This window comes from Drosophila mauritiana, chromosome 3L, assembly GCF_004382145.1.
Source record: "Drosophila mauritiana strain mau12 chromosome 3L, ASM438214v1, whole genome shotgun sequence".
NCBI classification, from domain to species: Eukaryota; Metazoa; Arthropoda; class Insecta; order Diptera; family Drosophilidae; genus Drosophila; species Drosophila mauritiana.
In genome coordinates this window covers 24,180,966-24,469,323 of record NC_046669.1, presented here as the reverse complement: position 1 = coordinate 24,469,323, position 288,358 = coordinate 24,180,966, and the positions used below count along the sequence as shown (strand labels likewise).

General features: G+C 41.4%; 3 protein-coding genes across 8 annotated transcripts; 1 reads left to right on the top strand and 2 right to left on the bottom strand.

Annotated features, from left to right (window-relative positions):
- Positions 1–103,625: 103,625 nt before the first annotated feature.
- On the bottom strand, positions 103,626–249,258 carry LOC117139679 (proton-associated sugar transporter A). 5 transcript variants are annotated; one of them, XM_033302162.1, is made up of 9 exons: positions 248,848–248,933; positions 248,607–248,784; positions 190,281–190,543; positions 167,398–167,751; positions 167,332–167,343; positions 167,126–167,250; positions 120,800–121,233; positions 120,558–120,732; positions 103,626–103,903 (listed from the first exon to the last, which is right to left on the bottom strand). In XM_033302162.1, the coding sequence occupies exons 2-9, from the start codon at positions 248,780–248,782 to the stop codon at positions 103,673–103,675; spliced, it is 1,770 nt and encodes a 589-aa protein (XP_033158053.1). In that variant the 5' UTR covers positions 248,783–248,784; positions 248,848–248,933; the 3' UTR covers positions 103,626–103,672. The 5 variants fall into 5 exon arrangements, with proteins under 5 accessions (XP_033158053.1, XP_033158052.1, XP_033158051.1 ...); XM_033302161.1 differs by lacking the exon at positions 248,848–248,933 and adding an exon at positions 249,159–249,258 and having other exon boundaries at positions 167,126–167,343; XM_033302160.1 differs by having other exon boundaries at positions 167,126–167,343; positions 248,886–248,948.
- Positions 175,306–181,644, bottom strand: LOC117139678. 2 transcript variants are annotated; one of them, XR_004459372.1, is made up of 2 exons: positions 175,452–181,644; positions 175,306–175,381 (listed from the first exon to the last, which is right to left on the bottom strand). XR_004459372.1 is itself a non-coding variant. In XM_033302157.1 (2 exons), exon 2 carries the CDS (start codon positions 181,275–181,277, stop codon positions 175,617–175,619), a length of 5,661 nt encoding a protein of 1,886 aa, XP_033158048.1. In that variant the 5' UTR covers positions 181,278–181,380; positions 181,451–181,644; the 3' UTR covers positions 175,314–175,616. The 2 variants fall into 2 exon arrangements, 1 of the variants encoding a protein (XP_033158048.1); XM_033302157.1 differs by having other exon boundaries at positions 175,314–181,380; positions 181,451–181,644.
- Positions 200,279–201,640, top strand: LOC117139681. Its single transcript, XM_033302164.1, has 2 exons — positions 200,279–201,496; positions 201,552–201,640. Exons 1-2 carry the CDS (start codon positions 200,289–200,291, stop codon positions 201,589–201,591), a joined length of 1,248 nt encoding a protein of 415 aa, XP_033158055.1. The 5' UTR covers positions 200,279–200,288; the 3' UTR covers positions 201,592–201,640.
- Positions 249,259–288,358: the final 39,100 nt, after the last annotated feature.

Here is a 288,358-nt window from a genome sequence, read left to right as displayed (position 1 = left end):
GAGTCATTAGTGTTTTATTTGTCAATAGTGTGAGTTTTTTTTTCGACTTCATCGAAATATTGCAGTAGTGGCAAGTTGCCCTGCAGCAGCGTGCTTAGTTGCTGTTGGATTAAGTGAACCGGTGTCTTGTCCGCGTATGAGAAATCTAACCTAGCAATAATGGCTTTAAAATTCAACACTGTGTTGAATGAAGCCAGCACAGCATCTGCTGGTTCCCTTATTTCGTTTCTGATTATAGGCACTGCCTGGTAGTGTCTTGAAGTGCCGTTGTACGGCTCGAAGACTTTATTGGCTGCGGAAGCGGCTTGCCTCCACGAAACATAGTTTTCTATTTTTCCTTCGAACTCGGGGATGGACTTTGCAACATCTAAGGGCTCGTAGCAGCGGGTCCCTGGCACTATTTCAACTTCTTGGAAAATTTCTATCTGTGGTGCAAAATCTCAAGCTTTACCAAGCTGGTTTGTCAGGGAGGCTATCTTCTCCTCAAATAAGCGGGTTTGTTGCTCAAGGGCTGCCTGCACATTTGCCTCCATCCGGGCAACCTGTTCAGCATTCAGTTTTTTTTATTGTTCTAAAGTCCGCTCTATGTATCAGGCTATTAGCTCGTCGCCACTACTGTCGTCCGCTTTGTCTTGGTATTGCCCCGGACGCATCTAAAAAGACTCAAATCGTTTCGGAATTAATTTTTTGTTTAAGCTTATGGAGGCTCTTCAACACTTATTTGCAATATTATTCGCTCAGCTCTTTTGGCTGGGGTTTTTAATTTTTTTTGTATTTGTTGTGTGTGTGCCTATTTTTTTTTTCACTATTTTTGTTTTTTTTTTGTCACAAAATTTGTTCTTCTTGTGCTGCGTTATTGACTTTATTCTTGCACTGTTTTTGTGGATTTTTTTGTCACAAAATTTCGTACTGCAACTCTTTGCGTTAGCTCGAAGAGTTATTTCGGTTAGATAATAGAGTAACTGTTCACTTGTTGATTTTGTTATTTACTTTATTGAACCGTACCGCGACTCTTTGCGTTAGCTCAAAGACTTAGAGTAACTGGGTTATTTACCGTGTGGGCGGCAATTAGAGCAAGACTGGTTATTTTAGTAAAGTGTCTTTATTTGATTGTACGTGACAATTGGAGAACAAAATTAAAACTGAAACTTAGGGCAAGCTCCGTCAGACCACGAAGCCGCCACTGCCGCTGGAAAGTCGGCTGAATGTTGCGTCAGCGTCTGCAACGGGCGGTCAGGCAGCTTACGCGTGCGAGTTTCTGGTTTCGGCTGCAACTTTGTCGCGACGGCATCCGGCGTAGCAGAGTTGTCAACAAACTCAAGCTTGCTCGTGTTAACCTCGATAAGCTGGTAGATTTTTACCATAGAGAACAACACTTAACAAGATACACTTACAACAGTTCGGATATGAAATTATTTAAAAAAACATTATTTTAAATTGACCTTATAAAATATACTTATTCGTCTCGCTATTTAAACATTTTTTCGTGCTTTCGTGACTAATATGTTTACATTTTGTGGCTTAAACTGCTTACGTTGCCAGAAAAGAGCTTGTTTTAATGGAAAGAAATACCATTCGGACTGCACTCCGCGTCGGCAACTTATAAACAAGCATTGGACCAAGTAATAGGGCCCGAAATTATGCCTCACGCCTTCGCATAGAAGTCATAGTGAACGGAAGGACATTGAAGGAGCACATGAGAAACTTGAAAGAAGTGTTCCAGAGGCTACCGGCGGTAAGCCTGAAAGTATAAGTGCAAGTTCTTCAGGAATGAGCTACAGTACTTGGGCCACCGAGTGACAAATCAAGGTATTTGGACGGTTCCAGAGAAGGTACTGCGGCAATAGCGCAGCTGAAACCCCCAAGAAGTACTTTGGAATGGCGTCGTGGAACAGACCTTTCGTACCCAATTTTGCGACGCTGGTATAGCCCCCAAATGCCCTCTTCAAGAAGCAGGCAATGTGAAGGTAGTAGCGGCAGCCTTCAGGAAACGTGAAGAAGCTGCGACAGTACATTGGAGTGGCGTCGTGAAACAGTCGTATCTTACCCGTTTTTGTGACGCTGGTACAGCTCCTGAATGCGCTTTTCAAGAAGCAGGAAAAGTGGGATTGTTTGACGCCCACCAAGACTTATTCGAGGCCGTCAAATCCAGGCTGGTCGCCGACCCGATTATGGCATGCCCCGACTTTACAAAGACGTTTGTGTTGCAGACGGACGCCAGCGACTTTGAGCCGAGCGAGATCCTCACACAGTAGTCCGATCAAGGCGAGCGGGTTATATTCTACTCCAGTAGAATGCTAAAGGGAGCGGAGAGGAACTACTCTGCAACGGAAAAATAATGTTTAGCAAAAGTATGGGCCGTCAGGCAATTGAGACCGTACCTGGAGAGCTACCACTTCATCGCTGCATCGAGAGCCCGTCTGGCTAATCGCAAGGTGGGCGCTGAAACTGCAACAGTACGATTTCGAAATTTCGTATAGGAAGGGTGTACCGACCGGGCAGAGGCAGCGCGTCATGCCGAGAACTACGGCATGCCAACGGCAGGACAGTTAGGAAGTCGCAAGGGTTGTTAGGGTCGCAGCGTGTTACCATTGGCCGGGAATCGGCATCGACTTGGCTATCCTGATCAAGAATATATATACTCTATATGATCGGAAACACACACTGATTAATTTTAAAGCCATTTTAGCTAGATTAGACTGCAGATAAGACATCTGCGCGTATAACGGCAGGGACTTGAGTCGGGGGACCAAGGAGGAAACAAGTGTTTTCGCACTCTAACAATTCGTACGGAGAGTAACGAACCAGTGCAACGAGCTGGTTGTTGTCCAGGAATAATCTAAGCGGAAACAGTTAGTTTGTAATCAATAGCTAAGAGTTATGATATCGATACAGATTGATGAATAAGAGAATAATTTGAAAAGGCACGCGAAAAGAAGTGCACTCGAAGTTTAGCCACCCATCAAGAAGTCGGTCATCCTTGCATTTTATAGTTCAGATGTCAGATAACTTCAGTTTTCTATGCGTAAGAGGCAGTATGTGAGAGACACGAAAAAGCATAGACAGCAGAAGAGTCGTCGGCGTGGGAAGTTTATAATGGTGTACGGATTATGAGCGGAGTCACCCGGTGCTACAGCTGTCATATCAGCGGATTAACATTCTATGTGTCGATGCTAATTGAACTCAGCTGTATTCTTTCTTTCTGTCTCTTGTAATTTTGCGGTCATAGCGATAAGACGTGGTTTTTTTCAGTGTATACAAAGAACATGAATTTAATGGAGAAATAAACTGAAGATAAATAGTGTATATATGATTCTTATTTGCGAACCCCATTACTATGTGCCAAAGCAGTGAGGCATCACAACTATTCATTGGTGGCCCATGAGGGGAACCTTGCTCATAAGAATCATAATTAAGAATTGCTAAAAGCTGTTTGGCAATTTTATCTTCGTTGTCGGCTTCATCCAGATAAATCAACGTTCAACGTGCCTACGTTTTCTATCGCGCTCGCTCTCATCACGACAGAACAGTATACGCAAACATTCGCGCTCGCTCTCATCACGACAGAACAGTATACGCAAACATTCGCGCTCGCTCTCATCACGACAGAGCTAAGTCCCGTTGCCCTTCGATTCCGTTAGATTTGCCGAAATCTCTTTCAACTCAAAAACAAGACGTCAAAGAAGAACATAGATAACATACGAGCATTTGTGCACATTACATACAGTGGAGCAAAGTCAGTATAAATAATGTCGAAGTTTGATCGATTGGTGCGAGTTCAAACTGACCGCATTGAGTCTTTGAAGCGCTTGTTCAGTAATGTGAAAAAGGACTCGAGTGTGCGGAAAACGGAAATATATTTCGAAAAACGTTTGAATCAAATCGACGAGTATAACAAAGAATTTCATCAGACGCATCACACACTTATATGCATGGCAGACTACGAAGAAAGTGTGTATAAGCAACAAAATACAATCAGCCAATTCGAAGACCTAGGCATGGAAGTTTACTGTTTTGTGGCAGAAGAAAAGAAACGAATCTATCCAGTCACAGTGACGCACAACGAATCAACTAACTCCACAATAACAACACATGTAGAGGAAGTACGGGTACCATTGCCAAAATTACCAGTTCCGAAATTCTCTGGCAACTGCGCGGACTGGCCAAGTTTTCATGATGCATTTTTACGCTTAATTCACAATTATGAACGTCTGGATAAGATTCAAAGGTTCCATTTTTTAAAGGAAGCATTACCAGTAGGCCTGGACAACGACATTCGCCAAATCGCTTTAACTGAAGCAAACTATGAAGTCGCTTGGACCACACTTCTACAACGGTATAACAACCCACGCATTGTGTTCACCAGCCACATGAACATGCTCTACAACTTACCGAATCTTTCTAAAGAAAAATCTGCTGACATACGGTATATGGTTAGTACAGTCAACGTCTGCATTGCCGCTTGCAATACCGTCAAGGCGCCACTACAGGGAGGAGATTTTGACTCATTATCTAACAACCAAACTACCTAAAGACACTCACACAGCGTGGGAGCATCATCTGGGCAGCAAGATTGACGTTCCTTCATACAAAGATCTGCAACAGTTCCTCAATGATCGACTTGTTACGTTAGACGCTATTGAAAGCCGTAACGCGTGCAGCGGCATGAAACAGTCAAATGAAACTTCAAACGCGTGCGTGTGCACAGCGCCCACACCAGGTCGGGTGCTTCCGCGTCCGCTTGCTATCATTTTGGCAATTTACACATCCTTCGAAGATGTCCGCAATTTCTTTCAATGGATTGCTACCAACGGAAAGAAGTGGCCAGCAAGGCAAAATTATGTCTAAATTGCCTGGGAAAATCGCACACACAAGCAAGCTGCCCCAGCAATAAGAATTGTCTTCATTGTGTTCAACGTCATCACACGATGTTACATTTTCCAGTAACACAGCCAACGCTGATAGCCTCCTCGACATCATGCCAACGTTCGGCAGCCAGTTCAGATGCCAAGCCGACTCTACAGTGCATGTCAACTACAACTTTACCTATGACTCATCGAAAGGTACTACTAGCAACAGCTCGGGTTGTACTCAGTAACACACACACAGGATGCCAGGCCACGGTAAACGCGCTTCTTGACCAAGGATCAGAAGCAACTATCATTTCGGAGCATGCTGTACAGTCTCTCCAGCTCTCCCGAAGCACAACTCGCACTTCAATCACCGGAGTCGGTCAAGATTCAGGCCGACGCTGCAAATTCATCGTAAGTTGTTCGGTGCAAACAGCAACTAACCCAAATTTCTCGTTAAAGGTCGACGATGCTTATGTTTTGAACACGTTGACATCACACATACCAAGTCAAAGTTTTCCAGCAGGAAACTGGAGTCATATCCATGGTCTCATGCTCGCAGACCCCTATTATTATAGATCCAAGCGAATCGACATAATTTTTGGAGCCGACCTTATGGCACAACTCTTGTTACCTGGAACTAAGATTGGCTTGCCAAACGAACCCATAGCGCAGAATACTCAACTCGGATGGGTTCTGTTAGGCAATGCAACACGCATATTACACGCCACATTCGTTGTAATCATGCCATAATAAACTCCGAAGAGCTGCTTAAAGTATTCTGCGAAGTAGAATCAGTTCCAGAACGCCCAAAGCTCTCCAAAGAAGATCAATGGTGAGAGTCTTTCTTTAAACAGACCCATCAACGTCAACCAGACGGCAGTTATCAAGTCCGTTTGCCATTCAAGAGGAACTTTGATCCCAGTATGACGTTCGGAAAATCTCATCAGATCGCCCTGAACAGTATCTTCAAATCGAAAGGCGCCTTCAAAGGGACCTAGACAAATGGAGCAGATACTGCAAAGGAATTGAAGAATATTTTCAACTAGGTCAAATCACGTTGGCAGAGACGAGCGAAAACTCAACCATAACCACGGATTCCTACGGTCAGCATGTTGCATCATGCGTGCTACCACATCATGCAGTTTTCAAAGAAGAAAGCCTCACCACAAAACAACGTATCGTTTTTGACGCATCGGCCCGGACCCGGACTGGCAGATCGTTAAACGATGTACTATGTGTAGGTCCCACGCTGCAAAATGATCTGCCAGCCGTTCTCTTAAATTGGAGACAATATCAGTTTGTTTTCACTGCCGATATACAACGAATGTATCGCTGTATCAATGTCCACCCTGATGACACGCAGTACCAGAGGATTTTATGGCGGGCGGCGGATGGAGTCATCAAACAGCATTGCTTAACTACCGTCACGTTTGGAACAGCGTCTGCACCTTATACAGCTATAAGAGTCATCCATCAAATAGCTGACGACACACAGACAAAATATCCCATGGCATCCAACGTTCTCAAAAATGAGATATATGTCGACGACATTCTCTCAGGCGATCATTCACAAGAGGCAGCAATACGGGAAAGTTTGCAAACTATGCTAGCTTTAAAATCCTCTGGCATGGAGCTACGAAAATGGGCTAGTAATGACCAGGATCTGATGGCAACGATACCTCTCGATCATCGATGCAAGCAGACATCCCTCAGTTGGGACAATGCGGACACCATCAAAACACTGGGTATGTACTGGTTGCCCAAGCAAGATTGCTTCACTTATAAATTACAAGCAAATACTCCAGCCGGTATAAAAAAACGGGAAATCCTATCGACCATAGCACGTTTATTTGATCCTCTTGGATTAATCGCTTCAGTTGTAATTTCAGCAAAGATTATATTGAAAGAAATTACACTAGCGAAGGAATATCGCGAGGACGGATCGAGTACATCACTGATTGGGATGAGCCAGTTCCCAACACCATTGCCGTCAAATGGCAACAATTTCGACAGCAACTAATGAATGTTAACACGATCAAAATACCACGCAGCGTCAAATTTATACCACAATTTAGTAGTGAGATACAACTGCACACCTTTTGCGATGGATCCTCCAGTGCTTACGCAGAAGCAGTGTATGCAAATTAAAATTGTTACTCTTTTTTTATTTAAAAAAATAAATTTTATTTTTTATTATTTAACATTTATTTGGTGATAAACTTTTTCACTTATACTATTACGAGACACTTGGTAACTTATGTTTAACTTCGAGCTGTTGACGATCTCGTCCCGATTCAGACTCCCGATTCAGACTGACTGATCTTCAAATTCTAAGTCCTAATCCAATCAACCTCGGCCAGAAGCTTTTCTTTCGGAAAATTTTGGTCTCCAAGCGGAAGCTGTGTTTACGTTAAGTTTGGGTTGCTTATGTTAGCGGGTAGCTGAGTGCTGGCAAAGGCAATGACAAAAACAAAGACAAGGACAATTCCGACGAGATTGAGAATTGGAATTTGTTTATAAATTGTGGAAGGGAGCTATGTTCATGGGTTGGATAACTCTCCCCCCTCTAAAATGACGCGTCCCGCTTCATTATTAATTTCGTTCAAACGTTCATTTAATTCTGTTAAAAATTCTACATCATTATTTGGTTTTTCTGGTTCTGGCTGTTTTTGTTTGGTTACAAATATATAATACCTGATTTTTATTATTAATATAGTAATGAAATACAAAATGATTAAAATTAATAATATAAATGAAATTGAAATTTTCCAATTGTAAATTTCAATAAATGGGTTTAAAATATTAATGTTGTCAAGAGAAAGTTCTGAATTGTTTGATTTTATATATTCTGATATTTCTAAGTTTTTAAAGTGGTTGGTAGTTATGTACTCAAGTATTTTGTTTTCTGAATTGGTGTATGAAATATTATTTATTGTAGTTGTGCTGTTAAATGTTATTAAATATGACCCATTTAAATGAGAATTGTTCACAATATTATTTCCATTTATTAGAATGGCACCTTCTTGAATGATATCTATATTCTTATTCTTTTCTAGAATTTTAGTGCAAATTGATTTTTCTCCATTTAGTAAGCGGGTAAAACAAGTCTTATCTTTACTTATAATACAATAGCTGTTCAAAAGTTCGTTCTTAAAATTAGATATTTCATAATAGGTATTTTCGCATTTTGCGACCTGATTACTTATAAGTAATTTTCCATCATTATGTGAAATGGATCTGGCATAGTAAATTTCGCATCTGTTTGTTATAACGGGGTATTTTATATAAATTATTAAGAGTTCTTTATGCAATACAATTTTGAATATGGCGATGTCCATTAGGTCTGCAATAAGTACAGGCTGTTGTTCGTGATCTAGTATTTCTTTAATGTCTTCATTATTTAAAATTTTTGTGTTGAATAAATAAATTTTGGCCAGTGTGATAGTATCAATAATGTTTTGTAAGTCAAATGTTAATAAACGTAAACGATGTTTTCGTAATGGCAATTCTTGATCAATAAAAATGTTTTTAAAATGATCGGAAAGTGATTTTATCTCTTTAAACAATTTGGAATTAATAATAAATTGTTGGTTATTGTTTTCAATTAAATCATTTATTTTATTCTGTATTTTAATGAAATTATCGTGATCCGGAGTTCCAGCTAACCATTTCCAAACAGTGCCTAACTCATTTATTCCCCTTTTTGATCTAGTTGATACCAGTTGTGACAAAATTAATTCTATTATCTGTAATTCGTAAGTAATTTCCCATTGTGTCCGTATATTTTTATTTTTTCTTACATATCCTGATTCTAGATTGATTATTTCTTTATAAAAACTTAAGTTAGTTACGTGGTATAAGTCAGCATATGATTCATAGGTAAGGACATCCTTTTGGTCCTTGAACAGGAAAAATTCGTGATTGGAGTAATCAATTATTTCTGAAGTGGTTATCATTACGAATGTTATTAAAAGTAATACGAAATGCATTTTCTGTAATTTAATAAAAAAAATATGGTATTTGTTAAAACTTAATGTTGTCTTTGTGAATAGTCCTGTTTCTACTATTTATTATAACTTTGTTAGGTAAGTTTTCCTTAACAACCTGTTTTTTATATCTAGTTTTTAGCTTATTTCTTTCGCCGTGTTTTTTCTCATAAACAACTTGACCTACGTGATATTCTTTTTCTTTACGACCTTCATTGTGTGTTACTAACATTTTTTCTTGTGTGTTCTTTAGAATTCTTCAAATGTTTTTGTGATCAATTTTAATTTAAAGAATATCAAAAGGTTATTGGTTTGTTGTAGAATGAATGCTTTGATTGAATTCTTTTGCGGCTCTAATAATTATTTCAGAGTAGTCAGTGAGATTAAATTCTTCCTTTATACAACGAGCTAATTCTGTTAATGTTGAATGTGCCCTTTCTACTTGTCCGTTCGAGTTACTGTATCTGGGGTCGGCGAAATGTAGAGTTAAACCACATCTTTGTGCAAAGGATTTAAATTGAGCAGAGGTGAAGCTCGGTTCATTATCTGTCATAATTACTTTGGCGTGGGGAAAATGTTGGAGTAATTCCATTACTTTATTCTCGATGTTTAGTTTATTTTGAATTTCTTTTACAACCAGGAATTTTGAATATGCGTCAATACAGGTTAAGAAAATAAGACTTTGCGCGTAAAAAATGTCGATGTGTAAATTCTCTCCTTCTTTAGTTGGAATAGGAGCTTCCCCAATAGGGATTTTAATAGGATGCCGGTTGTATTTATTTTCGTTGCAAATTGTACAATTTTTTATATATTCCTTTAATTTGTTATATAAATTTGGCCAATAAAATAATCTATTAATTTGTTTATAATTTTCGTCTAGTCCTCTGTGAGCACGACTATGTGTTTCTTCTATTATGATAGCCTTATCTTCATTATTTTCCACGTCTTGTAGAAATATTTTAGTGTAAAGAAGTTTGTTGGTAAAGTTATTTTTTAATGGTAATTGAATATGATAAAGATCTTCTAAAGTGCAATGAATTCCTACCGTTATGTTTGGTTTTAGATATTCCCTTAATATTTCTATTAAGTTTTCTGGCGTATCATATTCAATTATATGTCTAGTCTTATCAAAAACATTCAATGACTCATGTATTGTATACCTCCCCTTTCTTAATAACAGTTGTTGTTGAAACTGATTTAACGGTTTTCGGGTCTCTTGTATTACATTTTCAAAACTACTTTCGGCAGAATGCTGTGTATTTTGATCTGAGTTTGATTGTTCTAAGTCGCTGTTAGTAATATTATTTATTTTTATTCGAGATAATGCGTCGGCTACGACATTAGTTGTTCCGGGTTTATATATTATTTTCGGGGTGAAACTTTCTATAAAGGAGTACCATCTTTTCATTTCTACGTTCGGGTTTTTATCTGAGATTGTGAAAGATAAAGATTGATGGTCTGTTTGTATTTCTATACCAATTACACCATATAAGTAATTCCTGAGATTTTTAAGAGCCCAAACTATTGCCAACAATTCCTTTTTATTTGTGGCATAAAGTTGTTTGGTTTTATTTAGAGTTGTGGATATGAAAGTAATTGGTTTATTATCCTGTGATAAAACTGTTTCGATAGCTACATCTGATGCGTCTGTTGTTAAAGTGAATTTTTTGTTATAATCTGGTTGAACTAATTCCACTTGTGCTATTAAATTATCTTTAAGTTCTTTAAAAGCTTTAACAGCTGGGTCGTCTAACTGTATTGTAATTTTTGTAGACATTCTCCTAGAAATTTTTCCATTATCTCCTCCTAGGTATTTGGTTAAAGGTTTGGCAATTTTTGCATAATTTCGGACAAATTTACGGTAATAGCCGGTGAGGCCTAGAAAACTACGAAGCTCTCTAATGTTTTGTGGGATCGGATACTTCATAATTGTGGAGATTTTCTCAGGATCTGTTTTAATTACATTGTGAGATACTATATAACCTAGAAATGCTGTTTCTAATTTAAAGAATTTGAATTTTTCTAGAGAAATTTTCATATTTGCTTCTTGTAAAATATTTATTATTTGAATTAAATCTGTGTAATGTTGTTCAATTGTATTAGAAAAGATTATTATATCATCCATATAAACATGACAAGTTTTTCCGACTTGTTCTCTCAATATGTCATCCATTGCTCTTTGAAATATTCTAGGGGCGTTTGTTAACCCAAATGGCATACGTAAGAATTCAAATTTTCCGTTATTTATAGAGAATGCTGTTTTTTCAATATCTGAATCTTTCATTAAAATTTGGTGGAATCCTGATTCCAGATCAATGGTTGAGAAATATTTTGACTTCCCTAAGTTAGATAATATTACAGACGGATCTTGCATCGGATATCTGTCAGGTATTGTGCTTTCATTTAATTTTTTGTAGTCAATAACTAATCGATGTTTTGGAGATCCATCTTCGTTTTGACCTTTTTTAGGCACTACTAAAACTGGTGAATTGTAGGGTCTTCTACTTGGTCTTATAATTTGTTCTTTTAACATTCTATCGATTTCATTATTAACGAAATCTGAGACCGACATGGCATAAGGATATTGTTTGCTATAAATTGCTCTGTCATTGACTGTATTTATTTCTCCTCGAATATCGGTACGAAAAGGAATTTGCGTATTTATTTTAGAATACTCCTTTTCAATTTTTATTTATAACTTTATTTTCAAATTCTTTTATTTGATTTGAAATAATATTTAGGTTGTGAATTTTTTCTTTGTCGGAAAATTCAACGACTGCGTGCTCGGTATTTGTGGATTCCAAGCTATTTGATTTAAGACTGACGGAATTAACATCGTCGGCTTGTTCAGGATTTTTTAATCCCAAACTGATATATTGTTTATTAGCGGATAAATCTACGCTGGCGTGCTCAGGATTCATTGATCCCAAGCTATATAAACTGCCTTCAGCAATTACCGTTTCGGTTTTATATATCTTTTGCTCATCTAAATATTTTTTAATTATATATTCTTTTAATGGAAGAATATTTTTTTCCTCAATTAAACACAAATCGTTTTTTTCCTCGTCAAAATATTGGAGTTTCTCTTTATTTCCCTTATACTCCATGATTCCTTTCTCAATATCTAATTTAGCTCCAATCTTTCTTAACAAATTGAATCCAATTAATAGATCAGATTCTAAACCCTCAATTTCATAGAATAAATGTTGTTCCCCAAATATATTAATCAAATGATAATATTTTATGATTGAATATCCATGAACTGTAGATACTCTTTTGTGTATTGATAATTCCCTTTTATTCTCATAAATACCCTTTTTTATATAACACGCGGTGGCTCCTGTGTCTATTAATATTTTGAGTTGTCTTTTAGTTTTTCTGTCTACCCTTGTTATATGAGGCATTCCTCTGTAAGGTGCTGATCTAAAAAATGGCTCTCGTTGATATTATTTACTCTCATTGTTTTATGAGCTGGCTGGTTGACTGTTCCCGTTGATTCCCGTTTTATCGGGGGGTGTGTTTCGGACTGATTAACAAGACCTGCGCTTGTGTTGTGTTTTTGCGCTGGGTATTGATTATAATTATTTCTTTGGAAATTATTATTATAATTGTGTCGGTTATTATTATAATTCCACTGGCTGTTATTATTCCTAGGATGATTATAATTTTTATACGGACGATTTTGAACTCTTATGGAGTCGTCTACTTCCATAGGTTCTGGTGGTGGTTGAACTTTGGAATTATTATTAAAATTCCAATTGTTATTCGCTCCGAAGTTCCCGTTTTGCGGCCAATTATTATTTATCCTATTTGGTGTATTATTAATCTGTCTAGGGGCAAATCTAAGGTTGTTTCCTTGATTTTTATTTTCACTCTTAAATCCGTTATACCTATTTGCAAATTGAGCTCTAAAGTAGTTAGACTCTAATTCCTGACACTTTGCCAAAGCATTTGGCAAATCTGGTGGGTTGAGAGAGAAGAGTGTTTCTGAGATTGAACCGTTTAATCCAGAATTAAAAATTCTTAGAGCGTTGCTCCTAATTGTTTTATTTTTTTCCTTGGTTATAAGGCTGTCCTGTGTTTTATTTATAAGTAACGTCATTTTCTTATTTACTTCGTTGTAGAATTCGGTAATGGTCATGCGTCCCTGTCTTAAGATGCTTAATTCTGATTGGAGTATATGGATTGGTCTTTTATCGTTATAAATAAAATCCAATCTTGAAAGAATTGCTTGAAAGTTTAAAACGGTACCATGGTTGGTTAGAGCATCGTGTTCTGCTCCCATGATTTTATTACGTAAAATTGTTAAAGCGATAAAATATTGTTCACTTTCAATTTTATATAGACTCATTGCGGTTTCCGCCGCTTCTCTCCAGCCTACATATTGGGTTATTTCTCCTGTGAACTTTGGTAAGGATTTAATTACTTCTAATGTAGTTTCGCATTTTATGGTTCGGTCTATTGTTTGGATCTTATAGTCTTCTACCTCATTTTTGTTAGCGGCTAACTGCTCTTCTAACCCTTCAAGTTTTCTGGTTACTTCACTTAACTGTACATTTATTAATCTGTTTATTAATTCCATTGTCAGATTACTGGCGCTGGATATCCCGCCCGAAAGGGTTGATACTGAACCTCCGGTTGCCATTGTTAAATTTAAGTTATCAAAACTATTTATCAAATCTTCCAGATTGTTTTAAATTAAATTGATATTGTAATATTTAATTTCAAAGTAGTATTCTCTGTATCTTAATCTTAATTTTTTTTTTTTAATTTTATTTAAAGACTTAGTGTTGTTTTTATCTGCTCACGATACTTTCCGTGGGAGTTCTTCCTTCAGCGTAGTTGGTGGAGGGTAGGGGTCTTCCTTCAATTGGTTGTTCTTAATAATTCTTTTTTGGTGTCTTCCTTCAATTGGTTGTTCTTAATAATTCTTTTTTGGAGTCTTCCTTTAATTGGGTCGTCTTGATAATTATTTATTGGGGTCTTCCTTCAATTTTTTATATAGCCTTTTTATTTTTGAATTTGAATTTTGAAATTGAATTTGTTTGAATTTCTTTGGTTTCGTAGTTGAGTTCTGAATTTTTATTATTATGTTATGTTTATGTTATGTTTATTATTATTATGTTCTCGTAATTTGTATTAAGTATTCAGTCCACCTTTTTATGTTAAATACTTAATTGGATTATTGCATTTATTGATTTCCAATTAAGTTTTTTTTTCACGATCACTTTCACATTAGTTAGGTGTCGTTGGATTGTTGTGGATGTTTTAATTTTTCCACTAAAAATATGGATTGTTGGCGGCGCGAGTTCCGTTTTATTTTTAACTTATTATCGTTATTATTTATTTAGAACTTTAGAATACTCTTTATTTATTTAAAAAAATAAATTTTATTTTTTATTATTTAACATTTATTTGGTGATAAACTTTTTCACTTATACTATTACGAGACACTTGGTAACTTATGTTTAACTTCGAGCTGTTGACGATCTCGTCCCGATTCAGACTCCCGATTCAGACTGACTGATCTTCAAATTCTAAGTCCTAATCCAATCAACCTCGGCCAGAAGCTTTTCTTTCGGAAAATTTTGGTCTCCAAGCGGAAGCTGTGTTTACGTTAAGTTTGGGTTGCTTATGTTAGCGGGTAGCTGAGTGCTGGCAAAGGCAATGACAAAAACAAAGACAAGGGCAATTCCGACGAGATTGAGAATTGGAATTTGTTTATAAATTGTGGAAGGGAGCTATGTTCATGGGTTGGATAACTTGCACGCACCCAACAGTCTGATACGACTTTCTATACAACTCTCATCGTTGCAAAATCAAAAATTTCGCCAACCAAGCCGTTAACAATACCGCGCACTGAGCTATGCGGTGCAGTATTAGCTACCAAACTCACTAAATGGGTGCTGGAGAATAACCGATGGACCAATGCACACATATCTACCTTTTACTGGACCGATGCTACCATTGTTCTGCACTGGATTAAAGGAGACATTACTAGGTGGAAAACGTTTGTAGCCAACCGGGTGTCTTACATTCTCGACCACACCTCAGCGGCTCAGTGGCACCACATAGACACGTCGGAAAACCCAGCAGATTGCGCAACCAGAGGCTTACCACCGAGCCAAATACCTGATGTTTGGTGGCATGGCCCATCCTGGCTATGCAAACCACAATATTTGGCCAAACACGCAATCACAATTGCTCAATCCAGAAGAACGGGATCTGGAGGCCAAATCCATAAAAATTAGAGCCTTTACTACCTTGTCAGACACAAAGGATTCTATTATCGACCGATTCTCGTCGTATACAAAACTGCTACGTGTCACGGCATACATGTTACGATTCTGCCACAATGCTCATGCTCGAGCACAACGAAGTCACGGAAATCACTCTCTCCTGACGAACTGGATGAGGCCCTGTGCTGCATAGCTCGCCTTGCACAATCCGATACATTTCACGCCGACATCCAAGCGCTTAAAAGGAACAAGCCGTTACCACCCCGTAGCACACTTTAAAATCTTACACCGTTTCTTGACAACAATATCTTGAGGATTCGTGGCCGTCTCAAGCATTCAAATCTCTCTTTTTCTCGAAGACATCCAATTATATTACCTCATTGTCACCTTTTTACAGATTTGGTAATTCAACACTCTCATCAGCTCACTCTACATGGCGGCGCTCAATTAACACTGGCTCACATACGATACAAATTCTGGATTCCCAGAGGCAGAAAAGCAGTCAGGCGAATCATCCGGAAATGCGTCACATGTTTTAAGGTAGCTCTAGTCGTAGCGAAGCAATTAATGGGTGACTTGCTATTACATCGAGTCAACCCCCCAACTCGTCCGTTCATTACAACAGGAGTTGACTACACCGGTGCGATTGAACTTGAAGCCGCGCGTGTACGAGGATCTACTACCTACAAAGGCTATGTAGCCATTTTTATATGCTTAGCCACCAAGGCAGTCCACTTGGAAGCCGTCACTGGACTTTCAACAGAGCACTTCCTGCAAGCATTTACGCGATTCACCGGCCGTCGAGGACAAGTTCAACATATGTATAGTGATAACGGCACAAATTTTGTTGGCGCGAGTACATCGCTTAACCAGCCCACCACTTGCAAAGCAGCCCTAAATGAATCGACATGCCAACATGGGACAAGGTGGCATTTCACACCTCCATATTCTCCCAATTTTGGTGGCATCTGGGAGGCAAACGTGAAAGCAATGAAGCATCATCTTAAACGGATCGTCGGCAGCCACAAGCAGACGTATGAGGAGCTTACTACAGTTTTGATCAGGATTGAAGCATGTTTGAACTCACGTCCACTTTGCCCGCTAACCGCCGACCCTGACGATTTAGAAGTGCTAACTCCAGCACATTTCTTAATTGGTGACGCACTACTGGCACCGCCACAAGGTCGGCCGAATAATAAGCCTTTGCGTGAACTATTTCTTGCACAACAACACATTACGCGACAATTCTGGTCCCAATGGTCTCGTGATTGGTTGTCACACTTGCAAACTCGGCCTAAGTGGTGCCAAATCAAAGAGAATCTTAACATCAACGACTTAGTCATTATAAAGGATGATAATCTACCACCAGCTAAATGGACTATAGGCCGAGTCGTCGAACTGCACCCTGGATCGGACTCGCTAGTCAGAGTGGTTACATTAAAGACGAAATCTGGCATTCAAAAGAGGTCAATCACAAAGCTTTGTCCACTTCCTATTTCAACATAATTATGATCAACACACGGATCAAGAATAACAAGGAGCCTTCATGCTGGACGACGCATTGGCGGGCGGCATGTACGGATTATGAGCGGAGTCACCCGGTGCTACAGCTGTCATAACAGCGGATTAACATTCTATGTGTCGATGCTAATTGAACTCAGCTGTATTCTTTCTAAAGGGCACTTGTAATTTTGCGGTCATAGCGATAAGACGTAGTTTTTATGTATACAAAAAAAATGAATTTAAATGGAGAAATAAACTGAAGATAAATCGTGCATATATGATTTGTATTTGCGAACCCCATTACTATGATGCCAAAGCAGTGAGGCATCACAACTATTCAGTATTAAAACAAAAACCTCAGCGTGCTCTTCAGTCCTTACTCTCTCACCGGGACTGCCAATCAAAGTATGACTTCGGTGAGCAGGATGTGAGGCCAGGTCGCACTCCCTCCCTTCAGTGTAGTCCATGGGGGCTCCTCCTTCCACCCTTTAGTCGCTTTTTACGACGAGCCGGGAACGCTGAGGTAGAATTCTTCGCCCGCCGTCACCCGTAGACATCCACTCTGTTGGCCATCTCGTCTGATCGGAAACGCTTCATCATATTAATGATAAGGCTGTGTCCCAGCTCCTAAGCCCCGCTGTTCGCCAGCATAGCCGCGAACAAGCCACTAGGGCTGAACGGGGTACCTGAAAGCGTCTTTAGCTGCTCCCTCTCCGCCGTGAACCTGGAGCAGTGCATTAGCACATGTTCTGCTGTTTCTTCACCGTCGACTCAGAACAAGCAGTGGGCTGACTCTACGTGACGGAACCGGAGTAGATAGGCCCGGAAGCAGCCATGGTCCGTGAGGAACTGGGTTAGGTGGTAGTCCAAGTATTTGTGTTGTCACTCTGCCCAAACCGCCATCTCTGGGATGAACTGATAAGTCCACCTCCCCCGTCGCGACGTTTGCCATCTGCTTCCATTCCATTTCCTATTCCATTCACCTATTAGCCTCGTGAGCCTCTTGCCTGGAAGCGCCACTCCGCATTAGGCTGAGAGCCTTGATCTCCAGATCAATTGGCGGCAGGATTGCCAGCGCTAGCGCCGCGTCTTCGGATATGGTCCTGAAACCTCTAATGAGTCTGAGGGCCATTGACCGTAGCACCGAACAAGCTCCTTTTAGGTATGAGCCCCTGCTAGTGGCGGTGCTCCAGATTGGTGCAGCGTATAGCAGCGAAGCCTTTGCTACTGACACCAGCAGTTTCCTGGCCGGGTGTCTTGGGCCTCCGACGTTGGGCATAAGCCTAGCCAATGAAGAGGCTGTGACTGCTGCCTTCTTGCTGGCGTAGCTCACGTGGTCCTTGAACGATAGTCTGCGATCTATTATTACCCCCAGGTACCTTAGGGACTCTTGAGAGGTCACCTGTGTGCCATTGACGGAGACCAGCATGTTCTCCACCTTCTTCCTGCTGCTTAGTAGGACTGCTTCGGTCTTGTGAGCCGCTATTGCTAGCCCGGCTTTCTCGAGCCACAGGATGGCAGCACCGATCGTAGAGTTGCATTTGTCTTCCAACCCTGCGATTGTTTTTGAGACAGCTGTGATTGCCACATCGTCAGCAAAACAGGCCCTACGGGCCTGTTGATGCCCAAGATCCCATCGTACATAATGTTCCATAGGATTGGTCCAAGTACCGATCCTTGAAGAACACCTGCCGAAACTCGGTATCTTTTTGGGCCATCTTCCGTATCGTACCATAGAACCCGGTCCCTAAAGTAGCTGCCAACGACTATCCTCAGGTACTCCGGGATCCCCATGCGGTTCATGGCTGCGAGGATTACGGGACATCTGGCTGTGTTGAAAGCGTTCTTTACATCCAGAGTCACTATGCCCCTAACCATCTATCACCAGAAAGACCGGTCTTGGCGATGTTACTAACGGCCGAAAGAGCGTCCAGTGTGCTCCATCCTTTCCGGAAGCCGTTGATGCTCTCGGTGATTGCCTCTATTCGTGTATACAGGATACGTTCGAACAGTTTTCCAACTATATACAGTAGGCATAGAGGTCCCTTACCTTTCGGCAACAGGACTAGCTTCTGGCTTTTCCACCTTGTTGGGAAGATTCCGTCCAGAAGACATTGCTGGAAGGTGGCCCTGAAGATGTCAGATCTACCCAGCGCTACTGCTTTAATAACAGCTCCAGGAATACCATCTAGTCCAGGGGCTTTGTTGGGCTTGATGCGCTTGGCTGCCTCGACGACTTCAAGTTCTGTGACGCACGGGAAATCTGGGGCAGGGGCTGCCTCTGTTGGCCTCCATAGTGTTGTCTGCTTTGGAAATAGCTCCCCTACAATGTTAGCTCGGTGGTTACCGCTCTCCTCCTTAGCTTGTTGGTAACAAGTTTGTAGGCGAGGCCCCAGATATCGCTGTCTACGCCATCCTGCAGCTTCTTATACGACCGCGCTTTGGCAGCCGCAATGCCGTGCTTGAACTCTATGCGTTTCCTTCTGAAAGCTTCCAAGAGCTCCGCGTGGTGGGTACTGCCTCTGGCTCGTTGCGCCGTTTTCCTAGCCCTTAGGCAATCAGACCGTAGTTGGCTTAGGGAGGCATTCCACCAGTAGACGGGTGGTTTGGGCTGTACCTTACTTTTCCTTGGCATGGTTGCGTCGCAAATTCTTCCAAGCATATTCATGAGGCCTGCCGCCATGCTCTCTGCGTCCCCATTAGGGATTTCCAGGGAATTGATCTGATAGGCCAGCATGGCCTTATCGATCTTCCTGGTGTCCCATGCTTGCCCGGCTGTTATACTCTGCCGTCTCCTGGGCGTGCCCTCCGGGGAGAGACTGAAGACGTTATGACGTTATCTTCAGGATTTATCTGCAGGCCCTGGAATTGGGCGACCATGCAGCTGTGGAGCTCCTTTGCTGTCGTAGCCTCGTCCAGTCCGCTGCACGATAGTGCTGCTTCTTTGCGCTCCCGTGCGCACAGAGGCTAAGTCATTGAGCGCCGCTTTCAGATCGCTCTTAAACTTGGGAACGCTTTCCGAAGCTTTTCCCTCTACCTCAAGCAACCGCTCACCTTTCTGCGTTCTCCGGATTTTTCGTACGTGACTGCCCAGTTCGCTAAGATTCGGGTCCGATCTTAGCTTCCGAAGCATCTCTGCGTACGAAGCCTCACCTGTCTTTTTTACGATCAGTGCCTCAGGTTTTTACGCAGGCGCATAGGCTTCGTAGATGCTGTAGGAGCCAAGGTCTCCACCTCTACAGCATCGCTGCAGTCGCTAGTCAACGGCGGCTGGGGGCCTGCGTGCTCACCCCTCGCCACCGACGGGACCGAGATTCCGTCACCATATGTCGGGTTACGGACTCCTCTGGTGGGGGCTCTCGAAAGTCGGGAGCTCCTCCTGAACGGGTCGTTGCGATCAGGGGGACTGCCCCCCACTGAGCTGTGAAAGGGGTTCCCACGTAGGCCCCGTGGCTTTTACGGATGGAGGTTTGTACCGCCTCGACTCAGACACCAGAGCCTCTGCTTAGGCACCAGCACGGTGAGAGGATGATATTTGGTCTGTCTGCGACCTTTGTGCCTTTTCCCGACTTGTGCGCTCCCAGTAACCAGTAACAAAATTAAATTAAATTAAATTTCAACGGTTTAATTTTAAATTTAATTTTGAATTTCGCGCCCTACTGTCGCAACACAATACTGATCACACGGTTGATCTGGCAACGCCAACCTCTTCAGATCACCCGATGCGCCTAGTTGGCAGCGCCATCAGCTGTTTTATCCGCTGCAACAATCGCAAGCTAATAAATTACCTATTTACCTGAAACAGGCGCACAATTAATTCGCGTGATTGCAGCGCAAAACTATGGCGCGACTCCACCGTGTGGTTTTGCCAGTTTGCCGCACACACCGGCCGACACAACTTCTATAATTTCGAGAATTTCGCGCAGCGTTAATTTAAGACGTCCGTCTACACGTCGATGTAGACTTGGTCTCCAAATTTACAATGCGTCAAATTTACAATGCGTGAGCATGCGTGTGCAAGTTATCCAACCCATGAACATAGCTCCCTTCCACAATTTATAAACAAACTCCAATTCTCAATCTCGTCGGAATTGCCCTTGTCTTTGTTTTTGTCATTGCCTTTGCCAGCACTCAGCTACCCGCTAACATAAGCAACCCAAACTTAACGTAAACACAGCTTCCGCTTGGAGACCAAGCCACGGCCGACTTATTGCGTATCAATCAAAAATTGCATCGATCAGCATAATTGAATTTCACAATGCAGTGGAATAATTCCAGCATAAAGCTTTTATCGAAAGTTCGGTAATTTTCCGAAAGAAAAGCTTCTGGCCGAGGTTGATTGGATTAGGACTTAGAATTTGAAGATCAGTCAGTCTGAATCGGGAGTCTGAATCGGGAGTCTGAAAGAAACGGGACGAGATCGTCAACAGCTCGAAGTTAAACATAAGTTACCAAGTGTCTCGTAATAGTATAAGTGAAAAAGTTTATCACCAAATAAATGTTAAATAATAAATAATAAAAAATAAAATTTATTTTTTTAAATAAATAAAGAGTAACAATTTTAATTGGCGCCCAACGTGGGCGGCGTATTCAAAAGTTCTAAATAAATATTAACGATAATAAGTTAAAAATAAAACGGAACTCGCGCCGCCAACAATCCATATTTTTAGTGGAAAAATTAAAACATCCACAAAAATACAACGACGCCTAACTAATGTGAAAGTGATCGTGATAAAAAACTTAATTGGAAATCAATAAATGCAATAATCCAATTAAGTATTTAACATAAAAAGGTGGACTGAATACTTAATACAAATTACGAGAACATAATAATAATAAACATAACATAAACATAACATAATAATAAAAATTCAGAACTCAACTACGAAACCAAAGAAATTCAAACAAATTCAATTTCAAAATTCAAATTCAAAAATAAAAAGGCTATATAAAAAATTGAAGGAAGACCCCAATAAATAATTATCAAGACGACCCAATTAAAGGAAGACTCCAAAAAAGAATTATTAAGAACAACCAATTGAAGGAAGACACCAAAAAAGAATTATTAAGAACAACCAATTGAAGGAAGACCCCTACCCTCCACCAACTACGCTGAAGGAAGAACTCCCACGGAAAGTATCGTGAGCAGATAAAAACAACACTAAGTCTTTAAATAAAATTAAAAAAAAAAAAATTAAGATTAAGATACAGAGAATACTACTTTGAAATTAAATATTACAATATCAATTTAATTTAAAACAATCTGGAAGATTTGATAAATAGTTTTGATAACTTAAATTTAAAAATGGCAACCGGAGGTTCAGTATCAACCCTTTCGGGCGGGATATCCAGCGCCAGTAATCTGACAATGGAATTAATAAACAGATTAATAAATGTACAGTTAAGTGAAGTAACCAGAAAACTTGAAGGGTTAGAAGAGCAGTTAGCCGCTAACAAAAATGAGGTAGAAGACTATAAGATCCAAACAATAGACCGAACCATAAAATGCGAAACTACATTAGAAGTAATTAAATCCTTACCAAAGTTCACAGGAGAAATAACCCAATATGTAGGCTGGAGAGAAGCGGCGGAAACCGCAATGAGTCTATATAAAATTGAAAGTGAACAATATTTTATCGCTTTAACAATTTTACGTAATAAAATCATGGGAGCAGAACACGATGCTCTAACCAACCATGGTACCGTTTTAAACTTTCAAGCAATTCTTTCAAGATTGGATTTTATTTATAACGATAAAAGACCAATCCATATACTCCAATCAGAATTAAGCATCTTAAGACAGGGACGCATGACCATTACCGAATTCTACAACGAAGTAAATAAGAAAATGACGTTACTTATAAATAAAACACAGGACAGCCTTATAACCAAGGAAAAAAATAAAACAATTAGGAGCAACGCTCTAAGAATTTTTAATTCTGGATTAAACGGTTCAATCTCAGAAACACTCTTCTCTCTCAACCCACCAGATTTGCCAAATGCTTTGGCAAAGTGTCAGGAATTAGAGTCTAACTACTTTAGAGCTCAGTTTGCAAATAGGTATAACGGATTTAAGAGTGAAAATAAAAATCAAGGAAACAACCTTAGATTTGCCCCTAGACAGATTAATAATACACCAAATAGGATAAATAATAATTGGCCGCAAAACGGGAACTTCGGAGCGAATAACAATTGGAATTTTAATAATAATTCCAAAGTTCAACCACCACCAGAACCTATGGAAGTAGACGACTCCATAAGAGTTCAAAATCGTCCGTATAAAAATTATAATCATCCTAGGAATAATAACAGCCAGTGGAATTATAATAATAACCGACACAATTATAATAATAATTTCCAAAGAAATAATTATAATCAATACCCAGCGCAAAAACACAACACACCCCCCGATAAAACGGGAATCAACGGGAACAGTCAACCAGCCAGCTCATAAAACAATGAGAGTAAATAATATCAACGAGAACCATTTTTTAGATCAGCACCTTACAGAGGAATGCCTCATATAACAAGGGTAGACAGAAAAACTAAAAGACAACTCAAAATATTAATAGATACAGGAGCCACCGCGTGTTATATAAAAAAGGGTATTTATGAGAATAAAAGGGAATTATCAATACACAAAAGAGTATCTACAGTTCATGGATATTCAATCATAAAATATTATCATTTGATTAATATATTTGGGGAACAACATTTATTCTATGAAATTGAGGGTTTAGAATCTGATCTATTAATTGGATTCAATTTGTTAAGAAAGATTGGAGCTAAATTAGATATTGAGAAAGGAATCATGGAGTATAAGGGAAATAAAGAGAAACTCCAATATTTTGACGAGGAAAAAAACGATTTGTGTTTAATTGAGGAAAAAAATATTCTTCCAATAAAAGAATATATAATTAAAAAATATTTAGATGAGCAAAAGATATATAAAACCGAAACGGTAATTGCTGAAGGCAGTTTATATAGCTTGGGATCAAAAAATCCTGAGCACGCCAGCGTAGATTTATCCGCTAATAAACCATATATCAGTTAGGGATCAAAAAATCCTGAGCACGCCAGCGTAGATTTATCCGCTCATAAACAATATATCAGTTTGGGATCAAAAAATCCTGAGCACGCCAGCGTAGATTTATCCGCTAATAAACAATATATCAGTTTGGGATCAAAAAATCCTGAGCACGCCAGCGTAGATTTATCCGCTAATAAAAAATATATCAGTTTGGGATTAAAAAATCCTGAACAAGCCGACGATGTTAATTCCGTCAGTCTTAAATCAAATAGCTTGGAATCCACAAATACCGAGCACGCAGTCGTTGAATTTTCCGACAAAGAAAAAATTCATAACCTAAATATTATTTCAAATCAAATAAAAGAATTTGAAAATAAAGTTATGAATAAAATTGAAAAGGAGCATTCAAAAATAAATACGCAAATTCCTTTTCGTACCGATATTCGAGGAGAAATAAATACAGTCAATGACAGAGCAATTTATAGCAAACAATATCCTTATGCTATGTCAGTCTCAGATTTCGTTAATAATGAAATCGATAGAATGTTAAAAGAACAAATTATAAGACCAAGTAGAAGCCCCTACAATTCACCAGTTTTAGTAGTGCCTAAAAAAGGTCAAAACGAAGATGGATCTCCAAAACATCGATTAGTTATTGACTACAAAAAATTAAATGAAAGCACAATACCTGACAGATATCCGATGCAAGATCCGTCTGTAATATTATCAAACTTTAACAAGTTTGTAGGCGAGGCCCCAGATATCGCTGTCTACGCCATCCTGCAGCTTCTTATACGACCGCGCTTTGGCAGCCGCAATGCCGTGCTTGAACTCTATGCGTTTCCTTCTGAAAGCTTCCAAGAGCTCCGCGTGGTGGGTACTGCCTCTGGCTCGTTGCGCCGTTTTCCTAGCCCTTAGGCAATCAGACCGTAGTTGGCTTAGGGAGGCATTCCACCAGTAGACGGGTGGTTTGGGCTGTACCTTACTTTTCCTTGGCATGGTTGCGTCGCAAATTCTTCCAAGCATATTCATGAGGCCTGCCGCCATGCTCTCTGCGTCCCCATTAGGGATTTCCAGGGAATTGATCTGATAGGCCAGCATGGCCTTATCGATCTTCCTGGTGTCCCATGCTTGCCCGGCTGTTATACTCTGCCGTCTCCTGGGCGTGCCCTCCGGGGAGAGACTGAAGACGTTATGACGTTATCTTCAGGATTTATCTGCAGGCCCTGGAATTGGGCGACCATGCAGCTGTGGAGCTCCTTTGCTGTCGTAGCCTCGTCCAGTCCGCTGCACGATAGTGCTGCTTCTTTGCGCTCCCGTGCGCACAGAGGCTAAGTCATTGAGCGCCGCTTTCAGATCGCTCTTAAACTTGGGAACGCTTTCCGAAGCTTTTCCCTCTACCTCAAGCAACCGCTCACCTTTCTGCGTTCTCCGGATTTTTCGTACGTGACTGCCCAGTTCGCTAAGATTCGGGTCCGATCTCAGCTTCCGAAGCATCTCTGCGTACGAAGCCTCACCTGTCTTTTTTACGATCAGTGCCTCAGGTTTTTACGCAGGCGCATAGGCTTCGTAGATGCTGTAGGAGCCAAGGTCTCCACCTCTACAGCATCGCTGCAGTCGCTAGTCAACGGCGGCTGGGGGCCTGCGTGCTCACCCCTCGCCACCGACGGGACCGAGATTCCGTCACCATATGTCGGGTTACGGACTCCTCTGGTGGGGGCTCTCGAAAGTCGGGAGCTCCTCCTGAACGGGTCGTTGCGATCAGGGGGACTGCCCCCCACTGAGCTGTGAAAGGGGTTCCCACGTAGGCCCCCTGGCTTTTACGGATGGAGGTTTGTACCGCCTCGACTCAGACACCAGAGCCTCTGCTTAGGCACCAGCACGGTGAGAGGATGATATTTGGTCTGTCTGCGACCTTTGTGCCTTTTCCCGACTTGTGCGCTCCCAGTAACCAGTAACAAAATTAAATTAAATTAAATTTCAACGGTTTAATTTTAAATTTAATTTTGAATTTCGCGCCCTACTGTCGCAACACAATACTGATCACACGGTTGATCTGGCAACGCCAACCTCTTCAGATCACCCGATGCGCCTAGTTGGCAGCGCCATCAGCTGTTTTATCCGCTGCAACAATCGCAAGCTAATAAATTACCTATTTACCTGAAACAGGCGCACAATTAATTCGCGTGATTGCAGCGCAAAACTATGGCGCGACTCCACCGTGTGGTTTTGCCAGTTTGCCGCACACACCGGCCGACACAACTTCTATAATTTCGAGAATTTCGCGCAGCGTTAATTTAAGACGTCCGTCTACACGTCGATGTAGACTTGGTCTCCAAATTTACAATGCGTCAAATTTACAATGCGTGAGCATGCGTGTGCAAGTTATCCAACCCATGAACATAGCTCCCTTCCACAATTTATAAACAAACTCCAATTCTCAATCTCGTCGGAATTGCCCTTGTCTTTGTTTTTGTCATTGCCTTTGCCAGCACTCAGCTACCCGCTAACATAAGCAACCCAAACTTAACGTAAACACAGCTTCCGCTTGGAGACCAAGCCACGGCCGACTTATTGCGTATCAATCAAAAATTGCATCGATCAGCATAATTGAATTTCACAATGCAGTGGAATAATTCCAGCATAAAGCTTTTATCGAAAGTTCGGTAATTTTCCGAAAGAAAAGCTTCTGGCCGAGGTTGATTGGATTAGGACTTAGAATTTGAAGATCAGTCAGTCTGAATCGGGAGTCTGAATCGGGAGTCTGAAAGAAACGGGACGAGATCGTCAACAGCTCGAAGTTAAACATAAGTTACCAAGTGTCTCGTAATAGTATAAGTGAAAAAGTTTATCACCAAATAAATGTTAAATAATAAATAATAAAAAATAAAATTTATTTTTTTAAATAAATAAAGAGTAACAATTTTAATTGGCGCCCAACGTGGGGCGGCGTATTCAAAAGTTCTAAATAAATATTAACGATAATAAGTTAAAAATAAAACGGAACTCGCGCCGCCAACAATCCATATTTTTAGTGGAAAAATTAAAACATCCACAAAAATACAACGACGCCTAACTAATGTGAAAGTGATCGTGATAAAAAACTTAATTGGAAATCAATAAATGCAATAATCCAATTAAGTATTTAACATAAAAAGGTGGACTGAATACTTAATACAAATTACGAGAACATAATAATAATAAACATAACATAAACATAACATAATAATAAAAATTCAGAACTCAACTACGAAACCAAAGAAATTCAAACAAATTCAATTTCAAAATTCAAATTCAAAAATAAAAAGGCTATATAAAAAATTGAAGGAAGACCCCAATAAATAATTATCAAGACGACCCAATTAAAGGAAGACTCCAAAAAAGAATTATTAAGAACAACCAATTGAAGGAAGACACCAAAAAAGAATTATTAAGAACAACCAATTGAAGGAAGACCCCTACCCTCCACCAACTACGCTGAAGGAAGAACTCCCACGGAAAGTATCGTGAGCAGATAAAAACAACACTAAGTCTTTAAATAAAATTAAAAAAAAAAAAAATTAAGATTAAGATACAGAGAATACTACTTTGAAATTAAATATTACAATATCAATTTAATTTAAAACAATCTGGAAGATTTGATAAATAGTTTTGATAACTTAAATTTAAAAATGGCAACCGGAGGTTCAGTATCAACCCTTTCGGGCGGGATATCCAGCGCCAGTAATCTGACAATGGAATTAATAAACAGATTAATAAATGTACAGTTAAGTGAAGTAACCAGAAAACTTGAAGGGTTAGAAGAGCAGTTAGCCGCTAACAAAAATGAGGTAGAAGACTATAAGATCCAAACAATAGACCGAACCATAAAATGCGAAACTACATTAGAAGTAATTAAATCCTTACCAAAGTTCACAGGAGAAATAACCCAATATGTAGGCTGGAGAGAAGCGGCGGAAACCGCAATGAGTCTATATAAAATTGAAAGTGAACAATATTTTATCGCTTTAACAATTTTACGTAATAAAATCATGGGAGCAGAACACGATGCTCTAACCAACCATGGTACCGTTTTAAACTTTCAAGCAATTCTTTCAAGATTGGATTTTATTTATAACGATAAAAGACCAATCCATATACTCCAATCAGAATTAAGCATCTTAAGACAGGGACGCATGACCATTACCGAATTCTACAACGAAGTAAATAAGAAAATGACGTTACTTATAAATAAAACACAGGACAGCCTTATAACCAAGGAAAAAAATAAAACAATTAGGAGCAACGCTCTAAGAATTTTTAATTCTGGATTAAACGGTTCAATCTCAGAAACACTCTTCTCTCTCAACCCACCAGATTTGCCAAATGCTTTGGCAAAGTGTCAGGAATTAGAGTCTAACTACTTTAGAGCTCAGTTTGCAAATAGGTATAACGGATTTAAGAGTGAAAATAAAAATCAAGGAAACAACCTTAGATTTGCCCCTAGACAGATTAATAATACACCAAATAGGATAAATAATAATTGGCCGCAAAACGGGAACTTCGGAGCGAATAACAATTGGAATTTTAATAATAATTCCAAAGTTCAACCACCACCAGAACCTATGGAAGTAGACGACTCCATAAGAGTTCAAAATCGTCCGTATAAAAATTATAATCATCCTAGGAATAATAACAGCCAGTGGAATTATAATAATAACCGACACAATTATAATAATAATTTCCAAAGAAATAATTATAATCAATACCCAGCGCAAAAACACAACACAAGCGCAGGTCTTGTTAATCAGTCCGAAACACACCCCCGATAAAACGGGAATCAACGGGAACAGTCAACCAGCCAGCTCATAAAACAATGAGAGTAAATAATATCAACGAGAGCCATTTTTTAGATCAGCACCTTACAGAGGAATGCCTCATATAACAAGGGTAGACAGAAAAACTAAAAGACAACTCAAAATATTAATAGATACAGGAGCCACCGCGTGTTATATAAAAAAGGGTATTTATGAGAATAAAAGGGAATTATCAATACACAAAAGAGTATCTACAGTTCATGGATATTCAATCATAAAATATTATCATTTGATTAATATATTTGGGGAACAACATTTATTCTATGAAATTGAGGGTTTAGAATCTGATCTATTAATTGGATTCAATTTGTTAAGAAAGATTGGAGCTAAATTAGATATTGAGAAAGGAATCATGGAGTATAAGGGAAATAAAGAGAAACTCCAATATTTTGACGAGGAAAAAAACGATTTGTGTTTAATTGAGGAAAAAAATATTCTTCCAATAAAAGAATATATAATTAAAAAATATTTAGATGAGCAAAAGATATATAAAACCGAAACGGTAATTGCTGAAGGCAGTTTATATAGCTTGGGATCAAAAAATCCTGAGCACGCCAGCGTAGATTTATCCGCTAATAAACCATATATCAGTTAGGGATCAAAAAATCCTGAGCACGCCAGCGTAGATTTATCCGCTCATAAACAATATATCAGTTTGGGATCAAAAAATCCTGAGCACGCCGACGATGTTAATTCCGTCAGTCTTAAATCAAATAGCTTGGAATCCACAAATACCGAGCACGCAGTCGTTGAATTTTCCGACAAAGAAAAAATTCATAACCTAAATATTATTTCAAATCAAATAAAAGAATTTGAAAATAAAGTTATGAATAAAATTGAAAAGGAGCATTCAAAAATAAATACGCAAATTCCTTTTCGTACCGATATTCGAGGAGAAATAAATACAGTCAATGACAGAGCAATTTATAGCAAACAATATCCTTATGCTATGTCAGTCTCAGATTTCGTTAATAATGAAATCGATAGAATGTTAAAAGAACAAATTATAAGACCAAGTAGAAGCCCCTACAATTCACCAGTTTTAGTAGTGCCTAAAAAAGGTCAAAACGAAGATGGATCTCCAAAACATCGATTAGTTATTGACTACAAAAAATTAAATGAAAGCACAATACCTGACAGATATCCGATGCAAGATCCGTCTGTAATATTATCTAACTTAGGGAAGTCAAAATATTTCTCAACCATTGATCTGGAATCAGGATTCCACCAAATTTGAATGAAAAATTCAGATATTGAAAAAACAGCATTCTCTATAAATAACGGAAAATTTGAATTCTTACGTATGCCATTTGGGTTAACAAACGCCCCTAGAATATTTCAAAGAGCAATGGATGACATATTGAGAGAACAAGTCGGAAAAACTTGTCATGTTTATATGGATGATATAATAATCTTTTCTAATACAATTGAACAACATTACACAGATTTAATTCAAATAATAAATATTTTACAACAAGCTAATATGAAAATTTCTCTAGAAAAATCAAAATTCTTTAAATTAGAAACAGCATTTCTAGGTTATATAGTATCTAACAATGTAATTAAAACAGATCCTGAGAAAATCTCCACAATTATGAAGTATCCGATCCCACAAAACATTAGAGAGCTTCGTAGTTTTCTAGGCCTCACCGGCTATTACCGTAAATTTGTCCGAAATTATGCAAAAATTGCCAAACCTTTAACCAAATACCTAGGAGGAGATAATGGAAAAATTTCTAGGAGAATGTCTACAAAAATTACAATACAGTTAGACGACCCAGCTGTTAAAGCTTTTAAAGAACTTAAAGATAATTTAATAGCACAAGTGGAATTAGTTCAACCAGATTATAACAAAAAATTCACTTTAACAACAGACGCATCAGATGTAGCTATCGAAACAGTTTTATCACAGGATAATAAACCAATTACTTTCATATCCACAACTCTAAATAAAACCAAACAACTTTATGCCACAAATAAAAAGGAATTGTTGGCAATAGTTTGGGCTCTTAAAAATCTCAGGAATTACTTATATGGTGTAATTGGTATAGAAATACAAACAGACCATCAATCTTTATCTTTCACAATCTCAGATAAAAACCCGAACGTAGAAATGAAAAGATGGTACTCCTTTATAGAAAGTTTCACCCCGAAAATAATATATAAACCCGGAACAACTAATGTCGTAGCCGACGCATTATCTCGAATAAAAATAAATAATATTACTAACAGCGACTTAGAACAATCAAACTCAGATCAAAATACACAGCATTCTGCCGAAAGTAGTTTTGAAAATGTAATACAAGAGACCCGAAAACCGTTAAATCAGTTTCAACAACAACTGTTATTAAGAAAGGGGAGGTATACAATACATGAGTCATTGAATGTTTTTGATAAGACTAGACATATAATTGAATATGATACGCCAGAAAACTTAATAGAAATATTAAGGGAATATCTAAAACCAAACATAACGGTAGGAATTCATTGCACTTTAGAAGATCTTTATCATATTCAATTACCATTAAAAAATAACTTTACCAACAAACTTCTTTACACTAAAATATTTCTACAAGACGTGGAAAATAATGAAGATAAGGCTATCATAATAGAAGAAACACATAGTCGTGCTCACAGAGGACTAGACGAAAATTATAAACAAATTAATAGATTATTTTATTGGCCAAATTTATATATCAAATTAAAGGAATAAATAAAAAGTTGTACAATTTGCAACGAAAATAAATACAACCGGCATCCTATTAAAATCCCTATTGGGGAAGCTCCTATTCCAACTAAAGAAGGAGAGAATTTACACATCGACATTTTTTACGCGCAAAGTCTTATTTTCTTAACCTGTATTGACGCATATTCAAAATTCCTGGTTGTAAAAGAAATTCAGAATAAACTAAACATCGAAAATAAAGTAATGGAATTACTCCAACATTTTCCCCACGCCAAAGTAATTATGACAGATAATGAACCGAGCTTCACCTCTGCTCAATTTAAATCCTTTGCACAAAGATGTGGTTTAACTCTACATTTCGCCGACCCCAGACACAGTACCTCGAACGGACAAGTAGAAAGAGCACATTCAACATTAACAGAATTAGCTCGTTGTATAAAAGAAGAATTTAATCTTACTGACTATTCTGAAATAATTATTAGAGCCGCAAAAGAATTCAATCAAAGCATTCATTCTACAACAAACCAATAACCTTTTGATATTCTTTAAATTAAAATTGATCACAAAAACATTTGAAGAATTCTAAAGAACACACAAGAAAAAATGTTAGTAACACACAATGAAGGTCGTAAAGAAAAAGAATATCACGTAGGTCAAGTTGTTTATGAGAAAAAACACGGCGAAAGAAATAAGCTAAAAACTAGATATAAAAAACAGGTTGTTAAGGAAAACTTACCTAACAAAGTTATAATAAATAGTAGAAACAGGACTATTCACAAAGACAACATTAAGTTTTAACAAATACCATATTTTTTTTATTAAATTACAGAAAATGCATTTCGTATTACTTTTAATAACATTCGTAATGATAACCACTTCAGAAATAATTGATTACTCCAATCACGAATTTTTCCTGTTCAAGGACCAAAAGGATGTCCTTACCTATGAATCATATGCTGACTTATACCACGTAACTAACTTAAGTTTTTATAAAGAAATAATCAATCTAGAATCAGGATATGTAAGAAAAGACAAAAATACACGGACACAATGGGAAATTACTTACGAAATACAGATAATAGAATTAATTTTGTCACAACTGGTATCAACTAGATCAAAAAGGGGAATAAATGAGTTAGGCACTGTTTGGAAATGGTTAGCTGGAACTCCGGATCACGATGATTTCATTAAAATACAGAATAAAATAAATGATTTAATTGAAAACAATAACCAACAATTTATTATTAATTCCAAATTGTTTAAAGAGATAAAATCACTTTCCGATCATTTTTTTTTTTTTTTAATAAGCATTTTTGTATTTATTGAATCTTCTTGTATAAGAACTAACAATAAGTTTAAAAATCTTAACTATAACAAGTATTTTTTGAACAGTTGTATTATTTTTCCAACTGTTCTATGATTAAACGGCCCTAATAATTTATTCGCTGGGTTGGTAGATCCTTTCGCCGGAGACGGGAACGGCTGCTGAGCTGGATTAGACCTCGCGCTAGGTGGTTGGGGTGCGTGTAAAGCTTGCTATGGTATTTTTCCTTAAGTTCCGTGATTGCGTTGGTAACTGATGGGATATTTAGGTCTCTTTGGATGTTTTCACTCCGAACGTACCACGGTGCCCCAGTGATGGTTCTCAGAATCTTTGATTGTGCTCGCTGTATGATGTCAATATTGCTGTTGCTGGCATTGCCCCATAACTGTGAGCCATAGGTCCAGATAGGTTTCAATATAGAATTGTAGAGCAAGACCTTGTGATCTAGGCTGAGCGGAGAACCAGAGTTGATGAGCCAGTGTAAGTTGTTGGCTTTGAGTTTAAGTTGGGTTTTTTTGGCTTCAATGTGCCTGCGCCATGTGAGTCTTCTGTCAAGGTGTACTCCTAGGTACGCTACCTCATCTGCTTTCGGGAGTGGTATGTTGTTCAGCAAGAGCGGAGGACAGTCTTGTCTGTTTAGCGTAAACGTCACGTGCTTGCATTTTTGCTCGTTTACTTTTATTCGCCAGTCAGAGAGCCACTTCTCAATGTCGATGAGGTACAGTGCCAACTGTGCTGTAGCTTGGATAGGGGACCTTGAACGGCTAAGGATAGCTGTATCGTCGGCAAATGTGGATACCGTTAAGCGACTATTTGTAGGGATGTCGGCTGTATAGATGAGGTATAAGGTTGGCCCAAGAACGCTGCCTTGGGGGACTCCAGCCTCAATTGTATGATCAGTGGAAGTGGCAGTGTTGCACCGTACTGCAAACTTTCTGTCATAGAGGTAAGACTTTAGAAGTTTGTGTGTGCTTTCGGGTAGGGATGTTTTAATTTTAAACATTAGGCCGTCGAGCCAGACTCTGTCGAATGCTTGGGATACGTCTAAAAATACTGCTGTACAGTATTCGCGATATTCAAATGCAGTTCTTATTTCCGTTGTAATACGATTCACCTGTTCAATGGTTCCATGGCTTTCGCGAAATCCAAATTGGTGGGCTGGGATTATATTGTGGTATATCAGATATTGATTAAGACGGATCAGCAGGCATTTTTCGAATAGTTTCGAAATACATGAGAGTAGACTTATTGGTCTGTAAGATGAAGCGACTGTGTGGTTCTTACCAGGCTTTGGAATCATTATGATAATCGACCTCTTCCATCGTTGTGGAAAGTAACCAAGTTTGGTGATGGCATTAAAGAGCTTGGTTATGTAGCGAACTGCAGAATGTGGCAGCTGGATGATCATTTCCGGTGTTATAAGGTCGCAGCCGGGGGATTTTTTCGGGCTGAGATTGTCTTTGATTATTTTAGTTACTTCTTTAGGACGAAACACAATTGGGGTGTGTTGCTGGTGGCGGTTTACGGGATAGGACGGCAGCGCGAATGTACTAGTAGCCTGGTTTGGCGTGAACACATTTTGTAGGTGAGCGGCAAATGTGGTGGCTCTGTCTTCATCACTACGGGCCCAGCCACCTGAGGAATTCCTTATCGGCAAAACGGTTTCAGTCGGTGGGCGAAGAGTTGAGTGGGCTCGCCACAGTGACTTTTGTTTTGTGCCTGTTGGTGTGAGTTGCTCTATGTATCGGCGCTGATCGTCGTCCTCTTCTTGTTTCAGAGCGTTGGCCAGTTTCCGTGTGGCCATTCTCTGCGTAAGCGTCGTTTTACGTGGACGAGTTGCTCGGTTTGTACGTTGGTCTTTTTTGAATTAATTGATTATTTGTTATTTTGGGTGTTGCAGTAAGAGCTGCTGCAGTAAGGATGGATTGCAATGCACACGTGCAGCTCTCTATATCAGATTCAGTATTGAGTTTTGGGCTTAGCTCAATATGTGAACTTATATATTTTTTATACCTGAGCCAGTTGGTTTTGTGAGAAGTCAATCTGAATGGTGGTTTCACGTTTTCTGCGTACCGGCGGAGGTGAATTAGTACAGGCGAGTGATCAGATGACAGATCCGGCAGACATTCAGCTTTAACCAAACTGCGGGAAATATTTTTCGTAACTGCGAAGTCGATCAGGTCAGGCAGCTTATTGAGGTCTGATGGCCAGTATGTAGGACTCCCGGGGGAAACATGGTCAAGTTTATTAGTGGCTTTTATTATAGTCTTATAAAGCTGTTTTCCTTTTGGGTTCACAAGTCGCGATCCCCAGTGAGTATGTTTAGCGTTGTAGTCGCCTGCTGCAATGAAGTGTGGCCCTAGTGCTTGGAAGAAATCCAGGAATTGAGCTTCTAATACTGTGAAACGGGGGGGGCAGTATACGGCCGCTAGTGTAAGGAGAGTGTTGTCATCCAGCTGAATGCTGATGGATGTGGCCTGAAGATGATTTTCCGCAAATTCTTTGTAAAAGTGGTGCTTCATACGGTTCCTTATGAGTATGGCGGTGCCACCGTGTGCTTTTCCGTCGGGGTGATTTGTACCGTAGAAATGGTAGTCTCTTATTTGAAAATTGTATTTGCTTGTGAGATGAGTTTCCGAAAGAAGCATTACGTCGATATGCTTCTCATGTAGGAATTGAGATAGCTCAAGTTTGCGCTGTGAGACGCCATTGGCGTTCCACGTAGCTATGCGTAAAGTAGCCATTATTTATTTTTAAAAACATTTATCATCCGATCATTTTAAAAACATTTTTATCGATCAAGAATTGCCATTAAGAAAACATCGCCTACGTTTATTAACATTTGACTTACAAAACATTATTGATACTATCACACTGGCCAAAATTGATTTATTCAACACAAAAATTTTAAACAATGAAGACATCAAAGAAATATTAGATCACGAACAACAGCCTGTACTTATTGCAGACTTAATGGACATCGCCATATTCAAAATTGTATTGCATAAATAACTCTTAATAATTTATATAAAATACCCCGTTATAACAAACAGATGCGAAATTTACTATGCCAGATCCATTTCACATAATGATGGAAAATTACTTATAAGTAATCAGGTCGCAAAATGCGAAAATACCTATTATGAAATATCAAATTTTAAGAACGAACTTTTAACAACTATTGTACTATAAGTAAAGATAAGACTTGTTTTACCCGTTTACTAAATGGAGAAAAATCAATTTGCACTAAAATTCTAGAAAAGAATAAGAATATAGATATCATTCAAGAAGGTGCCATTCTAATAAATGGAAATAATATTGTGAACAATTCTCATTTAAATGGGTCATATTTAATAACATTTAACAGCACAACTACAATAAATAATATTTCATACACCAATTCAGAAAACAAAATACTTGAGTACATAACTACCAACCACTTTAAAAACTTAGAAATATCAGAATATATAAAATCAAACAATTCAGAACTTTCTCTTGACAACATTAATATTTTAAACCCATTTATTGAAATTTACAATTGGAAAATTTCAATTTCATTTATATTATTAATTTTAATCATTTTGTATTTCATTACTATATTAATAATAAAAATCAGGTATTATATATTTGTAACCAAACAAAAACAGCCAGAACCAGAAAAACCAAATAATGATGTAGAATTTTTAACAGAATTAAATGAACGTTTGAACGAAATTAATAATGAAGCGGGACGCGTCATTTTAGAGGGGGGAGAGTTATCCAACCCATGAACATAGCTCCCTTCCACAATTTATAAACAAATTCCAATTCTCAATCTCGTCGGAATTGTCCTTGTCTTTGTTTTTGTCATTGCCTTTGCCAGCACTCAGCTACCCGCTAACATAAGCAACCCAAACTTAACGTAAACACAGCTTCCGCTTGGAGACCAAAATTTTCCGAAAGAAAAGCTTCTGGCCGAGGTTGATTGGATTAGGACTTAGAATTTGAAGATCAGTCAGTCTGAATCGGGAGTCTGAATCGGGACGAGATCGTCAACAGCTCGAAGTTAAACATAAGTTACCAAGTGTCTCGTAATAGTATAAGTGAAAAAGTTTATCACCAAATAAATGTTAAATAATAAATAATAAAAAATAAAATTTATTTTTTTAAATAAATAAAGAGTAACAATTTTAATTTGCACACATACAGTTGTCTGCTATCACTGTATGCGTAGAAATGAGCTGTTCACTCCGCTCTCTCGCTCTCGAACAAAAATTCGAGAGAGCCTGGAGCCACCTCTAGAGACACGGCGAAAAAATCGTGTGCCAAAAATTCGTATGGCGTTACGCATCTTGTTATTCTAGTGTCTTTAGTTTGGCAGACGGTGTCTAAAAATAGATTGCGCACTAATAAGCTCAAAAGAAGTTGAAGATCACACCCCGGTTTAGATTTGGATTCTACAGTCTCCTCAATTAGTTTTAACATTTTGTCCCTTCTCGAGTTTATATCTCGAAAGGCGCTTTCCAGCTCCCGAAACCTTTTTCCAAGGCCTAAGTCTTGTGGTGAGTCTAGTTTACTGTGGTGTTGGTCAGTCGCAGGTGAACTAAATTGAGGTCCTTTGGGCCGTGCGATATCAGCGTATGAAATATTACTTCTGATGGCCTCAGCCGGAATGAATCCTTAAGTAAAGCTTTCACCCTTTTTAGAATTGACAGTGTTGCCATGAGCAACAAAGGTAGGGAGCCTTGGATTTGGCTTAAGCTTCTTCACTTTTTCCATTCTGACAGGGCAGTTTTTATCAGTTGCAACATGATCACCACGGCAGTTGATGCACAAAAAGTTGTCCCTCGTGCGTAGCGTAGAGCCAGTTGCGTGAGGCCCAGCACACTTGACACAGATTTGATTTGCTCGACTCTTTGTCTACCAAGTTGCGTTACCTTTAGAACATCAGAAATTTTTTATCCGTGTTTTAGATTAACGAAGAACAGGTTTTGCCTGGTCTTGTGGTTGAGAGCCGCTTCTTCATCCCCGTCACAAATTGGTTCGTTCACTCTCTCTCGGGCAATATATCTCTCTTTCTCGGGCTATATATGTTGAGAGTTTCGTAACCCAGATCAGCAAATGCTTTGTTAATTTGTTCCTTGGGAACACTTGCATGCATTCCCTTGAGCACAATTCTGTAGGGTTTTCCTCTTTTAATTGATGATGCCAAAACTTACAATTAATAGAAGTTTTTTACACGGAAGGCCTCAGAGTTGACCGTGTATATCCTTGACACTCCAAATTTCGACGCTCGTAAAGTATAGTTGCTCTCACCTTCTTCTTTTGCCAAGGCTGCAAATCTGTTATTATTAAGTTAAGACATTGAGGGTGTCTCAACACTAAATGGCATCTTCTGCGGCTGAGAAGCCTGTTTCTTAGTTTTCAGATTTTTTAAAAACGCACTTGAATTTCCCTTACGTTTTCTGCCTACAGGTATGACTGATTGGAACAAGCACTTGTTCGTATCATTCGCTGTTTGAGCGCTGGGAAGTGCTGATTCGGAGAACGTAGGCATTCCAAGAGCCATTGCTGGGAACGTATAGGAACTAGCTGATACTACCATAGTATATGAGTTTGTAGTCGAACAGCTAGCTTGGGTCGTGGTTATGGTGTTGGTAACATTGGTGTTACTACTAGTTGTCCCCGATGGGAGAGTGTGCATTGTTTGCAGCGGTAAACTATTATTAGATGAAGTTGTGCCGTTTAGTATCTGCGTGCGAATTGTTGCAGGGGTTGCTCCAGCTATTTTTCTCAGCTCCTCTAGCTTTTCTCTGGATAGGGAGCGAGTCACTGGCTTATTATCCATTTTTACAATTGATATTATTTATTTCTAAATAACGCACTGTAAATTACTTCGCAAGCTCAAGAGATAACAAGTATCAGCCTCACGCTTGTGCAAGGCGCAGGCGAGGGGCGTACAAAGCGTCGTTTCGGTATAGCTTATCTATGAATGATATGTATGTAATGTATGCACTGTAAGATTGGAAGAGTAATTGATGTTTCACTACAAAAAGACTAGGCAATCGCGAACGTCCGTATGCAACGAAGGCTCGGATGGTGTGAATTGAATGAATTGAAGTCGGCAACGCTCGCTTTTAAATGCAATATAATTTGCAAACTAGCCGAATTGACTTCGTTCATTTCCACACGTCTGTTTCATTGGCCGGTTTGAATGGTGTTATGCAGTCCTCAAGTACCCACTCATATACACGTTCTCGTTTATTGTTTTACTTACAAAAACAAACTCTATTATTAGATTTAAAAAAATTTTTTGACAACTTGAAAGAAATTTTCAAGAATAATATAAATATGAAAACATATCAAAATATTTTTCAAAGTTTTGGAGTGGCAGATTTTTTCTGATTGCGGGCGTTAGAGTGGGCGTGGCAAAAATTTGTTTGGCAAATCGATACAAATTTACAGGAATAATAAAAATATGATAAACAAATTATAACATTTTTCAAAAGGGTGAGACGTTTTGTGTAGTTAGTGGGCGTGGCAACAACAATTTTCCACTTTAATGTTTGCTTCGCACAGGCATTTAAGAACTGTGTCAATGTGTACTAGGTGGATTTTGGAGAAAATTATAACGTCGTATAATAGAGGAAACCAACTTTTCCGAATTGTTCAGGCAATTGACACATCGTCAATTGCATTTTCGGAAATGCTTTCTGTATTGTTGTTGTCCAAAGGATGAACGGCAGAATTCATAGTTCGCTCTGTTAATGGAGATAGCGCTTTTTCGCGGTCTTTTTTGGGCATTAAAATCTGGTGGTACCTTAATTTTAAGTCTGGGGTAGTAACATTATGGACTTCCATAAGTTCGCAAGTATCCTTAAGAATACTTGGCATAGGATAACGATCGGCGATGGTTCGTACATTCAGCTTCCGGACATCAATTCCCAGTCTATTTTTATTTTTGCCGTTGACATCAGAACCTTTTTGTCTAAAACACAACTTTGCTGTTGAATGACGACCTAGAAGGCCTGATAATGCTTTATACTTTAATAAATTTAATCCATTACTGGCTGTTTGATTTCTGTTTTAACAAAGTCCGGAGCTCCAATGGAATAAGGATATAGATTCGAATATATGGGTGTAAATATGTGTTTAGACATAAGTAGGCAAACTATAAATATGTTCTATTTATGGGCTGCAATAAACATGTCACGGGACAGCATAAGTGGCAACTACAGATAAGTACGATTGCAGCGGCCTATTGGCGGAGTGTCAAGAGATATGACCACGCCGGAGGCCTCAAACATAGATTTAAGAATAAAACTCAGCTGCATTTACCAACGCAGACTGCGGCGTCTTACAAGCGCTGCATTATATAATTAGATGATAAGAACATATGTAAGAATGAATAAAAGGCGAAGCCCTCGCAGCAGCGAGTCAGTTAGATTCAAACACCCGAATTGAACTCATTAAGTGTACGCACAAGTTTATAATGTGAACATTTTGGTCCTTCGAGCCGGATTCTGTTGTTTCCCCCACCAGTAGTAAGAAACATTTTGGTCCTTCGAGAAATTCTGTTGTTTTCCCCCACCAGTGGTAAGAAACACAGAAGAAAAAACCAGCGCTTCAAAGTAAAAAGAGCAAGGTTATTCGAGTGATTCTGTTGTTTCCCCAACCAGTGGTAAGAAACACAGAATAAAAGACCACGCCTTAAAGTACTAGGACTATAAGGTGAAACATTGTATTCTTGCTTTTTCTGGGCTGATCAATCAGCTGTGAGTCGAGGCACAGCTAGGTCAACTGGGCGACCAATCAAAAAATCCTCCAACGGATCACGCCAAAGAATAGCAGCAGAAAGCACAAAAAAAAGTCACAGTGATTGTTTTCCCAAAATGTTGTCGGAAAGATCTGTGAAATTGATGCAAGAACAAGGAGAGATGCAGAACACAATACTGCAAGCCATCCAGGAAAAGGCATCTATATCAGCAATAGATGTATTGGTAGTCCGATTTACTACTAACAACAATGCGCTGGTAAAATTGGGAGTTGGCGATCATCAATATTTTAATGATAAAATATTTTTTAAAACTATGTATGCTATCAAGGCCTGCAAGGAGTCACTATTAAAGGTAGAGACACTTGAAGAAATAAATATACCAAGCGGATCAAAATTATTAAATAATACCGCATCAGCTCGGAGCTCCAGTCCAGTTGATAATCTGGTTCAACTGGTGGATAGAAGAGCGGACAGGGTGAGGCAACAGATGAGCCTAATCTACGAAACCCTAGATAGTTCAAGTGAGATTGAACTAGTCAAGCAGCTGGCAATGATGAAAAGTCATTGGTCCTACGTGACGGACACACTGAAACTGCTTGAAAACAAGTATGACAGAACTGCCTTTGATCAAGATGAGGCCGACATTCTGCAATCTGAAGTGGCCGCACTAGAGATGGTACTTCAAATGAAGTTGGAACAGTTCAAAAGTTCCAACTACGACGTGCCAGAACACCCAAAAGTGGACCTTCCAACGTTCAATGGAAATGCGAAGGAATGGCCAACATTTTACGAGCTGTTCTCTGAGCTAGTAGACAGCGGGAAGGATCTCAGCAACACAAGGAAACTGGGATATTTAAGAGCCTGCTTAAAAGGAGAAGCTCAAATGGTGGTTAGCCATTTGATAACGGGATCAGCGGCTAGCTATACAGCAGCGTGGGAGCTTATCTGCAAACGCTATGAGAATAGCAGAAAAATATTCTCCCAACACTTCAATAAATTAATGGAACTGGAGTGCTTGCTGCCCCATGATGAGAAAAACTTAAGGAAGTTTTTGGATACCGCGACTGAGAGCATATTCATCATAAAGCAAAAAGGAAAAATAGAAAGCTCTGCTGACGTAATTTTAGCAGAAATTCTACTGCGGAAATTTTCGCCAGAAGCGAAGCTTCCAGAAGCTGTATGAACAGCATGTAAAAAAGGCAAGAGCTATACAGTCCTTGCAAGACGTACTGGAGTTTATTGAGCAACAATACAACTCAGTAAATGCCATTACCAAAAATACCGCTCAGCTTGCTACAAGAAAAGTGCAAATAAGATCGTGTGCCTTTTGCTCTAAGGATGGCCACGATATGATAAAGTGTCTCAAATTCAAAGCACAATCTATAGAAAAAAGAAAAGAATTCGTTCAAAAAAACAGCATGTGCTTTAGATGCTTTGGAAAGCATAATGCTATCGACTGTAGAAAGGAAATTACATGCAATCGATGCTCCAAAGGACACAACAGCCTTCTTCACGAAGACACAAAACGCAGTATCAACAGCTATAGCCTCAAGCAAGGCCAAGACACACTATTGGCCATAGCTGTTGTGTTAGTGAAAAACAAAGCTGGAGGTTACAACGAGTTGAGGGCGCTTATTGACGGTGGATCCCAAAAGACGCTGATTTCAGAGGAAGCAGCACAAATATTAAGGATTCACAGAATAAGGAGTACTATAGAGGTCGAAGGTATCTCCCAGGATACTCAAGTATCAAAAAATTGCGTCCACCTGACGATGAAACCAAAAATTCCCAGCAGTTTCAAAACATCAACGGAAGCATTGGTTTTACCAACACTCCATAGAGCCCTTCCCAGCAAAAAGTTTGATATTGATATCAACAAAGAGTGGAAGGGCTACAGGCTAGCAGATCCACGATTCAACGAGCCAAGGAGAATTGACATGGTGATAGGTGTGGATATATTTCCCCTGATTATGATGGAGAAAATAAAAACCGTGAATGGAATCTAGGGACAAAAAACCAGATTTGGATGGATTGTGTCCGGAAATATAACTCGAGCAGCAAAGCTCGGAACGCTTTTGGGAATTGAAAGATGAAGCCGATGATACGATTACAGACAATGCAGAATGCGAAAGAAAATTCCAAGAAACAACTGTCACCAACGAGGAAGGCAGATTTGTGGTTTCAATTCCATTCACCAAGAGGCAAAGCTTGGAGACTCTCGCAAACAGGCAATGGCAAGGCTTATGCAAATGGAAAAGAAGTTTCAAAGAAACCCAAAGAACTGGGCTGCATACAACGAATTCATGAAAGAATACCTTAAGATGGGACATATGGAATCTGTAAAGACAACGGGTCAAGGTAAATACTATTTACCCCATCAAGCCTGGAAACTTAACTACGAAGCTACGAGTAGTTTTTGACGCATCCGCAAAGACGACAAATGGACTAAGCCTAAATGACGTTATTATAGCTGGTCCTAAGATTCAAAAGGATATATTCGATATTCTAATTAAATGGCACAAGTGGCAATATGTTATGGTAGCTGACATTGAAAAAATGTATCGCCAAATAAAGGTTGCTGAGAAAGACCAAGAATACCAATATATCCTATGGAGAGATGATCCAAAATTGCCGATCAGTGAGTTTAAGTTAGCAACCGTAACTTATGGCACATCGGCAGCACCTTTCCTAGCAGTCCGATGTCTACGAGAGTTGGCAGATCGCTTTTGCCAAGAGGATAGCGTCTTAGCAAAAACAATTAGAGACGACTTTTATATGGATGACCTCATAACTGGTGCAGACACAGTCAACGAGTGCTATGAACTGCAAAGGAAATTGAGACAAGTGATGGAGAAGGCCGGCATGCATCTGCGAAAATGGGTTGCAAATGACGAACGTATTTTAGCCGACATTCAGGACGACGGTGCTACGGAGAAAATCTGCATTGAGGAGAATGAATCGATCAAAACCTTAGGACTTCAATGGGATCCGAAGAAGGATGCGTTTACGTTTTCGGCAGAAAACCCAATGCTAACACGCATAACAAAGCGGTTAGTGTTATCACAGTTTCATTCAGGAACTGTGGAAATTACCGATGACTTGGGACGTTGAATTGGAATCCAACTTAGCTAACTGGTGGATGGAATATGCTAAAGGTCTATCATGTTTAGAAGAAATTAGCATTTCACGCTGGACTGGATGCTCCAAAGGTATTATGGAGCTACATGGATTCTGTGATGCATCAGAGAAAGCATACGCAGCTTCTGTATATACAAAAGTTGGCGGCAGAGTTACTTTGCTAGCAGCAAAAAGCAAAGTAAATCCTATAAAAAACAGGAAAACAATTCCAAAGTTGGAATTATGTGCTGCGCATTTATTAGCAAAGTTATTAGCGAAGGTGCAGGCTATATGGAGCAACAAGATCACAACGCATGCATGGAGTGATTCGCAAATTACTATTGCTTGGATACAGAACAAGCGCAGCAAAGATAAGTTCGTCAGAACTAGAGTGGAAGAAATAAATAAACTAATTTCCAATGTCAAATAGAATTACGTTAAATCGGAAGACAATCCAGCAGACGTGGCTTCAAGAGGGATATCACCGCAAGCTCTTATAAACTGTGAAATTTGGTGGAGAGGGCCTAATTGGCTAGCTATAGATGCAAAACACTGGCCAACTCAAAAGGAATCGGAAACTGTTGTGGTATCTAGATTGATAGAATCCGAATATCTTCAAAATCATCTTTTATCGAAGTATTCATCGATCGACAAACTTCTTAGAGTAATGGCATATGTATTACGCTTCATAACAAAGCTGAGAGGAAAATCGCAGCAGCCGTTACATCTTATTGTGGAGGAATTAAAGCTAGCAAAGATTGCCGTGTTAAAGATACAATAACAGCTGGATTTTGGACACGAAGTCAGACTACTCAAAAACAAAAGACCATTAGACCTAAAGAGTAAGTTACAGGAGCTAAATACGTTTTTGGATAGTGATGGCGTACTTCGAGTTGGTGGACGATTGCAAAACGCAAAACGCAAGAAACTCTGCATGGCGGAATTAACATTATGAGAACTTATATTCAGAGGGAGTTCTGGATATTTGGCATAAAAAATTCCTTAAAGAAATATTTAAGGGAATGTATTGTATGCATACGATACAAGCAAGAGATGTCCAGTCAACTGATGAGAAATTTACCAGTTTATCGAGTAACGGCTGATTACTCGTTTCAAAATACTGGAATCGACTACGCCGGACCGTTCCAGATTCGCTGCTCAAAGGGAAGAGGTCAAAAAACGTATAAAGGATGCATTTGTGTATTTGTTTGTATGGCAACAAAAGCGATACATCTGGAAGCTGTTAGCGACCTTTCGTCAGACAAATTCCTGGAGGCTCTTCGACGGTTCTTTGCAAGACGAGGCAAGAGTGAGAACCTATACTCAGATAATGGAACAAACTTCGTGGGAGCTTCAAGAGTATTGGACAAAGAATTTGTAGCTGTCATTAAAAACAATAATGAGTTAGCACCTACACTAGAAAAAGAAGGCATCAAATTGCACTTTATTCCCCCGGGAAGCCCCCACATGGGATGTTTATGGGAAACCGGTGTAAAATCAGTGAAGCATCACCTTAAACGAGTTATTGGTGAAAACACCTTTATATATGAAGAATTTGCATCGCTGCTATGTCAAATCGAAGCAGTGATAAACTCGCGTCCATTAGTCACTGTAAGGAGCGAAAACGATGGTGAGGACATATTAACGCTTGGTCATTTTCTGGTGGGAAGACCTCTAATTGGAGCTCCTGAACATTTTGACGAAAGTAAGACAATCAGCTCTTTGGATAGATGGAAGCTTATTCAACGCATCAGAGGTGATTTTTGGAAGAAATGGAAAGAGGAGTATCTGGTATCATTGCAACAGCGAACAAAAAGTCCGTGTAGTCACGGTTAAAACAAACGATGGGGAAGTAAAAAGATCGCTAAACAAGATCTGTCAACTTCCTGTTAGCGAAGCAAAACCAGCTGGAGCTGCAAAGCCATCTATAACGGAGTCAACGCATAAATGAGAGACGACTACTGGCCGTACACTTTTCCCCCCCGGAGAATGTCTAAATATGTGTTTAGACATAAGTAGGCAAACTATAAATGTGTTCTATTTATGGGCTGCAATAAACAAGTCACGGGACAGCATAAGTGGCAACTACAGATAAGTACGATTGCAGCGGCCTATTGCCGGAGTGTCAAGAGATATGACCACGCGGGAGGCCTCAAACATAGATTTAAGAATAAAACTCAGCTGCATTTACCAACGCAGACTGCGGCGTCTTACAAGCGCTGCATTATATAATTAGATGATAAGAACCTATGTAAGAATGAATAAAAGGCGAAGCCCTCGCAGCAGCGAGTCAGTTAGATTCAAACACCCGAATTGAACTCATTAAGTGTACGCACAAGTTTATAGTGTGAACAGCTGTTTTCTCTATGTGTGAAGTTCTTGGTAACTAATTAATTCAATTCTTCTTCTTTTCGCTTGCCTTTTCAAATTCTTTTCTTTTCCGTATATGGATATCATACCGCATAGCTATTGAATGCAAACTATCGGTGTCTGCTTAAATTATTTCTGGACAACAACGCGCTCCTTACATTCGGCCTCACCTGATGAAAAACTCTTGTATTCACAACAATCATCTTGCAATTCGTGGTATCAGCTCTAAAACGTTTCTAGCTCTTAACTTTGGTAATATTTGTCTGGATTGGATGTTGCTCGGCTTTAATATGCGGCTTCAATTGATCTTCATCTTTCTGCACCAAAACTCCGGCAAATCCAACAACACTTACATCTGTATGTGCTTCATGTTCAGCATCAATGCGGAAGCTAGTTACGACAGGACGTGAGGCATATTTTAAATTTTCCAAAAACATCGTCTTGTGGCTGCTCCCATATGAAATTATGGTCTTTGCGGAAAACGTATAAACTCAAACAATCCATCCGTGGTGATAAACGCAGTGAACTTTCTGATCAGCTTGTTGCGAATAATACTGACTTGGCTTCCAGTATCGATAAAAGTTTCTCATTGATGTAGATCATCCGTGTGAACAGCTTGTCCTGATTTGATGCGCCCAAACGCATCACCTGTGCGGCTTGGCAAATTTCATCGGGAGCATGAAACCTATTGCACTTGGAGCAACGTTTCTTCTCCTTTGGGCATGAATTAGCCAAATCCCGACATATCCGCCATTTAATCATGCTCTAGCTTCTCTTCAAAACAAAGTACTGGATTATGGTAAGAACTCCTTCTTATTTGCATTTAGCCTCCCTCTGCCTCACCCGGATCTGAACTGATTCCTCGTGGTGGTTCATAATTCCCCTTCTTCTGAATTCTCGTGTTACTGTAGTGTCTGCACTAGTTCTGCTCTAGAGCAGATACATCTACTCTGCCTTCAGCTCCGCTATCTTCCCCATTTTCTCCAAAAATCATCGCTCCTCTCCGAAAACTTTGACTGTTTTTTCTTCCTGTGTACGCACAACCACAATAGTTTGTACGCACAATCTTGCACCCACGAGCACCTCTGCATGCACGTCTGAAAGGGTGATCGCTTTTTCACCACAGGTCTCGTAAATTTCACCTCTTGTGAATTTTAAAACGTAAGTAATTCCTGACCAGATGTCCTCTGCGTCTTCAGACGTTTGGAATACTTTCCACCTGAGTCCAAGGTGTTTAGCTGCTTAGCTGGGGAGTGATGACTTCTTAAGGAGATTAGGATGGAGGCGTGACTTTGCTCCTTGATCGATCGCAGGCCTGTGGCTCAGTGGCCAAGTGCCGGAGTAGCTAATCTTTATAGTTAGAATGCAAGCTTAAAACTGAAACAAAGAAATGAAGTAAATATGGATATATCCTAGCTCCAATGCATCACGCCATAAACCCATGGTCGGCAAGCCGACTCAGCATTTACGCAGCGCAGCTCTGTACCCCGGATAATGGGGGTCCGGTTGCCGCTGCTGACCGTTCTCAGCGCAGATCGCTGAACTCAGGGAAGCTACTTAGTTGCAAGGGTATTTTTAACGTGAACTTATTTAGCTGCTGACTCAAATATATTGAGCGCTCCTTCAGTTGTAACTAATATACCTTTAGGTTCACCCAGATTCCTTCATACTCCGCTTTGAAACTGTCAGCCACGTAGGAAAGGATGCCTTATCCGTAATTTGTACACTCTTGTCCTGTAGACTTTTGGGAACACCTATCCCATTTGAATAGTTGTGATGCCTCACTGCTTTGGCATCATAGTAATGGGGTTCGCAAATAAGAATCATTTTACACTATTTATCTTCAGTTTATTTCCCCATTAAATTCATGTTCTTTGTATACACAGAAAAAAACCACGTCTTATCGCTATGATCGCAAAATTACAAGAGACAGAAAGAAAGAATACAGCTGAGTTCAATTAGCATCGACACATAGAATGTTAATCCGCTGTTATGACAGCTGTAGCACCGGGTGACTCCGCTCATAATCCGTACATGCCGCCCGCCAATGCGTCGTCCAGCATGAAGGCTCCTTGTTATTCTTGATCCGTGTGTTGATCATAATTATGTTGAAATAGGAAGTGGACAAAGCTTTGTGATTGACCTCTTTTGAATGCCAGATTTCGTCTTTAATGTAACCACTCTGACTAGCGAGTCCGATCCAGGGTGCAGTTCGACGACTCGGCCTATAGTCCATTTAGCTGGTGGTAGATTATCATCCTTTATAATGACTAAGTCGTTGATGTTAAGATTCTCTTTGATTTGGCACCACTTAGGCCGAGTTTGCAAGTGGGACAACCAATCACGAGACCATTGGGACCAGAATTGTCGCGTAATGTGTTGTTGTGCAAGAAATAGTTCACGCAAAGGCTTATTATTCGGCCGACCTTGTGGCGGTGCCAGTAGTGCGTCACCAATTAAGAAATGTGCTGGAGTTAGCACTTCTAAATCGTCAGGGTCGGCGGTTAGCGGGCAAAGTGGACGTGAGTTCAAACATGCTTCAATCCTGATCAAAACTGTAGTAAGCTCCTCATACGTCTGCTTGTGGCTGCCGACGATCCGTTTAAGATGATGCTTCATTGCTTTCACGTTTGCCTCCCAGATGCCACCAAAATTGGGAGAATATGGAGGTGTGAAATGCCACCTTGTCCCATGTTGGCATGTCGATTCATTTAGGGCTGCTTTGCAAGTGATGGGCTGGTTAAGCGATGTACTCGCGCCAACAAAATTTGTGCCGTTATCACTATACATATGTTGAACTTGTCCTCGACGGCCGGTGAATCGCGTAAATGCTTGCAGGAAGTGCTTTGTTGAAAGTCCAGTGACGGCTTCCAAGTGGACTGCCTTGGTGGCTAAGCATATAAAAATGGCTACATAGCCTTTGTAGGTAGTAGATCCTCGTACACGCGCGGCTTGAAGTTCAATCGCACCGGTGTAGTCAACTCCTGTTGTAATGAACGGACGATTTGGGGGGTTGACTCGATGTAATAGCAAGTCACCCATTAATTGCTTCGCTACGACTAGAGCTACCTTAAAACATGTGACGCATTTCCGGATGATTCGCCTGACTGCTTTTCTGCCTCTGGGAATCCAGAATTTGTATCGTATGTGAGCCAGTGTTAATTGAGCGCCGCCATGTAGAGTGAGCTGATGAGAGTGTTGAATTACCAAATCTGTAAATAGGTGACAATGAGGTAATATAATTGGATGTCTTCGAGAAAAAGAGAGATTTGAATGCTTGAGACGGCCACGAATCCTCAAGATATTGTTGTCAAGAAACGGTGTAAGATTTGAAAGTGTGCTACGGGGTGGTAACGGCTTGTTCCTTTTAAGCGCTTGGATGTCGGCGTGAAATGTATCGGATTGTGCAAGGCGAGCTATGCAGCACAGGGCCTCATCCAGTTCGTCAGGAGAGAGTGATTTCCGTGACTTCGTTGTGCTCGAGCATGAGCATTGTGGCAGAATCGTAACATGTATGCCGTGACACGTAGCAGTTTTGTATACGACGAGAATCGGTCGATAATAGAATCCTTTGTGTCTGACAAGGTAGTAAAGGCTCTAATTTTTATGGATTTGGCCTCCAGATCCCGTTCTTCTGGATTGAGCAATTGTGATTGCGTGTTTGGCCAAATATTGTGGTTTGCATAGCCAGGATGGGCCATGCCACCAAACATCAGGTATTTGGCTCGGTGGTAAGCCTCTGGTTGCGCAATCTGCTGGGTTTTCCGACGTGTCTATGTGGTGCCACTGAGCCGCTGAGGTGTGGTCGAGAATGTAAGACACCCGGTTGGCTACAAACGTTTTCCACCTAGTAATGTCTCCTTTAATCCAGTGCAGAACAATGGTAGCATCGGTCCAGTAAAAGGTAGATATGTGTGCATTGGTCCATCGGTTATTCTCCAACACCCATTTAGTGAGTTTGGAAGCTAATACTGCACCGCATAGCTCAGTGCGCGGTATTGTTAACGGCTTGGTTGGCGAAATTTTTGATTTTGCAACGATGAGAGTTGTAAAGAAAGTCGTATCAGACTGTTGGGTGCGTGCATACACTGCTGCTGCGTAAGCACTGGAGGATCCATCGCAAAAGGTGTGCAGTTGTATCTCACTACTAAATTGTGGTATAAATTTGACGCTGCGTGGTATTTTGATCGTGTTAACATTCATTAGTTGCTGTCGAAATTGTTGCCATTTGACGGCAATGACGGCATCCGTGGGAACAGCTTGTCCTGATTTGATGCGCCCAAACGCATCACCTGTGCGGCTTGGCAAATTTCATCGGGAGCATGAAACCTATTGCACTTGGAGCAACGTTTCTTCTCCTTTGGGCATGAATTAGCCAAATCCCGACATATCCGCCATTTAATCATGCTCTAGCTTCTCTTCAAAACAAAGTACTGGATTATGGTAAGAACTCCTTCTTATTTGCATTTAGCCTCCCTCTGCCTCACCCGGATCTGAACTGATTCCTCGTGGTGGTTCATAATTCCCCTTCTTCTGAATTCTCGTGTTACTGTAGTGTCTGCACTAGTTCTGCTCTAGAGCAGATACATCTACTCTGCCTTCAGCTCCGCTTTCTTCCCCATTTTCTCCAAAAATCATCGCTCCTCTCCGAAAACTTTGACTGTTTTTTCTTCCTGTGTACGCACAACCACAATAGTTTGTACGCACAATCTTGCACCCACGAGCACCTCTGCATGCACGTCTGAAAGGGTGATCGCTTTTTCACCACAGGTCTCGTAAATTTCACCTCTTGTGAATTTTAAAACGTAAGTAATTCCTGACCAGATGTCCTCTGCGTCTTCAGACGTTTGGAATACTTTCCACCTGAGTCCAAGGTGTTTAGCTGCTTAGCTGGGGAGTGATGACTTCTTAAGGAGATTAGGATGGAGGCGTGACTTTGCTCCTTGATCGATCGCAGGCCTGTGGCTCAGTGGCCAAGTGCCGGAGTAGCTAATCTTTATAGTTAGAATGCAAGCTTAAAACTGAAACAAAGAAATGAAGTAAATATGGATATATCCTAGCTCCAATGCATCACGCCATAAACCCATGGTCGGCAAGCCGACTCAGCATTTACGCAGCGCAGCTCTGTACCCCGGATAATGGGGGTCCGGTTGCCGCTGCTGACCGTTCTCAGCGCAGATCGCTGAACTCAGGGAAGCTACTTAGTTGCAAGGGTATTTTTAACGTGAACTTATTTAGCTGCTGACTCAAATATATTGAGCGCTCCTTCAGTTGTAACTAATATACCTTTAGGTTCACCCAGATTCCTTCATACTCCGCTTTGAAACTGTCAGCCACGTAGGAAAGGATGCCTTATCCGTAATTTGTACACTCTTGTCCTATAGACTTTTGGGAACACCTATCCCATTTGATTAGTTGTGATGCCTCACTGCTTTGGCATCATAGTAATGGGGTTCGCAAATAAGAATCATATATACACTATTTATCTTCAGTTTATTTCCCCATTAAATTCATGTTCTTTGTATACACAGAAAAAAACCACGTCTTATCGCTATGATCGCAAAATTACAAGAGACAGAAAGAAAGAATACAGCTGAGTTCAATTAGCATCGACACATAGAATGTTAATCCGCTGTTATGACAGCTGTAGCACCGGGTGACTCCGCTCATAATCCGTACATGCCGCCCGCCAATGCGTCGTCCAGCATGAAGGCTCCTTGTTATTCTTGATCCGTGTGTTGATCATAATTATGTTGAAATAGGAAGTGGACAAAGCTTTGTGATTGACCTCTTTTGAATGCCAGATTTCGTCTTTAATGTAACCACTCTGACTAGCGAGTCCGATCCAGGGTGCAGTTCGACGACTCGGCCTATAGTCCATTTAGCTGGTGGTAGATTATCATCCTTTATAATGACTAAGTCGTTGATGTTAAGATTCTCTTTGATTTGGCACCACTTAGGCCGAGTTTGCAAGTGTGACAACCAATCACGAGACCATTGGGACCAGAATTGTCGCGTAATGTGTTGTTGTGCAAGAAATAGTTCACGCAAAGGCTTATTATTCGGCCGACCTTGTGGCGGTGCCAGTAGTGCGTCACCAATTAAGAAATGTGCTGGAGTTAGCACTTCTAAATCGTCAGGGTCGGCGGTTAGCGGGCAAAGTGGACGTGAGTTCAAACATGCTTCAATCCTGATCAAAACTGTAGTAAGCTCCTCATACGTCTGCTTGTGGCTGCCGACGATCCGTTTAAGATGATGCTTCATTGCTTTCACGTTTGCCTCCCAGATGCCACCAAAATTGGGAGAATATGGAGGTGTGAAATGCCACCTTGTCCCATGTTGGCATGTCGATTCATTTAGGGCTGCTTTGCAAGTGATGGGCTGGTTAAGCGATGTACTCGCGCCAACAAAATTTGTGCCGTTATCACTATACATATGTTGAACTTGTCCTCGACGGCCGGTGAATCGCGTAAATGCTTGCAGGAAGTGCTTTGTTGAAAGTCCAGTGACGGCTTCCAAGTGGACTGCCTTGGTGGCTAAGCATATAAAAATGGCTACATAGCCTTTGTAGGTAGTAGATCCTCGTACACGCGCGGCTTGAAGTTCAATCGCACCGGTGTAGTCAACTCCTGTTGTAATGAACGGACGATTTGGGGGGTTGACTCGATGTAATAGCAAGTCACCCATTAATTGCTTCGCTACGACTAGAGCTACCTTAAAACATGTGACGCATTTCCGGATGATTCGCCTGACTGCTTTTCTGCCTCTGGGAATCCAGAATTTGTATCGTATGTGAGCCAGTGTTAATTGAGCGCCGCCATGTAGAGTGAGCTGATGAGAGTGTTGAATTACCAAATCTGTAAATAGGTGACAATGAGGTAATATAATTGGATGTCTTCGAGAAAAAGAGAGATTTGAATGCTTGAGACGGCCACGAATCCTCAAGATATTGTTGTCAAGAAACGGTGTAAGATTTGAAAGTGTGCTACGGGGTGGTAACGGCTTGTTCCTTTTAAGCGCTTGGATGTCGGCGTGAAATGTATCGGATTGTGCAAGGCGAGCTATGCAGCACAGGGCCTCATCCAGTTCGTCAGGAGAGAGTGATTTCCGTGACTTCGTTGTGCTCGAGCATGAGCATTGTGGCAGAATCGTAACATGTATGCCGTGACACGTAGCAGTTTTGTATACGACGAGAATCGGTCGATAATAGAATCCTTTGTGTCTGACAAGGTAGTAAAGGCTCTAATTTTTATGGATTTGGCCTCCAGATCCCGTTCTTCTGGATTGAGCAATTGTGATTGCGTGTTTGGCCAAATATTGTGGTTTGCATAGCCAGGATGGGCCATGCCACCAAACATCAGGTATTTGGCTCGGTGGTAAGCCTCTGGTTGCGCAATCTGCTGGGTTTTCCGACGTGTCTATGTGGTGCCACTGAGCCGCTGAGGTGTGGTCGAGAATGTAAGACACCCGGTTGGCTACAAACGTTTTCCACCTAGTAATGTCTCCTTTAATCCAGTGCAGAACAATGGTAGCATCGGTCCAGTAAAAGGTAGATATGTGTGCATTGGTCCATCGGTTATTCTCCAACACCCATTTAGTGAGTTTGGTAGCTAATACTGCACCGCATAGCTCAGTGCGCGGTATTGTTAACGGCTTGGTTGGCGAAATTTTTGATTTTGCAACGATGAGAGTTGTAAAGAAAGTCGTATCAGACTGTTGGGTGCGTGCATACACTGCTGCTGCGTAAGCACTGGAGGATCCATCGCAAAAGGTGTGCAGTTGTATCTCACTACTAAATTGTGGTATAAATTTGACGCTGCGTGGTATTTTGATCGTGTTAACATTCATTAGTTGCTGTCGAAATTGTTGCCATTTGACGGCAATGGTGTTGGGAACTGGCTCATCCCAATCAGTGATGTACTCGATCCGTCCTCGCGATATTCCTTCGCTAGTGTAATTTCTTTCAATATAATCTTTGCTGAAATTACAACTGAAGCGATTAATCCAAGAGGATCAAATAAACGTGCTATGGTCGATAGGATTTCCCGTTTTTTTATACCGGCTGGAGTATTTGCTTGTAATTTATAAGTGAAGCAATCTTGCTTGGGCAACCAGTACATACCCAGTGTTTTGATGGTGTCCGCATTGTCCCAACTGAGGGATGTCTGCTTGCATCGATGATCGAGAGGTATCGTTGCCATCAGATCCTGGTCATTACTAGCCCATTTTCGTAGCTCCATGCCAGAGGATTTTAAAGCTAGCATAGTTTGCAAACTTTCCCGTATTGCTGCCTCTTGTGAATGATCGCCTGAGAGAATGTCGTCGACATATATCTCATTTTTGAGAACGTTGGATGCCATGGGATATTTTGTCTGTGTGTCGTCAGCTATTTGATGGATGACTCTTATAGCTGTATAAGGTGCAGACGCTGTTCCAAACGTGACGGTAGTTAAGCAATGCTGTTTGATGACTCCATCCGCCGCCCGCCATAAAATCCTCTGGTACTGCGTGTCATCAGGGTGGACATTGATACAGCGATACATTCGTTGTATATCGGCAGTGAAAACAAACTGATATTGTCTCCAATTTAAGAGAACGGCTGGCAGATCATTTTGCAGCGTGGGACCTACACATAGTACATCGTTTAACGATCTGCCAGTCCGGGTCCGGGCCGATGCGTCAAAAACGATACGTTGTTTTGTGGTGAGGCTTTCTTCTTTGAAAACTGCATGATGTGGTAGCACGCATGATGCAACATGCTGACCGTAGGAATCCGTGGTTATGGTTGAGTTTTCGCTCGTCTCTGCCAACGTGATTTGACCTAGTTGAAAATATTCTTCAATTCCTTTGCAGTATCTGCTCCATTTGTCTAGGTCCCTTTGAAGGCGCCTTTCGATTTGAAGATATCTGTTCAGGGCGATCTGATGAGATTTTCCGAACGTCATACTGGGATCAAAGTTCCTCTTGAATGGCAAACGGACTTGATAACTGCCGTCTGGTTGACGTTGATGGGTCTGTTTAAAGAAAGACTCTCACCATTGATCTTCTTTGGAGAGCTTTAGGCGTTCTGGAACTGATTCTACTTCGCAGAATACTTTAAGCAGCTCTTCGGAGTTTATTATGGCATGATTACAACGAATGTGGCGTGTAATATGCGTGTTGCATTGCCTAACAGAACCCATCCGAGTTGAGTATTCTGCGCTATGGGTTCGTTTGGCAAGCCAATCTTAGTTCCAGGTAACAAGAGTTGTGCCATAAGGTCGGCTCCAAAAATTATGTCGATTCGCTTGGATCTATAATAATAGGGGTCTGCGAGCATGAGACCATGGATATGACTCCAGTTTCCTGCTGGAAAACTTTGACTTGGCATGTGTGATGTCAACGTGTTCAAAACATAAGCATCGTCGAACTTTAACGAGAAATTTGGGTTAGTTGCTGTTTGCACCGAACAACTTACGATGAATTTGCAGCGTCGGCCTGAATCTTGACCGACTCCGGTGATTGAAGTGCGAGTTGTGCTTCGGGAGAGCTGGAGAGACTGTACAGCATGCTCCGAAATGATAGTTGCTTCTGATCCTTGGTCAAGAAGCACGTTTACCGTGGCCTGGCATCCTGTGTGTGTGTTACTCAGTACAACCCGAGCTGTTGCTAGTAGTACCTTTCGATGAGTCATAGATAAAGTTGTAGTTGACATGCACTGTAGAGTCGGCTTGGCATCTGAACTGGCTGCCGAACTTTGGCATGATGTCGAGGAGGGTATTAGCGTTGGCTGTGTTACTGGAAAATGTAACATCGTGTGATGACGTTGACCACAATGAAGACAATTCTTATTGCTGGGGCAGCTTGCTTGTGTGTGCGATTTTCCCAGGCAATTTAGACATAATTTTGCCTTGCTGGCCACTTCTTTCCGTTGGTAGCAATCCATTGAAAGAAATTGCGGACATCTTCGAAGGATGTGTAAATTGCCAAAATGATAGCAAGCGGACGCGGAAGCACCCGACCTGGTGTGGGCGCTGTGCACACGCACGCGTTTGAAGTTTCATTTGACTGTTTCATGCCGCTGCACGCGTTACGGCTTTCAATAGCGTCTAACGTAACAAGTCGATCATTGAGGAACTGTTGCAGATCTTTGTATGAAGGAACGTCAATCTTGCTGCCCAGATGATGCTCCCACGCTGTGTGAGTGTCTTTAGGTAGTTTGGTTGTTAGATAATGAGTCAGCCAAAAATCTCCTCCCTGTAGTGGCGCCTTGACGGTATTGCAAGCGGCAATGCAGACGTTGACTTTACTAACCATATACCGTATGTCAGCAGATTTTTCTTTAGAAAGATTCGGTAAGTTGTAGAGCATGTTCATGTGGCTGGCGAACACAATGCGTGGGTTGTTATACCGTTGTAGGAGTGTGGTCCAAGCGACTTCATAGTTTGCTTCAGTTAAAGCGATTTGGCGAATGTCGTTGTCCAGGCCTACTGGTAATGCTTCCTTTAAAAAATGGAACCTTTGAATCTTATCCAGACGTTCATAATTGTGAATTAAGCGTAAAAATGCATCATGAAAACTTGGCCAGTCCGCGCAGTTGCCAGAGAATTTCGGAACTGGTAATTTTGGCAATGGTACCCGTACTTCCTCTACATGTGTTGTTATTGTGGAGTTAGTTGATTCGTTGTGCGTCACTGTGACTGGATAGATTCGTTTCTTTTCTTCTGCCACAAAACAGTAAACTTCCATGCCTAGGTCTTCGAATTGGCTGATTGTATTTTGTTGCTTATACACACTTTCTTCGTAGTCTGCCATGCATATAAGTGTGTGATGGTTCCCCTCATGGGCCACCAAAGAATAGTTGTGATGCCTCACTGCTTTGGCATCATAGTAATGGGGTTCGCAAATACGAATCATATATGCACGATTTATCTTCAGTTTATTTCTCCATTTAAATTCATTTTTTTTTTTGTATACATAAAAACTACGTCTTATCGCTATGACCGCAAAATTACAAGTGCCCTTTAGAAAGAATACAACTGAGTTCAATTAGCATCGACATATAGAATGTTAATACGCTGTTATGACAGCTGTAGCACCGGGTGACTCCGCTCATAATCCGTACAAGTACGTAGGCATAATTCGAATAGGGCTAATGAATCGTGCATGCCACCTACGGACAGTAGGTGGTATCTTTAGAAGATTTTAATTTTCCTACCGTAAGTCGAATAATAATAAAAAAAAAATTTTAAATTTGACAAAATATGCCCTTCACCTTAGAAGTTCTTAGACTTTAAATCTATATTATTGTTGGGTTGTTGGGGTTGCTGGTCCTGAAATTTTTCCAAGTATGCTGAGAAGAAACCACTCGAAGAAAAGCGAACACTACACTTTTTGTAGTTGCGCGGGCGTGACCGGACGTATGTTTATTTTGCGTGGTTAGTTTTGACACTGATCTTATTCTATTTAGTTAGGCTCTCCCAAGCGCACCGAAGACTCCTTGGAGACTCTGTGGTGAAGAGCGGGAGAGCGTAAGAGGGAGCGGAGAGCGTAAGAGGGAGCGGATAGCGGGTGACAGTCCAAAACCCGTAACTTGAACATTCCGCCCCCCTTGCAATCACTGGGGTTGCAACACAGCCATCCTACGGCAGGCTGCAGGCACCGGACACGATCCACCCAAAAACAGTTTTCTGAGCGACCGGAATTCCCTCGTCGAAGGTCAGGAATCCGGATTGGATAACCTGTGGATAAACATCTGCTCCTAAGACCATGGAGACGGTAGCAGGCCGATGGAACTGGTCATCAGCCAGCATGATGTCCCGGAACTTGGACACTACGGTGTCGCTCAATGCCCGGACAGGTGTGCGGATCCGCACCCTGGGCTCGATCTTGAGCACGACCTCCAGCTTAGTGTTCGCGTCGATCCTGGTCGATTCCGGGCGTCGTGGCGGTGAACTCCTACGCTGAGTTGGCGGATTTTTCCGGCGGGAACGTTGGGACGAGGCCGAAGCTGCTTGCCGGGTTGGCACCGGTTGGAGACGCGAGCGCGCTCGCGACCGCGACAACGAGCTAACCTGCTCGTGCATGTGGAGCAGCGTGTGGTGGGATCGGTCGCACTTCTTGCAACGATCACCGCTTCGGCAGTCTCCCGTGGAATGCTCGTGAACGAGGCAATTGGCGCAGTATTTGTTAATGAGGACTGCTCGCAAACGCTTTTCAGCGCTGAGCTTTAGGAACCTCGCGCACTTCCGAAGAGGATGGATACCGCGGCAGACTCGGCATCGGTAGGATTGATTACCTGGGGTACGTCTGCTCACCACGGCACGAGCACTGCGTGCGTTTTGTTGACGAGGGGCCATGCTAAGCGTAGTTGAATGTTGAAAGGAGATCGAAACGAAATGAAAAATAATGGATGATTAGTGCTAGTGAACTACAACTAAGGACGAGATGAGCGCCTATTATTGTGGAGATTCGGAAGACTCCGTCGGCAAAAGCATCACTTTTGCCACTGGACGTTTAACAACTCCACGTGCCGTACGGATATTTACTATACGGACGTTGCCGTCGGCTCCTGGGAAAACAGACTCAATTCTGCCGAGCCGCCACTCATTAGAGGGTAAGTTGTCGTCCTTGATGACGACCATGTCATCGATGCGGAGATTTTTGGACGGGGCCTGCCATTTAGAGCGCTTGTGGAGTTCTTTGAAGTACTCTTTTTTCCATCGCACACGAGCTCTTCGAACGTGGATTTTCGTGTGGCTGTGCATTTGTAAAATAGCGTCTTAAAACTTTTTACGCCTGCTTCCCAAAGGCCTCCCATATGGGGTGCCCCCGGAGGAATAAATTGCCATTGCATCTCTTGATGAATATAGGCATTCGTCACCAACTCTTTTATGGCTTGAAGGAAATCGCGGGAAAGCAGGGTGGCAGCGCCAACAAAGGTTTTGCCATTGTCTGACTGGACTTGACGTGGATACCCTCTTCTGGATACAAAACGAGAGAAAGCGGCAAGAAACTTTTCGGTCGTTAAGTCAGATGTAGCCTCTAAATGGATGGCCTTTGTGGAGAAACAAACAAAAACTAACACATACCCCTTTGTAATAAGACATGCTCTTCCCGTATAGTTCTTTATATCGAACGGACCGGCGTAATCCATGCCAGTATACGTGAATGGTCGGGAGAACGATGCTCTTTCTTTGGGCAGGACACCCATCAGTTGGCTTTGCAACCGCTTTTTGTGGATCACACATACTTTGCACGAATTTACTACTGCTTTCATTAGGTTCTTAATTCGGCGCAACGAGCCAGAGGCAGTACCCACCACGCGGAGCTCTTGGAGGCTTTCAGAAGGAAACGCATAGAGTTCAAGCACGGCATTGCGGCTGCCAAAGCGCGGTCGTATAAGGAGCTGCAGGATGGCGTAGACAGCGATATCTGGAGCCTCGCCTACAAACTTGTTACCAACAAGCTAAGGAGGAGAGCGGTAACCACATCCGACCCGGGGGTCCTGGCTAACATTGTAGGGGAGATATTTCCAAAGCAGACAACACTATGGAGGCCAACAGAGGCAGCCCCTGCCCCAGATTTCCGTGCGTCACAGAACTTGAAGTCGTCGAGGCAGCCAAGCGCATCAAGCCCAACAAATCCCCTGGACTAGATGGTATTCCTGGAGCTGTTATTAAAGCAGTAGCGCTGGGTAGATCTGACATCTTCAGGGCCACCTTCCAGCAATGTCTTCTGGACGGAATCTTCCCAACAAGGTGGAAAAGCCAGAAGCTAGTCCTGTTGCCGAAAGGTAAGGGACCTCTATGCCTACTGTATATAGTTGGAAAACTGTTCGAACGTATCCTGTATACACGAATAGAGGCAATCACCGAGAGCATCAACGGCTTCCGGAAAGGAAGGAGCACACTGGACGCTCTTTCGGCCGTTAGTAAATTCGCCAAGACCGGTCTTTCTGGTGATAGATGGTTAGGGGCATAGTGAGTCTGGATGTAAAGTACGCTTTCAACACAGCCAGATGTCCCGTAATCCTCGCAGCCATGAACCGCATGGGGATCCCGGAGTACCTGAGGATAGTCGTTGGCAGCTACTTTAGGGACCGGGTTCTATGGTACGATACGGAAGATGGCCCAAAAAGATACCGAGTTTCGGCAGGTGTTCTTCAAGGATCGGTACTTGGACCAATCCTATGGAACATTATGTACGATGGGATCTTGGGCATCAACAGGCCCGTAGGGCCTGTTTTGCTGACGATGTGGCAATCACAACTGTCTCAAAAACAATCGCAGGGTTGGAAGACAAATGCAACTCTACGATCGGTGCTGCCATCCTGTGGCTCGAGAAAGCCGGGCTAGCAATAGCGGCTCACAAGACCGAAGCAGTCCTACTAAGCAGCAGGAAGAAGGTGGAGAACATGCTGGTCTCCGTCAATGGCACACAGGTGACCTCTCAAGAGTCCCTAAGGTACCTGGGGGTAATAATAGATCGCAGACTATCGTTCAAGGACCACGTGAGCTACGCCAGCAAGAAGGCAGCAGTCACAGCCTCTTCATTGGCTAGGCTTATGCCCAACGTCGGAGGCCCAAGACACCCGGCCAGGAAACTGGTGTCAGTAGCAAAGGCTTCGCTGCTATACGCTGCACCAATCTGGAGCACCGCCACTAGCAGGGGCTCATACCTAAAAGGAGCTCGTTCGGTGCTACGGTCTATGGCCCTCAGGCTCATTAGAGGTTTCAGGACCATATCCGAGGACGCGGCTATGCTGGCGAACAGCGGGGCGTGGGAACTGGGACACAGCCTTATCATTAATATGATGAAGCGTGTCCGATCAGACGAGATGGACAACAGAGTGGATGTCTAAGCCCAAGCTGGCGCCCTGGGTGACGGCGGGCGAAGAACTCTACCTCAGCGTTCTCAGCTCGTCGTAAAAACGACTAAAGGGTGGAAGGAGGAGCCCCGATGGAGTGCGACCTGGCCTCACATCCTGCTCACCGTCATACCTTGACTGGCAGTCCCGGTGAGCGAGTAAGGACTGAAGAGCACGCGGAGGTTTTTGTTTTAGTACGTAGGCATTATTCCAATAGGGCTTATGAATCGTGCATGCCACCTACGGACAGTAGGTGGTATCTTTAAAAGATTTTAATTTTCCTACCGTAAGTCCAATAATAATAAAAAAAAAAACCTAAAAAATAACACTTTAAAAACTGGTAATACGGTTGAACCAATTAAAATCGTAAGGTGTAACAGCGTTAATTTCTCCGGTATTAAGGACATCATCGTACCTAAGCCAATTGCTAATTAATTTTACACTATGCTGGCAGACAGAGTGGGTGTCTTCGCAGAGCCGGAGCATTGTTATATGCCTAGTATATTTCAACGTGCCATAGATGATGTACTTAGGGATGAAATAGGAAAGTCTAGAGGATCATGTGGATCATATTCGGTGGGTACTGGATAGATAGTTTGAAGCTAAAATGAGAGTTTCTAGGGAAAAATCTCAATTTTTTAAAGAAAGCGTCAAATATTTAGGATTCATAATATCCAGCGGGGGTATTAAAAACTATGAAGAACCCACAAATTTGTTCAACGTGAGATACTTTTTGGGACTAGCGAGTTATTATCGCAGTTTTATAAAGGACTTTGCATCTATAGCCAGACCATTGAGTGACATTCTTAAAGGCGAAAATGGCAAAGTTTCAGCCAGTCGCTCTAAAAAGATTCAAGTTATCGTCGACACTAAGCAACGTTCTGTCTTTGAAAAACTTAAGAATGTCCTTACATCCGTAAACGTAATCCAGACTATAAAAAGCCCTTCGACTTGACAACGGACGCCTCGGCACTGGGCCTCGGAGTGGTTTTATCTCAAGGCGGCAAGCCTATTAAAATGATATGTAGGACTTTAAAGGATAGGGAGCTTAGTTTCGCAACAAACGAACGCGAACTCCTAGCTATTGTATGGGCCTTAAAGAGTTTAAGGAACTATCTGTATGGCGTCCAAAATCTGAACATTTATACTGATCACCAGCCGCTTATGTTTGCCGTATCAGACAAAAACCCAAGCGCAAAAATTAAAAGGTGGAAGGCGATTATAGACGAACATAACGCTAACATTTTCTATAAGCAAGGGAAGGACAAGCCATTCATGCTGTTGAAAGCGACGCTCGGTCAGATATAGCGACAATTCATAGCGAAATTTCACTTTCATATACCATTGAAACAGTCGACAAGACAGTCAATTGTTTCGGAAATCAGATAGTCTTAGAAGAAGGCACAACAGATTGTACTCGTACGTTTGTTACATTTAGAAATAAATCGAAACATTGGATACAATTCGCAAACAGGGAAACTTTAGTTGCAGAATCCGTGACGTGGTTAAACAGGATGTAACGAACTGCCCGTATTAGAATTCATACAAAACAGACTTGTGGAAGAGTTTCCTGGAACGACATTCCGACATACTAAAAAAATTGTAAACGACTAAGAAAACTTAGTGTACGACCCTGCCCATTAGGCTGGTGTTTTGTCTCTCACTTGTTAACGCACAGGCCGGCGAGAGATAAGAAAATGATTTCTATTTTTTCCGAGTTGAAAATTTAGTTAATTATTAAATGGATAAAAACACACCTTCTAATCCGCCGCTCTCGGAAGAGCTGAAAGGATTCGAGAAGATGAAGAAAATCGCTGGACATACTCCAGCAGAGATACGAGCCATGATTGCCCCAAGGCAATACGATGCTTATGGCCTTTCACAAGGAAGTCTTGGTAAAACTAGCTCTGCTTCAACAGTAACTAATACAGTTACCACTTCTCTTGTTTGTTCAACAACAACATACACTGTGGGAGCTTCGACAAGTACTGCTTCAGTTAATTCCTCTGTAATAGGTATGTCCACAGGTTCTTCACCAGAGGTTCCCCGTCTGTGGTGCTCGTTTCACACCCGCCCCCCTTCTGGACGCAGGAAGCGGAACCCTACCGATTCTGGAAAAGATCCTACAATATTGAAAAAAAGCAATTAAACCATTTTCCGAGCGTCTATGGGAAAAACAAAACAAGCTTCGCCCTCAACTAGTCTGCGCAACAACCGTTTCGCACCCTTAGCTGAAGAAATAAGACTTGCCGAAGATATGGAGACTAATGAGGAATCAATTGAATTTAGCGCTGACAACTCAAATAATGACCAGCCGCGTCAAAAGGCAGCTCCAAAACCTCCTCCAATATGTGTTCCTAATAACAGTATCAGTAAGCTAGAAAGCACCCTCAACCAGGTAATCTCTGAAGATAAATATGACATACGGTCTTCCAGATCAGGAATTTCTCGAGTCTACACAGCAGATGCAATGTAATTCAGAAGTGTGGTCCGTAGCTTGACTGCCCAGAATTGCTAGTTTTGGCATCATCAACTCCGTGAGGAAAAACCATATAGGCTGGTGCTGAAGAACATACACTCGTTGTACTTCGTTGTACTGAACATCTACTCCCCAAGGAAGCCTGGCTGGAATGAAATCTTGGCTGGTGGAAACGACGACGAAGAAGCCATTATCGCACAAACTAGACAAAATCTTTTCTTTTTCAATCTTAAGCTGACTCCGAATGTGGCCGAGTCTCTAAAAGTAAACCTTATTGGAAGGCACAGGGTTACAGTGGAGAAGGCTACTCGCAACATGGACATAGCTCAATATTACAATTGCCAAAATTTTGGCCAAACCCGCAATTGCTGTCATTTAATCCCAGATTGTGGGAATTGTTCGGGTGAGCATCCTACCGGTTCAAAATCATGTGAGACACACCTAAACAATCAATTCGTATGTGCAAACTGCATGGAGAATCACCCAGCCAGTTTTAAAGCCTGCAAAGTCAGAATAGAATTGAGTAAAAAATTAAAGCCAGGGCCTAGACCACAAACTACCAACTAAACCATTAACAGAGATAATGAAATCCGCCATGTACAATACGCGTCGCCGTCAGCTGTCAGAAATGGAGTCTCCCATGCTGACACGACAAGAACTAAAGCTGAAAACAACTACAGCGGTTCAGCTAGGAACACAATCACTCTAATGGGGAGCAATACAACTTTAACAGGAACCTTGGACATTAACGCCAGATTGGATCAACTATTTAAATTAGTCATGGAAACGATTGAGTCCAACAAAGCTTTTCGTGATCTAGTCCACGTTCTGATTTTTAAAAAATGATAGTCTCAAACTTAAAAATCGGATTTTGGAACGCAAGAGGGATAGTACAGAAGAATGAAGAACTTCGACTTTCTCTTATTGCCCACTCTATAGACGTCATGCTAGTTACTGAAACTCATATGCGCCCTGGACTAAAAGTATACACTCCTGGCTATGAATATCATTCCAATCATCCAAGTAACATCAAAGCCAATATTCGCCAATAAATCAACAATGCTCACTGATTTACAAGTCACCAGTCTCAATGTACCAACGAGTGGTGGTATTATCAAAATAGCTTCTCTGTATCTTCCTCCAAATAAGCGTTGGACTAAAAACGACTTTGATCAGCCAACTGATCACATTGGGCCCCAAGTGTATAGCAGGAGGGGATTACAATGCTAAGCACCAATAGTGGGGCAACCTAGGGCATGCAACCGAGGAAAACGACTACAAGAGGCCATCGTAACTAGTTCCAGTGCAGTTCTAGCTACAGGTGAACCTACCTTTTACTCATCTAACACTAGACTGACGCCAACAGCTTTGGACTTTATTATCGTAAATGGGGTGCCAATAAATAAACTTTCAATTGCAACATTAAGCCACACTCCCCAATATAAATCCATTTAGGAATGTCCTAGACAGAAGCATTAACCTAAACATGGACATAAATTATCCAGAAGACATCGAAGATGCTATAGTGATGTTCATGGACAAAATTCACGTGGCTGCGACACTTGCTACACCAGGAAACAGAAATTCTCCTACCCAGAGTAGACGCAGTATATTTCCACAAAACGCTTCAGTTCTCATACATTTCAAACGAAGAGCTAAACGAGAATTTTCCAGAACAGGAGACGCACGCGCCCACAACATTTACAAAAGGTTATCAAATCTTCTTAACAATGTTCCGGTGAAAAACAAACAAGGCCACTTTGACCAAATGCTGGATAATGCAAGTCCTGATGCATCGACTGTGGAATCTCACGAATAACCTTAAAAGACCAGTTATTCCAAAGGCTTCAGAACAGCTACACCGAGTGACAAACTTTGCTTTGGATGTAAAGGAGAACAAGATTTATAACACCACAGTATTCATGGATATACAACCAGCCTTTGATAGAGTATGGCATGATGGTCTTTGAAGTAAGCTTAAGACCCTTTTGACGCCACAGCTATTTCTTCTTATCAAAAGCTTTCTATCGAACAGACAGTTCAGTGTGGTTGTCGATGGCGACAAAGAGTCTACGCGTACAATCTCAGCAGGTGTACCCCAAGGCAGTGTTTTAGGCCCGACTCTTTATTCGTTGTATACTTCTGATATGCCGGATTCCTGGTGCTGTACAGAAGTTGAAGACGAAAAGGTTCTTAATGCAACCTATGTCGTGGCTCTTTTCGCCGAGAAACAAACTCTCATTGGCAAATAAAGTTCGCCTGTATAAATCCATCCTGACCCCAATTTGGAAGTATGCGTTGCTCACAGTAAGGTTGTTAGATCACTATGTAACTCCCCCTGGTACATGAGAACCAGAGATATAGAAAGGGATCTTAATATTCCAAAGATAGGCGATGCGGAAAGATATATGCGTCGACTCGGTTCCGACCCCAACACCCTGGCGAGAAGTCTTATCCATTCCCCGAGAAAAAGAAGGCTGAAAAGATTTCACCCACACGATCTCCCATCGAGATTATTATAAATATTTTTTCAAGGAAAACAAATCAATTAAATATTGTTAGAGTAGCTTAATTTGTAAAGTAATGTATATACTGGTATGCCTATGCTGTAGAACTTTATGTAAAACCTGGTAAAGCTTCCACATAGGTAGCAGCAAACTTGTTTTATTCCAATTAATAAAATAAAAAAAAAAAATAATAAAAAAAAGAATCCAACAAGGCTTTTAGAGAACTAGTTCAGATCATCATATCACGGACGTCAAAATTACCCAACCAATAATAAAAATCGGATTGTGGAACGCACGAGGAATGCAAAATATTGATGTCATGCTTGCCACTGAAACACAAATGCGGGAAGGACACCGCATCTCCCTACCTGGTTACTCCACCTACCACGCCATCCACCCCAGTGGAAACAGCAGAGGTGGAGCCACTGTCATAGTGTGCTCTTCCTTGAATCATTGTCCCCAACCTCCAATCTCAACCAACGACCGGCAGGTAGCGAGCGTGCAGCTGCAGACTTCAGAGGGCACGGTTGATAAAAGCTTAAATTGAGTCACTGTTTGTAACTCTTGGTAGCAAATTTATAGCAGGAGGAGACTACAATGCCAAAGGTTATTGGTGGGGAAACTGAAGAGCCTGCGCAAGAGGCAAACTCATACAGGATGTAGACTGAGGATGCAACTGGAGAGCCAACATTTTCCTCTTCCAACACACAGGTAGCTCCATCTGCATTAGATTTTTTTTTAAACAATGGCTACTCCATAAACAGATTCAACATCCGAACTCTGCACGATCTTTCATCAGAACACACCCCTCTCCTGGCTGATCTACAAGCCATGCCACTGAAGAAGCCTCTACGCTCCCGTTTCCTAGCTCCTGGTACTCATGTCGAGACCTTCAATGATCACCTGTCTGAACTAATCGACTTAAACATGGAAATTCAAGGGACAGAAGGTATTGACAACGCCATAAGCTTATTTATGGAAAAACTGAAAGATGTGCTGTTGCAACATATGCTGACGACACAGCGGTACTGACAAAAAGCAACAGCATTATCGAGGCCTCAGACGCACTGCAAGAGTACTTGGACGCATTCCAGAATTGGGCAGAGTTGTGGAACATCTGCATCAATGCCGACAAATGTGCAAACGTCACCTTCACAAATCGCATAGGTAGTTGCCATTCTGTCTCACTTAAAGGAAGAGTGCTTGACTACAAGTCATCATCATCATCATACAAATATCTTGGAGTGATTTTAGATAGAAGCTTAACCTTCGGAAAGCATATCACGGCGATACAGCAGTCCTTTAAAACTAAGGTTTCTAAAATGTCCTGGTTAATTGCTGCTCGCAACAAGCTTTCCGTCTCCAAGAAGGTTCAAATTTACAAGAGCATATTAGCTCCTGGTCTATTTTATGCCATACAGGTGTATGGAATCGCTGCCAAAACGCACCTGAACAAAGTTCGGGTTCGTCAGGAAGATTACAGGTAGATTGAGGAAGATTATAGGCGCTCCTTAGTAAATGAGGACCAGAGATATCGAACGCGGTCTGAATGTGACAAAAATTGGAGACAAGATTCAAGAAATAGCGAAAAAATACAACGACAGACTAGAATCTCCCAAAGCAATCGGACAAGTACGAGAAGAAGATTGAAATGCCACCACCCTCAAGACATGTCTGACCGGAACTTGACATAATTCCTACTTAATTCAAATCCTCTATATTTTACTGTCTAAACATTCCATTTCTTTAATACTCTTATTATTCATATAATTTTTGTAAATAACTTAGATAATAAGAATAGTTAAAATTGATACCGATTAGATTAAGTTATCTATTTTTCAGTATTATTATGAAGTAACATTATTTTATTAATATACTCTGAATTTAGAGAGATGGCAGAACGTTTGTCCGTTATTAAGTTTCGAGCGCCTGAAAATGCTCTTTCAAAGGCAGCGCTAGTTGCTGGTATGCAAACAATTTTGAATGAATATACAAAATTATACACAAAACACAAATGACAAAAACACAGCAGCGGCGCAAACATAAAGGAATAGTAGTAATTGCGTCATAGAACGGATATTGAAAAAAAGTAAGATAAGTTTTTTTCATTCAGGACAATACACAAAACGGCAACTTACGGCAGCAAGACTCAACGATTTTATTATCTTAAAACAGTAAAGAAAAAAAGGATTATACTTAAATTGGGGTGTTTTGGGGGGAACATAACTAAAACTTTAGCTAAACATAGAAAAGACGTTCACAAAATAAATAGTTCAATCAAAATGTTTTCACAGGACAAAATGTCATGCAAGTTTATTATAAATAACAACATAAAAAAACAATTCCTTTAACATTAAAATCCATTTAATATCAATTTAATCAGAGCACAATAGCAAACGTTTGACCACTTCAAAGTACAATTTTATTTTGAAAATAGCTGACAGACTGCATCTGCGTCGCACCGATGAACACGTGTTCACTAGTTTGAGGAATTTTTCTGAAAGTCCCATTACATATTTAGCAAAAACCGGTTCGCCACTTAGAAGTTTGGACTTTTTAGAGACAGTTGGCAAATGGACATCCTGATGACTCTTCGACAAACGTATTTTGTCTGACAGTGGTCAGCGATCGAGTACTGAGACAGAAAGGCAATCTGTGATAGCATAGAAAGCCAATTATCATTTTGCGATGATATAGTGGGTTTGAGCAAAGAGGAAAAGAATATAATTAAAATACAAATGGCTTGACAAAAAGCATTAAATTAATCTTTGTTTTTTCAGACATAACGGTTGTTTGTGATGGCGGAGAGCGTAGTTCAACCATTCTTTTGTGAGAATGTGGACAAGGCGTTACTCCGAGAAGAATGCTAGAAGTGGCTCCGAGCTTTCAACATATATCTACTGGTGGAAGGCGTCAACTCAGAAGACAGTGAAATTATTACACTTGGGTGCCACGCAACTGCAGACGGTTGCATACGCACTACCGACTGCTATAGTTGAATATATTTTAGAAAAATATCTCCTGACAAAGGCGAAACAGTGGGAAAATTATACTACGGCTGCGTCAGCAACTAAAATTGCCAGTTTGGTTCCACAAATGCCGAGATAGAAGAAATATGTCTAAGGGACAAACTTATTGATACTTGGACTAACTCGGAACTTAACTCAACTAGATGAAAAAAATAAATAAACAGTCACATCTGATGTCGCCGAAAGCAATCGTAGCAATTGTGGTGGCTTCCTTTTTTGTTTCAGAATTAACATTGATTATAGCTTGGTTATTTAGGCAGCATATTATATAGCTGTTATGTTTAACTAAATTAGAAGTGTTGCCGGAAAATTTATAAACACATTAACAGATCGTGCAGGCCACAAAATCTTTCATCTGCTTTCCTTCTGCATCATTTACATATAAAATATATTCACATAATAATACACATAAACATAATAAAACACAAACTTAGACTTACCTCCGAACTCATTTTAACCAATGATTACATAAAGAACTCTGAGCACTCTGAATTACCATTGAAAATTCATTCGCTTCATTCAATCTTTGAACACATAAGTGAGTTCATTTTAATTGGACGCCTAAAAGTCGAATGGCATGTATTCTGATAACGTAGTAAAATGAATGGCTACTCTAATTGCAAACAAAGAAATGGCAGCCCTCTAGTGCGTACTTGTGCTAGAAGACGATTTTCGGTCCGAAATCAATTTTGATCCAAGAAACGAATTTACATATTTATGTCCGTATTTGGAGTTTTGGCCAATTTCGTTTCAACTGGGTACTGTGAGCAGTTCCTTTTACCGCATTACTATAAGTTAATACATATTTCAACTTGTAAATAAAATAAAGTTGTGACCTGGAAATGTTATTATTACTTTTGTAATTTAAAACGTAAATTATCCAAAAAAGAAAATATTTAAAGTATAAATATTTTAAATATTTTTATAAAATAAATAAAAAAAAAATGCGACCTGATTAATAAAAAATGGATTTCTTTTCTTACTTTTAACAGTTCGCAAGCTGAATACTCAATGCCTATTATACAGTCATTTTTGAAATTTATTATGTGATATTACGTACATAGATTCGGCTATTAATTCTAAGCTTCATTTAAATAATAACGTTAAGGCAATGAAAAAGAAGATTTTTTGATTAATTAATAAAGAGAAATTGTAAAGTGAAGGGCATATTTTGTCAAGTTTACAATGCGTGAGAATACGAGTGGTCGGCTGTCACTGTATGCGTAGAAAAGAGCTGCTGCCTGTATCGTATGGCGTTATGCAATTTGAATTTTGCATTTGAAAGCGGCAGCACTCGCTCTGAAATAAATAATGACAAAAAAAATTGCTCCGTCTTTTTATTGGGACGTTAAACGTCAAACATAATTACCTAATCATTATAGTCACTCCAGTGATTAACTATAACTAAAAGTCGTTACCCACCTGGCTTCCAACAGAAGCAAGTTAATAAACAAAACTCAGCAACATTATGAAGGCCGAAGAGACAAACATTAAGTGCTAAAAGTACAACAGTGATTAAGCGCAGTAACGTCAAAACAAAAAAAAGGCAATCGTACACCGAGCCGCTGGAGCTCTTCGGGCAGCGACCTATAGCCAGATCAGCGCGCAAGCTATCTGGACAGTGGAGACTGCAGCGCAGGTAGCGGAACCAATTCAGCATCAATTTAAATATAATCTAAATAAGTAAATATAATTGAACGCGTAGTTTTGAAGGTAGTATAGTCGTTTATTCTGCTGTTTCTTATATTATTTCTTTGGAAATCTCACTACTCCTGCGGCGTTTCTCCTGCACCGCTCGTCCTGGGACCACCTTTGCTGGCCACAGTCTCCAATGATCCTTAAGACACGTCAGATCCCTCTCCTCCACTCCCAGGATCTCCACTTGCTTGTGGTGATTCGTCCTTCTGGGTCCTTCGGGCTTTTTGCCGCCCGATGCTTGCACTGCTCCTTTCCTTCTAGCTTGACCGCGCGTTCACACTTCCGAGATCCTTCCGTTAACACTCCGACGCTCGGCCTTCCTCCGTACGCGATTTCGCTGTCTCACTAACTGTCCCGCATCTGTGCTCGCCTACCCTTTATAGGCCGCAGGGATTCCGTTATTTCCCTTTTTGCGCAAGGCCCGCTCGGGTACAAGGTCCACGTATTGTGCCGTTGATTCACGGTGCGTCCTCTTTGCTCACGCACCGTTACCGTTCGACCTGTCTGCCCTTGACTCGCTGTAGTCCAAGGTCCAAATCGGTACCGTTAGTTCACGTTGCGTCCTTTTTGTGCACGCACCGTTACCGTTCGACCTCTTCGCCCTTGGCCAGCTGGAGTCTAAGGTCCAGTGCGGTACCGTTAATTCACGGTCTTTCCGCTTTGCCCTTCATCGCGGCTGTTGCTAGGCCGCTCCCCTACACGAGATTTGTGGGGAGTTTTAAGACTCCTCACATCTCCCCCTTCCTTCGGAAGTTTTTAAAAACTGATGGTCCCGGCGGTCCTCCGCCCCGGTGTCCCTTCGTATAGGCAGCTTCCTTGTTCCTTCTATCCAGTGCTGCTGTCTATCTTGCTCCATCCCTTCGACATTCAAATTTTCCCGCCTTTCATTCACCGCTCATACATTTTTCCACCTGGCCACATCGCCGAACTCTTGTTATCGATATCGGTACGCGTCTTTGCCACTGTCGATATTCCGGCGTTGCCATCTCGTGCCGATCGCTACCTCCAGTATGGCCGCATACGAGCATACTATCGATTATACTATCGACCGATTGTCGCTATCGGGGCCCTCCCATCCCAATTCTTTTCTCACGTGCTTCGGTGTAGAAGCTCAATGAAAGGTAAGTCTAACGTTTTCTTGCGTATCGCCATATTAACGAATCCTCTCTTGCTTCCAGCTCCACCAATACATGTATGCCCCTTCATGCTCCGGCCCGCCTGCGTTTCCAACTGAGGTCCGCTTGCGTCTGCGAGTGCCTCCTCGTCACGCGCCTTCAGCCGCCCCGCGTCGTATGCTGGCCCGCGTGACTGGCCCCGCGTCACCGCCTCGCGCGCTACCACGGCTGCTGCGGATGATACCAGCAACCATTTATTTGACTGTTACTGTGCCAGTGTTTGTTTATAAAAACCCGGACGACCCTTACCTCCCCGCCCCTCCGTACCTTAAGGCGGTAGCGCTGCCCGCCAAGCTCGAATAACTTGGCCCAGTGCACTCTTCGCTTCTGTGCCCCTTGTCGAGCCGCTTCCTCGGCTACCCGGAGCGGCCAGTCTTCCGTTGGCACCTCCCTCCACCTCTGCCCGTCCAGCGACGCCTGCCTGCAGTGGCATGGGCGCGGCGGCGGTTGCCGCGCTTCCGGGCACGACGTCTGCCTCAACAGCCTTGGTGGTGGCGGCGCCTCACCTGGTGCAGGCCAGCTCCACTCCCTCTTCTCCGGGTTTGCTTCTCCCGGGCTATCCTCCCTCGGGACCTCCTTCTCCGGCCTCTTACCATCTGCTCGGGCGCGTAATCGCGGATCGCGTGACTCCTGGTCCGGCGTTCTCCAGCCGATCGCTTCCGCCTCTTCCCAAACACGCGCTTCCGGCGCGTCCTCGGTCTCCATCGATGCGGGCCACGTCCACGTCACCGACTGTTGGTGCCACAGACGCCCTCCCATCTTGATCGTGCGGACCACCTGGCCGACGTGTGCCTGTGGAATCTCCCACGCCTGTTGTCGGTCATACCGTGGGCATTCCCCCTTCTGGGGTGGTGGTGTCGGCGTGGTGGCGTCGTCAGCGGCGTCTGCGTCGGCGTCTTCCGCGGCGGTGTCAGCAGCGGCGCCGGCGTCGGCCGCGGCGGTGTCAGCAGCTGCGCCTGCGCCGGCGTCATCCGTGGTGGTGTCGGTGGCGGTTACTGCGTCGCCGTCATCCGTGGTGGTGTCGGCTGCGGCGACGGCGGTGGCTGTGTTGGCTCCGGCTGCTCCGTTGTTGGTGCCCACAATGCTTCCTCTTCCTCTTGCAGCCGAGCCAAACGCTCCTGCCATGCGGCCTTGGCGTCGGCGACCTTTCGCGCATCCACCATCTGCTGGAACCGCCGCATGGTGGCGACTCGCGCCTCCATGAATCGTCTCATGTCCACCGGATCCTCGGTCTGCGGCGCGACTCCGAGGCTTATCCGTCCCTGGCCCTGCGTAGCCCGCCGGACGCTCCGGTAAGCCATCCACGCCTTGACCATCCGCGCGGTCTTATCCTCGTCTGATGACACCTCCGACGTGACCGCCTCGCCACCGTCATCGTCTTCCTCGCTCTCAGAGGAGAGGGTGATGACCTCGGCCGCGCCCTCCGTCTCCGCCATCGGTTGGTCGTCCTCGAGTTCGACGTCCGGAATTTCCTCCGGGTCCTCCACACTTCCCGGGGATGGAGATCGCGACATCAGTTGTGACGCCAGGAGCTGGAGGTAGGAATCGGAATCCCTCCATATCGCCTCGGGCTGTTCCCCGGCGCCGGTCTCTAGTACTCCCCGGGCGTGAAAAACGTGTGCTGCCATGGTGATCTCAAATTGAAAAGACCAGCTCGAGCCGCGCTCTCCGCGACGAAACCTCGGTTTTGCTTTTGCTCCTTGTGCCGTTATACCGTGGGCCCGTACCGGTAACGGAGCTTTTCTCGTCCGTATACTCGCCTCCCACGGAATTCGCAGCTGTGTGTGTGTGTTAACCGTTAACGGTTCTTGGCTGCGTACCCTCCCTGTCCCGCTCTCGCGCTCTGACGGGCCTGTGTGTGTGTGTGCGTGTGTGTGTTGTTGACTTCTGCTCCGTATCGATACCTTGTATCGTCTTCCCCCTTTCCTTCCCAATGATTTGAGTTGTGTTTTTTTTTTTTTTTGTTTATTCCTCGAAGTCTCCTGGCCTGCTGGCGCCCGCGCTTCCCGGGTTCAGATCGCTGATGTGTGCAGTCTTTTCCTTCTTGGTCGTTTTGTGTTCCAGGACGCATATTACTGGTGACGTGAATTTCTTTATCGTGTACACGTCAAATCTTGGGGCCAATTTTGCCGCGAAACCTTCGGCTGCCTTTGACAGGTGGTGCTCTTTGGCCCATACTGTGTCCCGCACCTTGGGTTTCCGCGGCCGTCTTCTGAGATTAAAGTGTCGTGCCTGATCCTGTGCCGCCTTCTCCATGTTTCTCCGCACCTGTTCGAAGATTTCTTTCAATTTTTCCGCGTTTTTCGCCGGTGTCTGGATGCACTTTCCGGTCCCGGTCGTTTTTTTCGTCAAACAACGAGTTGGGCAGCCTCGGCTTCCTTTCCTGCGTTATGAACGCCGGCGAGTATCCTGTGGTCTCCGCCACACTTGTGTTGTTGTGTGCTGCAGCTCCGGCCAGTGCTCGTCCTATGTCCTCTGATCGGCACCTGTGAATTGCGCGATTATTGTTTTGACGGTTCTGTTGCCCCTTTAAGTAGGGTTCTCTTGCGGAGTATATGGAGCCGTGAGCTGGTATCGTACCCCCAGCTCCTCCAGAAACTTCCTAAACGCCCTTCTTGTGAACTGCACGTCGTTGTCTGTGATCATCACTTTGGGCACTCCGTAACTGGCCACTATCCGCTCTCGAACGGCCTTTCGCAGCGTCTCAGTGGTCGCCCTTCTCATAGGGACGATCTCTTTCCACTTTGAAAATCTGTCCACCAGGACCAGCAGCATCGAATTCCCATGCTTCGATCGTGGCAAAGGGCCCACGAAATCTGCGCACACGGTTGCCCATGGTTCTTCCGGCACCTGTGTTAACATCTTCCCGGCCGCCTGTAGCTGACTGTCCCGTTGAGCTTGTACTTCATGCAGCTCTCGCAGTTTCGCACGTACTTCCTTACGTCTCGATGCATTCCCGGCCAATGATACCGGGCTGCAATCCTGGCAATCGTCTTGCGTGTTCCCAAGTGTCCCGCAGTTGGCATGTCGTGGTTTTCGGTCATGACGAGCTGTCTCTGACCGATCGGTACACACATCTTCCACGATGCCACCTCCTCGTTGCCCGCCCGATGCAGTATGTGCCGGTACAGCTTGCCGTCTTCCTCCAAATAGTCCGGAAATTTTTCTGGCTTCTGCTTCACTTTTCTTCGCATCTCCTCCAACCACCTACATCCCTGCTGCTCTCCTGCAGTGGTTGTCTTGAAAGCGCGTCGGCGACGATGTTCAGCTGGCATCCGTCTGTAACACAAACGTTTTCGAGAAGTCGGGGCACGTCAGAATCGGGTCGGCGACCAGTCTGGCCTTGACGGCCTCGAATGCGGCTTGGTGGGCGTCTTCCCATTCGCATTTTGCCTGCTTCTTCAGAAGCGCATTCAAAGGCTGTACCAGCGTCGCAAAATCGAGCACGAAGCGTCTGTACCACGATGAGACTCCCAAGTATTGCCTCAGCTCCTTCACGTTTCCTGGCGGCTTCAGTTGCGCTATTGCCGCTACCTTCTCAGGATCCGTTCCAATACCCTGATTTGTCACGCGGTGACCCAAGTATTGTAGCTCCTTCCTAAAGAATCTGCACTTATCCGTATTTACTTTCAGGTTCGCCGCCCGTAGCCTCTAGAACACCTCCTTCAAGTTGCGCATGTGTTCCTGCAGCGTCCGTCCAATCACTATGATGTCGTCCTGATATGCGAACGCGTGCGGCATCATTTCGGGCCCTATTAGTTGATCCAAAGCCCGTTGAAACGTTGCCGACGCTGAGTGCAGACCGAATGGCATCACTTTCCATTGGAACAGGCCCTTTCCCGGCACCGTAAGCGCCGTGTACTGCCGGCTCCTTTCTTCCAACGGAATGTGCCAGTATCCGTCCTTTAGGTCCAGACTGCTTATGTACTTCGCCTCCTTTAACTGGTCCAGGATGTAATTTATCATCGGCATCGGGTATGCATCCTTTACGGACCCTGCGTTTATCTGCCGGAAATCCACACACAGTCTCCATTGCCCTGTCTTCTTTCTCACCATCACTATCGGTGAGCTGTACGGGCTTCTAGACGGCTCGATACATCCTTTTTCCAGCAGCTCGTCGACCTTGGCGTTGATCTCCACTTGCATCTTGGGGTTTTTTGGGTAGTACCGCTGCTTGACTGGTTAATCGTCCTTCATCGTTATTCGGTGCCACGGTTGACGTTCCTTGAACGTTTTCTAAACTGGTTAACTCCGACCTCAGGAATTCGTCCACGTCCTCCTCTGAGAAGTCAGCCCTCTCCACGACTGCCACTGAAAGCTTTTCCTTTGGCCTGCTTTGTCCCGTTGAGCACACTGGTATTGTTACGGTCAGTCCGGAGCACTCCACACGTGCTCCCACTCTTGTTAGGAAATCCCAACCCAATACCAGTGCGTCGATTATGTTGTGTGGGATCAGCAGTTGCATCCGAACGGTCCTCTCGCCGAGTCCTATGTCGACTTCGATCATCGATGTGACATCTCCGTACCGTCCATCTGCCATTCTCACTTCTCTTTTCGTAGGTAAGACCTCTCCTGCCGCCTCCAACCTGTCCGCCAGCTCCTCGCTAATAAAGCTGGCCGTGGCTCCAGTGTCCACCGTGGCCTTTATCTCTACTCCGTCTATCAGCACTGTGGCGGACAGTTGCCTTACTTCCCCCTTCAGATTGCCCATTAATTTTGAGGGGCTGCATCATCGAACCCTGGTTGCCCCTCTGAGGCTGGGGTCGCATGGCGTTTCCCGATCTGTGGCAGCATTCCGAAGTCCTTGGACCGATTCTCCCGCAGGTCCAGCAAAAATTGATCGGCCGGTTCCTGCACGCCTGAGACCAGTGGCCCTGACCACCGCATCTGTGGCAGGCTTGTGCTGGGTTTGGCACAAAACCGCGCCGCACTGGGTCCGGTTCTCTTCTGTTGTTGTTGTTCCTCGACGGGCCTGCGGTGTCATCCTGGCACCTTCTGCACACCGCGTTCTGATCTCCCCTCGGGAATTCTCGCTGGTGGCGGGCCCTATTATTCCGCTCTAGATCGAACCGTTCCCTTTGGGTGTCTTCGAACTCGTTGGCCAGAGCCATCAGGGCATCCAGATGTCGGCACTCATATGGGCGTATAAACATGCGTAAGGCTGGCGTGCTGTTTTCCCTTATTCTTGCCAGCGTCTCCTTCTGCGACATTCCTAAGGGCCGCATCAGGGTTTCAGTTTTCGCCGTGTCGCTGCTTCCTCTGCCTGACCTGGTCCGCCAGCTTTGTCATGAACCCTCTAGGCAGGAAAAATTCCTGGAAGTTTTGTATGAACTCGACCCATGTCTCCCAGAACTTGTGGTTGGCAATAAACCACTTCAGGGCCCTGCCCGTTAGTAGTTCCGGCATCGCTCTTGGGATCTGGTTGATGTCGAGTCCATATGTCATTGCTGACCATTCCACCTGTTCCAGGAACTCCAGCGGCTTCTCGTTCCCGTCGTAACGGAAACTCCACTCTCGCACTTGTTTCGCCACCTTTGCGTAGTCCTGCGGTGCTGCCCTTGCGGTCTTCCGCCTATCACGGCTGGCTTCCCGCCGCTCCCTTCTTTCGCGGCTGCTATCTCGGCGTTCCTGTCCGATTTCTTGCCTCTCAGATCTGCTTCCGCTGGCCTCCGCCATGCTAGCGAAGTCGAGGCTCCTCACCAGGCCTTCTACGCCTGTGACTTTCACCTCTACGGCCGGTCTCTTCCATACTCCTCCAGGCTCATCTGCGGTTTGGTCGATGAATTTGGACAACGTCTTCCGCATTTCCCCGACCAAACCTTCCAGCTTTATCCCGAGTGCTCTTGCTATGGCAGGAAAATCATCTTTCTTTAAGCTGTACAGTCACGACTTCCCCATCTTGCTCTGTTTTCCTTTTGCCCGGACAATCACGCTTGGGCGCCAGATGTAACGAACTGATTTTCTTATTTCGCTCGCTACGGATTGCAGCGGCTAGCTCAGAGAGTTTGTGCGTTCGTCCCACCAAATTTATGATTTGTGTGATTGCCCAATTGCTTGACCAAGGAAAAGCAATGGGTTCTTAATATAGTCGTTAATTCTGCTGTTTCTTATATTATTTCTTTGGAGATCTCACTACTCCTGCGCCGTTTCTCCTGCAACGCCATGCCTACGTGGTACTGCTTGCTCCTTGACGTGGGCGACGAGTAGGCCCGGCCGGGACTAGGATGTTATGGGGCACGGTGTATCGTCTTTGGGCGAGGCAACGCTCGTCCTGGGACCACCTTTGCCGACCACTGACTTCACTGTCCTTCTCGAACACGCTACGTCGCCTGGGACCACCTGTACCGACCACTGACTCCGCTGACCCTAACGGACACGTCAGGTTCTTGCCTTCCTTTCTGAAGGTCCTTCTGCCGGCCGGAACGAATTTTGGATGCTATGGTGCAGGGTGTATCGTCCTTGGGCGAGGCAACGCTCGTCCTGGGACCACCTTTGCTGGCCACTGACTCCAATGATCCTTACGACACGTCAGATCCTTCTCCTCCACTCCCAGGATCTCCACTTGCTTGGGGTGATTCCTCCTTCTGAGTCCTTCGGGCTTCATGCCGCCCGATGCTTGCACTGCTCCTTTCCTTCTAGCTTGACCGCGCGTTCACACTTCCGAGATCCTTCCGTTAACACTCCGACGCTCGGCCTTCCTCCGTACGCGATTTCGCTGTCTCACTAACTGTCCCGCATCTGTGCTCGCCTACCCTTTATAGGCCGCAGGGATTCCGTTATTTCCCTTTTTGCGCACGGCCCGCTCGGGTACAAGGTCCACGTATTGTGCCGTTGATTCACGGTGCGTCCTCTTTGCTCACGCACCGTTACCGTTTGACCTGTCTGCCCTTGACTCGCTGGAGTCCAAGGTCCAAAGCGGTACCGTTAGTTCACGGTGCGTCCTTTTTGTGCACGCACCGTTTCCGTTCGACCTCTTCGCCCTTGGCCAGCTGGAGTCCAAGGTCCAGTGCGGTACCGTTAATTCACGGACTTTCCGCTTTGCCCTTCATCGCGGCTTTTGCTAGGCCGCTCTCATACACGAGATTTGTGGGGACTTTTAAGACTCCTCACAGTACGTTCGTTGGTGGCTTGAACATGATGCAATTCGGATTAATAGACTGGTACCTGTGTATGAAGAGTGCACATTCGGAGAGTTTCTTTTCTTTGAGGAATAGCTTGATTCGACTTTTGAAGTCCTTGGAGTTAAGCGGAGTGAAACGGATTGATGGTGTAAGCGTCATCTCTTGGGCGGCTTTGTCAGCAAGTTCATTCCCATGGATACCTTGATGACTGGGAACCCAGAGTAAGGTGATTTTCGTTGGATGAGAACGTAGGATGTGCCTAACTTCTTGTGTTGTGGGGTCATTATGGTTCTAGTTGCGTATAGCGGAGAGAGAGGAGAGGCTGTCTGTGCAGATAACAGATTTACCAACGTTTTTGGAAGCGAATTGGCATGCTTTGAGAATGGCGAAAGCTTCGGCTGTGAATATGGAGTTGTATGACGGAAACCTACCTCCTGCAATTATTTTTCGGTTACAGTCAACAACCGCAAAAAGTGGTTGCGCCGGTGACTTTAGAACCATCGGTGTAGATCCAGTTTTTCACACCAAGATCTTCTTGTGCGCTCATAAAACGTTTTTGGTATTCTAGGCGACCTGTATTTGGCAGCATTGTATATTTGAAGGTTTATGTTATGCTGTTTGGAACCCCAAAGTGCTGGCGATTTGAAGGGCCTCCTGGGCTTAGGGAGGGGAAGGTCAAGTAGCTTGATGTATTTGGCGCAACGTCTTAGATTGGATATGCACTTAAATTTCCGTTTTTGTTTAAATATAGCTCCGAAGTCTTTGGTTAGCAGGCAGTTGGACGTGGTGTACAGCTTCGGGATAAGCATCAATGTAGTTTCTTCTACGCGTGATTGGATACTCGGAAGACCCGATTCTGTCAATGTGCACGCTACTGGAGATGTGGGAAATGCGTGAATGGCGCGACGGACCGATCCGTGATATGGGGCTTGTAGCTTTTTTAAGTGTGATTTAGCACACAAACCGAAGATTGGCAGTCCGTAGTCAATTTTAGATAGCATTAATGTTCGCGTAATATCTATGAGATTCTTAATATGTATGTAAGAATATTTAGATGATAGAAATTTAATAATGTTAAATCTAGTTTCCAGTTGTTTTCTTAGAGTCTGACAGTGCTGTTTAAAAAGTAGTTTGGAATCGAAGGTTATCCCCAAGATTTTTAAAAAGTTAACATCTTTTATTGTGCGGCTGTTAAAGACAATGTCGGAAATGTTGCAACGTTGTTTCCGACAGATATGGAAAATTTGGCATTTTTCAATGGCAAGAGAGGCCCCAGAGGTTGCTCCCCACAAGTTAATTTCTTGCAATATTTCTAAGAATTTTTCTCTGACTGTGTTAATATTTTTTATTTTTGTAAAGATTATTGCGTATAGTGAGATGTAAATATCTTTATGCCGAGTTACAATGTCATTTATATCTTCTAGCTATCATAAATAAAACCACTGAAAGTGGCGAACCCTGCGGGATTCCATTGTGTAAAATGTGGGAGTTCTGAATGACCGATTGGTCATGAAGGTTTTAATTAGGTTATAAAGCTTTGGACCAGTGCCCCAGCGCTTGAGTCTGCAAAGTACGGCGTGAATCCCCACGCGATCGAAGGCTCTTTCAAAATCCGTCGCCAAGATAGAGACGTGATTTTTGGTCGAAAGAGCGTTCGACGCGAAGTGTTGGATACGCAATAACGCGTCCATCGTGCTATGATTTCTTTTGAAGGCAACTTGATTATGGGAAATTAGGTTGTGGCTTTTAATGAACCAGATAAGTCTTTGTGCTATTATTTTTTAAAGTGTTTTTCCCAGACAGGATAACAGAGAAATTGGACGGTAGCTGTTAATATCGGAAGGAGGTATGTTTGGTTTTGAGATAGGGATAACGGTAGTCGATCTCCATGTATGTGGGAATTTTCCAGCGTTTAATATTTGATTAAAGATGTCCAAAAGTTTTGTTTTTGGGTGGGGAGATAGGTTTTTGAGCATAGGGTATGATACTCTGTCGGCCCCAGGGCTTTTCCCCTTTGCTTTTGCTACTGAATTTTCTATTTCAAGCAATGTGAATTTGGAATCTGAGGATGTAGCCGATGGGGAAAGTGAGTCGATGGCATAGGGCTCTGAAAGATACCGAGATTTTGGAAGTAAATTTTTCAAGGGAGGTACGCTTAGCCGAAAGTACAGCTTTTTTGAAAGGGGTGTTTGCTTTTTTGTATCTGATAAGGTTTGAATCATCCACATTGGCTTTGTAGGACGAGAACAAGCGTTTCTTTTGGTCCCTAAGCTGTTGAAGGTTCGCGTTCCACCATGGCACTTTGGCTTTGTGGATCACACTTTTCGTTTGGGGAATGCTACAGTTTGCAGCTGCTCGTATGACTTTCGTCATTTGTGCGACTTGCTGATTTAGGCAACCGTCAGTCCAATATGCTGCTGATTTATTGCAACTTTCATTAAAGCGTGTTCCGTTTTCTAGGTCTGTCTTGTATATAGGCAGGGGTACAGTATTATCGGGACGGGTAGGTGTGTTTATGTGGATAGTTATGGGAAAGTGGTCACTTCCATGGAGATTATCTGATATAGACCAGCTGCACATATGGGCTATCTGTGGAGATATCAGTGAGATATAGATGTGAGTGAATGTGTTGTGAGTTGAAAGGTGAGTCGGGGAACCGTCGTTAAGAACAATTAGGCTGTTCTCAAGAATTACGCTTTCAATTTTTTTACCCCTTGTATTTGTGCGCGGTGAACCCCATAAAGGACTCCATGAGTTTAGGTCACCCAGGAGTATTGTGGATCCATTAAGATTTTGTAGAATCTCTGATATGTCAGACGATGAAAAGATTTGACTTGGTGGGATGTACGCATTAACAATATTAATGACCTGTTCAAGATTAAGCTGCAGTGCGGAGCAGAGTATACTGGAGTTAATGTTACGGTATGTATGTGGGATATTCCTTTTAATAAGAACACCAATGTCTTGTTTGGCTGAGGTGTTATAAGAAAAATTGTGGAAATAACCACTTTATTCTTTGGGGCAAATAAAATTTGTAGAATTACATGGAAGGTTGGTTTCCTGCTAAAATACAATATCGGGTGCGTGGTCTTTTATAAGTAGTGTCAGTTCGTTGTAATTATTAAAAATACGGTGCATGTTCCATTGTAATATAGTAATTGTCATGATTAAAATTAAATTTTTTTTTTTTGTTGGACTATTATTAATTTGTGGTGTGTGTACATGAAAGTAAGGGTTAGAGGATCAGGACTAGGAGTCGGGATCGTCCATAGTGTCATCTGATTCTGTTGTGTTGATTTTTGTTTGTAGGCTTGAGGTTTGTGAAGCAATAGATTCGTTTGAGTTGGATCTTGAGGTCATTAATGTATTGTTGTCGTCGTTGTAGGTTTGTCCTAATAAAACATTTGCTTCCGCCCTGAGGGAGCGACATCGTTCAATGCATGTTTTCAGTTTACTTGTTGTTCTTAGGTAAGAGAAATCAGTTTTGGCAGAGGTGCTTGGGGAGGAAGTAAGATTCTCTTAGAGATTTAAAGAGTTCGTCCGAGAAGTGGGATACGTTGGTGAGAGCGGAGATGGTACTTTTGTCGAGCTGGTGGGCAAGTCGGTGTTTGTAATCGTGTCTGGGTTTCGGGATTTTTTGACAAGCATAACGGATGCTGTGCTTTGGTTTGCGACGGTCGAGTAGGTAAGCGTGGGGTTATTTGTTGTTTTAGTATAGTGCGAGCTTCATGGAAACTGCATTTTTTGCTTGTTTTAATGTGAAGCAGTTGTTTTTGTGCTTGATATTGTGGGCATTCGGGTGAAGAGGCTGGGTGTTCGCCTGTGCGGTTTGCACAGAAAATGCGAGTGCATGGCACGGGAAGGTGGGCAGCGAGATTGCATGATACACAGGCGGGTGGGTTCTTGCAGTTCTTTGATGTGTGACCTAATAATTGACAAGACTTACATCTCATTGAGTTGAGTATATATTCTGACACCTTAACTGTGTGCCAGGAAACCGTTAGTTTACTGGGAAGAGTGAAACGGTCAAACGTTACGAGAATTTTTCCAAAAGGTTTGGGGGTGCCGTCGATCATTTTGGTGAATTTAAATACGCTGTGTACATTTTGAGATTTTAGTTCCTCAACAATTTCGTTTTCTGGAATGTTAATAAGACAGGGAGCGTAAATGGTGCCTTTGACAAAGTTAAGAGTGTTGTAGAGCTTGCACACGTTATCGCATAAGCCAGGTAAAGAGGTCACTTTGATAAATTTGGCACTTACTTCCCTGGAGTTAACCAGCAAGAGAAGGTTACCATCGCGAAGATTAGAGATGGATGTGATGTCATTGCTGATATACTTAAGGGCTCTATGGACGGCAAAGCAGTTATAGTCGGATATGGTTTTCGGAGAGTTTGTGGAGTTAGTTTAGTGAGACCACTAAATATCTCGGATTTTTGCACTGCGTTTCAGGGAGGTCTGGGAAATCAACTTGTAATTTCTGAAAGGGTCTTTTTTTCTTAGCTTTGGGGCTAACGCTGAGACTGGCAAAGCGTTTATCCCCTGTTCACGCCAGAAGGGCGCAAACAGTTGAGCGGCAGTGTAAGCGGCCAATGCTTGTACTCGAAGCTCCTCCACGGCTCGCAAGCACCGCTGCTCGCGCTCTCCTTCTCTTCTCTCGCTCTCCTCCCTTCCCGCAAGGTATTCACCACTCCGCGGTCCCGCGGTATTTCTACTGTTAGTGTTAAGGTAGTCTTAATTTACAAGTGCGCGAATAAAGTACGGAACTTTCGTGAAGTCGATCCCGAGTGTTTCATTTCAGGGAGACTCAGCAGCAGCCGCAGCAACTACAACCACGGCAATTTTCCGCCCACTCCATTTCATGGTCCTTCGAGCCGGATGAGCTCTGATCCTGCCAGCGCTCCTTGCGGAAAATTCAAGATAAGTACGGCTTTAAATCCTATTCCGTCCGTGGTCGCCATTTTCGTTTTTCCAACGGCGTTTATTCTTTCCGTCCATCCGTATCAAGTGAAAAGTGAAAATATATAAGTACATGCGCCCAGCCACCGTGATTACTTTTTTTTTAAGTGCATAAACAAGCACTTTGCCAATACCGGCCCCCTAATTCGTCTCACGGTGCTCCGCTGATATCCAAGCGCATGTACATATATATATATATACACTGTCCAAAATTCACTGTTATCGTCCGGTGCTAAACTGCTGTTTTTTTTTGTGCCTCAATAAAATATACAACCCAATACAAATACAACAATACAATACAATATACAAATTTAAGCGGAAAATTCAAGATAAGTACGGCTTTAAATCCTATTCCGTCCGTGGTCGCCATTTTCGTTTTTCCAACGGCGTTTATTCTTTCCGTCAATCCGTATCAAGTGAAAAGTGAAAATATATAAGTACATGCGCCCAGCCACCGTGATTACTTTTTTTAAGTGCATAAACAAGCACTTTGCCAATACCGGCCCCCTAATTCGTCTCACGGTGCTCCGCTGATATCCAAGCGCATGTACATATATACAGAGGTGGTCAAAAGTATTTACACAACGAGCTTTTTTTTCAATTGTCAACTAATTGAAAAAAAAGCTCGTTGTGTAAATACTTTTGACCACCTCTGTATATATATACACTGTCCAAAATTCACTGTTATCGTCCGCTGCTAAACTGCTGTTTTTTTTTGTGCCTCAATAAAATATACAACCCAATACAAATACAACAATACAATACAATATACAAATTTAATTAAATTCAATTAAATATACACATACATATAATCACCAAAAATTTCACATACACACAAATATACATAGCCATATACATACATTACGACATATCCATTGTCATACATAGATTCCAACGATATTCACATATACACAGTCGCGACTTACACAGACTTGCCAAGTGCAAGTTCTTTCGTCTCCTCTTTGTTCGTTATTGCCCTGACAAAAAAACCAGCGCATAGCGACGAGAGAATACCCTATTGTCGAGACATAAAATAAAATAAATAAGTCCGACGATAAAATTTAAAAATAAATAATTTAATAAAAAAAAAAAATAAAAAGGAAAGAAACGATTGTTTTAATTATTATTGCTATTGATTATTATTTAATAATTATTTAACCCAAATAATAATTTTTTTTTTACAAGCTATTTCTGGCTCCCATTTCTGGTTCCTAAATTAAAATAATAAAATTGTGATCCTAAATCCGGTAGCTATTTTTATAAATTTAAACTTGAATTTTCTAGCTATTTTCCATATATTAGCTATTGTTTTTCGGGATTTCCAGTCGATAGCGATTTTTTATAAATCCTTGGCTATTTTCCAGACTCCAGCCGGTAGCAATTTTTTTTATAAATTTAAACTTGAATTTTCTAGCTATATCTAGCTATTTTATAGCTGTTTTCTAGCTATTTTCTATATATTAGCTATTCTTTTTCGGGATTTCCAGTCGGTAGCGATTTTTTATAAATCCTTGGCTATTATCCAGACTCCAGCTGGTAGCTATTTTTTTTTGCTATTTTTCCAGAAATAGCAATTTATAGTCTTTTTATAAATTTGAGCTACTGTTTTTTCTAGACTATATAGCTATATCTTCTTGTGGACTTCACTCTAGCTGTTGCCTTTTGTGAATCCTCCTAGCTATTTTTTTCACACTGAGTTTTAGCTATATGAAATCCGGTAGCTATTTTTTATAAATTCAAGTTTATAGCTATTTTCTATATTAGCTATTCTTTTTCGAAATTTGTCGGTAGCGATTTTTATAAATCCTTGGCTATTATCCAGACTCCAGCTGGTAGCTATTTTTTTAGCTATTTTTTCCAGAAATTGCAATTTATAGTCTTTTTTTATACTGTTTTTTCTAGACTCCAATATAGCTATATCTGCTTGTGGACTTCACTCTAGCTGTTGCTTTTTTGTGAATCCTCCTAGCTATTTTTTCACACTGAGTTTTAGCTATATGAAATCCGGTAGCTATTTTTTTATAAATTCAAGTTTATAGCTATTTTCTATATTAGCTATTCCTTTTCGGAATTTCCAGTCGGTAGCGATTTTTATAAATCCTTGGCTATTATCCAGACTCCAGCTGGTAGCTATTTTTTTTTAGCTATTTTTTCAGAAATTGCAATAAACTGAATTTTAGTTATATTGTACTTCATTTAAGCTTTTTTCCAGTTGATTTAAGATCTATTGGGGCCTTATTTCACAAAAATTGGGATTTTTTTCCTTCGTGCTCCAATCTCCAGATCCCAATTGCAACTTTCTCCCGAATTCCGACGGGATCCTTTGTCCATCCAGATTTGGATGCCCTCTGGGTCTGGTTCCTTTTCAATTCCACATTTTTTGCGGCGTGCAGGCCTTCTTGACTTCCTTCTCTTAGGGCATAGCTGAGCATGCCCCTAGAGGGAGACAAGAAAAAGACCACCGCACCTGGAAAAGAACAAAAGTTCAACCCGCAATCTCCGCTATCCACTCGCGGTAAGCCAGCACCCAAGTCCGTTAGTCCTAGGGTCAAACCCGCGACTCCCACTCCGAAAGCAAAGGTTTTGCCATCGACCAGTTCGAAGACAACTCCTAGGTTGGTCATTTCCCGACCAGTGACGCGAGCGTCTAGTGAGTCTTCTCTATCGAGAAAATCCGAGAGTCCCTCCGCTGTCGGGACTGATTTCCTCCGCGTCACACGCTCTAACACAAAGAAAATGGCATCCTCTGAGCAGCCAACGCCCGCAAACGCAGCGTTGCATAAATTCATCGCCGTCAGCGATCGCGTAAGCCTTTTCGAAGCGAAGATCAACACTCCTGATCAAGCCTCTCCGTCCCTACACACGTTACAAGTCCGTCTGCAACAGGTGCGAGCCTTATGGGACAAAGTGGAAAGAGAGTACGAAACATGCTCTGACCTAATGGCCCAAGAAGGATCCCTCGACACAGTGCCTATTCTCCAGGCCAAATATGACTACTGCTACTCAGTATACGAGTCATGTGCAGCACAAATTGGCGAAACAATCGACAGAGCAACGCCTCAAGTCGCGCAAGCACCCTCTCAGCCGCTAATTGCGTCCGGCTGCCGCTTACCTCCATGCGACACGGAAGTCTTCGATGGCGACTACCTCCGATGGCCCACTTTCCGGGACCTATTCACGGCAATTTACGTAAACAACCCCAGGTTGACTCCGGTCGAGAAGCTATTCCACCTCCTTACCAAAACAAGTGGCGAAGCAAAAGCCATCGTGGCGAAATCTCCTCTCACGAATGATGGTTTTGCTTCGGCTTGGGAGGCGCTTCGAGATCGGTTCCAAAATAAGCGACTTTTAGTCAACAGCCAGCTCAAGCTTCTTTTTAACTTGAGTTCAATTTCGCAAGAATCTGGTCATGCTTTACCATAAAAGAGCTACAATCCACGATTCAGGGGTGTTTAACAGCACTGGCGCATTCCCAGGTATCCACAGAAAACTGGGATTGTCTCTTGGTTTTCCTTTGCGCGAGCAAACTGCCCAAGCAGACCCTGTCCTTATGGGAACAGTCGCTAACTGCCAAATCCGAGATCCCAGCTTGGGAAGAAATGAATGCCTTCCTGAGCGAAAGGTATCGGACATTGGAAGCCATCGAAGATATGAAACCTACTCAGGCGGTTCCAAAAGGGCTTCAATCCTTCGAGACAAAGGTCAGCACCAAACAGAAAGGGTGTGACTTATGTTCTAAGGAGAACCATCCGGTACGATTGTGCCCGCGTTTTCTTCAAATGTCTGTTGACTCGCGCTCCGGGTATATCAAAAAGAAGCAGCTATGTCTGAATTGTTTTGCCAGAGGTCATCAGCTACGTGACTGCACAAGCACGCACAGCTGCTTTACATGTAAGGGCAGGCACCATACGCTGCTGCATCGCAGCCCCCCAAATTCCGAAAATGCGAGTTCCTCAACCTCGCCCCCTACACAGCAACTTCCGAGACCCTCTAGCAGAAATGCATCGGCAAGCACCTCAGCGGTGCAAACTTTCTTCGCGTCCGGCACTTCAGCCGTCCTACTGAGCACAGCGATGATTGACGTGTGCCATTTGGGGACGAACTACCGAGCCCGAGCCTTAATCGACTCGGGATCCGAGGCGACGTTCATTTCAGAACGCCTGTTCAACCTCATCAAGTTGCCATTCCGCAACACCCAGACCCAAGTCTCCGGGTTAAATCATTCGGTCTCCGCGAAATCCTCGAAGCTGTGTCACTTCGGGATTCGCGTTCCTACTAAGCCAGGTCTACAGTTAGACACTGAAGCGTACGTCCTTCCGGAGCTCTCAGGCAAACTGCCCTCCTATCCGATCCCTCGGAATTCTTTGAAGGACCTGCCCGCACTCCGCTGGGCAGATCCTACCTTTTTTGAGAGCTCTCAAATTGATGTACTGATCGGGGCTGACATTCTACCATCCATAATGATGGATGGCACCCGACAAAATATTTGCGGCTCGCTCCTGGGCCAAGAAACTATTTTCGGGTGGGTGCTAACGGGGCCGATTTCCAAGGGTAAGCCGAAACGGGTCGCATCCTTCACGACCCAGGTGCACCAAACAGGCGACCCTGATTCGCCCGAGATAAAGGGCGAAGCCAAGTCGATAATAAATCGATGGCAACACCTCAAGGCACAACATCAGCAGTTTAGTGCACGGTGGAAAGAGGAGTATCTCAAAGAACTCCATAAACGAAGCAAATGGCAATTTCCGACCAGGAACCTACAAGCCGACGATATGGTAGTTGTCAAGGAGGACAATCTACCACCGAACGAATGGCGGCTCGGCAGAATTGTTTCTGCCTTTCCAGGAGCCGACGATCGCATTCGAGTCGTTGAGATCCGTACGTCTCGCGGCACCATAAAACGCCCTGTCCACAAAGTAATTCTGCTACCGATGGAGGACAAAGAGTCCTCCGTTCCTAGGGATTAGGGCACTTCCCCCATTCCGGGGCCCAAATAGTAGTCGGCTCACACTAAGCTTTTTCATTTCTTTATTGGCAGACTTACTCACTTCCTCCAATAATGGCTCCTCGTCCTCGTGCCACCCCGTCGTTGGAGAGCAGACGTACTCGAGGTATTAAATCCTACCGCTGCCGAGTCTGCTCTGGAATCCATCCTCTTCGAAAGTGCACGAGGTTCCACAAACTGAGCGCTGAAAAGCGCCTTCGGGCAGTACTTATTAATAAGTACTGCTCGAACTGCCTCGCCCATCAGCACTCAGGAGGAGACTGTCGCAGCCAAGAGGGATGCAAGAAGTGTGGAGGAGACCACCACACCCTACTCCACATGCACGAGGTCCTCCCCGCTCCGAACCCGGCAGCGCTACCAGCTCCGACGCGCAGAGAGCGCCATCCCGCTGCACCTCGTCCGGTCCGGATTTCCCGCACTCCGCCACCAGTCGCCAACAATCGCCCGCGTCAGCAGCAGCAGAAGGCTGTCCCCATACTGCCTACAGCCATCGTCGTGCTGGACACGGGCTCGAAGACCTTCGAGACCGGGGCCATGATCGACCCATGCATGCCGGTGAGCAGCATCGACCGGTCGTTAGCGGCTGCGTTCCAGCTGCCCATCACTCGGCTGGGAGGCAACGAGGTCTGCTCGGTGACACTCCGGTCCCGAACAAGCACCTTCCGACTCAACGTCGTCCTGAAGATCGAACCCAGCCTAAGGATCCGGACACCCATCCGAGCTCTGAGCGACGCCGCCAGGGCCAAGTTTGACGGTGTTCGTCTCGCGGACGAGCGCTTCCACCGGCCGGCCTCCATCTCCCTCGTGTTGGGATCAGATGTATATGCCAATTTGATCCAACCGGGGTTCCTAAAAATTGATGATGGGTTGCCCGTCGCGCAGAACACGGTCTTCGGATGGACCGTTTCTGGAACGTGCACGAAATGAAGAGGCCGATCCTGCTGTCTAGCCGGACAGGGATACCTTTGCCTACGCAAGGGGGGGGAGAATGTTCACGCCAGAAGGGCGCAAACAGTTGAGCGGCAGTGTAAGCGGCCAATGCTTGTACTCGAAGCTCCTCCACGGCTCGCAAGCACCGCTGCTCGCGCTCTCCTTCTCTTCTCTCGCTCTCCTCCCTTCCCGCAAGGTATTCACCACTCCGCGGTCCCGCGGTATTTCTACTGTTAGTGTTAAGGTAGTCTTAATTTACAAGTGCGCGAATAAAGTACGGAACTTTCGTGAAGTCGATCCCGAGTGTTTCATTTCAGGGAGACTCAGCAGCAGCCGCAGCAACTACAACCACGGCAATTTTCCGCCCACTCCATCTCATGCACCATCATAGGCCATGGTTAATAAATTTATGGATATTTAATGTTTTTGGATTTGCACGTACGCGTTGATAAGAAGATCAAGAAGATAAGATGATAAATATCAATGTAACGGCGATGGTAATCACGCGAGAAGCAAAGCGCACAGAATTGGAAAGACACAGACGTCCGCACTTGAAGAGAGATAGTCGGTGACGATAAGAGTTTTATTTGTTGACCTAGCATGAAATGCATGTGGACATAAGTTTTTTTCCGTTTGCCTTTGTTTCGTTCGTTCTGGGCCATCGCTCATTGTAACACGATCCGTTCAATTTTGCAACTTAGTTGCCTTGCCCTTCAAGCGGCTCGCTTTAAATTGCTTTGGCTACGTAGACGCCCATGTCTTCACCCTTCTGACGCTATAGAAACCCCGTCAGCAGCCAAGTGACTCAGACTCCGATTGCGACAGTCGCATCCGTGTCCCAGCCCCAAGACATACAGCACCATCAACTCAGACTGGTGGTAAAAACGGCTGTTACTGCTGCCTTAGCAGAACAAGCCAAAGCATACCAGCCCTTGATGACAAAGTCGTATTGCTATCACAGCAAATGGCAGGAACGCGTATCGTACCACCAATAGTAGAAAATTACACTGATATAGATATAACAAGCGATGCTGGGTGTAACGAGCCATTAGATGCCGTCAAGAGCTTACCCGAATTCGCAGAGGTACAAGAGAAATATGCTTCATGGCGACGGGCAGCCCTTATGGCGTACCGCGTCTTCAGACCGCACTATGGCACCACGCGCTATTACAAGGCTGTTATAATCATAAGAAACAAGGTCACAGGATCCGCAGATGATGAACTATCTTAATTCGACCCGGCGCTTCGTCACGTTTTCGCTTACAGCGATATGCGTCCGATTCACGTTATCGAACAAAAGTTGGCCACGCTTAGACAGAATGGCGCGCCTCTGCTAAAATTTTTTATTGAGGTCGGCAAGAAGCTAACGCTGTTGACTAATAAAGTCAACATGTCATATGAGCCAGCCTTAGCAAAGGCACTTTGCCAAAAATTTCGCGAAGATGCTCTACGAGTATTCGTGTCAGGTTTAAAGCGCAGCCTCACGGACGTGCTCTTTGCAGCTAAACCGAGGGATCTGCCGTCGGCTCTGGCACTCGCCCAAGAGGTCGAGTCGAACCACGACAGGTATGCTTTCGCGGCCAGCATCGCGAATGGCATGGAAGAGAGAGAGCAGAGGGCTTATGCCAGCCGAAGCGCAATAAAGCGGTCCAAAGCATTCAGCACAAACAGCAAGGCCAGCGTGGTCAGCGCAGTGCAGCGAGCAACAAAGTCGCGGTAGCGCACCACAACCTATGGAAGTCGATCCGTCGCTTTCAAGCTTTAGACAGCCTGCAGCCACGTCCGAGCGCACTAACGCTAGGAATAAGAACCAAAGGGTGAATCATGTCACTTAGGGTGCTGGGCAGGGAGCAGAATCGTACGCCGGAGAGAGCGACTCAATTTTGTAGGGGTAAATACCTGCTACCCGTCATCAGGCGAAGAGTAGCGGGGCTAGACATGAGATTCCTTATCGACACTGGTGCATCAGGCCACATAAGGGCCTACGTGGCGTCCGTACGGTTAGCACACCATTAAAGGTGTCAATGTCACCCAAAAGTGATTTGTCGCGCTATTCAACGCAAAACCAACTTTTTTCCCTCTACCAGATTTGCTTAATTTCGATGGGATCATTGGAGTCGATTTGCTAGTGCAGGCTGGAGCAGCGCTTTGCCTTAAATGGGGAACGGAAGTTGAGAAAATCTCCTTCCACACATGCGCCGACGTAAACTTCACGGACTGCTTAAACGCGTCGCTTCGGTGCGGAACACTTTTTTAAAAATGTTAAGAACCAGAAAGAAGGCCTTCGCAAGTTCCACAGCACTTCCGTGGTTGCCACAATTAGGACAGGGAGCGAGGAGCCTATCTACGCCAAGCTATACCCCCATCTCATGTGTCTAGCTGACTTCGTCAATAATTAGATACAAGATCTCCTTAAAAATGACATAATCCAAAAATCGACTTCCGCTTACAACAACCCCATATGGGTTGTAGATAAAAAGTGAACCGATGGAGCGAGTAACCGGAATAAGCGGCAAAGCCGCAAACTCAACGAAAGAACAATCTCCGACAAATACACTATGCCAAACATCTCTACTAGGCAATTTGGGCAAAGCCCACTATTTCTTGACCATGGATCTTAAATCCGGCTACCATCAGATCACGCTCGACGAACGCGACCCCAAAATGACATCCTTCTTGGTAAACAGGAGAAGTATGAGTTCAAGAGACTGCCTTTCTGCCTTTAGAACGCCGCCAGCATTTTTCAAAGAACCATTGATAACATACTTCGTGAACAAATAGGCAAATTTTGCTATGCTTATGTTGACGATGTCATCATCTTCTCCAGGACGCGTCGAATGTCAAGCATGTAGATTGGGTCCTAAAGATCCTATATGAGCAAACATGAGGGTGTCTGTCGAAAAGTCACGTTTTTTTAAGAAAAGCATGAACTTTCAGGGGCTCATAGTCACCACCAACGGTGCAACAACGGAACCAGAAAATGTCTGAGCCATAAAGGAATTCCCGGAGCCCAAGACGGTATACGATGTTAATTCAAGAATATAGACATATTCAGAGCAGAAGAGAAAAAGGAAATCTTGACTGCCGAACATATAAGGGCCCATAGAGCTTATTTAGGGCCTATCATCTTGGCCTGCGACAACGAACCATCGTTGAATTCGCACACAATTGCATCTATACTCTCCAACAACTTTGGTGTTAGCATCACGAAGACACCACTGCGCTCAGGGCCAGAGAGAACGCCTCTCGGCAAAACAGGGTATTTGAAGTCGGTGAGAAGGTGTTGGTGAAATCCAACCAAAGACTCTGCAATAAGCTTACGCCTCTGTGCGAAGAAATAGCTGTTAAAGCGGACATGGGGACCACCGTCCTCATTAAGGGGAGGGTGGTCCATAAGGACAACCTCAAGTGACTCACCCATATTCAATGCCCGTATTCAATGCTGTACGTTTCTCAAGCCACTTGGAACATTTTTTACTAGATTTAAGCTTAACGCCATCGGCACACACAGTAGTTAAGTATGTTTTTAGTGGTGGATTTCCTCCGCATAAGATACAAAAATATCAATAAAATTTTAACACATCTTCCATCGTCACAGATGAGGCACTTGCGGAATGTGGATTCGGCGCACGTCCGACATCTGTTGGATGCATGGGGCACGCACCACAGGATGGCCAGGAGTCTAGACTTTCTGGGTTCTATGCTGAAAGTCGTAGCCGGCACGCCAGACGCTAGCGATCTTGACAGGAAAAGGTTCTTAGAAAAGCGACTAGTCGACGCGAACAATAGGCAGATAGAAATCAACACTAAAGTTCAGAACGAGATTAATAAACTAACCTCCGCAGTCAACTTAATTATCTAACCGACAAAACGGTCACAAATTGACAACATCCATTTGTATGAGACGCTGTTAGGGAGAAATATAATGTTCATGATGGAGCTGCAAAATTTAATGTTGGCTGTAACACTTTCAAAACTTAATAGCGATAGCCCAGACATTCTCGACCATGCAGACTTAAAATCAGTTTGGCTTGAGGAGGCCACCAACACCCCCATATTGGACCTGTCTGTGTCGTCTGTGAAAGTCCTACAGTCCAGTAACTCAATGCACTTCATCATTAAGTTTCCTAAAGTTAAGTTTACTTGCAAAAAAGTTACTATCTTCCCCATTTGTCACCAAGCCATGCTGCGAATCACCAACAATGTTGTCACAGAGTGTGATAGCGCACTTTCCGCACTGTCAAGAATTGCACAGCTTCTACCAGCACCGTCTTTTGCCGACTGTCATCGAGTAGCTCATGTGCCAGAGAGCTCCACACTGGCGGCGTGGCGCACTGCGAAATGCAACCAAGCAACCTGATTCCCATCACCTACGTGGATGACGCGATTGTCAACATCAACGAAAGAGCCGTCAAAGTGCAAGTAGACAGCAGCACTGAGATCTGGGTGTACGGGACGCACCTCATCACCTTCGCCCAGCACGCTACGATAAATGAGACCGGGAGTAGCAAAATTCCACCTGTTAAACGTTACCGCTAGCCAGAATGTGCTAAGTCTCCCGTACCTTCATCGTGTTAAAGAACGTAACCTGGAGATAATTCGGATGTTCAAGGAGGAAATTGACGGTGATCGCGCTCATCGAGTTGCGATGTCAATATGTTGCCTGCTCATTTGTGTCGGCGTCGTGGGCTGGCGTATCCAGAAGGCTAGAAGATCAGCAAGGCAGTTGAATGTGGCGATTGCTGAAATTAGAGTGGCCGAGGGCGGCCTCCATCTTGAATGGGGAGTAGTTAACTAATGTTAACGTCCACGGAAGGCCAAATAAAATAAGCGACAGTAACGGCATTCTGCTAGGCAAACACAGCATATTTGCGTGGCCGCTATGAACATGAATCCGCAACGACACGTGTTGAGGTTTCACTTGTATCTTCAGTATTAATTTTGCATTTGAAAGCGGCTGCACTCGCTCCGTAATTAAATAATGACAAAAATAATCGCTCCGATTTTTTATTGTGACGTTAAACGTCAAACATTATTACCCGATCATTATAGTTAATCCAGTGATTTGCATCTTGTTATTCTAGAGCTCTTGCCCCTTCCCACACACATAAAAAGCGACCAAAACGATCACGCTCAATTTTAACAATTCGAACGAATTTTTTCTCATTTTATTTCCCAATTTCTCCCAATCCATCGATATAGAATGAAAATTATGAATTTTCTTTCGCATTTTCACTACCTGAGTTATCAGATACCCGATAGTATCGACTATAGCATCCTTTATTGTAACATGTTATTTTTGTTGAATATTTTTATTTTGAATGATTAACGAAAGTATAGTGACGAACGATTAGATATGTATAAATCCATTTTAATATCTTCTACAGTATAGGGTACATAGTATTGATGTTAAAGAAGATTAATATATAGTAAAATAGTTTTTGTCTTGAGTCAAATAAATGATCCGTATTTGAACTAAGATCAACGCCGAAATAAATAAAAACTCAGAATGAATCCGCATTGCGTTTTTATTGATTGAATGTCAGCTTAAGACTGAAACAATTGGTGTGAAAAAAATCTTAGATGTACTGGGTTAGTGGGTTGTTTACTTGATCTGCGCGAGAGCGCTTCTTGCTTATGCTTATGTGTATACGTATGAAAAAGAATTCTTATGTATAACTTGGCTATGTGCCTGCCTAGTGGCAGGGTTATGATTTCGGCTTGAGTGGATGCGCAATATCGAGAAATGTTTGTTTATTTAACGAGGAATCGATACGGCGGACCACCGCGGTCGGTCTTTTGTTTCGATTTCGTTTTTACGTGTTCTGGTTTTCTCAAAATTTTTGGTATCGTTTCGCTATAGGAATGTTTCGTTTCTTGCTGCTCAAACAGCAGACTTACTTTGTTTGTCAAAATCAAACACCGTGAAAAAATGATTTGAAGCCAGGAGAAGGCAGAAATTGCTGTTTGCATGTAACAGTAAACAGCTATTTAAGCTGTTTTCCAGCGACCACTTTTTTCACAGTTTTTGTTCGCAATTACTTTTTCACTGCACTTTGACCATTTTAATAAATAAATTAAATAGCATTATTTACGAACAACACTTTTTAAAGTGTTTTTTAATAAATAAATTTTTTTTATATTTTTTAAGTATTTTTATATGCTTGTTGCCCTTGCCAAATCGAGGGAAAAATTTTCGTTGTGAAATCTGAGGTGGGGTCAAAAGTAAATTTATTAAATAATTTTTAATATAAAATAAATTTTATAAAATAAATAAATTTATAAAAATATATTTTGTAGTGATGTGGAATAAACATCAAAAGACCACTGCACAATAGTTCCGTCAGAGGCCAAAAATAAACGAGCCAAAACGAGTTTTTGTTTCAAACCTAACGGAACTTTCTAAAAATAGAATTAAAGTTATGCAAACGTGTTCATTTGTGAAGCAAAATTGCATGCATTGTAATTTCTGCCTTCCAAAAGCAAACTTCAAAGGCATCATACTTTCAGTGAGGAGATTCGATTTAAATAATGTAAAATGGATTTTAAAGTAGAAGGTATTTACTTTGTATATAAAAACTAATAATTAACTAATCGCTTGGCCTTTTTATTGTCTTTTTTTTGTGGGTATTTTCATGTTTACTTAAACTTTTAGTTGTGTTCCTCAAAAATGCAGAGCTAGACTCATTATATATTAAATTAAGCATAGTTTTAAGATAATAAAGGTGTTGAGTTCAGCGAAAACTTGCGGATGTGCTTGTAATATTGAATCTACTAAACGCCCATATTTGTTATTTTTGGGTTAAGTTTGTGTCGTTTTGACTTTTGTGTTTGTGTGTAATCTTCCATGTTAATTTAACTTTTATTATATTAAACAAGTAATTATATTGACTTGTTTAAATTTATTTTTGCTTATGGAAGACGATTCAGAGCTCTGTATGTGTTTCCACACCTATATATTTTTGATTTATGGTGCACAAAGAAGGGTACCCACGGAGAAAAATTACAAGAAGTCATCAGTACAATGTAATATTGAAAAAAGCGGACACATGCCTATAGTAACTAAATTAACTGAATGTGTTGTAAAAATTTGTCAAGTATATTGGAGCTTCAAGCTGAGGTAGTCGAAACACTTACTGATGATTGTGTTAAAATTTTTTTATTAATTGGAAAGTGGAGATTTAATTGAAGCGAATATAACCAAAAGTTTTCCAATAACGATTTACAGGATAAAAGTTAATTTGTTACATCCTACGTACCTCTCCAACTAATTTCAAAAGATAACCAACAAATATTTTGGAAAAACAACAGACCATCGGCAACACGTTACAGCACGCCAGTACGATTTCAATTTAAAAAAGAGACAATAAAACTTTCAATCGAAGAGGAAAAGTATTTTAAGGAAAAAATAAACCTTCTAAATCCAACAGAAGTATATATAAATTATAAAAAGATAAATGTTGAACATAGCTTACAACTATGGTGGATGGGAAAATATGCAACGCCTTAAGTGAATCTTCGTCCATGAAATGTTACTTATGTGGAGCAAGTCCCACAGAAATGAATAACTTGGCATAATGTATGAGTAAAGACGTAAAAACTCAATATTTTGAATTTGGTTTATCTCCACTTCATTAATAATTAATTATTATCATACCTTTTATTATCATTACCTTAAATTAATAATAATTGCAACAATTTAATATTTCCTCACAGAAATAAATATTCTGGTTTGGTGGTGGTATATAATTCCAAATCATATTCACAAAATCTTAGGCTTCTGCTATACTGGAAGTATTTATGGCCGCTGCTCCACACAAGCGGAACCAATGTGCACTGAGTAAATTTTTTTTCCTTTGTAAATAAGATCGGATTTGATATAAAAAGGCATTTACTTTTAATTTCAGCCAGACAAAAGTGCCCGTTTTGCCAATCGAACAAAATTTCGAATTCGAAAGCCGAAACACCTACACGGAGGAAGGGCTTTAGGAGTGGTGAGGCAATGAGATTGAGCAAATATAAGTTTATTAAATGAAATTAGATATATGAAATATTAAATGCTCTTGCTCTTCGACGACGACTGAGCGAACACACATTAGCATGGCCATCTGTTCTCCCGGGCTACCACCGTACTTGACAGGCAAGGTTGCCATATGCTTACAGTCGGGTTACAGACATATCGTTAAGATATTTATCTGCTGGGTTGTCCTCATCATCGGTGTCATCTAATTGTATCTGACACCACGGCTTGAGTTTATCGGACGCATACACGGATTTATAGTGTCGCTGAGTTCGTTGGGCAATCGGCAAATCTTCGACCAAATATCGATCATGTGGTAGTTTCTTTGCGATGATAAACGGGCCTTTATAACGAGGCTCGAGTTTACGAGAAGTGCCTGTACTACCTGGTTCGTTTTCGGCCAAAACTAAATCTCCTTCGCTGTAAACCGTCGGCTTGGCGTGTTTGGCATCGTAACGTTTCTTAGCTTCTGCTCAATATTCGTCAATTCGTGTTGCAGTATCGGTACGAAGCTGTTGAAACTCTTCGGTAGTCAGCACTTGGTCATCAGTACATTGCAACGCTTGTACTACACAGTTCCTCAACGTGTCTCGTGGCTCATAACAATATAATAGCTGAAATGGAGAACGATTAGTAGTCTTGTTGGTCATCGTGTTAATGCTCCACTGGATTTGGTACAGTTTCTCATCCCAGCGCTTCTCATTCTCAACAGTAGGCAATAGCATTGATAGGATTATGCGGTTAGTGCGTTCGGCATGTCCATTTGCTAGCGGGGTGCGAACAGTATTAAGTACATGCTTGACATTATGTCCTCGACATAATCTTTCGAAATCTTTTGACGTAAAAGCAGTTCCTCGGTCGGTCACGATTCTTACAGGCATTCCAACGTAGCTGCAAACATCTCGGAGAATTTCAATAACGTGTCGGGATGCGGTTCTTTTAACGGCTCGTATGATCGTAAACTTTGTAAATGCATCAACGATTACCAGGATATGCTCATTACGCTTGGAACTTCTCGGAAAAGGTCCTAGATGATCGATGTGTACCGTAGCGAACGGTACTTTATTGATGTTATCGTAATGGTATTGACCCTCTGCTCATTACGCTTGGAACTTCTCGGAAAAGGTCCTAGATGATCGATGTGTACCGTAGCGAACGGTACTTTATTGATGTTATCGTAATGGTATTGACCCTCTTGGCGACCTCCTCGTTGAATTAATGTATCCTTTAACATAATTTCGCATACGGGGGAACCAGAATTAATTTATAATTCGGCTGATTGTTTTGTCGGTCTTATATGTCCTGCGTTGTCGTGACATTCTACAAGATGCGATAGCGTAACTGCTTGGGTACAACCCAAAGGTGCTTCTTGTTATGTTTGCGATATAAGCGACCAAGTTTAAGGACATACTCATCGTTCTCAGTGATCTTCTTAGCGATCATTTCGCTAGCAATTCGTTTTATTTTCTCGTCCTGCAATTGTACAGCAAACAACCAATCGGCTTCATCAATGACGGTCTTGAATATCTTTAGGTCAGCTTCTTCCATTTCACGCGAATCTTCATATGGTGCTCGGCTTAAGGCATCGACGTGTTCCATACGCGTACCTGAGCGATGCAGTATCTCAATATCGAATTCTTGGATGCGTAGCCACCATCTGGCAATTCGGAGTATCAGCTCTCGTTTCTCCATCGTCGTTCTTAACGCATTACAATCAGTGATGACTCGAATTGGTTTCCCATAGACATAATACTTAAAACGTTCCAGTGACTCGACAACAGCCAAAGCTTCTAGCTCGTAGCTGTGGAACTTCATTTCGCTGTATGTCGTCGATCGGCTATAATAGGCTACTGGCTTTAACTGATCATGTTCCTTTTGCATTAGAACTCCGGCTAAACCAACAGAACTAGCATCAGTATGTATTTCGTGTTCTGCGCTGACGTCGTAGCTAATAAGAACAGGCTTCGAAATAAGGCGTTGTTTAAGTTCATTGAATGCGTCATCCTGCTGTGGTTCCCATTTAAACGACTGGTCTTTGCGTAGTAGCTCGCGTAAGGGCTCGGAAATAATGGCGTATCCGGGGATAAACTTTCGAAAGTATCCGCTAAGCCCTAGGAATTTTCGTACATCCGAAACGTTCCTTAGACGTGGAAACTCTGCAATGGCATTGGTTTTGACTTCACCTGGACTTATCCCGGTTGCGTGCAGCTGGTGCCCCAAGAATGAAATTGTCTGCTTGTACAATTCGCACTTGTCAACGTTCAGGGTGAGGCCAAATTCTCGTAGAACTTGCAGTATACGTTGAAGTTTCTCAAATCTAACGTAGAAAAGAATTTGAACCGTTTTGTTTCTTGTAAACGTTCTTAAATGTTTGGCACAGGAAAGTTTTCTTTCTTGATCAACTTGTTCAGACGTCGGTAGTCAACACACAATCGATCGCCTCGGTTCTTCTTTTTAATCAAAACTACTGGGCTCGCATACTCAGATGTTGATTTGGCAATAATATCGTGTTGGAGGAGCTCGTCAATCATAGCGTCCACAACGTCACGCTTAGGTTCAGGAATTCGGTATGGCGCTTGGGCCACTGCTTGCTTATCTTCTACTTCAATTTCAGCTTCGACCACATAAGTTTTTCCAATTCCTTTAAGGACAGAGGAAAAGACATCGGCATAATCTTCTGGTAAGTTCTGCATGCGTGTCTTATCGTCATTACTGTCGATATTAGAAAGAAGATTAGTAATTTTCTTGAAGTGAGATACTTGCTGTGTTGCTCGTTTGCTCTCAAAAGTCATCATTCCGTTCTCAAACTTCATCGTAAGATTTGTGTTAACAAGGATATCCTGGCCGATAAGAAAATATTGCTGTACGTTTTTGTCTTCGGCTATATACATCAGTGCTTCGGTGACAGTATTATCGATGATCAGTTCGATGATGATTGCTTCGTTTAGAATGCGTACTCCACCACAAATACCATGAATTTGCAGTGCACACTTGCATCGTTTGGCGTCGAGTTGTTGTGCTACAGTCTCACGAACAATGCTAGCTTGGCTACCTGTGTCAATAAACGCAGTATACGGTTTCGATTGGACGATGATGGTTTTGTAGAAACACTTATCTTGATTCGTTGCCCCAAGGCGTCGTTCGGGTTTAACGCAGTTACCGTTGTTGGGGTTTACTTTATTACACGTAGTACATCGTTGTCGTTTCGGTGGTTGTGGGCATTTGTTCGAAAATGCCGCAATTAAAGCATTTTAATTTATCGTTTGTTGTTGCAGACTCGTGTTGTTTAGATTTGGGTTCATCGTTCTTCGATACTGGATCCTATTTTGGCAGTTGAAGCCTACCTCGGTTGACAAAATACTCGTCAATGACGTCACGCATCTGTTTCATCGTTGCAAATTTTGTGGTCACAATGCTCTGTTGTAGCTCTCGGTGCTTTAAACCAGTATATCGGGCATATCGAATAATAGCAGACTCGCTTAAATTGTAACGATTTCAAAGGGCTGACATGCGAAAGCAGTACTCCTTGATAGTTTCCTTTGTCGGCGAACAGCATTTGACATTGTGTAGTGAATCTCGGCTTCGTCGGGTGTCGAACCGAAGTCATCTCTAATAGCATTCGAAAATTCGCTCCAGGTGGTGTGTAAAACTGGAGACGCATCTAGCCACATTCTGGCAGCGCCCTTTAGTCGAGTATAAATGGCAAGCAAGATAAGTTTTTCGTCCCAATGATAGGCATCTATCACTCGATTAATGCGATCAATAAATTGATCCACAGAGATACCATTCTCATCCGTTGGATCATACTCTGGCAGGGTATTAGCGATTTCCTTGACCGATGGATGTCGTGTAATCGTGCTAGTGTGTACGATTTCAGCTGTTGGATTCGGTGGTACAGGTATTACGTTGGCTGCAGCCGCCTGTGCACCTTGCGTTGCATTTGTCGCAGCAATTTGCGAACTAATAAAATTTGCCATCATCTCACGAAGCTGGCTCATCTCAGCCTGTTGTTGTGCTACCACCGGCATTTCGTCAGTATCTTCATTCGCGAAAGAAACACAAAACTCGATTTCGTCAGACTTTTCGTGGGTCATCAAACGTTGAACTAATTGATCTCGCGATTCAGTTGTGGGCAACTCTCGTTCCCGCAACAGGAACTTTAACTGATCGACTTTCAGTTCTGTAATTTTCATTTTATTTTATGTCTTATTTAACATCGCGTAATTGTATTTTTATATACCAAATTGGCGTACGTGTTTACGTTTCGTTGCGGAAATATTTTCGCAGGCTTACGTTAGCGTTGTGTTTGCGTGATGGTTTTTGCACGATTACGTTGCGATTCGTTCGTTCTTGCGTTGCGGTACGTTGTCTATATGCCCGCCGTTTGTATGCCTATACCGTTTGTATGAAATACCGCTTGTATATTCACACCGCTTGCAGACAAATACATATATATTCGTATCAACACACTGATAGATACAACGCTTTGCATCTACGTACATATGTTTCAATCGTAACTAAGTTCCGTTATTCTTTGCCAACGCGTTCGCTACTGTCTGTGTTTGCTCATGATCGATCATCCCACTTCTGAACTGTGAGGAGGAATGGAGGTAGAACCCTAATCTAGGGTAGTAGTTGTTCCGGGAAGAGTTCAGTGCGACATACACATATTGAAGTCAATTCCTAGTTTTTACTGGAATGCTGATCGAGTGAGTACATGGCATCTGCCAACGATGCTTGGAATTGTTCGAACCTTATCCGGACAGTGTCGCGCACTGCAAAGCCGTTACTATTAGTAGGAACAGCTACGCTGTTACGCTACGCGCGGCGACCACGGACGGAATGGAAATGCAATCTGACATCCAGCGCCAAAAATTTTGGTTTTTATAAGAACAATAGCCCTGATTTTAAATTTTACCAGGGCAATGACCCTAAGCATAAGGCGCTTAATTTACGGAATTGGCTCATTTACAACTGCGGCAAGGTCATCGATACGCCTCCTCAGAGTTCAGATCTGAACCCTATAGAAAATTTGTGGGTTTATTTAAAGAAAAACGTGACAAAAAGTCACCAAACAACCGAGCTGCACTGAAAGCTGCTATACTAGAAGAGTGGCATAAGATTCCACAACAATATGATCTTGAAAAGCTTATTTTTTCAATGAAAAAACGCCTACAATATGTTATTAATGCTAAGGGTATGCATCAAGTTATTATATATTTGTTATTTGTCTAGGATAGCTTAAGTACTGTGTGCAAACAATTTCTTGACAGTGTCAAATCAGTGCAAACTTGGATTTAGTTGTTTTTCTCGTTCATTGTTAATAGTTTTGTTATTATTTTTTTATTTTTAAACTCAACCTTTTTATTAAATGTGTTAAGCCAATAAGCTTTTGTGTTGGTTTTTTTTCATAATAGGAGAGTGGCTTAAATGTACAGATTTTCTAAGGAGTGTATCTTATTACATATTATGTTGGTGTAAAACGTGGTATGCAACCGAGTGATTATCGCTTTGAGTAGCGCGCAAGTTAACAAACCCCCTCTCTCCGGCCATCCAGTACTGCACAAGAGACTGAGAACCGACCGAAAGTCCAACGAAGATCGCCAATACGAACTCAGAGAGAGAATCTCTCATTTGGGAGAAGAATACAACTTTTGTAATAAAGAGATTCATTCTCATTCCATACCCTGGAACTGTTCAGTTGTTTTTTGTTAAAGCTTATCTCCCTCGTCCACAGGATTGTAACTCGCGTGAACCTCTAGAGGTTATCAAGGCTTTCGATCCTACCTGGTCTGAAATCGACTTTAATTATAAAAGAAATTCTTATAAATTTTCGAAGTCCACAAACCAAATTGCAATAACGCCAAAACTTGACTGACATAAATTGAGCTCCAGCTGCAGCAAGACCAGCAGGCTTTTAAAAGTGGTAGTATTGCATTTCGTTGCGATCCTGCGTTAGGCGTCGTTATGGATTCATCCTAGACACGTAAAATCGAAAAGAGTAATGAAGCGAGTGAATGAAGCAACATACCTTAAATGGTTAAAGATTCCATTTATAAAGAAATAGATAATTAAATCTACATGTACTGTTACATGTTTAAAGATTATAAAAATATATAATTATAAAAAAATACATTTAAGCAAGCTATATGTTTCAATTTATTATTTCGTTCGTAGTATGCTTATAGATCTAAATACATAATTCGTGTAGCGGACAAGGCACCACAAAAACTAAGAAAACTGGCGGTACCAATAACAGCTGTTGTAGTTCCCGATATTTTTATAATAGTTCCCATACATAAGGATAAAAGAAATTGGGCCAAGAAAACCATGCTACTTATGATAGCCACATCAGTACCCAATCCACGCAATCCTGATCCAAGTTTCGCTGCACCGTTTTTATCCAATTCAAACTGAAATGAGAAGAACGATAAATATTTAAAAACTTACATTTTATAAATGTTTTTTTATATAATTTTGCCGACGGCAAAACAATTAAACCCCTTCGGATAAAGCGGTTAATTTTTTTTAAAAGCCTTTTCTTCTGGTATTGACAATATCTCAATATTTTAAATGGCAAATATTAATAAAATATTTAAGAAGGTTTTTAACAATTGAGAAAGTCATAATAGTAATGCAAATATTTGCCTAGTTGAATTAGAAGTGAACTATAATAATATGAAATATCTAATTATCTTGATTTCGACCATTCATCGTATGACATTCTACGTTATTTGCTTGCTAATATTAATATTTATTATTAATATTTTTTCATCATGTTATCTTAAAATTATTTCTGCTCGTTTGCCAATGTACATTGCGAACATGTGATTGTGAACAGCTTTATTTACAATCGAGTTTTTCCCTAGTTCCACCTCCATGTATTTGTTTGAAACACTTTTAATTCCTAAAATTCTAAACATCTAGGCAACAGTTCTTTCCTCAATTGGACTATATGCCACAAGCACCTTGATGGGCTTATAACCCACCACGGCAACAACAGCAATATTATAGAAGTAGCAACTAACCACAGGGAAACCACTTTTCGGCACCCCCTCCACGCCCATCGGCTCCAAAGCCCCAAGCGCGGCCGGAACCAATGGATATAGATCAAAGTATGCAGACAAGACGTATAAAATACATGAACAGACCTTTTAATGGCACCATAACTAAAAGACCATTGGCACAGCAGACATTTGAACAGACTGACAAAAGACAAAGGAACTTCCATGTGACAACTGAGGACGAACAGCAATAGCTGGAAAACGCAGAGCAATATGTGTCTGAAGTTGAGGGAGTATCAGCTTCCGAATATAGTGAGGCACAAGAATATGATCAAGAACAGGAGCTAGACAACAACGAACCATTGGAATCCTACTTCGTTGGTCTTAATTTTTCAGAGTAACATCCTCCTCCTTACTGTATAATCGGTGAGCGAGGAATGATCAAAATGCTGATAGACACAGGCTCCAATAAAAATAACATACACCAAAAATATGCAACAAATCCAAAAAAAAAAAAAATGAAAAACCTTTCCATGTAAGATATGTTGGCGGCACCGTTTTAGTGACTCACCACGTAATAGCCAACCCGTTCGGGTCCAAAAACAGTAATCTCAAATTTTTCCTCTTGACAGCACTCGAGTCCTTTGAGGCGCTGATAGGAAATGACACAATAAGAGAAATAGGAATAGACATATTTTCAAGGCAATTCATAATGATAGCAAACAAACTAAAAATTAAAATAATTCAACAACCCTCACAAGGAGTAAACAATCTCCGACTAGAACACTCCAATAACAATCAACAACAAATTATGAAAAAGATCTGCTCAGAATTCCCAAAACAGTTTAATAACCCAAACGAAACATTAACGCTTACAACAAAAGTGGTAGCAACGATTAGGAGTACTAACACCGACCCTATCTATTCAAGACACTATCCTTATCCAGAAGCACTCAGGAAAGAAGTAGGGAAACAAATACAAGAGCTACTCGAAAATGGAGTCATAAGACCATCACGATCGCCCTACAACTCTCCGATATGGATCGTACCTAAGAAGGTAGATGCATCGGGACAAAAAATTTCAGAATGGTGATTGATTATAGGAAGTTGAATATGGCCACCATTCCCGATAGGTACCCGATCCCAGACATTAATTTTGACCTTGCTCAGTTAGGAAAAAACTGGTTCTTTTCTGTTATAGATTTAAAAAGCGGTTTCCATCAGATTCCCTCAAGGAAATCCGACATAGAGACAACGTCGGTGTAAGATGCTTCGTCTATATAGACGATATCATCCTATTTAGCAAAACAGAAGAACAGCATGCAAGCGACATTAGTAAAATTTTCCGAACTTTAGACGAGGCAAATATGAAGGCTAAGTTGGACAAGTGCGAATTAAAAAAAAAAATAGAATTCCTGGGATTTTTGATAGCAGACGGTGGAATTAAAACAAATCCAGAAAAAGTAAGAGCTATCGCAGAATTCCCTATTCCCAAGACACTTAAAGACCTTCGATCCTTTTTGGGACTTTTAAGGTTTTATCGGCGTTTCATAAAAGACTACGCAAAACTGGCTAAACCCCTTTCAGGCCTTTTAAGAGGGGAGGAGGGCCGAGGCCGAATCTCCAAGACTGCTTCAAGCAAAACTCTAATGAGTCTCGATGAGAATGCAATGGACGCTTTTATGAAGCTAAAGAAAACTCTTGCATCTGAGGAAGTTATGTTAATTCACCCTAACTTAAAAAAGGAATTCCAACTGACAACGGACGCCTCAGACTATGTAATCATCAGACATCATGTAATCAAGCAGTATTTTCCCAAAAAGATAGACCCATAATGTTTATTTGAAGAACTCAGAGTAAAGCCGAGGAGCACTACGCTCCAAACAAAAACGGATCAGGAAAATAAAATGATTAACGAACACAAAAGAGCTCATCGTAGTGCAAAAGAAAATAAACAGCAAATATTAGAAAAATAATATTGAGAAAATCGTAAAAGAATGCAGAGTCTGTAAAGAACACAAATACGAGAGACATCCGAATAAACCCGAAATACAGAGAACACCTATACCCCAATGTCCAGGTCAAATTGTCCACATCGATCTGTACTTGACCTGTAAACAAGTTGTCCTAACCGCGATTGATAAATTTTCTAAATATGCGCAAGCGAAAATCGTAAAATGTAGTGCGACCCAACATGTAAAACAATACCAAAAATCGTGGTAGTAGATAACGAAAAATCGCAAAGTTCAGGTCCAATAATGAGAATAATGCAGGAGAAATATAATATAGAAGTGTATAAAACTCCACCCTACCATAGCACGGCAAACGCACAAATCGAACTTTTCCATTCAACCTTAACTGAAATCATGAGATGTCAAAAGGCAGAAAAACTCCATAGCTCAATAAGAGATATTATAAGCAGATCTATAATTAAATTCAATTACTCTATACCAGACAAGAAACCATTAAAAAAATAATAAATAATAAGGAGAAAGATTTAGAATTCCACAACGAAACAAAAGACTTTGTAAAAACCTATAAGGCCGGTGACGAAATTTACGTAAAGAACAACAATAGATTGGGAACAAAGCTGTCATCGAGATACAAGAAGGAAATAGTAAAAGAGGACAGGAACACAACTGTTTTGACAGAAACAGGAAGAGTTTTTTACAAAGGACTAATACGAAACTGAAACTTCATTTACAGGTTTTTACTGGCTGCATGCACAGCTGAAGTACACATATTTGACAATACCAATTCCGAAATAGTAACGCTGACGACTAGACTAGAAAAAGTACAGACAGGAAATTTTCGATTAATTCATGTGATTGATCTCGAACAATACCTAAAATCGTATGACCCAATACTACCGTTTATCATGGAGGAAGTTAAGAAATCCCAAACATTAATCGACAATCTAAGAGTTAAGAATAAGAAGAAAAGGCACATCGAAATTTTAGGTAGCGAATGGAAATGGTTAGCCGGATCTCCAGATAGCAGGGATTTCGATATAATACAGGAGAAGATTAACGGAGTATTGACAAACAATAATAACCAAGTAATTTTAAAAATAGCTATAATAGAAAAGATAAATAACATTACCCAGGTTACCAATAGCATTACCAACAGTCTCAAATATGAGGGAAATGCACAAAGAGACATGAGTACCACCAATATGTTCCAGACCCAATGCTAAAAGAAGAAATGCTGAATCTCAGCATGCCAATACAGTCCTCTTATATTAGACGATGATGAAATTAGACAGATAAAGAAGGTACTAGAAACAGATCAAATGCCATATGTCAATTTCAAAGAAGCTATGCATATAGCGGAGAGAAGTACAGCGAGCAATGTTTATATACGTCATAAAATTTTCCATAACAAATTCCGCACTTTGCAGCGAGATATTGATTAAGCCAGTTAGAATCTAACAATATGTCAATAAAATAGAAAGCGAAAATATAATTAAATGTAAGGAAAGACTTTTCTCAAAAATTGTAAGCTGTAATAAATACAATGAAATAACCATCTGTAAACATAGAAATATAAGAGAAATAATCAATACGCCCTGCCTACCAAACTTACTAAAAGGGAAACCTGCCAACTGCACCAGAACAAATAACCAACACGTCCCTCAGGTGGAAGTGTTGCTACCAGGGACCATCATTACGGGAGGACCACCAACCTCAATGGTACGTTTCTCGTAACCTACAACAATTCCACCATAGAAGCAAAGGGACAAAAATTCGAACCTAAAGATACCGTCTACGCCAAGCTAATGCCAGCAATCTTGCAACCTGAAGTGGCCATAACCCAAGTCAAAGAGAAATTATCATTGGAGCTGATGAAAGAATTAAATGCCAATAACATCAATACGATAAGTTTACTGAAGACGACATCACACCTAGTCGACATATCTTTTGGAGGCGTTGTTACCATCATTATCATCTTGGCCCTAATATGAATGACGATAAAGATCAAAATTGCCGAAACTCCTGTCATAATCAATACGGTAAAGTTAATGCTTCAATCAATATTTCAGCTGCCACACAGGGCTGTAATGTATAAAAAGAACGGCGGCAGTGCCCGTATCGAACCGATAAAGAGTTAAAGTGCATCACAGCAGTACCGGTGTGATCAACACTTAATTTGTAACTGACTTTGCTATGCAGAAGGTAAATGAGCAAGTTTCACAAAATAAAGATTTAAAGAGCTGTGCTCGCTCTCTATTGAGAGAGAGGAACATAGCACAAAGGGGAATGCAAAATCTATAGCTGCACAGAGCAATGTGTAAGAGTGATAAAATAAAATAACTCAAATTTAAAAAAGCGTGAACCTCCAGAGTGAACAGACGTGCTTTCATCGAGCTCCGTATAAAATCACTTGATTTAATAATATAAAATATATAAATAAATCGAAAGCGAAAGAGACGCTATTGGCAATGTTAAATTGCTAATTGCGCGCCCAGCGGCAAAAAAAAGCAAGACGAGCGCCGACTCTCTTTGCACCGGAACAATGCCTACATCACTGTCGTGTCTGACGCGCGCGAGCACAAAATCATCCATCCGGTCAATGACCTAACACCTGCAAAATGCAAACGATTGCGGTCTTGCTCACCACTGCTTATGACTGCACGAAATGAACCCGAACGCACTGAGAGCGTATCTCCCAAGCTCTCCCCATTCCAAACGGTGTCAAGTTCTTTAGCTATCAGTACAGCAATCACGATATGTACTGCAACTGCACCTTTAGCAACAATAACTGCAATAACAACTGCAACAGCACCAACATCAAATCTATGCTCAAAACCGACAAAACAAAACAAAAAACTTTATGAAACAGGGCTGGATCGCTACATCCAAATAAAGCGAAAGCTAAGCCCACAACACAAGCAGGCTGGTAATCAGCCGAAAATAAATCGAGCCAACGCCTCCAATGACTCAAAATCAAATAGGTTTGCACTATTGGATGACTGCGAAGTGCAGGAGCAGGGGCAGAAGAAGATAAAGCCGCCACTAATATATATACGTGAGAAAACATCAAGTGCGCTGGTTAATAAGCAATTATCGGAGAAAACAAGTTCCATGTTATACCTCTTACTAAGGGTAACATACAAGAAACGAAAGTGCAGACTCAGGATGAGTCTAGGCACCGATCAGTGACCAAGTTTCTGGACGAAGCTGGGAAGAATTACCTACCAGCTGAAAAGTGCAAAAGGATTGCAGGTTGTCATTAAAGGAATAAAGTCATCAGTGACAGCATCCGAAATTATCGCGGCACTAAAGGAGAAGAACTTCAACGCGAAAACGGTGATCAACATTCTCAACAGGAACAAAGTGCCGCAGCCCCTCTTTAAAGCCGAATTGGAGCCATTTAGTCAGAAAAACAACAAAAATTAAGTACATCCTATATATAAGCTACAGTATCTACTGCACCGAAGAATAACCGTAGAAGAGCCACACAAGCGCAGGCAACCTGTGCAGTGCACCAACTGCCAAGAATATAGACACACCAAAGCGTACTGCACCCTAAAATTCATCTGCGTCGTTTGCAGCGATGCATTGTTTACAAGGAACTCAAGAGTCGCCTTAACAAACGAGTGGATTCAGCTCGAGATCGTATCACAACAACAATTCATAAAGTAATGGAACCGACTACATCTAACATCCCTTCGTCTGCCAGCCACCGAACAATGCCAAATTCTTCCTTTGCAAGTATACTAAAATCAGGGATCAAAGTACCGACAGCAGTCACCTCCAGCATCCAGCATAAAATTCACCAAATAAACAAATAAACACACAGAACATGCAACAGCAGCCTATTGGCGTTGAAGCGATTATGCTCTCGATGCAGCAAACCATGAAAGACTTCATGACCTTCATGCAAGAAACTATGCAAGAGCTTATGAGGAGCCAAAACATCCTTATTCAAATGCTCGTTTCTTCTAAAACAGGATAATGACTCCCTTAATAATAGCTACCTGGAACGTCAATGGCGTTTCCCGGCACAAGCTAGAACTTGCTCAGTTCTTAGCCGACAGAAACATTGACGTTATGCTACTCTTAGAGACTCACCTTACCGAAAAGTACAACTTCCAAATACCAGGATATAAATTTTACTTTACGAATCACCAGGATAGCAAGGAGGCACTGGGATACTAATACGATTGCGAATTAAGCACCACCTTCTTGGTAATTGGCAAGAAGACTGCTGTACCTCTATAAACCTCCAATGCCATAACGGTGATCTCACTCTGGCTGCTGTCTATTGCCCACCTTGCTTCACAATCTTCGAGGAAAAATTCACAACACTTTTTGACTCGTTTGGTGAAAGGTTTGTTGCATCTGGCGATTGGAATGCCAAGCACATGTACTGGGGATCTCGGATAGCGAACCCTAAGGGAAAACAGCTGTACAACGCAATCATCAAACCGCAACACAAACTTAACTATGTTTCCCCGGGAGCGCCTACATACTGGCCAGCAGATCCCATGAAGCTTCCAGATTTGATTGCCTTTGCCATCACAAAAAGGATACCCCAATCAATGATTACAGCTGAGGCACTTCCAGAACTCTCATCTGATCACTGTCCGGTGCTCTTTCATCTTTGTACCAGCTACAACACATCGAGCGACCGTGTAGGCTTACAAGCAATAGGACATACTGGGCGAGGTACAAAAAATATGTTTGTTCCCATACCGGCTTTTCTAGCCCCCTGGAAACTGAGCAAGACATTGATCAATTTTCTGGTGATATAAAATCAATACTTGTCACAGCAGCAAAAGCGTGAACTCCACAAGACAACCATGCATGCAGTATAAAGTTTAACAGGACAAGTAGATTTATTGAACTGCTTGTGCTTGAAAAACGACGACATCGAAGGGAGTGGCAGGAGCACAGATCACCTGGCGCAAAGAGTAAATTAAAAGCAGCTTCTCGCAGACTTACCAAAGCGCTTAGGAAAGAAGAAGCGGACGCTTCACTCCCATAGGCACAAAGAACTCGTTGTGGAAAGACCACAGGAACCTACAGGCACCAACAGAAACGGTTGTACCTCTCCGTAACTCTACAGGAAACTGGTCTCGCAGTGACACGGACAGAGCAAGAGTCTTCGCTGATCATCTTAAAAATAATCTTATCATCTTATGAAACGCAGATCTACAACCACTAACCTCTTGGAGCTAACTTCTATTGTAATACAGGGTTTCAAAAATAATCTTCAAACAGATGTCTACACTGATTTTAGTAAAGCATTTGACTCTGTTAAACATTGCCTTCTAATAAGAAAAATTGATCTTATAGGTTTCCCTGTTGATCTTCTAAATTGGATTTCAAGCTATCTGAATGGCAGGACACAACAAGTCCTCTTTAAAAATTCTTTATCTTCTATTCTCCGAGTCACATCCGGTGTCCCACAAGGGAGCCATCTTGGTCCGCTTCTTTTTACCTTATTTATTAACGACCTCCCCTTAGTAATAAAACATTCGCGTGTTCTTATGTAAGCCGACGATGTTAAATTATGCCTTCAGCACAAGGACAGTTCGCGCCATTTGGACTTACAATCCGATCTAGACAGCTTTCAAATATGGTGCCGTGATAACATATTAGACTTAAAAGGCTCCAAGAGTAAAGTTATGACCTTTTGTCGTGTCAACCCAATACGCACGATTTACACTCTAAGTGGGTGCCCTTTGGACAGAATAACACGGGTTGATGATCTTGGTGTTCTTCTGGACCCTAAACTAAAATTTTCTGACCATATTTCGACTATTGACAATAAGGTTTTATAAATGGTTTGGTTTTATAAAAGGGTGGTCTAAGGAATTTGATGATCTAAACCTTATTTATGACTAAAACCTTATTTATTTCGCTAGTCCGTCCGATTCTTGATTATGGATAACATGTTTGAAGTCCACAATACGTAGTCCACTCGGACCGCATTGAATAGATCCAAAAAAACTTCTAACTTTTTGCCTTGCGGTGCCTAAATTGGGATGCAACCCGTATATTACCTCCTTATTCCAGTAGACTACTTTTAATGAATTTACCGTCCCTAGCTAACCGTAGAACTATGCTTGGAACAGTCTTTATTCGTAAGCTTATTCGTGGGGATGTTGAGAGTCCCGACTTGATTAGTCGGCTTAACTTCTCGGTTCCAAGTAGATTCACTAGAAACTATATACCCCTTATCTTAAATCATTGTAGATCTAATTATGAGTTGCATGACCCTTACAGAGTTTTATGTTCTGACTATAATAGACTTTATCCTATTATCTGTAATCTTGACTCTCTGCCGCTATTAAAGCAATCGATTTTATCTTTTCTATTACATAATTAGATCCTACTAACACTAATATTTAACATAGTTATTTCACATTATATTCATTTCCTCGTTCCTGTTCTCTTTTTTATATCGCGTCTATATCTTCTCGCGAATCGAGCCGTACGATACACGGCAGCGCCCCTCGGTCGGTTGGGCGGGAGGTGTGGCCTTGGGACCCATGAAAAAAAAAAGAAAAAAAAAAGTATTTCAACCAAACCCACAGCCACTAAAATTGGATACTTACCTCAAAAGTGGAAAATATCAATTATAATTATGATCCCTAAGCCTGGGAAAGACACAGCATCATCATACAGGCCAATAAGCTTACTTACTTGTCTATCCAAGCTATTTGAAAAAGTGCTGCTGCTACGCATCAGCCCCTACCTCAAAACACACAACACACTCCCATCGCACCAATTTGGTTTTCGGGCAAAACATGGAGCCATTGAACAGGTTAACCGCATCACAACAGAAATTCGCACTGCCTTTGAACACCGTGAATATTGCACAGCTCTCTTCTTAGACGTTGCACAAGCATTCGATAGAGTATGGCTGAATGGACTTATGTTTAAAATTATCAAACTGCTGCCTCAAAACATACATAAGCTTCTAAAGTCTTACCTATATAAAAGAGTGTCAACGCATCGAGAAGCAACATCGACATAGTACAGCGAGCACAGTCTAGGATTCTGAGAATCATTACTGGAGCTCCATGGTATCTTCGGAACGAGAATATACACAGAGACTTACAAATAAATCTTGTCATTGAGACAATCAGAGAAGAAAGTAAAATACAATAAAAAACTAGCCTCACATCCAAATCTCTCTCTCTCAAATCCTCTTGCAAGAAAACTTATTCGAGTATGCAGCCAAAGCCGAACCCGAACGACAAATCAGCCCAGCGTTAAATTTGTTAGGCCACACAGCACGAATCATTTCATAAAATGATATTTAGTTAGTTTAGAATAAGATTTGAAAACTTATTGTTAGTCTCTTAAGTAAAAGGAAGGATTCAATAAATAAGCAAAACATCAAAAAAAAAAAAAAAATTTATTTAAAGCTGCTGCTGGCTGCAGGCTGCATAACCAAACAGGAATCTTAAATTCTCTGGGAAGTCAGAAATGTCTATGAAGGATTTCATATATCGCGTGGAAGCGTTAACAAAGCAAACTTTAGGCTGAAATTTTATGCCAGTAACCTTTCACCAGTGAATGGTTTTGGCGCTACCATAAGAGTGTATCTCAAGTGCACTATAAAGATTTATGCTAACAATTTATTAGCATTAGTGAAGACTCTGCGATCAAACCTTTTAACTGATATTCAGCATGAATTATTATATGACCAAACTTCTGATGTTAAATCTTTACGTCATTTAGTCAGAACGCGAAAAATTGTTATACAAACGGTTGCGAAGTCCAAGCCTGTTTCAGTCCTAGGGAGAGCTAATTCTCGAAGACATGTTCATGTCATTTCACAGCCCGATTCCGAGGTTACATCAGCCGAGGAAGGCGAGTTTGATGAGGACATGGCTGTATCTGCTATAGATTTATCTTGTTGCAATTGCACCAAATTGCATTGTTATCAGGAATGCTTAGCAGAACGAAGGATATTCTGCTATGGTCGCGGACAAGCCGACACTTACAAGCCCAATTGTAAAAAGTGTTCTTCCAGTTTTTCGAAAAATGGGAGGTGAGTTAACAGGATTTAGTCCGCAGGAGTAAAGATGTTGGGTGTTTGCTGGTGTATTACTTTTGTAAGTTGTTGGCACTCGTATAGAATGGGACATTTTTCATAAAGACGAGTTTACGCTTTAAGTTCAATATCAAGAGTGAATTTATATTTCCTTCGTTCTGTTCATGAAACCTAAAATCTAAGTACATGGGGCTTATGTATAAGAGTTATGCTAGATTGTTCTGCCGCTGGTTGATGTTGTGTCAGCGTTCTTGTCGTCTGGTCTTGCTGCTGTTGGCGTCAGCGTTTGGCCGGATGTTGGTACAATGCTGATCGATACAATGTAATGTTGACACACTTGTTTATTTGTTTCGTTGTACCGGAGGCCCCATGGGTGTCGATGTTCCCAGTGGTGTAGGCGTGGGGGTTTAGGGGGTGTGGTAACTCCTCCCTCCCCAGTTTGAAGCGACGGCCATAGCGAAGGTATTGTTGGAGCGTAAATAGGCAGGTGGTGATCGTCCTGTATGTGAAATACGTTTTTCGTGCGTCGATGCAGCCATGCAGCAGCAGTGAGAATGGCGACTGAACTCAGTAGAATGTAAATGGTCCAAGCATGTTGTGTGGCGGATTGGTGGATAGTCAGAACCTTATTTGATGTTTCCATGGCCTCTAGGTGAATGTTTTGTAAACTCAGTATTTTAACGGTTTTATTCTTGGTAATTTCTTAGAGGGTGAGGTAGGATGAGGTCTAGGTGCTCAAAGGTTGTCTCAACTCCGTTGTCGTACTCTATGCCATTGATGCGTATAGTTTCGTTCACGTATTTGATGATAGCTGAGCCATTTATAGTGATTTAGCTGCTGTTATTTAACTGAGCCTTTAGATTATTGGCGTTAAATGCGAAAATATAGCGTTTGTCCGCCTCGAATACGTCCGCGACAGGGCCTCTCTCTTGCACATTGCAGGAGCTGCTATTGGAGGCTAGTAATTGTTGAGTGCAGGTGTCATTTTGCGGTGTGTTGATATATGCGTCCTTGTTGCATATAAACGTGTCGTCTACTTTGGGGCAGTTTTGTGTCAAGTAGTATTTATTAACATTATTCTTATATATTAAATAGTCAGGAATCATAACAAAGTATTTATTATTAATTGGTAAGGGATTTAGTCTGGCTAATTTGTAATTATCTCTTTCAAAAACGGGTATTTGTATAATAAAAATTATGTTATTTTCGTAACTTAACGTGTTCATTTTTAACAAATCGTAAATGTGTTGTTCGTTTTTTATTGTAATATTTTGATTTTCCAGTAACAGTAAGATTCGGTTAATATAAATCTGGGTATTACATTTATTTTAGCTAATAATATGCTTTCAATTATATCGTTCAGGTGATTAAGTAGTAATTCTAAGTTATAGTTAATCCTATTTATATATTGTAAATTTTCCATGATATTTTCTTGTTTATAAATTATATTTTGCATATCATCAAAGAATGTTGTTATTAGAACTTGTTCATTATTAATATGATTTGTAATATTCTCAAATCTAATTTAAATTTCGTTATGGGGCTCCGCTGCCCAGCTGCCACGCGATCGCACAAACAGCTGTTTACGAGCTTAAAGCTTCTCTATCCCAGGGTTCAAGTTCTGGCTAGAACCCCGGTGGTTTGGTGCACACTTCAGTATGAACTTTTTAAATGAAACCGCTGCGGCTGATGAATCATTGGATACTGCGGTTCTCTCGAGCCCCTAATGTGCTGCCCCGCAGCGCTTTTAAAAAATAAAGCGAAAGTCTCGTGTTTCTCTGGAGACTGAAAGGAAAAAATCCAAATCAAGCATCGGCAAACAAGGGGAAAACCCTTCGTCTACAGAACCTAGATATGGCGGCAACTCAAACCGATTTGGTTTACTTGCGCATCTCTTTGTGCTTTGTGCTGGTGTTCCACGAGGTAATGTCCTCGGCCCCCTGCTCTACTGTCTGTATAGCCACGACATGCCGCAGCCGGATGTAATCCTTTACGGGAAATCTATGTTGGCCACATTTGCCGATGACGTGTGCGTCACCTACAGGTCCCGATGCGAGCACGACGCAGCCGGTGGTATCCAGGACTTTGCATACCGGTTCTCGGAATGGGCAAGACGTTGGAACATTGGCATCAATAGCAGTAAATCCAACAACGTCTGCTTTACTTTAAAGCGGAGAACGCCACCGCCCGTCTACATCGAGGAAGCCCCGTTCCAGAGCCGAACGCAGCAAAGTACCTTGGAGTGCTTCTGGATCGCAGACTCACATTTTCCAAGCATGTGACCGACATCAGGACGCGCCTACGTGCTAAGGTGGCGAAGCACTACTGGCTACTTTGTTCACGCAGTAAATTGTCGCTATCCAACAAGCTGACAATTTACAAACAGATCTTAGCACCAAACTGGAAGTATGGGTGCCAAATCTGGGGCTTGGCATGCGACAGCCAAATCAAAAGAATCCAGGCTATTCAAATTAAGGTATCAAGACTCATCACCGGCTGCGAGTGGTTTGTTCGAAACACCACTCTGCACAGAGACCTGAAACTAGTAACGGTATTTGACGAAATAAACCAGCACTCGAGCAGATACCATGACAGGCTGGAGCGCCACAGAAATCGGCTAGCCAGCGCTCTAAACAGATCTCGCCCACCAAGGAGGCTCAATAGAAGGCAACCGAGGGATCTCATTACCCGATCTCCTTTGACAAGGGTCCGCAGAAGCTGACGCTTATCTTAAATCCTATTTGTTATATGTGATTGTTATGTAATTGTAGTAAAATTACTGTAAATTTGGAAAAGCTAACTATAGTTAGCCGGCGAGCCCAAATGGGCTGAATTAATAGATAAGAAGGACACAAAGGGGCTTCAAGACTTCCCCGTATGCCTTAATAAATAAATTAAAAAAAAAAAAAAAAAAAAGTAAGCTTATTCATTTAACAGAAACACCAATAAATATTTTAAAAAAACAAATCATATTCGTTAAAACATATTAAAATAAAGTGGAAAGTCAACCTATTTTGGTAAATCAATTATTACAATCTTCTACGATAAAATGACAAAATTTTTGCTTAACCATTTCATTTACAAATGCATTACCATGTACATTATGAGTGAGGTAGATTTTGAACTTATACAAGCAGCACCTAAAGAAATCATAAATACATAACAAAGATAAATTGTAGACTCATTTACGTGCATTCATATGCAGAATTCAAAGAAATCATACTGCAATAGCATGGAAAACTATTGCACCCAGGTATCCACAAAATGACAAAGCTATTTAAAGAAAGCCATTACACTAACACACTAACTAGTTATTTATAAAGTACTAAACAACACAGACACACCCCGCATGAAATATCTGTATAATAAATTACTTAAAGAATTAAACGGAATAACTATTCACCAAAAAAAATAGACAGAAGCGTGGACTATTAAACGTAAAAGGTTCATCTCTTAAATTCCTATTTGGTACACTTGATGAGAATGATCGAGTGCATTTTCAGGAAATATAAGATCAATGTTATACAATTTATGAACGACGGACTACAACGACTTAAAAAGTATGAGAATAATCGCAATAGTATCGACACTCTTGTATACGGACTTATGCAGTTTATTGAATACATAGAGATGGGCATGCAACTTTCACGCTTACGACAAATTAAATAACGTTAACAGTCAAAACGTAATACTGATTAAAACATTAACTTGGATGAATCTCAAAGACAACAAATTTCTAATCATATCACACATACCCATTAGCCAAACACTGATCAACACAATTAAAATAATCCCTTATCCTGATCAAAACGGATACCAGTTGGATTGCTAGGACCGTGAGTATTACTTCGAAAATAAAAATTAAATCTTCAATCATAAAAATGATGAAATAAATAATGATTGCATCACAAACATAATTAAACGTAAAAATACAATGTGCAATTTCATTTAAATTCCCACAAAAGAAATTATTAACTGTGTTTAGCCAACTATAATTTTAACATGGAATTTAACTGAAACTAGCATAGTAGAGTTCAAATACGAATCATTTATTCGACTCGAAAACAAAAACCATTTTACTATATATACTAATTTCTTTTGTTGAATTCCAAGTTTTCGTTGCCAAATAATTGAAAACAAAAAAGTTTTCCATACTAACACTTAATTTCAAATTGATCGTGTATATGACAGCTATATGATATAGTGGTCCGATCAGGCTTGTTTTTTCATATAATTTTGCTAATTTTAAAATTTTGTGCTAAGTTTCAAGTGTCTACATTAACAAGAAGTATTTTTTTGATGCTTTTCCCATGCAATGGGAACAAATAGACCACACTGACCTACGGACGCGACCAAAAATCAAAAAATCCATCATAACAAATTTTTGCAAAGTATTTGACAACTGTCTCTAAAAAGTCCAAACTTCTAAGTGGCGAACCGGTTTTTGCTAAATATGTAACGGGACTTTCAGAAAAATTCCTCAAAGTAGTGAGCAGTCTGTCAGCTATTTTCAAAATAAAATTGTACTTTTCAGTGGTCAAACTTTTGCTATTGTGCTAAATTGATTTAAAATGGATTTTAAAGTTGAAGGTATTGTTTTTTTATGTTGTTTTTTATAATAAACTTGCATGTCATTTTGTCCTGTGAAAACATTTTAATTGAACTAATTGTTTTGTGTATTTTGTGAACGTTTTTTCTATGCTTAGCTTAAGTTTTAGATATGTTCTTGTCATTTGTGTTTCCCAGTTACACTTCATAAAATTTTAATTCATGGACCGAAGGTGAAAGATCACGCGTTGGTGTCGATTGGGGAGCTCTCAGAGGAAGCTGCAGAGTAAAACAACAAGGAAATTTAAAAAATACCGACTGCAGCATACCCGAAAGGTGTCTCGCATATTCACGAACACTGATTTGATTAAAATACTTCTTTTGAGATCAGACCCCTTAACATAACAGGTCAAATAAAAATAAAAAAGAATGACAAGTCGAAATTATTATTGTCGACCTGTGATTTATTAGAAAATGATTAAATTGTAAGAACACGCTGTTGAAGCACTAAAACTTTACTAGTTATATAGTTAGCCACCATTCTTATATTTTAATTTCTGAATTAGTTAGTTTTGCTGTGTTTTTTATTTTTAAAATAAATAATTTATACATTTAATAATAACAATACATTGAATACATTGAATAATAATAATAATAATAATAATATTTCAAGTAAAAAAATTGTAGCATGCCTTAAGGTGTATTTTTTGTTTTTGCCTTCCTGTGGGCGTAAATATTATCGACCACGCCTATTTTTAACATTTTTAAAATTCTTAAATTTTAAAGAATTTAAAGTATCAATTTCTTTACCACTAGAAGTATTTTTGGCCGCGACTCCATACAAACCCCAGTGTGCAGTAGGGCCTCGTGGATTTAGATGGTCGGTTATTAACCAGGTACATAAATCAATAATGGATCTGGTCTGGGAGAAATCGGTTACGATTACTATTGACTTGAGGGCATGCCCAAATACGTTCGGAGATATGTTAAAAATTGTATAACATGCAGAGTTTCTAAATCATCTTCAGGAAACGTTAAAATGTGCATCCTATCCCTAAAGTAACCACTCCACGGAAAATTATTCACATCGACATATCAGGCAAGCTTAGTGGTAGAAGCGATCGTAAGGAATATATTATTATACATATTGATGCAATTACCAATCTTTATCTCTATTTTTATCTTTATCATACCTCCACATTGAGTGCAGAAACCTGTGTTATGGCGTTAAAATCTTCTAAATTTAACCACCCAAAGCTGCCAAGCCCACACTTTTGAAAAATGTTAATTTTTTCCCATTTTATTCACCAATATCTATCAATATCCCAGAAAAAGTATGAAATTTCGCGTTCGCATTTCCACTAGCTGAGTAAAAGGTATCTAATAGTCGGTGAATTCGACTATAGCTTTTTCTTGCTGTTTTAATTTGACTTGCGTTTACTTAAGAAGTTATTTATATACATTGAGAGGAATGAATGGTGAATTTTCTTTAAATACTTACCGTAGAAGCATTGTGATAGTGAGCCACAAGAAGATAAGGCATTGTGAATAGTGTAGAGTACATAATACCTGCTGTCCAACTAAAAACTATCACACTAAGTTTGGCTCTAGTTAAAGCCATTAAAGCCATTCCAATGCAATAGACAAGAAGTCCTCCAACGTAAACCGTTTTAGCCCTTTTTGTAAAGAATAAAATCGAATAGATTCATAATTAAAATATTTTAAATTTTGTAAAACACTCACCTAAATCGCCTAATTAGATATTCAATTGCAAGCGAGTAAAAAGAGCATGATAAGGAGTACATGGCCATGCCCCAGCAACCAAAACGTACTCCTTCTTCATAACGTTTCTGGGGAAGAGAGCCTAGAGTGGCCTTGGGATCTCCTTTAAAAACAGCTTCGCCAACAAAATCCGTAAAGTATAGCGAATAACAAACGTGCGCCATCCAACAAAAAAGATTTGTCACGCAAATCAATTTTAATGACAACGGCATGTAAACAATAGAAAGTAAATAGTGACTCAGAGATTCCACTTCCATTGTATTTTGGGCATTTTCTGAATCTCCGTTTTGTGTACATGCATTTTCTTGAATGATTTCAGAATCCTCGGTAAAACTCGTGTCGTCAACAAGTCCATAAGCTAGACTGATGTTTGGATTGTCATCTTCAGTTGTGACCTTTCGAAAAGAAAAAACAGTTTTTCCAATGGAAATTATACTATCAATTAAAATGACTTTAGAGTTGGTTTCTATTGTAGTTGTTACAAATGAAAATATATTTGTGGTCAAGGCCTCATGTGGTGTTCGTTTAATAGCGAATCAATTTTGGTTTTTCGATAGGTTACCTTTTTATGCTAGTCGAGTTGCCCGATGTGGCATGTGTGGAAGGGCTTTAGGGTGTTAGAATCGGTAGAAATTTACAAAACTAATAAAATTATGAAAAAATAACCAAACATTTTTTAAAAATGTGGTCGCGGCAGTTTTTTTCGGTTTTAGTGGACGTCGAATAAAAAAAAAAAACGTCGGGATATCGGGACTTATAAAACGCTCGTAGGCGGTTGATTCGCATGGATATGGGAACAGGTAAAACGAAGCGTTTCCGACCCTTGAAAGTTTTTATATTCTTGATCAGGATAATGGGCAAGTCCGTCTATCCGTATGAACGCTATAATCCCAGAGCTATAAAAGCGAAAGAGTCGAGATTAAAAATGCAGATTCTAGTGATGTCTACGTTTATCTTTTATTTTAGAACCATTTCCTAGGGACAATTACACATATAAAAAGATAGTCTAAAATCAGACAAAAAATGTTTCAGATGCGGGTATATATATATAGTAAAATTGTTGTTTCATTTTTTTGAGTCGAACTTATGTCCCGTCAGTTGACTAAGGACAACGCCAAGAAATAAAAAAAATAGTTTTTAGGAGAAATAGTTTCACGACTTTATTCTTTGGATCTCAGCTTAAGACTAAAAATCAAATGCAATTTGGATTGAGGAGAAGCCTCGGTATTTGAACAATATTTGTATTTCGGGAGAGCCACGCTCTTGGGTTCTTAAGATTAGGAAGTGTTGAAAGGGGGGAGTCAAATCTGCTTAGGTCAGGCTTTAGGATGTTTACAAGAACGGCTGCGCTGCCAAAGATAAACGAATGCTTCGCAGCTGGGATACATTATGGAAAATTACTAGAGTGCATTACTGTTTTCTTTGAGATAATAGAAGTGGCTGGTTTGGACCACCCAAATACGTCACTATATATATAAATATATGTCGGCGCATACTTTTGTAAGCTGGTGGATGTGCTAGAATATTTCACAAGAATAATAATTCCATCAGTTCGGGGAAATCATTGGTATTTTATCATATTGCATTATTGCATACTGCGTTGCTATTGTGTAGACCTTCGGTGCCTTCGAAACTCGCTGCGTGAAATGGAAAATAATAATTGTGCTCCGACATCAGAAGTGGGATCTGGCTCGCTGCCTAACACCATAGATGGGCCGTGGCGCGTTTTAATGGAAATACAAAATAAAAACTTGATCGAACTTGTTAAAGCAATAAAATCAACGGCATCCGAAACAACAAACAAAAATATTGTGGTGTTACCTAAATTCAACGCGGACCTTGAGGGCGCAGACGCAACGGCGTGGTGCTCTACGGCAAATATTATTTTGGCTAACGCAGCGCGTTAGTTATGGCCTTAAGTGCAGCGATGGAAGGAAGCGCGTCGCAGTGGTTTGCTCAAATATGCTATCCGGAAATAACTTGGGCCGAGTTTAAGGAACTTTTCGTGCAACGTTTTGCTAGTGTGGAAACTCCAGCGGCTATGTTTTTAGCAATGCTAGCAGGTTGTCCAACTGACGGCGAATGTCTCTCCAATTATGCTAGTCGCATGATGACGTCGCTTATTACGAAGTGGCGTGAGATGGATGTGGAGGAAATAGCTGTTTCTGTGACGCTTGCTAAGTTGGCTCATGTAGATAGCAGGCTGCAACGATTAACATTTACTTCAAATGTGCGCAGAAGAAGTGAATTACAAACTGGGCTTAAAGCATTAACGTTTAATAAACGAAAGAAAACTCCGCAAGAAGAAATGCGTCCAGCTGACATAAAGCGCCAGCGACTTTCAACAATGAGATGCCATTTCTGTGGAAAACTCGGTCACAAGATGATCGAATGTAGAGCTAAACAGCAGCAGCAATTTTCGTCTAATGCCAAGGACAGCAACGACAGGAACCCTTTTGGTCACCGTCAAAAATCGGATGTGACTTGTTTTAATTGTGGCGAGCGCGGTCATATTTCAACACACTGCAGCAAGCCCAAAAAGGACAAAGGCACGCATCAAGTGAAAAGGATGGAACTATGCGAGGTTGTTGAACCCAAGGGAGAGATGGTTCATCAAGGCGAGACATTTTCGACAACGTTTGACTCTGGAGCGGAATGTTCTTTAATTAAACAAAAACTAAGTAGCAAATTAGTTGGTAAAAGAATTAACAATGTAGTGATGTTGAAAGGTATTGGCAATGGTAGTATTTGTAGCACATTGCAGATACTTAGTAACGTAATAATTAACAATCATTGTATTGAAATATTGTTTCATGTCTTGAATGACATATATTTGAAAAATGACATAATTATTGGTCGTGAAGTATTGTTTCCAGAATTTAATGTTATAATATCACCTGGTAAATTTGAAATTGTCAGAGCAAAAACTGTAAACTATTGTTCTAATGATGAGAAATTTTCTGAGTTCTGAGAACTAAAAGACTTAGTGGAAAAATACTCAAAATCTTTTATTGCCGGAATTCCATTGACCAGAGTTAGCTCGGGAGAAATGAAAATTAAATTAGTTGACTCAAAAAGAACTGTTCAAAGACGACCATATAGACTTAGTCCAAATGAAAGGGAATTGGTGCGAGACAAAATTAATGAATTATTAGAGTGTAACATTATAAAACCAAGCTGTTCACCTTTTGCAAGTCCCATAATGTTAGTCAACAAAAAGGACGGCTCTCATCGTTTGTGTGTTGATTATAGAGAATTAAATTCTAATACGGTATCAGACAGATACCCCTTGCCCCTTATATCAGACCAAATAGCGAGACTTCATGGAGCGAAATATTTTTCATGTCTGGACATGGCAAGTGGATATTATCAAATTCCATTACACCCAGATTCAGTAGAGTGTACAGCTTTTGTCACCCCAGATGGACAATATGAATTCTTGGCAATGCCGTTTGGGCTCAGAAATGCTCCATCTGTTTTCCAGCGTACAGTGATGCAAGCTCTCGGAGACCTTGCAAATAAATTTGTAGTCGTTTATATGGACGATGTAATGGTGGCTGCTTCAACGAAAAGTGAAGCTTTAGAAAGGTTGCAGATTACTCTTGATTGTCTCACAAAAGCTGGATTTTCATTCAATATAGATAAACAAATGTTCTTTTTTAAAGTCAAAAGTTCAATATTTGGGATACGAAGTGAATGCAGGTGAAATCCGGCCAAATTCGCTTAAAATTGCAGCGTTAACTGCTTACCACCTCCTCAGTCGGTCCCTGCTTTGCGACAATTTATCGGATAAGCGTCTTACTTTCGACAATTTATGCAAGGATTTTCTTGTTTTATGAAGCCGTTATATCTTTTGACTTCAGAAAGGAATGAATTTATTTGGAAGCCAGAGCATGAAGAAATAAGACAAAAGGTTATTACACTATTCTTACCCAGAAGCCAGTTTTAGTAATTTTTGATTCGCAGCATCCCATCGAGTTGCATACAGATGCAAGTTCTCGTGGATACGGTGCCATCTTATTACACAAAATTAACAACAAGTCTCATGTCGCTGAATATTTTAGTAAGGCAGCTTCTCCGGCTGAGTCACGTTACCACTCATATGAATTGGAGACTCTTGCTGTTGTTTTAGCAATGAAACATTTTCGCCATTATTTACTGGGTAGAAACTTTGTTGTCTTTACTGACTGTAACTCTCTTAAGGCCTCAAGGACAAAACAAGACCTATCTCCTAGAGTACAGAGATGGTGGTCTTATTTACAATCATTTACATTTGATTTACAATATAGGGAGGGCAAACGAATGGCGCATGTTGACTTCTTTTCAAGAAATGTGCCTTCAGCTGATTTGAGTATTACAACTCCCAAAGTTCTTGAAAAACGAATTAATTTGGCTGAAATATCAAGTAATTGGCTTTTGGCTGAACAGCGTCAAGATTTCGAAATAGTAAATATTGTAAATAAATTGAAAGACAATTAACTGGCTGAGGACGTTGCAAAAACTTATGAGTTAAGAGGAGGAATATTATATCGAAAAATTCAGCGAAATGGTAGAACTCGATCGTTATCAATTGTTCCCAAGGTATTTAGATGGTCTGTTATAAACCAAATTCATAAGTCAATCATGGGATGGGAGAAGACGTTAGACAAGGCCTATGAAAAATTCGAAAATTCGTTGAAAACTGCATTACGTGTAAAATGTCAAAGACCTCCTCGGGCGAAATTCATCCAATACCAAAAGTAAATATCCCTTGGCACACTGTTCACATCGACATAACTGGAAAGTTAAGCGGCAAGTCTGATCAGAAAGAGTATATCATCGTTCAAGTGGATGCCTTTACTAAATTTGTTTATTTAACTTACACGCATAAAATTGACGCAGAGATTTGCGTAAGTGCAGTGACGTCGGCTATATCTCTGTTTGGAGTACCAAATCGCATTATTGCAGATCAGGGTAGGTGTTTTGCCAGCAGTAGATTTAGTGATTTCTGTGAGCAACAGAAAATAAATTTGCACTTGATTGCGACTGGTGCAAGTAGAGCAAATGGTCAAGTAGAACGGATTATGAGCACCTTAAAAAACTTACTAACCGCAGTCGAGACTAGCAGTCGCTCTTGGCAAGACGCATTAGGTGAGGTTCAGTTAGCATTAAACTGTACGGTTAGTCGAGTGACAAAGGCAAGCCCTTTAGAAATGTTTATTGGCAAAGTTGCTCGGCCGTTGGGGTTGGTTCCACCTTGCGATGAGGTAGATGAGGTTGATCTAGAAGAAGTAAGAGCACGTGCAGTTCAGAGTATTTCAGCTGCAGCAGCATATAACAAGGCGCAATTTGATAAAAACAAAGCTAAAGTTGATAGATGTCAATTCGGAGGTTTTGTATTGTTAAAGAATGAAGAGAGGCATCAAACAAAATTAAGCCCGAAGTTCAGAGGGCCTTTGAAATTACTTGCGCTTCAGCAAAAAGAACGAAATTTGTCGGAATTTATAAAATAGTTGGACGATATTGCTATTAAAATAATGTTAAACTTTTTCAAAAGATTTTCGTTTATGCTGGTTATCGACGAGAATTTGGTACTTGCGAAAGCTCTTTTTGCCATATTACCATCATTGCTATTGCCGCTGCCATTCGGCATGCTTACTGAAAGGCCCATTTCTCTGCACATTTCCTCCTAGATTTTTTTTTTCGAATATTCATTCGAACCTTGTCCTCTCCTTTTATATGCCACTTTATTATCTCAGCTCTGTATGATACGTTTAAAACAAATTCAAAACAACGGATCCAAGCATGTATGTTTGAAAATAAATCGGTCTAGTTGTCTGTTACACTCGGGCAGTTTTCTTTTAATAAATAATTCAAAATTTACTATTTTTTTGTCAACCTCTTCTGTCTTTTTCGATTCCAGATTATTGTTGTTGATTGCGGAATAAACGTAATCTGAAACATAACTTATTTGCCTATTGTTACGCCTCCAAATGTCCAGGAGGTCGCTATGTCTGAATTCGAACTTGCCTATACAAAATCAAATTTTTAAGAAAACGAGCAAAAATGGGCAAAAAATATTACTTTACCGTCAAAGACAATAGTTAAAGGTACAAACTGACGTTTTTAACTTTTGTCAGATAATTAGTTATACTCCACAAAACACAGGGGACACTTTCGAATTATCTGTTAAAATACACATAAGTTGGATGTTACACAACACAAAAACAGAACGACTTCACATACATTAACTACCTACGTTAAAAACAACATACCTTGGCATTTATTTTCCATATTTTACTATCATTTATGGATGCGTATTAACAATCGTACCAGGTGCAAGAGTAAGCTAATAATTTGGCGTGAATTGCATTCTCTCAATCAGCTGTTTAACACTTCACCTTTAAAAGCTCATAAAACGATTTAGTGAAGCTTTCGGTCAATTTTGTTTTTGGGTTTTATTTATATGATAAATTTTCTATTAGAAAATAGTTGCTGCTTGGTTAGAATGAGAAAGCGAAAAGGGAATGACAAAAATTGGGAAGACAAAAAGCAGTCGGCAAGAAACGACACATTTATTGTTGAGAAGCCAAAGAGAAGCGGACTCGTTAAATGCGCACAGCTGTACAAATTGAGTAGTGAAAATCATTATGAGTAACGCCGATATGAACGGACTGACGGACGACGAGGCCCCTGGCATCTATAACCCGACATCAGAAGTGGGATCTGTGCCACATCCTGCATTTTCTGAGGAGCAGTGGCGTGCAGTAGTCGAAATGCAAAATCGCAATTTGGCTGAACTCGTAAAAATCGTGCAAGTGACGCCGGCACGCGAGCAGCAACCTAGCTTTGAAGTTAAGCTACCCAAATTTAACCCTGAAGCTGCATGCGTTGAGGCAGGAAAGTGGTGTTCAACAACCGACATAATTCTGTCTGAGCACCCCCTTCAAGGAAGTAAATTGATCATGGCACTTACCAACTGTATGGAAGGAAGTGCATCTCAGTGGCTTACACAAATTTCGTACCATTATTTCTGCAGCGCTTTGAAACCGTAGAGAAGCCGGCCGTTACGTTTTTGAATTTACTCAACAGCCAATGTTACGCGGTATATGCGAGTCGGTTGGTGACGACGCTGACTACGAAGTGGGAATAGAAGAAATTGCCATTACACCTTTTTTGCGCATACACTACAGGCGCTACAGGCGGAAATTATGGAAATATTATTTCATGTAGTCCCGAATGAGCAATTGAGAAGTTTTTTTTTTTTTTTTTTTTTTTTTTTGGATGTATTAATTTAAACCTGTCCTTCGCGGACAATCATTAAATTTGATGACTAAACTTAACGGTAGAGAATTAATTGATTACATAAATTGTTGCGAAACTATACAATAACTGTCGATATTGTATGTATGATGTGTATAATAATGTATGTATATAATTTAATTTAATTTGCGTGTCTAATCCCAGAGAGGTCCAAAGGGTGTGATCGGTGCAGCCTCCTGGTGCGTTGACTGGTGTCCAGCAGGTCTTGTGCCAGGTTGTTTGGGTGGTCTTGAAGCCTCTGCATGTACTGCCTGCTGCTTTTCTTAATCTCATCCTTCACCCAGGGGAAGCTGAGGACCTCGTGTATAGTGGCATTATCGTGGAAAGGGTGAGCGTTTGTGACTGTGCGGAGCGTTTTGTTTTCGAATGTCTGGATAATGTTGATGTTACTTTTCGATGCAGTGCCCCACAGTTTAATGCCATACGTCCAGATTGGCCTTATGATCGCTTTGTAGATAAGGAGCTTAGTGGAAGTCGGTAGCTTAGATTGTCTGCCCATCAGCCAGTAGAATTCACGGACTCGGTTCTCCGCCTGTTTCCGCTTCTTTAGCAGGTGTGGTCTCCATGTAAGTCTCCTGTCCAGTGTAAAGCCAAGATAATTTGGATTGGCTACCTCTGGGATTGGGAACCCGTTGAAACTGACTGGTGGGCAAGTGCCGCGCCTAGTTGCGAAGGTGGTAGCGGTTGACTTGTTGCTGTTTACCGATATATTCCATCTCGTGTGCCACGTGTTCAGTAGATCTAGTTGCTCCTGCATAGTCTGGGAGGCCTCTGCTGGGGTATCGCTGTTGTTAGGAACGCAGTATCATCGGCGTAAGTGGCTGCCATAATGTACTGGCTCGGTATCACCGGCAGGTCAGCCGTATACGTGTTGTAGAGGAGCGGACCGAGAACGCTTCCTTGGGGAACTCCTGCACGGGCTACTTTGACGACTGAGCGCGCTTCTCCACACCTGACGGCGAATCTTCTGCCCTCCAGGAACGATTTCAAGAACTTGAAATATGGCTGGGGCAGGCCGTTTTTGAGCTTTAGGAGGAGACCGGGGTGCCAAACACGATCAAAGGCTTGCTTAATGTCCAGCATTACTGCTAGGCAGTATTTCTTATTCTCAAAGGCGTCCAGGATATATTGCGCTACTCGGTGGCCTTGCTCTGGTGTCCCGTGGCGGCGCCTAAAGCCAAACTGGTGATCAGGGATCAGACCAGCCTCCTCAATCACCGGCAATACTCTGGACAAAAATACTCTTTCGAGTACCTTGGAGAGTACTGGCAGTAAGCTGATCGGGCGGTAGGAGGCGAGATTGGCTTCGTGTTTACCAGGCTTCAGGATCATAACTACTTCGGCGCGTTTCCATGATGAAGGGAAGTGCCCCAATTGCAAGCACTTATTTATTATGGTCGTGATTAGTGACTTGCTAATAGGGGTGTTCATAAATAAACCCGCCAGTGTTACTGTTTAGTGTGATTTATTTGTTACTTCAGACACTTAATAGTAATTAATTCGACACCGATGCGTACGTTTTCTCGACGATCAAAAATGTGACTAACTTAAGCTTTGGCTGTACTCACGCCATACGATTAAACTAGCATAAGACGTAAACAAGTTACAGTTAGAAGAGAGTTAGAAGTTTGGAAAAGTACTGGGCAAGCTCGCGGACAATTACAGCAGTGCGATGCTTACATTGATTCCGCTGATAAGCTCCGCTGAAGCTGCAGACAAATGTAACCAAAGATAAAGGGTGACTTGTTCGCGTAGACAGGCTGTCTCGTTCCCAAACAAGGGGGTAGGAGCTTTATAGCAATGGCATTGATGGCATCATCGCCTGGAGCCTTGTGGTTACCCATTGCCGCTATTAAATTGCTGATCAGGCCTAAAGCCAAACTGGTGATCAGGGATCAGACCAGCCTCCTCAATCACCGGCAATACTCTGGACAAAAATACTCTTTCGAGTACCTTGGAGAGTACTGGCAGTAAGCTGATCGGGCGGTAGGAGGCGAGATTGGCTTCGTGTTTACCAGGCTTCAGGATCATAACTACTTCGGCGCGTTTCCATGATGAAGGGAAGTGCCCCAATTGCAAGCACTTATTTATTATGGTCGTGATTAGTGACTTGCTAATAGGGGTGTTCATAAATAAACCCGCCAGTGTTACTGTTTAGTGTGATTTATTTGTTACTTCAGACACTTAATAGTGATTAATTCGACACCGATGCGTACGTTTTCTCGACGATCAAAAATGTGACTAACTTAAGCTTTGGCTGTACTCACGCCATACGATTAAACTAGCATAAGACGTAAACAAGTTACAGTTAGAAGAGAGTTAGAAGTTTGGAAAAGTACTGGGCAAGCTCGCGGACAATTACAGCAGTGCGATGCTTACATTGATTCCGCTGATAAGCTCCGCTGAAGCTGCAGACAAATGTAAACAAAGATAAAGGGTGACTTGTTCGCGTAGACAGGCTGTCTCGTTCCCAAACATACCGGCCCCCCTGAACGGTTGTTCAGCAGAGAGGCAGTACAGCGATTTTGGCAATTGGGCGTTTGTATAATTTGTGAGCAGTCTTCACTGTAACGACTCGGACCTTGTTGTCGATTCCTGCGTGCACTGCGGTGATGCGGCCAAGAATCCATTTAGAGGGCGGTAGATTGGGCTCCTTGAGTAATACCAGTGTGTCGATCTTCAGATTCTCGGTTTCCAGATGCCACTTTGTCCGCTCATGAAGAGATGTCAGATATTCCATATGCCACCTTTTCCAAAAGCCTTGAACCATGGCTTGCAGCTGATTCCACCTCTCCAATCGATTGACTTGCATATCCGGACGACAGGGTTCAGGCAATGCAGTATACGGAGATCCAGTCAAAAAGTGAGCAGGCGTCAGTGGATCCAAAGAATTATCCCCAGTTGGGCACAGCGGGCGTGAATTCAGGATAGCTTCAATTTGGGTCAGGACAGTAGAGAGCTCCTCAAACGTTAAAGCCTTTGATCCAAGTATCCGTTTCATATGGAGTTTAATTGAGCGAATTCCAGCTTCCCACATCCCTCCAAAATGGGGAGCAGACGGGGGTATAAAGTGCCAAGAAATCCCTTCATTGGCAAAGAATCCTGCTAGTTCCTCATCTTTGGCTTGTTGAATGGCCAGACGTCTCATGTCATCCAAAGTTTGCTTGCCTCCATGAAATGTAGTTCCATTGTCCGAATACAGGTCAGTAGGCTTCGCTCGGCGGGCAATGAATCGTTGAAAGGCTGCGATGAAAGCCTGTGTAGTTAGCTCACTAACAACCTCGATGTGAAGTGCCTTTGTAGTGAGGCACACGAAAATAGAAAACCATGCCTTTTCGATGCGTGGAGTTCTTTCCTTTGATTCCTTGATTGCGATCGGTCCAGCGTAGTCCAGCCCTGTGTGTTGAAAGCAGCGGCTAGCTTGAACTCGAGGAATTGGTAGCTCTCCCATGATCTGGTTGCTTGTGCCCTTTCGTTGAAGAAAACAGGATTTGCATTGGAAGACTGCCTTTCTGACGAGATTGCGGGCTCCCAGAATCCAGTACTGCTGACGAAGATTGGTGAACGTTGCATCAACTCCAGTGTCCAGATAGGAGACATGAAAATGTCGAACCAGCAGTCCAGCTAGTGGTGTATCTTTAGGTATCAGAATCGGGTGCTTGGCGTTGTAGTTGAGTGTAGATTGCTCGATTCTCCCACCGACTCGCATTACTCCATAATCATCCAGAAACGGAGAAAACCGGATAAGATGCGATTTAGCGTTAAGCTGGCGTCGATTCTCTAGCTGCGCATATTCTCTGGCAAAGGATTTTTGTTGCACATGTCGAATAAGTCGGCGCTGTGCGTCCAGCAACTCTTCAGACGTATGGAATGGTGCCGAATTCCTATGATGGGATCGAAGAGTGTGAATAAAGCGATGACAGTAGCTAGATACCCTTATAAGACGCGTCCAGGTTGAGAATTTGTGGATGAGTAACTCGTGTATACTTTCATCAGGAAAGTTATGTAGAGTCGTGGGCTTTATGGCTCGTTCTTCGGTGTTGACATCGAAACTTGAAGATACGCTGAACTTGCTTGTAGAAGGTGGCCACTCAGAGGTGGGTGTGGCCAGCCAGGACGGACCTTTCCACCACAGTCGATGCTCCAGAAGCTTTGACGGATGAAGTCCTCGGGAAGCACAATCTGCAGGATTGTCTTCCGTGCGAACATGGTTCCAGCAGCTACGGGAAAAGTCGCTCAATATCTCAGAAGTTCGGTTGCAGACGTAGGTGTTCCACCGTCGAGGGGGAGCTGAAAGCCAGTGTAGCACAATTTCTGAATCAGTCCAGCAGCTCGTGCTGAAAAGAGGAATTGTTAATGATGTTTTGACAATAGAAAGCAATCGAGATAGAAGTAACGCAGCGTTTAGCTCCAAACGTGGAATTGATACGGGCTTGATCGGGGCCACTCGTGTTTTGGCGGCAACCAGAGTTACTTGAAAGCTGCATCCAACTGCAACTCGAGCGTAAACTACCGCACCGTAGGCGTGCGAGGATGCGTCGGCGAATCCGTGTAGTTTAACATCTTGAAATGGTGACGCAATATACCGTGGTACTTGGCATTGCGTAAGTGCTGGCAAATCCTCTACTAAGGCTCACCAGCGCGTACGTAGACTTTCAGGAATGGGGTCGTCCCACTGCAGGACACTTGTCCAGCTTTCTTGGAAGATTAGCTTGAGTAGAACTGTGACCGGCGCTACCAGTCCAAGCGGATCATAAATTCTTGATAGCTGAGACAAGAGTTCTCTTTTCGTCGGAGAAATGGTCGCATCGCATCCCTTTAGGTTGAGATACAGAACGTCCTTCCCAGGGTTCCATTGGATACCAAGAACTTTGACAGGTGAATCCGCAGCTGATTTGTTGAGGAGCTGGATAGGTTCAAAACATCTATCTTCATCTGGTAATGATTTCAGAAGACGCCAACTATTAGAACTCCATTTGCGTAGCTTGAATTTTCCCTTATCCAAGAGGGCTATTAGCTCGTCCTTGAGAATCATAAGCTCCTCGAATGTGTTGGCGCCTGTAGGGATATCGTCCACATAGGCATCGTGCAGAAGAGCGTGAGCTGCTGCAGGGTATTCATGGCCATGATCGTCGGCAAGTTGCTTTAGAACTCGAACAGCCAGAAATGGTGACGGTGCCAATCCGTAGGTAACCGTCAGCAGGCGAAAATGAAGCAGAGGTTCATTCTCAGTCGTGCGCCAAACAATGCGCTGAAAATTGGCGTGTGGCTTAAAGATTTTAATGCCTCGAAACATCTTTTCGACATCTGCGCATAAAACATATTGGTGCTGCCGGAAGCGTAGACAAACGCCAAGAAGATCGCGTTGAATCGGTGGACCAATATGTAGTCTGTCATTGAGCGATACTCCAGAGCTGTCCTTTCCTGATCCATCAAAAACTACACGACATTTGGTAGTCAGACTGTCCAGTTTGATGACAGCGTGGTGCGGCAAATAGAAGCAGGTGTCTGGGGACTCCTCAACCTGAGCCGAGGTCAGTTGTTCCATATGTCCACGTTGCAAGTAGTCGTCCAGGAAAGCTTCGTACTGCTGCTTCAATTCTGGATACCGACGAAATTTGCGTTCCAGCGAGAAGAAGCGATTGATGGCCTGTGGCAAGATTGAATCAATAGGCGGTGCCTTCTCCTTGAAGGGATACTCGACGACGTACACCCCGTCCGTCGAGCGCTTGTGTGTGGCAGCAAAATGAAGCTCTGTGGGATCGCTGGCGTCCAGGAGAGCCTGGTTAGGCTGAATGCTGTCCATCTCCATGAATGAACGAACCATCGTGTCTAGGTCCGCGTGATGAGTAACCGGAGAAGTAGGGTGATCATCGAATGCAGAGTAAGAGCCTGCAAGAATCCAACCAAATACAGTATTGAGAGCGATAGGAAAGTCGTTACCAAAGTGTTTCCGATCTCCTGTGTATAGAGACCAAAGCTGATCCGATCCAACAATGACATCGATTGCTCCAGGTGTGCAGAACGTTGGGTCTGCCAAAGGAAGCTCGCAGATTTGCCTCCACGTAGAGGATGAGGTGTCAATAACTTGGGCAGGAAGTGATGACGTCAGCGAGTTTAGAATGAACGCCACCAATTCGACAGTTTGGCCCGAATGTCGAGAGCGCAGCTTGATATGTGCGCGTCCTCGTGTAACGCCCGCGCTGTTGGCGGCGAGACCGAGAATAGAAATCCGTGCGTGCGTTCGACGCACGCCTATTCGCTGAACAAATGATTCCGATGCCAAGGTTATTGTAGATCCAGTGTCCAGGAGCAGCCTGCAGGTTGTAGTGTTTCCCCAGGCGTCGATGACGTCAGCAAGGATGGTTGGCAACAGAGTCTGAGAACCAGCCGCCGGAATATTCTCCAGAGTATGATGCGTAAAGTTGTTTTCCGCGGGAGTCTCGCTTCCCAAGCGATGACCTTCTCGAGCTAGCGGTTGATTGTGGCCAATTGTAGATCCCGCATGTGAGACTGCTGGTCGATCGCGGCTGTCAACACTTGCGGTGTCAATGTTGTTGCCATTTTGAATTGGCTGCGACGAGCCATGAACCAAAGTATGATGCTTGCGGCGGCAGATCCGACAAGTATGCCTCGATGTACAGTTGCCCATCATATGAGCCGGGCTGAGGCAATTGAAACAGAGCTTTCTTGATTTGAGGAAGTCTCGGCGAGATGCAATGTCGAGTGCGATGAATTGAGGACACTTAAACAGATGGTGATTCTGCTGGCACGATGTGCACTTCGGCTCTTCCCGTCTTGGATGCGTGTCTGCGTGGTGCGTGGTAGCTGCGCGTCGAGCTTGGGTTGATCGAGTTAATTCAAAAGCCTCCAACGTATCGCAGCGTGATGTGAGAAATTTCAAGAATCGGTTGATGGTCACACCTTTTTCCTCGGATTCTGCGCACTGAGCCCAGGCTTGGCGGGTATCACTATCTAATTTTGAAAGTAAAATGAAAATTAGCCAGGGATCCCTCTCTTCGCAATTAAGAGCTCGTAGACCACGAATAACTTCGTCTGCACCATCGGCAATTTTCCGCACTGTGCCGATATTTGAATTTATAGCACTCGGAAGGCTCATGAAACTGTTTAAGAACGATCGAATAATTAGCGATTGTTTGTTATATCGCTGTTCCAGCCGATCCCATGCTTCCCGATAGTTGTCATTAGTAACTGGAATATGTTTAACTAATGCAAGCGCGTCTCCGGCAAGGTACGATTTTAAATAATGAAATCGTTGGCAATCCGTCAGGCTCGAATTGGAAGCAATCGATCCAATAAACATGTCCGAAAAATGTTTCCAGTCCTCATAATTTCCAGAAAAAGTCGGAAGTTTAATTCGCTCGAACTGAAAATCGACATGACTTCTCTGGGATGTGTCTGCGGCTTGAACTGTGGCATCAATACTGTTTGAGGTGACATCCCGTCTCAACTCCTCCAAAGTATTGCTGAGAATAGCGTGTGTAGCATAATGTTTGTCCTCATATGCGTCAAAATCCTCGTCAGGGTTCTCCCAATCGGCTTCCGATTTAAATGCATACAGCTCTTCCGAGAGCCGTACGAACCACAAATAATTTTCCTGTAGTTGCGCCAGGCGGACAACTATTGTTTGCACTGAATGAATGTCATCAACAAATTTTAAGGCATTATTATGCGCACGAGTAATTTGGCTTTTGCAGAAGCCCCGTTGTTGAATCACACTCCGCATGGTGGTCGAAAGAAGGGAACGATTCTATACGATGTAGGAATCTATAGATTATCGTTTGCCAAAAGGCCAATAATCAAAATCAAATGCCCGAAAGAAACGCAGTTCCGGTAATCCGGCTCGAAGGACCAATTTTTATGTTCATAAATAAACCCGCCAGTGTTACTGTTTAGTGTGATTTATTTGTTACTTCAGACACTTAATAGTAATTAATTCGACACCGATGCGTACGTTTTCTCGACGATCAAAAATGTGACTAACTTAAGCTTTGGCTGTACTCACGCCATACGATTAAACTAGCATAAGACGTAAACAAGTTACAGTTAGAAGAGAGTTAGAAGTTTGGAAAAGTACTGGGCAAGCTCGCGGACAATTACAGCAGTGCGATGCTTACATTGATTCCGCTGATAAGCTCCGCTGAAGCTGCAGACAAATGTAACCAAAGATAAAGGGTGACTTGTTCGCGTAGACAGGCTGTCTCGTTCCCAAACAAGGGGGTAGGAGCTTTATAGCAATGGCATTGATGGCATCATCGCCTGGAGCCTTGTGGTTACCCATTGCCGCTATTAAATTGCTGATCAGGCCTAAAGCCAAACTGGTGATCAGGGATCAGACCAGCCTCCTCAATCACCGGCAATACTCTGGACAAAAATACTCTTTCGAGTACCTTGGAGAGTACTGGCAGTAAGCTGATCGGGCGGTAGGAGGCGAGATTGGCTTCGTGTTTACCAGGCTTCAGGATCATAACTACTTCGGCGCGTTTCCATGATGAAGGGAAGTGCCCCAATTGCAAGCACTTATTTATTATGGTCGTGATTAGTGACTTGCTAATAGGGGGTAGGAGCTTTATAGCAATGGCATTGATGGCATCATCGCCTGGAGCCTTGTGGTTACCCATTGCCGCTATTAAATTGCTGATCTCCTCTTCCGTGGCCTGGGGTATCGACTCGGAGTCAGAGAGAGGTTCTGACAGGAGCCTGGCTGTTTCGGCTGCTTCATTTGAGGTCATTCGGTCTCAGTTCTGCACCATGAGTTGTCTTGTCTTCTGATGGGCGGGATCCTCTTCAGTGGCCTCTTGATGCGCTTGGTAACATTCCACAGGTTGTGGTGGGGATCACCCGGCGCGAGATTACCAACAAAGCTGTCGAGGGCCTCCTTCCTTAGCCTGACCAGAGTTTCCTTCAGCTCCTTGGTGGCTCTGTTCAGAGCTGTTTTGTCTCTAGGGTTCCTGGAGAGGAACCAAACCCGTCGGAGACGCCTTTTCTCTGACTTGAGCTCATTAACCCGCGGATTCCAAAAGTGGACGTCTCTACTGCTGTCCCTCGTTTGGTTAGAGAACCTTGGAGCAGCATAAGTTGCTGCCTCCTGAATTTGCGAGGTGAGGTTCACAACGGCCGCATCTATAAGTTCAGGGGTATCCAATGGTGGATTAGTGACTGTCGAGTTGTTCAGCCAGTGGTGGTATTTGCAGATGTCGGACGTTTTCAAGATTAACTTTTTACCCGCGGATCTCAACATGGCTGAGGCGTAGACCGAAACGGCAATGGCACTATGGTCCGAGAGAAGGTCTTCCACCTCCCTGGTCTGGATTCTTGCCGGGTCCAGGCCGCCAGAGATCGCAAAGTCCAAGATGTCTGGAGTTTTTGCAGGGTCAGTGGGCCAGTATGTTGGCGTCCCAGTTCCGTGGCAATTGAGGTTGCGGGAGAGAACCTGCCTGCATAGCGCGCGTCCTTTTGGATTGCATACTCTGGAACCCCACCAAGTGTGCTTGGCGTTAAAGTCTCCTCCTATGACGAATTTGGGGCCGAGGCTGTCCAAAAGCGAAGAGAAGCAATCGTCCGTGGCTCTAAATCTGGGTGGGCAGTAGGCAGCAGCTAAGGTAATGTCTCCGTGGGTGGTGCTTACCGATATTCGGGCGCATTGCACCCAATCCTCTTGAATGGGTGGTTGGGTGTCGAATTTGATGCTGCTGCGAATAAGGATGGCGGCGCCGCCGCGTGCTGAACCATTAGGGTGGATGGCTGACACGAGGTCATACCCCCTTAAGGTGAAGTAGGACCTGTCTGAAAAATGGGTTTCGGATATGAGGAGAATATCTGCTTGGTTGGTCTTGCAATAAAGCTCGACCTCTGGCCTGTTGTTGATCAGGCCGATTGCGTTCCAGATGGTTATGTCTAGTGCTGATTGCATTGGGACTTGCAGACGGTTGCCATCATCTGATTCATTTGACTCATTACCTTCTCCATCATCTGATTCGTTTGACTCATCGCCTTCTCCATCATTTTTTCAAACATTGCTTCCATTCTGCCCATTATTGAGAAGTGATATTCTGATAGGGCGAGAGATACTCAAACAAGGCTTTTATGTAATTCTGACATCCGAAAATTTTAAAGTAGTAAAATTAAAAACTGTTAATAATTGTTTCGTTGCTGAGCGATCGCTTACCTTGTCCGATATCGGCACCAAATAAGTCGAAAATGAGAAAGCTAAACTAATCGAGCTACTTGAAAAGCACTCGACTTCATTTACCAATGGGATACCATACCTCATACCCGAGTAAATACAGGCGAAATGAAAATCCGTTTAATTGATCCAACTAAAACTTTTTTTTTTTTTTTTTTTTTTAATTTATTTATTAAGGAATACTGGGAAGTCATGAAGCCCCTTTGTGTTCTTCTTATCTATTAATTCAGCCCATTTTGGGCTCGTCGGCTAACTATAGTTAGCTTTTTCAAATTTACAGTAATTTAACTAGAATTACATAACAATCACATATAACAAATAGGATTTAAGATAAGCGTCAGCTTCTGCGGACCCTGGTCAAAGGAGATCGGGTAATGAGATCCCTCGGTTGCCTTCTATTGAGCCTCCTTGGTGGGCGAGATCTATTTAGAGCGCTGGCCAGCCGATTTCTGTGGCGCTCCAGCCTGTCATGGTATCTGCTCGAGTGCTGGTTTATTTCGTCAAAAACCGTTGCTAGTTTCAGGTCTCTGTGCAGAGTGGTGTTTCGAACAAACCACTCGCAGCCGGTGATAAGTCTTGCTACCTTATTTTGAATAGCCTGGATTCTTTTGATTTGGCTGTCACATGCCAAGCCCCAGATTTGGCACCCATACTTCCAGTTTGGTGCTACGATCTGTTTGTAAATTGTCAGCTTGTTGGATAGCGACAATTTACTGCGCGAACAAAGTAGCCAGTAGTGCTTCGCCACCTTAGCACGTAGGCGCGTTCTGATGTCGGTCACATGCTTGGAAAATGTGAGTCTGCGATCCAGAAGCACTCCAAGGTACTTTGCTGCGTTCGGCTGTGGTACGGGGGCTTCCTCGATGTAGACGGGCGGTGGCGTTCTCCGCTTTAAAGTAAAGCAGACGTTGTTGGATTTACTGCTATTGATGCCAATGTTCCAACGTCTTGCCCATTCCGAGAACCGGTATGCAAAGTCCTGGATACCATCGGCTGCGTCGTGCTCGCATCGGGACCTGTAGGTGACGCACACGTCATCGGCAAATGTGGCCAACATAGATTTCCCGTAAAGGCTTACATCCGGCTGCGGCATGTCGTGGCTATACAGGCAGTAGAGCATGGGACCGAGGACACTACCTTGTGGAACACCAGCTGCCACGTTGTGCTCGGTGGAAATTGCTGAATGAAAGCGCACAGCGAACCTCCTTCCTTCCAGGTACGATTTTAGCAGCCCAAAATATGGAGCAGGCAGCGTCTGCTTGATTTTCAGTTGGAGTCCAATGTGCCACACTCGATCAAACGCTTCTCGAATGTCCAAGAAGAGGCTGTTACAATATTCCTTACTGTCGTAGGCCGTCAGAATTTGCTCGACGACTCGATGGAGCTGCTCGACAGTACAGTGGTACCGAACTGGTGCTCAGGGGTAATCCCCTGGGCTTCCATAATCCTTACAATCCGGACAGCCATCAGTCTCTCAAACACCTTCGAAATTGAAGGGAGGAGACTGATCGGCCGGTAGGAGGCGGGCTCCCTTTCCGGCTTGCCAGGTTTGTGGATCATGGTGATTATCCCGAGCTCTCAAACACCTTCGAAATTGAAGGGAGGAGACTGATCGGCCGGTAGGAGGCGGGCTCCCTTTCCGGCTTGCCAGGTTTGTGGATCATGGCGATTATCCCGAGCTTCCACTGATAAGGGAAGTATTGCAACCTCACAATAGCGTTGAAAACCAACGTTATGTAGAGGATCGCTTGTCTGGGCAGGGCCTTCAATGTGGCGTTGCAGATGACGTCATGTCCAGGTGCTTTGTTGTTACTCTGGCGCACAATGACTTCGGCTACCTCGCAGGGTTCAAACGGCGTGATTGGCATATCCATTTGAAGCGCTTGGTTCAGCTGGTCCTGAGTTTCTTCAACCTGTTGCAGGCTGGCAAGCTTGAATGGTTGAAATCGCTCGGCGAGGTGCGCAGCGAATACCTCCGCTTGTCCCAAGTCGGTCCGACACCATGTCCCGTTGCTATCGACTAGAGGCGCCTTCCTCGTGCAACGCCTTTTGATTGCGCGCGTGGCCTTCCACAGCGAATGCGTCGCTTCGCTTTCGACTCCTGTATTGGCAAGCCTTTCGTCGAACCATGCGGCTTTGTGCAGCACCAACGCGCATCGGAGCCTACTCAGCGCTCGATTCCATTCCGTTTTGTCCAACGGGTGCCGAGACCTCATCCACCTAGTGCGTAAGCGCCTCTTCTCAGCTATAAGCAGCAGGATCTCCCTGGGTATTGGGATTCGATCTGCCGCGGGCTGCCGAGATATTCTGCGAGTTGCCAATCTAGCTGCTGACTTGATATTGTTGGTGAGCAGTTCGATAGCATCATCAACGTCCTGTCCAGAGTTTAAGGCAGTGTTAAGGGGCAGTGTGGACTCCAGTTGCGATTGGAATAACTCCAGGTTAGTACGCCTAGTGATAAGCCGCTCCATCTTAGGGTAGCATATTGTAGTATTATGTTAGCGTGGATGCCCAGCACACCCTTTGTCAGTGCAAAATCGATGTACCCTGGTGAGCCTCTACTGCCGTACGGGTTGGTTGTTGGTCCTCCTGTTGCTAGCGAGTCCACCTCCGAATTTAGGAAGAGATTCGCTGATGCAATGCCTCTTTGGTTGCTCCTTCCCGCACCCCAGAGCCAGTGGGACGCGTTCCAATCGCCTGCAACAATGAACTTCGTCTGGAACTCTTCCAAAATGTCCTTAAACTCGTCCGTAGTCCATGCAAATCTCGGTGGGCAGTAGACCGCTCCAAAGCTTATAGGACCAAGTGCCGTTTCAATAACCGCCGGCGCAAGTTGCACCTTGGCAGTGGCTATTGGTGTTAGCGGAAAGTGGGCAAGGCTAGATTTGATTAAGATAGCTGCTCCGCCTTTGGCGTTGCCACCACTCGGATCATTGGCAGTGTAAGCTACAAAGCCGAATAGCTTAGGCGTCTCTGCCCCCTTGCAGTGTGTCTCGCTGAGCAGTAACACATCGATTTCGTGACGTCGCACAAAGCACTCTACTTCAGGCAACTTCGTGGATACGCCGTCGGCGTTCCACACTAGGATGCGCAGCGGCATCATTATGGCGCTTGACGCGCTTGGAGAGCAGTGAGCAGATTGATAATCTGCCCTGCTGCTGTGACTGTTGTTGCTGTTGCTTCATCATCATCATCATTAATTCCATCTGCTTCTCTTGAATCGAGCGCAAAGAATTAATGTTTTAATTAAGCGTCTGCAGGATGGCTTCAATGCTGCTGCTAGCATCCGTCGAGCGCTGAAGTGTACCCCTAGAAGTCCTTGTCCGGCTGCGGCTCCTTTGACGACTGGGACTTCCATCATTGGGCTGTTGCTGTTGCTTCTGTTGTTGGTGCATCAGGCTCAGTGGTTGCTTGTGGTGAATGGACCCTCTAGCCACATCTGCATAAGATATTCCGCCTCGAGAAGAGGGGATCTCCTTACCTCCAGCTAAGCCCCGTGAAGTTGGTCGCTCGTTTACTTCTGTTCTTCCAGCCACTCCACTTCTGGGTCTGGATCGCTGCAGGAACGCTTGTAGCTTGCTGCAACCTTTATAGTTTGCAGGATGCTGACCGCCACAGTTGTAGCAAGTGCACAGCTCGATGCGTGGCCTGGTACAGTCCTTGGCTGGGTGTTCGCCAGCACATTTCACACAAATGTGGGCCTTACGGCAGTATTTGGCTGTGTGGCCAAACTGCTGACAACGATGGCACTGGACAATGGCATAGTGCCTTTACCGCCAGGATCTCCTTATTGTTTGCCGCAGCAGCAATATTTAGGAAGAACATGTTGACTGGCGACGCTTTTGAGGTACCCGGTTCGTTTCGCCTAAGCGGTGTATGAATATCGAGAACCTTGTGCCCGATCTTTTCCAGCTCATCCTTGATTTGGTGATGTAGCGTACTGTGGTGCAGGCCTTTCACGCATACCCTGTAAGGCCTGTCCTCTTTAAGCTGGTAGCAGTGGAACTCATACTCTTCGATCTCGAGCCAGTTCACTATGGTGCGAAATGTATTAGCGTCAGCCGCGTAAAGCCTTAGGACACCGCTCATTGACGCCCTAGCCTCAACCTTTTCTAGGTCCACTATGCTTTCAATGCTCTGCATCATCAGGCATACGTCGTCCACTCCCTCCATTACTATAGGAGGTGGTTTGGACTGCGCCTTTTTGACTGAACTAGTGATACCAGCGGAGGCTGCATCCCGCTTAGCGGCAGCAATAGCAGCTTGATGACTGGTACTGGGCTGGTCATACAGATCGTCAATTTCATTGCCTACTTGTTTGTCGGCTGTGAGATGCGCAAGTAAACCAAATCGGTTTGAATTGCCGCCATATCTAGGTTCTGTAGTCGAAGGGTTTTCCCCTTGTTTGCCGATGCTTGATTTTGGTTTTTTCCTTTCAGTCTCCGGAGAAGCACGAGACTTTCGCTTTATTTTTTGAAAGCGCTGCGGGGCAGCACATTGGGGGCTCGGGAGAAACGCAGTATCCAACGATTCATCAGCCGCAGCGGTTTCATTTAAAGGGTTCATATTAAAGTGTGCACCAAATCACCAGGGTTCTAGCCAAAACTTGAACCCTGGGATAGAAAGCTTTAAGCTCGCAAACAGCTGTTTGTGCGATCGCGTGGCAGCTGGGCAGCGGAGCCCCAGTTCGAGTAACTTAACTTTGTATTTTTGAATGAAAATGTTTTCGTTTCACTATTATTTCACTGTTAGTGACTTGGGGGGTCACTATTTGCTATATGTGCCAGTATTCTGGACTTGTAATTTCACTTTATCCACTTTGTCAGGTGCGTATTGTTAGACACGAACCTTTTCACCGAATCAACTAAAACTGTCCAGCGCCAACTCTACAGACTTAGCCCCGAAGAAAGAGAAGTAGTCCGTATGCAATTGAGCGAAATGATAAGGTGTAATATTGTTCGTCCAAGTTGTTCTCCCTTTGCTAGCCCCATTTTGCTCGTCAAAAAGAAGAATGGCACCGACCGTCTGTGTGTTGATTTTAGAGAGCTAATTTCAAACACGATTTCGGATAAATACCCCTTACCGCTTATTACTATCAAATTGCTAGACTTCGCGGAGCAAAATATTTCACATGCTTGGATATGGCGAGTGGCTTCCACCTAATCCCGATTCACCCTGAATCCGTGAAATATACTGCATTAGTGTCTCCAGACGGTCTATTTGAATTTCTTACAATGCCTTTTGGCCTAAAAAATGCGCCATCTGTTGTCCAGCGCGCAGTTATAAAAGCACTTGGTGACCATGCTAATTCTTTTGTAATAGTTTACATGGACGATATAATGGTAGTATCGCCAACCAAGGAATTGGCTTTGGAAAGGCTTACAACTGTTTTGGATGTTCTTACAAAGCCTGGTTTTACCTTTAATCTTGCTGTAGTATGTAGTATGTAGTTTTCTGAAAACAACGGTCCAGTATTTGGGTTATGAAGTGCGAGCTGGGGAGATTCGCCCGAATGTTCGAAAGATATCTTCATTAAGCTCCTTGCCTCCTCCACAAACTGTCTCCGGAGTTAGACAATTCATTGGCCTGGCCTCGTACTTTCGCAAATTCGTTCCTGCGTTCTACCAACTTATGAAACCTTTGCATTCACTTTCGTCTGGTAATGGCAGGATTACATGGAGCGCTGAGCTAGAAGATATCAGACTCAAAGTTGTGACGATCCTCACAAATGAGCCTGTTCTGGATATTTTCGACCCGCAATATCCTATAGAGTTGCACACTGATGCAAGTGCCTGTGGATATGGAGCGATACTTTTACACCGTATAGAAAGTAAACCCCATGTAATCGAGTACTTCAGCAAAGCAACTACCTTTGTTAAATCTAGATATCACTCTTTCGAACTTGAAACCTTGGCAGTGGTAAAGGCCGCTAAACATTTTCGCCATTACCTAATTGGCCGTGAGTTCGTTGTCTATACCGACTGCAATAAATTAAAAGCTTCTCGCACAAAAGTAGATTTAACCGCCAGAGTTCACCGCTGGTGGGGCTACTTACAATCGTTTAATTTTGAAATTCAGTATAGAGAGGGTAAGCGTATGGCTCATGTCGATTTCCTATCAAGAAATCCTTTATCATCCGAACAAATTCTGTCAATGAACCAGATTCCCGAAAAACGAGTAAATCTGACCGAAATTTCAAGTACTTGGCTTCTTGCTGAGCAACGATTAGACCCCGAGATAACAGAAATTTTTACCAAATTGGAGTCAGATGAGTTAGCTGAAAACCTGGTCAAAACGTATGATCTGCGAAACGGCGTATATATCGCAAGGTCCAAAGACTGGGTAGAACAAGTTATTTACCAGTTGTATCCAGAGCTTTCAAATGGTCAGTAATTAACCAGGTGCATGAGTCAATAATGCATCTAGGGTGGCAGAAGACACTTGATAAAGTGTACCAGTAGTATTGATTCGACAAAATGAACAAGTATGTCCGGAAATTTGTTTTAAACTATATAACTTGTCAGTCCGTGAAATCATCGTCTGGGTAGGTTCAGGCGGAACTTCTTTCTATTCCAAAGACGACTTGTCCATTTATATAGTTATAGCGGGAAAATTAAGTGGCAAGAGCGATATGAAGGAATATCATATTGTTCAGATCGATGCCTAATGAGTTAAACGATAATATAGAGAAATAGCTGAAATATAGAAATAGTTGAATGAAGAGAAAATCCCGCCAATGAGTTCTTTTGTGAACGAGAGATATCCGTCGAGGTGAGACGATGAATAAGTAATAAAGAGTTATCCGTCTAGCGAGACGAAGAGATATCTGTGTCACCTGTTGCTTGTAACAAAATAGATCCGTTCAGGAGAGACGATGAGTTTGTATTGAATCAATAATCAAGTGTTAAGGAAAATTTACCTAACAAAATAATAATCAATAATAGAAATAGAATTATTCACAAAGACAATATTGAGTTTTAACAAATATTACGACTTATTTAACTAACTTATTTAGTAACTTATTTAAGTTTTTATAAAGAAATAATCGATTAACAGTCAGTATATATAAAAAAGAATACTAATGAAAGGTCTTAATGGGAAATACTCTTACGAACTGCAATTATTCGATTTAATTTTGTCACAATTGGTTTCAACTAGATCAAAAAGGGAAATAAACGAGTTTAGGCGCTGTTTCGAACTGGTAAGCTGGAACTCCGGATCACGATGATTTCATTAAAATACAGAATAAAATAAATGACTTAATTGAAAACAATAACCAACAATTTATTATCAATTCCAAATTGTATAACGAGATAAACTAACTTTCCGATCATTTTAAAAACATTTTTATTGATCAAGAATTGCCGTTAAGAAAACATCGTTTACGATTGTTAACATTAGACTTGCAAAAAATTATTAACACTATTACACTGGCAAAAATTGATGTATTTAACACAAAAATGTTAAATAATGAAGACATTAACAAAAATATTAGATCACCAACAAAAGCCTGTAATTATTGCAGATCTTATGGATATCTCCGTATTCAAAATTGTACTACATAAAGAGCATTTCATTATTTATATAAAATACCCAGAAATAACAAATAGATGCGAAATTTATTATGCCAGATCCATTTTAGAAAATATTGGAAAATTTCTAAAAAGTAATCAGTTCACAAAATGCGAAAATACTTTCCATGAAATATCTAATTTTAAGAATGAACTTTTTGAGAACTATGTTATTATAATCAAAGATAAAACTTGTTCTACCCTCTAAAGAAATCAATTTGCACTAAAATACTGAAAATAAGAATATATATATCATTCAAGAAGGTGCCATTTTAATAAATGAAAATAATATTGTAAACAATTCTCATTTAGACATTTAATAACATTTAACAGCACAACTACAATAAATAATATTTCAAACACCAATTTAGAAAACAAAATACTTGAGTACTTAACCTCTAACCACTTTAAGTATCTGGAAATACCAGATTATATAAAACCCAACAATTCAGAACTTACTCTTACAAGGACCGTCTCCTTGACGGAGAGCGGCCTACTTCGGTGGTATCAACAAAAAATGCTCCTAAACGGAGTGTGCCAACGGCACAAGCAAGCCCAGTTGCGGGAGGGAAGAATCGGGCACTCACACCGCGTCACTCGAATGTGGTCCAAGCCGGCCAAGCGGGACGGGCTAAAAACTCATTACCGCAACTTGGTCAGCCTGGGGCCCGGGATGACCCTAACCGTAAGGGGTTGAGCGGGGCCAGAACGAAGTGGTATCTTCGTTACCTTCAGCAGGGCAAGTCACCCGCAGAAGCTTTGTCTCTGGCCAAGACACCGCAGCCGTTAGAGCAACGGCCCAACTCTGCTTCGAAGCCGGCAAGCTACACCCTGACGCCTCCGACGGAAACGCCTAAGAGGCAGAAGGTGGAGAAGAGCAGGCCACTGACTGCTCCCTTCGGTGGCCCAAGTACCTCAAGGGCTGCAAAGGCAACTGAGGTACACAAGCCATAATATGCGGCATCTGGCGGATGATGAGGATCTTGATGCGATCATCATCGAGATGGGGGATCAGACCCCGATATCCTCTCAGGAGCTAGGCATGGAACTAGACCTGCTAAGTAAGGAAGAAGCGATACCGGCGGATGGTGATCTGGGTATCTCCAGATCAGCAACGCAGACGATGGAGCCGATCATTTAATGGTCGGGAGTAAAGGGATAGCTCAGGTGAACATCCATCGCGCCAAGGCGGCCTCGGCTGTGCTGGCAAGGATGTTCACCAAACAACATCTTGGGCTAGCCCTGGTACAGGAATAACAGGTATAACCACGGAATAAAAGGACAGTAAGTGAAGAACGCCAAGGTAATTTGGGATCAACGGGCCTCTAGCCCTAGAGCCTGTATCCTGGCATGTAGAAGTATTAATTATTATATACTTAAAGAATTTCTCATGCGGGACTGTGTACCGATCGTGGTTAAAGATGTGGGAGCAGCCAAGAAGACTGTGGTGGCATCGGTATACTTTACCGGTGACGAGGCGTGCCCACCGCCCGAAATCACTGCACTGGCAGAATACTGCAAGAGGACACACTCACCCATCATCATCGGATGTGATGCAAATACATATCACGTGATATGGGGCAGCAGCGACGTGAATCAAAGAGGTGAGTCACTCCTGGAATTTATCTTGAATAACAATCTAGAAATCTTAATGTCGGCAATGTTCCGACATTTGTTACTAGGGTAAGATCTGAGGTTCTGGACATTACACTTTCCAGCAGATCAGTGGCTTCGCATATAAGCGACTGGCACGTATCTTCTGAGGAGTCAATATCAGATCACAGAATTATTCGTTTTAACATAGGGCTAAATCTAGAATGCAGCGAGCGTAGGCGCAATCCCAGGAATACGAACTGGGAAGGGTTTAATGCCTCCTTACTGCGGAATCCAGCTTCTGGGGTAACCGGGAAACTCCGTACCACTCTAGAACTGGAGGCCGCCGTAGAAGATATTAACTCGTGTCTTACTAACGCGTTTAGAGACAACTGCTCCCTTGGTCGAGCCAAGAGGGAAAAAGATGCTCCATGGTGGAACGACCAATTGGAGAAGTTACGGAAAACGACCAGGCGTCTCTTTAACAAAGCAAAAAGAGAAGGGAACTGGGATGCCTACCATGTATAACCATTAGATCAGGAAAGCCAAACGAAGGAACTATAGAACCTTCTGTGAGGCCACAGTAAACACATGTGAAGGCGCAAGACTTCACAGAGCGATCTCCAAAGGAGTGCCAGAATCAAATCAGGCACTACGTACGGAGGATAAGTCATATACTATAGGAAGTATGGAGAAACTTGAGCTACTACTGGCAACTCACTTTCCGGGAAGCACGCTTCAAACGGATGGGAATAACGGATGGCTCAAAGTAGACCGTGTGCTACTGATTGGGCCAAAGCAAAATCAATAGTAACAACGGAGAGATTAAGATGGGCAATTGGTACATTCCAGCCCAACAAATCTCCTGGTCCAGATGACATTCTGCTAATCCTGCTTCAACGAGCGCTAAGCAAGCTCGCGGTACCGATCAGGAAAATACAGATCAGCAGCCTAGCTTTAGGACACATACCTACTGCCTGGAGTATAGCAAATGTGGTCTTCATTCCAAAAGCTGGAAAGAAAGACATCACTGATCCGAAGTCGTTCAGACCCATCAGCTTGACATCGTTTTTGCTAAAAACGTTGGAAAAGCTAGTGGATGTTAGCATTAGAAGCACTCTGCTTGTAGAGCATCCGCTCCAACGGACGCAGCATGCCTACAGGGCGGGCAGATCAACTGATACTGTCCTATATCACCTGAAAAGCCTTATAGAGGATTCACTTACTCATAAGGAAGTGGCGTTATGTGCCTTCTTAGACATACAGGGTGCATTCGACAATACCTCTCATGAGGCGGTCAACGCATCCCTGGCAAAAAGAGGACTAGATGCAACAACCAGCAGATGGATCAATTCACTACTGGCATCTAGGCGAGCCATGGCCACTACAGGAGGACAGTCGTCCACAGTATCTACCACAAGGGGTTGTTCCCAAGGGGGTGTCCTCTCCTCTCTCTTGTGGAGCTTACTGGTAGACGAGTTGCTGGACAGACTGACCCGCAGAGGTATACTTTGCCAAGGCTATGCTGAAGATATTGTCATAAGAGCCAGAGGTAAATATGAGGAAACACTCTGCGATATCATTCAACTGGGCCTCAATATGACCAGCGCAAAACTGTTATTGTTCCTTTCACAAATAGGTACAAGCTATAGAGAATGAAGGCAGTAACCCTGTCAGAATGTCGCATAGAGGCCAGCAAAGAAGTTAAGTATCTCGGGATAACCCTCGACTCCAAACTTAGCTTCAAAACTCATGTTGATAACAAAATTGATAAGTGCTCCAGAGCACTTTTCACGTGTAGAAAAATTGCTGGAAAATCGTGGGGAACCTCACCACGCCTAATAAGATGGCTGTACCTCATGGTCGTCAGACCACTACTAGCCTATGAAGTAATAGCCTGGGGTGATAGAGCACGCCTTAGCACCACTAAGTTGAAACTTCATAAGTTGCAAACAATGGCCTGCATATGCATGACAGGAGCAATGTGTACCTGTCCCACTGCAGCCCTAGAAGTACTAAAGCCACCCTAATAAGAATTGAGGGAGCAGGAAATGACTGCAACCTTACAAGAAAGGATGCTGAAAGCCTAACAAGGGATATCCCTTTGCTGATGAAACCAAGGGATGAGATGCCATCTGAGCACAGGTTCGCTCAGAGCTTCAGCACTCATCTCAGTAATAAAAACAGTTGGACAACCCTGGGGAAAGTACACCCTATGAAACCACAAACAATAAAGTGGTTCCCTCACGGATCCTTCACCGACGAGGGAAGTGGGCTGGGGGTTGTAGGCCCCAGGTTAAAATACCACCAATCAATGGGCAGATACACCAGCATTTTTCAAGCTGAAGGCTGTGTTATTGGACGCTGTGCGGAGTTTAATCTGCAAAGGAACTATCATGGCAAGGACATTGCTATACAGTCTGATAGTCAGCCATAAAGGCGCTCAGCAAGGCTAAAATAACATCTAAGCTAGTAAATGAAGTGAGGACAGCCCTAGACAAATTAGGAGCTGTCAACAAACTCACAATAAGGCGGGTCCCGGGACACAACAACATCCCGGGAAATGAGCTAGTGGACAACCTAGCCAGGAAAGGGGCAGAGAACACTCTAATTGGGCCCGAACCATTCTGTGGTGTTGGTCACCACAGAGTACTGGGCTTACTTAAGTCAATAGAGGAAGAAAAACGTCTGTCCTTCTGGGAACACCTACCAGGACTTAGGCAGTTTAAGATTCTCTTTTGTGAATATAACCATTAAAGATTCAAGACCTTAATGACACACGGGAAAAATACCGTGCGCATTTTAACTGCCGACTTCGCAGTCATTTGCATAAGATCGGCAATGCAGACAGTGAACTCTGTCGCTTCTGGAGGAGAGCACATATTATATGTGACTACATGGCGCTTTCCATCAGGAGGAACAGACTCCTCCTGGTTTCCCACGGGAAACAATTGCAGCCCTGAACCCCAATAAAATTCTGTCATTTATACCAAAGACACTAGAATAACAAGATGCGTAACGCCATACGAATTTTTGGCACATGATTTTTTGGACGTGGCTCTAGAGGTGGCTCCAGGCTCTCTCGACTTTTTGTTCGAGAGAGAAATAGCGGAGAGCGCTTCAGCAAACAGCTCTTTTCTACGCATACAGTGATAGCAGACAACTGTTTGTGTGCACACGTATGCTCATGCATTGTAAATTTGACAAAACATGCCCTTCACCTTAGAAGTTCGTTGACTTTAAATCCATATTATTTTTTATCAATTAGCACCATGCGAAAAATTCTTGTTTTGCATTGCCTTAATGTTATTATTATTTAAATAAAGCTTAGAAATAGTAATAGCCGAATCGTAATATCACAAAATTAATTTTAAAAATTTCTTTATAGTAGAATATTTGTCATTAGAGTATTCAGCGTGCGACGTGTGAAAAATTAATAAGACAATGATTGTCGAGTGAGTGCTTGTGTCCGTAATTCGTGTCTCCAGATATGACTTTTGCAATAAACAGTTTTCATATTTGTATTTATTTTATAAATTTTTATTTTCTACTACGTATTATTTTTATGAAATATTTATTTCTCAATGTAATGCCTTTTTTTTTGATAATTTATGTTTAATTTCCTTTGTATTTACTTTAATTATATTTATTAAGTCATATGACTTAATATGATGGATCTAAATGATCCATTTTTATTATTTAAAATGCGCATTATATTCAGTTGTTTTTCAGTTTCATATATTTTTTTTGTCTATCGAATTTGAATTTTTTGAAAAGCGCGTACTTTTGGGTGGGAAGAAAAAGGTCTAAAAAATATAGGACCCCATTACAATTGTAATGGCCTCCCCGTGGTGTTTCCTGGGTACCGAATTTTACATATATTACACATAATTAATTAACATAACATAATATAAATAAAATAAAAATAAAATATAAATATGTAAACGGTAGCTAATTCGAGCGGCGATTTTAGCAAACGAATTTAAAAAACTTTAAAATTATAATAGTCAGGGCGTGAATTTTTAATTATTATTTTATATCATCATAATGCTACGAAATTGGCCACAACTCCATGTATGTAAATTCGTTTCTTCGATCAGAATTGATTTCTGCCCGAAAATCGTCTTCTAGCACAACACGCACACATTTACGCGTTCACGTCTCTTGTTTTTACTCACACAAGCAAACAAATTCTATTTTTAGATTTCTTACGCTCCCAGCGTAAGCGAGCGGACAGAGAGCAATTTTGGCCTTCACCAAAAAAGTGGCGCATAGTGCCAAACCAATGTATTGGCGTTACGCATCTTGTTATTCTAGTGTCTTTGTTTATACAGTGCATTGAACTTCAGGGAGATCTTTGAGTCATGAAGGGGTAGTACAATATATCAGAATGGGTCGCAGTACACATAGAAACCCACTTAATAATAATAATAATTATAATACGCATCTTGTTATTATAGTCTTTGGTCAAACTATTTTAATAATGTAACAGGCACGTACAGTGGTCAAAATAAATATATATACATATATTTATTATTGATCAGGATCAATAGCCGAGCCGATCTAACCATGTCCGTCTGACCGCCGTCCGTATGAACGTCAGGATCTCAGGAAAAAGCTACAGAGAAGTATTCAGTTTCCAGAGACAAACCCGCAGCTCAAGTTTGTTTATTCATGTTGCCACGCCCGCTCTATATGTTGGTTATCTAATAAATCTAATAAATACATAAATAAAAATTATATATTTTTTTATTATATTAAATACGTAAATATTCAATTGACGCAGCCGGTAGGAAAAAAGGAAAATCCTTGTAAATCCGTAGTCTTTTGACAATCAAAGTAAAAAGGTTACCTGCATGACCAAATTATCCCTTAGTTTAGTAGTTTTTACATTTAAACTGACTTAATCAGTATCCGCCCCAAGAACATCCTTATTATATTAAATAACCCAATTAATCGCCTGTTTAGCAAATGGAGACCGCGACAAAGGTTTAAAATAAAATATCAAAATGCACAGTGTAGTTCACGTAAGACATAAGACTCGACATACTGTGGCAGTCTGTGAACAATAAGAGTATCCCGCTTAAACAAATACTAGGGTGACTATTACATATCTAAAAACGTTTTATAACCAGAGAAAAGCAAGTAAGGTTAATGGCGCATGTTGCGGTGTGCATATAAGTTAACTGACCTCGCCTTGACACCTTTTAGGAAGATTATGTTGGTGAGCTTGACTTCGCCCCCTTGGTTAAAATACTAGCCTTTTGGCGTAGCAATGTGTTTGTAATTAAGAACAAAGATAATTACGGCTATGCACTGGAGTTGAGCTGGGTTTTATTGAACAGCTTTGCCAGAACTAAAGTACAGACAATATTCTTTTCTTAGTTTACCCTACGCGACAATGCATCGCGCCATCAAGACATGAGCGGCCAGCCGACTCAGCATTACTCTCGGTGCAACGCAACACTCCAAATGGGAAGCGTCGGCTTTCCAACGCCGAACGTTCTCAGTGCAGAGCGTATCCAAGATTCTTTGAAAAGTATTAACGTCGAGATCTCAGGAACTATAAAAGCTAGAAGGTTCATATTCAGCATACAGATTCTAGATACAAGAACGCAGCGCAAGTTTGCCCACTCTAACGCCCACAAACCGCACAAACTTTTGAAAAATAAATTAATCACGTTTTTATTAGTTGTGAGAACACTTAAAAATCTCCTGGGTGTAGGGGAGCGAAAATCGAAGGCGGCTGGAATGCAAGAAGATTCAAGAGCGATCAGGTCGAACGGTAATTAATTGAAATTTGACCCCGGCAAAGCGGAGAGACTGTGAACTAACGGTACCGCGGGATTATGCTAGAACGTCCGAAGACGGTCAGTGAGTTAAAACGCGCGGAAAAGTCAGTGATGAGCAAACTGTGAAAGTGGCGCGCAGTGAGAAGGGTGTAGGACACAGGAGGAAGGACGAGCAACGCATTGCCTTAAGCCGTGGGCGATAAACCCTGCCCCATGACTTCCTAAACCCATTCCAGCCGGCAGGTGGTCCTTCGGATGAGACGACAAGGACTTGGAGGGTTTGAAAGGGATCGGAGGAGTCAGCTGTAAAATACTACAATAAAACGACCTTAATCTTAAACTCTGTCTTCTCCTTGGTCGGGCAATCACACAAATCATAAATTTTGGTGGGACGAACACACAAGCTCTCTGAGCATGCCGTTGCAACTCGTAGCGAGCAGAACTAAGAATAACAGTTCGTTACATAACTTTGTAAATTTCTATTGATTAGCAAAAAAAACTTTTTTCCCGCCCACTATAACGCCCTAAAACCTCCAAAACTGCCACGCCCACATTTTTGAAAAACTTTTCGATATTCTTTCATACTTTTATTAGTCTTCTAAATTTCTATCTATTTGCCAAAAAACTTTTTCCACGCCCACAGTTTTGAACAGTTTTAAATTTTTTATTTTTTTATTTCTATTTTATTTTTTATTTTATTCCCCAATATCTATCGATATCTCAAAAAATAGTGCAATTTCGCAACTTTATATATAACTATATTATATATATTTTATATATAAGGTGGAATATTGATGTTGTAAAAGATACTGCTCACAGACCCCTATTAAAGAATGTCGTCAGTGCCATTTCATATATTACTAATAATAAACACAAATACAAATATGAAACGGTAGTTAATTAATTAAAAACACTTATTAAAAAAAGAATAGTCAAGGCATTAATTTTTAAAATATATTTTAGTGTTACATTTTGTATAAGAAATAAACGCCAAATAGCTCACTTAATTTCTAAGATCAAAATTTATTTCGGCTCGCAAATCCTCTTCTGGCACAAGTACGCACACATACATCATATCTCTTTTATTGCTCTTTTATTACACTAGACAGAAAATTATATTTTTAGATTTTTTCGCTCTTAATTTTAGGCGACGTGGAGAGGTCTATTGTGGCCGTCATCAGTAAAATGGCTGCATAATCCAAAACCAATGTATGGCGGTTACTCCCCTTTCTTTCCTTATTCTAGTGTACTTGTAGCAACCACTACGACATCCTAAAACCGCAGAAGCAGCACCTCAGACGAGCCAGTTGGGGTTTCTCATTAGGTAAACCAACTGCTCACGACGATATTCAAACCTTTTTTTGGAGTGGCTGCAGTCTCCGGAAACAATCCAGGCCAACGAGTCTTTTTATTAAATGGCAATCCCGGCAGAAGCTAGACTTGACTGAACAACAGCAATTCGTAGAAGAGACAAGTGCCAATCAAAACATCTATGCGCTAAAGGCGATTAAAAAGTGGAACCACGAGCTTAAGGTTTTAGGGTGAGTTACAAACGTCGATGTTAAGGCTGGGCTGATGTTCGGTTATATTGGAAGAAATAACAGCAGTGATAGAAGTCAAGTATCTAGAGGTCAGAGGTCGCATTTCTAAGTTAACTGACAAACACAAGCGGCCGATTTTGTGTTCTTAAGGTTGAAGCTAATTTACCAATCGGGACGTTATCAAGTGCAGCTGGGAGCCCGAGTCGAAAACAGCACGGGAAGAAACAAAGTCATTGGCTAGGAGTACCACATCTCGGAGTGTGGTGCTTAGATCCGCAGGACCGGCAAGGGCCGGAGTATCAATTGATGAACAACTCAATTGATGAGCAATTTATACAAAAAGTTATTCCTTTTGTGTCTTCCTCGACTTGCTGGATTCAGCCTCTTAAAGCTTTGAAAATACAAAATTGAGTGCCCAGAAGCATTGCAGAAAGCACAGGAAGGTTAGGATTTGTTTCGAGAAAGGCTTACCTATGTATATTAAATCATCGATTAGGTCCCACCTGCCTGCCTGGCGCATAGCTTGCCATGGCTAAATCCATATCCATATCCGACGAAGCCCGTTGAAACGAAACCCCACTACACTGCCCATAGCCCCAGGATATCAGTGACATGCTCCTGAAAAACTAAACGATGCTTTGTAACAATTCCAAAGCTATGTCATAGTTGGCATCCGATATTTCCAGAGAGGGACTGGTTTCCAGCGCAATGTCCCTGACATTGCTTGTTTTTCCAGCTTGTTTTTTCCTAAGTGTTTTTTGTAGCTCATCGATCAGCTCCAACCTCACATAAAGAACGGAATCGTCAAACGATGTTAACGAAGAGTTTCATAAGGACGTTTCTGTCTATTATATATTGCAATCACCTTGAGTTTTTAAAATTTCACCCTGTTTGCATTAACGATAAGGTATCCCGAATTTTCAGAAGCCATAGCCACAGCAGCAACAATGAACAGCAACTCGAAATTTAGCGGCAAGATGGGCGGAAGCTTCCGTCACTGGCTATGTAACCGCAAAATATAACTTCTTATGTACATGGACTTTTGTCTCAATATTGCAGACTATTATTAAGAGATTACATTGATGTAGATGGTCGGAGTGTTCATTAATTATAAGTCTTTTATGTAGTAAGTTCAGTCCTTTTATGTATCTCCAACTGAGACGGGAGATCTCCTCTGCTACACATGGGATTCCAAGCTCCTTGTGTATTGTGGAGTTTTCGTGGTATGGGTGAGCGTCTGTGTCTCACCTCAGGCACTTGTTTTGGAAGCGCTGGAACGTATGCGGTTGCAGTGCCCCACAGCTGTATCCCGTATGTCCATATTGGCTTCAGCATGGCCTTGTAAAGGAGAAGTTTTAGGTTACCCCTCAGTTTAGACCTTTTCCCGATGAGCCAGTACAGTTGCTTTAGGCGCAGGTCAGCCTGGTGTCGCTTGGAGATCAGGTGAGGGCGCCAAGTGAGCCTGCGATCTAGAGTCAGCCCTTAGTATTTCGGGGAGCTTGACGAAGGGATGGTTTCATCGTTAAGCATGACTGGGGAGCAGTCTGCTGCGCAGCGAGAATGTAGTGTGGGAGGACATATTTGCATTCACTGCGATATTCCATAGTTTCAACCATGGAACGAGGGCATCCAGTTGGCTTTGGATGATGGCTGATGCTTCTTGGGAGTCTGAGGCGGAGGCTAGGAAGGCGGTGTCATCATCGTATGTGGCCACTGTAAGTCTCCGGGAGGGTGTGATGGGAAGGTCTGCTGTGTACAGCATGTGGATGATTGGTCCAAGAACGCTGCCCTTAGGTAGTCCGGATCTTATGGGCCTAGGCGTGCAGGTTGTTGAACCGCAACTGACTTGAAACCCTGTACCCACCGTAAAGGATTTGAGGAAGGCGAAGTGGGAACTGGGAAGGTACATCTTTATTTTGAAGTGGAGTCCAGGGTGCCAGACTTTGTCTAACGCCTGTTTGATGTCCAGCATTACGGCGCAGCAGTATTGTTTCCTTTCGAAAGTTCCCACTATGCGCTCCAGTACTGGCAACACTCTGCGCAGAAATACTCGTTCGAGTATTTAAGAGAGGATTGCCAGCAGACTTATCGGACGACAAGAGGCTAGATTGGCTTCAGTTTTACCAGGCTTGAGGATAGTGATCACAAAAAAAACTTTTATAAAAATAAAAAAAAGAACAATAAAGCAATTTAATAATACAACACCAAAATTAATAATTAACAATAAAAAAAGTGAAACTATAAAACGTAACATTAAATCCGAAACAAACAACAAAAAAAAAACATAAAATTTAAAATTTTACAATACAAATGTCACAACCAATTTATTAGGTAATTTTGCTCCACCAAACCAATGATGTCCGACAATAGAGGATTCTACTGGGAGTCATCTGCAGGAACTTGGACGGACAGGTTACACGATCTTTGGGACTTCCGAACATCGAAGATTGGTCTACCCTTAAAGCAAGACTCATCGCGGAATTTAAAACAACAAACTACAAACTTCTGGAGAACTTCAGGGAGACACCATACAGAGGAAACCTAAGAGCATTCTGCGAAGAAGAGGAAAATTCATCAATATTTAATTTTGAAACTACACCTGGAAGGTAATTAATCGGATTTTCTTATTTATATTCAGACTTTTAAAGATACTGATAAGGAAACTTATAATAATTATTTACTATTTTAGCTCATCACGATATTACAGGCCTAAGATCCTTAATTACCATTGTACAAAATGAGGTAATTTATGGAAAACCCATTAATTATGATTTTAATATCGACCAAGTTACCCACAATATTCCCAACCCTTCCAACCTAATTTTAATCAATATATACAACTCACCAATGTGGCGCGCACCCAACCAATACATAAACAAACAACCCATTATTAAAAAAAATCGTCTCCAGCAACATCCCAACAAAGCCCAAAATCCCCAAACAACGCATATTAGAGGAAATACATACCCTCAACTACAACAACCTTCAACAACATCTAAAAATAATAACTTCCCTATTACAAAATGACTAAGACTAACGGACAGTGAACAAACTAAAATGTCTATTGACGAAATGAGATTCCAAGACGCGCATGAACTCGAACAAACCCAACCTAATTATTACGAACAACAGTATTTTGACCAAAATCAATACCATCCATATCAAAATCATGGGTTCATTAATGAAGGGCAACAACAAGTCCAATCTGTACAAATTAATAACAAACAAAACCAAAATAATTCTGAACTACACGAAAATTTTCGGTTAACAGCCCCGGACAACAAGAATACCATACATAAAAATAGTATACAAAGGGTGCTCATACAAATGCCTTCTAGACACAGAATCCACAATTAATATGATCAATGAAAATATATTTTGTCTTCCCGTTCAAAGTAGTAGATGTGAAGTTTTAACATCAAATGGCCTTATTACCTTGAACGACTTGATAATGTTGCCCAGAAATAGTTTTTTCAAAAAAACCGAACCATTTTATGTGCACAGATTTTCTAATAATTAAGCATATCGTAATTGGCAGAAAATTGTTGAAAAATGCTCGATCAGTTATTAATTACAAAAATGATACAGTTACCCTTTTTGATCAAACATACAAATTAATTACTTCAGAATCCGAAAGAAACCAAAATTTGTATATCCAAAGGACACCAGAATCCATTGCAAGCTCAGATCAGGAATCAATAAAAAAATTAGATTTTTCACAGTTTCGATTAGATCACCTAAATCAGGAGGAAACTTTTAAGTTAAAAGGCTTATTAAATAAATTTAGAAATCTTGAATATAAGGAGGGAGACAAATTAAAATTTACAAATACAATTAAATATGTAACTCCCCAATTTATTCGAAACAATACCCACTTGCGCAAACACACGATACTGAAGTAGAATACCAAGTACAGGAATTGCTCAATCAGGAATTCATTGGGGATAGTACTTCACCATACAATAGTCCTACTTGGGTTGTACCAAAAAAAACGGATGCTTCTGGCATAAATAAGTACAGGGTAGTAATTGATTATAGAAAGCTAAATGTAACAATCGATCTGGCAAGAGGATTTCAGCAAATATAAATGAACGAGGAATTAATTCCTAAAACTGCATTCTCCATCAAAAGCGGTCATTACGAATGCCTTCGAATTAGGAAATTAGGCCTTAGGAATGCACCCGCTACTTTTCAAAGGTGCATGAATAATATCCTTCGATCGTTGCTTAACAAACACTGTTCGGTGTATCTGGATAATATTAGAATTTGTTCAACATCCCTTACAGAACAATTAAATTCAATACAATAGTTTTTTCAAAGCTTGCAGAAGCAAATTTATAGTTGCAACCAGACAAATGTGAGTTTTTTAAAAAAGAAGCTAACTTTCTTGGTCACATAGTAACTGCTGATGGTATCAAACCAAATCCTATTAAACTTAAAGTCGTAGTTTCAAAACAAATTCCGACAAAAGTAAAAGAGATTAAAGCTTTCCTCGGACTAACAGGCTATTATTGCAAATTTATTCCAAATTATGCAGACATAGCAAAACCCATGACCAGCTGCTTAAAAAAAGGAGCAAAGATAGATACGCAAAAACTTGAATACATAGAGGCAATAGAAAAACTTAAGGCTTTGATAATTCGAGACCCAATTTTACAATTACCTGATTTTGAAAAGAAATTTGTTTTAACCACAGACGCAAGAATCTTAGCCCTCGGGGCTGTCCTTTCTCAAAACGGTCATCCTATATCTTTTATAAGTAGAACACTTAACGATCACGAATTAAATAACAGTGCTATAGAAAAATAATTACTCCCCATAGTTTGGGCCACTAAAACTTTTCGACATTATTTACTAGGGCGACAATTTCTCAATGCTAGTGACTATTAACCTCTGAGATGGCTTCATACCTTAAAGAAACCGAATGATAAGTTAGAAAGGTAGAGAGTTAGATTAAGCGAATACTAATTTAAAATCGATTTTATTAAAGGGAAGGAAAACACAGTTGCCGAAACATTATCTAGAATTAAAATTGAAGAAAATCATCATAGTGAAGCTACTCAACATAGTGCAGAAGAAGACAATAGCAACCTTATTAATTTAACAGAAGAACCAATAAATTTTGCAAAAAACAAATAATCTTTATTAAATCCGATAAAAAAAAGTAGAGCGTTCGATAACATTTGGTAACTCCATTACCACAATTCAATATGATGCAATGACACTTGAAAAAGGCCAAACAAATTTTACTAGATCACTTTAACCATAGAAACATTACCATTTATATTGAGAGCAATGTAGATTTTGAAATTATTCAAAAAACACACATAAATTTTTAATACCACCTACACAATAGTAATTCGCAGTCTTTTCCTATTAAAGAACGTTGGTTCATACGCCGTATTCAAAGAAATCATATGAAAAACTTTTACACCCTGGTATACAGAAAATGACAAAATTATTTAAAGAAAATGCCTTTAAAAAATCACACCTAAACCGGAACATTACCGAGAAAAATTTGTGGTAGATATTTATTCATCTGGGGGAAAACATTACATCAGTTGCATTGATATTTATTCTATATTCGCTACATTTTAAGCAAATTAAAACTAATGATTGGATAGAATGCTGAAACACATTAATGCGCATTTTTAATCAATTAGGTAAACCAAAATTACTAAAACCAAATTACTAAAGAGACGGAGCTTTCTCCAGTTTAGCTTTGAAGCGATGACTTGAAGAAGAAGAAATCGAATTACAGCTCAATACAACAAAAAACGGGGTAGCAGACGTCGAAAGATTACACACAACTATAAATGAAATAATTCGTATAATCAATTCATCTGATGATGAAGAAGTAAAATTAAGCAAGATAGAAACAATCCTCTACACATACAACCATAAAATTAAACACTACTATTGACACTACTATCCAATATTAGACACTCAAAAAATTAAAGAGAAGGAAATATATAAAATAAATGAAGACCGACAGGAATTTAATATTGACACTAATTACAGAAAAGGTCTACTACAGAAAGGCAATTTAGAAAATCCATTTAAACCAACCAAAAATGTTGAACAGACAGACCCTGACCATTTAAAAATCACTAATAGAAATGGAGTAACGCACTACTACAAAACACAATTCAAAAAACAAAAGAAAAATAATCAACTCTCAATTTCAAAGGCACCTGGTGTAGAGGCGACTGAAGCAGTAAAATAATATAGTTCCCGATAAACAAACTTTAGGTAGCTTGCGGTCAGCTGTGACACACTAATTTAGGGTCATACTAGATGAAGTATTATGCAGCGGGATTATACTAGACGGAATGCAACCCTTATCAGCTGCACCCGGAAAGTTTTGGGATAATTTGGTTAACGCAAATAGAGTGAGTTTCAGCTGATCGTGATTTCCGCCGATGGCCTGCACCTCGGCAAAGACACTAGAATAACAAGATGCGTAACGCAATACGGTGTTTTGGCCGTGGCTCTAGAGGTGGCTCCAGGCTCTCTCGACTTTTTGTTCGAGAGAGAAAGAGCGGAGAGAGCTTCAGCAAACAGCTCTTTTCTACGCATACAGTGATAGCAGACACACGTATGTGTGCACACGTATGCTCATGCATACATTTGACATTTTGACATTTTGTCAAATGTACATTTGTACATTTGACAAAATATGCCCTTCACCTTAGAAGTTCGTTGACTTTAAATCTATATTATTTTTTATCAATTGGCACCATGCGAAAAATTCTTGTTTTGCATTGCCTTAACGTTATTATTATTTAAATAAAGCTTAGAAATAGTAATAGCCGAATCTATGTACATCACAAAATTTCGAAAATGACTTTATATTAGAATACTTGTCATTGGGGTATTCAGCTTGCGACGTGTGAAAAATCAATAAGGCAGTGGTTGTAGAGTGCTTGTGTCCGCACTTCGTGCCTCCAGATATGACTAAAAATAATAAAAAGCAAATGTGTATAAAAAAATTTATTGTTGAGCTATAAGTGCACAAATAAAAGTAGTGTATGTATATTACACATAATTAATTATCAACATAAATATAAATATGTAAAAGGTAGCTAATTCGAGCGGCGATCTTAACAAACGAATTTAAAAAATTTTAAATTATAATAGTCAGGGCGTGAATTTTTATTTTATTTCATCATATTGCTACGAAATTGGCCAAAACTCCAAATATGTAAGTTCGTTTCTTCGATCAGAATTGATTTCGGCCCGAAAATCGTCTTCTAGCACAACACGCACACATATACGCGTTCTCGTCTCTTGTTTTTACTCATACAAGCAAGCAAATTCTATTTTTAGATTTCTTACGCTCTCAGCATAAGCGAGCGGAAAGAGAGCAAATTTGGCCTTCACCAAAAAAGTGGCTGCATAGTGCCAAACCAATTTATGGCCGTTACGCATCTTGTTATTCTATTGTCTTTGACCTCGGCTTGAGTTTCCGATTTACTTTTTTTCTAATGAAACAGTCGATGAGTCAAGTCGTGGAAAGTTCGTGTCGGAAAAATTATAGCCTGCGGGCGTGAGACTTTGTTTGTCGCTGGAAATATTGTTGGAGTGAGTTTTCCTCGACATTATCGGTGCGCGGGTTAAGTTTTTCGTGTGTTTTCTAGACAAAAATTTAGGCCGGAAAAATCTTCGCTTGGCGTAGCCATCGCGCAGCAGCATTGCCGCCCAGACCCCAAGGTTCGAATAACCTAGTCATGCCGTCTAGTGGAGTGCCCTTTTGATCTAGTGGCAGAAGAGGAGAATCAGCAGCAGCGGGACCGCTATCGGCGATAAGCCGGGACCCTAGGATGATTATTTAAATTAATTTCCAAAAAATGCCACAACTCCCAAAGTGAGGTTAAAGGCGCGGAAAATTTAGCGGGATTTAGTCCAGAATGCACAGTGCAAGTTCCTGATGAAGCGAACATCTAAAAATTTTAATTTAAAAAAAATCTAAATCATATGTAAAAATGCTAGATGAGCCTGTCAGTACTTTTTTTTTACTTTTTTACTTTTACTTGGAAATTTTTTATTTTATTGTTTAATTTTGGTTTCCATGTGTTTTACAAGAAAAGAAAGAATAAATTATTTGTTCCTAATGGAGCGGCGGCAGTAGCCTATTGAAAATAAAAAGAAAATCTAACCGAATTTACTCGCGACCCTCTCTCACACTTCTTTTTTTTATTTTTTCTCTTTAATAATTCATTACCATAATAATAATAATAGTAATAATGGAACAAGATTATAGAGAAGAAAACTGCACTTAAAATCATGGGAGAATTTAATTCATTTAACCCTTTCATTATAACTTTCTTGAATAACGATACAAACCCTTTTTTCTGAATTCGCATCAAATACAAAGAAAAAAGAAAAAAAATAAATAAAAAAAACCTTTGCTTTAGATTCCTTCGACTTACTTTAGTTCGTATTTATTTATCTACTTACATTATTATGGACTTATTTTTGGTTATAAATATTGTTATTAATTATTAATCAACCATGAATACAGAAGGTATGAGTTTCTAAAAACTTAAATACTGACTCGGCTGATGTTTCTCCGGACGTAGGGTAGGGCAATCCGCGAACACGACTCCACCAGTGTTTCGCAGGCGACAAAATTCTCAAGCTTTTCCTCCTGTTCTAGAACTGTCCCCTTCCGAATGTATTATTTTCCTTCCTCCGATTTTGTATACTAGATCCTCTTATTTGTTGTTGTAAGCACGCTTAATTTCTTGATCTTATTTATAAATGTATGTAACGAAAAGATATCTGTACAAGCAAGACCTCCACACCCAACGCCATCAGCTAGAGCTGGCCTCTAAAGCGTGCACCAGCAAGTACAGGTACTCTCGTCTTCAATCCCTTTATTTCGTTACACCTTACACTGGTACCTGATAGCACTATTGCTTATACTGATCACAGCGGTTCATGGACAACAAATTCAAATTAATAATATTGACACCAACCACGGATATCTCCTTTATTCTGATAAGGTAGTCCAGATACCATCCTCCTTTGAACATCATTGCTTAAAAATCAATTTAACTGAAATAGACATCGTGGTCGACTATTTTGAGCAAAGACTACGAATCGATTACTATGCACCCCATATCAAATTTTTATACAATAATATGAAAAGATAACTAGCCGGAATAACCCTGAAACATAGAAACAAACGAGGACTTATTAACATTGTGGGCTCAGTTTTTAAATACCTATTTGGAACACTAGATGAAAATGATCAAGTTTAAATACATGAAAATCTTGAAATCAACGCCCATAACTCAGTAAAATTACATGAACTCAACGACCCTATACGATTGGTGAATGCCGGAATGCAATACAGAACTATGAAAATAACCACACTATCATTGACAGTCTGTTGTTCGAACTTATGCAGCTTACGGCATACGTAGAAGATTTGGAAATGGCTATGCAGCTTTCGAGACTGTTTAACCCCAAATTACTAAACTATGACGAACTTGAGAATGTGAACAGCCAAAATATTTTAAACATTAAAACATCCTCTTGGATAACTACAATGATAACCATTTATTAGTCATATGCCACATAACCATTTACTTTTCACTAATAAACACAATTAAATTAATCCCTTACCCAGACTCCAACGACTATGAGCTAGATTACACAGACACACGATCATATTTTGAAAAAGAAAATTAAGTTTATAATGCCGAAAATAAAGAAATAAAAAATTAATGTGTCACCAATGTTATTAAACACTTAAAACCAATTTGTAATTTTAAGCCAGTGCACACGAACGAAATAATAAAATACGTAGAACCAAACACAATTGTATCCTGGAATTTAACCCAAACAATTCTTAACCAAAATTGCCAAAATTCAATTAATAATATAAAAATAGAAGGAAACAAAATGATAAGAGTAACGCAATGCAAAATAGAAATCAATAGTATAATTTTAAGTGAAAATCTGTTAAAACCAGAAATAGATTTGACACCACTTAATATAACAGAAATAAAAATTGTAAAACTCAACGACATTGTTGAGATGATTTCATAGAACAATATTACACTTTACATACTAATGATCATTGTAATAATTGCACTAATTTTATTGTACTTAAATTTAAGATATGTATCATTTAAGCCATTTATGAAGCTGTATGTAAAACTTAAAATAAGATAAAATCAAAATCAAAACACACCACAACAAAAAAAAACAGAAGAAACTCCATTTCCCACACTATATCCATCAATCCCAGCCCAAGTATAGGCTTCTCTTTAAGGGGAGGGGAGTGACGTATTTGGGTGGTCCAAACCGGCCACTTCAATTATTTCAAAGAACTATACCATAATGTATCCCAGCTGCGCAGCATCCGTTTCTAATAAAAAATTCATTGGCAGCGGCCCTAAGCCGTTCTTGTAAAAATCCTAAAGCCTGACCTAAGCAGATTTGACTGCTCTCTTTGAATCTTTTCCTAATTTTAAGAATTGAAGAGCGAGGCTCTCCCGAAATACAAATATTGTTCAAATACTGAGGCTTCTCCTCAATCCAATTTACATTTATAAAAAATATTACAACTAATTTTACTATATATATTTACAAGCTTCCCCTATTCTGAGCGGAGCCGCAAACTACAGCTTCCTACACACATATGTACATATACTGGCTAGCCGCGCTACTCTGCCTTCAGCTCCAATTCCATATACATATATACGTGATTTACGTAGGCTTGCCTAAGTGGAAGTTCTCTAGACTCTTTCATCTCCTTTTACGACAAGCCGAGTGCGCTGTGGTAGAATTCTTGTCGGGTCACCACACGGTAAAACTCCTCATTTTCTGGATTTGTTGGCCATCTCGTCCTTGCACACATGTTTCGTAATGTTTACGATGATCTCGTATGCCCGCTCTCAAACGACCTTGCCCGCCGGTACCGCATAGCGGTGGACATATACTTTAGCGTTCTTGCTGAGTTGATCTCTACTTTCTTGATTTCAACCCGCATGCTCCTAACTGTATTTTTGCTGCTCAATTTCTAGGACGAATTTCTCGAGCCATTCCATAATCACCCTGATCATAACATTTCTGTCCTCCTGTAGCTCCGGTATTGTTTTGGCAACGGATGTTACCGCATCGTCTGTCACCGTCGAGAGCGTTCTTGGCTACGTTAGTTACCGCTGTGAGAGCGTCAAGCGTGCTTTAGTCCTTCCGGAAGCCATACTGCAGGCTTAGAAGACCTGTGGGACTCTGGTTGATTAACTCGATGCGCGCGTACAATATGCGCTAAGCAGGCATCAGACAGGGGAAGGAGCTGCCTACTGCATTTGCAGGTCCCTTGCGCTTCAGCAGTAGGACCAGTTTCATCGATTTCCACCGCTTGGGAAAGACTCCGTCCAGAAGGGAGAACAGCGAAAGCAACAGCGAATGAGGGTAGCTAGGCCAAAAGGGAGTTAATGGTCCTTGGACCACAGCAAAGTGGAGAAACCGTGAACTAACGGACTTTCGCTGGTCAAGGCCGAAGAGGTCACGCAGTAAATAATCTGATCGACCCAGAATATTTATCGAGAGACGCATATATTCCAAGTAATGCTGATCAAAGTATTGAAAACCTTTACTAAGTCTTGTTCTGGACATTGCAGATAGTCCCTCGATGTCATTCCATTACAATAAAATCGTTGTGAACAAGGATGGTCCATTCTTAAAGTGCCATTTTTGCAATGCCGAGTCGTACCTAGAATTCCTTTTTGATTGTCTAACAGTTATTGGTTATTCTAATGCAAGTGGGATGACACGTAGGACAATTATATGACTCTCTCTTATTTTGACTTCTGTTTTATCAATAGATTTGGAACCACGTGAATATATCTTTTCCTTCAAAATCGGCTCTAGATACGTTTCTGGTAGTTTAAATGTGTCGGACGAAGATTTTACGTCCACTACTAGAACGTCTGTGTCCTTTCCAGTAACAGTCTTACCTATCCCTACATACGTATTTTTCTTGCACTGGATCGTTCTGCGCAGTCGTTTTCTACTAGCTTCGCATTTGCAGCTTCATGGACCATGGTATTTAAAATGGGTACTGCATGCGCAGGCTAAGCCCAGATGTCTATCAGACCATAATATTATGGTTTGTAATTAAATCATAATTTAGCGCAGACATATCTACAATCAGACAGTGGAACCAGTTTTTTCTTTGCTGTCACATACTTTGTCACAAATCTTATACACCCGTGTAAAACAGTTTAGTTATAAAATGAGCGGTACACATAGGAATTTATTACCTGCTTATTATCGTCCGTACAATTTATCGTCTTATCATCATCACAAGCACCGTATGATTTTGACAGTGCCATTTTACCTCCACAATTCTTAGTATCCTTGTTTGCTAGTACCCAAAGAGGAATTTCTGCAAAACTCGTTAATGTAAATGTCACACATGCAATAAAAATAATTGTTATTATAGAAAATACTGCTTTCACGTGCCCACCCAATCGTCGTCCTGAAATCATATATTTAGTGGAAACAAGAATAATCTCAATTGTATTCATCTTACCGATTTCTGTTTCATCCCAGTTAACGCCTCCCATTGAATAACCAAAAAAACCTCCTAGTCCCGCCATTATGGTGAACGTGGATAGGCCTCTTGCTTGATCTTCTGGTAAACATACGTCCAACAAATAAGCTCTGGCCGGACTTTGACAAGCATCAGCATCAAAGTCAAGGAGTACAGTTCCCAAAACGGTAAAAAATATTCCCCAAGAATGGGAAGACTGCGGTCGCGAATTGTAAATGGAAGTGATATTTTTTAAACTGTTTATTTCTGACATATCTAACATATCTTGCGACTGGAAATTATCATCTCCTAGCCAATATCCTAAGGCTTCGCCGTTTGGAACCAAAAGAAGACCTTTGGAGTAAAAAAAAAGTTAGGAAACAAGTATTAGTATATTGATAAGAGTGGCCCAACGTCCCACGCTGCTTTTTATCATTTGATTATTCTGACTTTGGCATCGTAGGGTTAAGTCCAACAAAATTTAAATTTGTACCAAAAATATGACAATTTTAACAAGAATAAAATAAGCTTCAAAGATTTTTTTGATAGAAATTGCTGGGTCACTAAATCCCTTTTGGCATTTGTGAGACACAACAGTTTTTTTTTTGCTCTTGGCAGTCCGAAAACGCAATTCAAGCCACACTGTATAAAATTTCTTCTTCAGAATGATAAAAGCGCTTTGGTTGCAAAGGTAATATCTTTGTAAAAGGGAAACAAATTAAAGTTGCAGCTATTCGTGCTTTGAACGCGCAGTAGTTGTTTTAAATGCTGTTTTATTTGTTGGGATGCCATACATTTTTTAATTTCTAGCATGCTAGACTACTAATAGAGAACGCTTTAGCCTACTTCCCCGACTATTAAAGACCCGTTACCCAGCTAGTGGAAATGCGATCGCGAAATTTTATCATTTTTTCTGGGGTATCGATAGATATTTGTGAATAAAAAGAGAAAAATTAGTTTTTGGCGGCTTAAATGTAGCAAAAAGTTTTTTGGCAATAAAATAAAAATATCAAAAACATGAAGGCAAAAAGTTTTTTTTATCAGATCAATAGAAATTTACAAGACAAGACTAATATATATATGAAAAAATATCAAACCAGTTTTCAAAGGTGTGGGCGTGGCAGATTTGGGCGGTTGGCGGGCGTTAGAGTGGGCGTGGCAAAATTTGTTTAGGCAAATGGATTACAGGACCAATAAGAATATAAAATTTTTAAAAAAGGATTCAAAAGTGTGTGACAGTTTTGTGCAGCTTAAGAGTGTTAGAGTGGGTGTGGCAACATGGGTCTACAAACTTGCACAGAGTCTTTGGCTCATACGGACTGACTGACAGACAGATATGGCTAGATTGACTCCGCTATTGACCCTGATCCAGAATACAAGTTAAAGTAAACGTTTGTATATTTTAACAAGAAGGTAATTAGGACCGGTGGTCCGTCTTTATTTTGACAAAAATCGGAAGTAAATTTAAAGTACAAAATTGGGTGGTATTTACACCCCCCAGCACCGTAGCTGCATCTGCTAGCGTCAGTGCCAATTCCGTTGCTTACTCTGCCATCTTCGCTCGGAAGCGCTCCAGACGCTGATCTTGCATTTATTGGCTACTGCAGGTGCACGGCTGGATGAGCGTATAAGCCTTCGTAGATTGTTGTTGCGAATTCTTTTGGTGCTAAACCACCCGCCTTTAAAATCGAGTGTCCCCACTCGATGCGGTCGTTGCTCGGTTTGTCATCGGTGGTTCGGTTGATATGGAATTTTGTAACCTTTGTAACCTTAATCAAGATGCTGATCATTATTACGACGATTCCGGTGATTAGGACGCAGCCCATTAGTATATCGGCTGTGTGGGAGGTTGTTTTTACCAGCTCCAAGGTTTTAGTATTATTGACATTAAGTTCCTTGACGAATTCTAGTGATAGTTTCTCTTCTAGGTTTTTAATTGTCATCTCGGTTTGCAGGATTGCCGGCATACGTTGATGGTGTACGGTGTACTTGTTCGTAAAGGTGGTATTGTTCAATTTCTATGGTGGTATTGCCGAAGTTAATGACAAATGACCCATTAAGTGTTGACGTTGTTCCATTGGGTCTTGCCGCTGAATTTGTTGAGTAAGATAACTCCGGGTGCGATTTCATCAATTGTGGGGATGTGTTGGTTGTTGATTCTAATGCAGGTGGCAGGGCGACTTTTTAGGAGATTTGATAGGCATGATGACTTACTAATGTCTATCATGATCTTATGTTTACAAATAGTTATTTCATTATAAGTATTACATTTTGTAGTTTTTGCGAATATTTTATCTTTCATATGTTTACAAATCGTTATTTCATTATAAGTATTACATTTTGTAGTTTTTGCGAATATTTTATCTTTACATCTAATTACATTTTCGGTTTCCATTTTGTTGACATATTGACCAATTTTTATTGGTTTAATTAGAATTTCTTCACATAGTTTGGTATCGGTTACAGGGATTTTTACAATATAGATTAACATTGGACCGTTACTTGCTATGTTTACTTCTGCTATGTGCATGGCTTCCTCAAAGTTTGTGTAAGGTAATTGATTCTGACCTAATATTCTTTTAACTTCGTTGATCTCCTCGTCTCCTAGTATTTGGGGGTTGCTAATATCTGCTTTTGCCCACTGTATATCCTGATTAAGATTAAGAATTTCTTCTTTAAGGATTTGAATTTGAAACATTAATGTGGTGCTAGTATCCCTTTGAGCGTCTCCTTCATATTTTAGGCTGTTTATTAAATTTCTATTGGCCAGAGTGATTTTATTTATTTTGTCAATGATAAGCCTATTAAGAATAACCTGGCTATTGTTGTTAGTTAAAGCTGAATTTATTTTTTCTTTAATTATTTCAAAATCTCTGCTTTCTGGAGATCCATCCAGCCATTTCCAAGCACTACCTATTAGATCTATATGTCTTTTCTTTATACTCTTCATCTTCTAGCTATTGATTATGTTTTTAGAAATCCTGACTTCCTCTATTATGAAGGATAGGATTGGGTCGTAAGTTTTTAATTTCATTAAGGCTGTCTGGTTTATTTTATCAATTGTTTTTTCATATTCCTCAATGTCAATAATATGGATTAATCGAAAGATCCCTGTTTGAACCTTGGCTAGTCCTGTAGTCAGTGTCACAATTTCAGAATTAGTGTAGTAGTGTGTAGAATTAGTTTTTTATAAATTATTCTCCCGCTTTTTGCTAGTACTGTAGTGTTTCTGTTTTCCTTGACAATTTCCTTTTGTTTCTGGGTGACAATTTGTTGCCTAATCTTTTCTTGTTTTGTACGAATATTTCTTATCCAGGATAGTAATTTTTTATCCGATTCCTTCTTTTATTATGGTGAGCTAGATCTTTTTCCTGCGTGAGCTTGATTTTGTCCGTAATTCTCTGTCTTTCTGTCTGTAATAGTTTAGGGTCCAGAGATACTTTTCTGCCAAAGAATAAATCGTCCGGTTTCCTGTTTGTGGTTGAGTGTTGGAATTCCATGTATTCCATTATGAGTCTATCTTTTAGAATTTGTATCAAATTGTCTGAATTGAATATTGGTTCTGTAATAGTGTGTCTGTGATATGTTGGAAAAACAATTTCAAATTTGTAAGATTTATTTCCTAAAGATAGCAGTATTTGATTTTTAAAAACATTTATTGGTTCTTCAGCCATAGGTATAAGTTTTTCGGGAGAGCTGAAACTACTGTGCACGGTTTCTGTCATAGCATTTAGTTCTCCATGCGTTTGCAAGGGAGGTCTACTCAATGCATCTGCAACCACGTTTGCCTTGCCAGGTTTGTTCAAAAGTTCGTGGGTGTATTCTTCTAAAATTGCTTTCCATCTTTTCATTTCATCATCGTTACGGCTTTTTGGATTGGTTGGGTGTGTGAGAGACTCGTGATCTGTGAATATCTCTATTTTGGTTGGACCATAGAAAAAATTTCGAAGAGTTTGTATTGTCCAAATTATGGCCAGCATTTCTTTTTTGTTCGGTGCGTAACTTTCTTCTGCCTTACTTAAGGTCCTAGAAATAAACATTATTGTTTTGTCCTCCAGAGCTAATACGGCTCTTATGGCATAATCGGAGGCATCGGTGGTCAATTGGAATTCTTTACTATAATCTGGATAAGCCAGCATGACTTCTTCGGAAGCTAGAGTTTGTTTTAGTTTATTGAATGCATCCCTAGTGTTTTCGTCCCCGTAAAACCCTGAGAGTCCTAAAAAGGAACGAAGATCTTTGAGGGTCTTTGGCTCGGGAAATTCTTTGATAGTCCTGACTTTTTCAGGATTCTTTTTTATTCCAGTATCGGCCACTAAAAACCCTAAGAATTCCACTTCTTTTTTGAAGAATTCACATTTGTCAAGCTTAATTCGCATATTTGCTTCTTCTAGAATATTAAATATTATCTTGATGTCTTTTAGATGGTTTTCCTCATTTTTGCTAAAGATGATGATGTCCATTTTTGTATACGAAACACCTTATTCCTATATGTTCTCTAAGGATATCGTCCAGCGTCCGTTGAAAAATTGAAGTAGCGTTTTTGAGGCCAAACGGTAGTCTGGTCAATTCGTATTTTCCCTGGTTAAATGAGAATGCCGTTTTTTTAATATCGGATTTTCTTATTGGAATTTGATGAAAGCCGCTTTTGAGGTCAATGACTGAGAAAAAATTATTCTGTCCTAGTTGTGCAAGTACGTTGTTAATGTCCGGTATGGGGTATCTGTCTGGAATGGTAACCATGTTCAATTTCCTATAGTCAATTACCATTCTGTGCATTCTCTGTCCTGATGCATCTATTTTTTTTGGGACAATCCATATTGGGGAATTGTATGGAGATCGTGAGGGTCTAATTATGTCGTTTGCGAGTAGCTCTTGTATTTGTTTTTCTAATTCTGGTCTAAGAGCCTCTGGGTACGGGTAGTGTCTTGAGTATATTGGGCTCTCGTATTCTGTATTGAAATATACCCCTTTTGCATATTAATTTGGGCTTTTACTTCGCGCAAAAAAGTATTTTTTAGGTCGAAAGGATTGGCGATTGTATGGTGTGTTATAAGAATTTTTCCGCCCATAGAGTTAACGAAAAAGGGTTGGTTGTTTTTGATTGGTTTCTTAGCTAATATTGGTTGGATGTAATTTTTGTTGGATCCAGTGTATATCAGAATGTTGATCATCTCTCCATTACCTGCTTTACATGGGAAGTAGGGTAACGAAGAGTAGGGTAACGAAGATATGAAAATTTCTCTGTTTTTCTGCTGTCCAAATCTGGGTCTGTTCATGTAGTTAACTTGTTTTGTCTGCATACTTCTATCTATGTCCATAGGCTCTGGCCTCGGTTGTGGCATTGGGGCCGATGGTCTTGGTGGCTGTGTTGGTAGGTTGCCATAGTGTTGTTGATAATTCCCTCCATATTGTTGCTGTGGTACATAATGAGTTTTTCTAGGGGTCTGTGGAACATAAGCCAAGTGTGGAATGAATGGTTGTCGACCTGCGTTTGAGAATTATTGTACGGGTTTTCTTGGTAGGGGTGGTCCTCTACCAGGGCCTTCGAATTTTCTTAAATGGGTTTGGCTATTATTTGCGTAATTGGTCCTAAATTTTTGGTTTTCCAACTTCTCGCATAGCTGAAGTGCTGATGGGAGATCTGCGAGCTCTTTGGTTCCCAACAGTCTGGGCAAGTCGCCGTTCAGGCCTCTGACGAAGGTGGCAAGTGCCTTGCCTCTGTAGGATTTGGCAAAAAGATCTATTGATTCTTTTCCCATTTCCATGGAAGTAATTTTGTTCAAAATATGGGATAGGTGGGTATAAACTTGCTGGTAGAAATCTGCTGTACTTTGATTTCCTTGCACCAGCGAGGTCATTTGGTATACTAGTGTGGTCGCATCGCGTTTATCCGCATAGTGTGCTGTCAAACATTTCGAGATAGCTGTCCAATTTAGTGGGGTGTTGTAAGACTCCAGGACTGAGTCTGCGTTGCCTACAATTTTGTTCCTGATAACGTTAAGAATTCCGTAATATTTGGGTGATCCTGCTAATGTTGAATATATGTTTAATATTCTCTACGCTTTTTATCCATGAGCTAAATTCTCCTGCTAGGCCAGAAAATTCCTTTAAACACTTTACTATATCTGGGACTAGTTCTAATTCACTCATATTTACATTATTGATATGGACTGCTTGATTAAGTGGTGCCGTGTCTGAGTTTAATTTTTGCTTCAAAATTCTCTCTACTATTTCCTGAATGTGTCCCTGCTTATTGGCTACGTTAAGGGCTTGGATTACTTCGGGGCCTGTGTTATTATTAAGTAGGGCGGGCCTAATTAGATTGTTTGGGTTTGCCATGATTATTTATAAAATATTTTTTGTATGTTTTCAGAAAATTTTTTCTGTATTTTCTCGTAAAGATTTTGTTTTTATTTTTTGTTAGAAAACTTTACATTTTATATTATTAAAGTATTTCTCGTATAGATTTTGAATGTTTTTCAAATCTTTCTTTTGTTACAAAAATTTAATATTTTATATTTTTAAAGTATTTCTCATATATATTTTGTATGTTTCAAATATTTTTTCCTTTAATTTTTGTTAGAAAATGTTATATTTTAGGATAGTTCTCATATAGATTTTTGTGCGTTTTACAAATATTTTTTCCTTTAATTTTTGTTTTATAATTTTAGATTATTTCTCATATAGATTTTTTTATGTTCAAAAAAATTTATATTTTCACTTTTCGTATAGATTTTGTATGTTTTTCAGTTGTATTTTCACTTATTTCTTAACTTGCTTAACTACAGTATGAAATACATCCTGAACCGGTTATTTGGTATTCTTCCTTTTTGCTCCTGGGAGCTGCTGGGGTACCTTCATAACACTCCCGTCCAGTCGTTTGCGGCGATAGCCTTCAGGCCGATGTAAGTGAGTCCTTTCTTTCATTTTTTCGGTGTCAGAACCCTTTTAATGTTGGGCGCCAGTTAAAGTAAACGTTTGTTTATTTATACTACCTTCTTGTTAGTTAGGACGGGTGGTCCGTCTTTATTTTGACAAAAATCGGAACTAAATTGAAAGTACAAAATTGGGTGGTACCGTACCGTCGCTGCTTCTGCTAGCGTCAGTGCCAATTCTTTTGCTGACTCTGCCATCGTCGCTCCCACGGAAGCGCTCCAGACGCTGATCTCACATTTATTGGCTACTGTAGGTGCACGGCCGGATGCGAATTCTTTTGGTGCTAACTTATATATACTTTATATAGGCGGAAACGCTTCTCTCTGTCTGTTAGATACTTTTCAACGAATCTAGTATACCACTCTACTCTACGAGTAACGGGTCTAATTGATACATTTTGAATGAGTACAATTAATATTATATTCATTTTGTGTCCGAAAATAGGCTTTGGCCAGTGGACAGATTTCAGATAGAGTGCACCATTGCTCCACTTATTTTAGACATGTAAAAAAAAAGTTTATTTAATATAGATGGTATTATTGGTCTTGTTAGAATATTAATGTAGAAAGCCCATGTGATCGAGGTGATCATATAATAGAAAATGGTGGGAAATTGCTATAATTACAATACCTAAGCGGTATTTAAGAAGACTAATAATACGGAAACACATAGGACCACAGAAACTAGAATAACAAGATGAACGCCATACGATTTTTTGGCACACGATTTTTTCGCCATGGCTCTAGAGGTGGCTCCAGGCTCTCTCGAGTTTTTGTTCGAGAGAGAAAGAGCGGAGAGCGCTTCATCAAACAGCTCTTTTCTACGCATACAGTGATAGCAGACAACTGTATGTGTACACACGTATGATCATGCCTTAGATCACCTTAGAAGTTCTTATACATTAAATCTATATTAATTTTGATCAATTGGCACCATGTTATAAATTCTTGCTTTGCATTGCCTGAATGTTATTGTCGAGCCGCCGACAATACCCAGGAAATGCCTTAAACGCTCATTGGCTTACGCAAATGAAGATAGTTTTATTCTATAGGGAAATTATACAGTTTTAAAGGCATTACAAATTTCAACTTATATCTATTCTGAATCTTACGTACCGCAGTTTCTCTTCCCTCACTATTGGTATCGTCAAACGAACTGATCTGGCGCGCAAAGTACCTTAATTTTAGGTAAATCGATGTGACCAATTACAATAACTATAAAATGCATACATTTAGTATTTAATGTGACCGAGTGCCCTTAACCGTTGACAAATAACTGAACTACTTATCGATAGCCAACTTATCCGTTCCGCGACATCCCCTCCCCCGTGAAGCAACAGCATTCACCACATCCAGAACGGCTAACTTCGAAGCGGGACGCAGCACTAATTTGGCTCGGTCGCTAGTCCTCACCGAAGCCCGCCGTGGCACTCCATCTTTCCCGGTGAACACCTCTTCAACGACGCCTCTTTTCCACTCCCTGCGTGGTATGGCCGGATCGCAGATGTATACCAGGTCTCCTCGACGCATGGGCTCAACACGCTGGCACCATTTCTCTCTGCGAACAAGTGTGGGCAAGTACTCGTGCACCCATCGTTTCCAGAACCGATCTCTCATCATCCGAGCGATACGCCACTGTTTCCTTGTTGTGCATCTCTCAGATGCCAATTCATCATCTCCAGGAAGATTTGGCACGTTGGGCATTCCTTTCAACAGGTCGTTCGGTGTCAGTGGAGCCTCCTGCTCCACTGTGATCGGCAAGTGCGTGAGCGGGCGGGAATTCACTATGTTCTCCGCCTCGATCAGCAAGTTCTCCAGCACGTGCTCCTTGGGTGCGAGTTCCTTCATCGTATGCGCCAAAACCTTCTTCACGCACTGGACCATCCTTTCCCAGACACCTCCCTCAGCTGGGTTTGATGGGCAGTTGAAGATCCATTCGATTCCTTTAGATGACAACTCGCCCTGTATCTTCACTGGGTCAAATACATCGGTGAATCGTCTGGCCTCTTTATCGGCTCCCACGAAGTTCTTGCCATTATCGCTCCTTATCCTAACCACAGGTCCACGGCGGCACATGAAGTTTCTCATAGCGATGATGCATGAATCTGTTGACAAATCATGAGCCATCTCCAAGTGGACGGCTCTCGTAGTTAAGCAGGTGAATAGCGCCACCCACCTCTTCTCTGTTCGGCGCCCAATCGACACAAGCAATGGTCCGAAATAGTCCAGGCCAGTGAACTTAAATGGCCATCCATTTGCCTCAAGCCGATCCTCTGGCAATGGGCCCATTTTCGGTTGTGTCGGTCGTGCTTTCCGCAACTTGCATACGTTACAGTTAGCCGCCACCTTCCGTAGAAGCCTCCTCACGTTAGTTATCCAAAACTTTTGGCGAATCTCGCCGATGGTGGCCTCCACGTTTTGGTGGCACATCCTCTCATGGTTGTGACGAACGATCATTTCCGCCAGTGCACTTTTATGGGACAGTATGATCGGACGGCGAGCCCCATATGGTACGCATGCCGCTGCGTCAATCCTTCCATTGGCACGCATGATACCCTCTCTATCCAAATACGGCGAAAGTCCTGATAATAGGCTGCTCTTGCTGACCGTTCCTGTGTGAGCTTCCTCGCCGAACGCTTCTCTGTGCGCCAGCCGGACCAATGCGTGCTCCGCGTCAGCAAGTTCGACAGAGGTAAGCCCGTGTTCTTCTCGCTCGTAGCGTTGCCCGCGACAGCGTCGAATAAATCTTAGGATCCATGCTGTCGTTCTTACCAGTCGGTTGAATCTCGAGAACCTCTGCCAAGATAGAAGGGGCGCGTTTACCATGGCCAATACAAACTCACCTGACATCTCTTCTTCCTCAGCGGCCTGTGGAGCGCGTCCATCAGTTACAGAAAATTTGGGCCAACTTTCTTCAGGTCCCGTTAGGAATGGTGGTCCGCTTAACCACCGCGAACCTTGGCTGAAGTCCACGTGGCGTTGCGACCTGGTTGCGTCGTCTGCCACGTTTTCGGCAGATGGTAGCCATCTCCATTGGGAAACCTCTGTGGATTCTAAGATTTCTGCCACCCGATTTCCAACAAATTGCTTATATCTCCGGTGAGTGCTGGTGATCCAGTACAGCACGGTCTTAGAGTCGGTCCATAGTGTGCAGCTGCTGATCGCTACACCGTGTTCCTGTTTAACGGTGTCCATCAGTCTAGTTCCTAATACAGCTGCTTGAAGTTCCAGTCGTGGGATCGACATCGTCCTCATGGGAGCACATTTCGTTTTGGAACACACAAAATGTGCCTGCACATCGTCGTTTGCGTATGTGGCCCGCCAATAAGCCGCCGCGGCGAACGCAGATTGGCTGGAGTCCACGAAGACGTGCAGCTGCAGTGTCCGTACACATCCAGCGCCGAAGTAGCAGCGTGGACATCGGAATTCTTCAATGTATTTCATTTCTTGCCGCCAGCTCTCAAATGCTGCGGCCAATTCGTCTGGGAGCGGCTCATCCCACTTGACTCTCCTCCGCCAAATCTCTCGCATCAACAGTTTAGCGGTTATCATGTAGCAGCTCAAGAACCCAATCGGATCGAATGTGGACATAACAAGGCTTAGAAACTCCCTCTTGGTAGGGACGCGTTTCCCGTCCATCACACTGCTGGGTACCCGATGGTATTTGATGCTGAACTTGAAGTTGTCCGTAGCCGGCTGCCAGTACATTCCCAATACTTTCTCCTCAGATTCGCTCCATTTAACATTCGTGTTGGATCCTTGTGGGTTCAGAGCTTTGACCACATCTGCCGAACTGGAGGAAAACCGACACAAATCAAATCCTGCGTTTGCGTGTATTTCTCTCACCCGTGACGAAACGGCGACAGCATCGTCCTTGCTCATGAAACTGTCCACATAGTCGTCCACATAGTGGTACTCCTTTATCGCCAGAACCGCTCGCGGATCCGTACTACTATATTGCGAAGCGTTGACGAGCTTCACATAGTCCGCTGCACAAGGAGAGCAAGCTGCTCCGAATGTCATGACCTGCATCTCGTAGGTGTCCGGGTTCCGACGATCCTCTCCATTTCTCCACAAGAATCGCTGGGCACATCTGTCCTGTGGCTGTATAAGCACTTGGTGAAACATCTCCTTAATGTCTGCACATACTCCAACTGCTCCTTCCCGGAAGTGGAAGAGCACTGCTGGTAGGGATTTGTAGCGCTGAGGGCCTTTCATCAGCGCCGAGTTCAGTGATATATCGTTCACTTTGGCTGCGGCATCGAATACTAGACGGATTTTTCCCGGCTTGTTTGGGTTCTCGACCCCGAAATGCGGAAGGTACCATACCTTGCCGTTGGTGTGGGTTATCCCCTGCGGCTCTAGTCGTCGTGCATATCCCTTCTTGATGTAATCATCCATAATTCCCTTGTATGCCCGCGCGAAGACCTCGTCGCGCTTCATTTTCCGTTCAATGCTGACGAGTCTCTTGAGTGCCATGTTGTAGCTGTCTGGCAGTCTCACCTCGTCGTCTTTCCATAGCAGACCAGTCTGGAATCGTCGGCCTACACGTTTCGTCGTGTCCTCCAAAATGCTTAAGGCTCGCACATCGTCACCAGCTGCGACCGGCGGTGCGGGCTTTACTCCAAAATTCTCAGTTTCGAAGTAATCGCTGACCATCTTCTCTAGAAGATTATCGTGTGACACGGCTAAAAGGCATGATCTCGATACCGGTGGACTTGCACTCCCTTTTACCGGTCCGTACACCACCCATCCAAGTTTGGTGGCGGCTGCAAATGGTCCTCCTGCTCCAAAGCTTCTGGTCCTCAGTGGAATACCCAAATGAGCGTGATCTAAGCCGATCAATATCCTTGGCGTTGCATCGAAGTATGGTTTAACGGGTAGGCGTGCATTTTCCTTTCTTGCCTTAACATCCTCCCGACGCAAGCTTTGCATCGGAAGATTTAGATTCGATACAGCGAACACATTTCGTAGGTCATGGCGCATGGATTTGCCCGTGCCACTTATCTGCAAGCTAACTACCGTAGTGTGCTCTCTGGCGGATTTGCCACCAAACCACTGCACGTTGAGCTGTCGACTCTCTCCCTTTAGGTTCAGGCTCTGGATAATGTCGTCGTCAATAAGCGTTACGGACGATCCCTCATCGAGCAGCGCGTATGTGTCCACTTGCTTATTCCTCCCGTACAACGTCACGGGCAAAATCCGGAATAGCAGGTGATCTCCATCCGGGTCAACGCAGCTAAGGTTTCGGTGTGGCGATTCCTGGCCATCCTCGGCTTGTCCTGCTTTTGGCGTTGCAGTCGTTGACGTAAAGGGATTACGTCGGCGATGGCTGGTGTCCCTTTGCAGCTCCTGATCTCGAGTGCTCGTATGCTCCTTGAAGCGGCCGCCGTTCGACTGGGGTAGCCTGGAATTCCCGATTCTATCGTGGAGCAGGTAGTGATGCCTTCTTTGGCACCCGTTGACACTGCATTTGGTGCCCTTCTTGCAGAACCGGGCCATGTGTCCACTCTCCAAGCACGCGAAGCAGATCCTATGCTTCCTTGCTAACTCGATTCTCGCTGTCGGAAGTGCATGATGAAATTCCTCGCAGTCCTTGATCCCATGCTGCCCCTCACATATTGGACAACATTTGTGAGAGTTAGTATCCTTTCCATCCAGACGACTTGTGCTTGCGTGCAATAGCCTTCGCTTCGGATCTTTACTTGCAGCATCCGTGACAATGCATATCAATCTAGCGAGCTCGTGTAGCCATTCGCTAAAATGCACCACTGTTGGATATGGTTCAATCGTAGCTGCATGCTTCGCCCAGTCCAACCTCTTGCTTATAGGCAACTTAGCTATCAGCTCCTCCATTAGGGTAGGATTTCCTAAATGCTGAATGCCGTTCTTTGTTGACTTCAAAAACGCGGCGAGGTTGCTCACCTTTGTGGCAAACGGCACAATTCTGGCAATGTTCGGTTCTGATATTGGCAGCACATCTCGCACGCTCTCCAGTTGACTTCGAATCAGTTGCTCCGGGCGTCCATATCGAAATCGAAGCTGCTCCATAACTTCTTGCACATTGTTGGGGTGGATGAGCAGCGCCTTTACTGCCGCTCGTGCCTCACCCTTCAAAGCCTTCACTAGCCTTTGATTATTCTCCAAGGCTGTACATTGATATGCCTCCGTCGTCTCCGTAAACGCGCACTCGAATATTGGCCATTCCTCGGGCTGGCCTTCGAACTCTGGAAGATCCGGTAATCTACGTGGCGTCCATACATTTGGTATACTTGCCGGTGCTGTCCCGTAGGACCCAGGCGCAGTAACCACTAAGTTGCGTTGTGGCTCCCGTAGTGCATCAACATACCCTAGTTCTGGCTGCACCGTGGCCGTAACGTAGCAAGGCGGAGATAGGCTCACTGTTGTACAGTTATTATTTCGTGTGACTTGTTGCCCACTAGTTCCACTCAATTGTGGCTGCAAATTTGCACTCAACTGTGCGAGCAAATTTGCACTCAATTGTGCGAGCAACGGTTCATTCAAAGATGGCGTCACAAATTGTTCCCGTTGCAAATTTTCACTCAACATCTGCGTCGTCGCTCCACTCATAGCTGACGACGTTTCACTCATACTTAGCGGTGTATTCGCCGCACCGTTACCGTTACCGTTACCGCTCAACCCGATTCCAACGGGATTTCTTGCGGTCTCTACTTGCCCTTCATTTGCCTTGGCCTTGGATAGTTCCCTTTCTAAGGTTGCGATTCTTTCCAGTAGGTTCGCCACCTCTACAGTTGTGGAATTTGTAGTCTGCCCTGCGTTGGCAGGCTGCGGAGTACCACTCGGATTCTGACCGAGTAATCCACTTTCCTTGGAACTTTGAGGCTGCTGTATATCACTAGCCACACTCGTCGTGGGCTCTTTGGACTGATCTAGTCTGGGGCTTCGCCTCAGCGCCGGCATGTTGCAAATAAAGAGTGCGAATAAAAGAAATGTCGAGCCGCCGACAATACCCAGGAAATGCCTTAAACGCTCATTGGCTTACGCAAATGAAGATAGTTTTATTCTATAGGGAAATTATACAGTTTTAAAGGCATTACAAATTTCAACTTATATCTATTCTGAATCTTACGTACCGCAGTTTCTCTTCCCTCACTATTGGTATCGTCAAACGAACTGATCTGGCGCGCAAAGTACCTTAATTTTAGGTAAATCGATGTGACCAATTACAATAACTATAAAATGCATACATTTAGTATTTAATGTGACCGAGTGCCCTTAACCGTTGACAAATAACTGAACTACTTATCGATAGCCAACTTATCCGTTCCGCGACAGTTATAATTATTTAAATATAGCTTAGAAATAGTAATATCCGAATCTATAAACATAATATACCAAAATAATAAAAAATGACTATATTAGAATATTTGTCATAAGAGTATTCGGCTTGCGACGTGTGAAAAATTAATAAGGCAATGATTGTTAAGTGCTTTTGTCCTTAAGATATGACTTTTGAAACAAACAGTTTTCATATTTTTATTTATTTTATAAATTTTTATTTTCTACTACGTTTTATTTGAATGAAATATTTTTTCTCAATGTAATGAACTATTTTTGGAAAATTTATGTTTTAAATTACAGTAGTAATAATAATTTACTTTGCATTTGATTTAATTATTTAGTATGTTTATTAAGTCATTTGACTTAATAATAAGGTATGTAAATGACCCTTTTTTATTATTAAAAATTCGAATTAGATTCAGTTGATATATGTTGTGATATATTTTAATTTGATATTTTTAAAACGCGCTCAATTTTGGGAAATTTTCGCTATATATCCGATTTCTTTCGCTCTCAGCATAAGCAAGCTGACAGAGAGCAATTTTGGCCGTCGCCAAAAAAGTGGCGGCATAGTGTCAAACCAATGCAATTTTGGCCTCATAGGCCAAAAATAAAAAAATCAAAGTCCACATATTGACTTTAAATGTATCATTACTTTCCCATAAGTGGTCTAGCTATTCAAATTTATTTATGTTTTTGTCTGGCTCTAACTGTCTGCTTCAAGAATAGCATCGATAGAGACAGCATGATATCAATCGATTATTGCAGCGTGGGCAAATCGCAAGTGAAGCTGTCAGTAAAGTCAATAAAAAACCGTATAAATCGACATTAATCTGCAATAGAATATATTCTTATAATAAATAATGGGACTTAGTATATTTTTAAAACAAAAATTATATGTACGACTTTCTGTGTTTTTCGCAAATTAGTGCTGTATTTAGTATATAGTTGCAGATGTTCTTTGTTTATGTTTGCTATCTTTCGTCAGAGTTTTCGTTATGTTTATTCCCACTTAACTTAATAATTCTTTTGGTGCATTGTTTATTAACATTTTAAAATTAAGAAAACGTTTAACTCAAGTGCCGACAGCTGTCCATAATTTATTATTATTTTTGTACATATGTATGTACAACTTATCAATGCCAATTTTCCCGTATGCATGCATTTGGTATTTGGTGTGGAAAAGAAGAATCTCCTAAGGAAAAAGTAGCTAATGTGTTGAATGCTATTGTAACACGCAATAGAGATATGGGATAAGAGGTAGACTAGGATGGGCTTGATAAATGCGTTAATTTGCATAAAGTTCATGCAGTTTTGGCAAAAGTGCCACCGGACACGTTTAACCGTGTTGAAAAATCCATTTCTGCGAATGCTCAAACAATTTCCAATTTGTCTCGTGGCCGTACAAAGAAAAGTTTGGCAGACTGTTCAAAAAGGACGAAGCGTCGACGAATAGCCGAGATCGCAAAACATGATGACTCTGCTGCTTCTGATTTCAAATCATCTCATCACATCTGATTTCAAATCACATTCTCAACCTAATATTGAAGAAGTGATATCACTATTGATGGAAACAAATTTAACAAATTTAAACATCAATACTTGTCAATTCATAAATTTGTAAATTCAAAAGCTGCATATGACTTACTGCCTAGCTACCAAAAAATTCTTAGGGGTAAAAATAAGAGCTATCCACCAAATATTACAGTGCACTATGGTCCAGAATTCGTTTTTTTTTTTGGCATAAAGTCTAAATTTTTATGTCAATATATCGTCCTTTAGCAATTATTTTCTAATAGAAAATTGATCATATAAATAAAAACCAAAAACAAAATTGACCGAAAGCTTCACTAAATCGTTTTATGAGCTTTGAAAGGTGCAGTGTTAAACAGCTGATTGAGAGAATGCAATTCCAGCGAAATTATTTGCTTACTTATGCACGTAGTACAATCGTTAATACGCATCCAAAAATTATAGAAAAAAATGGAAAATAATGCCAAGGTATGATGTTTTTAACTTATGTAGGTAATATATGTATAGTTGTACTGTTTTTATGTTGTGTGACATCCAATTTATGTTTATTTTAACAGAAAATTCTAACGTGTCCCCTGTGTTTCATGGAGTATAACTAATTTTCCGACAATTTCTGACAAAAGTTAAAAACGTCAGTTTGTACCTTTAACTATTGTCTTTGACGGTAAAGAAATATCTTTTGCCCATTTTTGCTAGTTTTCTTAAAAATTTGATTTTATATAGGCAAGTTCGAGTTTAGGCATAGCGACCTCCTGGACATTTGGAGGCGTAACAATAGTCAAATAAGTTATGTTTCAGATTACGTTTATTCCGCAATCAACAACAATAATCTGGAATCGAAAAAGACAGAAGAGGTTGACAAAAAAATAGTACATTTTGAATTAACTCTACCCGAGTGTAACAGACAACTAGACTGATTTACTTCCAAAGATGCCAAGTGGATGGCGTCTAAGATAAGAATTCTTGTTAGTGATTTTGAAAAATCCAAGACAGCACAGAAAGAAGAAGAAGAAGAAGAAGAGGGCGATTATTTTTAAAACAATATACACTTTAAAACAAAAAAAAAAACAAAAAACAACGAAATTTCGTTGACTCCTGAGTCATACCAGTAGTTAAGTTAGTAGTAAGTTAGTGTGCGCAAACTATTTGTGATTTAACAACAAAATGTACAAAGTTTCAAGTCCGTATCTCAATTTTTAGACTTTATGCCAAAAAAAATCGTATTCTGGACCACAGTGCAGTGGACGAATCCCAGGCTGAAGTTTAACTTCAATAAATGTATTATATAAATGTATTATATATTTTTTTGAATTTTGAATATGTATATCAATGTATATAACCTAAAAAATTATTTTGTGGTTGTTGTTATTAAATGAATGAACAATTTTCTTTTAATATTGTTTTCAACAAAATGATTATTCAAACAAAATCACAATGTTATACTGATTCTTCCTATAGCAGCTATATGATATAGCATAATATTTTCGCTAAGCTCGCCCTGTATATATATACTAATTTCTTATGTAGAATTCCAAGATTCAGATTCTTGGCTAGTGTGAATGGGAATGCGAAATTTTATCATTTTTCTGGGATATCGATAGATATTGGGGAATAAAATAAGAACAAAATTAAAAAAATTTCTAAGTGTGTGCATGACCGGTTTGGCGACTGTAAGGCGTTAGAGTGGGCGTGTGAAAAGGTTTGCTGGCAAATCAATACAATATTACAAGACTTATGAAATTATAAATAAATAAAGAAAAATGGTTCAAAAATGTAGAGTGGGCGATGCAAAAATGCTTTTTTGCAAATCGATAAAAATTTACAAGACTGATAAAATTTTGGAAAAATTTTTAAAAATGGTTCAAAAGTGTGGGCGTGGCAACATGGGTCAACAAACTTGATCTATGTCTATGTCTCTAGAATCTGTATGCTGAATCTCAACCTTCTAGCTTTTATAGTTCCTGAGATCTCGACGTTGATACGGACAGACGGACATGGCTAGATCGACTCGGCTATTGTTCCTGATCAAGAATATATATATACTGTATATAGCCGGAAACGCTTTCCTTCTGAAACACTTCCTTCTGCCTGTTACATAGCTTTCAACGAATATAGTATATTCTTTTACTCTATGAGTAACGGGCATAATTATGAGGGTAACCAAACTTACTAGAGATCACGTTACAATGGTTGTTAAAAATCAACCCTATATATGGTAAAAACCATCCACGGTAAATTATCAATAAAAGTAAAACTTTTAATTTGCATAAAGTGACCTCATCTATCCTAGCATTATCTTATTAGTAAAAATATAACTAACATTATGCATAGCTTTTAAGGTAGAAAACCAAATAACTAATAACTAATCATTAAGACAAGACCTTACAAAATTAATTAACATTGTCAAAACTCTTAGTCCTTAGGAAATGATAATGAATTGAAATTTCGAAAGTAGTTTAGGTAAATGAAGGAAATTTTTTTACTTTTGTTATTTTGTTTTGAGTAAGCGCACAAGGAAGTTGCATAAATGAATACTATTACTTAGTCTTATTTTTTAGGCCATTCACCCTCTTTTGTAAATAAAGGAGTAATACTAACTTGAAGAAATCATAAATTACTAAATCTGTAGCTATCCTGAATTGACATGGCCAATTCGAGGAATTTTCGAGGATGCTATCATGAAGATTATGGTCGTATAATTACACCAAAGACCTTGCAGAAGTCTGTAAAATATTTCTGGTTTAATTTGCGTGCCCCGTCTTTTTCCCTCTTTGCATTGCATTAACATGCACATCTTATAGTTACCATAGGAATCCTAGAAAATTATAGTATGTCTGGACAGTTATAGAAGGCAATCGGACCCACCCCATCACCGAAAGTAGAGGATTCCAACCGCCATTATTCATAACTAAATAGAAGAGTAAGATCCCGATTCACAGTGTTTGGGTACTGAGAGGGGCGAGAATTAATAATACCCCTCGGCCTCTCATGGTTACCATTACAATCCGCAGGATAGCCTAGGATATAGCCTTCAACATAGTCCACTTTCTGATTGGCAATTTAAACACTTTTCCAGAATGACTTGGCTTGTCTAGATGTTCCATTGCAAATTTCAACCTTCTAAGCTTGTTGTTCCTTCAAAAGTCGCCAGACTGTGCGGTCACTGATTGGCTTACGTTTCTTTTACGTACTTTTCGGAAGGCTGACGTCAGTTTCCACTGAGCTGCAACGGCTTGGGTTTCAGAAGACGATTTTTTTAAATTCCCGTATAAGGATTTTATCGCAATCGATTGTTGTTTTGCGCTTAGGTCAATTTTTTTTAGTTATTTTTTTTTAATCAATATGTTCTTTAAACTTTTTAATTTGATAATACACAGATTGACTCGACAAATTAAACTCTTCCGCATTGTTTTTTATGTAATTCCAACATTAAATTGTGCTACCATTGATGATCTATTAATCAAACTTAACTGAGCCTTTTTAGACACGGCCATCAATTAATTTTTAGTTTTTTAATAACTTTTAATATCCACGTTCTTAAAAGCAGGATACCATATTCTAAATGAGCTTCTCAAAATACTTGTATCTAACCAAAGTTGGTTGTCTGCATACATTCTTGTAAGTAAAGAGAAAAAAAGGCATTTGTGTGTTAAATATTCATAATTTGCAGTGCTCATCATCATTCGCACTGGTTGTTATCAAGCACAAGCGAATTTTAAAAGATGCAGGCAATTTTGTCAAAATACTTATGCCCACTAATGTACCTTATTGAATGCTGCCTATACTAGTGTTTCTGTTATTGTCATTGAAGTTTTCGTATGTATTAATACTTTTGTTCTTTGGCATGCTTTTTTTCTGCACTCTTTTATGTGTTCCAAGATATTTTTCCAATAATAATTTATTTCACCTTGGCGAATGTTTTTGCAATGACAGCATGTCCTCCTTGAATTGGGTGTGCATACAATGTACGTATTGTAAACATTATAGCTTCTTTTTCTTTTCAATATTGGCCATCGGGCTAAGAAGCGCTGTTCTCAATACCTTTAATATTTAATTGGCCATATTTTCGAAATCATCTATTGAAATATATTCAAAGATAGTTTTACGCGGTGTCATTTTAACTTGGCTTATTTTGTGTATAGGGGAATGATTTTCAAGCCACTGGAAAAACTGACCTAAGCCTAGATTTCCAATTTTATAACTAGTGATTTTCTTTCCATATTTTGCACATGCGAGGTCACTACCTTTCGTACTTTATCGTTTTTAATTTCAGAATACACTTTGGGTTTTTGAAGCTTGCTTTGGGAATTCTTGTCTACTTTGATATCTGGTAGTAACTTCCTTTATAATTCTGTTTATATTTTTAAGTTCCTTTATTGTAATTCTGGACAGAGCATACATGGATATCCTTCCCCCCTTCTACCGTAAAATTTTCCAAGACTTACCGCATTGGTGTAAGTTTGGAACATGGATTTTTTATTGAAAATAGGTATGTCAGAGGCCACTTTGAACCAAGAAATGCCTACCATATATATATGGTCTGAAATAAATTTTTGCCCATTGAATAGCTGCTAGTTCTTGCTCTGTAGTGGTCTTATAACTTTCACCCTTTGTAAAGGTTCTTGAAGCGTATGCAACTGGAAGCTGATGACCGACACAGTTTGGAGTCTGAGATTTTTGCGAATGTCGAAAGAACATTCACTATGCGGATTATGTTGTCACCTGTAGCTCTACTATATAATGCAGATCAAAGGCTTGGAGTAACAGTCAGTGCCAACAGAGCCAATCCAAACAGGGTTTTGGGAGCCGCGCGTTTAATTATTGCGCTGCTTACTGGATTACTGAATTACGGTGCACTTGAGCCAGTGAAGCGCTATTTAGATCGAACAAAGCACCTAACACACTCCATTGAACGCTATCATGGTTTCTACACTATCAGCTTATAACGATTGTTCTCTCTCGAAATGGTCGTAACTAAAATTTGATGTGCTGGATCCACGGAAGCTGTTTCGCAACTGGGTTTATTAAGATCTACCTTATGGTTTGGCGGAGCTTTTGTCCGTGAGCTTTGTCCTTGGCATCTGTTCTGTTTCAGGAGATGAAGTCAGCGCGACAGAAATCACAATATGAGAAATAGACATTATAATCACATGTAAAATCTCATGTTAAATGTCTGGGAGTGTACTGGGCCCCGTTCTTTACACCCTATTCACAGCAGACATGCCTACAAACTATCAGCTCACAACCTCTACGTTTGCTGACGATACCGCAATACTTAGCCGATCTAGATGCGCTACAAAGGCAACAGAGCAACTTGCCTGCCATCTTAAAATAGTGGAAAGATGGTTTGCGGACTGGCGCATTAAGATAAACGAGACCAAAAGCAGACATGTAACCTTCACACTGAACAGACAAACCTGCCCACCCTGTACCCTGAACAATACATTTATCCCACAAGCAGACGTTGTAACATATCTCGGCGTTCACCTAGATAGACGCCTCACCTGGCGGCGACATATAGAATCTAAGAGGACTCATATGAAGCTCAAAGCAGCCAATCTTCACTGGCTTATTAATTACAACTCTCCCCTTAGTCTGGAATACAAAGTACTCCTCTACAATACCGTGCGGAAACCCATCTGGACATACGGCTGTGAACTATGGGGAAACGCTTCAAAAACCAACATTGAAATCATACAGCGAGCTCAGTCCACGATTCTGCGAACAATCACTGGGGCACCATAGTACCTACGCAGCGAAAGCATCCATAGAGAACTCCACATAAACCTTGTCAATGAGGAAATTCAGATGAAAAAAAGTAAACATCAAGCAAAGCTCGCCGCACACGAAAATCCTCTCGCGAAGTCTGACTGAAGCGCGTCAGAGCCGACTGAAGCGCAAAGATTCTCCAGCCCAGCAAAGAAATCCTATGGCCGTCTCTAACTAATACAATTACTTCATACTGTAATTAATATGAGTTATATAATAAGATTTGAATAATTATTGTTAGTCTCACAAAAAGAGAAGATCCAATAAATAACGCAATAAGTTTAAAAAAAAAAAAAAAATGTCTGGGAACAAGTTGGCTCGGAGCAGTTGCTGCTTCCGGCAAGGGTTGCGCAAGTTTATGCGCTATTATGCCATTAATGGCCATAATGCCATTCGGAATTCTAAGTTAGTTTCCCCATCTTTAACTTATTTGTGGCCAAGTGATCACAGGTACGCTTTTGTGGAAGCGCCAGAACTATTCGCTAGCACTACCCTCGAAAAAATTACTGGCATAGCGAGCAAGTAGTTATAAATTTTCTTCTAAGGTCTGTCTGGTGGTGAGTGACTGAATCCTGTAAATAAAGTCATCTACGGACATGGACTAGTATCAGGAATATTTAAATTTCCAATTATCTATAATTTGGCTAATTCGATCGGCTGGTAGTTCTGAGGTTGGTTCTGACCGCCAGGATGGCGTTGGAACTGCAATACGCGGTACATATTTTTGCACGGGTCCCACGGCCACTCCTTAGTAGGATCTAATTATGTATTAAAAAAGTTAAAATTGATTGCTTTAAGAGCGGCAGAGAGTCAAGATTACAGATAATAGGATAAAGTCTATTCTAGTCAGAACATAATTTTCTGTAAGGGTCATGCAACTCATAGTTAGATCTACAATGATTTAAGATAAGGGGTATATAGTTCCTAGTGAATCTACCTAACATCTACGTTGCAGTTTTGGGTGCTTTTAGGGCGGTAGATTTGGAGTGGGAACATGGGTCAACAAAATTGCGGTGCGTTTATGTCTCTAGTATCTGTATGCTGAATCTCAACCTTGTAGCTTTTATAGTTCCTGGGATACGGACAGACGGACATGGCCTTGTCGACTCGGCCAGTGATCCTGTTCAAGAATATATATAATTAATATAGTTCGATCTACATGTTAAATACTTTTCAACGACTCCTTTATCTTACAAATCTATATATTGATTTGTCTACGAATTTAAGCCACCAAAAATTCATTTTTTTATTACGCCTTTAACTATATGTTGATTTTTTTAAAATGTCTGGTTTTTAAAAAGACTGCTAGATTTCACTTACCAAAAATGACTCCAATTGATAGAAGAAGAATGAATGGTCGTCGTCGTCCAATATTCAGTTTGCAGCGATCAGATAAAGATCCCAAAATTGGACATAGAAAAAATCCAACTAATGGAGATAATGCCCAAACGAGTGTCATATGCTGATGCTCAACTCCAATTTTTAAAAGTGTTGGGGAAACAAATGCTGTTTCGGCTGCATATGAGAACTCGATACCCATAACAGCCGCAGAAACTCTGACTAATTCGGTTCTTGTCTTTGTTCTAAAATTGGGAAAGGAATAAAAAGGTGGTGAAAATGATTATTTTTTTAATTCATTAACTATACAAATATTAAAAAATTGACAACCACCCTAAAGTATAAGCCCCTTTCAGTCCTAGAGTCCGGATAACAGAATGCAAAATCGATTTCTCCGACTATCAAATACCCATACTCAAATACTGGATGTGCGAATTCTTTAAAGGGTGGTCGTGTTAGTTTTTGTTAGCTTGGGTCTGAAATTATTTATTTTTAACAAATCGATAGAAGTTTAGAAGACTTATATAAAATTAATTTTTTTTGGAAGCAGAAGCGATTACGATAAACTCTGCCCAGATGTAGTACAGGCAATTGCAACTGTTTTTAGAAATAGTAATTGTAGATCTAAGAACATTCAGCCAGATCTACTTTTAGGGAATGAATAAGAAAATTTCATATAAATCATTACCATACACCTAAAGGTTCCTTTATGTGAAGACTCCAATCGTATGTGGAAAATGTTTAGTATGGAGGGTGACTATAAATGGTTTCATAAAATCATATTTCGTGTAGATCAATAAAATAATTCTTATTACCGATCTATTAAAATGAAAAGACATAATTTTAAAATCAGTTTGTAATATACCAAAAATATTCCCAGAACATAAATTATTTGCAGAAGGGATTTCGTTAGAATAATTAAATACAAGGAAGTAACCTAATTGGTCTACCGAGGTTTTTAAAGTTTTAAAAGTGAAGTCTACAGGACCTGTATAAAATACGTATGAAATAGAAGAAGAAGAACTTCAGAAAGTAAAAGATAAGAATGCGTTTCTTTTTTTTTTTTTTTTTTTTTAATTAATTTATTTATTAAGGCATACGGGGAAGTCATGAAGCCCCTTTGTGTCCTTCTTATCTATTAATTCAGCCCATTTTGGGCTCGCCGGCTAACTATAGTTAGCTTTTTCAAATTTACAGTAATTTAACTAGAATTACATAACAATCACATATAACAAATAGGATTTAAGATAAGCGTCAGCTTCTGCGGACCCTTGTCAAAGGAGATCGGGTAATGAGATCCCTCGGTTGCCTTCTATTGAGCCTCCTTGGTGGGCGAGATCTATTTAGAGCGCTGGCCAGCCGATTTCTGTGGCGCTCCAGCCTGTCATGGTATCTGCTCGAGTGCTGGTTTATTTCGTCGAAAACCGTTGCTAGTTTCAGGTCTCTGTGCAGAGTGGTGTTTCGAACAAACCACTCGCAGCCGGTGATGAGTCTTGCTACCTTATTTTGAATAGCCTGGATTCTTTTGATTTGGCTGTCACATGCCATGCCCCAGATTTGGCACCCATACTTCCAGTTTGGTGCTAAGATCTGTTTGTAAATTGTCAGCTTGTTGGATAGCGACAATTTACTGCGCGAACAAAGTAGCCAGTAGTGCTTCGCCACCTTAGCACGTAGGCGCGTTCTGATGTCGGTCACATGCTTGGAAAATGTGAGTCTGCGATCCAGAAGCACTCCAAGGTACTTTGCTGCGTTCGGCTGTGGTACGGGGGCTTCCTCGATGTAGACGGGCGGTGGCGTTCTCCGCTTTAAAGTAAAGCAGACGTTGTTGGATTTACTGCTATTGATGCCAATGTTCCAACGTCTTGCCCATTCCGAGAACCGGTATGCAAAGTCCTGGATACCATCGGCTGCGTCGTGCTCGCATCGGGACCTGTAGGTGACGCACACGTCATCGGCAAATGTGGCCAACATAGATTTCCCGTAAAGGCTTACATCCGGCTGCGGCATGTCGTGGCTATACAGGCAGTAGAGCAGGGGGCCGAGGACACTACCTTGTGGAACACCAGCTGCCACGTTGTGCTCGGTGGAAATTGCTGAATGAAAGCGCACAGCGAACCTCCTTCCTTCCAGGTACGATTTTAGCAGCCCAAAATATGGAGCAGGCAGCGTCTGCTTGATTTTCAGTTGGAGTCCAATGTGCCACACTCGATCAAACGCTTCTCGAATGTCCAAGAAGAGGCTGTTACAATATTCCTTACTGTCGTAGGCCGTCAGAATTTGCTCGACGACTCGATGGAGCTGCTCGACAGTACAGTGGTACCGAACTGGTGCTCAGGGGTAATCCCCTGGGCTTCCATAATCCTTACAATCCGGACAGCCATCAGTCTCTCAAACACCTTCGAAATTGAAGGGAGGAGACTGATCGGCCGGTAGGAGGCGGGCTCCCTTTCCGGCTTGCCAGGTTTGTGGATCATGGTGATTATCCCGAGCTCTCAAACACCTTCGAAATTGAAGGGAGGAGACTGATCGGCCGGTAGGAGGCGGGCTCCCTTTCCGGCTTGCCAGGTTTGTGGATCATGGCGATTATCCCGAGCTTCCACTGATAAGGGAAGTATTGCAACCTCACAATAGCGTTGAAAACCAACGTTATGTAGAGGATCGCTTGTCTGGGCAGGGCCTTCAATGTGGCGTTGCAGATGACGTCATGTCCAGGTGCTTTGTTGTTACTCTGGCGCACAATGACTTCGGCTACCTCGCAGGGTTCAAACGGCGTGATTGGCATATCCATTTGAAGCGCTTGGTTCAGCTGGTCCTGAGTTTCTTCAACCTGTTGCAGGCTGGCAAGCTTGAATGGTTGAAATCGCTCGGCGAGGTGCGCAGCGAATACCTCCGCTTGTCCCAAGTCGGTCCGACACCATGTCCCGTTGCTATCGACTAGAGGCGCCTTCCTCGTGCAACGCCTTTTGATTGCGCGCGTGGCCTTCCACAGCGAATGCGTCGCTTCGCTTTCGACTCCTGTATTGGCAAGCCTTTCGTCGAACCATGCGGCTTTGTGCAGCACCAACGCGCATCGGAGCCTACTCAGCGCTCGATTCCATTCCGTTTTGTCCAACGGGTGCCGAGACCTCATCCACCTAGTGCGTAAGCGCCTCTTCTCAGCTATAAGCAGCAGGATCTCCCTGGTTATTGGGATTCGATCTGCCGCGGGCTGCCGAGATATACTGCGAGTTGCCAATCTAGCTGCTGACTTGATATTGTTGGTGAGCAGTTCGATAGCATCATCAACGTCCTGTCCAGAGTTTAAGGCAGTGTGGAGGGGCAGTGTGGACTCCAGTTGCGATTGGAATACCTCCAGGTTAGTACGCCTAGTGATAAGCCGCTCCATCTTAGGGTAGGATGCCCCCGCATCCAGCGTAATTACCAGAGGCAGGTGGTCGGAGCTAAGCTCAACAACCGCACTTATGCTAGCGTGGATGCCCAGCACACCCTTTGTCAGTGCAAAATCGATGTATCCTGGTGAGCCTCTACTGCCGTACGGGTATCTTGTTGGTCCTCCTGTTGCTAGCGAGTCCACCTCCGAGTTTAGGACGAGATTCGCTAATGCAATGCCTCTTTGGTTGCTCCTTCCCGCACCCCAGAGCCAGTGGGATGCGTTCCAATCGCCTGCAACAATGAACTTCGTCTGGAACTCTTCCAAAATGTCCTTAAACTCGTCCGTAGTCCATGCAAATCTCGGTGGGCAGTAGACCGCTCCAAAGCTTATAGGACCAAGTGCCGTTTCAATAACCGCCGGCGCAAGTTGCACCTTGGCAGTGGCTATTGGTGTTAGCGGAAAGTGGGCAAGGCTAGATTTGATTAAGATAGCTGCTCCGCCTTTGGCGTTGCCACCACTCGGATCATTGGCAGTGTAGGCTACAAATCCGAATAGCTTAGGCGTCTCTGCCCCCTTGCAGTGTGTCTCGCTGAGCAGTAATACATCGATTTCGTGACGTCGCACGAAGCACTCTACTTCAGGCAACTTCGTGGATACGCCGTCGGCGTTCCACACTAGGATGCGCAGCGGCATCATTATGGCGCTTGACGCGCTTGGAGTGCAGTAAGCAGCTTGATAATCTGCCCCTGCTGCTGTGACTGTTGTTGCTGTTGCTTCATCATCATCATCATTAATTCCATCTGCTTCTCTTGAATCGAGCGCAAAGAATTAATGTTTTCATTAAGCGTTTGCAGGATGGCTTCAATGCTGCTGCTAGCATCCGTCGAGCGCTGAAGTGTACCCCTAGACGCCCTTGTCCGGCTGCGGCTCCTTTGACGACTGGGGCTTCCATCATAGAGCTGTTGCTGTTGCTTCTGTTGTTGGTGCGTCAGGCTCATTGGTTGCTTGTGGTGAATGGACCTTCTAGCCACATCTGCATAAGATATTCCGCCTCGAGAAGAGGGGATCTCCTTACCTCCAGCTAAGCCCCGTGAAGTTGGTCGCTCGTTTACTTCTGTTCTTCCAGCCACTCCACTTCTGGGTCTGGATCGCTGCAGGAACGCTTGTAGCTTGCTGCAACCTTTATAGTTTGCAGGATGCTGACCGCCACAGTTGTAGCAAGTGCACAGCTCGATGCGTGGCCTAGTACAGTCCTTGGCTGGGTGTTCGCCGGCACATTTCACAAAAATGTGGGCCTTACGGCAGTATTTGGCTGTGTGGCCAAACTGCTGACAACGATGGCACTGGACAATAGCGTTACGCTTGCGGAGAGGCTCAATAACTACTCTCATATGGCATAGTGCCTTTACCGCCAGGATCTCCTTATTGTTTGCCGCAGCAGCAATATTTAGGAAGAACATGTTGACTGGCGACGCTTTTGAGGTACCCGGTTCGTTTCGCCTAAGCGGTGTATGAATATCGAGAACCTTGTGCCCGATCTTTTCCAGCTCATCCTTGATTTGCAGGCCTTTCACGCATACCCTGTAAGGCCTGTCCTCTTTAAGCTGGTAGCAGTGGAACTCATACTCTTCGATCTCGAGCCAGTTCACTATGGTGCGAAATGTATTAGCGTCAGCCGCGTAAAGCTTTAGGACAACGCTCATTGACGCCCTAGCCTCAACCTTTTCTAGGTCCACTATACTTTCGATGCTCTGCATCATCAGGCATACGTCGTCCACTCCCTCCATTACTATAGGAGGTGGTTTGGACTGCGCCTTTTTGACTGAGCTAGTGGTACCAGCGGAGGCTGCATCCCGCTTAGCGGCAGCAATAGCAGCTTGATGACTGGTACTGGGCTGGTCATACAGATCGCCAATTTCATTGCCTACTTGTTTGTCGGCTGTGAGATGCGCAAGTAAACCAAATCGGTTTGAATTGCCGCCATATCTAGGTTCTGTAGACGAAGGGTTTTCCCTTTGTTTGTCGATGCTTGATTTGGATTTTTTCCTTTCAGTCTCCGGAGAAACACGAGACTTTCGCTTTATTTTTTGAAAGCGCTGCGGGGCAGCACATTGGGGGCTCGAGAAAACCGCAGTATCCAATGATTCATCAGCCGCAGCGGTTTCATTTAAAAAGTTCATACTGAAGTGTGCACCAAACCACCAGGGTTCTAGCCAAAACTTGAACCCTGGGATAGAAAGCTTTAAGCTCGCAAACAGCTGTTTGTGCGATCGCGTGGCAGCTGGGCAGCGGAGCCCCAGTTCGAGTAACTTAACTTTGTATTTTTGAATGAAAATGTTTTAGTTTCACTATTATTTCACTGTTAGTGACTTGGGGGGTCACTATTTGCTATATGTGCCAGTATTCTGGACTTGTCCATAAGTTTATTACCGCGAAAACTAATTTCACTTTATCCACTTTGTCAGGTGCGTATTGTTAGACACGAACCTTTTCACCGAATTGCGTATATGTGTCTGCAAGTTATCTAACCCGTAAATAGAACACTCTGCCCCAGTGAATAAACAAATTTCGAACTTCAAACTCAGCAGCACCTTCTTTGCCCTTGTTTATGTCGCCAGCACTTAGCCACCTGATAAATAACCAAACTTAAAGTAAACTACAGTCAGCATATTGGAATTCCACAATGCTTTGAAATAATTTCAGTATAACGCTTTCATCCTAAACAAAGTTAAAAGTTCAAGAAAATCCTAAAGAAAAGCTTCTGGCAGAGTTTGAGTGGATTAGGATTAATATTTAGAAGATCAGTCTGAATCGGGACGAGATCGCGAACATTTTCAAATCAAAGATAAGCAATTAAAAAGTGTAAAAATGTCTATCCCCGAATAAATATTAAATAATAATAAAATACTTCAAAAGTGCTAAAAAAAAATATCAACGATAAAAAGTTAAATATAAAACGGAACTCGCGCCGCCAACAACTCATATTTTTAGTGGAACAATTTACGTGTTTTTTTTAGCTCCGATTTTTATTTTGTATTTGTCAAACCAGACGAGGTTTTTAATAATTATCTTTTAGTATCAAATTTATTTGTTTTTAAATTTGTTCTTTTAACAGCTGGAAACTTTTTGATTTTGTGTTTTTCTGCACAGTGGTCTGATTTTAGACAAATATGGAAACAGTAAATGTTGTCTGCTTTTATAAAAATTGCTGCCAGGTTATAAAACCTGAGCAGCCAAAAATGACTTGTTGGCTATGTGATAGAATGGTGCATACTAAGTGCGCTGGTTTTAATGGCCGTACAAGTGATGACCTAGCAAAGGGTAAAAATCTAAATTACTGTTGTGATGCTTGCCTTGTGGTTGCGAACGAGATGAAATCGTTTATGCGCCAAACTAAAGGTGGCTTGAAAGAACTGATCAACAGTTTTGGCGTAGCCGATGATCTTCTTTCCGCGCTTAATTCACAGTTTAATGGCCTTAAGCTATTAGATGAATCTCCAAAGCGCAAAAAAGCCGCTGGTGGTAGGCTGCCTAAGGCCCCGCAACCACGGGCAAATGATCAACAGGACTCCACAACTGATAAGCTGTCAATCGCAGCAAATCCATATATGCTGAAAAGATCGGCAGCTAAAAAAGATTCGGAGCAATCCGATCAATCAGCTGTGGATGGACCCCACCTTGTGATTGCTAAAAATTCCGAATTGTCTGCACTGGTTTCTCAACCAGTGATTCCACCTGTCTCGATTAGTTTACCACCACAAGGGAACATTGAGTCCGGACTACCGGCTCAAGTTGGCACTTCAGAAATACAATCTGCATGGCTAAAACCGCTCGCGGTGGTTCCACTAAAGAAAAAAATTTTCGTTTCTCGGCTTTCCACTGATCAAACAACATCTGATGTATTGTCTTATATACAAGACAAAACAAAAGCCGATAATATAAAAGTGCAAAAATTTAACTTCTCTTACGCTAGGGACATATCATCTTTCAAGATAACTGTCCCAAACGAGCTTTTTTCGACCATATGTTCGGATGATTTTTGGCCGGATAGTATGGTGGTAAAAGAGTTCGAAGCTATGATCGAAATAGGAAAAATGGGCCCGTGGGAATTAAACTTATCTCACGTGGCCAGACCACTGCACCATCCGCCTCTTCATCTTCTCCCTCTTCTTCAAAAAACTAAAAACGAATCTTACTATTTCCTATCAAAATGCTAGAGGCTTGCGTTCTAACATAATGACGGATGCCATTAATATGTTTTATACCACAATCAAATCATTTGTTGACTCTTGTGTTCCGATGTACTATCCGTCAATCTCTAAACCTCCGTGGTTTAATAAATAGTTGACACACCTAAGAAATGTAAAGTCCAGACTCTATATGAAATTTAAAAATACCGGTTCTCAGTCCATCCTTTGTAAATATTTAAGCGCTCGGTTAAACTTTACCGTGCTTAATGCTCAGTGCTACAAAAATTATTTAAACCGTTGTAAGTTCCAGTTTGCACAGGATCCGAAACAGTTTTATAATTTCGTTAGCACTAAGCGAAAAACAAGTTCTTACCCTTCCTCGCTATTTTTTGAAAACACTACGGTTACATCGGATCAGGCAATAGCCGATCTATTCGCCAAGTTTTTTCAAACAACATATTCAACTTTACCTCATTCCGAACAGCCATATTCTTATGCGGTATCTAAGTCGAATCTAATATTTTGCCCCACTATAAACGAAAGCTCACTGCTTAACGATCTTCAGCGTGTTAAACCGGTCTATTCAGGTCCCGATGGAATCCCTGGCTGTGTGCTCAGATTCTGTGCGGAAGCCTTGTGCAAGCCTCTACTGAAACTGTTTACCTTATCTTTGGAATCTTCACAATTCCCTCATATATGGAAGGAGTCCTTTGTGATTCCTCTTCATAAAAAAGGTAGCAAACTGGATGCAAGCAATTACAGAGGAATCTCTAAATTGTCGGCTATCCCAAAACTTTTCGAAAATGTTATCACTCCTCATTTGCAGCACCTTTGTAGATCAATCATATCACCGTGTCAACACGGTTTTATGAAACGCAGATCTACAACCACTAACCTCTTGGAGCTAACTTCTTTTGTAATACAGGGTTTCAAAAATAATCTTCAAACAGATCTCATCTACACTGATTTTAGTAAAGCATTTGACTCTGTTAATCATTACCTTCTAATAAAAAAACTTGATCTTATAGGTTTCCCTGTTGATCTTCTAAATTGGATTTCAAGCTATCTGAATGGCAGGACACAACAAGTCCTCTTTAAAAATTCTTTATCTTCTATTCTCCGAGTCACATCCGGTGTCCCACAAGGGAGCCATCTTGGTCCGCTTCTTTTTACCTTATTTATTAACGACCTCCCCTTAGTAATAAAACATTCGCGTGTTCTTATGTAAGCCGACGATGTTAAATTATGCCTTCAGCACAAGGACAGTTCGCGCCATTTGGACTTACAATCCGATCTAGACAGCTTTCAAATATGGTGCCGTGATAACATATTAGACTTAAAAGGCTCCAAGAGTAAAGTTATGACCTTTTGTCGTGTCAACCCAATACGCACGATTTACACTCTAAGTGGGTGCCCTTTGGACAGAATAACACGGGTTGATGATCTTGGTGTTCTTCTGGACCCTAAACTAAAATTTTCTGACCATATTTCGACTATTGACAATAAGGTTTTATAAATGGTTTGGTTTTATAAAAGGGTGGTCTAAGGAATTTGATGATCTAAACCTTATTTATGACTAAAACCTTATTTATTTCGCTAGTCCGTCCGATTCTTGATTATGGATAACATGTTTGAAGTCCACAATACGTAGTCCACTCGGACCGCATTGAATAGATCCAAAAAAACTTCTAACTTTTTGCCTTGCGGTGCCTAAATTGGGATGCAACCCGTATATTACCTCCTTATTCCAGTAGACTACTTTTAATGAATTTACCGTCCCTAGCTAACCGTAGAACTATGCTTGGAACAGTCTTTATTCGTAAGCTTATTCGTGGGGATGTTGAGAGTCCCGACTTGATTAGTCGGCTTAACTTCTCGGTTCCAAGTAGATTCACTAGAAACTATATACCCCTTATCTTAAATCATTGTAGATCTAATTATGAGTTGCATGACCCTTACAGAGTTTTATGTTCTGACTATAATAGACTTTATCTTATTATTTGTAATCTTGACTCTCTGCCGCTCTTAAAGCAATCAATTTTATCTTTTTTAATACATAATTATATCCTACTAACACTAATATTTATTAGAGATACTTTACATTATATTCATGTAGTAGGCTGCTCCTTCTACCCTCTTCCTTTACTATTAGTCATACATTCCTAGTCATACATACCTAACTATACATAGCCAATCTAGTCATAAGCTTATACATTCATACACCCATCCTTACTATATACATAAATACAAATATTATCGAGAAACTTATCGACTGATCGACTCGCCACTCTGCAGAGAGCGCGGCAGTCAGTCGCTGTTGAACCAAGCTAGAGTAAAGATCGAAATAAAAGAGACAATTGAAATAGTATTCGTAACTTCTGTAAACGGCGGCTAAAATTTCAGAAGTGGGATTAATAATCCAAAATGGACGATAAAATCATCCTGAACGACTTTTCGCTGACAACTCTAAAAGATTGGCTACGTATTCTGGGCCAAAATACGGAGGGCACAAAAGCCGAATTAATCGCGAGACTGCAAGACATCCCAACGGCAGTTCGGGGCGATTGTCCACCGGAGCACCCCCAGAAATACGCTCCACCAAGAAACGACATTTTTTCTTCACTGGATTTCCAGAATTGTGAAATTAACACCGATCACGTAAGTGTGAATGCGATGAACAGAAAAGAATCAACCGAAACTGGCAGTGAGAGGGAGACAAACATGTTCGAGCTACAGCAATTACGCGCAGAGCTAGCAGAAGCGAAGGCAATGCTTAACGGAACACGATCGAGCTTGCAGTTCCAAGAACAACAACAACCAGAGCAAAGCAAGGCTACAGTTAGTTCCGTTATCCAGACGGCGCAGTTTACGCAGGCTGGCGCCACAAAAGAGAACACAACATTTCACTCGCCGCAGCGATCCAACGAGAGAGCGGAGAGCCAGCGTTTTCCAGTTGATGTTCTCGCTCTCGCCAAAGAGACGATAACCGATTACGATGGGAAAACTTGCGCGCGTGCCTGGATAACAGTGTTCAAAAATATCGCACGCACTTTCAACATCGATGACAACCATTTACGCATCTTACTCATCACTAAACTTAAAGGAAACGCGCAAGTCTGGTTACATGCGCACCCTGCTCGATTGATCGAACCAATTGACAATTTGCTTGATCAATTGTCATTGACTTTTGGCGAGCAATCATCCAAGGCTGAGATCCGGCGAAAATTCGAGAGTCGCAAGTGGAAAACCGAGGAGAATTTCTGCAGTTATTACGATGAGAAGATGGCTCTCTCAAACGGGATAAACATCGACGACGACGAACTACTGGACCAGGTGATAGAGGGCATACCGCTGCAAAATTTCCGTACCCAAGCACGGATTCAATGCTTCTCTACTCCATCGGAGATGCTACGCGCATTTTTGAACATCCGTTTGCCAGCTCGGAGGGAGCCACCTGTACAGCCAACCGACTACAAAGATGCCATACGATGCGCAAACTGTAATTCAAGAGGACACAAAGTGACATCTGCAAGAAGCCCAAACGTGAACCAGGTTCGTGCTACGCCTGTGGACAACTTGGACACCTGGTGGCACAATGTCCCACAAGGAAGAGCGTTTCAACTAATAATTATGTAAGATGGTTTAAAATTAATTTTTTTGAAAATGCTTATAAGCCTATAATTTCAGAATGCCTCATAGACTCTGGCAGTCCTATATCTATCATTAAAAAGTCACTTATTAACGAGACAATGAAGTTAGCCCTAGTTAATACTTGCTATTTTGGCTTAAACAACTGTATTCTCAAAACACATGGACAAACCACATGTTATGTATTGAAAGGATCAATAAAAATATATTTTCGTTTAATCATTGTTTGCGACCAGTCTATGAGGTATAATGTTATTCTCGGCAGAGATTTTTTAACTGCATGCAATTTAAATTTAGACCCGTACACCATGGGAATGATTGCGTTGAGAAAACCCATGGATATAAACAAAAGATCAATGTATACTGAAAATGATAGTCCTGAGAAATCGTTAGAAAATGAAATTGTTAGTTTAAAATCGTTAGAAAATGCAATTGTTAGTCCAAAATCGTTAGAAAATGAAATTGTTAGTTCAAAATCGTTAGAAAATGCAATTGTTAGTCTAAAATCGTTAGAAAATGAAATTGTTAGTTCAAAATCGTTAGAAAATGCAATTGTTAGTCCAAAATCGTTAGAAAATAAAATCGTTAATAAACAGCATAAAGAAACTGGTCCAATATCGTTAAGAGATGAAATAGTTAGTCAACAAAAGAATATCAGTAAACCAAAATTATCAGAAGATGAAATTGTTAACACTTCAAAAGAAATCGTTAGTTTTAAATTGCCAAAAGATAAAAACGTTTACGAACAATTAAATGACAACTTTGATAAGGAAGTACTAAGAATGTGTCATGTAACTGAAAGTGAGTTAGAATACAAAATAGGAGAAAATGTTAGCAACTAGAATTCGATAGGTTCTTTAGAAATTTTTATATAAATGCAAAAAGGCCAAATGAACCGACAGTTAGAAGTGAAATACAATTGTGTTTGGAAAACCCGAAACCGTTTAGCTGTTCTCCTAGGAGGCTTTCATACACAGAAAAAGACAGGTTACAAAAACTATTAGACGAATATTTGGAAAACGGATTTATACGACCAAGCGACTCGGAATATGCATCGCCCATTGTTTTAGTGAAAAAGAAAACTGGAGACATACGTATGTGCGTCGACTTTGGAAAACTTAATAAAATGACAATGAAAGACAACTATCCTCTACCTCTCATAGATGACTTGTTAGATAGAATGAATGAGAAAACTGTTTTCACCAAACTCGATCTTAAAAACGGTTTTTTCCACGTGCATGTTAAAAAAGAATCAATAAAATACACCTCTTTCGTTACACCATTATAATAGCCAATACGAGTGGCTGCGAATGCCATTTGGCCTCAAAAACGCCCCGTCTGTGTTCCAAAGATTTGTTAACAAAATTTTTGCTGATATGATTAGAGAAAACAAACTAGTAGTATATATGGACGACATTCTATTGGCAACCGAAAATATAAACGAACACTTAGAAACGTTGAAAGAAATTTTTAAAAGATTAGTTGAAAATAAACTTGAATTAAGAATAGACAAATGTGAGTTTATGCAATCGAGTATAAAATATCTTGGGTTCATAATAAATAAAGACGGCATAATGCCCAATGACAAAGGAATCGAGGCAATAAAAAATTTCCCAATACCTAACAATGTTCATACAGTACAAAGTTTTTTGGGATTATGCTCATATTTTCGACGGTTCATAAAAGACTTTTCTAGACTAGCTAAACCACTGCACGACATTCTTAAAAAAGATAAACCGTTCAAATTTGGTAGTGAAGAAATGATTTGTTTTAATATGTTAAAAGATAAATTAATACAGTCACCGGTCTTAGCTATATACAACCATAAACACGAAACAGAATTGCATTGTGATGCAAGTTCTTCTGGATTCGGTGCTGTACTTATGCAAAAGAAGGAGGACCAGAAATGGCACACAGTTTCATTCTTTTCAAAACGGACAACAGATATTGAATCAAAATACCATAGTTTCGAGTTAGAAACTTTAGCCATCGTTTATTCGTTACGTAGATTTAGAGTTTATCTTCATTGGAGGACATTTAAAATAGTCACCGACTGCAACTCATTAATTTTGACCCTAAGCAAAAAAGAGCTAAACCCTAGGATAGCCAGGTGGGCTTTAGAATTCCAAGGGTATGATTTTGAAATTGTGCATAGGGCAGGTAGCCGCATGCAACATGTTGACGCACTGAGTAGGTGTACAAATATAATGGTAATACAAACAAACAGTTTCGAAGATAATCTAGTTATATGTCAAGGGAAAGATACAAAATTAAAAGAAATCAGGCAATTGTTAGTAAACACAGAAAATAAATTGTATGAGATGAGAAATGGTATAGTTTACAAAAAGACAAATGAAAATAGATTGCTGTTCTACGTTTCGATAGAAATGGAAGAACAAGTGTTATACAAGTATCACAACGAACTTGGACACGTAGGAAGAGACAAAATGATGGAAGCTATAATGAAAAACTATTGGTTTCCAAATTTAAAACAGAAGTGTAGCACACATATCAGCAACTGTTTAAAATGTATTCAGTCCCAAAACAGGAAAAACAGAAGGATTTCTACACAACATACCTAAGGGAAACAAACCTTTTGAAATCATCCATATTGACCATTATGGTCCAGTAGACTTGGGTAGACCGAAGAAACACATTCTAGTGATAGTAGATGCATTCACAAAGTTTGTCAGACTATACGCAACAAAAACTACGAACACAAAAGAAGTCATACAATCGTTAAACGACTACTTCAGAGCATACAGTAGGCCTAAGTGTATCATATCAGATAGAGGAGCATGTTTCACGTCTGGCGATTTTGACTCATTTTTGAAAGAATGCAATGTTAAACACATAAAAATTGCAACAGGATCGCCACAAGCCAACGGTCAAGTTGAACGTATAAACCGAAGTCTTGGTCCAATGATTAGCAAGTTAATTGAACCTGATCAAGGTCTACACTGGGACTTAGTCTTAGAAAAGGTCGAATATACCCTGAACAATACACAACACCGCAGCATTAAACAGTATCCTAGCATAATGTTATTTGGTTTACAACAAAAAGGACAAATTATGGATGAGTTAAAAGAAAAAATTGAGGAAATTGGAGAAACGATTGAAGAAAGAGATTTAGAAAGCATTAGAAATAAAGGCGAGGCAAGTCAGAAAATAGCACAAGCATACAATAAAGAATATGTTGACAAAAAACGAAAACGATCAGGAGTGTTCACAAAAGGCGACTACGTCATGGTTAAAAATTTTGACTCAACAACAGGCATAGCTAAGAAGTTAATTCCAAAGCATAAAGGACCCTATGTCATAAGCAAAGTTCTCAAAAACGATCGCTTCCTTCTGGAAGATGTTGATGGATTTCAAATTTCTCGCAATCCTTACCGGGGTGTATGGAGCATACAGAATATAAAACACTGGCAAAGAAAAATTAAGAGTCTACAAAATAGAAAGTATAATTTAAGAAACTCTGTACAAAATAGAAAGTATAATTTAAGAAACTCTGTACGAAATAGAAAGCATAATTTAAGAAGTAATTGTAAAACAAAGAAAACAAACAAGAAGAAAAGAAAACCTAAAAAATGTTTAAGACCGTTTAAAAGTATCTCTACTAAGAAGAATAAAATGAGAAACGGGACCCTTAGCTTTAAGAAACGTTAATTGTTATAAAATCCTACGATCGGGAGATCTAGTTGTCAGGACGGCCGAGTTGTAGTAGGCTGCTCCTTCTACCCTCTTCCTTTACTATTAGTCATACATTCCTAGTCATACATACCTAACTATACATAGCCAATCTAGTCATAAGCTTATACATTCATACACCCATCCTTACTATATACATAAATACAAATATTATCGAGAAACTTATCGACTGATCGACTCGCCACTCTGCAGAGAGCGCGGCAGTCAGTCGCTGTTGAACCAAGCTAAAGTAAAGATCGAAATAAAAGAGACAATTGAAATAGTATTCGTAACTTCTGTAAACGGCGGCTAAATTCATTTCCTCATTTATGTTCTTTTTCCTATACCGCTTCTATCTTCTCGCGAATCGAGCCGTACGATACACGGCATCGCCCCTCGGTCGGTTGGGCGGGAGGTGTGGCTGTGGGATTGAATGGTTCAATCTCAGAAACACTCTTTTCTCTAAAAGAATTAAAAAAAAAATAAAAATAATCCAACGACATCTAACTGCTGTGACAGTGATCGTGGAAAAACTTAATTGGAAATTAATTAATGCAATAATCCAATTAAGAATTTAATATTTAAAAAGGTGTATTGAATACTTAATACAAAAAAACAGGAACACAAGAATAATAAAAATCCGACTCAACAAGAAACACCAATAAAACCAAGCCAAAATCTATAACCAAAAATATTAAAAAAAAATAAATAAAAAAAAAAACAACACCAAGAAAGAAGGAAGAGCTGAGGGCAATTCCTCGCTACAACTAAATACAAAAAAATGAAGGAAGACCTAAATAGATAATAATCAGGAGAATAAAACTGTAGGAAGACCCCAGAAAGTAATCAGCACAACTAAACGGAAAGTATCGTGAGCAGAAAATAATATTAGGCCTTATAAAAATAAAAAACATTTATAAAATATGAGCAGATATAAGGAATACTATAAAGTTTAAAATGAAACATTACAAAATCAATCAAAGAAAACAATCTGGAAAATTTAATAAATAGTTTTGAAAATTTTAATTTTATAATGGCAACCGGAGGTTCAGCACCAACCTTTTCTGCGCGCGGGATATCCAACACCACTAATCTCACAATGGAATTAATTAGCCGATTAATAAATACGATTAAAGACCAGCAAAATTAAAGGGATAGAAGGGCAGTTAAACGCAAGCAGAAATGTAGTGGAGGATTAAAAAATCCAAACAACTGACCCAACTGTAAAATGCGAAGCTAACCTAGAAATAGTTAAATCCTTACCAAAGTTCACAGGTGAAATAAACCAATATGTTGTGGACTGGAGAGAAGCGGCAGAACCTGCCACGAGTCTATATAAAATCCAAAGCGAACAATATTTGAACGCTTCAACAATTCTACGTAATTAAATCATGGGAGCAGCACATGATGCTCTAACTAACCATGGTACCGTTTTAAACTTCCAAGCAATTCTTTCCAGATTGGATTTTATTTATAACGATGAAAGACCAATCCATATTCTCGAATGAGAATTAAGCATCCTTAGACAGGGACGTTTAAGCATTACTCATAAATAAAACTATAATGACATATGGATAAGACAGAGAAATAATAAGGAAACGAATAGGAGCAACGCTCTTAGAATTTTTATTTCTGGATTGAATGGTTCAATCTCAGAAACACTCTTTTCTCTAAAAGAATTAGTCGGAAATTAAAGTCTAACAACTTTCGAGCCCAATTTGCAAATAGGTATTATGGATTAAGGAATGAAAATAAAAATCAGGGAAACAACTTAAGATTTATTCCAGTAGATTTCTGACAGAATAATAATACATCAAATAGAATAAATAATAATTGGAATTATAATCATTTTGATAATAATAATAATAATAATAATAATAATAATAATAATAATAATAATAATAATAATAATAATAATAATAATAATAATAATAATAATAATAATAATAATAATAATAATAATAATAATAATAATAATAATAATAATAATAATAATAATAATAATAATAATAATAATAATAATAATAATAATAATAATAATAATAATAATAATAATAATAATAATAATAATAATAATAATAATAATAATAATAATAATAATAATAATAATAATAATAATAATAATAATAATAATAATAATAATAATTTTAATCGGTATCAAGCAGAAGAAACTGAACTTCCCTTTAAAAGGGAAGCAACTAGGACCGTGAGTCAACCAGCCCAGAGAGGTATGAGAATAAATTACATTGATGAAGATCATTTTTTAAGTCAGAACCCTACAGGGAAATGCGTCATATAACAAGAATAGACAGAAATTTAAAAAAAAAACTAAAAATATTATTTGATGCAGGAGCCACATCTTGCTAATCAATAAAGGAATTTATGAAAATATAAAAGAATTGCCAACTTACAAAAGAGTATCTACAGTTCATGGAACTCAATTATATTATATATTAACAATATTTGAAACAAAACATTTATTTTGTGAATAATAAGGTTTAGAATCCGACATAATAATTGGGTACAATCTATTAAGGAAAATTTGAGCTACAATAGATGCAGAAAAGGGTATCATGAAATATAATGGGAAAAAGGAAAAGCTCGAATTTTATGACAATGACGAAAATAACAATTTTTGTTTAATTGAGGAAAAAAATGTGAGTGAAGGAAGTTTGTATAGCTTGGGATCAAAGAATCCTGAGGACGCCGACGTTGAATTATCCGTCAACAAAAAAACTAATAGCTTGGGATCAAAGAATCCTGAACTCGCCGTCGTTGAATTTTCAGACAAAGAAAAAATTTATAATCAAACAATAATTTCAAATCAAATAAAAGATTTCGAAAATAAGACTATGAATAAAATTCTAAAATATATATGCAACTCCCTTTTCAAACAGATATTCAAGGAGAAATAAATACTGGCAATGATAGGTCAATATATAGCAAACAATATATCCTGATGCTATGTCAGTCTCAGATTTCGTTAATAATGAAATCGATAGAATGCTAAAAGAACAAATTATAAGACCAAGTAGAAGCCCTTATTATTCACGTCTTAGTAGTGCCAAAAAAGGGTCAAAATGAAGATGGAACACTAAAACATGGACTAGTTATATACTATTAAAAATTAAACGAAAACACAATGCCGGATAGATACCCAACGCAAGACCCGTCTCTAATGTTATCTAACTTAGAAAAGTCAAAATATTTCTCAACAATTGATTTGGAATCAGGATTTCACCAAATTTTAATGAAGAGTCAGATATTGAAAAACCAGGCTTTTCTATTAACAATGACAAATTTGAATTCTTACGTATGACATTTGGGTTAACAAACGTCCCTAGAATATTTCAAAGAGCAATGGATATATTAGGAGAAGAAGTCGGAAAGACTTGCCATGTTTATATGGATGATATATCAATCTTTTCAAATACAACTGAAAAACAAACCGATCTAATTCATATTTTATAACAAGCTAATATGAAAATCACTCTTGAAAAATCTAAATTCTTTAAATGAGAAACAGCATTTCTATTTTCTCACAATGCATTGTTACATTACATTTCAATGTATTTAAAAGAGATACGTTTTTAGTCCTCACTGGCTATCACCGAACATTTTTTCGAAATGATGCAAATATTGCCAAACGTTTAACCAAATACACATCTAAAACCCTAAATGACGCTTTGAATTACGCCACAAATAAACAAAAATTGTTAGCCATAGTTTGGGCTCTTAAAAATCCCAGAAATTATTTAATTGGATAATCGGTATAGAAATACAAACAGACCATCAATCTTTATCTTTTACAATCTCAGATAAAATCCCGAACGTAGAAATGAAAAGATGGTATTCGTTCATAGAAAGTTTCACCCCAAAAATAATATATAAACCCGGAACAACAAATGTCGTAGGTGACGGGTTATAACGAATAAAAAAAAAATAATATTGCAAACAGCGATATAGAACAATCAAGCTGCGATCAAAATACACAGCATTCTGCAGAAATTAGTTTTGAAAACGAAATACAAGAGAACCGTAAACCGTTAAATCAGTTTCAGCAACAACTGTTATTAACAACGGGGAGGTATACAATACATGAGTCATTGAGAGTTTTTGATAAGATACGATATATAATGGAATATATACCACCAAACATACCGCCAGGAATTCATTGCACATTAGCAGATCTTTCTCATTTTTAATTACCTTAAATAAATAATTTTACGAACAAATTTCTTTTTACCAAAATATTTCTACAAGACATAGAGAATAATGAAGATAAGGATTATAATAGAAGAAACACATAGTCGAGCTCATAGAGGACTAGAAGAAAATTACAAACAAGTCAATAGATTATATTATTGCCCAAATTTATTTATCAAATTAAAGGAGTACATAAAAAATTGTACAATTTGCAACGAAAATAAATATAAAAGGCATCCAATTAAAATCCCTATTGGGGAAGCTACTATTCCAACTAAAGAAGGAGACAATTTTCACCTCGATATTACGCGAAAAATCTTATTTTCTTAACTTGCATTGACGCGTATTCAAAATTCCTAGTAATAAACGAAATTCAAAATAAACTAAACATCGAGAATAAAGTAATGGAATTACTTCAACAATTTCCCCACGCCAAAGTAATTATGACTGATAATGAACCGAGCTTCACCTCTGCTCAATTTAAATCTTTGGCACAAAGATGTGGTTTAACTCTATATTTCGCGGACCCCAGACACAGTACCTCGAACGGACAAGTGAAAAAAGGGCACATTCAACATTAACAGAATTAGCTCGTTGTATAAAGGAAGAATTTAATCTCACTGACTACTCTGAAATAATTATTAGAGCAGCAAAAGAATTCAATCAGAGCATTCATTCTACAACAAAACCAAAACCTTTTGATATTCTCTATAATAAAATTGAACACAAAAAAATGTTATAAACACATAATGAAGGTCGTAAGGAAAAAGAATATGGAGAAACATGGAGAAAGAAATAAGCTAAAAACAAGATATAAAAAACAGATTGTTAAGGAAAATTTACCTAACAAAATAATAATCAATAGTAGAAATAGAATTATTCACAAAGACAATATTAAGTTTTAACAAATATTACGACTTATTTAACTAACTTATTTAGTGACTTATTTATGTTTTTATAAAGAAATAATCGATTAACAGTCAGTATATATAAAAAAGGATACTAATAAAAGGTCTCAATGGGAAATACTCTTACGAACTGAAATTATTCGATTTAATTTTGTCACAATTGGTTTCAACTAGATAAAAAAGGGAAATAAACGAGTTTAGGCGCTGTTTCGAACTGGTAAGCTGGAACTCCGGATCACGATGATTTCATTAAAATACAGAATAAAATAAATGACTTAATTGAAAACAATAACCAACAATTTATTATCAATTCCAAATTGTATAACGAGATAAACTAACTTTCCGATCATTTTAAAAACATTTTTATTGATCAAGAATTGCCGTTAAGAAAAAAACGTTTACGATTGTTAACATTCGACTAGCAAAACATAATTTCTACTAATACACTGGAAAAAATGATGTATTTTACACAAAAATGTTTAATAATGAAGACGTTAAAGAAATATTAATTCAGCTACAAAAGATTTAATGGATATCTACGTATTCAAATTGTACTAAATAAAAAACTCTTAATTATTTATATAAATTACCCTGTAATAACAAATAGATGCGCAATTTTTTATGCCAGATCCATTTCATTAAGTGATGGAAAATTTCTAATGAGTAATCAGTTCGCAAAATGCGAAAATACTTTTTATGAAATATCTAATTCTAAGAACGAACTTTTTAATAACTATGGTATTATAACTAAAGACAAGACTTGTTTTTCCCGCTTAAAAAATGGAGAGAAATCAGTTTGCACTAAAATACGGGAAAAAATTAGAATATATAAAATAGATATCATTTAAGAATGTGACATTCTAATAAATTGTGAGGAGTCTTAAAACTCTCCACAAATCTGGGTTCAGGGGAGAGGTCTAGCAACAGCGAAGACGGCTATGCAGAAAGAGTCAAGGGCGGTCAGGTCAAACGGTACCGCGCTGGACCTTGGATTCCGGCAATGCAGAGAGACAGTGAACTAACGGTACTGCGATGGACCTGGTACTCGGCCGGTCGAGGGCACGGAGGTCGAATGGTAACGGCGCAGACTTTGGACATGCACCAAGAGGACGTACCGTGAACTAACGGTACATGAGTTGGACCTTGCGGTCTATAAAGGGACGGCGCAAGTGCAGCCCTGGTCAGTCAGTCACAACACTCGAGGAGCCGTCCGTACGCGAGGATAATCGAGAAGAGTACCGGGCTGAATCGCGCGGTCAGGCCGCGCAGTTGCGAAGTCGGAAAGGGGTCTGAAGGCGGATTAGTAGGAGTTAGTCAACCAGACCGCGCGTGGAAGGAGGTAGTGAGACGGAGCGTTGAAAGGAGTTCGGGAGTGAGAACGCGCGGGTAAGTTGGTAAAGAACAAACAGTGGAAGCATCGGGCAGCCAGAGGCCCGCAGGACACGGAAGGACGACCACTGCCAGTGAATCCTGGGAGTGGAGGAGAAGGACCTGGCGTGTTCGAAAGGGTCAGTGAAGTCAGTGGTCGGTAAAGGTGGTCCCAGGCCAAGCGCTGCCTCGCCAGCGGGCGATACACCCTGCCCCATAACATCCTAATCCGGGTCGGGCCGACACGTCGTCCGTTGTCAAGGAGTACACAGGACAACGAAGGCAATGCGTTGCAGGAGGAACGCCGCCGAAGCAGCGCGATCATCGGATAAATCAGACGTAAAACAGTAGAATAAAGAGATTATAATAAGAACCATATTTAATATTTTACACCCGTTTATTGAAATTTACAATTGGAAAACATCAATTTCATGTATATTATTAATTTTAATCATTTTGTATTTGATTACTACATTAATAATAACATTCAGATATATTATATTTTTACCCAAACAAAAACGTCCAGAATTAGAATTAACAGAATTAAGAGAGCGTTTAAACGAAATTCATAATTACGCATATTGGCGGGTTATTTTAGAAGGGGGAAAGTTATCCAACCAGTAGACATAGCACTCTGTCCCAGTTTATAAACAAATTTTAAATTCTAGTTTATAAACAAATTTCAAATTCCAATCTCGGCGGCATTTCCATGTCTTTGTTTTTGGCATTGCCATTGCCAGCACTTAACTACCCGATAAATAGAGACCAAGCCATGATCAACTTATTGCGCTTCAGTCAAACTGCACCAGTCAGCAAATTTAAATTCCACAGTAAAGTAAAATAATTCCAAATTCTACAAATTTCACCAGTCAGCAAATTTAAATTCCACAATGCAGTAAAATAATTTCGGCATAAAGCTTTAATTCTAAACATAATTGAAAGTTAAAGAAGTTTCTAAAGAATAGCTTCTGGCCTATTCTAGACATAATTAAAAGTTCAAGAAGTTTATAAAAAAGCTTCTGGACGAGGGATTGGATTAGGATTAAGAATTATAAGATCAGTCTGATTCGGGACAAGAGAATTGTTTCCAATTAAGGACAAGCAAAAAACCAGTGTCGTGTATAAGTGAAAAAGCTTATCATAAAAAAATATTGAGTATTACAAGAAAAATAATTTTTTTAAATAATTAAACAGTAACAATTTTAATTTGCATCCTTACTGTTCACACTATAAACTTGTGCGTACACTTAATGAGTTCAATTCGGGTGTTTGAATCTAACTGACTCGCTGCTGCGAGGGCTTCGCCTTTTATTCATTCTTACATAGGTTCTTATCATCTAATTATATAATGCAGCGCTTGTAAGACGCCGCAGTCTGCGTTGGTAAATGCAGCTGAGTTTTATTCTTAAATCTATGTTTGAGGCCTCCCGCATGGTCATATCTCTTCACACTCCGGCAATAGGCCGCTGCAATCGTACTTATCTGTAGTTGCCACTTATGCTGTCCCGTGACATGTTTATTGCAGCCCATAAATAGATAGATAGATGGATAGAATAGATTTATAGTTTGCCTACTTATGTCTAAACACATATTTAGACACTTACAAAAGATAGATATTGAACTGTCTGATTTAGAGGGTTCCTATGACAAAGATGTGCAAGTAGATCTAACTCGATTTTGTTTTTAAATTTTCAGAAAGATGCTTGTTGAAATAAAACGGGATGTACTAGGATATAAGAAATCACTTTTAACGAAACAAGCAACGTCTTTAATGAAAAACAATCAAACAAAGTAACCAAACAACAAGCTGTCAATGAAATTCATAACCCTGCTCGGAAAAACTTTAAATGCCGAACATTCATTCAAAGGGATTAAATGATACATGGCAAATTGATTTGGTTGAAATGATTCCATTTAGTAAAGAAAATAAAGGATATAACTGAACGTTATAAACTCGTTTTCAGGGTATGCGGTCGCAGAAGCGATTACGATAAACTCTGCCCAGATGTAGTACAGGCAATTGCAACTGTTTTTAGAAATAGTAATTGTAGATCTAAGAACATTCAGCCAGATCTACTTTTAGGGAATGAATAAGAAAATTTCATATAAATCATTACCATACACCTAAAGGTTCCTTTATGTGAAGACTCCAATCGTATGTGGAAAATGTTTAGTATGGAGGGTGACTATAAATGGTTTCATAAAATCATATTTCGTGTAGATCAATAAAATAATTCTTATTACCGATCTATTAAAATGAAAAGACATAATTTTAAAATCAGTTTGTAATATACCAAAAATATTCCCAGAACATAAATTATTTGCAGAAGGGATTTCGTTAGAATAATTAAATACAAGGAAGTAACCTAATTGGTCTACCGAGGTTTTTAAAGTTTTAAAAGTGAAGTCTACAGGACCTGTATAAAATACGTATGAAATAGAAGAAGAAGAACTTCAGAAAGTAAAAGATAAGAATGCGTTTCTTTTTTTTTTTTTTTTTTTTTTTTAATTAATTTATTTATTAAGGCATACGGGGAAGTCATGAAGCCCCTTTGTGTCCTTCTTATCTATTAATTCAGCCCATTTTGGGCTCGCCGGCTAACTATAGTTAGCTTTTTCAAATTTACAGTAATTTAACTAGAATTACATAACAATCACATATAACAAATAGGATTTAAGATAAGCGTCAGCTTCTGCGGACCCTTGTCAAAGGAGATCGGGTAATGAGATCCCTCGGTTGCCTTCTATTGAGCCTCCTTGGTGGGCGAGATCTATTTAGAGCGCTGGCCAGCCGATTTCTGTGGCGCTCCAGCCTGTCATGGTATCTGCTCGAGTGCTGGTTTATTTCGTCGAAAACCGTTGCTAGTTTCAGGTCTCTGTGCAGAGTGGTGTTTCGAACAAACCACTCGCAGCCGGTGATGAGTCTTGCTACCTTATTTTGAATAGCCTGGATTCTTTTGATTTGGCTGTCACATGCCATGCCCCAGATTTGGCACCCATACTTCCAGTTTGGTGCTAAGATCTGTTTGTAAATTGTCAGCTTGTTGGATAGCGACAATTTACTGCGCGAACAAAGTAGCCAGTAGTGCTTCGCCACCTTAGCACGTAGGCGCGTTCTGATGTCGGTCACATGCTTGGAAAATGTGAGTCTGCGATCCAGAAGCACTCCAAGGTACTTTGCTGCGTTCGGCTGTGGTACGGGGGCTTCCTCGATGTAGACGGGCGGTGGCGTTCTCCGCTTTAAAGTAAAGCAGACGTTGTTGGATTTACTGCTATTGATGCCAATGTTCCAACGTCTTGCCCATTCCGAGAACCGGTATGCAAAGTCCTGGATACCATCGGCTGCGTCGTGCTCGCATCGGGACCTGTAGGTGACGCACACGTCATCGGCAAATGTGGCCAACATAGATTTCCCGTAAAGGCTTACATCCGGCTGCGGCATGTCGTGGCTATACAGGCAGTAGAGCAGGGGGCCGAGGACACTACCTTGTGGAACACCAGCTGCCACGTTGTGCTCGGTGGAAATTGCTGAATGAAAGCGCACAGCGAACCTCCTTCCTTCCAGGTACGATTTTAGCAGCCCAAAATATGGAGCAGGCAGCGTCTGCTTGATTTTCAGTTGGAGTCCAATGTGCCACACTCGATCAAACGCTTCTCGAATGTCCAAGAAGAGGCTGTTACAATATTCCTTACTGTCGTAGGCCGTCAGAATTTGCTCGACGACTCGATGGAGCTGCTCGACAGTACAGTGGTACCGAACTGGTGCTCAGGGGTAATCCCCTGGGCTTCCATAATCCTTACAATCCGGACAGCCATCAGTCTCTCAAACACCTTCGAAATTGAAGGGAGGAGACTGATCGGCCGGTAGAAGGCGGGCTCCCTTTCCGGCTTGCCAGGTTTGTGGATCATGGTGATTATCCCGAGCTTCCACTGATAAGGGAAGTATTGCAACCTCACAATAGCGTTGAAAACCAACGTTATGTAGAGGATCGCTTGTCTGGGCAGGGCCTTCAATGTGGCGTTGCAGATGACGTCATGTCCAGGTGCTTTGTTGTTACTCTGGCGCACAATGACTTCGGCTACCTCGCAGGGTTCAAACGGCGTGATTGGCATATCCATTTGAAGCGCTTGGTTCAGCTGGTCCTGAGTTTCTTCAACCTGTTGCAGGCTGGCAAGCTTGAATGGTTGAAATCGCTCGGCGAGGTGCGCAGCGAATACCTCCGCTTGTCCCAAGTCGGTCCGACACCATGTCCCGTTGCTATCGACTAGAGGCGCCTTCCTCGTGCAACGCCTTTTGATTGCGCGCGTGGCCTTCCACAGCGAATGCGTCGCTTCGCTTTCGACTCCTGTATTGGCAAGCCTTTCGTCGAACCATGCGGCTTTGTGCAGCACCAACGCGCATCGGAGCCTACTCAGCGCTCGATTCCATTCCGTTTTGTCCAACGGGTGCCGAGACCTCATCCACCTAGTGCGTAAGCGCCTCTTCTCAGCTATAAGCAGCAGGATCTCCCTGGTTATTGGGATTCGATCTGCCGCGGGCTGCCGAGATATACTGCGAGTTGCCAATCTAGCTGCTGACTTGATATTGTTGGTGAGCAGTTCGATAGCATCATCAACGTCCTGTCCAGAGTTTAAGGCAGTGTTGAGGGGCAGTGTGGACTCCAGTTGCGATTGGAATACCTCCAGGTTAGTACGCCTAGTGATAAGCCGCTCCATCTTAGGGTAGGATGCCCCCGCATCCAGCGTAATTACCAGAGGCAGGTGGTCGGAGCTAAGCTCAACAACCGCACTTATGCTAGCGTGGATGCCCAGCACACCCTTTGTCAGTGCAAAATCGATGTATCCTGGTGAGCCTCTACTGCCGTACGGGTATCTTGTTGGTCCTCCTGTTGCTAGCGAGTCCACCTCCGAGTTTAGGACGAGATTCGCTAATGCAATGCCTCTTTGGTTGCTCCTTCCCGCACCCCAGAGCCAGTGGGATGCGTTCCAATCGCCTGCAACAATGAACTTCGTCTGGAACTCTTCCAAAATGTCCTTAAACTCGTCCGTAGTCCATGCAAATCTCGGTGGGCAGTAGACCGCTCCAAAGCTTATAGGACCAAGTGCCGTTTCAATAACCGCCGGCGCAAGTTGCACCTTGGCAGTGGCTATTGGTGTTAGCGGAAAGTGGGCAAGGCTAGATTTGATTAAGATAGCTGCTCCGCCTTTGGCGTTGCCACCACTCGGATCATTGGCAGTGTAGGCTACAAATCCGAATAGCTTAGGCGTCTCTGCCCCCTTGCAGTGTGTCTCGCTGAGCAGTAATACATCGATTTCGTGACGTCGCACGAAGCACTCTACTTCAGGCAACTTCGTGGATACGCCGTCGGCGTTCCACACTAGGATGCGCAGCGGCATCATTATGGCGCTTGACGCGCTTGGAGAGCAGTGAGCAGATTGATAATCTGCCCCTGCTGCTGTGACTGTTGTTGCTGTTGCTTCATCATCATCATCATTAATTCCATCTGCTTCTCTTGAATCGAGCGCAAAGAATTAATGTTTTCATTAAGCGTCTGCAGGATGGCTTCAATGCTGCTGCTAGCATCCGTCGAGCGCTGAAGTGTACCCCTAGACGTCCTTGTCCGGCTGCGGCTCCTTTGACGACTGGGACTTCCATCATTGGGCTGTTGCTTTTGCTTCTGTTGTTGGTGCATCAGGCTCAGTGGTTGCTTGTGGTGAATGGACCCTCTAGCCACATCTGCATAAGATATTCCGCCTCGAGAAGAGGGGATCTCCTTACCTCCAGCTAAGCCCCGTGAAGTTGGTCGCTCGTTTACTTCTGTTCTTCCAGCCACTCCACTTCTGGGTCTGGATCGCTGCAGGAACGCTTGTAGCTTGCTGCAACCTTTATAGTTTGCAGGATGCTGACCGCCACAGTTGTAGCAAGTGCACAGCTCGATGCGTGGCCTGGTACAGTCCTTGGCTGGGTGTTCGCCAGCACATTTCACACAAATGTGGGCCTTACGGCAGTATTTGGCTGTGTGGCCAAACTGCTGACAACGATGGCACTGGACAATAGCGTTACGCTTGCGGAGAGGCTCAATAACTACTCTAATATGGCATAGTGCCTTTACCGCCAGGATCTCCTTATTGTTTGCCGCAGCAGCAATATTTAGGAAGAACATGTTGACTGGCGACGCTTTTGAGGTACCCGGTTCGTTTCGCCTAAGCGGTGTATGAATATCGAGAACCTTGTGCCCGATCTTTTCCAGCTCATCATTGATTTGGTGATGTAGCGTACTGTGGTGCAGGCCTTTCACGCATACCCTGTAAGGCCTGTCCTCTTTAAGCTGGTAGCAGTGGAACTCATACTCTTCGATCTCGAGCCAGTTCACTATGGTGCGAAATGTATTAGCGTCAGCCGCGTAAAGCCTTAGGACACCGCTCATTGACGCCCTAGCCTCAACCTTTTCTAGGTCCACTATGCTTTCAATGCTCTGCATCATCAGGCATACGTCGTCCACTCCCTCCATTACTATAGGAGGTGGTTTGGACTGCGCCTTTTTGACTGAACTAGTGATACCAGCGGAGGCTGCATCCCGCTTATCGGCAGCAATAGCAGCTTGATGACTGGTACTGGGCTGGTCATACAGATCGTCAATTTCATTGCCTACTTGTTTGTCGGCTGTGAGATGCGCAAGTAAACCAAATCGGTTTGAATTGCCGCCATATCTAGGTTCTGTAGTCGAAGGGTTTTCCCCTTGTTTGCCGATGCTTGATTTTGGTTTTTTCCTTTCAGTCTCCGGAGAAGCACGAGACTTTCGCTTTATTTTTTGAAAGCGCTGCGGGGCAGCACATTGGGGGCTCGGGAGAAACGCAGTATCCAACGATTCATCAGCCGCAGCGGTTTCATTTAAAGGGTTCATATTGTAATGTGCACCAAATCACCAGGGTTCTAGCCAAAACTTGAACCCTGGGATAGAAAGCTTTAAGCTCGCAAACAGCTGTTTGTGCGATCGCGTGGCAGCTGGGCAGCGGAGCCCCAGTTCGAGTAACTTAACTTTGTATTTTTGAATGAAAATGTTTTCGTTTCACTATTATTTCACTGTTAGTGACTTGGGGGGTCACTATTTGCTATATGTGCCAGTATTCTGGACTTGTCCATAAGTTTATTACCGCGAAAACTAATTTCACTTTATCCACTTTGTCAGGTGCGTATTGTTAGACACGAACCTTTTCGGAAACAACAATGCGTTTCTGATAGAGAAAATAATTTAAAGAAAAAAGAACCCTAAAGTGAAGCAGTTTCGACTCTATCCGCAACTAATGGATATATGTAAATGCCTGATCATTGAAACACAACAAAATAATTGCAAATTCAATAAGTTTTAGTTTATTTGCATTTCCGTATTTTTTTGGGATTTACATATGTATACCATAATTATACCTGTTACTCGTATAGTAAATGGTTTTTTATTTAATTGGTTTATTAGACATTTAAGAACAAAATTAAGTAGAATAACAATGTAACAATATGGAGGGCAGGTCCAGAACTCCCCCGCGGTATGGCCGTGAAGCATTGCTTGCGCGGCTCTCTGGCTCTCTCAGCTCTTGTTGACGGCTTGCCATTCCACCTCCCCCTGCAGCATGATTGGGACTAGATTATCCGCATTCAGTCTGCTGCCAAGTACGGTTTCCTGAGATCTCCGTTTAGCTTGCATATTTTTCGCACGAGAAGAGAACGTGCTCTGGGGTTTCGCCTAGTCCACTTCCGCATCATGGTCAATCATCCACCTCCTCATGTCCAAAGCGCTTCAGATAGCTGCGAAAGCATGCACACTGATCAGCTGCGTTAGATAAAACGTTATTTTTCCATGCTTCCGTTCTATCCACGGCTTGAGATTAGGGATCAGCTGTTGTTCCACCTGTGCTGCGCTAATAGGTCTAGAGGGGGTATACCTGCGATCACCAATGTTCTAAAGGCGCAGCAGATAGGTAGTGCCGACAGTCTATGGGAAGCATATAGGCCCTGAGCCTATATTCTATTTCAAGCGCTTTTGCCCATATCGGGACGGCATATAGCATGGTCGCGGGGTGACGCTCGTAAGCAGCCGTCTACTCGCCTGTTTTGGGCCTCGAGTGTTGATACCGCCCGATTTACTTCTGCTGCTTTCGAGCTAGCGTAGGCTAGGTGTTCACGGAACGAAAGCTATCATGACTCCCAGGTACTTAATTGCCCGTGTGGAGGACACCGAGGTACTGCCAACTTCGACAGTGGCCGTCTTCACTGCCTTCCTGGAACTAATCAGGACAGCCTCCGTCTTCTCCGGCGCCATTGAGCTGAGACATTGTTTAATGGCCTTTATGTTTTTGTAACACGTTTCCTTATCCTTGCCGGGATGCTTGTCAACAACGAGCAAAGCCACGTCGTCCTCGAAGCCTACGATCTCGCTCCTCCCAACCAGCGGTAGGCGAAGTATCCCGTCATGCATGGCGTTCCACAGAAGCGGGCCAAGAACCGAGCCTTGCGGGACTCCACCGGTGACCTGGTACCAGAAGACTCCTTCCGACGACTCGGAGAGTAAGACCCGTTCCAAAAAGTAGCTGCGAATGATCCTGACTAGGTAGGCTGGAACCCCGAAGCCAATTAATGCTTCTAGGATTCGGTCCCACCTCGCTGTGTTGAAGGCGTTCCTGATGTCTAGTGTGACTATGAAACAGTACTCTCTGCTACCCCCCTTCCATCTGGTGCCCTCGATTGCCTGGGGCGCTACTTCGAGCACTCCTGAAGCCAAACTGGGACCGAGAGAGGTCACCCGCGTCAGCGATAGCCCTCTCTAGCCGAATGCACACCAGTTCTCCAGGAGCTTGCCAGTTCCATCGATGAGGCATATCGGCCGGAACGATGAAGGCTCTTCGGGTGGCTTCCCTGGTTTTGGGCGGAGCCACAACTTTTGTATCTTCCAGCAACTTGGGTAGACGCCTTGAGTCAGGCACTTGGTGAATGCCTTCGCAAACAAGTCTGGCTGGAGCCGGAGCGCCCTCATCGGAATGCCGTCGGGTCCGGGGGCCTTACCGTCCTTCAGCAGTTTTGCCGGCTTCAGGATCTCCTCACTGCTGACCGTGACGTCGGCTTTGACGTGGTCCCCTGGGTCCCGCTGGGTCGGCGGGACGTAACCCACCCATAAAAGGAAACTAATGTTCCGCTACACTTCGGAGCATCGCTGGGTCCAGTAGCTTGGGAGTCCTCGTATATGCCACCACCTTGTAGGCACTTCCCCATGGGTCGCTGTCAGCATAATCGCATAGGTCGTATCCCGTCCCGTATGGCTATCTTCAGTGCTTTCCTGTGGGCTCTATACTCGGATTGGCGTTCGACAAAGGACTCCGCACCTCTAGAGCTTTGATAGCGACGTCTGGCGGAGAGGCAATCTCGACGAGCCGTCTCTTTCTGATGGTTCCACTCGTAGACAGGGGCCCTTTGTCGGCTATGCGTCCTGCTCGTTTGCATGCTGGCGTCGCACGCGGCCTTGAGCTGCCTAATCAGCGCCACTGCCGTCAGCTCAGCTCTTTCTCTACTCACCGTGGGTAGGAACTGCTCTCGGAATAACTGCGTGTCCAGGGTGTCCGTTTGGTATTCCATCCTGGCTTGGGCTGCTATCTGGGCTTACGATGAGGAAGGGCATCCCATGTCGCAAATGATGGCCAAGTGGTCACTGCCAGTGTATTCCTTGCTGAGTCTCCACCTGAACGACGAGCCGCCAGTGAAGGTGAGGTCCCCCACAGAGCCAAGTTCGGTACGCCTGAGCGTGTGCCGAAAATAGTTTATTAATGTTATACCTATAACCTATATTAAGGACTACGAAGAGCAGCAAATTGGGATCGTAAAGATACCTATCACTAGGCATAGTTTATGCCTGTTTATTAATATAGTTATAGGTATCTTTACGATCCCAATTTGCTGCTCTTCGTAGGCCTTGCACACATTAAATTTCTGGAGATGTTTCTTCCTTAATATCGTATACTATCGCTTAGCGGGCACGTTGATAACTATTGTTGCCCAACTCTACTCTTTACATTCGGCCATCCCGATATTCTAAGTCTGACCCAGACGACTTAGCATATTTAAAAAGTTTCTTGTGATCAACGCTGGTAGAAGTAAGATCTGGTTTTTCAACGAAAGCTGCATTCTTTACATCGTAACGCCCATTTCGCTTCACCTTGATTACTGTGCGTGGACCGATTAACGAACTGCACAAAATTTTCCCAGCCACAAATTAAGTTCGCTTAATACCAACCAGAACAGCTTTTGTGTAGAACCTTCCCATGGCTCGGTTCTTGTCGTAGTTCCTCTTCCCGAATTTGTCTTCGCGGCTCTATTGTCATCTGGTTTCTTTCTTGGTCGAAACCATCGACTATTTCTCCTTCAGCAACGACTGGATCGGGATCTTGTTTGTGGAGCAGTGGACATGAGAATTTATAGCTCCTTGAACATGCGCTACAAACTGCAAAAATACCACTTGGATCGATCTTCAGCTGACAATTTAGATATCATTGAGATTATGCATGTGTTTATACGTTCAATTTGTACGATTTTCACAACACGAACTTTATGAATGCATTTACGGCTGCTAAGATAAGCCGATACTGTTTAGAAGTTTTATCCATTAGTCCAGGATGATCAATATGATGAGTATGCAGTGTTTTATCTCTCTTGTCAATACAAGAAAGACAAGGTTGTCTTTCCAACCTTTTTATTCATCAGAAAACATTTTACGCAGTTGTTGATGATTTGACCTACCTTTTTCTCCATTTTCGGAATCCAAATATGTTGCTGCAAGGAATGCATAGTTTTCTGCAGGGCTAAATGGCCAATATCAGGTGCTTCCCTTATTATATCGTTCTCCATTGATTTAGGAACGACTATGATCTCGTTACCATCAACTACTTTGAAAAGTAAGCCTCCTACTTTTTACTAGAAGTCTTTGTAGGGTTGCGACTTGGGAACTTCTTCAAGATACAGAATGCATTCAGCTACTTCTCTGGGTACATGTTTCTTCTTCACCGTCTGAGAAAACGCTGCGCAATAGGGGAGCAACTTTAACTCAAAGAAGAATGAGTATGCAGTTCGGGTGGTGCCTCCCTGTTATACAACAGCAGGACAGGTTTATTCAACAGTATATCCTTCAGTTTTATTGCGCTTATTTGTTCAAACATGAATTCGGTGTCTCCGAAAAAAACCAGTCAATGCTAAGAACAATCTTTGATTTTCTTGGGTCGAGCAAACTTCTATTCAGCCTGTGTCTTTCCTTTCCTGGCCAAATTTTGACGTCCACCACTGTGTGACCGTCTCTTCCAAGAAAGAACATTCTTTTTACTTAATGCGCAATCCATATTTATCTACCTCTTCCAGGACTTTCTTTAGCTTGACTATGCTATCCTCGTTTTTTTTTTTTTTTAGGGAATATGATTATATCGTCAACGTAGGTCTTCATGACATCTTCTTGTATCAGGTTTTAAAAAATGACAAAACGGTTAAGGTGAGTTACGAAATTCAAACGGAACTACAGAACTCAAATAAACTTTCTTTGGTGACAAAAATAGTCTAGCGACGACTAGACTCTTCGATGGGTACATATAAGAAGCTGTTCTCGAGATTCATGACAGTGAATACTATTGCAGATTGCAGCTTTTCTAGTACTTCATCAATTCTTAATTGATACAAGGAAACTGTCTCTGAGTACTATCCAGTCGAGCTGACGGAAATCAATACAAATTCTGTTTCTTCCGTCTTTCTTCTTCACTGTAACCACTCGACTGGCGAAATTTGACATTGACTTCCGTATTATTTCATTCTTAAGCCAGTCCTCCATTTGCTCTATTACGGCCGCCGCTTCCATAGCTGAATACCGACTTGGTTGACGTCGAAATGGTTTTATTTGCTCGTCCGGTACGATCCTCATATGTACAGGCCACTCGATTCAGCTGGCATGCAATTGTTGATTAACGGCTAAATTATCGTTCTCGACAATATTGCATATACTTAGCTTATTATGTCCAGAGCTGTCTGGTCGCGCTGACCCTTTGGTGTAACAACAAATTGTTCTACTTCAGCTCCATCGACGCACACGGCTCCTATAAATGTACCCAGCGGCATTATTTTTACAATTCCAAGGCCTCGCAGTACAGTGAAACAATTTTCCCTGTACACGCCGGTAAGTTTTTAAAAACTGAGTTGAGTTGTCCACCAGAAATTTAAATTTATTTCAAGTCCGTTTACGTTTATCGGTTTATGTCGTTTTGAAGACTGAACCATTTGCTAAAATCTGGATACTTGTAGACACTCCCTTGCAATTTGTCCCACGCCTTCACATTTAAAACATTTTGTCTCTATCTTGCGCTTCCTTTCCGTAATACCGTATACTATCGCTTAACAGCCACGATGTCCAATTCTACTTTACATATGTATGTAAGATTGTTTATTATTATTGTTTATTATTAATTTAATTATTAGTTTAATTCTAAATGCGGTAATTATATAAAGTATTCTTAGTTTGTGACCGAACGACTGCTGCTGAGAACTCGACTGACTGCAACGCTGACTTCCACTCCACTCCCTGCTGCCTTGCGATCGTTCCTTCGATGACTGATTGTCGATAACTTCGATTTCCGACAATCATGTTGCTGCTCAACAGCGCTGCCAACCGGGTTGTTGCCAGCCTTCAGCCTTACTCCATGTTACATTCGGCCCTCCTGATCCTCATCATCCGACCCGGATGACAATAGGTCTGCATTTTCGGCTATGTACTTCCACAACTTCATGTTGTCACAGCTGGTGGATGTGACATTGGGTCCTTCGACGTTTGCTGCTTTTTTAACGTCATATCTGCCATTGTCTTTGACTCCTGTGACTTCGTATGGACCTAAATACCCGCTTGCCATCTTGCGGCCAGCTACAAATTGGGTCCTTTTAATTGCAACCAGATCACCTGCTTTGTATTTGTATTCAGCTCGGCGCTTTTTGTCGTAATTGCGCTTGTAGTCCTTCTGCGCCTGCTCGATGTTGCGTTTTACCAGCTGTCTCATCTCATAGCGGTCCTCGTTGAATTGACAGACCACTTCTTCTTGGAGCAGTTCCAGTAACCGATCCTCAACTCGGGTGTACATCTTGGTGCCAAACATGACCTCAAATGGTGACAGCTTCAGTGATGAATGCACGTGACAGTTGATCGCCTTTTGTACCTCAGGCACATATTTGTACCACTTCGACGGTTCGTCTGAAGACAGCTTTGATATTATTGCCAAAATTAAACGATTTACTCGTTCTATCTGGCCGTTGCCTCTGGCCACTCCAGTAGTTGTGCAGACGTGTTCCACGTTATGGCTGCTCATAAATTGTTCGAACGCACCACTCGTAAAGGCCGTTCCTTTGTCGCTAACAATTCGCTTAGGGAAACCAAAAATGTTTGACCAGTCGGTCAGCCTCTTGACCACTTCTTCCTGTCCGGTTGATTTGGTTGGGAATAACCAGACAAACTTTGAAAACGCATCGACTGTTGCCAGAATGTATTTATACTGTTTGGCCGATGAATCCATTGGCCCCAAATGATCGATGTGTAGTGTGTGCAACGGTGCGTCTCCTTTATCTATGCAATTTAGATATCCCTCCTGCTTTCCCAACTTTTTGCTGTCTGCATTTACGGCTACATGATACATTTTATACAGTTAGAAATTAGCTTTTTTACCTTGTATTCCAAATGAGGAATAAAAAATTGCTGCTGTATGCTATGCATCGTCTTTTGCAACGACAAATGGCCAACTTCATGTGCGCTTTGAATCACCTCCCTCTCCATTAGTGCAGGGACAACCAGTAGTTCATTGCCATTGACCATACTATACAACAGGCCACCTTTTAGCTTGTAGGGTTGGAATAGACGATCTTTTAGAATTTCCAGGATTGCTCTAATTGAATCATCGTTCTGCTGCGACTTTTTAATACGTGCTGTCAACTCGGATGTTATCATCATGCATGCTTGGGGATGGCGGCTTAAAAAATCAACGTGTCTCATTCTTTCTCCTGCACGATGTTCGGGTTGAAAATTAAAATCCTGCATATAGAGAATCCATGGGCCAACTTCTCTTGGGACATCTGCTTTTTTTGTTGTTTGTTTAAATGCGACACAGTCCGTGACGAGCTTGAAAGGGACTCCCAATAAATAGTGTCTGAACTTTTTCAGAGCTAAGTATGCGGCTTTTACTTCAAGGTAGTAACTATGACGATTTGATTCGGCTTTTGTAGTTTTTCTGCTCCAAAAGCAGACTGGGTGAAAACTGCCTTCGAACTTCTGCAATAAAACGGCTCCTAACCCGTCCTTAGAGGCATCTGTATGAAGTTCGGTTTCTGCTTCTCGTGAGTAGATCCTCAATACTGGTTCGTTTACCAGAATCTCTTTCAGCTTATTCACCGACTGCTGCTCTACTGGTCCAATGTTGAAAATGGCATCTTTTTTTAATAGGTCCGTCAGTGGTCTCGCAATTTGGGCGTATCCAGGTATGAATTTTCTGAAGAATCCTGTGAGACCCAGAAATCCTTGAACGGCTTTTACATTCTGAGGTGTTCCAAAGGAATTCACTGCTGATGTTTTCTCTTTTCCAGGGCATATTTGTCCACCTTCGATAATATGTCCCAGGAAATGAATTCGCCTCTGCATAAAGTTGCACTTCTTCCATTTTATTTTTAGACCAAATTCTGCAGCTCTCTTAAGTACCATTTCCGTCTTTTCCATGCATTCTTCTGGGGTAGCGGCATATACAATTATGTCATCCATATATAGCTGCATTATATTGGAATTGATTAGTTCTTGAAAAATAAATTGAACGAACCGTATAAACGCTGCTGGGGAATTCTTAAAACCAAAGGGCGCTTTGTTAAACTCGAATAAGCCTTCTCGGGTAACAAATGCTGTGTACGGCTTGCTGGCTTCTTCTACGGCCACATGAAAAAATCCGTTCTGTAAGTCCATGGTTGTAAACCATTTGGCACTCTGCAGTTTTTCAAGCACCACCTCCATTATGGGTACCGGAAAACAATCCATCAGAACCATGGTGTTCAATTTTCTATAGTCCACGCAAACGCGTAGGGTACCATCCTTTTTCTTGACAACGACTATGCGACTGGCAACATTTGATGTAGATTTACGGACGATTGACTGCTCGACCCATTCCTCTACCTGCTTCTTTACAGCTATAGCTTCTTCTTCAGATAGTCGGGTGTGTCCATGGCGAAAGGGTTTAATCACGCCATCAGGAATAATTTTGAGTTCGACTGGACATTGCTTTATCTGCTTGGGTGGTGTTTCGTATGTTCTCTCTATCATGCGTTCAACGTCTTCTCGGTATTGTGGTGCAACTGTAAAAGAAGATTCTTCACAAATATTAACCATTTGGGAATACTCAACCGCTTGTTTTTTATCTGCTTCCAGGTCAAGAAAAGTATAGCCTTCTGCACTACAGATAAGACAAAACTTGCTGATAAAATCGTGTCCCACTATTCCATCGCAACTGAATTTAGAATCGTGGACGACTAAAACGTTGTGGCTTGCTTCCACCTGGTCGGTCTTGATTAATGCTCTGAAGCATCCAATCGGCTGTGTTGAGGCATTTCCCAAACCTCGCAATACTGTTGCAGTGCGGTTTAAATCAACATCTTTCATCTTCTTGAATATAGCTTCTTTAATTATGGTCACATCTGATCCTGTGTCCACCAGACAGTTGATGATAATCCCATTTATGATTACTGGCTTTGTTCGTGCACTATCAACGTGAATGCGCATGCTGTTTACTTTTTCCGGACACTTGCTTGAGATATGGCCCTCTTGATTACAGCTGAAACATTTGGTAGGAAGTGTACAATCCTTTCGTTTGTGTTCCCTCGAACCACAGTTGAAGCAGTGATCTGCTTTTACACCTTGTGTAATTTGCTTTGGTTTTGGTTGAATATTCGGCTTGTCAACAATATTCAGACTCTCGTAGATTTCGAATTCTTGCTTTAATTCCTTAAGAGTTTTACAACGGAGCATAGCACCCTTATACTCCTTTTTAATGTCGAGGCCGTTTACGATATGAGTTATCAAAGCAACTGTTTCAACTTCACCTAAGGCTGCTATTTTCTTCATTTGTAACAAATAGTCGTGTAGAGTTTCCTCCCTCTTCTTCTTCCTGTCTTGCAACTTTTTGTGAATAACGGCGCTATTATAGCTGCCTGAAAATTCTTCAATTAGTAACTCTTTGAGTTCAGTGTATCCACTGACACATTCAGATTCTAAGAAAAGTTCTGCTGATCCAATCATCTTACTTCTGGCTTGAACATATTTTTGTTTCTCCGAAAGTTCATATGCCTCGGCATTTTTCTCAAAAATTTCAAACCATTTTTTAATAGGAATTGATTTGCCATCACAGTCACTTACAACTTTTTCAAATTTTTCTGCAGCGATAATTACTTGCCCCTCTTGTTTAGATTTTGCCAACATGCTCTGGGTTAGAGTATTCATCATTTGTTCAAATTTCTCTTCGACTTTAGCACTAGCGTCTTTATTCTGCTTCTTTGCCTCTGCTTCTCCTACAGGCGCCAACTTTTGATCTTCTTCGTTCATTTTTTCTTTTCTGCTTTCGTCCTCGCTTTCGTTCTCTAGAATTGCTTGTATTTGGTCGGTGTTAAGTTTTTTATTTGTAGGTGGTGTACGTGTGAACATTCCGCGACAAGGCACTAACACCAGCAAACAACGACAATGTTCTAACGGCGCGACGGTAGTCGATTTTGCAGACGGCGCCACCGGTTAAAAGACAAATTTTGATTTTCGTTAGAAACGAATTTCACCACCTTTGCAATTTAATTGTTTTAAATTCCACAACAGCAAAACGACTTGAGTCTGTATGAGTTCAACCGATTTTTTCAACTTTCAATGCAGTAGACGTAGCCATAACTTTACAACTTTAAAGACTAAATCCACGCACACGACAATTTCAACTTTATCAGTTCTCTCTAGCAGCTTTCCCGACTTTTACCGACTTGTGTTCAAACAAAATCTGTACAACTGATTTTTCCAACTTTAAATGCAATAGATATAGCCACAACTTTACAACTTTTAAAGACTATACCCACGCACACAACAATGTCTTTTTTCTTTAAACAACTGCACCTTCATATAACCGATTTAGGACTGGACGAGCCCCCATGTAAGATTGTTTATTATTATTGTTTATTATTAATTTAATTATTAGTTTAATTCTAAATGCGGTAATTATATAAAGTATTCTTAGTTTGTGACCGAACGACTGCTGCTGAGAACTCGACTGACTGCAACGCTGACTTCCACTCCACTCCCTGCTGCCTTGCGATCGTTCCTTCGATGACTGATTGTCGATAACTTCGATTTCCGACAATCATGTTGCTGCTCAACAGCGCTGCCAACCGGGTTGTTGCCAGCCTTCAGCCTTACTCCATGTTACATGTATATAGTAACGTAATTATGCCTTCCTCATAATTCACTTATACAAAAGACCGACCGCCGCGGTCCGCCGTATCGATTCCTCATTAAATAAACAAACATTTCTCGATATTGCGCATCCACTCAAGCCGAAATCAGAACCCAGCCACTAGGCAGGCACATAGCCACGTAGTACATAAGAGTTCTTTTTCATAAGCAAGAAGAGTTCTCGCGCAGATCAAGTAAACAACCCACTAACCCAGTACTTTCAAGATTTTTTCACACCAATTGTTTCAGTCTTAACATGATATTTTATCAATAAAAACGCAAAGCGGATTCATTCGGAGTTTTTATTTATTTCGGCGTTGATCTTAGTTCAAATACGGATCGACTCAAAACAAAAATAATGGAAAATAAATTAACTTTTATAATCCGGTACTCGTGAACAATCACGCTTGTGATTTTCGTTACTTCAACTTGGATTATAAATCCATTACGGTTTTCCTAATAAAGTGGAAGAAAACAAAGAAAAACCCCATATTAAATTCATCCCATAAGTCCAACTGCAGGCGAAATAAACATTACAAAAAATAACATTATAGAAAAGTAAAAATTGTTTAACTAAATTACCAAATAAGCAAATAAAAAAAAATATATATATATGTCGGAGCACAATTATTATTCTCCATTTCGCGCAGCGAGTTTCGAATGCACCGAAGTTCTACACACAATTAATTTGTGTCACTCACTTCTTCTCTGTGCTAACCTTCGAACCACACTCGGCGACAGCGACCACACGCTGCCGCCGCGCTGTAACAGGAGATGCCAAAGCTACAAAAATACAGCCGACCAATAGCAACGCAGTATGCAATATTGTAATATGATGAAATACCAATGATTTCCCGAAATGATGAAATTACTGTACTTCTGGAATATTCTAACACATAATACAATATGCTGACATACCAATGATTTCCCCGAGCTGATGGAATTATTATTCTTGTGAAATATTCTAGCACATCCACCAGCTTACAAAAGTATGCGCCGACACGGCCATCCTGACCTTTACACGTCCTCGTGAAATATTACCAAAATGATTCGTTCTCTACAATTTTATTGCAAAACTATTTTTACATCATTTTAACATAAATATTAGCCAATTGACAAATCAAATATCCAAATTTAAATTTCCGATAAAAATTTCTTTTCTTTAACATAATTCATTTTCTTCTTATTCATATGTAATGCGCAACACGCCATGATCAAGACATTTGCCTTGCACTTGTGCTTACATTATACTTAAAAATTTCATTATTAGCCCTTCAGGCATCCATACTGTCTCTTTCAACAGCTTCAATAATTTCACTACTGTCTCTTTCAACAGCTTCAACAAATTCGCTACTGTCTCTTTCAACAGCTTCAACAATTTCGCTACTGTCTCTTTCAACAGCTTCAACAATTTCGCTACTGTCTCTTTCAACAGCTTCAACAATTTCGCTACTGTCTCTTTCAACAGCTTCATTACAATTTTCAAATTCTGCTGGTACTTGCCAATTTGGCATTTTCCTTATGTCATCGTGAGCATATTTATATTTTCTATTATTTGTCAGTGACCTAAGAATATACCTGTCTCCGTCTAACAATTCAGTTATTTGAAAAGGCCCTCTGAACTTCGGGCTTAATTTTGTTTGATGCCTCTCTTCATTCTTTAACAATACAAAATCTCCGACTTGACATCTATCAACTTTAGCTTTGTTTTCTGAACTGCACGTGCTCTTACTTCTTCTAGATCAACCTCATCTACCTCATCGCAAGGTGGAACCAACCCCAACGGCCGAGCAACTTTGCCAATAAACAATTCTAAAGGGCTTGCCTTTGTCACTCGACTAACCGTACAGTTTAATGCTAACTGAACCTCACCTAATGCGTCTTGCCAAGAGCGACTGCTAGTCTCGACTGCGGTTAGTAAGTTTTTTAAGGTGCTCATAATGCGTTCTACTTGACCATTTGCTCTACTTGCACCAGTCGCAATCAAGTGCAAATTTATTTTCTGTTGCTCACAGAAATCACTAAATCTACTGCTGGCAAAACACCTACCCTGATCTGCAATAATGCGATTTGGTACTCCAAACAGAGATATAGCCGACGTCACTGCACTTACGCAATTCTCTGCGTCAATTTTATGCGTGTGAGTTAAATAAACAAATTTAGTAAAGGCATCCACTTGAACGATGATATACTCTTTCTGATCAGACTTGCCGCTTAACTTTCCAGTTATGTCGATGTGAACAGTGTGCCAAGGGATATTTACTTTTGGTATTGGATGAAGGCTAGCTTGAATTTTGCCCGAGGAGGTCTTTGACATTTTACACGTAATGCAGTTTTCAACGAATTTTCGAATATATTTAGACATGTTATCGAACCAGTAATAGTCATAGGCCTTGTCTAACGTCTTCTCCCATCCCAAGTGCATGATTGACTCATGAATTTGGTTTATAACAGACCATCTAAATACCTTGGGAACAATTGATAACGATCGAGTTCTACCATTTCGCTGAATTTTTCGATATAATATTCCTCCTCTTAACTCATAAGTTTTTGCAACGTCCTCAGCCAGGGAATTGTCTTTCAATTTATTTACAATATTTACTATTTCGAAATCTTGACGCTGTTCAGCCAAAAGCCAATTACTTGATATTTCAGCCAAATTAATTCGTTTTTCAAGAACTTTGGGAGTTGTAATACTCAAATCAGCTGAAGGCACATTTCTTGAAAAGAAGTCAACATGCGCCATTCGTTTGCCCTCCCTATATTGTAAATCAAATGTAAATGATTGTAAATAAGACCACCATCTCTGTACTCTAGGAGATAGGTCTTGTTTTGTCCTTGAGGCCTTAAGAGAGTTACAGTCAGTAAAGACAACAAAGTTTCTACCCAGTAAATAATGGCGAAAATGTTTCATTGCTAAAACAACAGCAAGAGTCTCCAGTTCATATGAGTGGTAACGTGACTCAGCCGGAGAAGCTGCCTTACTAAAATATTCAACGACATGAGACTTGTTGTTAATTTTGTGTAATAAGATGGCACCGTATCCACGAGAACTTGCATCTGTATGCAACTCGATGGGATGCTGCGGATCAAAAATTACTAAAACAGGCTTCTGGATAAGAATAGAAATAACCTTTTGTCTTATTTCTTCATGCTCTTGCTTCCAAATAAATTCATTCCTTTCTGAAGTCAAAAGATATAACGGCTTCATAAAACAAGAAAATCCTTGCATAAATTGTCGAAAGTAAGACGCTAATCCGATAAATTGTCGCAAAGCAGGGACCGACTGAGGAGGTGGTAAAGCAGTTAACGCTGCAATTTTAAGCGAATTTGGCCGGATTTCACCTGCACTCACTTCGTATCCCAAATATTGAACCTTTGACTTTAAAAAAGAACATTTGTTTATATTGAATGAAAATCCAGCTTTTGTGAGACAATCAAGAGTAATCTGCAACCTTTCTAAAGCTTCACTTTTCGTTGAAGCAGCCACCATTACATCGTCCATATAAACGACTACAAATTTATTTGCAAGGTCTCCGAGAGCTTGCAAAACTGTACGCTGGAAAACAGATGGAGCATTTCTGAGCCCAAACGGCATTGCCAAGAATTCATATTGTCCATCTGGGGTGACAAAAGCTGTACACTCTACTGAATCTGGGTGTAATGGAATTTGATAATATCCACTTGCCATGTCCAGACATGAAAAATATTTCGCTCCATGAAGTCTCGCTATTTGGTCTGATATAAGGGGCAAGGGGTATCTGTCTGATACCGTATTAGAATTTAATTCTCTATAATCAACACACAAACGATGAGAGCCGTCCTTTTTGTTGACTAACATTATGGGACTTGCAAAAGGTGAACAGCTTGGTTTTATAATGTTACACTCTAATAATTCATTAATTTTGTCTCGCACCAATTCCCTTTCATTTGGACTAAGTCTATATGGTCGTCTTTGAACAGTTCTTTTTGGGTCAACTAATTTAATTTTCATTTCTCCCGAGCTAACTCTGGTCAATGGAATTCCGGCAATAAAAGATTTTGAGTATTTTTCCACTAAGTTTTTTAGTTTATCTCTGTCTTCACCAACAAGATCAGTATTTAACTCAGAAAATTTCTCATCATTAGAACAATAGTTTACAGTTTTTGCTCTGACAATTTCAAATTTACCAGGTGATATTATAACATTAAATTCTGGAAACAATACTTCACGACCAATAATTATGTCATTTTTCAAATATATGTCATTCAAGACATGAAACAATATTTCAATACAATGATTGTTAATTATTACGTTACTAAGTATCTGCAATGTACTACAAATACTACCATTGCCAATACCTTTCAACATCACTACATTGTTAATTCTTTTACCAACTAATTTGCTACTTAGCTTTTGTTTAATTAAAGAACATTCCGCTCCAGAGTCAAACGTTGTCGAAAATGTCTCGCCTTGATGAATCATCTCTCCCTTGGGTTCGACAACCTCGCATAGCTCCAACCTTTTCACCTGATGCGTGCCTTTGTCCTTTTTGGGCTTGCTGCAGTGTGTTGAAATATGACCGCGCTCGCCACAATTAAAACAAGTCACATCCGATTTTTGACGGTGACCAAAAGGGTTCCTGTCGTTGCTGTCCTTGGCATTAGACGAAAATTGCTGCTGCTGTTTAGCTCTACATTCGATCATCTTGTGACCGAGTTTTCCACAGAAATGGCATCTCATTGTTGAAAGTCGCTGGCGCTTTATGTCAGCTGGACGCATTTCTTCTTGCGGAGTTTTCTTTCGTTTATTAAACGTTAATGCTTTAAGCTCAGTTTGTAATTCACTTCTTGTGCGCACATTTGAAGTAAATGTTAATCGTTGCAGCCTGCTATCTACATGAGCCAACTTAGCAAGCGTCACAGAAACAGCTATTTCCTCCACATCCATCTCACGCCACTTCGTAATAAGCGACGTCATCATGCGACTAGCATAATTGGAGAGACATTCGCCGTCAGTTGGACAACCTGCTAGCATTGCTAAAAACATAGCCGCTGGAGTTTCCACACTAGCAAAACGTTGCACGAAAAGTTCCTTAAACTCGGCCCAAGTTATTTCCGGATAGCATATTTGAGCAAACCACTGCGACGCGCTTCCTTCCATCGCTGCACTTAAGGCCATAACTAACGCGCTGCCTTTTATAGTTGATTCAGCCAAAATAATATTTGCCGTAGAGCACCACGCCGTTGCGTCTGCGCCATCAAGGTCCGCGTTGAATTTAGGTAACACCACAATATTTTTGTTTGTTGTTTCGGATGCCGTTGTTTGTATTGCTTTAACAAGTTCGATCAAGTTTTTATTTTGTATTTCCATTAAAACGCGCCACGGCCCATCTATAGTGTTAGGCAGCGAGCCAGATCCCACTTCTGATGTCGGAGCACAATTATTATTCTCCATTTCGCGCAGCGAGTTTCGAATGCACCGAAGTTCTACACACAATTAATTTGTGTCACTCACTTCTTCTCTGTGCTAACCTTCGAACCACACTCGGCGACAGCGACCACACGCTGCCGCCGCGCTGTAACAGGAGATGCCAAAGCTACAAAAATACAGCCGACCAATAGCAACGCAGTATGCAATATTGTAATATGATGAAATACCAATGATTTCCCGAAATGATGAAATTACTGTACTTCTGGAATATTCTAACACATAATACAATATGCTGACATACCAATGATTTCCCCGAGCTGATGGAATTATTATTCTTGTGAAATATTCTAGCACATCCACCAGCTTACAAAAGTATGCGCCGACATATACATCTAACTTATAAGTGCAGCAGCAAAAATCAAAGCAATAAAAAACTCCAGAAGACTAAAACGTAAAAACATAATAAACTCTATCTAAATAAAACTTAAAGAAAATAGAAAAAGGAACGGCCTAAGATTGCCGCACCACAACTCGTAACTCTAAACGAAAACAACCTAAGTGAAGCGCGAAGACAACTCAAAGACATTTTTCCATCTAATGGAGATCCCTCAGCGCTTCATACGTTCATTACTCGGAGCTGTGGGACGAAACATAGATGGACAATTAATAAGATCATTGGGACTACCAAACATCGAGGACTGGTACACCTTGAGGTCACGGTTAATTGTTGAATACAAACCCCAAACGCCAAATTACAAACTTTGGGAAAATTTCCGAGAAACACCATTCATAGGAAATTTACGAGCATTCTGCGAGGAAGCTGAAAGTAGGCGTCAACTCTTAATAGCTAAACTACATCTAGAAGGTAATAATACCGAATAATAAATAATCATAATTTATTTGCAAGCAATTAGGACTCTATTAAGGCACTTATTCGAAAATTACCAACTAATTTTTTCTGTATTTTCACAATATCCACCCATGCCAACTCAACAACGACGAATGTTCAACAGACCACCCATGAGACCTGGACAAAATCAATTTGGTGCAACTAGATTTGCAAACCCACAACCTAATTGTAATAGGAGTCCATTTCCACAAACGCAACAAACTATAACTAATAACGCCTATTGCAACATTTAACAAATTATTAAACGTCATAGACCAGCTGACAGCGATCAATCAAGAATGTCTATCGACGAACTTAGACTACAAAACGCAGAAGAATATGGACCAACTGACCCAAACTGTAATCAACACTTTTATGAACAAGAGAAACGAGAATTTTCGGTTACCAGCCCGGACAACACCAATACAATCCTGTGTCATTGACACAGGATCTTTAGTATTCCAATTCAAAACACTAAATGAGATGTTTTTACATACCATAATATTAAACAAGTCTATTACCATATCCAGTAACATTATTTTTAAAAGGCCTGAACAATTTTATCTACAAGATTTCTCAGAAGATTATGATTTATTAATTGGTAGAAAATTACTTAGTGATGGACAATCCATTATAAATTATACAAATTCATTCATTCATTCATTAATTCATCTAAATGAGGAGGAAAGTTCTAAATTAAATATATTATGCCGCTGCCGCTGGAATGTCGGCTGAATGTTGCGTCAGCGTCTGCAACGCGCTTACGCGTGCGAGTTTCTGGTTTCGGCTGCAACTTTGTCGCGACGGCATCCGGCGTAGCAGCGTTGTCAGCAAACCTAAGCTTGCGCGTGTTAACTCCTCCCCTACTAGTTTGAAACGCGTCTTCGGGTTTCTTCTTTCTCATTCTGCACTGGTAAAATTTCCAGGTGCCCAGGAGGAGTAGGAATAGGGCGATGAGTGCCAAACCGTCATATGATCGTGAAGATAATCCTGTTCTAAGATCCTCGATATGGCGATTCTTCATGGTTAGGTCATGTAGAAATGACAGGCTCAGATGTTCTCTGAAAAGGGTGACGTTGACCACGGCTGACGTGGGTACAGCAGGTTCCTTCTTCAGGATGCCTCGGGGTGCCATTTAGTGAGACGTAATCGTCGTAAGTCACGAGGAAGGTTCCCGCGATTATCTGTTTGCGTCCAGTGCTGTCCACTACATTCATGGTCGCGTTGTTTATTACTGCGATGCCCTCTCCGATTACTATCACGGGCGCCAGGTGACCGGGGCGTGTGGCACAGTGTGCGACAGTTTCAGATACCAGATGTGGCGCGCATGAAGTATTTTGTAGTCTTTTGCAGAAAGTGCTGCTCACAGTAGCAGCGCAGTCACGTACAGCGAAGGTCTTTGTTCCGCAGTCGGCCACCGTATTAGCCTCTTCTAGATCTAATATTATGTTATTATGCAGGACAGAAGGTATATCTATTTTTTTACAGCTTAAGAGAGGTTTGGGATATTTGATCAGAAAGTACAATAATTCAGAATTTTGAAAAGCTTTTATATGGGAGACCTCTAAAATGTCGGTTATACTAGTATTGGTGAGTTGTTCATTTAATAATTCTTTAATGTCGATGCTGTCTAGTATAAGGGGCTGATTAAATTTATTTTTGCAAGTGTAACAATTAGGATTAATACCTTAAAGTTTGTAATTGTCATTCTATTCTTTGCCAAAATAGTTGCATGTTGGACCTCTGCATCTGTCATTATCATAGAGTCTTGCTTGGAATTTAGTGTTGATCTCTATCTGCTTGCTTTTGGATTCTATTAACTGATTTTGTTTGAATTTTATTTGTTCCCAGTCATCAAAATCTGGGGTTCCTGAAATTGCCTTAAGGGCACTATCATGTTAATGCTACGTGCTTGTCGGTGATGAACGGTCAGGGAAGTTATTAAGGTGGCTATGTGCTGTACGTCCGTTTTCAGTAGCTGTCTAATATGGTCTTTGGGTAGTTCGTCTATTAATTTCCATGGCTCGTCGATGTAAGTTTCGAACGATGTCAAGTTCGTCGTGTGTCCCAAGTAAGTGTACGAGTCCCAGATTGATAGTCGTTGAGTCTCAATGTCGCTTCGGTCAAGGTCATGGTTGCTATTATTAAACTGAAAAGATATAACCTAAAAAAAATTTAATTAGTTAAAAATAGTTGTCATGATTTTTCAAATGTCAAAGGCCTATTTAAGATTGTCCTTATGGACCACCCTCCCTTTAATAAGAACCGTCGTACCTAGGTCTTCTTCCACTATACCCTCTGTGAATAGGGGTGAAAGTTTATTTCCTAGTCTCTTATTGTTTTTTATCTAAACCGATAAAGATCGCCTACCAAATACGACTTATAGACTCTTTTTTTATTCATTTGGTCAAGTGTCTTTTGCTGTGCTGATGCAATTTTTCTTTGATATGCACTGTACTACCTTTGGAGTCTGCGTGAATTACGTCTATGGGTCTCTCGTTTGTCACCGAATGAATTGACCTGTTGTACATTATAGTTGCAAGGAGAATGTTTTCGACAGTGTCCTCTACTTGTGTTTCCAACTTATTAAGAGCGTGCTATATCCCCAAGAGTGCCATGGGACCGCTCGACTTGTCCATTAAAGAGACTATGCAAGGGTGGGGCGTTTAAAATCACGTTGCAAAAGTTATTGCTGAGCATTGATTTAATGGTTTCTGAGTTCAATGATTTCTCGTTGTCGCAGCCTTTGTTTCGGGGATCATGTTCAAAAGTTGCAAAAGTGGAGCTTTTATATCCACAATTGTGCGAGGCCGTATAATCTGTACTACTGCAAACTTTGAAAACTTATCGATCCAGTTTAGATAATATTTACCGGCAGTGGAGTAAACATCTTTATGCAATATTTCTCCGGCAAACTATAAAGTTTGCTCATAAAGTTTGCCAAACATGTTTGCTCATAGTACAAATTTTGCAGTTTGTAGCTATTTCTGAAGTTAAGTGACCCATTTTTTGGAAAAAAGTAGTCCCTAAGCCGTATTTTTTTTCCATTTTTGGAAAAAAGTAGTCCCAAAGTCGCATTTTCTTGCGCTGCTCTGTGCGCGCGAATATGTTCGGCTGTCGCAATTTCCCTCTGTTCCGTTGGGCTTACAATGTGTGTACCAAGTTCTTGCAATATCTAAAGGTGGTGGAAGGGAATGCCATAACCAGTCAGTGTTGGATGAAAGCCAGTATGGGTAGCTCGCAATGAATTGCGTTGACTACGTCAGCATTTACTGCATCTTTAATGCTTTGAATTAATGTGCTGCGATCAGAAAAATGTAGTATGTGACGAGTTTTTGTCTTAAACAAAATAAGCGTCTTCTGTTGGGGTATAGTTCCTTCTTCCAAAATAATTTGGTTCCGGAAACAATTCACCGGTTTGTCTGTGGCTTCAATGGTATACGTGAGGGATTCTTCGCTGTGGATGGTGGCGACATCTGAGTCTACTAGTGCATTGACATTTTGGCGAGACAGAGCGTCTGCTACCAAATTCTCTTTTCCGGGTTTATAAATTATGTTTGCGTTGTGCTCATCAATGAAGGCTTTCCAACGGTTAATGGCTGGTGGTCTGTATGAATGTTAAGATTCTTAACACCATACAGATAATTTCTGAGGTTCTTAAGTGCCCATACAATGGCGAGAAGCTCACGCTCATTTGTGGCGAAATTTATCTTGTTACCTCGCAGTGTTCGCGAGATCATTGTTATCGGGCGGCCGTCTTGAGACAGTACCGCTCCCAGTCCGTAGCGAGACGGGTCTGTTGTGAGTGTTGGGTCATGCAGCCGAAAAAACTGTGCAGTAGACTAAATTATATTCTTTAATATTGTAAGCCGAATTAGTTAGTGGTAGCAGTTGCAAGGCCATAGTGCAAACCGCTGTTCTCGCACGCATTTATCTGTACGGCGCTCATTCCTTGTTCCTTTTGTATCTACCTACGTTAAACTTGGGCGCTGCATTTCGGCTGTCTGTCCCGCCAGTTGCCAATTCTTCGTGTTTCGGAAAAGACCAAACTTATGCATTCAATTATCGCTATCGTAAAAGAATAACAATTCGCAAAATAAACAGTGTCGTAATAAAAAGAAACTTTCTACGGTTTTTTATTATTCGCAACAGCTATTGAAAAAGCTCAATAGCTAAACATTGGTGACCCCGACGTTATAGTGTTAATTTGCATGCATTAATTAATGTACTTATCCCGTTTATAAATAAATATAAATACATTAAATCGCAATCGGTTGGACAAGTGAGTGGAGATTTCGGTGATAGTGGCTGTGTTTAAGCGAGCTAGCATTGCATATATACATACATTGCTACATATATCGTTACGTGCATTGACCCTGCTTGCACCCCGCTGAACCGAATTAAAGGCAATTTGTTGCTATGCCCGCTGAAGGTGACAAAAAAAAGGGTAACCTTTTTAAAGCGCAAAGCCAATGCGCTGTTCAGCAGGTTGCAGAGGCTACAAACGTCGCTGTCTAGTGAGACGCTAAGCGGATACGACGAACTCACTCTTACGATGAGGCTGGAGCAGATTGATGATCTGCAAAGTGCCTTCAATGTTCTGCATACAGAACTGGAGGAATTGGACTTCGACGAAATTGGCAGTGAAATGAGCGATTCTTTCGATGAATTCATCGTTGAATTCAAGGCTAGTGTGCGCACGGAAATAGCCAAACGCAATGTGCATTTCGCGCCGCACTCAACGCTTGCGGAAGGTGTTGTGCCCCACCAGTGTAGTGGTCCTCAAACGCAGCCGCGGCCGATGCCGTTGCAAACTGGGCTGATTTTTACTCCGTGTTCACGAGCATAATCGACAGCAATCCGGACCTCTCCAACATTGAGAAATTTCAACATCTGCGGTCATGTTTGAGGAATTCAGCGCTGGAAACTATCCGATCATTGGAGATTTCAAACAGCAATTACGAAGCGGCTTTAGAGTTGCTTCAAAAAAGGTTTGATAATCGGCGTCTCGTTTTTCAGGCGCACATCACCGAGATTTTGGGTTTAAAGGTAGTACGGAATGATTCAGTGGCATCGCTTCGGGAATTGTCGGACAAGTTTAACGCTCACATTCGTGCGTTGAAGGGTTTGGGCACCACTGAGCAAATCGCTGGCTGCATCATAGTGCAAGTGCTGCTGCAAAAGCTGGATGCGGCGAGCCAAGCTAAGTGGGAGGAGCGCTTGGAGGATCCGGTCTTTGCCAACCTTATTCCGTCGTGGGAATCGATGGCTGCATTCCTGGAACAGCGATGTAGGACTTTGGAGGCCGTGGATTGCGCCATGGCAACCTATGCGCCAGGCGTTCAGGTGGGCAGAAATCGCTCGACGCTAGTTGCTACCACCCAAAATTCTCTTGGTTGCATGCTTTGCCATAGTGCAGAGCATGCCATATATTATTGCCAGCAATTTAGAGACTTAGCGCCAGTAGATAGTCTGCGCGAGGCAAAGAGACTAGCACTATGCCTAAATTGCCTAAAGGCAGGTCATCAGCTACGGCATCATCACGAATCAGGCATCATACTCTGCTCCATCTGGATGGTCCGCCTTCCTCGCAGCCACACGTTCCGGTGTCCTCAAGCTCCCGCACTGAGGCTTCTGCCCCGCTTTCGACTTCTTCTACTCTAATTGCCCAGGATCTCGGTAGTGACCTTGTGCTGCTAGCCACTGCAACCGTTCTAGTGCAGAATCGGTCGGGACTGTTCGTTCCCTGCAGGGCCTTGTTAGATTCTGGCTCTCAACTGCACTTGGTCACCTCTCGGTTTGCAAATCAACTGCAACTTAAAAGGTCGAGGTCGTCCGGCTTCGTCACTGGAATCGGGGATTCCAATTTCGCGACTGAATGATTCTCGGTAGGAATTGCGATTCGGTCTGTCACTTCGGATTTCTCAACGAGCATAACAGCAGTTATCGCTCCCAATATCACGGATCGCCAGCCAAGTTTTAATGTGGACATTGGGGACTGGAAGATTCCAGAAAACCTGCAGCTCGCCGACCCGGAATTTCATAAAGCTCAGCGTGTTGACATGTTAATAGGAGCTAGCCTGTTTTATGAGCTCCTGTGCGTAGGTCAGATAAAGTTGTTGCCAGGACTGCCCCTGCTTCAAAAAACTCGTCTGGGCTGGGTTGTGTCTGGAGGCTGCGCGCGCCCTTGCGGTAGCGCCTTAATAGCTTCACGCGTTCCTTCTTCAGCCAGCAAGGAAAACAGCATTGATGTTGAACTTGATTCACTTCTGCAGCGCTTTTGGGAGGTAGAAAATTGTCCCGGCCCAATAGTTCAAGCCACTAAGGAGGAGCTAGATTGCGAGGCCCACTTTGTTAAAAATTACACCCGACTGCCAGCTGGCGATTACTCGGTACGGTTGCCGCTAAAACTCCATTTGGACTCTTTAGGAGATTCCTATCCTCAGGCTTTGCGGAGATTCTTGTCGCTGGAAGGAAGCTTACAAAGCACCCTGGCTTGAGGGTTAAATATGCGGCGTTCATGAAGGAATATCGTGATCTGGGACATATGTCTCCTGTGCCTGCCTCCGAGGTCAGCTCGTGCCGATATTTTTTGCCACATCATTGCGTCATTAAGGAGGATAGCACTACCAGCAAGCTTCGCGTTGTCTTTGACGGATCAGCTGTCACTTCCACTGGTTACTCGCTTAACGATGTGTTAATGGCTGGCCCGGTCAACCAGCCCAAGCTATTTCACATCCTAATTCGATTTCGCTCACACCCAGTTGCCGTTACAGGAGACATATGTAAAATGTACCGATGTGTAAGGATCTCGCAAGAAGATAGCTATTTGCAGTGCATTGTATGGAGGGACTCCCCGATCGATGACCTTCAAGTATACAAACTCGACACAGTTACCTACGGCACCAAACCAGCCTCCTTCTTGTCCGTAAGGGCTAAGCAGCAGTTGTCAATCGATGAGCAGGCATCGTTTCCCATTGGATCAGAAATCCTTCGGCGTGATTTCTACGTGGATGATCTTATCTCCGGCTCAGGCATGGTAAAGGATGCTATCAGCATAATGCAACAGACGGCTGGCATTCTTGCGAAGGGCAAGCTCAATCTAAGTAAATGGTGCTCTAACATTCCGCTTGTGCTGGAGGGTGTGCCCGCCGAGGACAAGGAGTCATTCATGAAGTTTGAAGATGGTAGCGATTTCACCAAAACTTAAGACTCGCTTGGGATCCCGCCTCCGACCAGCTATTGTTTTCGTTCTCTGCCTTTCAGTCGCCACTGAGACCCTGCAGGCGCTCTGTTTTGTCTGCGATTGCTAAATTTTACGATCCTCTCGGCCTGGTCGGTCCGGTAATTACAAGGTGTAAAATCTTTTTGCAGCAGCTATGCAAGGAAAGGCTGTCCTGGGATGAAAGCCTCCCGGAAACTCATAACACGAAATGGCTTGATATATGTCGCAGTTTTGAAATAATAAGTCATGTTAGTTTCCCTCGGTTGGTGTTTAGCGCAGAGTCTGGTCTTGAGGTGCATGGTTTTTGTGATGCAAGCATTGATGCCTATGGAGCCTGCGTTTATGTGGTTTCTAAAGGGAATCAAAGTTTTAGCCATTTTCTTTGTTCGAAGTCGCGCATAGCTCCGTTGAAGACCATAACAGTACCAAAGCTGGAGCTTTGTGGTGCGGAACTTCTGGTTAAAATCATGAGGGAAATAGTTGGCTTGAAAGTATTTAAAGGACGCTACTATTGTTGGTGCGACTCGACGGTGGCACTTTCCTGGATCCGAGATGAGCCCGCTAGGTTCAACATATTTGTGGCAAATAGGGTTGCTGCCATTCAGGAGCTGACAGATGTCACGGCTTGGCGTTATGTTCCAACAGCGTTAAATCCGGCTGACATCTTATCCAGAGGATCCCTGCCGTCTGAGCTTAGCGAATCGTCACTCTGGTCGCATGGACCCGCCTATCTTACGGAGCCTGAAAGAGATTGGCCAACAGCTGTTTGTCCTGACAAACCGGTGCTTGAGCTTCGTCGAAGTGTGTTCATCGTAAAGTCGCCGTACGTGGATGTAATTGCTAGCTCCAAATTCGCAAATTCTTACCCCTCACTGCAACAAGTATTTGCATACATTTACAAATTTTGTAATGGAATTCGTCATCCTGGGCTCACCGTCGCACACATTCAAGAGGGTACTCATATGATGCTGCGGTTGGTGCAGCGCGCGCATTTATGGGAGGACCTGCAGTCCCTAAAAACGCTGGGAAGAGTTTCGTCGTCTAGTCCCATATCATCGCTCTCGCCGTTCCTGGATCAATTTGGACTTCTTAGAGTAGGCGGTCGCCTCCGGAATTCGTCATTGGACTTTGATGGCCGCCACCCGAAAATCCTTCCAAGGTCCCATCCGGTGACTCTAGCAATTATCTCGCATTACCATGAAAGCAATCTTCATGCCGGACCTCGGGCTCTTCTGGGTGCAATTCGATCCCAATATTGGCCTATTGGGGGGAGGAAGACGGTTACCAAGGCCGTGAACAGGTGCATCAGATGTTTTCGGAGTAAGCCGCGGCTGATAGAGCACATAATGGCGGACCTTCCCAAGGAGCGCTTGGAAGGATCTCACGCTTTTGAGGTGACTGGTATAGACTTCTGTGGACCCTTCTTTCACAAATCGGATAGTCGCAACAAGCCCGCGGTTAAATGCTACGTCTGCGTATTTATATGCTTTGCAACCAAGGCAGTGCACCTGGAGCTGATCAAGGATCTCTCGACAGTTGCGTTTCTGTGCGGACTCAAGAGGTTCATATGCACCCGGCGGAAGCCGAAGCAAATTTGGTCAGACAACGCCACCAACTTTTTCGGCGCCAAAAATGAACTTCTGGAACTTGGAAGGTTATTTCTCAGCAGCGAGCATCAAGGCTCCGTTCAGAATTTTTGCCTTTCGGAGACGATTGACTGGCGGTTCATCCCTCCACGGTCGCCCCATTTCGGTGGACTTTGGGAAGCAGCGGTGAAAACGGCCAAGCATCATTTCTACCGCGCTGTGGTTCCCATTTCAGAGAACCCTGCCGATCTGGACGTCCTCACTCCGGCGCATTTTCTCAATGGTGGTCCGCCTTCGTCGTTTGACGAGCCACATATAACGGGCTTAAACTATAATCGGCTTGACTCTTGGCAGCGCATCTCCTTTCTTCAGCAAATAATTTGGTCGCGATGTAAGGAAGAATACTTGACGTTGCTCCAGCAGCGCTCCAAGTGGAGCACCTTAAAACCTGGCGTAGCCGTGGACAACGTCGTTCTTGTTAAGGACGAGAATCTACCCCCAATGAGATGGCCCTTGGCGAGAGTCATGCAGTTGATTCCTGGCAGAGACGGCGTCGCTCGAGTTGCAGAATTGAGGACCGCGTCTGGAGTAATAAGGCGGGCAGTGAACAAGCTGTGTCTGCTTCCTCTTGAGGACTCTGTGTTGGAAGCCAAGCTTCCAACGGGGGGAGGATGTTGGGTCATGCAGCCGAAAAAACTGTGCAGTAGACTAAATTATATTCTTTAATATTGTAAGCCGAATTAGTTAGTGGTAGCAGTTGCAATGCCCATAGTGCAAACCGCTGTTCTCGCACGCATTTATCTGTACGGCGCTCATTCCTTGTTCCTTTTGTATCTACCTACGTTAAACTTGGGCGCTGCATTTCGGCTGTCTGTCCCGCCAGTTGCCAATTCTTCGTGTTTCGGAAAAGACCAAACTTATGCATTCAATTATCGCTATCGTATAAGAGTAACAATTCGCAAAATAAACAGTGTCGTAATAAAAACAAACTTTCTTCGGTTTTTTATTATTCGCAACAGCTATTGAAAAAGCTCAATAGCTTAACAGTGAGGTCGAAAGGCTTTTTGTAATTTGGGTAGGACAACATTACATCTACGGAGGCCAGTGAGCTTATCGAAGGCTTTATTTTGCTCTGGTGACAACACGATTATTACCTTTCTTGAGTAGTTGGCACTTACTTTGCCATTTTCGCCTTTCAAGATATCTGTTAGGGGCCTTGCGATGTTGGGAAAGTTTTTAATAGCCTTATGCACACTTTTTTCCACGCTTTTTTTAAAAAACTTAATTTTTTTGGGACACCCGCATGCCTGCGTCCCTAAGGTTTTTCAAGACCCACTTAATATCTCTGTCGTGGTCTTCTTTGGACATGGAGAAAATTATTACGTCGTCGACGTAAACATAACATATCCTACCGATTTGTTTGCGAAGCACATCGTCGATGGCTCGTTGAAAAATACTTGGGTCATTTTTCAGCCCGAAGGGGAGTCCACAAAACTCGTACTTTCCGTTGTTGACAGAGAACGCTGTCGTTTTGCTGTCTTTTTCAGCCAATTCGAAATGGTGAAACCCTGACTTGAGGTCCAGCGTAGTGAAATACTGGGCCTCGCCCAAATTTGACAATATAGTCGAAATGGATGGGATAGGGTATTTGTCATCGGTTGTCTTATGATTTAGTTTCCTAAAATCAATAACCAGATGCTTTTGTTTGTGACCCGCTTCGTCGATGCTTTTTTTTGTCGACGATCCATATCGGGTTATCGTAAGGGGACTTTGACGGTCGTATTATGCCATTCGCTAGAAGTTATTTAACCTCTGCATTGACAAAGTCAGACACGCCCTTTGGATACGGATACAGTTTTTTTTACCATTTTTTTGATCATACTTATGAACGGAAGCAGGGAGCTTCCGCTAAAAATTACAGCTTTCGACTCCGGACAAATCGTCCTCGACTTGTGTCGTTTCATGCTGTGACCGTGACTCGTAGTCACCGCTACTTTCTTCTTGGGGTAGTTGATTTAGGTTTTGTTGGGTCCTCATGGACTGGTCGCCGTATCTTTGATTGTTCCAGTAACCCTGTGTGGGTTGCTTGGAGCGCGAGGAAGAATCCACCTCCATTGGCTCGGAACCCCGCCCCTGGAACTTTTGGTTGTTAAAGCGCTGTTTCGTGCTATTTGGGTTTTGCTGGTCATTTCTGTCTTTTTGGTTCTTTTCGAAGTTGGGATTACTGTTTTGAGGATTTTCTTCCTTTGCCTGTTGGGCAGTTCTGAGACTTTTGCGAATTTTGTCTTTGGGTTTTATCCTTAAGGTGTTTCGCAAAATTTTCTGCAAAAATGCTTCTCTCATTGCTTGATTCAGCCTTTTGGGCTAAGCCTAAGGCTGAGGGGAGGTCTATGGGTTGCGCCGGGAAGACTGCCCACTTCAGAGATTTTTTAATCCTGAGATGAAAACGTGAAGCGCGTCGCTTCTAAACTTTTCGTTTAATATAGCTGCTGCGACGGAGTCATTAGTGTTTTATTTGTCAATAGTGTGAGTTTTTTTTTCGACTTCATCGAAATATTGCAGTAGTGGCAAGTTGCCCTGCAGCAGCGTGCTTAGTTGCTGTTGGATTAAGTGAACCGGTGTCTTGTCCGCGTATGAGAAATCTAACCTAGCAATAATGGCTTTAAAATTCAACACTGTGTTGAATGAAGCCAGCACAGCATCTGCTGGTTCCCTTATTTCGTTTCTGATTATAGGCACTGCCTGGTAGTGTCTTGAAGTGCCGTTGTACGGCTCGAAGACTTTATTGGCTGCGGAAGCGGCTTGCCTCCACGAAACATAGTTTTCTATCTTTCCGTCGAACTCGGGGATGGACTTTGCAACATCTAAGGGCTCGTAGCAGCGGGTCCCTGGCACTATTTCAACTTCTTGGAAAATTTCTATCTGTGGTGCAAAATCTCAAGCTTTACCAAGCTGGTTTGTCAGGGAGGCTATCTTCTCCTCAAATAAGCGGGTTTGTTGCTCAAGGGCTGCCTGCACATTTGCCTCCATCCGGGCAACTTGTTCAGCATTCAGTTTTGTTTATTGTTCTAAAGTCCGGTCTATGTATGAGGCTATTAGCTCGTCGCCACTACTGTCGTCCGCTTTGTCTTGGTATTGCCCCGGACGCAACATAAACAGACTCAAATCGTTTCGGAATTAATTTTTTGTTTAAGCTTATAGAGGCTCTTCAACACTTTATTGCAACAGGCAGAAATTTATTCAAGTTTATTATTATAAACACTGAAATCTCACACTAGACAGCTCTGAGTATTTTATTTACTTTATTTGAAATAAAAATGAACATCTCACTTACTTTTTTTTAAAATATGAAATTCGAACTTCGATCAAGTGGTGTGGTGGCCGCTGCGATATGCTGTTTCCCGTCGCTCATATTTGTTGATTTGTTTTATTAACTCGCTCAGCTCTTTTGGCTGGGGTTCTTAATTTTTTGTATTTGTTGTGTGAGTGCGTATTTTTTGCACTATTTTTGTTTTATTTTTTTTTTGTCACAAAATTTGTTCTTGTTGTGCTTTGTTGTTCACTTTATTGAATCGTACCGCAACTCTTTGCGTTAGCTCGAAGAGTTATTTCGGTTAGATAATAGAGTAACTGTTCACTTGTTGACTCCGCGACTCTTTGCGTTAGATCGAATAGTTAGAGTAACTGGGCTATTTTCCGTGTGGGCGCCAATTAGAATAAGACTGGTTATTTTAGTAAAGTGTCTTTATTTGTTTTTATTTATTGTACGTGACAATTGGAGAACAAAATTAAACCTGGAACTTAGGGCAAGCTCCGTCAGACCACGAAGCCGCCGCTGCCGATCTGCAACGGGCTTACGCGTGCGAGTTTCTGGTTTCGGCTGCAACTTTGTCGCGACGGCGTAGCAGCGTTGTCAGCAAACTCAAGCTTGCCCGTGTTCACTTGTATACTAATTTCTTATGTAGAATTACAAGTTTTCGTTGCAAAGTAATTGAAAACAAAAAAGTTTTCCATACTAACACTTAATTTCATAGTGGTCCGATCCTCCTTTTTTTTCATATAATTTTTCTACAAAATAAGAAAATTTTGAGCTAAGTTTCAAGTGTCTACCACAACTAGAAGTATTTTTGGCCACTTTCCCCATAGAATGGGAACCACGGTGCAACGTCGGTGTTAAACTCTGAGATCGTGAGGTGAGATCGTCAATGGTTGCCTCATGAAATTGATTTTAATCAAAGTTCTGATAATACTGATCAAGTAGGACTAGATTAGTTAATAAGCAGATTGTAGGCTTACCTAAATACATGGCTAAAGTCTTTATTGGCACTCGTGTTTCCATTTAGCTGTTTTTTGACTATATCAACTAAATTGACTGATTTTTTGGCATGGAAGTCCTCGTAAAATTCTTTAATGTTGTCTCTGCATTGATGAAATCGTCCTTCTATTCCCTGATAATTATGAAGCTTATCCATTGCTGTGGGATTTTATAAAGTGTGGATAAAATGAAGATATATCCTTTGTCAATAATAATATTTACTGTTGCAAAATAGTAAAAATTAACACCAATTTGCTTACTGTGCAACAACTGTTATCTTATTTTAAGTAAAACGACCAAGTTCATTCAATATTGAAAGTATGTAATTTGCAGTATGTATGTATTTCACAGCAATAATTATCTGAGCATGCGCAAAGCCGAGAAGTATGAAATTAAAAGTATGTATATATGAATGAGAAAATTATCTTAGAAATGTAAGTAATGGTTAGCAGTTAGTGGAAACCTATATGACTAAACCTTATCACAAGATTAAAAGGTGTACTAATTAAGATTTTGAAGTCGAAAAGAATTACCAGATTCCCTGAAAATTGTTTACGGGTAGCGTTTATTATTTTATTAGGATCACTAGCCGAACATTAACCCAGGCCTTTCTGTACGTTCGTTTGTTTAGAGAACTTTTAGATCTGGTCTTCACGCATAGCTCACCACTCTTCACCAATGCACACTGGTTTTTTATCTGTTTTTTTTTGGCAGAAAGTAAAAAAAAAATTTTTAACGGAATAAAAAAATTTATGGTTTTTTTATATATAGGATAGTCTAATTAGATAAAAAGTCGATTTTTACTTTTTTACGAAACACTGGCTTATCGCCCACCTTTCAAAGACAGCTGATTGTCGATAACATGCGTAAGACAAAATTGGCGGCAAATCATTTTGCAACATTTGTGGTTTATATTTCCTCAGAGAATTAAAAAAGTTTAAAGTGTTGTCATGGAAAACAGTAGCACAGGTATGTAGATTTGTAGTTCACTAACATTTTTGTGTATGTTATATGTTTTTGTGTAGTTGTATCGTGTTTTGTTTATGTGCCTTTTTTACAGTCAACTTAACAAATGTAGCTGTTTTTCGTGGAATATAACTTTTGTATGGCAAACCACTTCAAAATAATTTTAACGGCAAGTTATTAACTAGCATGTGTATAATATTATACAACTAGTTTCATATGCTCCTTTTTGTTCCTTTTTGAAAAAATTACGTTTTTGTAAATGAATACTTGTTTGGGCATGCAGAACTGCTAGACATTTGGAGCAAAAATAGTCCCTCTGAGGATGCAGCATATATTTAAAAAAATTGGTCAGAATAATATAAATGAATGTTGTATTTCATTGGTAAATAAAAAAGTTAGGTCCTTCGTTGATTACATAAGGAAACATTTGGAGGTTGGAGAAAAAACACTTCAAATGGCTGGCATCCAGTATTAGTATAATCGCTGATTGGAAAACTCCAAACAAAGTTGGTCGTCCAAAACTAGTTTTGAAAAGGCTAGTGGCCGACTTTAAAGAAAATTAGCTTCGGACCTTGCGGATGAAAATAATAATTCTGTACCATTACTCTTGCATGCTGCTTCAGTTTCGGCTAAAAAAGGAAATGAAAAGGACATGGCAGTTGTATTAAAAGCAGCTGGTAACAGCGATAATATCAAAATGTTCTCTTCTGAGCCCACACAAATGTCCGTCGACAATGCATTAGCCTTTTTATTTGAAAACGGATTTACAAAAAGCCAATACATCAATTTAAAACGGAATACAAAAGTACACGGCTTTGATATTTACCCATCATACATTTTGTAAACATTTGTTTTGGCCTATTATTTATTTATTTACTTATTTATTAAATATAGATACAACATTTTTTTTCTTTGGTAAGGTAAATATTTTTATGGCATATCGGCCAGATCGTTTATATGGCAGCTATATGAAAGTTGACCAAATCACTTGAAACTGTGTGAATCATTTTGGGGGAGGTAAAGAGTAACACAAACCAAATTTGGTGAAGATAGGTAATCATTTCGAATTTCTGCCAAAAAAAACACATAAAAAACCACTGTGCTATGGTAGTAGAAATAGGAAATGTAATTTAAATTGTCGTTAAGCTCCTTGGCTTTGTTAGTTACCTGTTAAGTTCGTTCATCCAGTATTGTTATCTTGGATTTCTCCGCTAGGCCTACATGCTCGTATGAAAATCTCGCAAGACTGTAGAATTAATTGCTTGATGGTTTATAAACATATGTCTCAACATGACGCGGCCGACAAACTGCCCATCACTGCCACTCCCAAATTTCTAAAAAATGTTCTGACTACCTAAATAATATGTATCTGATAGTAACGAACCTTAACTATAGCGTTCTTTCTTGTTTTTGTGAGTTTTATAGTTTATGCTAAAGTTTTGTTATAAAAAAAACCCACTAGTTACGTCTTAGTATGTCGATACAAGTTATGTTTCCGTAACCTTTGAAGCCGAAAAAATATCTTTCTTAAATAAAGAGATCGAACCAAAAGACGGAGAAACATACCACAAAAAATTAAAAATCTATGTAAAAATGCCTACTGCACACCAAGCTTCTTTTTCGACTTTTATTAAATTGTAAATATATATTTCGGACTGATGATATTACTGCTATTCCTCATCATCGTTCATGGTAAGCCACAAAAAGGTTGCAGATTTTTACAAATATCAAGGATTTTTTTTTGCGATAACAAATGTCAAGAATTTTTTTTGAAGACCTATGTTTGTTGTTTTGTAAATATACAAATTATTGTGCTGAATAATAATAATTGAATAATAATTTATTTAAATATTACGATGATGTCTGCAGATAACATATTCAGCCTGTAGTGTCGACTAACGGAAATAATATCGATTATCCTGAACGTAAGCTTCCCGATAGATTATTTAAGCATCCGATTTATACCAGTACGCCAATGGCGTTATGAATATAATAGATGTGTATACCATTTTTATTGTGATTTTTAAATGTCCAAAATTTATATATTTTATTTATGTTTATATATTTTTCATTCAAACCGGCGTTGTATTATATTGTGAATCTTTTCAAAACGGCGCAAAATATCCAAAGTGCGTTTACCGATTTTCAGGCCAGAACCCCTTTATGCACCCCTTCAAGTTGCAGAAGTTTAAAGAAGCTCAATAAGCTCAATAGCTAAAAAGTGCCTAGAGGTAACCCGTCAACATGATGTTGTTTAGCGCGCGAGTCCCACGGCCACACCAATTCGATTCACGAGAAGATAGACGCGATTTAGAAAACAGTACAGAAACGAGGAAATAAATATATCATAAAGAAGTATAATAAATACAAATATTAGTAAGATATTATTATGTATTTAAGAAGTCAGAATTGATTGCTTTAAGAGCTGATAGTCAATATTCCATATAATGGGATAATGTCTAATATAGTCAGAACATAATACTCTGTAAGGGTCATTCAACTCATAGTAAGATCTACAATGATTTATGATTAGAGGGGTATGTATTTTCTAGTAAATCTGCCTGGAACAGAGAAGCTTAGCCGATTAACCAAGTCGGCAATATCAACATCACCGTGACTAAGCTTACAAATAATGACCGTTCCAAGCATCCCTCTAGGGTTAGCTAGGGAATGGCAAGAAATCTCCTTATACTGGAGGATTAATTTAGCATCGTTTGTGTACATTCGAATGCTTTATTACTAAAGGAAGGTCTTTAATAAATAAGTTAAAAAGAAGCGGACCAAGGTGGCTCTCTTGTGGGACACCGTATGGTACTCGGAGAATACAAAAAATATAACTTTTAAAGAGGACACGTTGCGCCCTGCCATTCAGATAACATAAAATCCAATTCAAAAGATCAAGAGGCAAACCTATTAAATCATTATTTCTCACTAGAAGAGAGTCAAATTCTTTACTGAAGTCAGTGTAGATAATATATACATAAAGATTATATTTGAAGCCCTGTATTACGAAGAGGTTAGTGGTTATTTATCTGCGTTTCTTAAAACAGTGCTAAAGATTCCAGAGATAAGGTAAACAGTTTCCGTATATCGTATACCCAGGAAGATCGTAAAGCAGTTAACTTTCCCTTACAGTTTGACAAAATACATATTAGATTCGAATTTGACAACGAGTAAGAGTATGGCTGTTCGGAATGTGGAAAATAGATCGGCTATTGCCTGAGCATTAAGCACCGAGCATTAAGCACTGTAAAATTTAACCGTGCACTTAAATATTTAGAAAGGAAGACTGAAAACCGAAATTTTTATATTTAGTATAAGAACTGGACTTAACATTTCTTAGGTGTGACTCTTTATTAAACCAAGTCGGTTTGTTAGTGATTGACTGGTAGTGCATCGGAACACAAGAGTTAAAAATGATTTAAGTGCGGTAAAAGAAATATTATTGCCAACTGCCATTATGTTGAAGGAGTAAAGATCGGAAAGCCAGCTATAAAATTATTTAGCCTCAGAAAGTTTGCCTTGCGAAAACAATGAATTCGCTTGGTTGATACTCTGATTTCTCTTTTATGTAGCTATGTCGATTGTCATCTCGAAGGTGGTAGGATATGGATCTTCAGGTTGAGTAAGAGGTGCTACCCCGGAAAGAAACACACTTTCAGGACTTGTTACAAGACATAGATCGGAAAGTCAACCAAGAAAATTTCGAATATAATTAACATGCGATAACGATAAGTCGACAAGCCGTCAATAAAGTCAGAGGGAGAAGGATATTCGACTATTCTTTTGGGGACCACTTGCGCCAGGTATATAAAAATCACCTAGAACTACAAATTGGTGCCTATTTGAGACGGATTGGATAGCGGACAAAGGATTTAGATATTCTGGGAATTCAGAAAATAGCGGAATGGAAAACACGTAATATAATTAGATCTATCGGAAAACGATAGCGATCTCTCTCCCGAAATAATATAAACAAATGAACAATAAGTGACATTTTCGCATAATCAGCACTTTTATTTTCAAAGCACTTTCAGAATAAATACAGAGTGGCGAATCCTACGCAATGTACAATGTACGACGAACGACACACGAAGCTATACTTCGGATGCTGGTCGGCGGCCGTGATCTGTGCAAGATAGGGTTATCTTAAGCTTTCTCTCTTTGTATTATTTAGTTCTAAACTGACAGCCGAAATAAAGTGACGTTATCGTAAAATACCTGCTGTGAATATCAAGTCGGAGCTACGACCCTGCTACCGGCTTATTCCAGTTGGTCACTTTAGTTATAGTCACCGATCGTGGACACCACCTGATCCCGATCCGCGCTCTGCACCACACCGCAGCTACAGAGGCGATAACGAGGTAACTGTGTTGTGAGCAGCAACGTGTCGCAGCACACATTCAGCAACCACTTGGTCACTTCAGCTATAGTCACCGATCGTGGACACCACCTGATCCCGATCCGCACTCTGCACCACACCGCAGCTACAGAGGCGATAACGAGGTAACTGTGTTGTGAGCAGCAACGTGTCGCAGCACACATTCAGCAACCACTTGGTCACTTCAGCTATAGTCACCGATCGTGGCCACCACCTTGTCCTGATCCGCACTCTGTACCACACCACAGCTACAGAGGCGACAACGAGGTGACTGTGTTGTGGGCAGCAACTCGCCGCCACACACTTCAGCAAATACGTGAGCAGCAACGTGCCACGTTGACATCCCCTTGCAACAACGGTGCAGGCGGAAGAGTTCGCGGGCAATTACCTTGCCGCGTCCATCATCAAATCATATCTGGCGCCCAACCAAGTCGACGACCCCGACAAGATCACATAATCTGGAAGGCACGAGCTAAATAAAACCTGAAATAATTCAGTAGTTTAGTCTTCGTTTCAATACACTTTATTTCACAGTTGGTTTTATTATTTATTATTAGTTTACAAGGGTTATTCTAATACGTGTGTTCGCATTCAACTCCATTGATCGACTGACTCTCTCTCTCCAGCCCGATCGCTCGCGAGAACGTGTGAAAGTTTTAACATTTATTTGACCGTCAAGGCAGAAATCGGTATATTGTTTTCAGGTAGGCTACTGATCTCATTCAATTTAAACTCGCTCCGCAGAAACGCATTCACAACGCAATCTCTTCTTTCACGAGCCCAATCTAATTCTGCAAACCTATGGCCAACTCATCTGTCAAAGTCGAATCGTTTCAAATTTAATTCTGTGTTCTCGTGGTTACGTTAATCAGTATGTTTAATGTTTCTATGTTCTACTTGTCTATCGATGTGGCCACAGTAATTATTCTGAAAGCAATCATGATCTTATGTTACTTTTATGTACTAATTTCCCTGATTCTGTTAATATTGTGGTACTTCGGTCTTCCTTAACTAGTTCCTTCCTAAATCTACTTGATAACTTAGAACCTAATCTTGTATTAACCCTAACGAAAATTTCTTGCCCTTTGATATAGGTCTTTATGGGCTTTCTTGTCCGGTTGTGGTATTCCATGTCAGTTTCCTGTTTTTGCCTAAGTCGGTCTATATTGTCCAGTCTAGCTTGTTCATATTTTTCTGGAGCTACGGTAGCTATCCTGCCGAAGAACACCTCTAGAGGTCGTTTTTTTGTGACAGAATGGACAGTGTAGTTACCAGGTGTACAAGTAGGGAATGTCGGTTCGAACATATAGATGTCTCGCAAACGTAAATATTTATCGATTGTCATAAAACTTTGACCTTGTGAAGTGTCAACCTTGACTGTCGAACCACCATAGTTTAGCGCAAATTGAGCGTCATAATTGTTTACTCTCAGTGCAGTCAACATGTCGAGTTTCGTGCCGAATAAAGAGCAAACGCGGACAGTATTAATTTTCTGTTTTCATTTGAAGAAAACAGCTGCGGAATCGCACCGAATGCTTGTTGAAGCCTTTGGCGAACAAGTACCAACTGTGAAAACGTGTGAACGGTGGTTTCAACGCTTCAAAAGTGGTGATTTTGACGTCGACGACAAAGAGCACGGAAAACCGCCAAAAAGGTACGAAGACGCCGAACTGCAAGCATTATTGGATGAAGACGATGCTCAAACGCAAAAACCAATTCGCAGAGCAGTTGGAAGTAAGTCAACAAGCAGTTTCCAATCGCTTGCGAGAGATGGGAAAGATTCAGAAGGTCGGTAGATGGGTGCCACATGAGTTGAACGAGAGGCAGATGGAGAGGCGCAAAAACACATGCGAAATTTTGCTTTCACGATACAAAAGGAAGTCGTTTTTGCATCGTATCGTTACTGGCGATGAAAAATGGATCTTTTTTGTTAATCCTAAACGTAAAAAGTCATACGTTGATCCTGGACAACCGGCCACATCGACTGCTCGACCGAATCGCTTTGGCAAGAAGACGATGCTCTGTGTTTGGTGGGATCAGAGCGGTGTCATTTACTATGAGCTCTTGAAACCCGGCGAAACGGTGAATACGGCACGCTACCAACAACAATTGTTTTTTGATTTAAAAAAACGACATTTCATACTTGTACACCTGATATATTCATAGATGGCCCTATCGAGAAGTTCCTCGAAGCCCCTATGTGTTCCATCTCCTTTCAAACATCTCATTATTTCAGAGAGTGTGGAGTGAAATCTTTCTATCTGTCCATTTACTGTACTCTTATACGGAGGTGCTTTATAGAGATTTGATAAAGGCTGAGTTGAGGGACTTTTCATTGTCCATTACTATTAATTTGGGCACTCCATAATAAAACACGATATCTCTTAGAGCTTTCCTAATGTCTTCTACAGCTTTGGATTTGATAACTCTTCCCATGGCCAGTTTGGAAAATTTATCAATCGCCGTGAGCACCAGATGTCGTTCTGTCGAGTAGATGTCAATATGAATAATTTGTCCGGGGTATTCTGGCAAGGGAGTTTGTCTTATTTCTGGATGCGTGGGATGTCTGTCATATTTAGCAGTCTTACACACCAAACACTGATTCACGATAGCCGAAACTTTTTTCCTCATTTTAGGAAAGTATACTCTTTCGGACAACTGAGCTTTATTTTCCACAGCATTTCTGTGTGCTCTGTTATGTGTCCTAAGTATTTCTTCCTCTTGTTCGGCTTCGTTAACAAGGTCTTTGACTTTGGTTTGACAGAATCTAATCTTGAAACCCTGAAAATGGATGGGGTAGAGAATTTGTATTTTTCCCATTACATCCTCAGATGTGAAAATTCCATTAATCACGGATGGGTTGAGATATTCTTTCAAATCTGACAAGAGACTGTCGGGTGTGAACAATTTGCGATCTACTAAATGCCTTTGAAATGTCGGGAATGGAATGCTAAATGAGTAGTTCTCTGACTCGGACTCCCTGAAGAAAATTTGATTCTTGAATGCATTTATCGGGGCTTCAACGCTTGGTATCAGCCCATGGCTCGAACTGTCAGAGCTGTGCTTTGTTGAGGCTACTGTGTTAATCTGTTCGACTGTCGGTCCTCTGGACAGAGCGTCGGCTACAGTATTTTCTCTGCCTGGCTTGTAGAAAATTTCGTAGTCATATTCCTCAAGGTATGCTTTCCATCTCTTAATCCTCGCATTTCCATTCCAACTACTGAGAGAATGGGTCAAGGGCTGATGGTCAGTAAAGATTTTCACCTTTGCTTTACCGTAAAGGTAAATTTTTAGCTTTTTTAGAGCCCAGATAATGGCTAACATTTCCTTCTCATTCGTGGCATAATTTTCTTCCGCCTTCGAGAGTGTTCTCGATAAAAATGAGATGGGTCTGTTCTCTTGTGAAAGAACAGCGCCTACTGCGAAATTGGAAGCATCCGTTGTTAGGTGAAATTCTTTTTTAAAGTCCGGGTAGTGGAGTATTACGTCTGGAGAAACCAAGCTGCTCTTCAATTTCTTGAAGGCTTCTATTGCTTTGCGATTAAGGGAGACGGATTTTTTTGACGATAATGTCTTGGAAATTCGACCATCCTCCCCTCTCAAAAGCGAGCTAAGTGGTTTTGCTAACTTAGCGTAGTTAGGAATAAATCTCCTGTAATATCCGGATAATCCCAAGAATGATCTCAGTTCTTTGAGTGTCCTTGGAATTGGAAAGTCTGAGATTGCCTGTACCTTGGTTGGGCTGGTTTCAATGCCCTTGTCGGACACGACGAAGCCTAGGAACTCCACTTTTCTCTTCATAAACTCGCATTTATCCAACTGACATTTCATGTTGGCTTGCTGAACAGTTCTGAAAATAGTGTCAAGGTTCTGGTAATGTGTTTCATCATCTTTACTAAAGATGATGATGTCGTCAATATAAATGAAACATATCTTACTGATATGTTCGTGAAGGATATCGTCCAGTGCGCGCTGGAAAATTGACGGTGCATTTTTCAGACCGAATGGGAGTCGTGTAAACTCGTATTTTCCATTATTGATGGAGAAGGCGGTCTTTTCAATATCAGATTCCTTTAAAAGAATCTGATGAAACCCACTTTTCAGATCGAGCACTGAGAAAATCTTGTTGTCTCCCAATTGGGCCAATACTTCATTAATGTCAGGGATAGGGTATCTGTCCGCTACCGTTACCATGTTAATTACCACCCTGTATTTTTTCTTGCCAGAGGAGTCGAGTTTTTTTGGTACAATCCACACTGGTGAATTGTAAGGTGACCTTGAGGGTCGAATGATTCCATCGTGTAAAAGTTCGGAAATTTGTTTGTGTACCTCGTCTTTAAGAGACATTGGGTACTGATAGAATTTTGAGTATATTGGCGTATCCGATATAGTTCGGATTGCTGCCCTTACACTTGTTGTGTAGGTTAGTTTTTGATTGGGGTCTGCGAAGAGACCTGGATACGAATCAATTATTTTATTTAATTTCATTCTCTGTTCTACCTCTAAGTGTTTTATTCTCGGACTAATCGTGCTAACAGCCTCGAACTGTTTTTCTTTAAGAACAACTCTTTTCCCGTTTTCCAGTGTCATGGTTAGGTTCTTCAAATCAATTTGCGCTCCCATTCCCTTCATTGTGTCTTTGCCAAGTATGGCGTCAAAAGTCTTCAGCGTTGGTAATAAAAAAAATTTTATTTCGAAATCGAAAAGATTTGCTCTTTTGTAATGCGATATTTTTACATCACCGCCTGGAGTATCAGCTATGTAAGGCTTATTATTTGGTATCGCGTTCGTCACCAAATTGGGCTGGATGTAATTTTTATTAGAGCCTGTGTCAATCAACACCCTTAAAACCTTTCCACTCCGCACTCTACATTCGAAGTATGGTAGTGAGGAGTCTTCTACTCTAAAAAATGCAATACGTGGTCTCGTTGTTCGCTGTCCAAATTGTCTATTTGCCCATCACAGTATTCATTTAGTGTGCCGTTTATATTGTTCTGGGTTTCATAATCTTGCATCGACCGTTGATAGCCTGTCATGCTTGAACTGGACCCAGTTACTTCAATACTTGGCTGTCTCATGTTTACTGTTTGGATGTTGTAGTTCTTTTGTCGTTTGTTTATGTCCGAGTGTGGTCTATTCATATAATTAATGTTTCGCGTCTGTACACTGCCGTCCACGTCCATTGGTTCTGGTCTTGGTTGTGGTTTGGTCGCAAAGGGACGGGGTGGGGCATTATATTGTTGCCATTGCTGTTGATAGTTTTGTCGGGGTGGAATGAACGGTGCATTACCGAAGTTAGACACATGTTGCCTTGGCGCCGGGAATGGCTGGCCAAAATATTGTGAAGGTCTCCTAATGGGATGTCGTGGAGGGACCGGTGGAGGCTGTCGATGGCCAAAGTCATTCGACGGCTGAAAATTGCGGGGTGCCGGTATGGGTTTTTCATTTCCTCTGAAACTCGACTGTTGACCCTTATTTGCCGCATGGTTTGACCTGAATGTTTGATTTTCAAGTTTAAGGCAATAATGTAAAGCTGAGGGGAGATCAGCTGGCTCTTTTATTGCCAAAAGGCGAGGTAAATCTCCTCGAAGGCCTCTGATAAAAGTATCCAGAGCTTTTTCTCTGTACATTTTTGTAACAAAGTGCTCGGATTCTCGGCTCATTTGCATGCAGCCGACTTTATTTAGAATAAGCGACAGATTTTTGTAGACGTCCTGGTGGAAGTCTTCCACCGACTGCTGGTGGCCTTGAACCAAAGTTGACATTTGGTATTCCAAGGTACTTATGTCCCGTTTATCTGCGTAATGCAGAGTGAGACATCTCGACATGGCCTTCCAGTCCAGCGGAATGCTGTAGGACTCGAGTGCCACATCAGCACTTCCAACAATTTTATTTCTTATGGTATGAAGTATACCATAATATTTTGGAGTACCCACAAATGGGGTATAAGTCTCCATGATTCTATCAACGCTCTTTTTCCAAGACCCAAATTCTGCTGGATTTCCAGAGAATTCCCTGATCGATTTTACGATATCAGGCACCCTGTCAAAGTCCGCTAAATTATTTCTGTATTCGGGCTCGACGACCTGGTCGCTCACGTCAGTAAAGTCAAGAGTATTGTTATTCATTTGTTTTATCAGTCCAGGTAAAACTTGGGCCACCGTTTGGCCAATTAATGCTGTCAACTGTTCGACACTCATGTCTACGCGATGCTGTTCAGGCAGGTCGTGTCTTTCTAAGGGCACCGGTCTTTCATTTGAACTAAATGCTGATGGTCTTATTATATTATTAGGGTTTGCCATACTGGTTTTTAATTCGGACAACAACTACACAAAACAAGCCTAAACCAATTTGAACTTAACAAAAGTTGAGGGCAGAAAATATGGAATGCGTGTGTATGTGTTTGCTTATTTATCTTTTGTTTTTATTTTTATTTATTTATTTTTTTTTTTTATTTTTGCATGCAATAAAATTTTAGCTCACCGCGGTTATTTTGCTTTGAGAACAGTGTACCAGAAAGGAACAGTAAATGGAAAATTTTCCTTTCAGAAGATCTCTAGGAACTGGGTTGAAAATATAGTATTAATAATAATATCAATAATAATAATAATATAATAATAATAATATAATAATAATAATATAATAATGATAATATAATAATAATAATATAATAATAATAATATAATAATAATAATATAATAATAATAATATAATAGTAATAATATAATAATAATAATAATATTATAATAATAATATAATAATAATAATATACTTTATTTTTTTTTGTTATACTTATGTTTTATTATGGGTGGATGCCTGAATTTTAAGTTGCTGATGTTTTTTCCAGTGTACTTTCCAGGTTCTTGTAGTCTCTCTGCCTCCTCTTCGGTTGTTTCAGCTTCAGATTCTTCGTCGACAGCGTGTTCTTATTCCTGTTCTTTTTGGCGGGCTGCTGCTGCTGCTACGGCTGTGCTGTTGTTGTTCTTTTTTTTCCTTGTTGTCTGCGCTTTGGTTCACGCAGCCGTTCTCTGCCGTTCGTCGTCTTTACCTCTGCCGTTACGTTTTGGGTTGAACTGTTAACTTTTATCCGTGTTGCTCTTCTGTAGTTCCGTTAGTTCTCGGCGTTCTACTTCTACTTTTCCTTCTCCTTTTCGATGAAATTGATGTTCTTCGTTTTGCATTTAATTAAAATAGAATTGTTGCGGTCACTCCTCCTGGCTGGGTGAATGTTGTCCTTTTTGCCTGGGCTACTGGGGAATCCACGTCAGCACTCCAAAGAAGGTTTTCTGCGGGCTGGCCTGACAGAAAATGTGATCCACAAATGGGCAATGCTATGCCGATGAGTATTTTCCTCTTCCGGAAAATCTGTTTTTTTCAAACAATTTTATTTCATAGCCGACCGTGAATTTTGTTTGTTAATAACTCGCGGGAGTTTCTTCGGCACAATTTAACCAACGAATATTTTTTAGCAAAATTTTGATTTTGCTCCGCGACTTAGAATTTTGTCTGTCGTTCGCGTTTATTCGCTGGTCCCTGTTCGGGCGCCAGTAAATAATTACAGTTAATTTGATTTAATTTTGAAGATCGCAAGCGACCGTTTATTGCAATTTATCATTTGAAACTAAAGCTAGTGTACAAAATGTTTCCCTAAGTCCCTAGCAATCAAGTGAAGTCATCGGCAGCGGCGCAGTTGCGTCGGCCGCGGCGCAGCGGAGAAGTATTGATGTCGCGCTTAACCGTTCGTTGGCGTTGATGGCAGCGGAGACTATGCAGAACTATGTAGAACCACAAGATGTTAGAGAATCAATTGCAGGGCAATAACTTGCATTAAAAGAAACTCCTGAATTTCCTGCTCCAAGTTCTTCTTGTTTAAGTGTGCAATTTTTAGTCTTTTTACTAGGGACTTGTTTATATTCTCCACCTCACCATTAGCCTGAGGCCAATATGGTGGAGTCCGTATTAGGGTAATGCCATTCAAACTGCAATAATTTTCAAACATCTCACTAACGTAGTGTCTACCATTATCTGTCCGCAGGTACTTTGGAAACCCTAATCGGCAGAATATTTCCTTCATTGCCCCAATAATAGCTGTTGAGGATATCGATTGCATAAACTTTAGCTCCATGTATCTTGAAAAATAGTCTATAAAGACCAGGACATATTTTCCATTCGGCAATGGACCCAAAAGATCACTGGCTATCGACATCCAAGCGCTTGTTGGAAATGGTGTTCTCTGCATCGGTGCTGGGCCTAAAGGTTGAGAGACTACTAAACAGTCTCTACATGCTTTTACAAAATTCTCTGCGTCTCGGTCGATGCGTGGCCACCATACCTTTGACCTTAAACGCCGCTTCATTGCAGACTCGCCTGGATGACCTTCATGGGCAAGTTCTAATACTCTCTTTCGAAGTGTTGCCGGGATGACTAATCGTGTTCCTCTAAGCAGAATTTTCCCAAGCGTCGAAAGTTCATATCGAAATGGGTAAAATTTGTTTGATGTACATGGATCCCAAGTGTCAGTCTCCAAACAGGACATGGCGTCAATGATTTCCTCATCCATACTATTTGCTTGGAATATTTCTGATATGTGTAACGCTGCAGGAACAGAGTATTCGATGACCCGAAAGACATTATATTCATCATTTCGCCAGGAAGAGTTCGTCGCAGCCAGTTCACAAAGTCGAGACAAAGCGTCTAAAATATACTCTTTGCCCGCCTTGTAGATTACTTTAAACTTGAACGCCTGTATGCGTAAGAGCCACCTTTCAATTCGCGCTGGAGGCTTCGAAGTTGGTTTGAATATTGCCTCCAGTGGTTTGTGATCCGTCACCAGCTCGAATTCTAATCCAGCCAGGTAAAAATAAAACTTCTCAACAGCCCAGACTAAGGCCAGACTTTCTTTTTCCGTCTGTGAATATCGCTTTTCAACATCCGATAGACTCCGACTAGCAAACGAAATTATTTTTAGTTCCTTGTCTCTAGTGAACTGTAATAGTACAGCTCCGAGCGCGACAGGGCTGGCGTCGGCTATCAGTTGTGTAGTGTTATCGGGGTCAAAATAGGACAAGTTTGGTATCTTGGCCAAATCAGATTTTAGGTCCTCGTATGCTTTTTCCTAATTTTTATCCCAATTAAATCTGCAATCCTTTCTTAGCAAACGTCTTAATGGTTCTGTACGGTCGGCTAAATCCGGTATGAATTTGCCAACATAAGTGACAAGGCCCAGAAAACTGCGGACCTCCTCCTTATTTTTGGGACTTCTGAATGAAAGGATTGTGGATACTTTTTCCGGATCAACTTCAATTCCTCTGTCTGACAGGATATGCCCAAGAAATTTAACTTTATCCGTCTTCCAAATGCATTTCTCCACATTCAAGAGGACATTGTTTTTCTCCAATATATCCTTTATTTCTTTTACGACGTTATCATGGTCATTTTCATTGGTTCCGAATATGATGATATCATCGATATAATTCAGGACATTTCGGCACGGTGCCAGTAGCTCCTCCAGTCTTCTTTGAACAATTTCGGGTGCAGAGTTAACCCCGAACATCAATCGCTTATACCGGAACAACCCACGAGGAGTTATGAAAGTTGTTATAGCTCTGCTAGCCTCGTCCAATTCTAATTGATGATATGCATATTTGAGATCCAGACGAGAAAAATATTTCGCTCCTCTCAGTTTGGTCATAAACGTTTCGAAGATAGGCAATGGATAGTTCTCCCTTAAAATTGCTTTATTGGCTAGTCTCATGTCTATACAGATGCGGAGATCCCCGTTTTCTTTGAATGTCATGACCATTGGTGAGATCCATTGAGAATGTCCCATTACTGGTTCAATGATATCGAGGGCTAACGCTTCCTCCAGTTTTTCAATAACTTTCTCTTCCAACGCTATTGGAATCCGCCTCATCGGTTGTTGAACTGGTTTGATGTCTGGGTCAATGGATAGTTAAACTGACAATCCTTTCCATTTTGGAAATGGAGATACGCTCTCTATACTGTGGACTTCCAAACCGAGTCGTAATACTTGTAGCTTTATCGCCGTTTCCTTGCCCAGTAGTGATTGTTTTCCTTTTTTAATTACAAAAAATGGAGCAATTACCTCCGGGTTAGATCCAATGGATACAGGTGCATCAAAACAACAGATTATTGGCAGTAATTCGTCTGAAGCAATGCTCTAAAATGATTCGAGCAGTCCCATTGGACGTTGAAAATTGTTGCTTTCTTATCTTGTAGAACTGACCAATCCTCCGGACTTATGAGATTGAAACGTGATCCTGAGTCGATGATGAAAGGCATTTCTTGGCCACCCACTTGGCATTTGATTACTTCGTCTTCGTCGTCACTTAGAATTTTAAAACAGTTATTTGCCGGTTTCTTATCATCCCCTTCATTTACCAGGTTCACGTTTGAGTGTTGTCGTTTTGTTGCATTGCTGTTGTTCTGGTTTCCTGGTCGCTTTAAATTGGTTCGGCAGTTGTTTGCAAAGTGCCCGAACCGTGTGCATTTATTGCATTGTTGTTTTAATAAATTTTTGCTTTAATATTTTTGGCCAACTGCCTCTGACTTAGTCAGATCGTAATTAGTTACATATAGTTTTCAAGGAATATACCGTGGTATACATATACATGTGCATACCTATCGACTGATACTTTAGTACAGCCCCTGATCCAAATCAGCTCATATCTAATTATTCGACTCATACCTTTAGTACAGCCCCTGACTCGTACATCTAGTACAGCCCCTGACTTAAGTCAGCTCAAAATTATTTACTCGGCTTGTACATTTAGTACAGCCCCTGACCCAAGTCAGATAGAACAATAATAAAATCTGTGTCTCTTGACACTGTCACTGTAATTTGTCAGTTGTTTTCTCTTTCCTTTTATTTTTCATTCTTTTATTGTTGTTGTGTTTTTTTTTTTTACATACGAGCTGCCATAACTGAAATGCCTGCGAGCATTCTTATATTTTATTTCTTTTCCTTCATTCTTTCTTCTCTTCATCACATTATGGTAGTTCGTCAGCGTGCATTCGCCCGCGCGTTCATATATATATACGAACAACGAGAGTGAGCGAGGAAAAAAAAAAATTATCGAATTATTGTGTGACAATTTTGCCATCACAGATTTGCGCTAAACATTTTTTTTTTAATGTTAATTTACATGTTATTTCTCCCTTGCATTAATTTGTCTATTTGTATTCGTTCGCGCGTTCGATACCACATTTGTATGTACAAATTAACAACTATTAATATAATAATTCATAGCAACTAAGTAGCTCTATGTATAGAATGCTGACGCGCCAGAATTGAGTTCAGCGCTCTGCGCAAAGAACGTCCGGCAACGGAAGGCTGACACTTCTTTTTCGGAGTGTTGCCTCGCACTGCAGGGAATGCTGAGTCGGCTTTGCCGACTCGTCTGGTTGGCGCGATGCATTTGCCGTTAGGGTAAACTTAGCTGTACGTTTTGTTATCTCTTTAGTCTCAGTTTTGCATTCGAATAAACCAGAACGTGCTCCGGCTTGAAGCCGTAATAAACAATTGTATTAATTATCCAAATTGCTACGCCACAAGGCTAGTCAATACACCTAAGGGGGCGAAGTCAAGCCCTCCAACGTAATCTTCAGGAGAAGACTCTGACGCAAGACGTCAAACCACCGCTACCGGCCAGGAGAGAAGTCTCTGGATCAACGCTGGAATAACGGAACCCCATAATCAGACTCTGACGCAAGACGTCCAATCACCGCTACAGGCCAGGAGAGAAGTCTCTGGTTTAACGCTGGAATAACGGAACTTCATAATTGGCGCCCAACTGCAATTCGAACTAAACAACTAATTTAACAGGGTAGTTAAGTTAGAAATCATGTAAGTTTTGCATTTGACTTCTTCGGCACGACGCAAGAAATATCATAAAGAAAGAATTTGTGTAACTGGCCACGTAATAGTTGTGCTTGTGTAAATCAGTTTCAGAAGCATTGCATATTTTCGGCAGTACAAATTCTTATTGCATACCTTATAAGGAAATAAGTATTGCATACTTTTGAAAAACTGAAAAATTTCATTGCATTCATTATAAAAATAAGTGCTGCATACTTTTTTAAAACCAAACATTTTCATTGCATACCCCTGTTAATAAAAATTGTTGCATACCTTCAACAGATAAATAATTGTCTCTAAGGCTCTTTTAATCAAAGCCATTCTCGCTCCAACGTGGAGTTATGCCATCCAAGTGTGGGGAACTGCCGCCAAATCCCAGCTTAATAGGCTCCGTGTGGTCCAGTCGAGAGCTGCACGTCACGCATCTGGGCTCCCCTGGTACGTGACGAACATGGTCATCGAAAGAGATCTGAAAGTTACCCTTCTTGGGGATCAGATCAATTTCCATAGCAGCCGTTATGCCGACAGGCTTATTGTCCACCCGAACCGACTAGCAACTATTCTAGCTGATCCCATCTCCCTCCGAAGACTGAAGAGGGTACACCCCAGCGATCTCCTTACCCGGAGGATAATATAACAAATTACATACTAAGTAATTAATAACTAGACTAGATTTTTTCTTTCCCTTGTACTTTATAATTAAGATACCACTTGGTCTCATTTATCTTTATCACACATTAGGTTAAGTTCAGAGGAATTACTGAACGATTCCTTTTGAAACCTTAATAAATCGAATTAGTTTTTTTTTTTTTTTTTTTTTTTTTATTAATATTTATTAAGTGAAGAATCCGTACATCATAATATTGTATCTTAACATCACAGTGTGGAGAAGTATTCTTATCAATTACCAAACACTATAAAATAAAATAAGTGGAGTAGGAACATAAATGAAGAGTTTTTACTGCTGCCCAATTGTCTTGGCGAAGCCTTGCCGTTTAAGTCTTCTTAGAGGTCGAGCGGGGATGAGACGTCTTGCAAGAAGACTGCTATGGCTCAGTAATCTGTCACTATACCGACTTGTATGTCTCCCAATTTGTGACTCAACTGTGTGAATATTGAGGTCTTTATGGAGTGTAGAGTTACGTACATACCAGGGGCAGTTGGTTATTTGTCGTAATGCGCGATTTTGCATCACCTGGATACGATTATAATTCGATTTGGCTGCAATTCCCCAAATCTGGATCCCGTATAACCATATCGGTACGATACAGTGCGCATACACAGCTCTTTTGCACCTCATCGAAAGAGTGCTCCTTCTATTCATGAGCCATCTCAGCTGTTGTGATCTGTGGCCACATTTTTTTACTGTGTTTTTTAGATGCGGCCCAAAGGTGAGCCGTTTATCCAGGGTGATACCTAGATATGTTGCTTGCAGGGGCTGATTCAGGGTAACTCCTTCTAGCCGAATTGGAGGGGTGTTTGGGATAAGCGTTTTTAACGTGAAGCACGGGTTTGTTGTTTTCAGTGGGTTTATTTTTAGGTTCCACCGTTTACACCAGGCTGCCAGAGCATTAATATATTCTTGTAGTCCGTTAGCTGCCTCTCTGCTGTCCCTAGAGTTATATACAACTGCGATGTCATCTGCATAGGTTGCAATAAGAGTCCTGTTCGGTGCTGCCATGTATTCGAAACTCGGGCAGGGGATATCAGCAGTGTACAAGGAATATAGTAGCGGTCCGAGAACACTGCCCTGAGGGACAAAAAAAAAAAATAAATAAATAATTGTTGCATACCCTATAAATAATTATAGCATACTCTTTCTTGCCACACCACTTAGCCGATCAATTGGGCTCGGCAACAGTATATTTGTGTTGTGCCAACCAACAACCAATGAATTGGGCACATAACTACAGAAGTATTAAGGTCGAATTCGAAAGCGAGGATAGCTGGGAGGAGGAGTAAGTTGGCCAAGCAGTAGGTCAGACGTTGGATAGGGCCGTCAGACAGGCATTGTCGCAACAGCAATCCCACTTCCAGGTTCAACTAAATTCCCTAGCTGCGCGGGTACAGAGTTTGCAGGTGGAAGCACCTCAAATCATAACATATGAAAAAGTCTCTGTCAACCCCGAGGTTAGGTGCGAAATTCCCCTTGATATAATAAAATCGGTACCGGAGTTCTCCGGTACCCAAGACGAGTATGTGGCCTGGAGGCAATCGGCCATATACGCCTACGAGCTGTTTAAACCATACAATGGCAGCAGTACCCATTATCAGGCTGTTGCCATATTAAGGAATAAAATCCGTGGCGCAGCCGGGGCTCTACTCGTATCCCATAATACGGTATTGAACTTCGATGCTATTTTGGCCAGATTAGACTGCACGTACTCGGAGAAAACATCATTACGCCTGTTGAGGCAAGGATTGGAAATGGTTAGGCAAGGAGACCTACCATTAATGCAATACTACGATGAAGTTGAAAGGAAGCTAACGCTTGTCACAAACAAAATCGTAATGACGCATGATCAAGAGGGTGCTTACCTGCTTAATGCTGAGGTCAGAGCCGACGCCCTGCATGCTTTTATTTCAGGGCTCAAAAAGGCCCTTAGAGCTGTGGTCTTCCCGGCCCGACCAAAAGACTTGCCATCTGCACTGGCCTTAGCTAGAGAAGCAGAAGCAAGCATAGAGAGAAACATGTTTGCTAACTCCTACGCCAAGGCCGTAGAGGAGCGAGCGCATTCGGCGGCAGACAGCAAGAGCCGTTTCCAGGGTAAATCAAACAAAGAAGAACAGGGACAGGTCAGAAATCCCCACTTCATGAAACGACAGAAAAACAGCGGTCAAACCAACAAGGACACTCAGGCGCAAGGACCCCAGCCTATGGAGGTCGATCCATCGTCTTAATAACGTTGTCCAAAAGGCCCCTAAGCAAAAAAAGACCAAAGAGGAGTATGAAAAGGCAGCAAAGGCTGCAGTCGGGGAAATCGACAGCGAAAATGAGTACGCTCCCAGTGTCGACTCGTTGAATTTTTTAGGGGACGCTCCCGGTTGCCGTTCATCGAACGACGGCTGGCTGGGAGAACTTTAAAGATGCTAATCGACACCGGCGCGGCAAAAAACTACATTAAGCCCGTAAAGGAGCTGAAAAATGTGATGCCGGTCGCCAGCCCTTTCTCGGTGAGCTCAATACACGGCTCCACCGAAATCAAACACAAATGTTTGATGAAAGCCTTCAAGCACACCTCCCCATATTTCCTTTTAGATTCTCTCGATGCGTTCGACGCTATCATAGGCTTGGACCTGTTAACACAGGCCGGGGTAAAGCTCAACCTTGCAGAGGACTCCCTAGAATACCAGGGCATCGCTGAAAAGCTTCACTATTTCAGCTGCCCCAGTGTTAATTTCACTGATGTAAACGACATTGTTGTACCTGACTCCGTTAAAAAGGAGTTCAAGGACACAATAATAAGGAGGAAGAAAGCCTTCTCCACGAGAAATGAAGCTCTTCCTTTTAACACCGCTGTCACTGCCACAATTCGGACAGTTGATAATGAACCGGTGTACTCAAGAGCGTACCCAAACCTTATGGGTGTCTCCGACTTTGTGAACAACGAGGTCAAACAACTGCTGAAAAACGGCATCATCAGGCCCTCAAGGTCTCCCTATAACAGCCCGACCTGGGTTGTTGACAAAAAGGGGACCGACGCCTTCGGGAACCAGAACAAGAGGTTGGTCATTGACTTTAGGAAGCTAAATGAGCGAACTATTCCTGACCGGTACCCGATGCCTAGCATTCCCATGATTCTAGCGAATCTGGGCAAGGCAAAGTTCTTCACTACCCTTGACCTGAAGTCAGGTTATCATCAAATTTACCTCGCGGAACACGACCGCGAGAAGACATCGTTCTCGGTGAATGGCGGCAAATACGAGTTTTGCCGTCTGCCGTTCGGCTTGAGAAATGCAAGCAGCATTTTTCAAAGAGCCCTAGACGATGTGCTGAGAGAGCAAATCGGGAAAATATGTTACGTCTATGTAGATGATGTCATAATTTTCTCAGAAAACGAGTACGACCATGTCCGCCACATCGACACGGTGCTGAAATGCTTGATCGAGGCGAATATGAGAGTGAGCCAGGAAAAGACAAAGTTCTTCAAAGACAGTGTTGAGTACCTCGGCTTCATCGTAAGCAAGGATGGGACTAAGTCCGACCCGGAAAAGGTAAAGGCCATTCAGGAATATCCTGAACCCAAAAGTGTCTACAGTGTTAGATCGTTCCTTGGTTTGGCCAGCTACTACAGAGTCTTCATTAAAGACTTTGCAGCCATAGCTCGGCCGATAACTGACATCCTGAAAGGGGAAAACGGCTCGGTGAGTAGGCATATATCTAAGAAGATTTGTGTGGAGTTTAATGAAACTCAACGCATTTCAAAGGCTTCGTAGCATTCTGGCATCAGAGGATGTCATACTCAAATACCCCGACTTTCAAAAGCCCTTTGACCTCACCACAGATGCGTCAGCAAGTGGCATTGATGCAGTCCTTTCGCAAGAAGGTAGGCCGATCAAAATGATATCCCGCACCCTGAGACAGGCTGAGCAAAATTATGCCACAAACGAAAGGGAATTGCTAGCCATTGTATGGGCCTTAGGTAAACTTCAAAACTTTCTGTACGGCTCTAGGGAAATCAACATATTCACCGACCATCAGCCTCTCACGTTCGCTGTTGCCGACAAAAACACGAACGCTAAGATTAAGAGATGGAAATCCTATATAGACCAACACAATGCCAAGATTTTCTACAAACCTGGCAAGGAAAATTTCGTGGCAGATGCACTGCCCAGGCAAAATCTTAACGCCTTACAAGACGAACCCCAGTCAGACGCTGCGACTATTCACAGTGAGCTGTCTCTGACCTACACGGTCGAAACCACAGATAAACCCTTAAATTGCTTTAGGAACCAGATCATTCTGGAGGCAGCACGTTTCCCGCTTAAGCGAAGCCTAGTGCTGTTCCGAAGCAAAACTCGCCACTTGATCAGTTTCACTGACAAGAGTTACCTGTTAAAAACGCTCAAAGAAGTTGTCAACCCTGACGTCGTGAATGCTATCCATTGCGACTTGCCTACACTGGCAAGCTTCCAACACGACCTCATTACCCACTTCCCAGCCACTCAATTCCGGCACTGCAAGAATGTCGTGTCGGATATAACTGATAAAAACGAACAGTACGAAATTGTCACTGCAGAGCACAACCGTGCACACAGAGCCGCGCAGGAAAATATCAAGCAAGTCTTTCGAGACTACTATTTTCCAAAAATGGGCAGCATGACAAAGGAAGTGGTTGCTAATTGCAGGGTATGTACCCAAGCAAAGTACGACAGGCACCCGAAAAAGCAAGAGCTTGGGGAAACGCCCATCCCCAGTTATGCTGGCGAAATGGTGCACATTGACATATTTTCAACAGACAGGAAGCTGTTCTTGACGTGCATTGACAAATTCTCTAAGTTTGCAGTAGTGCAACCGGTTACATCTAGGACAATAGTGGACATCACTGGCCCCCTATTGCAGATTGTTAACCTTTTCCCCACCATCAAAACAATCTATTGCGACAATGAGCCCGCTTTCAACTCAGAGACAATCACGTCAATGCTTAAAAACAACCACGACATCGACATTGTGAACGCGCCTCCTCTGCACAGCGTGTCCAATGGCCAAGTTGAACGTTTCCACAGCACCTTGGCAGAAATAGCCAGATGCCTGAAGTTGGACAAAAAGACAAATGACACAGTAGAACTAATCTTGAGAGCCATGGTGGAATATAACAAAACCGTGCACTCAGTTACTCGTGAGAGACCAATTGAGGTTCTTCACTCAGGGGCCCACGAGCGTTGCCTGGAAATCAAGGCAAGATTAGCAAAGGCTCAGCAAGACAGCATCGGAAGATGCAACCCTTCCCGGCAAAACCGTGTGTTTGAGGTAGGAGAACGCGTGTTTGTAAAGAACAACAAGAGGTTAGGAAATAAACTAACCCCACTATGCACGGAACAAAAAGTGCAAGCAGACCTGGGAACGTCTGTTCTTATTAAGGGGAGGGTGGTCCACAAGGACTACCTTAAGTAGGCACTCTCCTTGCAGTTAGGTAGTAGGTTACTTTAAGAAAGCACTCAAGCAACTTGTCCGAATTCGCGGTTATGATAGACGAGACAGGAAAATTATCCGAGTCTTTTCCCCAATCGCATATGCGTAAGTTACTGGAGGTCGATACGGACCACCTTAGAACTTTGTTGTCCGTCCTTAAGGTCCATCATAGGATTGCCAGGAGTCTAGATTTCCTAGGTACAGCTTTAAGGGTAGTGGCTGGTACTCCCGATGCCACTGACCTTCTAAAGATAAAGATCATTGAGGCTAAACTAGTTGAGTCTAATTCCCGGCAGATAACAGTAAATTCCGAAACCCAGAAACAGATTAACAAGTTAACTGACGCCATCAATAAGGGGATCAGTGCCCGTAAAAGCGACTTGGTTGACACTCCACACTTGTACGAAGCGTTATTGGCAAGAAATAGGATGCTTTCTACTGAAATTCAAAATTTAATTCTCACTATTACTTTGGCCAAATCAAACATTGTAAATCCCACGATCCTTGACCATGCCGACTTGAAGTCTCTTATAGAACAGGTCACCCGTATCATCAGCTTAATAGAAGCATCCAAGATTAGAGTCCTCCAGTCCGAGAACAGTATTCATATTTTAATTGCCCATCCCAGAGTCAAGTTCAGTTGCAAGGAAGTCGCCGTTTACCCTGTATCCCACCAACACATCATCTTACGCCTCGACGAGTAAACGTTGGCCGAATGCGAACATGACACCTTTGCGCTCACAGGATGACTTGTTGGCTATGTGATAGAATGGTGCATACTAAGTGCGCTGGTTTTAATGGCCGTACAAGTGATGACCTAGCAAAGGGTAAAAATCTAAATTACTGTTGTGATGCTTGCCTTGTGGTTGCGAACGAGATGAAATCGTTTATGCGCCAAACTAAAGGTGGCTTGAAAGAACTGATCAACAGTTTTGGCGTAGCTAGAGATAGTTTTCGTCGAGCCGATGATCTTCTTTCCGCGCTTAATTCACAGTTTAATGGCCTTAAGCTATTAGATGAATCTCCAAAGCGCAAAAAAGCCGCTGGTGGTAGGCTGCCTAAGGCCCCGCAACCACGGGCAAATGATCAACAGGACTCCACAACTGATCAGCTGTCAATCGCAGCAAATCCACATATGCTGCTAAGATCGGCAGCTAAAAAAGATTCGGAGCAATCCGATCAATCAGCTGTGGATGGACCCCACCTTGTAATTGCTAAAAATTCCGAATTGTCTGCACTGGTTTCTCAACCAGTGATTCCACCTGTCTCGATTAGTTTACCACCACAAGGGAACATTGAGTCCGGACTACCGGCATAAGTTGGCGCTTCAGAAATACAATCTGCAGCGCCAAAACCCCTCGCGGTGGTTCCACTAAAGAAACAAATTTTTGTTTCTCGGCTTTCCCCTGATCAAACATCGTCGGATGTATTGTCTTATATACAAGACAAAACAAAAGCCGATAATATAAAAGTGGAAAAATTTAATTTCTCTTATGCTAGGGACATATCATCTTTCAAGATAACTGTCCCAAACGAGCTCTTTTCGACCATATGTTCGGGTGATTTTTGGCCGGATAGTATGGTGGTAAAAGAGTTTGAAGCTAAGACCAAAAATAAGAAAAAGATGCCCGTGGGAATTAAACTTCCCTCACGTGGCCAGACCACTGCACCATCCGCCTCTTCATCTTCTTCCTCTTCAAAAAACTAACTACAAAACTTACTATCTCCTATCAAAATGTTAGAGGCTTGCGTAGCAAATTAATCAAATTGTATTTTGATAGTCTTTCATTTGCATCCCATATTATAGTGCTCACAGAGACTTGGTTAAAGCCGGAGATACTCAACTCCGAAGTCTTCCCAGGTATGTACACTATATATAGGTTTGACCGTCCCTCCAGACGGGGAGGTGGAGTCTTAATTGCGGTTAGATCTACCCTCGCGTCGGAGGAGTTCCTTCTGGACGATTCCCGTAACTCGGAATTCGTATGTGTAAAGCTGTCTTTTTCCGACAGATCAGTTTATATTACGTGCTCCTATATTCCGCCATCTTCTGAATTCCCGGAATATCAGAATCATCTGTCCGCTATCCAGTCCATCTTGAATAAACTTTCTGACAGGGACCAATTGGTAGTTCTAGGTGATTTTAATATACCTGGCACAATATGGTCCCCAGAAAAACAATCGAATATCCTTCTCCCTTTAGCACAACATGACTTTATTGACGGCTTGCTCGACTTATCGCTGTCGCAAGTTAATTATATTCCAAATTCTCTTGGTCGACTTTTGGATCTATGTTTTGTAACAAGTCCTGAAAGTGTGTTTCTGTCCAGGGTAGTACCTCTTACTCAACCTGAAGATCAATATCATCCTACTTTCGAGGTGGAAATCGACTTAGGTACGGTATTAAAAGTGAATTCAGAGAAATCAACAAAACGAATTCCCTGTTTTCGCAAGGCAAATTTTCGGAGGCTAAATAATTTTATAGCTGGCTTTAATTGGTCCGATCTTTACTCCTGCAACATAATGGCGGATGCGATTAATATGTTTTATACCGCGATTAAATAATTTTTTGACTCTTGTGTTCCGATGTACTATCCGTCAATCTCTAAACCTCCTTGGTTTAATAAAGAGTTGACACACCTAAGAAATGTAAAGTCCAGACTCTATATGAAATTTAAAAATACCGGTTCTCAGTCCATCCTTTGTAAATATTTAAGCGCTCGGTTAAACTTTACAGTGCTTAATGCTCAGTGCTACAAAAATTATTTAAACCGTTGTAAGTTCCAGTTTGCACAGAATCCGAAACAGTTTTATAATTTCGTTAGCACTAAGCGAAAAAGAGGTTCTTACCCTTCCTCGCTATTTTTTGAAAACACTACGGTTACATCGGATCAGGCAATAGCCGATCTATTCGCCAAGTTTTTTCAAACAACATATTCAACTTTACCTCATTCCGAACAGCCATACTCTTATGCGGTATCTAAGTCGAATTTAATATTTTGCCCCACTATAAACGAAAGCTCACTGCTTAACGATCTTCAGCGTGTTAAACCGGTCTATTCGCCAGGTCCCGATGGAATCCCTGGGTGTGTGCTCAGATTCTGTGCGGAAGCCTTGTGCAAGCCTCTACTGAAACTGTTTACCTTATCTTTGGAATCTTTACAATTCCCTCATATATGGAAGGAGTCCTTTGTGATTCCTCTTCATAAAAAAGGTAGCAAACTGGATGCAAGCAATTACAGAGGAATCTCTAAATTGTCGGCTATCCCAAAAAATGTTATCACTCCTCATTTGCAGCACCTTTGTAGATCAATCATATCACCGTGTCAACACGGTTTTATGAAACGCAGATCTACAACCACTAACCTCTTGGAGCTAACTTCTTTTGTAATACAGGGTTTCAAAAATAATCTTCAAACAGATGTCATCTACACTGATTTTAGTAAAGCATTTGACTCTGTTAATCATTACCTTCTAATAAAAAAACTTGATCTTATAGGGTTCCCTGTTTATCTTCTAAATTGGATTTCAAGCTATCTGAATGGCAGGACACAACAAGTCCTCTTTAAAAATTCGTTATCTTCTATTCTCCGAGTCACATCCGGTGTCCCACAAGGGAGCCATCTTGGTCCGCTTCTTTTTACCTTATTCATTAACGACCTCCCCTTAATAATAAAACATTGGACTTACAATCCGATCTAGACCGATTTCAAATATGGTGCCGTGATAACATATTAAACTTAAATGGCTCCAAGTGTAAAGTTATGACCTTTTGTCGTGCCAACCCAATACGCACGACTTACACTCTAAGTGGGTGCTCTCTGGACAGAATAACACGAGTTGATGATCTTGGTGTTCTTCTGGACCCAAAACTAAAATTTTCTGACCATATTTCGTCTATTGTCAATAAGGCCAGGGGAGTGCTTGGTTTTATACAAAGGTGGTCTAAGGAATTTGATGACCCTTACTTGACTAAGACCTTATTTATTTCGTTAGTCCGTCCGATTCTCGAGTACGGATCACCTGTTTGGAGTCCACAATACGCAGTCCACTCGGACCGCATTGAATCGGTCCAAAAAAACTTCTTACTTTTTGCCTTGCGGCGCCTAAATTGGGATGCAAACCGTATATTACCTCCTTATTCCAGTAGACTACTTTTAATGAATTTACCGTCCCTAGCTAACCGTAGAACTATGCTTGGAACAGTCTTTATTCGTAAGCTTATTCGTAGGGATGTTGAGAGTCCCGACTTGATTAGTCGGCTTAACTTCTCGGTTCCAAGTAGATTCACTAGAAACTATATACCCCTTATCTTAAATCATTGTAGATCTAATTATGAGTTGCATGACCCTTACAGAGTTTTATGTTCTGACTATAATAGACTTTATCCTATTATCTGTAATCTCGACTCTCTGCCGCTATTAAAACAATCGATTTTATCTTTTCTATTACATAATTAGATCCTACTAACACTAATATTTAACATAGTTATTCCTCATTATATTCATTTCCTCGTTCCTATTCTATTTTTTATATCGCGTCTATATCTTCTCGCGAATCGAGCCGTACGATACACGGCAGCGCCCCTCGGTCGGTTGGGCGGGAGGTGTGGCCGTAGGACCCGTGCGAAAAAAAAAAAAAAAAAAAAAAAAAAAAAGATACCATACACTTCACGTTCTGCGAGCGGTCTCGGCGCGAATCTTGTGCGCGCTCACTCCACGCAGGGAGCGCAGCCCAATGCCACACTCAACCCAGCCGCTTGCAGGAAGTAACTCCCGTAGATTACGGCATTGTGATTATCAACGAAGCTTCAGCTCGCGTTAGCACCGACGGCAGCCCAGGAATACTGGTCGAGGGAACCCACCCGGTGACCTTCGAGAGAACGGCGACCATCAATGGCTCCGAGTTCGTAAACTTACGGAAAGCATTAAGCAAGCAGCCAGGCATTGCGCGCTTTTCATTATTTAACATCGTCGGGCACGACCCCGTGCTCAGCATCCTTCTGTTACACCGGATGAATAACGAGAACCTGCTCTCCATTCAAAGCTTTAAGGATGACGTGGAGTCTGAAGGTTCGCCTAAACTCTGGTTCGTAGCTGGTGTGGTTCTAAACATTGGCTTAATTGGCTCCTTCGCACTTTATCTGGCATTAAGGAGAAGACGAGCCTCCATGGAGATACAGCGTACCATCGACACATTCAACATGACCGAGGACGGTCATAAACTTGAGGGGGGGGGGGGGGGGGGTAGTTAACAACTATTAACATAATAATTCATAGCAACTAAGTAGCTCTATGTATAGAATGCTGACGCGCCAGAATTCAGTTCAGCGCTCTGCGCAAAGAACGTCCGGCAACGGAAGGCTGACACTTCTTTTTCGGAGTGTTGCTTCGCACTGCAGGGAATGCTGAGTCGGCTTTGCCGACTCGTCTGGTTGGCGCGATGCATTTGCCGTTAGGGTAAACTTAGCTGTACGTTTTGTTATCTCTTTAGTCTCAGTTTTGCATTCGAATAAACCAGAACGTGCTCCGGCTTGAAGCCGTAATAAACAATTGTATTAATTATCCAAATTGCTACGCCACAAGGCTAGTCAATACACCTAAGGGGGCGAAGTCAAGCCCTCCAACGTAATCTTCAGGAGAAGACTCTAACGCAAGACGTCCAACCACCGCTACCGGCCAGGAGAGAAGTCTCTGGATCAACGCTGGAATAACGGAACCCCATAATCAGACTCTGACGCAAGACGTCCAATAACCGCTACCGGCCAGGAGAGAAGTCTCTGGTTCAACGCTGGAATAACGGAACTTCATAATTTACATATGTATATATGTTTATATACGAAGAACGCCAGGGAACGAAAAGAACAAACTAACGGGACTGTTGCGTGCTAATTTCAGCATATGCCGGTTTGCACTGAATTTTTCTTATTTTAATTAATTTATAAGTTGTTGTTTTTTTTTTTACCTCGTCGCCAATGTAATAATTCAGTAGTTTAGTCTTCGTTTCAATACACTTTATTTCACAGTTGGTTTTATTATTTATTATTAGTTTACAAGGGTTATTCTAATACGTGTGTTCGCATTCAACTCTATTGATCGACTGACTCTGTCTCTCCAGCCCGATCGCTCGTCTCTCTCCTTATGTTAGATTAATCGGGAGAGCGTGAGTTGCGCTCATCTTCCTCTCGCACCGGTTCCCACAAAACCCATTTGAGTTGGCAATCTAGGACGAACTGTCTGGGGCAGAGGAGAAGGAGACAAACGCAACAACAAAACCCGAAAAGGAAGAAGGAAAACTATCATAGATTCATGTGAGTGAAACCCCTTTTTATGAATTGCCAACAGAAATTAAAAGGAAATGTAACAAAATAATGCAATAAAATGTTAAATCTCAATTAAGACATTTATTTTGGAAAGAGTGTTGGCACTAATTTAAAGTATATATATGTATATATATATGCATGCTTATCTCTCGGTCCCGGTGTTTTTTTTCCTAATAGTAACATCTGAGACACGTGCAAGAATACGGTGAATAGATAAGCGCTTAGCTTGGCGCCTAGCTTGGCGAGCGATCAATTCTTTCTTACCTTTCTCTTGTATTCTGCACTTGTTTGCATTATCTGTGCGGGACCGCCAAATACCTTGACGGCGGTTGTATGAGCGAGACAGAGTCTGAAGAGTTGGTTGATCAACTGAGTAAACTCGCTTTAACCGACGAGGCCGAACGTATAATAAAGAAGACATACAATATGGATCCACAACAACTAAAGGCAGTCATAAATGTAGCGGTATCGGCTGCATTAAATGTGCAGAGAGAAGATTTTGAAAAGAAGTTGGAGGAAGTCAAAAATAAGTTTACTGCTTCAAGAATATCTGCTCCTGAGATTGCAGTGTACGTGCCTATTGCTGTAACCGGCAATGTGAGTTGTTATGAAGGCCTCGATGCGGTAAAATCATTGCCAGAGTTTGATAGGTCTCAGGGAAAATATGTTTCTTGGCGACAAGCAGCAGCAGCTGCATATGAATTATTCAGAGAGCATAGCGGTAGTTCTAGGCATTACCAGGCTGTTCTCATAATCCGTTACAAAATTAGGGGATGTGCTGACTCTGATCTTTCTTCATTTAATACAGTCCTTAATTTTGACGCCATTATTAGCCGCCTTGACTTTACCTGTTCCGATAAACGCCCATTACACTTGCTCGAGCAAGAGCTTACAACACTTAGGCAGGGGCAGATGTCTATTACACAGTTTTATGAGGAGGTTGAGAAGAAACTCTCACTCCTTACAAACAAGACAACTATGACATATGAGACGGACCATGCCCGATATATGAATGATAAGCATAGGTCTGATGCCCTGCGTGTCTTTATTTCTGGGCTAAAGAGAAACTTAACTGATGTTCTATTTGCTGCTCAACCTGCAGACCTGCCTTCAGCCCTAGCAATGGCTCAGGAAATAGAGGCAAATCACGAGACGCATGCCTTTGCGACACAATATGCCAGGTCCATAGAAGAAAAATATCTCAGGCAGGCTCAAAATCGTCAATTACAAGGGACAACAGAATCCAACCATGAACCGACGTTTAAAAAGTGGGTAAAAAATCCATTGTTTACAAGGGACAATGGTGGACGACCCGTTGCTGACAATAGACCGTTAGAGAAGATGGACGTAGATCCATCATTGTCGAGGTTTCGCCAGCTGACAAACTTTCAGCGCCCTCAGGGTTTTTCCATGCCACAGGCGCTTGACGCACAACAGCAGAGTGCACAAAATAGACCGACTAGCTCTCAAAGAATGTCTGATTTCAAGCGTCAAAGGGTTAACCATCTGTTTGAAGAAGTTAGAAATGATCAAAAGGAGGATCATTATAATCAGATTGCTAACGATGCGGTGGATGACATAGACTATGAAAGCGATTCCGTACATTTTTTAGGGGTTCATTCCTACTTCCGTTCGTCCAACGAACAGTAGCGGGGGAGCAACGAAAATTTCTAGTGGATACGGGAGCCTCTAAAAGCTACATCAAGAAAGAGATAGGATTGCCGACTTCAGTTCCCGTCGACTCACCTTTTATTGTTAAGTCACTTCATGGCTTTGAAAAAATAGAACGCAAATGTGATCTTTATCTGTTTGGTGTAAAGAGCCATTTCTTCCTATTACCCGTACTTAAAACATTTGACGGAATAGTTGGCCTAGACCTTTTAGCTCAGGTAGGTGCGACAATTGACCTCAAGGGCAATTCTGTCAAGTTTAATGGAGGACGTGAAGATCTACACTTTCAAAAATGCGCTCAAGTTAACTTTACGAAGATTGAGGATATTGTCGTGCCTCCAAAAGTTCAGGAAGATTTTCAGCAGATGATGTATAAAAACTCGAGAGCCTTTGATGATCCCAATGAGAAGTTACCATTCAACACAAATGTCGTAGCGACTATTCGAACAGAGGACAATGAGCCAGTTTATTCGAAATTGTACCCGTTTCCTATGGGTGCTTCCGATTTCGTGAATCGGGAGATTAAAGATCTACTCAGAAATGGCATTATTCGGCCATCCAGGTCTCCCTACAATAACCCCATATGGGTTGTAGGTAAAAAAGGCACTGACGCTGCGGGATCTCCCAATAAACGCTTAGTAGTCGATTTCAGGTAGTTAAATTTAAAAACTATTGCCGATAGATACCCGATGCCGAGCATAAATATGATACTGTCGAATCTCGGGAGATCAAAATTTTTCACCACTCTCGACCTTAAGTCCGGATACCACCAGATTGAACTTGCAGATTTGGACCGAGAAAAGACATCATTTTCCGTCAACGGAGGCAAATATGAGTTCTGCCGCCTACCGTTCGGGCTGAAGAATGCCTCAAGCATCTTTCAGAGGGCCATAGATGATGTACTACGGGATAAGATAGGAAAAATCTGTTACGTTTATGTTGATGACGTTATTGTTTTTTCAGAAACTGAAGAGTCGCATATTGTCCATATCGGACAAGTTTTAAAGAGCGTCCATAAGGCCAATATGCGAGTGTCTTGGCAAAAGTCAAAATTTTTTAAAGAAAGTGTTGACTTCCTTGGTTTTGTTGTCACAAAGGAGGGTATTAGGACAAGCCAGGACAAGGTCCAAGCCATCAAGGATTTTAAACAGCCCAGCAATTTGTTTGAGCTGAGATCGTTCTTGGGCTTGGCAAGTTATTATCGATGCTTTATAAAGGATTTCGCATCAATAGCTAGACCTTTGACGAGCATTCTGAAAGGTGAAAGCGGCAGGGTCAGTAAATACCGTTCAAAAGGCATTCCGGTCAGTTTTGATAAGTCTCAGCTTAGAGCATTTGACAAGCTTAGAAGTATCCTTGCATCAGAGGACGTTATTCTTCATTATCCTGATTTTACGCGACCATTTGATTTGACGACTGATGCGTCATCCTTTGGCATAGGTGCAGTACTGTCTCAGGGAAACAGGCCAATAACAATGATATCCCGAACGCTAAAAGAAAGGGAATTAAATTATGCGACAAATGAAAGGGAGTTATTGGCAATCATTTGGGCCTTGGACTGTCTCCGACACTACCTCTATGGCAAGAACGACATAAACATATTTACGGACCATCAGCCCCTTATATTTGCGGTCTCTGACAAGAACCCAAATTCAAAAATTATGCGTTGGAAAGCCCGAATCGAAGAAAGCGGTGCAAAGGTCATGTATAAACCGGGGAAAGAAAATTGCGTTGCGGACGCTCTGTCGCGACAAAATATTAACGCTTTGCAGAGCTCATCAGAGTCAGATCGAGCCACTATTCACAGTGAAGAATCCTCGACATTTGTCATTGAGGCCACGGAAAAGCCATTGAACTGTTTCCAGAATCAAATCGTATTGGAGGAAGCATCCGTGCCGAATAAGCGACTATTTATAGTATTTGGTAATAAGACACGTCATCAAATTGACTTTACTGATTGGGAGACATTACTGGACTTAGTAAAAGGCGTAGTAACACCCAACGTAGTGAATGCCATACACTGTGAGCTTCCAGTCCTGGCCCGTATTCAAGATAGTCTGGTTCGGCTCTTTCCTGCGACCAAGTTTTGGTTTTGTAAGTCTTGGGTGGCGGATGTTATCAAGCCTGATGAGCAAAAAGAAATTTTAGTTATTGAACATAACAGAGCTCATAGGGCTGCTCAAGAGAACGTGAAGCAAGTGCTACTTGAATACTATTTTCCAAAAATGGGTAAAATTGCAGCCGAGATCGTTTTAAACTGCAGGGTTTGCCAAAAGGCAAAATACAACAGGCATCCAGTAAAACAGGAATTAGGTATAACCCCAATACCAACGCAGGTTGGGGAGATGTTACATATAGACATCTTCGCAACAGGGGGAAAGTACTTCCTCACCGCTGTTGATAAATTTAGCAAGTTTGCGGTGGTTCAGCCAATTGCATCGCGTTCAATATTGGATGTAAAGACCCCAATTCTTCAGCTGGTCAACCTTTTTCCTAATGTTAAATCGATATATTGCGATAACGAGGCATCGTTTAACTCCGAAACAATACGATCCATGCTAAGAAATCAATACGATATTGAAATAGAAAATGCCCCACCTCTACACAGTACGTCCAATGGTCAGGTGGAAAGGTTCCACAGTACTCTTATAGAGATAGCCAGGTGTCTTAAATTGGAAAGAAAAATAGAAGATTTTACTGAATTATTCCTTCAGGCGACTATAGAGTATAACAGGTCATATCACTCTGTCACGAATAGAAAACCTGTCGAGATCATCCATGCTAATGCCGACATTGCCCCTGATATAATCATGAGCCTAAAGAAGGCACAGCAGGAGCAGTTAGATCGGAATAATCCGACTAGGCAGAATAGAGTATTTGAGAGGGGTGAGAAGGTGTTAGTTAAAACCAACAAGAGACTTGGGGATAAACTTACGCCCCTGTATGTCGAGAATAGGGTCGATGCTGATATAGGGACAACGGTCCTAATTCAAGGGAGGGTGGTCCACAAGGACAATATTCGGTGAGGCCACTTACAAGATTGATTTATAGGCCAAAAAGTTGTGGCAGATACTCTGGCGTGTTACCCAAAAATTCAGGCTCGTATAAATGCTCACGCAACCATCGCAGTAAAACGTTAAATCTAATTTTCTTTGTAAATTCAATTTATTTAAATTTAAAAAAATACGTATATTGAAAGTAATTTAATTGCCCTCACTCTTGCCAAAATAAATATTTTGCATTCTTTGAAGTTGCACTGTTGACCTAAAGGCGATTATAAAAGGGGTTTCACAACTGTTAACCTAAAATACTAGGAAATACTATGTTTATTATTGAATCTTGTACAATTAATTTTAGTTTGTATGGTAGATAATTTGAAAAGCGCACACCGACCGGATATCACACCTCGATGAAAACAAATGAATGCAAGGTCGAACTAGAAGCGTTGCTGTCAGCTCACGGAATGGGGTACAATTAACTGTTTGCAGCCTGTTGGTCGGCTCATCTCATCAACCTAGCACGCATATCAATGATCGGCCAACTACTCTTCGTCAACTTGCACCTGCAGCCTTAATCCTGCCCTTTCTTCACTAGTCAAACGAAGAAATACTGCAGAATATAACTGGTTACAAGTGCTTACAATCAGATGCCACCTTCACCAACATCAATCCGCTTTGCATTCTACGTAATGTTAAATATCATGATTTATCAAGCGGCAAAGTGGAGCCTCGATGTCGACAACGCAAATCCTTGATAACATAGACATGGACGAGGACGCCCATTTTTTAATGTGATGGGGAGTAGTTAACAAGTAACATCAGGAAAAGCTGCGTGTGACGACGAACGACACACGAAGCTATACTTCGGATGCTGGTCGGCGGCCGTGATCTGTGCGAGATAGGGTAATCTTAAGCTTTCTCTCTTTGTATTATTTAGTTCTAAACTGACAGCCGAAATAAAGTGCCGTTATCGTAAAATACCTGCCGTGAATATCAAGTCAGAGCTACGACCCTGCTACCGGCTTATTCCAGTTGGTCACTTCAGCTATAGTCCCCGATCGTGGACACCACCTGATCCCGATCCGCACTCTGCACCACACCACAGCTACAGAGGCGACAACGAGGTAACTGTGTTGTGAGCAGCAACGTGTCGCAGCACACATTCAGCAACCACTTGGTCACTTCAGCTATAGTCACCGATCGTGGCCACCACCTTGTCCTGATCCGCACTCTGTACCACACCACAACTACAGAGGCGACAACGAGGTGACTGTGTTGTGGGCAGCAACTCGCCGCAACACACTTCAGCAAATACGTGAGCAGCAACGTGCCACGTTGACATCCCCTTGCAACAACGGTGCAGGCGGAAGAGTTCGCGGGCAATTACCTTGCCGCGTCCATCATCAAATCATATCTTACACAATCCAATATCCCAAGCGGCCGATCTCGCTCCAGAAATAATATAAATAAAAGGGAAGTATAAGAAAGGTTTTTGTCACTAACATTTAGTCTTGTGCTGAGATGAAAAGAAAAATGACATGAAAACTATTTCTCCGATAATTTTAAATTTCTTAGCGTTGTCCTTAGTCAACTGACGGGACATTAGTTTGACTCAAAAATATAAATACAATTTTACTAAATATTCATGATCAGGCCAAGTCCGTATGATGGTCGAGATCTCCGGAACTATAAAAGCTAGAAGGTTGGGATTCAGCATACTGATTCTGGAGACAAGGACGCAGCGCAAGTTTTTTGACCCATGTTGCCCGTTCTAACGCCCAAAACCGTACAAAACTGCCACGCCCACATTTTTGAAAAACGTGTTGATATTCTTCCACATTTTTTATTAGTCTTGTAAATTTTTATCGATTTGCAAAAAAAACTCTTTGCCACGCCCGAAAACCGCCCAAAAACGGCCAAGCCAACATTACTTTTTGCCAAGCCCACTCTAACGCCCTGAACAGTTCGTTGGTTCTGTTCTTATTCCTTTTTAAGCTTGTTAATGACGTATATTCCGCTGTTGGTTGAATCGACAATTGTGTGAAATTCATGATTTTTGACGTAATCTTCTGACATGCTGTTAATCTCTTCTTAAAGTTATTTTTTTTATCGCATTTTAAGTGCCCAACTAGATAAGTTATATTGGAAGTATGTGATGTCGTTTAAGCTTTCTTCAGTTGGTCTGAAATGATCGTGTTTACTCTTATTATTTATTTATTTTACAAAATTAAATATAGTATACAATACTAAACCTAATTAAATTTAATGAGTACTAGCTACGGGGGCCTTCGACTCGAGACTTATGGGTTAATTGCTTTATATAATAAACTTAGCTTTTTGAACAAATTTGTAAATTTTTGAGATATTTTCACAGGATGGGTTACTTAAACAATTCGAAAGACTATTTGTACCAAATAATTAAAATCTAATTGTGTGCAATTGACTGCAGGCGTCGAGAATATGGTCAACGGTGAGCTCGTCCCCGCATAGTTGGCTTTCTGGTAGCGCCGTTCTCTTCAGTAAGTGTTGATGTGTGGACTTGGTGTGCCCGATCCGTAGACGGATGAAGGTCGCGCATTCCGGTTTATGTACGTTTGTTGGTGGCTTGAACATGATGCAATTCGGATTAATAGACTGATACCTGTGTATGAAGAGTGCCCATTCGGAGAGTTTCTTTTCTTTGAGGAATAGCTTGATTCGACTTTTGAAATCCTTGGAGTTAAACGGAGTGAAAAGGATTGATGGTTTAAGCCTCATCTCTTGGGCGGCTTTGTCAGCAAGTTCATTCCCATGGATACCTTGATGACTGGGAACCCAGAGTGAGGTGATTTTCGTTGGATGAGAACTTAGGATGTGCCTAACTTCTTGTGTTGTGGGGTCATTATGGTTCCAGTTGCGTATAGCGGAAGGAGAGAAGAGGATGTCTGTGCACATAACAGACTTACCAGCGTTTTTGGAAGCGAATTGGCATGCTTTGAGAATGGCGAAAGCTTCGGCTGTGAATATGGAGTTGTATGTAGGAAGCCTACCTCCTGCATTGATTTTACGGTTACAGTCAACAACCGCAAAAGTGATTGCGCCGGTGACTTTAGAACCATCGGTGTATATCTAGTTTTTTCACACCAAAATCTTCTTGTGCGCTCATAAAACGTTTTTGGTATTCTAGGCGACCTGTATTCTTTTTGACAGCATTTGAAGGTTTATGTTAGGCTGTTTGGAACCACAAAGTGCTGGCGATTTGGAGGGCCTCCTGGGCTTACGGAGGGGAAGGTCAAGTAGCTTGATGTAGTTGGCGCAACGTCTTAGAGTGGATATGCACTTAAATTTCCGTTTTTGTTTAAATATATATAAATATATATATATATATATATATAAATACCCGATTCTGTCAATGTGCACGCTACTGGAGATGTGGGAAATGCGTGAATGGCGCGACGGACCGATCCGTGATATGGGACTTGTAGCTTTTTTAAGTGTGATTTAGCACACAAACCGAAGATTGGCAGTCCGTAGTCAATTTTAGATAGCATTAATGCGCGCGTAATATCTATGAGATTCTTAATAAGAAGAGAATATTTAATGATAGAAGAATGGATATTTAGATATTTAGATGATAGAAATTTAATAATGTTAACTCTAGTTTCCAGTTGTTTTCTTAGAGTCTGACATTGCTGTTTAAAAAGTAGTTTGGAGTCAAAGGTTATCCCCAAGATTTTTAAAAAGTTAACATCTTTTATTGAGCGGCTGTTAAAGACAATGTCGGAAATGTTGCAACGTTGTTTCCGACAGATATGGAAAATTTGGCATTTTTCAATGGCAAGAATTTTTCTCTGACTGTGTTAATATTTTTTATTTTTGTAAAGATTATTGCGTCGTCTACGTATAGTGAGATGTAAATATCTTTATGCCGAGTTACAATGTCATTTATATCTTCCAAGATAGACACGTGATTTTTGGTCGAAAGAGCGTTCGACGCGAAGTGTTGGATACGCAATAACGCGTCCATCGTGCAAATTAGGTTGTGGCGTTTAATGAACCAGATAAGTCTTTGTGCTATTATTTTTTATAGTGTTTTTCCCAGACAGGATAACAGAGAAATTGGACGGTAGCTGCTAATATCGGAAGGAGGTATGTTTGGTTTTGAGATAGGGATAACGGTAGCCGATCTCCATGTATGTGGGTATTTTCCAGTGTTTAATATTTGATTAAAGATGTCCAAAAGTTTTGTTTTTAGGTGGGGAGATATGTTTTTGAGCATAGGGTATGATACTCTGTCGGCCCCAGGGCTTTTCCCTTTTGCTTTTGCTACTGAATTTTCTATTTCAAGCAATTGAATTTGGAATCTAAGGATGTAGCCGATGGGGAAAGTGAGTCGATGGCATAGGGCTCTGAAAGATATGGTCATAAGAGTATTTAGACCAAGATAAGGCAAACTCTTCGACGATATCAAATGATCCAGTTAGAGTACCTGAGTTGGATTTGATATATTTGAACGGTGTGGGAGGGATGCCGGCCAGGCGTTTTATATCGGACCAGAATTTTTTTGTGGAGGATACTGGGGAGATTTTGGAAGTAAATTTTTCAAGGGAGTTACGCTTGGCCGAAAGTAAAACTTTTTTGAAAGGGGTGTTTGCTTTTTTGTATCTGATAAGGTTTATATCATCCATATTGGCTTTGTAGGACGAGAACAAGCGTTGCTTTTGGTCCCTAAGCTGTTGAAGGTTCGCGTTCCACCATGGCACTTTGGCTTTGTGGATCACACTTTTTGTTTGGGGAATGCTACAGTTTGCAGCTGCTCGTATGACTTTCGTCATTTGTGCGACTTGCTGATTTAGGCAACCATCAGTCCAATATGCTGCTGATTTTTTGCAACTTTCATTAAAGCATTTCCAGTTTTCTAGGTCTGTCTTGTATTTAGGAAGGGGTACAGTATTATCGGGACGGGTAGGTGTGTTTATGTGGATAGTTATGGGAAAGTGGTCACTTCCATGGAGATTATCTGATATAGACCAGCTGCACATATGGGCTATCTGTGGAGATATCAGTGAGATATAGATGTGAGTGAATGTGTTGTGAGTTGAAAGGTGAGTCGGGGAACCGTCGTTAAGAACAATTAGGCTGTTCTCAAGAATTACGCTTTCAATTTTTTTACCCCTTGTATTTGTGCGCGGTGAACCCCATAAAGGACTCCATGAGTTTAGGTCACCCAGGAGTATTGTGGATCCATTAAGATTTTGTAGAATCTCTGATATGTCAGACGATGAAAAGATTTGACTTGGTGGGATGTACGCATTAACAATATTAATGACCTGTTCAAGATTAAGCTGCAGTGCGGAGCAGAGTATACTGGAGTTAATGTTACGGTATGTATGTGGGACATTCC

Coding starts and splice junctions, on each gene's coding strand:
- LOC117139678 (XM_033302157.1), bottom strand. CDS start 181,277: ATGCCGGCGCTGAGGCGAAGCCCCAGACTAGATCAGTCCAAAGAGCCC.
- LOC117139681 (XM_033302164.1), top strand. CDS start 200,289: ATGGACGATAAAATCATCCTGAACGACTTTTCGCTGACAACTCTAAAA. Junction 201,497..201,551: donor GCGTTTCAACTAATAATTAT/GTAAGATGGTTT, acceptor CTATAATTTCAG/AATGCCTCATAGACTCTGGC.
- LOC117139679 (XM_033302161.1), bottom strand. CDS start 248,782: ATGGATAAGCTTCATAATTATCAGGGAATAGAAGGACGATTTCATCAA. Junction 167,344..167,397: donor CTGGGATGAAACAGAAATCG/GTAAGATGAATA, acceptor ATATGATTTCAG/GACGACGATTGGGTGGGCAC. Junction 103,904..120,557: donor ACTATCACAATGCTTCTACG/GTAAGTATTTAA, acceptor TTCTCATTTCAG/TTTGAATTGGATAAAAACGG.